We start from the raw sequence: 248,759 nt of genomic DNA, 5'->3' as shown, positions 1-248,759 counted from the left end.
ATTTCTGTTTTGTTATAGTCACTCATTTGTTTTATTTTTTAGATTCCACATATAAAGTATTTCTGTTGTCTGTCTGACTTGTTTCACTAAGCGTGATACCCACTGGGTCCATCCATATTGCTGCAAATGGCAAAATTTCATTATTTTTTTAATGAATAGTATTCCATTGTGTATATACACATGTATGTATATACACATCTTCTTTACCATTTTTCCAGCAGGGGGACACTTAGATTTCTTACTTATCTTGGGTGTTGTAAATAATGCTGATATGAACCCTGGAGTGTGTGAGTCTTTTCAAGACTCCTCTTTGTAAAATGTATGAACCCCAATGATAAACAGAAAAAGATCTTGTGAGGAGGGGAGAGGTGGGTTTGTTCATATTTCAAGTGGAAACCATTTACCTACAAAATAATGCTGGTCAGCAACCCTGGATGCTAGGAAACAGTGGAACAATATCTTCAATGTTCTGAGGAAATATGCTATTCAAAGGAGATTTTCTATCTACAGTGTGAATAAAAAAAACATTTTCAGCCAGGCAATTACTCAGAAACTTTACTTTTTCCTCTTGCCCAGGAAGTTACTTGTGGTTTTACTCCAGCAAAATGAGGATTAAAAACCAAGAAATGGGTTTTCAGTTGGAAGATTCAGTATACCAGAAAAAGTGAAACTAACCCCAAAGTGCGATAGTGAAAAGCCAAATTATAGTTGCATAGAAGGCTTAGAAAACCATCTGTCCAAATCTCTGCTCATAAATTAGATAGATTATTCTTATCTAGTTTTGGTATCAAAGTTATTTGCTTTAATAAAATTATTTTGACAAATTTTGCACTTTTTATATTTTCTGGAGAACTTTGTAATAAATAGAGATTCTTTGCAAATAGTTAAAACTCACCTGGGTATTTTTTGGGGGGAATGGAGTGGATGACTTTTGATTAACATTTCCATTTTGTAAAAGTATGTAGTTATGCATCAGTTCAAGTTTTCTAGTTTTTTTCTTGGACATATTTACTTACAGTTTTCAGAAGTAGTCTTTTATTTTTAGGATTTGAGAAAACTGATGTATAACTTACACACTGTCAAGTTTTGAGAAGTGTATGCAATCAATATATAGAACAATGGTATTACCCCCAAAATCCTTACATGCTGGTACATTGTAGTCAACCCATTCCCCTATTTCTAGATCCTAGCAATCACTGATCTGTTTTCTGTCTCTTAAGTTTTGCTTTTTCTAGAATGTCATGCAAACATAATTAGTTGCCTTTGGAGTCTGGCTTATTTCACTCAGTAGAAGAGTGAAACTTCTAAGCCTTTAAGACTCTTTAAGAAGCTTTTAAGAGTCAACCAAGAGAGTTCCAGAAAAACATCTATTTCTGCTTTATTGACTATGCCAAAGCCTTTGACTGTGTGGATCACAATAAACTGTGGAAAATTCTGAAAGATATGGGAATACCAGACCACCTGACCTGCCTCTTGAGAAACCTATATGCAGGTCAGGGAGCAACAGTTAGAACTGGACATGGAACAACAGAGTGGTTCCAAATAGGAAAAGGAGTACGTCAAGGCTGTATATTGTCACCCTGCTTATTTAACTTATATGCAGAGTACATCATGAGAAACACTGGGCTGGAAGAAGCACAAGCTGGAATCAAGCACAAGCTGGAATCAAGATTGCTGGGAGAAATATCACTAACCTCCGATATGCAGATGACACCACCCTTATGGCAGAAAGTGAAGAGTAACTAAAAAGCCTGTTAATGAAAGTGAAAGAGGAGAGTGAAAAAGTTGGCTTAAAGCTCAACATTCAGAAAACTAAGATCATGGCATCTGGTTCCAATCACTTCATGGCAAATAGATGGGAAACAGTGGAAACAGTGTCAGACTTTATTTTTCTGGGCTCCAAAATCACTGCAGATGGTGATTGCAGCCATGAAATTCAAAGATGCTTACTCCTTGGAAGGAAAGTTATGACCTTTCCTTCCAAGATAGCATATTCAATATTGAATAGATAGCATATTCAAAAGCTGAGACATTACTTTGCCAACAAAGATCCATCTAGTCAAGGCTATGGTTTTTCCAGTGGTGTTGTATGGATGTGAGAGTTGGACTGTGAAGAAGGCTGAGCGCCGAAGGATTGATGCTTCTGGACTGTGGTGTTGGAGAAGACTCTTGAGAGTCCCTTGGACTGCAAGGAGATCCAGCCAGTCCATCCTAAAGGAATTCAGTCCTGGGTGTTCATTGGAAGGACTGATGCTGAAGCTGAAACTCCAATACTTTGGCTACCTCATGCAAAGAGTTGACTCATTGGAAAAGACTCTGATGCTGGGAGGGATTGGGGGCAGGAGGAGAAGGGGACGACAGAGGATGAGATGGTTGGATGGCATCGCTGTCTTGAAGGACATGAGTTTGAGTGAATTCTGGGAGTTGGTGATGGACAGGGAGGCCTGGCGTGCTATGATTTGTGGGGTCTCAAAGAGTCGGACACGACTGAGCAACTGAACTGATCCACTTACCACTTATCCATAGTACTTATACACTTATCACCAGGGAAGTCTGGAGTCTCTTTTGTAAGAACACTTATCCCATTCATGAAGTCCTCACCCTCATGATCTAATCACTTCCCAAATGCCCATCCTTCTATCATCTCACCTTGTTAGCCTTCAGCAAACAAATTTTGGGTGAACACATTCAGACCATAGCATACTAGATACAAATACCTTGTTGGATATATTTTCACGCCATGCAAATATTTTCTCCCAGTCAGTGGCTTGTATTTTCATTTCCTTAACAATGTTTATTAACAGCATAAAATTTAATTTTGTTGAAGTCCAATTTATCAGTTTTTTTCTTTCATGGGTTATTGTTTTTGTCATAGCCAAGAACTCTTTGACTAAGACAAGGCCATAAAAATTTTCCCCTGTTTTCTCTACACGTCTTACAGTTTTGGGTTTTATACTTTGGTCTATGATCTATCAAATAAAAACCTCTTTTAAAGAATAGTTACAGTTTCATAGAAAAATAAGAAAAATAGTAAAAAGAGTCCTCATATACTTCATATCCAATTTCCTCTATCATTAACATGTTACAGTAGTGTGGTATCTTTTTCACAATTAGTGAATGCAATGTTATTGCATTAGCTAAAGTTCATATTTTGTTCAGATTTCCTAAGTGTTTGTTTACCTAATGTTTTTCTGTTCCAGGATCCCAACCAGAATAGCATATTACATTTAATCTTTAAGTCTCTTTAGGCTTCTCTTTTAAGTCTTATTTAAAAACTTGTCCTTCTTGTACCTGTCCCTTCCACATGAGAAGTCTGACTGTGAATAGGAGATGAATGAAATGAAGGTGAAGTTATAGTTACCGGAATGACACACACCAACTTTGTGGTAGTGGAGGGAGACCAACAGCCAGGAACCTTGGAAAGGAACATGTTAGACCCTGAAGAGACTGAGGGAAAGGAGGACATTAATGATCTTTGCCATTCAGAACCATTGGTGGAGTATGCCTTGTGAAGGAAAATGCTATGATGTAATTCTCCCAAACTGTTCCATGCATACTAAACTTGACTATCATCTTTTAAAAGTCTTACATCTTTTATCAGATGGTTCTGATCACAATTTAATCACCATTCTGCAAGAATAGTGGTAGGAATACAGAGTTCAGTTCAGTCGTGTCTGACTCTTTGCGACCCCATGGATTGCAGCATGCCAGGCTTCCCTATCTATCACCAACTCCCAGAGCTTGCTCAGACTCACGTCCATTGAGTTGATGATGCCATACAACCATCACATCCTTTGTCATCCCCTTCTCCTCCTGCCTTCAATTTTTCCAAGCATCGGAGTCTTTTCCAGTGAGTCAGTTCTCATCAGGTGGCCAAAGTATTGGAGCTTCAGTTTCAGCATCAGTCCTTCCAATGAATATTCAGGACTGATTTCCTTTAGGATGGACTAGTTTGATCTCCTTGCAGCCCAAGGGACTCTCAAGAGTCTTCTCCAACACCACAGTTCAGAAGCATCAATTCTTAGGCTCTCAGCTTTCTTTATAGTCAAACTCTTTCATCCATATGTGACTACTGGAAAAACCATAGGAATACACAGAAGAACTGTACAAAGAAGTCTTATTGACCCAGATAACCATGATGGTGTGGTCACTAACCAAGAGCCAGACATCCTGGAGTGTGAAGTCAGGTGGGCCTTAGTAAGTACTACCATGAACAAAGCTAGTGGAGGTGATGGAACTCCAGCTGAGTTATTTCGAGCCCTAAACAATGATGTTATTAAAGTGCTGCACTCAATATGCCAGCAAATTTGGAAAACTCAGCAGTGACTACAGGACTGGACAAGATAAGTTTTCATTCAAATCCTAAAGAAGGGCAATGCCAAGGAAAGTTCAAACTACTGCACAAATGTGCTCATTTCACATGCTAGCAAAGTAATTCTTAAAATCCTTCAAGCTAGGCTTCAGCAGTCTGTGAACTGAGAACTTCCAGATGTATAAGCTGGATTTATAAAAGGCAGAGGAACCAGAGATGAAATTGCCAACAGTTGTTGGATCATAGAGAAAGCAAGAGAATTCCAGAAAAAACATCTGCTTCACTGACTACACTAAAGCCTTTGAGTGTGTGGATCACAACAAACTGTGGAAAATTCTTAAAGAGATGGGACTGCCAAACCACCTTACCTGCCTCCTGCAAAACCTGTATGCAGGTCAAGAAGCAACAGTTAGAACCAGACATGGAACAACAGACTGGTTCCAAATTGGGAAAAGAGTATGTGAAGGCTGTATATTGTAACTCTGCCTATTTAACTTATATGCAGAGTACATCATATGAAATGCCAGGTGGATTTTTTTCCAGGAAGCACAAACTGGAATCAAGATTTCTGGGAGAAATATCAATAACCTTAGATATGTAGCTAACACCAGCCTTATGGCACAAAGTAAAGAGGAACTAAAGAGCCTCTTGATGAGGGTGAAAGAGGAGAGTGAAAAGCTGGCTTAAAACTCAGCATTCAAAAAACCAAGATCATGGCATCCAGTCCCATCACTTCATGGCAAATAGATGGGGAAACAATGGAAACAGTGACATACTTTATTTTCTTGGGTTCCAGAATGACTGCAGATGGTGACTGCAACTATGAGATTAAAAGACGCTTGCTCCTTGGAAGAAAGCTATGACAAACTTGCACAGAATAGTAAAAAGCAGAGACATCACTTTGCCAACAAAGGCCCATATAGTTAAAGTTATGGTTTTTTTGGTAGTCATCCCCACTCCAGCACTCTTGCCTGGAAAATCTCATGGACAGAGGAGCCTGGTGGGCTGCAGTCCATGGGGTCATTAAGAGTCGGACAAGACTCAGCGACTTCACTTTCACGCATTGGAGAAGGAAATGGCAACCCACTCCAGTGTTCTTGCCTGGAGAATCCCAGGGATGGGGGAGCCTTGTGGGCTGCCATCTATGGGTCGCACAGAGTCGGACACGACTGAAGCGACTTAGCAGCAGCAGCAGCATGGATGTGAGACCTGGACCATGAAGAAGGCTAGAGCACTGAAGAACTGATGCTTTTGAATTGTGGTGCTAGAGAAGACTCTTGAGAGTCCCTAGGGCAGCAAGGAGATTAAAGCAGTCAATATTCAGGTAATCAACCCTGAATATTTATTGGAAGGGCTGATGCTGAAGGTGAAGTTCCAATTCTTTGGCCACCTGATGCAAAGAGCTCATTGGAAAAGACCTTGATGCTGGGAAAGATTGACAGCATGAGAAGAAGATAACAGAGGATGAGATGGTTTGGTGGCATCATTTACTCAATGGACATGAGTTTGAGCAAACTCCAGGAGATAGTGAAGGACAGGGAAGCCAGGCATGCTGCAGTCCATGGGGTCACAAAGAGCTGGATATGACTGAACAACTGAACAACAGTAACTCTTTAACATTAATGATAAGCATACTGGAAATACCAGTGGAGGGCTCCACTTCCCATGTAGTACACTTGTCAACACCCACGTCTTACTCATCCCTTCTTTTGTAGCCATTGTTCTATCTTTCAATGGGGGCAGCTAAATGCCTCTGTTGTTGGTATAGACAAGTGAAAGGGTTGCATTCATATTCCTCAAATAGTCTCTCAAAAGGCAAAGGCTAGATTCAATTATTTATACCAAACTGAGGATCTTAATGTTTATAAACTGGCCAGAAGGATATGTTTGAGGCACTGTGAACCTGTGTGATGTCTGACTGAGATGGGTCCCACTGGGAGGCATGAACAATTGAAAAACTTTCCAGGGGTACCAGTTGTACCCACATAATTGGGTATGAATCGAGCCATCAACTTGTTTCTCTTCAAAAAACATTGCCTTGCTCCTTTGAGATGGTCATAAGAGAGCAGGCATTTAGGAAGGCAGTTAAATCAGAATCTCACGACCAAGGTGGTTTAGAGTGGTAGAACTTCCCTAGATTTTCTTTTTGCAGGCCAGCATGGAGTCAATGTAATTACTATTACATTGTGCTATTCATGAATCAGTGCCTCAGTACAAGTGAAATGGTGAATACAGAAATGTGAGAAAGCCACTTGATTTTCTAAGGTTAACTAAATTGGTTTATAGGATTTGTTTAGCTAGTTGGGTCTGAGACCCGGGAGGCATGGTTAAGGTCAAATACTGTAGTTTAGCCTCATCATGTTGCTTAAAGTTCTAATGATAATAGTCTTAAAAATTGTATGAAGCGAATTAAATAAATTTGAACCAAATAAATTTGGTCCAAATCTCAGATTAACCAGAGTAGCTGATGAGGTAGTATACTCAAGGGGGAATATGCTAGAAGTCAAGATGGGAGATATTATTGGGAGACAATTTTTCATGGGTCTTTTGCGTTTCTGTATGATTTTCAAGAAAATGTATTAACTGCCTTTTTGTTTTGCAAGGATTTTGCAAGGATGATTATAGAGCAAATGGCTTTTGACAAGAGACAACATCTCCCTCTGGACCAGTGGAAAGGTTTACTTAATGTTCAGTGTAATAAAATGTTTACTTCCAGAGCACATGTTGGCAGGTTTACTGACTGCCTATTATGAAGATTTGAGTTCCAGAAGCTCAGGGTTCCTCTCCTGTAACACAACCCTCTGAATAAACAGGTAGGATTGGGGAACTGACACAAATTATGATCTCTGCCTACTGTTACTGCTGTGAATAACAAAATCTAGTGTCTTTTTTTTTTTTTTTTTTGACTGCATAGGGTCTTCGTTGCTATGTGTGGGCTTTCTCTAGTTGTGAGTGGGGATTGCTCTTGGTTGCAGTGTGAGGGCTTCTCATTGTGGTGGCTTCTCTTGTTGTGGAGTAGAGGCTCTAGGCACACAGGCTTCAGTCGTTGCAACATGTAGGCTCAGTAGTAGTGGTTTGCAGGCTCTAGAGTGCAGGATCAATAGTTGTGGTACACAGGCTTAGTTGCTCTGCGGCATGTGGAATCTTCCCGGCCCAGGGATCGAACCTGTGTCTCCTGCATTGGCAGATATATTCTTATCCACTGTACTACCAGGGAAGTCTCAAGTCTTGTGTCCTCGACCTAGGATTCCAGTGTCTTCTGCCAGTATTCATGGAACTGTGGTAAGCTAACTCGACAATTTACAGGTAGGGTAAAATCTCAGACCCTTCGTAGTTCAGTTCTTGACAACAGGTCACTTACTCTAATCATCAAAGGTTGCAATCTTTCTTCTTTGGGGTTTCAGTTTGTGTACACACACACACAGAGTGATAGACACACACACAGAGACAGACAGAGACACAGAGGGAGAGAGAAGAAGAGGAGAATGAGAAGGAGAAGAAGGAGGAGAAAGAGAGGGGAGAAAGAAAGAAAAGAGGAGAGGAGAGAGGGGAGGGGAGGGAGAGTGAGGTTGAGAAAGACAGAGAGAGGGAGAGAGATGCTTTTCTGTATCTAGTTGTAGGCAGCAGCCAGAAAGGCATAGTTGTCACTGGTTGGAAATGATGATGAGCAAGGCCCTGTGGGTCTCCTGAGAACAAAGATTTTGTGTGTCCCCCATTTCTTTGACAGGAAACAGCCTTCATTCAGCCTCTGTGACCTTCCCTGAGTTCCAGTGGGCAGATTCAAGCAGTTGTTAATTGGGGAAGGGAGGGAGCTTGTGAGACCAGGGAGAAAGAGTCAAGGGTAGCCTTGGGGCAGGGTCCTGTTTCCCCATAAGTGGATATACACAACGATATCTTTGCCTCCTCCAGGTGGGAAAAGTTAACAGTTAATGACAGTATGCTGCTCACAAGCGTGTAGAACCTCAGACCAGTTGGAGCTGAAGGTTGATGATGCTGACTCCTGCTTACCTTACTTAATCCATCAGAAGACTGTCCATGTATGGATCAATTACTATAAAACTTATTATCTTCTTCAAGTTGGGACATTTGAGGGCATTAGCTTGCTGTGGCCCCCTTTACCTGGCAAGGCAATAAAACTATCCTTTTCTACTTCACCCAAAAGTCTGTCTCCAAGATTCAATTTGGCACTGGTGTACAGAGAAGCTGAGCTTTCAGCATCAGAAATTAATCTCATAGCAGCTTTATTTCTTAGCCTTATCAATATTAGCAAAAGTCAGGAAGATTTGTTCCAATGTTATCTGACTGATGAAGTAGTCTACTAGATTGAATAGTGTTTTAGCTTCCTCCATAATATGAAACACCTTTAATAGAAAAAAAAAAAAAAAAAAAAGAAAATCGTGGTGTTACCATTGCTGTATCCTCAGACGAACCTTTTCCCCACCCAATCACTTCCCAATTCCTGCCAGGTTTATGCTTAGGAACAAAAAGATATGGAAGGGGGAAGTTAGAAGAAGGAAAACATGAAAAATAGAGAAGAGGAGACAGTTCTTTATTTCTATTCTCTTAATGCTGCTGCTGCTGCTAAGTCGCTTCCGTCGTGTCCGACTCAGTGCGACCCCATGACGGCAGCCCATCAGGCTGCCCCGTCCCTGGGATTCTCCAGGCAAGAACACTGGAGTGGGTTGCCATTTCCTTCTCCAATGCATGCAAGTGAAAAGTGAAAGTGAAGTCGCTCAGTCGTGTCCGACTCTTAGCGACCCCATGGACTGCAGCCTACCATGCTCCTCCATCCATGGGATTTTCCAGGCAAGAGTACTTGAGTGGGGTGCCATTGCCTTCTCCAATTCTCTTGATAGGTATGGAATATTAGAGGTAGGGTCAGAAGTATCAATCAAACTATAGGGGCCTGTGGAAAGTAACTTAAAAGTTCTCCTCCTCTGCAAATATCCTGTTCCCATTCCACATGCTTGAATCTCTGTGCTTCCCATTAGTCTCCATTAACACATAATGTTAGAAATGTATGATTTTAACAATCACCTTTCCCCAACAAATTCCCTTGCTGGGAATGTAGTAGCCAATAATTCCATGATGATCCTGATTTATGATGTTACCTAAGAAAGGAAAGATTTGACAGGTGAGTAATAGAGAGGGCCCTGTTTACAAAATTCCCCAATAATTCCCTTTCCAGTTATCTCACCAATAGAGAAATAATATATGCAGTTAAAACAAAGATGACATAATTCCATTTTTACTACATATGACTGTTAAGTATTTCAATAGATTTGCTTCCACATGAAATATGGTCTTATTGCTCACAGTTTGTAAAAATTGCAGAGGGTAGGATAATCACTTTTAGACATGGAAAAAATAACTCACATGCTCTTTGCCAAAGCAGAATTACATGAACTCTAATGTTCTATAGGACTCAGTTTCTAAACGTTGTCCTGAAACTATGTTCATAAAAATTGGGTATGGTTTCTTTTTCCTGTCATGTATATCTGTGTGTGTGTTTGGTATTTGTGTGTGGTGTGTGTGTGTGTGTGTAGTGTAGGATCTGTATAGTACTCTTATGAGTAGGCAATCTTCATCCTAAAGGCAAGAGGAAATTCATGTCTATATAAAACAAATGTGAAGGCATTCACTGCAAAAATGAAATTGAGGAAGTAATACTATAGCTACTCCTAAAATAGGATGTATTTGTATTTATTGTTACACAGTTGAAGACTACTGCAAATGGAATAAGTTGGGATTAAGATATTTTAAATAAATAATCTCTATGTCAATTATAATAAGGGATTTTCTATTTTAATAAATCTCTGCATAACCTCCATGAATAAGGAAAAATTTTTAAAATTTAAAAACCGTAAACTATACCAAGCATGGGCAGAGGAGACTGGTGGGCCACAGTCCACGGGGTCGCAAAGAGTTGGACACAACTGAGCGACTTTGTTGTCACTCTCTGTGAGCCCATGGACTGCAGCATGCCAGACTTCCCTGTCCTTCACCATTTCCTGGAGCTTGCTCAAACTCATGTCCATTGAGTCAGTGATGCCACCCAAACATCTCATCCTCTGTTGTCCACTTTTCCTCCTGCCTTCAATCTTTCCCAGCATCAGGGGCTTCTCTAATGAGTCAGCTCTTCACATCAGGAGGCCAAAATATTGAAGCCAGAATAACCCACCTAAGCCTCTTCTCAATTTCTAACCCATATAAATGTGATAAGTGTTTATTGTTGTTTTAGGTCACTAAAATCTTAGATCACTAAGTTAAGTTTCGGTAATTTGCAGCTGCTGCTATTGCTGTTTAGTCGCTAAGTTGAGAGGTAACTAACACAGCTTCTGCTTTGGGGCTATTACATTCAACTTTATTTTGAACATTCTCTACCTACCTCCTGGTACTTATATGAAATCATTTTCCTGAGGGACAGAGGTTTGAGTATCATTAACATTAGTGGACATTGACAAAGTTTTTCAAGTATCTTATGTTCCCCCCAGCCATGTATGAGACTCTCCTTTTTTCTTCTCTGTACCAACTCTTGGTATGGTCAATTAAAAAATTTTAGCCATTTTGATGTGTGTGCCAATTTAAATTTGCATTTACCAGATGCCTAATGATTCTGAACACCTTTTTATATGTTTCCTGCTTGTTTTGGTTGTTTTTTCAATATTGAAAACTTCCCTCTCTGAAACTTATAAATTTCTGTTTTCCCTAGCTGTTAGGAATAACAAAATTAACTCTTTCTCTGGCTATGTGCAGCATAACTGCTGATTGCACATGTTATTGCTCTCAGAGATTTTGGCCTGTTTGTATTCTGGGTTCTTGGGGAAATACTCTGCCACCTAGTTTTTGTTAAAAATGTTTTCATGAATTTTTGCTTGTATCATTCTATTTCTTCCATTTTGTTAAGAAATTTGGGAAAATTCAAAACTGATCATTTGGTTTTAATTTCAGTTATTATAATTTTTGTATCTGAGCATTTTGTTTGCCTTTTTTTCAAATCTGCTTTGTTTATTTCTAAAGAAAATTCTGAAGTGTCACACATACAGCAAACAAATAAAACCATAATTGAAAAGACACATGTAACCTAATGTTCATAGCAGCACTATTTATAATAGCTAGGACATGGAAACATCCTAGATGTCCATCAACAGATAAATGGATAAAGAAGATGTGGTGTGTGTATATATATATATATATATATACACACACACAATGGAATATTACTCAGCTATAAAGGGAATGAATTTGAATCAGTTCTAGAGAGGTGGATGAACCTAGAGCCTGTTATATAGAGTGAAGTAAGTCACAAACAGAAAAATAAACGCTGTATATTAATGCATACATGTGGAATCTAGAAAAATGGTATCGATGAACCTATTTGCAGAGAAAGAATGGAGATGGAGATACAGAGAACAGACTGTGGACACCATGGTGGGAAGGAAAGAGTGGGATGAATGGAGAAAGTAGTATTGACATATATATAGTACCATGCCTAAAAGAGATATCTGGTGAGAAGTTGCTATATAACACAGGGAGCCCAGCCTGGCCCTCTGTTATGACCTAAAAGTGTGAGATGAGGGGTGGAGGGAGGCTCAAGAGGGAGGTGATACACATATATAGTAAGGACTGATTTGCACTGTTGTACAGCAGAAGCCAACGCAACATTGTAAAGCAATTTTCCTCTGATTAAAAAAGTAAATCATAATTATACTGCTCAATGAATTTTCACAAAGTTCATTGCATCTTTTGTGTGTGGCTTTACTTCTCTTTCCGTATTGTGTTTGGGTTGTATGCTATGTAGTTGCAGTTTGTGCATTCTCATTGTTGAATACTATTCCAATGTATACGTACAGTATTCCACTTCAGTAGAATATGATTCCACTGAATCATATTCCATCATATTATGAATATGCCATAATTTATTTATCGATTCCATTGATGGATGGAAGTTTTAGCCATTATGTGTAGTGCATTAATAAACAGTCTTGTACATATTTTTTAGTGAACATATGAACTCATTCTTACTATGTACCTTAGAAGTAGAAAAAGAGAGAGTATCCTTCACAGTTCATTTTATGAGACAGTATAACCTTAATGCTAAAATTAGACACCACGAATTACAAGAAAAGAAAATTCTAGACCAGCATATCTTCTAAGCATAGCAGAAAATACACTTAGCAAATACTAGTAAATTGAATCTAACATTACATAAAAAAGGGAATACATTACAACCAAGTGAGAGTTATTCCAGGAATACAATGTTGGCCTACATTAAAAACTCAACCAATGTAATTCACCACACTAATAGAAAAAAGGGCAAAGATTATTAAGTCATTTTGATGGATGTATAAACAAAATTCTCTTTTTGACTGTTGACAATTTGATGGTAATGTATCTTGGTGTGGATCTCTCTGAGTTAATCCTATTTGAAACAATGATTTTAGATTTGTAGATTCAAAGCTTACATCAAATATGAGTTTTCAGCCATTGTATCTTCAAATGTTATTTTTCCCCTTTTCCTTCTCTCACTTTTCCTCTGGGACTCCCAAACTGCATATGTTGATTTTGATATTGTTCAACAGGTCTGTTAGGCTCTGTTCAATTTTCTTAAACCCTTTTTCTTTCTGTTCCTCAGACTTGACAATTTCAACTGTGCTATCTTCAAGCTTGCTGATTTTTCTCTATGTTCAAATATGTCTTTGAATCCATGTAGTGTATTTTTCTTTTCAGTAATTGTACTTTTCATCTTAGAATTTCTTTTGACTTCTTTTAATACTTTCTATCTTTTTTATTGAGTTTCCAATTTCATTCATACACTGTTTTCTTAAATTTGTCAATGTCTTCCTTTAGCTCTTTGAGCGTTTTCAAGACACTTGAGTCCTTGTTTAGTAAGCCTTCCATCTGTTCTTCAGAGATGGTTTGATTATTTTTTCTTTTAAGTGAGCCAAACTTTCCTATTACTTTGTTTTGTGATTTTTCTGTGTGAAAGTGAACACTTCAATCTTAATATGATAACTCTGGGAATCAGATTCTCCCTTTTCTCCAGTGTTTGCTGTTTAAAAAAGCTTAACTTTGTTGGAGGGTGTCTCTGTGCTGGAGATAAGCTTGAGGTTTAAGTGTGAGATCTCCTTAGATGTATTCTTTTTGTGCCTACATCTTTCTCTGGCATAGGCAGTGACGTTCTAAATTTTTTTTGCATATATTGTGAGTTTTGAATATCATAATCCCTACATGTCTCACTTCTGAAAGGCAGGAAAGGGAAAAATGAAAAAAAGTACTTTCTTTTTAAATTCCCTACACGCTCTTTCAGCTGATGGTGGTTGCATTAATGGTGACCTGTTTTGTGTCTTTAGGTCCTTGATTCAAAGGATTAATCTGTAATCAGAATACAGAGCCTTGATATTTGGAGGGCAAGGTCCTTATTGCCTACTATTATTCTTCAAGCTACTATAGGAACACTTTCATGGGGCCGGAAATTAGAAGATGGGTAGACCTACTGCACTGTAATAAAGTGATTGAAATTAATCACAATTAATTTCTAGGGTCATACTTTCCCCAGAACCTGCAAATTTTCAAATAGACATTAGAGTTCCAGAATAATTACATCAGACAATTTCTGCCAGACTAATTATTGTCTAGGTGAAGAGATATATTCCTGGAGCTTTCTACTCTGTTATCTTCCCTGATGTCACTTTTTGCTAATTTTTGATTTTCTCTTTTATTTCATGCAAAGTTATTTTATTGGTTTCAAGATTCTTCCCTTTGGCTTCTAGCATTTTTTACCCTGATGTTTCTGTGTGTAGTTCTCTGGTTATTTATCTCTTTATATTTATATTTATTGAACATCTCAGATCTAGACATTAATGTTTTTCATTAAATTTGAGAAGTCTTCAGGGGCTAGTTTTTGGAATATATCTTTTGCCCTTTCCTTTTCTTTTGGTGCTCCCATTTTGCATATATAGATGTACTTAATGGTTCCCTACAGGTTTTTGAGGCTCTGTTAATTTTCTTCTTACTTTTTTCTTTTGTTCTTTGGATCACATTATCTCTATTGATCTATCTTCAATTTTGCTAATTCTGCTAGTTCAAATCTATTGTTGATCTCTACTGGCAAAATTTTCATTTTAGTTATTGTATGTTTCCATAACTGAATATGCTTTTGGTTCATTAAAAATAATTTTTAACTCTTTGGTGGTATCTTTTATTTGTTGAGATTTTTCAGTATATCTTCCTTTACTTCCTGAAGCATTAACTTTGCCTATTGAATATATTTACTATATGTTTGTAGTCTTTCCTAAGACTGAAATCCGGTTGCATTCAGATTCCATTGCTAGCTTCCTGCCATCTCCTTTTCCTGGTATGGGTCACATTTTGTTTTTTGCATGTCTCATAAGTTTTTGTTGAAAACTGGACATTTTTAAAAACTTTTTATTTTTTGGGGGCGTATAGCCAAATAACAGTGTTGTGATAGTTTCCGGTGAACAATGAAGGGACTCAGCTGTATATATATATGTATCCATTCCCCCACCCCCGCTCCATCCCCAAACTACCCTTCCATCCAGGCTGCCACATAACATTGAGCAGAGTTTCATGTGCTATACAATAGTTCCTGGAAAACTGGGCATATGATTAGTATGTTGTGAAGTGAAGTGAAAGTCACTCAGTCATGTCCGACTCTTTGCGACCCAATGGACTATACAGTCCATGGCATTCTCCAGGCCAGAATACTGGAGTGGGTAGCCTTTCCGTTTTCCAGGGGATCTTCCCAAACCAGGGATCGAACCCAGGTCTCCCACATTACTGGTGGATTTTTTACCAGTTGAGCCACAAGGGAAGCCCAAGAATACTGGAGTGGGTAGCCTATCCCTTCTCCAGCGGAACTTTCCAACCGAGGAATCGAACCGGGGTCTCCTGCACTGCAGGCGGATTCTTTACCAACTGAGCTATCAACTGGTAATTTAAAACTTGTGGCTTGATTTTTCATTTAGTTTTCGACTGGCTGCAGTATTTTAGCGAAGTCTATTTGCCCTCCCCTCTGTGGTATAAAACCTCTGATGTTGCTCCCTAGAGGGCACTGCTTCAGGCGTGTGCACGGTCACCCGAGGATGACAATTTCTTTAGCAGGGCTCTCCTTGTCACTTGCCCTGAGTATAGCCCAGTGCTAAATTCTTCTGGTAAAAATTGCTAGCTCTCTTGTTTTCATCAGTATCCTAGGGCATAGATTGTCCCACAGATAGTTTCAATTTCATTTAAGTTCTTTTCAGGGATAGTTTTTGAATCAAATGTTTGCAGTTTGCTCTGATCCCAGGAGCACTATTCTTAGTGGTAAATTACCTGGTTTTCTCTGGTAAACTAGCTGATCTGATTTAGTTTACACTTATTAATAAGGCTTCTATTCTCCTCTTAATTGCTTTCCACTAAAACTGTCATTGCTTTTGAGAGCACCTTTGAGCTTAAATTTCCCCACATTCTCTTTCAAATAAAGTCAGTCTTGGGAAAGAGCTTCAGAGCTCTTTGTTTTATGGTTTGCTTTCTCATGGGAAAAATCTCTGAGCCATGGCTCTGGAACTGAGAAGTAGGATAGTAGTCCACTTCTGAGTGACATCCCTGCTTGAGGAGCTGGGAAGAAGGTGGTATCAGCAGGTTGTTCTCATGCTGCAGAAGCTCTGATCTGAAAATGAGTCAGGTCATGGGTAATTTGAAGCCCCATATTCTCAGCACAGCATGGATGAGATAGAGTCTCTGTCCCATAAAGGAGGGCTAAATAGAAAAGGGAGTCCCTGATCTCTTGGCTTGTAATTGCCTGAAAATTAGCCTCTGCCACAGGTAGATGGGGGCAGAATGAGAAATGTTGACATCTTGCTCCTCCCAGGAAGATACCATAGTGGTCAACTTGAAGCTGATAGAAGAAGAAGCCCTCTGTTCTTGGTTGCACCTACTTGCAGTGGAGTTTTCATTGAATTGGGCTGGGAAGAGTTGTGAAGAAGCAAATTGTATTTCACACATCAGAGGATCTTGCTGTTTTCAGTTCAGTTCAGTTCAGTCGCTCAGTCGTGTCTGACTCTTTGAGACCCCACGAATTGCAGCACGCCAGGCCTCCCTGTCCATCACCAACTCCTGGAGTGCACTCAGACTCACGGCCATCAAGTCAGTGATGCCATCCAGCCATCTCATCCTCTGTCGTCCCCTTCTCCTCCTGCCCCCAATCCCTCCCAGCATCAGAGTCTTTTCCAATGAGTCAACTCTTCACATGAGGTGGCCAAAGTACTGGAGTTTCAGCTTTAGCATCATTCCTTCCAAAGAAATCCCAGGGCTGATCTCCTTCAGAATGGACTGGTTGGATCTCCTTGCAGTCCAAGGGACTCTCAAGAGTCTTCTCCAACACCACAGTTCAAAAACATCAATTCTTTGGCACTCAGCCTTCTTTACAGTCCAACTCTCACATCCATACATGACCACTGGGAAAACCATAGCCTTGACTAGACGGACCTTTGTTGGCAAAGTAATGTCTCTGCTTTTTAATGTGCTGTCTAGGTTGGTCATAACTTTCCTTCCAAGGAGTAAGCGTCTTTTAATTTCATGGCTGCAGTCACCATCTGTAGTGATTTTGGAGCCCCAAAAAATAAAGTCTGACACTGTTTCCACTGTTTCCCCATCTATTTCCCATGAAGTGACGGGACCGGATGCCATGATCTTCATTTTCTGAATGTTGAGCTTTAAGCCAACTTTTTCACTCTCCTCTTTCACCTTCATCAAGAGGCTTTTGAGTTCCTCTTCACTTTCTGCCATAAGGGTGGTGTCATCTGCATATCTGAGGTTATTGATATTTCTCCTGGCAATCTTGATTCCAGCTTGTGCTTCTTCCAGCCCAGCGTTTCTCATGATGTACTCTGCATATAAGTTAAATAAGCACAGTGACAGTATACAGCCTTGACGTACTCCTCTTCCTATTTGGAACCAGTCTGTTGTTCCATGTCCAGTTTTAAATGTTGCTTCCTGACCTGCATACAGATTTCTCAAGAGGCAGGTCAGGTGGTCTGGTATTCCCATCTCTTTCAAAGTTTTCCACAGTTGATTGTGATCCACACAGTCAAAGGCTTTGACATAGTCAATAAAGCAGAAATAGATGTTTTTCTGGAACTCTCTTGCTTTTTCCAGGATCCAGTGGATGTTGGCAATTTGATCTCTGATTTCTCTGTCTTTTCTAAAACCAGCTTGAACATCAGGAAGTTCACGGTTCACGTATTGCTGAAGCCTGGCTTGGAGAATTTTGAGCATTACTTTACTAGCATGTGAGATGAGTGCAGTTGTGCAGTAGTTTGAGCATTCTTTGGCGTTGATGTTTTAATAGATTTTCCTGAATACATGTTTCTTCAGTTACTGTATGTCCTTAGGATTATTTCCAGAGACTTATTATGGTTGTTTCGAAAATAAATTTCACCTGTTATGCTGAGAAACAGGTCAGCAGAGACTTTATATTGCCATTCTGGAAGTGGAACTTCCAGGTTTATTTTATACTGCATACCATTACCTTAAATATCTGATGTTCTTTGAAGTCTAAAATTAATGTTTGTTGTCTGCTTAACTCTTTCATTACGACCTTCCTTTCTGTGATTTTAGGCTTTTGAGTGTGATTTTGCAAAGAGTGATTTTAACCTTTGAGAATATTAAGGTTCTAAATTGCGATACTTTTATTATAATAGGGTTTATATTAATTTCTATAAATGCTCATAGATACTACTAGTCTGAGGCTGAAAAGATTTGTTCATTAAAAATGTTCATAGATTTTTAAAAAGCAGTTTTAGGTTTATAGTAAGACTGAATGGAAGGAACAGAGATTTTCTGTTTATTCCTGGCTCCACACATGCATAACCTCCCCCATTAGCAACATTCTGATACATTGTTACAGTTGATGAACCTACAATGACATATCATTGTCACTCAGAGTCCATAGCTTAAATTAGAGTTTACTCTTGGTGTTCTACCTTCTATCAATTTAGATAAATTAATAATGCTATTTATCTACCATTATAATATCAAACAGTAGTTTCACTACTCTAAAAATCCCCTCTGCTCTGCTTATGCATCCTTCCGTACTCTCTAAGCCCTGACAACCCTTGATGTTTTTACCATCTCCATTGTTATTCCTTTTAAAGAATGTCACATAAGTTGGAATCATACTGTATGCAGATTTTTCAGATTTGTTTCTTTCACTTAGTAATATACATTTAAGTTTCCTCCATGTCTTTTTACAACTTCATAGCTTATTCATTTTTAGCACTGGGTAACATTCCATTGGGCTTCCCTGGTGGCTCCATGGTAAAGAATTCACCTGCCAATGCAGGAGACGCAGGTTTGAACCCTGGGTCAGGAAGATCCCTTGGAGAAAGAAATGGCAACCCTCTTCAGTATTCTTGCCTGGGAAATCCCATGGACAGAGGAGCCTGGTGGATTACAGTTCATGGGGTTGCAAAAGAGTTGGACATAACTTAATGACTAAGCAACAACATTACATTGCCTAGACAAACTAGTTTATCCAGTGACCTACTGAAAGACACTTGGTTGCTTCCAAGTTTTGGCAAGCATGAATAACACAGCTGTAAACATCTATGTGCAGGTTTTGTGTCGACATAAACTTTCAATTCCACTGGGTAAATTTTAAGAAGCATGATTGTTAGATAGTATGGTAGGAGTATGTTTACTTTTTATTTTATTTTATTTTTAAACTTTACAATATTGTATTAGTTTTGCCAAATATCAAAATGAATCCACCACAGGTATATTATTATTATTACTTTTGTAATAAGCTATCAAACTGTCTTCCAAAGTGGCTGTACCATTTTGCATTTATACCAGCAGTGAATGAGGGTTCTGGTTGCCCAAGTCCTTACCAGCATTTCATGTTGTCATTGTTCTGTGTTTCAATCATTTTAATAGGTGTGTAGTAGTATCTCATTGACGGAGGAGCCTGGTAGGCTGCCGTCCATGGGGTCGCTAAGAGTCGGACAGGACTGAGCAACTTCACTTTCACTTTTCACATTCAGGCATTGGAGGAGGAAATGGCAACCCACTCCAGTATTCTTGCCTGGAGAATCCCAGGGATGGGGGAGCCTGGTGGGCCGCCGTCTATGGGGTCGCACAGAGTCGGACACGACTGAAGCAACTTAGCAGCAGCATCTCATTGTAGGTTTAGTTTGCATTTCCCTGATGACATAATGTGGAGCATCTTTCATGTGCTTATTTTCCATCTGTATATCATTTTTGTCTGTTAATGTCTTTGGTCCATATTAAAATCAGGTTGCTTGTTTTCTCATTGTTGAGTTTTAAGAGTTCTTTGCATGTTTTTTTTGGAAAACAGTCCTTTATCAAATATATCTTTTGAAAATATTTTCTCACAGTCTGTTGCTTGTCTTTTCATTCACTTGATAGAGTTTTTCACAGAGTTGTCATTCAGTTGCTCAGTCATGTCCGACTCTTTGTGAGCCCGTGGACTGCAGCATGCCAGGCTTCCCTCTCCTTCACTATCTCCTGGAGTTTGCTCAAACTGATGTCCGTTGAGTAAATGATGCCATCCAACCATCTCATCCTCTGTCATCTCCTCCTCCTCCTGCCTTCAATCTTTCCCAGCATCAGGGTCTTTTCCAGTGAGTTGGCTCTTCGCATCAGGTGGCCAAAGTATTGGAGCTTCAGCTTCAGCAGCAGTCCTTCCAATGAATATTCAGGGTTGGATACCTGAATATTGACTGGTTTAATCTCTTTGCTGCCCAAGGGACTCTCAAGAGTCTTCTCTAGCACCACAATTCAAAAGCATCAGTTCTTCAGTGCTCTAGCCTTCTTTGTGGTCCACTTTCACATCCATACATGACTACAGAAAACACCATAGCTTTGACTATATGCATGTTCGTTGGCAAAGTGATGTCTTTGCTTTTTAATATGCTGTCTAAGTTTGTCATAGCTTTTCTTCCAAGGAGCAAGCGTCTTTTAATTTCATGGTTGCAGTCACCATCTGCAGTGATTTTGGAGCCCCCCAAAATAAAGTCTGTCACTGTTTTCATTGTTTCCCCATCTATTTGCCATGAAGTGATGGGACTGGATGCCATGATCTTGTTTTTGTTTTTAAATTTATTTTTTTATTGAAGGATAATTGCTTTACAGAATTTTGTTGTTTTCTGTCAAACCTCGACATGAATCAACTATAGGTATACATATATCCACTCCCTTTTGAACCTCCCTCCCATCTTGCTTCCCATCCCACCCCTCTAGATTGATACAGAGCCCCTGTTTGAGTTTCCTCAGCCATAAAGCAAATTCCCATTGACTATCTATTTTACATATCATAATATAAATTTCCATGTTACTCTTTCCATACATCTCACCATCTCCTCCCCTCTCCCCATGTCCATAAGTCTGTTGTCTATGTCTGTTTCTCCATTGCTGCCCTGTAAATAAATTCTTCAGTCCCATTTTTCTGTATTACATATATATGCATTAGAATACAATATTTATCTTTCTCTTTCTGACTCACTTCCATCTGTATAATAGGTTCAAGGTTGATCCACTTCATCAGAACTGACTCAAATGCATTCCCTTTTATGGCTGAGTAATACTCTTTTGTGTATATGTACCATAACTTCTTTATCCATTCATCTGTTGATGGACATCTAGATTGCTTCCACGTTCTAGCTATTGTAGATAGTGCTGCAATAGCACTACAGGGATGTGTGTCTTTTCCAATTTCCTCAGGGTATATGCCTAAGAGTGGGATTGCTGGGTCATATGGTGGTTTTATTCCTAGTTTTTAAAGGAACCTCCATACTGTCTTCCATAGTGGCTATATGAATTTTATTCCTACCAACAGTGCAAGAGCATTCCCTTTTCTCCACACCCTCTCCAGCATTTATTGTTTGTAGACTTTTTGATGATGGTCATTCTGACTGGTGTGAGATGGTATCTCATTGTAGTTTTGACTTGCATTTCTCTAATAATGAATGATGTTGAGCATCTTTTCATGTGTTTGTTAGCCATCTGTATGTCTTATTCAGAGAAATGTCCATTTAAGTCTTTTCCCCACTTTTTGATTGGGTTATTTATTTTTCTGGTATTGAGTTGTATGAGCTGCTTGTATATTTTGGAAATTAATCCTTTGTTAGTTGTTTCATTTGCTATCATTTCCTCTCATTCTGAGGGTTGTCTTTTCACCTTGCTTATAGTTTCCTTTGCTGTGCAAAAACTTTTAAGTTTAATCAAGTTCCACTAGTTTACTTTTGTTTTTATTTCCATTACTCTAGGAGGTGGGTCATAGAAGATCTTGCTTTGATTTATGTCATCGAGTGTTCTGCCTATATTTTCTTCTAAGAGTTTTATAGTTTCTAGTCTTACACTTAGGTCTTTAATCCATTTTGAGTTTATCTTTGTGTATGGTGTTAGGAAGTGTTCCAATTTCGTTCTTTTACACGTAGCTGTCCAGTTTTCCCAGCACGATTTGTTGAAGAGGCTGTCTTTACTCCATTGTATGTTTTTTCCTCCTTTGTCAAAAATAAGGTACCCATGGGTGCATGGGTTTATTTCTGGGGTTTCTATCTTGTTCCATTGGTCTATATTTCTGTTTTTGTGTCAGTACCATACTGTCTTGATGAGTGTAGCTTTGTAGTATAATCTGAAGTCAGGAAGGTTGATTCCTCTAAGCTCCATTCTTTCTCAGGACTGCTTTGGCTTTTCAGGGTCTTTTGTGTTTCCATATGAATTGTGAAATTTTCTTGTTCTACTTCTGTGAAAAATGCCATTGGTAATTTGATAGGGATCGCATTGAATCTGTAGACTGCATTTGATAGTATAGTCATTTTCACAATATTGATTCTTCCTACCCAGGAACATGGAATATCTCTCCATCTGTTTATGTCATCTTTGATTTCTTTCATTAGTGTCTTATAATTTTCTGTGTATAGTTCTTTTGTCTCCTTAAGTAAGTTTATTCCTATTTAATTCTTTTTGTTGCAATGATGAATGGGATTGATTTCTTAATTTCTCTTTCTGATTTTTCATTGTTAGTATATAGAAATGCAAGTGATTTCTGTGTATTGATTTTGTATCCTGCAACTTTGCTAAATTCACTGATTAGCTGTAGTAATTTTCTGATACTATCTTTAGGATTTTCTATGTACAGTATCATGTCATTTGCAAACAGTGAGAGCTCTAGTTCTTTTCTGATCTGGATTCCTTTTATTTCTTTTTCTTTTCTGATAGCTGTAGCTAGGACTTCCAGAACTATGTTGAATAATATTGGTGAAAGTGAACACCCTTCTCTTGTTCCTGATCTTAGGGGTAATGCTTTCAGTTTTTTATCTTTGAGAATAAGGTTTTCTGTAGGCTTATCATATATGGCCTTTACTATATTGAGGTAGGTTCCTTCTGTGCCCATTTTTTGAAGAGTTTTAATCATAAATGGGTGCTGAATTTTGTCAAAGGCTTTTTCTGCATCTATTGAGATTATCATATGGTTTTTATATTTCAGTTTGTTAATATAGTGTGTCACATTGATTTGAATATATTGAAGAATACTTGCATTCTTAAAATAAACCCAACTTGATCATAGTATATGAGCTTTTTGATGTGTTGGTGAATTCTGTTTGCTAAAATTCTGTTGAGGATTTTTGCATCTATGTTCGTCAGTGATATTGGCCTGTAGTTTTCTCTTTTTGTGTTGTTTTTGTCTGGTTTTGGTATAAGGGTGATGGTGGCCTTGTAGAATGAGTTTGGAAGTGTTCCTTCCTCTGCAATTTTTTAGAAGGATAGGCATTGGCTCGTCTCTAATGTTTGAGAGAATTCTCCTGTGAAGCCATCTGGTCCTGGGCTTTTGTTTTTTGGGAGATTTTTGATCGCAGCTTCAGTTTCAGTGCTTGTAATGGGTTGTTCTTGCCTGGAAAATCCCATGGACGGAGGAGCCTGATAGGCTCCAGTCCATGGGATCGCTAAGAGTTGGGCACGACTGAGTGACTTCACTTTCACTTCTCACTTTCATGCATTGGAGAAGGAAATGGCAACCCACTCCAGTATTCTTGCCTGGAGAATCCCAGGGACAGAGGAGCCTAGTGGGCTGCCATCTATGGGGTCGCCCAGAGTCAGACACGACTGAAGCGACTTAGCAGCAGCAGCAGCAGCAATGGGTTGTTCATAATTTCTATTTCTTCCTGGCTCAGTCTTGGAAAATTGAACTTTTCTAAGAATCTGTCCATTTTTTCCAGGTTATCCATTTTATTGCCATATAGTTGTTCATAATAATCTCTTATAATCCTTTGTATTTCTGCCTTGTCTGTTGTAACCTCTCCTCTTTCATTTCTAATTTTGTTGGTTTGATTCTCTCTTTTTTTTTCTTGATAAGTCTGGCCTAAGGCTTGTCAATTTTGTTTATCTTCTCAAAGAACCAGCTTTTAGTTTTATTAATCTTTACTATTGCTTCTTTCATTTCTTTTTCATTTATTTCTTCTAGTATGTTATGATTTCTTTCCTTCTACTATTTTTTTTTGTTCTTCTTTTTCCAGTTGTAAAGTTTCCAGGTGTAAAGTTATGTTGTCTAGTCAATGTTTTTCTTGCTTCTTGAGGTAGGATTGTATTGCTATAAACTTCCCTCTTAGAACTGCTTTTGCTGCATCCCATGGGTTTTGAGTTGTTGTATTTTCATTGTCGTTTGTTTCTAGAAATTTTTTGATTTCCCTTTTGATTTCTTCAGTAACCTGTTGGTTATTTAGAAACGTGTTGTTTAATCTCCATGTCTTTGTGTTTCTTACAGTTTTTTTTTCCTTGTAATTGATATCTAGTCTCATAGCGTTGTGGTCAGAGAAGATGCTTGATACAATTTCAGTTTTCTTAAATTTACTGAGGTTTGATTTGTGACCCAAGATGTGGTCTATCCTGGAGAATGTTCAATGTGCACGTGAGAAGAAGGTGCATTCTTCTGCATTTGAATGGAATGTCCTGAAGATATCAATGAGATCCATCTCATCTAATATGTCATTTAAGACTCGTGTTTTCTTACTAATTTTCTGATTTGATGATCTATCCATTGGTGTGAATAGGGTATTAAAGTCTCCTACTATTATTGTGTTACTGTCAATTTCTTCTTTTATGTCCGTTAAGGATGGCATCACTGACTTGATGGATGTGAGTCTCAGTGAACTCCGGGAGTTGGTGATGGACAGGGAGGCCTGGTGTGCTGCAATTCATGGGGTTGCAGTCGGACACGACTGAGTGACTGATCTGATCTGATTGTTTGTCTTATATATTGAGGTGCTACTATGTTGGGTGCATATTTATTTACCTTTGTTATGTCTTCGTATTGTATTGATCCCTTAATCATTATGTAGTGCCCTTCCCTATCTCTTGTAATCTTTATTTTAAGGTCTATTTTGTCTGATGAGGATTGCTATTCCAGTTTTCTTTTGCTTTCCATTTGCATTGAATATATTTTTCCATCCTCTAACTTTTAGTCTATATGTGTCTTTAGGTCTGAAGTGGGTTTCTTGTAAACAACATATATATGGGTCTTGTTTTTGTATCTATTCAGCCTGTCTGTGTCTTTTGGTTGGAGCATTTAGTCCATTTACATTTAAAGTAATTATTGATATATATGTTCCTATTGCCATTTTCTCAGTTCTTTGAGGTTGATTTTGTAGATCTTTTTTCTTCTCTTGTATTTCTTGACTATATAAGTCCCTTTAACATTTGTTGTAAAGCTGGTTTGGTGGTACTGAATTCTGTTAACTTTTGCTTATCTGAAAAGCTTTTTATTTTTCCATCAATTTTGAATGAGATCCTTGTTGCATACAGTAATCTTGGTTGTAGATTTTTCCCTTTCAGTGCTTTAAATTTATCCTACCATTCCCTTCTGGCCTGTAGAGTTTCTGCTGAAAGATCAGCTGTTAAGCATATGGTGTTTCCCTTGTGAGTTACTTGTTGCTTCTCCCTTGATGCTTTTAATATTTTTTCTTTGTGTTTAGTCTTTGTTAGTTTGATTAGTGCATGTCTTGGCATGTTTATCCTTGTGTTTACTCTGTATGGCACTCTTTGTGCCTCTTGGACTTGATTGACTATTTCCTTTTCCATGTTGGGGAATTTTTCAACTATAATCTCTTTAAGAGGGAGAGGGTGGGAAGATTTGGGAGAATGGCATTGAAACATGTAAAATATCATGTATGAAATGAGTCGCCAGTCCAGGTTTGATGCACGATACTGGATGCTTGGGGCTAGTGCACTGGGATGACCCAGAGGGATGGTATGGGGAGGGAGGAGGGTGGAGGGTTCAGGATGGGGAACACATGTATACCTGTGGTGGATTCATTTTGATATTTGGCAAAACTAATACAATTATGTAAAGTTTAAAAATAAAATAAAATTAAAAAAAAATAAAAAAAATAAAAAATTTCTCATATCCTTTCTTTTTCTCTTCTTCTGGAACCCCTATAATTCAAATGTTGGTGCATTTGATATTGTCCCAGAGGTCTCTGAGACTGTCTTCAGTTCTTTTCATTCTTTTTACTTTATTCTGCTCTTCAGAAGTTATTTCCAACATTTTATCTTCCAGCTCATTGATTCGTTCTTCTGCTTCTGATATTCTGCTATTGATTCCTTCTAGAGTATTTTTAATTTCAGTAGTTGTGTTTTTTAATCTCTGTATGTTTATTCTTTAATTCTTCTAGGTCTTTGTTAATTGATTCTTGCATTTTCTCCATTTTGTTTTCAAGGTTTTTGATCATCTTTACTATCATTATTCTGTATTCTTTTTCAGGCAGTTTGCCTATTTCCTCTTTATTTATTTGGACATCTGTATTTCTAGTTTGTTCCTTCATTTGTGTAGCATTTCTCTCCCTTTTCATTTTTTAAAAACTTATTGTGTTTGAGGTCTCCTTCCCCCAGGCTTCAAGGTTGAATTCTTTCTTTCTTTTGCTTTCTGCCTTCCTAAGTTTGGTCCAGTGTTTGTGTAAGCTTCGTATAGGGTGAGATTTGTGCTGAGTTTTTGTTTTTTTGTTTGTTTTTCCTCTGATGGACAAGGCTGAGTGAGGTGGTAATCCTGTCTGCTGATGATTTGGTTTGTATTTTTGTTGTTTGTTGTTTAGATGAGGCATCCTGCACAGGGTGCTACTGGTGGTTGGGTGATGCTGGGTCTTGTATTCAAGTGGTTTCCTTTGTGTGAGTTCTAACTATTTGATACTCCCTAGGGTTAGTTTTCTGGTAGTCTAGGGTCTTGGAGTCAGGGCTCCTACTCCAAAGGCTCAGGATTTGATCTCTGGTCAGGAACGAAGATGTGGTTTGTTATGGCATTAAATGAGATTAAAACAAATATCCAAAAACGAGAAACCAAAGATGAACCCCCGACAAATGGCAGTTACAAAAACAGGCAAATAATAATAAAAATAATGGAATATGCACATATACATATACACCCATGAACGAAGTGAAAACAGTCCAACAAAAATAAAGTACAGTAGATTGACCCAGCAAAGTAAATCAAAAATTATATTTACCAGTTAAGAACAGAACTAACTAAAGCACAAACTGGAAACCAAAACTAAAGCAATGTGCCCAGTGGGAAATAAAGCAATGAAAACAAAACTAGCAAACATGTTGAGAGGAAAGGAAAGAAAGAAAAGAAAGAAAGAATAGGCATGCAAAGTTAAATAGAGTAGATGAAGAAGATTTATATACATCAAAGATTAAGTGCAAGGGGAAAAGAACAGTAGGAAAGCCAAACAAAGGAATAAATGTAGAAAAAATATAATAAGCTCTTCTAAAAAAATAAAAATAAAAATTCTAAAAAAGAGAAAAGAAAAATAAAATGGAAGAAGAAAAAAGAAAAAAAAAAAAAAAGGAAAACTCCACAGAGCTGCAAAAGCTCAACGTAGAGGCAGAGGTTTATAGCAACAATAAAAAGTGTGACTGAATATACACGTATACATATACACCCATAAGCAAAATCAAAACAGCCCATCAAAAATAAAGTACAATAGATTGACCTGGTGAACAAAGGAAAACAAAAATTATATCTACCAGAACAAAACTAACTAAAGCACAAACTGGAAAAAAAAAAAAAAGAAAAAAAAGAAAAAAAAGAAAAAACTAAAGCAAGGGACCAATTGGGAAATAAAGCAATGGAAATAAAACTAACAAAATGTTGAGAGGAAAGTAAAGAAAGGAAAAAAAAATAGATATGCAAAGTTAAATAGAGGTAGATAAAGAAGATTTATACACATTAAAGATTAACTGCAAGGGGAGATGAATAGTAGGAAAAGCAGCCAAAGGAATAAATGTAGAAAAAATAACAATAGGTTAAAAATTAAAATTAAAAAAATAGAAAAAGGAAAACTCCACAGAACTGCAAAAGCCCAACATAGAGGCAGAGGTTTATAACAGCAATAAAAAGTGTGACTGAGGGGTAAAAAAAAAAGCTCAAAAGCTTAATTAGATTTCATAGTGCCAATAAAATTGACAACTACAAAGGGTTGGGTTGGGGGAGGGAAAAAAAAGCAAAAAAAAAAAAAAGCCAAAAGACTACAGAGCAAGTCAAAACATAAGAATAATAAATGTTTTTCTTGAGTCACTGCTGTCAAAGTCCTTTCCCTTGCTGGGAGTCACAGTCCACCTCACCTCCCTAGGAGGCCCTCCAACACTGTGCTGATCTCTGGACCTCTGGTGGGGGCATCTCAGACTTTAATCTGATCCTTCTCTTATGTTTTCTTGCTTCCAATGTCCACAGCTATCAGAACTAGTGTGTTTTCTTTTGTGGGAGCTCTCAATGACCTTTTATACATTCCATAGACACAGAGTCTGCCTAGTTGATTGTGTGGATTTAATCTGCAGCTTGTACAGCTGGTGGGGAGGTTTTGGGTCCTCTTCATTAGCCACACTGCCCCTGGGTTTCACTTGTGGTTTTATTTCCACCTCTGCATGTGGGTCGTCCACTGGGGTTTGCTCCTGAGGCTGCCCTGGAGGACTTGGGTTTGCCCCTGTGAGGGCCAGGTGTGGAGGTAGTGCAGCTGCTTGGGTTGCAGGGGTTCTGGCAGCACCCAGTACTCAGGGGACTTAGCAGCTAGGGAAGCAGGAAATGTGGCACTCTAGAAGGGTATGGCAAACAGTATTGGCCAATACGCTCCAGTATTCTTGTCTGGAGAACCCCGCTCCCTGACAGAGAAGCCTGGCAGGCCACAGTCTACAGGGTTGCAAAGAGTTGGACACTACTGAAGTGACCCTGTGCTCACAGACACAAGACTTTTTTTGCCTGTGGCAGCTCTGTCCCAGTGAGAGTTGAGCTTGAAGGTGGTGCACCTTCTTGGCTTGTGGGGATCCTGGTGGTGCCAAGTGTGCAGGGACGCGGATGCCTCTGTGGCAGGAATTAAGGCACTATCAGAGTCTTTTTTCTAGCCTCTGGTAGCTGGTGATCAGAAAGCCTCTTTGGCCAGTCTTTGTCCACAGTTCCACCCATTCAGGCACTTAGAGGGCTCCCTTGCCTGGGGTCCTTCTCTGTTGTTCAGTGCATCAGGCACATAGAGGGGCCCTCTTGACTGGGGTCCTACTCTGTAGATGGCATGTCAGGCACTTAACAGGGCACCTTGGGTGGAGCCCTACTCTGTAGTTTGGCGCATTAGTCACTTAAAGGAGCACCCTGGGTGGGGTCCTGATCTGTAGTTCAGTGTATCAGGCATTTGATGGGCCAGCCTCTCTACTGTTCAGCTGCAGATGCTGGCATGTGGGGAGAGAGAGGATATGGTGATGGCTCCACCCACTACACGTGACTCAGCAGTATCGCCTTGCTTCCATGGCTGCCTGGCTTTCCTCCACAGCCATTTCCCACCACAATCTCCTCCCTCACCTCTCCTCGATACGTCTCTCAGGGTCAACAGCAGTCCTTGCCCTGGGATTGCTCCACACTCCCCAAACTAGCTCCCAGCTGCTGCACCTTCCAGGGGACCCTTGTCCCTGTCCTGGGTATTTACGGCTGTGGCAAGGACTGTCTGATTCTCATTGCATTTAGGCTGCCACAGATAAGCTGTTTCACTCTCATCCTTAAATGTTTCTCCTCTGACTCAGACAATTGCCCTGATGTGGGGATCAGATCCCTGCTTCAGTTCCACCACCCGCCAAGGGCAGGTCCAGTCCTATTAACACTCCTGTTTCTCCCCCTAGTTTCCTCATCCTATTGAGTTTTGTGTGGCTGTATATATTCTTTCGGAGAAGGCCATGGTACCCCACTCCAGTACTCTTGCCTGGAAAATCCCATGGACGGAGGAGCCTGGTAGGCTGCAGTCCATGGGGTTGCGAAGAGTCGGACACGACTGAGTGACTTCACTTTCACTTTTCACTTTCATGCATTGGAGAAGGAAATGGCAACCTGCTCCAGTGTTCTTGCCTGGAGAATCCCAGGGAAGGGGGAGCCTGGTGGGCTGCTGTCTATGGGGTAGCACAGAGTTGGACATGACTGAAGCGACTTAGCAGCAGCAGCACATATTCTTTTCCTCTGGTTAGGTACTCCTGTCTGCTCTCGCTGGTGTTCTGCATCCACTTTTGTGTCTGAAGGTGTATTTCTTATGTATTCATAGAGACAGATGTACTCCACGTCCACCTACTCCTCTGCCATCTTGTTCTCGATCTTGGTTTTTGGAATGCTGAGTTTTAAGCCAACTTTTTCACTCTCCTCTTTCACCCTCATCAAGAAGCTCTTTAGTTCCTCTTCATTCTGTGCCATAAGGGTGGTGCTAGCTTTGTATCTAAGGTTATTGATATTTCTCCCTGCATTGTTGATTCCAGCTTGTGCTTCATTCACCTGGCATTTCGTATGATGTACTCTGCATAGAAGTTAAATAAGCAGGGTGACAATATACAGCCTTGATGTACTCCTTTCTCAATTTTGAACCAGTCCATTGTTCCATCTCTGGTTTTAACTGTTGCTTCTTGACCTGCATACAGGTTTTGCAGGAGGCAGGTAAGGTGGTCTGGTATTCCCATCTCTTTAAGAATTTTCCACAGTTTGTGGTGATCTACACAGTCAAAGGTTTTAGCATAGTTAATGAAGCAGAAGAAGATGTTTTTCTGGAATTTTCTAGCTTTTTCTATGATCCAATGGATGTTGGCAATTTCATCTCTGGTTCTTCTGCCTTTTCTAAATCTAGCTTGAACATCTGGAAGTTCTCATTTCACATACTGTTGAAGCCTAGCTTGAAGGATTTTGAGCATTACTTTGCTAGCATGTGAAATGAGTCAAATTGTATGGTAGTTTGAACATTCTTTGGCACTGCCTTTCTTTGGGATTGAAATGAAAACGGACATTTTCCAGTTCTGTGGCCACTGCTCAGTTTTCCAAATTTGCTGGCATATTGAGTGCAGCACTTTCACAGCATCCTCTTTTAGAATTTGAAATAGCTCAACTGGAATTCCATCATCTCCACTAGATTTGTTCATAGTGATGCTTCCTAAGGCCACTTGACTTCACACTCCAGGATGTCTGGCTCTAGGTGAGTGATGACACCATCATGGTTATCTGGGTCATTAATATCTTTTTTGTATAGTTCTGTGTATTCCTGCCACCTCTTCTTAATATGTTCTGCCTCTGTTAGGTCCATACCATTTCTGTCCTTTATTGTGCCTATCTTTGCATGAAATGTTCCCTTGGCACTTCTAATTTTCTTCAAGAGAAGAATAGAGTCTTCTCTATTCTATATACAACGTACAGCAGTGTTAATTATCTTTATCATATTGTACATTACAACTCTAGTATTGTATTTGTTTATCTTACAACTGGAAATGTGTGCCTTTTGACTATTTTGATTTAATTCCCTCCCCTCACCCTACTACCCCTGGTAACCATAAATCTGATCTCATTTTCTATGAGTTTGCTTTTGAAGTGTAACTGACCTACAACACCATGTTAGTTCCTGTCACACAACATGTTGTTGTTTATTCGTGAAGTTGTGTCTTATTTTTTGTGACCCCATGGACTGTGGCCACCAGGTTCCTCTGTCCATGGGATATCTCAGGCAAGAATAATGAAGTGCATTTCCATTTCCTTCTCCAGGGGATCTTCCTGGCCCAGGGAGTGAACCTGAGTTTCCTGCATTGTAGGCAGATTCTTTACCACTCAGCCACCATGAAGTTTCACTATTCCTATGCATTCAAAATGATCACCATGATAAGTCTAGTTTCATCTTACAAAGATACTACATAATTATTGACTATATTCCATACATTATACATTTTATTTTATGCTCCTTACTCATTTATTTGTAACTGAAAGTTGGTGCTTTTTAATCTCCCTCACACATTATTCTCCTTCTCCCACCCTTCTCTTCTCTGGAAACTGCCTGTTTGTTCTCTATATCGATGACTCTTTTGTTATGCTTATTCATTGATTTTGTGTTTTAGTTTCCATGTATAAGTAAAATCATACAGTATTTGTCTTTGATATTTCGCTTTGCATATTTTCATTCATGTTGTCACAAATGGCAAAATTCCATTCTTTCTTGTGGATGAGTAATATTCCGGTTCATATCTTCTTTTAAAAAAATTTATTGACTCTTGGCTGTGCTGGGTCTTTGTTGCTTTGTTTGCTCTAGTTGCAGCAAGTAGGTGCTACTCTTCACTGTAGTGCACAGCCTTCTCACTGTGCTGGCTTCTCTTATTATGCAGCACGGGCCCTAGGTGGGTGGGCTTCAGTAGTTGCGCCACGTGAGTCTAGCAGTTGTGGCACATGGGCTTAGTTGCCCCATGACATGTGGACTCTCTCTATACCACATGGCTTGTGGAATCTCTCTGATCCACAGGGATCAAACCCGTGTCCCCTGCAATAGTAGGCAGATTTTTAACCACGAGACCACCAGGTATGTCCTTCCATATCTTCTTTGCCCATTCATCTATCAGTGGGCACTTGGGTTTGTTCTATATCTTGTTTATTGTAAGCCATGCTGCAATGAACATGTGGGTGCATATATCTTTTCAAATTAGTGTTTTTGTTTTCTTAGGATAAATACCCAGTAGTGGAATTGCTGGATTATATGATAATTCTATTTTTAAGTTTTTGAGGAATCTCAGTACTGTTTTCCATAGTGGCTGTACAAATTTATATCTCTATAAACAGAGCATAAGGGTGCCCTTTTCTTCACATCCTCACCAACACTTGTTATTTGTTGTCTTTTGGATAATAGTCATTCTGACAGGTGTGAAGTGATAGCTCATTGCCATTTTGATTTATATTTTCTTTATGGTTAGTGACGAACTTCTTTTCATATCCCTGTTGGCCATCTGTATGTCTTCTTTGAAAAAAAAGTCTACTGTGGTCCTTTGCCATGTTTTAATGAAGTTGTTTTGGGGTTTTTTGATATTGTGTTGTATGAGTTCTTTGTATATGTTGGATAATAACACCTTGTTGACAAATATCTTTTCCCATTCAGTAGGCAGACTTTTTGTTTTTTGATCATTTTCTTTGCTGAGCAAATGCTTTTTAGTTTGATATAGTCCTATTTGGTTGTTTTTTTTGCTTTTGTTTTACTTAACTGAGGAGATTAAGATTCCCTGCTCCCCTCTCCAAATATTGCTAAGACTGATGTCAAAAGTGTACTGTCTATGTTTTCTTCTGTAAGTTTTATTGTTTCTAGTCTTATATTTGTCTTTAATCCATATTGATTATATGTTTTTGTATATGGTGTGAGAATGTAGTCTAGCTTGATTCTTTTACACTTAGCTGTCTAGTTTTCCCAACACTGTTTGTTGAAGATGCTGTCTTTCCCCCATGGTCTATTCTTGCTCCTTTGTCATAAATTAATTGCCCACATAAGTTTGGTTTCATTTCTGGGCTTTCTATTCTGTCCTATTGATTTATATGTTTTTGTGTCAGTTCTATACTGTTTTGACTACTGTAGCTTTGTAGTATAGCTTGAAATCTTAGAACATAATATCTCCAGTTGCATAGAATAAGTTTTTAATTTCAGACCTTACATTTGAAGGAACAGTCACCATCTTCATTCTTTTCTAACTGCCTTCAGGAGGGAAATGCCTCCCATCAACCCAGTTAGGAAGATTGAGATTTTCTCAGATCTTTTGAGTATGCTTTTTTCAAACTTCTTGTTCCCTCTTTGAGGTGAATTCTTAAAACTCACTGCCTCCTGTCAGTCCTGCTGTGCCAGGCTGGGTAATGACAGTGTGCCATCTGCTTTCTATAGAGTGAGAGTTTGATGCTCAGGTTTGCGTGCTTTCACCCATCCTGCAGATTTGGGCCACCTTTCTGTCAGACAGACAGCTAGCCTACCAGCTGTCTTCAGAGGCTCACTCTTAACACTCTTGGGTTGTACACAAAGAGTCAGCCTAGAATGTGGGTTGCGTGTAGGTGAGGTGGAGCATTGGTACTTCTATGCTATTGGGGAGGGGCCTGAAGATGAGGTGTCCCCAGAAACTCATGGGCTGGCTCTCTGATAAGATCTACAAATGGTCTGTAAGATCTGAATCACCTTGATACCATCTGAGACCCTTGGCTGCTATTCTTTCAGTTTGTTCCTGTACCCAGTCATGCAGTATATTCAGTGCTCTGAATGGGGCAAGAAATAAATGTTTTTTTTTTTTTTTTTTTTTTTTTTTTTGGCAATATTCCACACAACTTGGGAAGCCAGATGTTCACTTAAATGCTCTTAGTTTCCCTCATGGAAGAAATTGTAGACCAAGAAGTTTCCTTTTGGCACTGAGCTGTGCCATCTTGTGATTGAAGTGACACGGGTAAAATAGAACTGTTCCTCTTACCCTCATCAATGTCCGGTTAATCTTGGATTTTTTTACTCATTGGTATACTGGAACTTCTCTGCTGGACTCTCTGACTTCTACAGAGGCACTCTTTCATATAGGTAACTGTCAAAATTGGTATCCTTTGTTGGGAAGACAGTAGAAAATGCTGTTTTGTCATTTTAATGACATTATTATTATTTTAAGTAAACTTTTGATTGTTTAGGTTGCTTAAAAATAAGAAAAATAAAAGTTTTAACTTTTATCTTCACTTGTTCCTTCTTTGGTGCCTTTCTTTACTTACACAGATTTAAGTTTATACCTGCATCATTTTCCTTCTCTTTAAAGAATTTCTTCTAACATATCTCACAAAGCAGGTCTACTGGCAAGAAATTTCCTAAATTTTTTTGCCTGACAGTCTTTATTTCTCCTTCACATTGAAGAGTAATTCCTTTGGGTACAGAATTCTAAGTTGGTGGTTTTATTCTCTCAAGACTTAAAATATTTCACTCTATTCTTTTCTTGCTTGCATGAGGAGAAGTTGGGTGTGGTTTTTTATTTCTCTATAGCTTAAGATATCTTTCACCTCTGGCTTCTTTCAATATTTTTTCTCTGATTTTATGAAGTTGAAAAATGATATCCCTAAGCATAGTTAATTATTTATTTTTTGCATTTATCCTATTGGTATTCTCTGAGCTTTCTGGATTTGTGGTTGGTGTTAACATTAATTTGGAGGAGATTCTCTGTCATTGTTTCAAATACTTTTTTCTGCCTCTTTTTCTTTTATCTGGAATGCCCGACATTATGTATATGTTACACTTTTTGAAACTGTTCTACAGTCTTTGGATATTTTACCTCCCACCCCAGTCTTTGTTTTCTGTGTTTTTTATTTTTGTGTGTTCTATTGATATGTCTTCTCAGTTCAGTTCAGTTCACTTCAGTCGCTCAGTCATGTATGATTCTTTGTAACCCCATGGACTGCAGCCTGCTAGGCTTCCCTGTCCATCACCGACTCCTGGAGCTTACTCAAACTCATGTCCATTGAGTCGGTGATGCCATCCAACCATCTCATCCTCTGTCATCCCCTTCTCCTCCTGCCTTCAATCTTTCCCAGCATCAGGGTCTTTTCAGTTGAGTCAAACTTCCAAAGATTTGGAGTTTCAGCTTCAGCATCCTTCCAATGAATATTCAGGACTGATTTCCTTTAGGATGGACTGGTTGGATCTCCTTGCTGTCCAAGTGACTCTCAAGAGTCTTCTCCAACACCACAGTTCAAAAGCATCAATTCTTCGGCACTCAGCTTTCTTTATAGTCCAACTCTCACATCCATACATGACCACTGGAAAAACCGTAGCTTTGACAAGATGGACCTTTGTTGGCAAAGTAATGTCTCTGCTTTTTAATATGCTGTCTAGGTTGGTCATAACTTTTCTTCCAAGAAGCAAGCATCTTTTAATTTCATGGCTGCAGTCAGCATCTGTAGTGATTTTGGAGACCCCCAAAATAGTCTGTCACTGTTTCCATTGTTTCCCCATCTATTTGCCATGAAGTGATGGGACCAGATGCCATGATCTTAGTTTTCTGAATGTTGAGTTTTAAGCCAAATTTTTCACTCTCCTCTTTCACTTTCATTAAGAGGCTCTTTAGTTCTTCACTTTCTGCCATAAGTGTGGTGTCATCTGCATATCTGAGGTTATTGATATTTCTCCTGGTAGTCTTGATTCCAGCTTATGCTTCATTCAGTACAGCATTTCTCATGATGTACTCTGCATATAAGTTAAATAAGCAGGGTGACAAGATATAGTCTTGACGTTCTTCTTTCACAATTTGGAACCAGTCTGTTGCTCGAAGTCCAGTTCTAACTGTTGCTTCTTGACCTGTGTACAGATTTCTCAGGAGGCAAGTCAAGTGGTCTGGTATTCCCATTTCTTTAAGAATTTTCCACAGTTTGTGGTGATCCACACAGTCAAAGGCTTTGGCATAATCAATAAAGCAGAAATAGATGTTTTTCTGGAACTCTCTTACTTTTTCAATGATCCAATGGATGTTGGCAATTTGATCTCTGGTTCCTCTGCCTTTTCTAAATCCAGCTTGAACATCTGGAATTTCTCAGTTCACATACTGTTGAAGCCTGGCTTGGAGAATTTTGAGCATTACTTTGTTAGCATGTGAGATGAGTGCAATTGTGCAGTAGTTTGAGCATTCTTTGGCATTGCCTTTCTTTTGGATTGGAATGAAAACTGACCTTTTCCAGCTCTGTGGCCACTGCTGAGTTTTCCAAATTTGCCAGCATATTGAGTGCAGCATTTTCACAGCATCATCTTTCAGGATTTGAAATAGCTCAACTGGAATTCCATCACCTCCACTAGATTTGTCCATAGTCATGCTTTCTAAGGCCTACTTGACTTTGCACTCCAGGATGTCTGGCTCTAGCTGAGTGATCACACCACTGTAATTATCTGGGTCATGAAGATCTCTTTTTGTATAGTTCTTCTGTGTATTCTTGCCACCTCTTCTTAATATCTTCTGCTTCTGTTAGGTCCATACGATTTCTGTCCTTTATTGTGCCCATCTTTGCATGAAATGTTCCCTTGGTATCTCTAATTTTCTTGAAGTGATCTCTAGTCTTTCCCAATCTATTGTTTTCCTTTATTTTTTTGCACTGATCATTGAGGAAGGCTTTATCTTTCCTTGCTATTCTTTGGAACTCTGCATTCCAATGGGTATATCTTTCCTTTTCTTCTTTGCCTTTCACTTATCTTCTCTTCTCAGCTATTTGTAAGGCCTCCTCAGGCAGCCATTTTGCCTTTTTGCATTCTTTTTGGGGGATGGTCTTGATCACTGCCTCCTGAGCAATGTCATGAACCTCCATCCATAGTTCTTCAGGCACTCTGTGTATCAGATCTAATCCCTTGAATCTATTTGTCACTTCCACTGTATAATCATAAGGGATTTGATTTAAGTCATACCTGAATGGTCTAGTGGTTTTTCCCTACATTCTTCAATTTAAGTCTGAATTTGGCAATAAGGAGTTCATGATCTGAGCCACAGTCAGCTCCCAGTCTTGTTTTTGCTGACTGTATAGAGCCTCTCCTTCTTTGGCTGCAAAGAATATAATCAATCTGATTTTGGTATTGACCATCTGGTAGTGTTCACGTGTAGAGTCTTCTCTTACGTTATTGGAAGAGGGTTTTTGCTATGACCAATGCGTTCTCTTGGCCAAACTCCATTAGCCTTTGCCCTGCTTCATTCTGTACTCCAAGGCCAAATTTGCATGTTACTGCAGGTATTTCTTGACTTCCTACTTTTGCATTCCAGTCCCTTATAATGAAAAGGACATCTTTTTTTTGTGTGTTAATTCTAGAAGGTCTTGTAGGTCTTCACAGAACCGTTCAACTTCAGCTTATTCAGCATTATTGACTAGGGTATAGACTTCGATTACTGTGAGATTGAATGGTTTACCTTGGGAACAAACAGAGATCATTCTGTCATTTTTGAGATTGCATCCAAGTACTGCATTTGGGAGTCTTTTGTTGACTATGATGGCTACTCCATTTCTTCTAAGGAATTCTTGCCCACAGTAGTAGATATAGTGGTCATCTGAGTTAAAGTCACCCATTCAAGTCCATTTCAGTTCGCCGATCCCTAAAATATCAGTGTTCACTCTTGCCATCTTCTGTTTGACCACTTCCAGTTTACCTTGATTCATGGACCTAACTTTGCAGGTTCCTATGCAGTATTGCTTGTTACAGCATTATTGTTCCATCACCAGTCACATCCACAACTGGGTATTGCTTTTGCTTTGGCTTCATGTCTTCATTCTTTCTGGGGTTATTTCTCCACTGATCTCCTGGAGCATATTGGGCACCTACCAACCGGGGTAACTCATCTTTCAGTGTCCTAACTTTTTGCCTTTTCATACTGTTCATGGAGTTCTCAAGGCAAGAATATAAGGCAAGAAGTGGTTTGCCCTTTCCTTCTACAGTGGACCATGTTTTGTCTTCTAGCTCAGTGGTTCTTTCCTCAGCTTTGTCTAGTCTACTGAAATCCATCAAAGGTATTCTTCATTTTTGTTAGATTTTTGATCTCTAGCATTTCTTCTCAGAGAAGGCAATGGCACCCCACTCCAGTACTCTTGCCTGGAAAATCCCATGGGTGGCAGAGCCTGGTAGGCTGCAGTCCATGGGGTCGCTAAGAGTCGGACACGACTGAGTGACTTCACTTTCACTTTTCCCTTTCATGCATTGGAGAAGGAAATGGCAACCCACTCCAGTGTTCTTGCCTGGAGAATCCCAGGGACGGGGGAGCCTGGTGGGCTGCCGTCTATGGGGTTGCACAGAGTCGGACATGACTGAAGCGACCCAGCAGCAGCAGCAGCAGCATTTCTTCTTGGTCCTTCTAGGATTTTCACTTGTCTGCCTACATTGCTCATTTGTTCCTGAATGCTGTCTACTTTGTCCATTATAGCCGTTGGAATATCAATTATAGTTGTTTTCAGTTTCAGGACTGACAATTCAAACATCCTTGTCATATCTGGTTCTAACTTTGCTCTATGTCTTCAAATTGTGTTTTCTGATTTTTTGGTGTGCTTTGTAAATTTTTTTTTTTTTTGATAGCCAGACTTCCTGGGAAGGAGGATGGCTATAAATAGGCGTTTTGTAATGTGGTGATGAAGGCTTCCCTGATGGCTTCGTGGTAAAAAAATCTGCATGCCAAAGCAGCAGACATGGGTTCTATCCCTGGGTCAGGAAGATCCCCTGGAGAAGGAAACGGCAATCCACTCCAGTATTCTTGCTTGGGGAATCCCATAGACAGAGAAGTATGACAAGCTACAGTCCATGGGTTTGCAAAGAGTTGGACACAACTTAGTGATTAAACAACAACAACAACAAATCTGGTGACGAGTTGTTGGGGAGAGGAAGTGTGCTATAGGCTGTGTATATCTGAATTTAGTGAGCCCGTGCCTCTGCACTGGGAACTTTACAAGTGTTTTTCAGTTCTTTCTCCTCTCTTTTGTGGAGCACGATGGCTAAGAGTTGGCTGGAACCTCTCTGAGGTCATTTAGGCTCTGATAATACCCTAGAACCTTGTCAAGGTCCTGGAGGTAAATATCACAATCTGTAGGAAACCTCCATAACTGGCCCCTCTGGAGTGGTTACCCTTTAGGGATGTCCACACAGTACTCTCAGCAATTCAATTGCAATTCAGATTTTCCCGCCTTGGCACTGGTTGCCTTTGGAGTTTCTGTTAGACATTCTCTGATCTGGTAATCCGTGATTCCCTGTATTTGCCTATCTGTCCAATATTGACTGCAGTGGTTTGGCCTTACTTCTTTTTCAGATCCTAGAAGATCTGTTGATTTTTCAGTTTGTTCAGCTTTTTACTTGTTATTAGGACAGAATGTCAGTTTTTAACCTTCTTACATTCTGGGCTGGCAACTAAAGCATTTGTTCATTTTTGAAGGTCCTTGCTTAGTGGGAATCTTAGATTAAGCTTCTCACGCTGCAGTGGGTCCAAAGTTATATCAGTACTGGTATTGGAATTTGTTTCAGGGAAAACCAATGTTTGCATTTTATTATTGTCTCTATCAGGTTTTAGCTTGATATTTTTTTTCTGTTCTGTTTTGGTTCTTTGAATTTTTTTTCCTCCCCCCCCCCTTTTTTTTGAGTCTAAGCAAATAATTAAAAGCATATTTACTTTGTTTTCCAATATGTATTTTTATTTTAATAGTGGTACATTTCTGAGAGAATAATCTGTCATGCTGTAGAAAGAGGAACTATTTTCTCTGTGGCCTTTTAAAAAAATAGATGATGACTTAAATTCTTTGCCACTAAAGGGAAGCACTTAATTGAAATAATCTTCTAATTCCTAGAGATAATTTTAGGCTGAAATGTATATTTAAGTTGCCTTTCACATGTTATAGTTCTTTCTTTTTTCTTTTCTGGATAATCTTTATGCATAGGTCCCATACATAAAGGGACCATCCTTTCTATTTTGTTATCTTTAAATGAGAAAGTTTTATTTGAAATAGCTAATTTGCTCAAGGATAGCATGGGGAAAGATTGCCAATTCAGTAACTTTCCATATGTAGTTTCATATCCAAGCTATTGTGTTCATCACCTCCTTTAAGACAAGTTTGGCCTCAGTTTTTTGTGTCCTCTCGCATCTTCAAGTTAAATAGAATATTGGAATGGCTCATAGTGTATATGTTTCTGTGTGGTTAATTACCTGCAACACTGCATACAAAGAGTGCTCCACAAATCTTTCCATATGAATGAATGGCTTAATCAATATCCAGCTGGCCTGATGGACATATTTATTAGAATATTCTAATATAATTAATACTAAATTAATGATCTTTCCTACATTATGGTTCTTCCTGTCTAATTGATAATTCCCCGCCCCCCCACCCCACCTGCCTCTTTCTCTCTCTCTCTCTCTCTCTCTCTCTCTCTCTATATATATATATATATATGCTGCTAAGTCGTTTCAATCGTGTCCGACTCGGTGTGACCCCATAGACGGCAGCCCACCAGGCTCCCCCGTCCCTGGGATTCTCCAGGCAAGAACACTGGAGTGGGTTGCCATTTCCTTCTCCGATGCATGAAAGTAAAAAGTGAAAGTGAAGTTGCTCAGTCGTGTCTGACTCTTAGTGACCCCATGGACTGCAGCCTACCATGCTCCTCCATCCATGGGATTTTCCAGGCAAGAGTACTGGAGTGGGATGCCATTGCCTTCTCTTCTCTCTCTCTCTCTCTCTCTCTCTCTATATATATATATATATATGTTCATTTCCTATAATTTCTTTCTCTCCATGCTTACTGTCACTTCCTTAGTGCAGGCCAATACCATTTATTGCTTTATCATTGTTATAGACTCCATGCTTTTAAACATGCATCCTAACCATCTGGCTACCACACTGTTGATAGAGTGATCATTCAAGTTAAAAGACTACAAATAAAGTAGTGAGAGTACAAATAAATAGAAGCTGGCTGTAAATTTGTTTATCATGGGCACAGAGAGGCACTTGCTGAAATTAGCATACAAAAGCTGAATAAATTTTTATGTCAAACATCCAGTTCATTTCCTTGAAAGAAGAAAAGGGGATTTGCATTTCATAAACATTGCCTGACTCAGTGATCAGGGAATGGCAGAGGAAAGATGCTCAAAAAGAAGGGAAACCTTAAAAATTATCAAAGATTAAAAAATAGAGCCTTAACTTCAATAATTTAACTCTAAATGAATAAACTTGAATGGATGTATCTTACTGGTTAATTCCTACAAGAGACTGGTGAGAACCTCTGCTATTTTGAGAAAGCGTCTTAGCATAATCAGGGGTAAATTTGTAGAAAAATTATTTCTAAAGGAGCCTAATATAAAAGCTCAATAAACATTAATTACTCATGGAAAAAAGTTATTGAGTACATGCAGCAGAACAACATATGTGACTTAAAACAATTTTCACAAGTAAGCCCTATTTACATTACCTGGGAAATTTGTCTCAATGAATTCCTTGAACTCCTCTAGTTTATCTTCATTATCACCAATGTTAATCTTTGCTGTCAGAGTATATATATTACCAAACTTGTTCTTGAGGTGACGTGGGCTGCCTAGGCACTTGAACTTCCCCTTTACCATGATGGCCAGCCTGGTACAAAGTGCCTCACATTCTTCCATGCTAGAGGCACAAAAGATATATGGATGAAGAGATTCCCTCTCAGAAGCAAAACTCTATATTTCAAAACAGAGCTATGATTATAACGTAACACTTATAGTAAGAAGGCTTTATATTGCAAGTGATCATGACTAAGACAATATTTGGAAAGAGGAGATTTAAAAATTCAAAGCAGTTGATTTCTAAATTCACAAGAGAAACACTTCCCTGACTTCCTACCTTTTACCAAGTCTTATCAGTTAGATAAAATTAAATACTATCACAGATAAAATTTGCTATCAGTTAAATACAAATTTTTATTATTTAAATAATATTTTACCAGTTGAATTCCAGTCATAACCTAACATTTTTGGTAGGCAGTTATTGCTTTTAATGCAGTAATAAATGTGTATGTTTTGTGCAATTATTATATAAGGAACTACATTTCAGAACTTAACTGAGTATTCTAGATTTTACCCAGGAATCAGCATTTGCTCACAGTCCCTCTTATGTACTTCACGTACTTAGACAAGTTCACTGACATATCCCTGACTCAAACTAATTCTCTCTTATACACTTCTAACGCTCACCCATGTCTCCTAATGGGTCATACCTGTGGGAAGATATGACGATAGCTTTGCCACTATTACATATCCCTGTAACTGTGTCCCACATATGGCGCCTGGCTACTGGGTCCATGCCAGTAGATGGTTCATCCAGGAAAACAACTGAGGACTTTCCCATTAGGGCAATAGCAGTATTCAATTTACTTTTGTTTCCTCCACTTTATTGTCAAAGAAGGAGAGAGAAAGTGGAGGAGAAAGAAGAAATAAGGTTATCATTAATTCAACAGAATTAGCTCATATATCCACAATGCTGTGTATACACCAACTCATTTTCATTGAAATGACTTTTGGGGGGGGTATGCTTTTTAGCATCATTATTGGTAAAATATTTTTGTTTTAAGAAGATAAATAACCATAGGGATACAGGAATGAATGTGTTCTTTTTGAAATGCAAAGGCTACAGATCATGTCTGCAAAAGGTTAACTTCATACAAATGTGATCTGCCTTATTTCTGATATCTGAACCCTGATGGCTATTTGTTTCCATGTGACAGAGTTGTCAGGTTGAGTGTACAGGCATTCATTCCAAACAGCAGAAATACAGATGGGCAGTAGGCAGCTTAATAAATAAGCAACATAATGTCTCACCTGTATGTACAGACCAGCTTGTCAGCATGGGTTTCCATGTGCATTGAATACAAAAAGGTTTCCACATACATGCCAATGTCTGGCTCAGGAACACCCCGCAGCCTGGCGTACATGATCAGCACTTCCCGACCTGTCATGTGGCCCAGCATGGGGTCAGATTGAGGACAATAGCCAATTCTTGACCTAATCTGAATCAAGAGGGTAATTCATAAGCAGTAAACCTAAGTCGACTATTCCATTGAACATACAGTAACACGGATGAGAGAGAAAACCTGAAGTTTCTAGCCCATGCTAGCAAGAACATGTGATACCCATAGAGTTCTGAATAAGAATTATTTCTTTTTCAGTCTAAAGAAACTTTACACCTGGAACCCACTGTAGTAAAATGGAATACTAATATCCCTCACTGGAATTTTCAGTACATATCTATTGTGCACTGCAATGCACCCAAGATAACTCTTGGTTAGATGAAATTGCATATTCAGATATCACTAGGAAAGAGCCATTTTATTAAATCTATTAAAATAATGTATAGAATTTCACTTCCAGTAGTAGCCAGTAACTTCTATTAAGCCAACTATCCCACAGATGAAAATTATCATATACATTATATATATCTTCTATGGGCTTCCCTGGTGGCTCAGATGGTAAAGAATCTGCCTGCAATGTGGGAGATCCAGGTTCAATCCCTGGGTTAGGAAGATCCTATGGAGAAGGAAATGGCTACCCACTCCAGTGTTCTTGCCTGTAGAATTCCATGGACAAAGAAGCCTGGTGGGCTACTTACTATCCATGGGGTCACAAAGAGTCAGACATGACTGAGCGACTAACACATATCCTTATATATTGAGTTGGCAAAAATGTTCATTCAGGTTTTTCCATACCATCTTACAGGAAAACCCAAACAAACTTTTTGACCAACTCAATATATATAAATACAAGAATAAATAAGTTTAGCTATATTGAAATAAAAAGCTTCTGTACAACAAAGGAAACCATCAATAAAATGAAAGGGCAACCTACCAAATGGAAGAAAATATTTGCTAATTATATACCTGATAAGGGGTTAATATCCAACATATAAAAGAATTCATACAACTCAACATCAAAAAGACAAACAATCTGATTTAAAAAATGGGCATAGGACCTGAATAGACATTTTTCTGAAGGAGATGTACAGAAGGCCAACAGGTACCTGAAAAGGTTCTCAACATCATTAATCATTTAGGGAAATGCAAATTAAAACCACAATGAGCTTTCACCTCACACCTATTAAAATGGCTATTATCCAAAAGATAAGAGATAACAAATGCTGGTGAGGATGTGGAGAAAAGGGAACTCTTGTGCATGTTGGTGAAATGTAAATTGGTGTAGCCACTATTGAAAACAGCATGGAGATTAAAAAATAGAAGTATCATATTATTCAGCATTTCCACTTCTGGTTAGGAAAAAAATGAAGGAAGGAAATGAAAATCCTCCCTAACTCAAAAAGATATCTGCACCCCTACGTTCAATGCAGCATTATTTACACTAGCCAAGACATAGAAACAACCTGTCTGTTGATAGATGAATGGATAAAGAGGGTGTGGTATAGCTATACAATGGAATATTACTTTAGCCATAAAAGAATCTTATTTTACTTTACTTCATTGAAGAATAAATCTTTGAACCTTTCTCAGAAATTATGATTGTTTCAGCTTTTTCTATTCTATTTCTTCTGAGGTCAGTTTTAATAATTTGTATGTAACTAGAAAATTAGTTTTATTGAAGATTTAAATTTTATTTGCATGGATTTGAATCAAGTACTTTGTGTTTCTTATAATTTATTTTCAATGTATTTGTGTTCCCTCTCTTTTTAATAAGTTCATCCATTTCTTTATTTTTAGGAAGTTCTAGTTGTTTTGATTTCTTGGTTAGTTGGCTCTATATTTTTATATATTAATTTATATACTTGTCTGCATTTATACTTTTATATGCTTTCCTCCCATTAATTTTTTTCTGAGATAGGTGTTTATAAGCTGTTTATTTTTATTCTTTTTTAAAATTGAAATGCAATATATAAGATTATTTTTTATTCATTTTTTTCAATTTTTATTTTTTATTCAATTGTAATCAGAGAATATATATTTTTATACTTGGAAATACTGTTTTTCAAATGTATGGCATAAAAATATTCATACTCATAAACTAATTATTTTTGAGAGATATAGAATTTGATATGTATCAATCATGTTTACCATATTGACTATTGACTAAGTTGCTTATGTATTTTTTGTTTGTATTTATTTTTTACTGACATGGTCTGTCTTAAACTAAAAGAAGAGAATTAAACAGTTCATATATTGGGTTGGCCAGAAAGTTTCTTCTTTTTTTTAAGTAAAAATAAAAGACATATTTTTCATTTTTACCAAGAACTTTATTGAACAATGTAGTCACCAATTTGTTCCACTACCTCTTCAAACAACTTCATAATTCCACCTTCCCAAAACTTTTATTTTTCTGAGCAAAGAATGTTTCCAGGTGCCTTTTATAGTCTCCCAGGGAATTGAAATTTTTTCCATTAAGAGAATTTTGTAAAAACTGAGATAAATGAAAATATGAAGGTGCAAAGTCTGGTGAATACCATGGGTGAATCAGAACTTCCCAGCCAAGCTGTAACCACTAGTTTTTGCCTGGTTATCAAAGAAACATGTGGTCTTGCATTATCCTGATGGAAGGTTATGCATTTTCTGTCGCCTAATTCTGGATGCCTTTCATGGAGTTCTGCCTTCAGCTGGTCTAATTGAGAAAACTATTTTTTTGGAATTAATCACTTGGTTTTCCAAAAGGAGCTCATAATAGAGGACTCCGTTCCAATCCCACCATATACACATCACCTTCTTTACCAAGACCAGCCTTTGGTGAGGTTGGTGGTGGTTTATTTCACTTGCTTCAGATCTCTTCTATTCCACATTATTGTACAGTATCCACTTTTCATCATCTGTCACAATTTGTTTTAAAAGCAAAACGTCTTCATTACATTTTGCTACAGAATCACATGCAGAAGTATGGTCAAGAAGTTTTTTTTTTTTTTATTTTTGCTTAACTTACATGTAACCCAAACATCAAAGCAATTAATATAACCAAGCTGGTGGAAATGATTTTGAACACTTAATTTGGTTATTTTGAGTATGTTGGCTGTATCCCTCATGGTACAACATTGCTGCTGCTACTGCTGCTAAGTCGAGTCAGTCGTGTCGGACTCTGTGCGACCCTATAGACGGCAGCTCACCAGGCTCGCCCGTCCCTGGGATTCATTCTCCAGGCAAGACACTGGAGTAGGTTGCCATTTCCTTCTCCAATGCATGCAAGTGAAAAGTGAAAGTGAAGTCGCTCAGTCGTGTCCGACTCTTAGCGACCCCATGGACTGCAGCCTATCAGGCTCCTCCGTCCATGGGATTTCCCAGGCAAGAGTACTGGAGTGGGGTGCCATTGTCTTGATTTGATCTCTATCAACTTCAACTGTCCTACCCGACTATGGACCATTGTCCATCAGAAATCTTCAGTATGAAACTTTGCAAACCACTTCTGACACTTAAAAAAAAAAATTCTAGAAGGCTTTTATTATCTCTGTTCAGGGAGATAGTTAGGACTTAATATTTTCTGTAAAGGGGAAGATTCCCATTAAAATTAAGTTGTTTTGTCACAAGAGGTAAAGATATCAGATTAGGTTTGGGGCAAAATTTTCTAATTTTGCTAATTTACCAGGAGATATAATTTTTTTTTCATTTAAGATTTTTACCACAATCATATTTCCATGTTGCAACATAGCTTTTGTAATTTTCACAATTTTTCCTGGTTGTTTTTTCTCTCTCCAATCTTTATTTTTCTTTAATATACATATTTAATTGAAGTATAGTTGACTTACAGTGCTTCAAGTACACAGCAAGGTGATTCAGCCAGACATATAACATTTATTATTTTCCAGATTTTCTCCATTATAGGCTACTATAAGATGTTGACTATGTTTCCCTGTGCTATACAGTAAATGTTTGTTGCTTGTTGCTTATCTGTTTTTTAAACTAGAAATCTAGCATTCTATTTATACTAAGTCAAACAAGTGAAGTCAAATGTCCAAATTTTTTAGTCAAAAATTCGTAAGTTTTCTAAAATATATGTATATTATACATACTGTTTATATACATGTAAACAAAAGCTTTTATACTACACTTGGTAAAGGTTTGAGAAAGAACATTAAAAAAAAAAGAGAAGAGATAAAGAAATTGGAAAACAAACTAAATGAAACAGAATATGAAATAGAAAAAGTGAAACAAACTAGATAAAAGTAAAAGATCATCATATAGTCCAGTTGTTTTTAAACATGGCTACTAATTAGAAACATATCTGAAGATTTGGAGAAAAATTTTTTTATTTTTCAAAAAATTCCAAGATAATTTTGATATGCATTTGGATTTCAAGATTATAGGTTGATTATAGCTTTTTCTATTAAATTGTAGTTTTTGGTTTATATAAAATTTTATTTTTCTTTATTGACCAATCAAGATACAATGGTGAGTAATAGTTGCATAATCACAATAGTAAAAAATGTTTATCAGTTTTCACAATCAACAGCCAGATGAAAAATAAAAGACAATTACAATTGCAAACCACAATGGGAACATGATTAACCTAACAATATAAAATAATTACATACAATGTGGGGGGGGGGTGTCAAGCAGTGATGTGGTAAGTGGAAATGCATACATGCACATGTTTTCATGCACACAGCCCATCTATGTCTTTTGGTTGGTGCATCTAATCCATTTACATTTAAGGTAATTATCCATACGTATGACCCTATTACTGTTTTCTTAATTGTTTTGGATTTATTTTTTGTAGATCTTGTCCAGCTTTTGTTTCCTGCCTAGAGAAGTTCCTTTAGCATTGGTTGTAAAGCTGGTTTCAGTTCAGTTCAGTTCAGTCCCTCAGTCATGTCCGACTCTTTGCGACTCCATGGACAGCAGCATGCCAGGCTTTCCTGTCCATCACCAACTCCCAGAGCTTGCTCAAACTTTTGTCCATCGAGTTAGTGATGCTATCCAACCATCTCATCGTCTGTCGTTCCCTTCTCCCTCTGCCTTCAATCTTTCCCAGTGTGGTGCCGAATTCTCTTAACTTTTGTTTGTCTGGAAAGCTGTTGATCTCTCCATCAAATCTGAATAAGAGTCTTGTTGGGTAGAGTATTCTTGGTTGTTTGGTTCTTCCCATTCATCAGTTTAAATATATCATGCCATTTCCTTCTGGCTTGTAGAGTCTCTGTCTAGAAATTAGCTTGTAATCTGATGGGAGTTCCCTTGTATGTTATTTGTCGTTGCTTTCAATATTTTATCTTTGTCCCTAATTTTTGTCAGTTTGATTACCATGTGTCTCGGTATGGTCCTCCTTGGATTTATCTTTCCTGGGACTCTCTGTGCTTCCCAGACTTAGTTGACTATTTCCTTTCCCATGTTAGGGAAGTTTTCAGCTATTATTATCTCTTAAAATATTTTCTCAGGTCCTTTCTCTCTCTCTTTTCCTTCTGGGACTTCTATAATGCCAATGTTGGTGCATTTAATGTTGTTCCAGAAGTCTCTTAGACTGTCTTCACTTCTCTTCACTTAAAAAAAAAAAATTTCTGTTCTGCAGAATTGATTTCCACCATTCTGTCCTCCAGGTCATTTGTCCATTCTTCTGCCTTAGTTATTGAGTTATTGATTCCTTTGAGTGTATTATTCATCTCTGTTTGCTCTTTAGTCCATGTAGGTCTTTGGAAACATTTCTTGCATCTTCTCCATTGTTTTCCTGCGATCTGGATCATCTTCAATACCGTTATTCTGAATTTTTTCTCGAAGATTGCCTATCTTCTCTTCATTTATTTATTTTTCTTGGATTTTATCTTGTCCCTTCATCTGGGCTATAACTTTCTGCTTTTTCATCCAGATTAACTTTCTGTAATTTGGTTTTTGTTCTACCCTCTCTGGGATGATGGCTCTTCTGCTTCTTCTGTCTGCCCTCTGATGGAGGAGGCTAAGAGAGTTGTGTAAGCTTCCTGATGGGAGGGACTGGCAGTGGTAAAAACTGGTCTTGCTCTGGTGAGCAGAGCCTTGGCAAGTGAAGCTTTAATTTAATTATCTGCTGATGGGTGGGGTTGTTTTCCCTCCCTGGTAGTTTTTTGGCCTGAGGTGACCCAGCCCTTGGGTCTAGGGCTGTATGGTCAGGTTAATGGTGACCTCCAAGAGGGTTTATGCCAAGGCGACCTTTCTAGACTGCTGCCGCCAGTGTGCCTGTCCCTGTGGTGAGCCCCTGCTGACCCATGCCTCCACCGAGACCCTTCAACACTACCAGGTGGTTTTGTTTTAGTGGAGTCACTTGTGGGGTCACTGCTCCTTTCCTCTGGGTCTTGGTGCATGCAAGATTATATCTGTGCTCTTCATTTAAGACTGGAGTCTTATTTCCCCCAGTCCAATGGAAGTCCTATAATCAAATCCCACTGACCTTCATAGTCAGATTCCATGGGATTCCCAGTCCCTTTGTCAAAGCCCCAGGCTGGGAAGCCTGATGTAGGGTTCAGAGACTTCACAACAGTGGGAGAACTTCTTCTGTATTAATGTTCTCTGGTTTGTGGGTCACCCACCAAGTGGGTATGGGATTTGACTTTTATCATGATTGTGCCTCTCCTACCAACCTGCTGTGGCCTCTTCTTTGTCTTTGGATGTCGGGTATATTTTTTGGTGGGCTCCAGCATTCTCCTGGAGCTTCCCAGGTAGTGCTAGTGGTAAAGAATCCACCTGCCAATGCAGGAGACATGAGGGACTTGGGTGATTCTGGTTTGATCCCTGGGTCAGGAAGATCACCTGGAGAAGGGAATGGGACCCCACTCCAGTAGTTTTGCCTGTAAAATCCCATGGACAGAGGTGTCTGGCAGGCTACAGTCCATGGGATCACAAAGAGTAGACACGACTGAGCAATGCACTATGCTGGAGCCAGAACAGGTGAAATAACTCAATGTGTAACTCAATGAAACTATGAGCCATACTGTGCAAGGCCACTCAAGATGGAAAGGTTATGGTGGAGAGTTCTGACAAAATGTGGGCGACTGGAGAAGGGATTTGCAAATCCCTTCAGCATTCTTGCCTTGAGAACCCCATGAACAGTGTGAAAAGCCAAAAAGATAGGACACTGAAAGATGAGCCCGCAGATCAGTAGGTGTCCAATATGTTACTGGGGAAGAACTGAGAAATATCTCCAAAGAGAATAAAAAGGCTTTGAACCAAAGAGGAAATGATACCCAGTTTTAGATACATCTGGTGGTAAAGGTAAATACAATGCTGTAAAGAACTGTATTGCATAGAAGCCTGGAATATTAGGTCCATGAATGAAAGTAAATTGGATGTGGTCAAGCCAGAGATGGCAAGTGTGAACATTGACATTTTAGAAATCAGTGAACTAAAATGGATGGGAATGGGTGAATTTAATTCAGATGACCATTATATCTACTACTGTAGGCAAGAATCGCTTAGAAGAAATGGAGTAGCCCTCATAGTCAACAAAAGAGTCCAAAACACAGTGTTTGGGTGCCATCTCAAAAAAGGACAGAATGATCTTGGTTAATTTCCAAGGCAAACCATTCAACATCACAGTAATCCAAGTCTATGCCCCACCACTAATATCAAAGAAGTTGAACTTGAACAGTTCTATGAAGATCTACAAGACCTTCTAGAACTAACAGCAAAAAGATGTCCTTTTCATCATAGGGGACTGGAATGCAAAAATAGGAAGTCAAGAGACACCTGGAGTAACAGGCAAGTTTGGCCTTGGAGTACAAAATGAAGCAGACCAAAGGCTAAAGAGTTTTGCCAAGAGAACACCCTCATCATAGAAAATACCCACTTACAACTACATAAGAGATGACTCTACACATGGACATCAGATGGCCAATACAAAAATCAGATTGATTATATTCTTTGCCACGGACGATGCAGAAGTTTTCCATGGTCAGCCATAACAAGACCGGAAGCTGACCATGGTCTAAGATAATGAGCTCTTTATTGCAAAATTCAGGCTTACATTGAAGAAAGTAGGGAAAACCACTAGGTCATTTAGGTATGACATAAATCAAATCTCTTATGATTACACTGTGGAAGTGACAAAAACATTCAAGGGATTAGATCTGATAAACAGAGTGCCTAAAGAACTATGGACGGAGGTTTATAATATTGTTTAGGAGGTGTTAACCAAAACCATCTCTAAGAAAAAGAAATGCAAGAAGGCACAATGGTTGGCTGAGGATGCCTTAGAAAAATCTGTGAAAAGAAGAGAAGCAAAAGGCAAAGGAGAAAAGGAAAGATATGTGCATCTGAATGCAGAGTGTGAAAGAATAGCAAGGAGAGACAAGAAAGCCTTCTTAAGCGAACAGTGCAAAGAAATAGAGGAAAACAATAGAATGGGAAAGACTAGTGATCTCTTCAAGAAAATTAGAGATACTAAGGGAACATTTCATGCAAAGATGGGCTCGATAAAGGACAGAAACAGTAAGGAACTAACAGAAGCAGAAGAGATTAAGTAGAGGTGGTAAGAATACACAGAAGGACTACACAAAAAAGGTCTTAATGCCCAGATAACCATGATGATGCTGTCATTTACCTAGAACCAGACATTCACAGAGTGGGGGGAGGAGAGTGAAATGAACTGGGAAATTAGGATTGAAATATATACACTATCATGTGTTAAATAAATAACTATCGGGAACCTGCTCTGTAGCACAGGGAGCTCAGCTCAGTGTTCTGTGATGACCTAGATGGGTGGGATGGGTTGGAGAGAGGTCTAAGAGGGATGGAATACATGTACGCATATAGCTGATTCACTTTGTTGTACAGCAGAAACTAACACTACATTGTAAAGTGACTATATCCCAATTAAAAAATATGTATCCAGATTTTCTTCCTAACTCACTAATCTTCCTCAACTTTTTCTCCAATTATTCTCTCTCTCACTCCATGTCGTAGAAATGTTGTTGATCCTCAGGATTCAGCCCATATCTTTCTCCTCATTATTATACATACTCCAAATAGACTGTCTCACTCTCACAGTTTAAATTTCACTTGTACTTTGGTGAATTCTGAGAGATTTATATCTCCGTATCAATTCACTATCATAGATTCCAACTGTCTATTGGATATTTTCCCATTTAAATGTGTCATAAACATCTAACATTCAACATATTCTTCTCCAAATATACTCATCTGTCTTTACTATCTGGAAAAATGGAACTTTCACTCATTCATTGGCTCAAGATATTTCTTTTCTTATAACCCACATTCAAATGGAGCCCAAACCTTGACAAATTTTACTTTCTCAGTATCTTTCATGCGACTGCTGCTAAGTCGCCTCAGTTGTGTCCGACTCTGTGTGACCCCAGAGACGGCAGCCCACCAGGCTCCCCCATCCCTGGGATTCTCCAGGCAAGAACACTGGAGTGGGTTGCCATTTCCTCCTCCAATGCATGAAAGTGAAGAGTGAAAGTGAAGTCGCTCAGTCGTGTCCGACTCCTAGCGCCCCCATGGACTGCAGCCTACCAGGCTCCTCCACCCATGGGATTTTCTAGGCAAGAGTACTTGAGTGGGGTGCCATTGCCTTCTCCAGTATCTTTCATAATCCCTTTTAAAAATCATTGTTTTATATCAAACTCCAATTATGTAAGAGCAGGTTATGTGAAATAACCATTCTTCCTGTTTTTCATTTGATCCATTTACAGGTAATCAGATTTTTTTCAGCCAGAAAGAGTATTTGCCTTTTCCCAAACTCAAGATGTTATCATGACTATTACTGTCCCTGCAGTCTGTTACATTTGAGAAAAGAATGTATATATATACATTTTTATATATATATATATATATCTCAATGCTATATATATATCTCTCTCTCAATGCTTTTTTCCATGCCCTCCACCCATTTCTCTGGTTACCTTAGGGCTCGAACTCAGTGATTAGGTCTAGAAATACCTTTCTGATATTTTCAGTGATGTTAATGCCATCAATTAACACAACTCCAGAGGTTGTGATCTCCTCTCCAGTCAACATTTTGAATGTAGTGGTTTTTCCGGCTCCATTTAATCCAAGTAATCCAAAGCACTCATACTTTGGGACTAAAAGGGAGATATTTCTCACAGCCTTTACAACTGGACACTTGTAGTAAATCTGAGAAAATTAAAAGAGAACCACAATGTACTGAAGGAGTGATAATGGGTCAACCATAACCATAACTTCAGACCCTGTGGACTGTTACGTATGGACAGTTTCAGAAGAGCCTTTCCCCTTTCAGTCCTCTATTTTACCAGAACATACATAGATTCCATAGAACTCCAATGAATTAGTAATACTACCAACAAATTTGCATCAGAGAAGGTGGGCTAAATCTTAGTGCAAGGTTGGACATTGAATGACTTTACCTTTGTAAGCTCGTTGAAAAGCAAAGGGGCAGCCATCAACCTAGGTAACAGTTTCTGGACTCTCTTTCTTTCATTTATTACATCTTTATCCCCATATTCCTTGATTAGGTGGATGGAATCTGTAGCCTATATTTTCAAGACAAAGATCACAGATTTGAATAAACGTTAGACATTTTGGCTTAAACTGGGTGGCTTTTTGAAAGCTGACCTGAGGGAGTAATTTCAAAGATGTCACAAAATATTTGAGTAATTTCTATTAATGAGCTTCTCTACCAATTTCCTGAGGAGGGCATGGCAACCCATTCCAGTCTTATTGCCTGGAGAATCGCCATGGACAAAGGACCTGGCAAGCTACAGTCCACAGGGTCACAAAAAGTTGTACACGACTGAGTGACTAAACACAGCACCGACTTCCTGAACTCTTATGCACAAATGTATTCCTGACTTGCTTATTTTTTTCTTTTTTCTTGGGCATGTGGCATGCAGGATCTTAGTTCTCCAACTAGGGACTGAACCTGTGTTCCCTTCAGTGAAAGCCTGGAGTCTTAACCACTAGACTGCCAGGGAATTCCCATAACTTGCTTATTTTTTAAATTGTAGTCATGAACAAATTTTCTTACAAGTATGAGTAAGCAGTATGTCCTTGCCAGTGACCTGGACATTTTGTGGAGAACAAAAGCGACAATGATGCTTGCTTATTACCTAGTGTGATTTGTTACATCCAAAATATATTCATGAGAGCATTAGGTTTAAGAGAGAAGAATGAGCTCCTTTTTTTGATTAGGGCCCCTTATTGGTGAAGTTTGAGCTGAGTTTAACGAAAATATATTGAGAGAATAAAGAGAAAATATATTGGAGAATAAACAAAAATATATTGAGAGAATGAAGGTAGGGTGGGGATGGAAGAAAGGTTGCCATTAACAGTGGGAGCTTAATGAAAGTTGTGTGAAAATGAAACAACATGGTGTGTTTTGTGAATACTAATTTGTTACTGCTTAAGCAAAATTTTGTTGTTTTGAACTGCTCATGTTTAATTCAAGTACTCATTTAATGGTAATGGTTGAGGAATGGAGCAGGAGGATATATTCAGTTCACATGCTAATTCAGTAAACATGCTAATCAAAAGAGTGAGAAGAGAGCTGCTTTAATTGCTTTTTTCTTTTCCAATCTCAAAATTGATAGAATGCAAGTGGTAAGAGTGAATATTCTTGCCCAATTTTCAATCTTAGAGGGAGTTCTTCACTTTATGTTTATTGTAGGCTTTACATATAAACGCAACTCTGTGCGACCCATAGACAGCAGCCCACCAGGCTCCTCCATCCCTGGGATTCTCCAGGCAAGAACATTGGAGTGGGTTGCCATTTCCTTCTCCAATGCATGAAAGTGAAAAGTGAAAGTGAAGTTGCTCAGTCGTGTCCAACTCTTAGCGACCCCATGGACTGCAGCCTACTAGGCTCCTCTGTCCATGGGATTTTCTAGGCAAGGGTACTGAAGTGGGTTGCCATTGCCTTCTCCATTTCTTCTTGAGATGATCAATATTGTAACACTGATTTATTTTCAAATATTAAACTAATTCATGGAATAAACCCTCCTTGTTCATTTCTTCCATATATTCCTATATTCTTTTTTTTAAAAGATATATTTATTTATTTTTGGTTCTATTCTAGTGTAGATCAGTGAGGGTTCAATTACTGGATGAATGAACAACTAAAATAAAAAATCCTAAGGCAAAACTCTGAGATTGTGTGAACTATGAAACCTTTGTAAAGCAATAGTTAATAATCTGACTGGTAGAGACCCATCTCAGCCTAAGAATGTTAAAGTTTGAAACTAAGAAAGGGAAGGAAAAAAAAATCTCAACACAATATTTATATGTTTAATCCTAGGCAATAGGAAAAAATCCTGACTGGTAGAGACCATGAAATTCTATAATTCTATACAGCTTTAAAGAAGTCAGTTCTATAATTACAACCAAATACACCTCAAAACCTGTACAGGCACAAGGCAGCTCTATCATAGTCGGTTCATTATTATGGATTATTTTCTTATAGGCAGAGGATTCAAAATTCAGAACTGAAAATTCAAACTAAGATGAAAGACCTGTGATTCAAATTAGTCCCAGTTAGATCTTGGTATAATTGAATGATATCTTCTTTATTAAGTAATAAAGGTAGGAATATGTTAATTTATACATTCTGATCTAATGCTGAGCTTTCTTTGAGTTGCATCTAGAGTCTGCATTAGTTACTCACCTTCTTGTTGTTCATAAATATCTTATAGACATTAAATACAATTTTATGAAAGATAAAGTTTTTCAGTTTCCAGAATGTACTTTCCAGACAAAAAAGTAAAAGCAGAAAAATTAAGCCCAAGGCAGCTGATGAAATCAAAAAGTTTGCAATCCCATGTTCTCCAAAGCTGTAGACATTGTTCTTCTTAACTAAGGGTGATAAAAGAGATAGCCTTACTTTAAAAACTTATACAAAGTCTAGGATGACACCAAATATTAAGAAATATAGGATAAAATGAATGTTAAGTTAGAATTAGAGAAGTATAGCTATGAAAAATAAGCAATTGTCTTAACATTTTATTTGTCTCTCTTATTTAATCTTCACTGATATTTATGATTATTATAACAGTTCCCCTGCAAACGCTTTTTTTCTTTTTTTTTAAACTGGTTTTGATAGGCAACAACATTACTACATACTCAGTGAGTTTCAAAAGCTGAGTCGTTGTAAACAGAATTATCATGGATCTAGATGGTGATGATGATTGCACATTATGAATGTACTCAGTACCACTGAAATGTATACTTTAAAATGTAAACTTTATGTTATGTGTATTTTCTTACAACAAAAATAGTATTTGTGCATACTGGCACAGAAAATGCAATTCTTATTAAAAAAAGAGTGATTGTATTATCTTCACATCTCAAAGATGCCTCCTATTTACATATCTAGAATTTAGATGTTTGTGTTAGCTAATTTTCTGTGTAGTAAAATCAGGAAATATCAATTATTACCTATTTACATCTAAACTTTGTTCTTTTCTTCCTCACAAGTGTTGCCATCAATACTCTTTTCCCACTTATAGAAGAAAATGTCTTATCACTCTGAAGGACTTTAAGGACAGTAGGCATGACCTACAACAATAGCTAAACATACCGTAAATACCTTTATTTTGTTTTATTTAATTGCCAAGAATTCTGTTGTTTTTGATTTTTGTGGGTTGTACTTATTTGTTTAGTAACTTTTGTAAACTGTTTTTGTAACGACTGTATTTTGTTATTTTTAGTTTCTGTTCTGCTAACTTAGCTATTAGCTGCGATTTGATGGAAATATCCTTAAATGTTTGGAGCAAAAAACACACACACACAAACCAAACTTTTCCTATCCTTTTTAGATTAGCTGTGAGTTGGGGCTCTCTTAAAATGGTTAACCAGTCCATGTACAATTTTTATTTAGTCCACACATCTTGCTTATGCAGGGCCTAAAGATCAGAGAGTTTATTCATAAAGTCTTATCAGGTTTCAGCCTGGAATCTGCATGTGGCACTCTGAATTATCCATTGCAAATGGGAGTTTTTGTAATTGATTAATCCCCTCACACTCAAGTCACTTTCCCCAGCCTCTTAACTTCTTAGGCTTTTCTTTCTTGCCACTTGCTTTCCGTTTCTTGTCACTTGCCTTAGGTGGCTGTGGTTAGCATATCCCTTTAAATGTTTTTGACAACACTGCCCAGGAGGTTGCTCCAGCCCTCAGAAAGTTCCAAGAAGAGCTAAACAGTGCACCTCCTGAACTGATCCACTGGGTCATTGCCAGATGGATCTAAAAACATAACCATAATTCTTTGAGAACAGGAATTGTTCTTTGCCCCTTCTGGTGTAAGAAAACACACCAGGAATGCAGATTACTATCATCACAGTTACTGCTGCCTGGCTGGAAAATGGGAAGGTAAGCAGGTAAGTTAAAACTCTACATTGCTTTCTTGGCAAAATTGAGCAGCTTCTTTCTTCATTTTCTACTTCCCTGCTTTTTGTAAGTTTTTGATTAAATTTCAGAGTTCCAGAGAATTGATTCTGACAGTTTTTGCCACCTTAATCCTTGTTTCAAGGGAGGGACAGATCCTTGGAGATACCTACTCTGTCACTTTCAGTTTCAAGTTATTTTTATATACTGATTTTTGGTTTTAATTCAGCAATCTAGCTGAAGTTTCTAAATATTCTAGTATTTTATCTGTAGAGTTTTAAATAGTTCATGCCATATATATAAAGAATTTCAAATATTACTTTATCTCAGTGTTCATACTTGAAAATTATTTAAAAATGTAACATAAAATGAGCTCTCAGGAACCTCCCACTTAACAAAGTAACCAAAACATTATTAATAGCTTCCTTCTAACTATGTTCTCCTTGATTTTACCCCTACTATCTATATTCCAGATATAACTGTCTTTTATTTCTTTGGAAATTTTCCAGAGACATGCATTTCTATAAATATTATGTTGTTGGTAATAGTCTGTTTCTGAGGTTTATAAAAATAGCATCATGTTGTTTGTAGTCATCACAGCAAGGTTTACAAAATATTCATTGTGTTTCTAAGATTTATTCATATTGTTGTTTGCAGCTGAAGTTCATACATTTCCACTCCTCTATGATACTCCATTATGTAGGGAGAAAAGCCTTAATTTATCATTACACTCTGCTGTTAATAGACATAAGCTATTTCCATTTCTTTTTGAAATTACAGATATTGCTGAAGAAAACATTTATTAAGGTTTTCCATCTTGGAGTAAAAATATTGGTAATTGGCATGTCAAGCTTGGTTAGTGCTAACTCATTTTTCAAAGTAGTAAATTATTTTCACTCACAATATGTGCATATTTATTTCCATTTCTCTACATTGTAATGCTTCTCGACCTCAGATTTTAAAATTTTTGTTTAGTGATAGTTCATTGTGGTCCAAGTTCGTAGTTCTTTGATCACTAATGAGGTTTATGATAACTCCATATAGGCCATTTTTGGACCATATTTTATTCTTTTTTTATTTCTGTGAAATTCTTCTTCATGTCTTTATTCTCCCATTTTATTCTAGATAGCATAATTTGTCTTAATTTATCATTCTTATTCCAGATAGTAATGCTTTGTTCATTATATATGTGTTATATATGTGTGTGTTAACAAATATATTTGCTTCTGAGGCTTTTATTTCTTTAGAATGCCTTTAAATTAACAGTTTTAAATTTTAATGTAGTCAAATTTATAAATCCTTTCTTTATAATTCAGGGATTTTTGTACTTATTTTCTTATTTTGTACTTGATGTCATAAAACTATTTTAACATATTTTCTTATAAAATTCTTGAACTTTACCCTCTCTATTTCTACTTAGTTTTTTTTTGTGTGTGTCTGTACAGGCTTCAACAGTTCATGAACTGTGAACTTCCAGATGTTCAAGTTGGATTTAGAAAAGGCAGAGGAACCAGAGATCAAGTTGCCAACATCCATTGGATCATCGAAAAAGCAAGTGAGTTCCAGAAAAATATCTACTTCTGCTTTATTGACTACACCAAAGCCCTTGACTGTGTGGATCACAAGAAACTCTGGAAAATTCTTAAAGAGATTGGAATACCAGACCACCTTACCTGCCTCCTGAGAAACCAGTATGCAGGTCAAGAAGCAACAGTTAGAACTGGACATGGAACAACAGATTGGTTCCAAATTGGGAAAGGAGTATGTCAAGGCTGTATATTGTCACCCTACTTGTTTAACTTATATTCAGAGTACATCATGAGAAATGCTGGGCTGGATGAAACACAAGCTGGAATCAAGATTGCTGGGAGAAATATCAATAATTTCAGATACGCAGATGACACCATCCCTGTGGCAGAAAGTGAAGAACTAAAGAGCCTCTTGTTGAAAGTGAAAGAGGAGAGTGAAAAAGTTGGCTTAAGACTCAACATTCAAAAATCTAAGATCATGGCATTTGGTCCCATCATTTCATGGCACATAGATGGGGAAACAGTGGAAACAGTGTCAGACTTTATTTTGTTGGGCTCAAAATCACTGCAGATGGTGACTGCAGCCATGAAATTAAAAGACGATTGCTCCTTGGAAGAAAAGCTGTGATAAACCTAGAGAGCATATTAAAAAGCAGACACATTACTTTGCCAACAAAGTTCCGTCTAGTCAAAGCTATGGTTTTTCCAGTGGTCATGTATGGATGTAAGAGTTGGACTATAAAGAAAGCTGAGCGCCGAAGAATTGATGCTTTTGAACTGTGGTGTTGGAGAAAACCCTTGGACTGCAAGGAGATCCAACCAGTCAATCCTGAAGGAAATCAGTCCTGAATATTCATCAGAAGGACTGATGCCGAAGCTGAAACTCCAATACTTTGGCCACCTGATGCAATGAACCGACTCATTGGAAAAGACCCTGAGGCTGGGAAAGATTGAAGGCAGGAGGATAATGGAGGATGAGTTGGTTGGATGGTATCACCAACTTGATGGATATGAGTTTGAGTAAGCAAAGCCTGGTGTGCTGCAAACCATGGGGTCACAAAGAGTTGGACATGACTGAGCTACTGCATTGAACTGAACTGAACTGTACAGAATATGGATCCACCTGTTTTTCCCTTTTCTGGAAATACACTTACTGCTGCTGCTGCTGCTAAGTCACTTCAGTCGTGTCCGACTCTGTGCGACCCCACAGACGGCAGCCCACCAGGCTCCCCCGTCCCTGGGATTCCCCCCGGCAAGAACACTGGAGTGGGTTGCCATTTCCTTCTCCAATGCATGAAAGTGAAAACTGAAAGTGAAGTCGCTCAGTCGTATCCGACTCTTAGTGACCCCATGGACTGCAGCCTACCAGGCTCCTCTGTCCATGGGATTTTCCAGGCAAGAGTACTGGAGTGGGGTGCCATTGCCTTCTCCGATACACTTACTAGCATTTATTAAATGGTGTATTTTTGCCCAATAATATATGATGCCATCTCCTTTATACATCAAAATTCCATATATGCCTTGGCATATTTGAGGGTTCCTTTTTAATCTAATTGTCCATTTACTTCTATCTCTATATGTCTTATAAGTCATTATGTTACAAATATTTACATTTCAAATCTTAAGGAATTAAACCAATACCTGAGAAGGCACCTATCAAGAAAATATCAAGTCTTGTTTTAAAAGTAAATTTTACTAAATATTGAGTAAAGAGATGTTTTACATAAGCTAGTCTGCTGAATAAAAAAACTAGAAAATACTCCACAGTTCACTATCTGTTACTAGTATAAACTCTATATACAGTGCAAACATGCACAGTATGAAAAAACAATATAGGAGGTCAATCTTTCTCATAAACATGGATTAAAAAACTCATGGGACTATTCATCTACTTCAGTGATGAATAACCTTGCATTTTTAAAACTTATGAAAAAAAATAAAAGCTTATGGAAAACTCAATTTGAAATGATTAAAAACTGTCAAGTATTATAAGCTGGTACTTAAGATGCTTGTAAATATTATTTATGTTTTTCATTTTGTAAAATAAAGATTAAAAAACTCATATGAAATATTAACAAATGGAATAGATAGATACACAGACAATTGTGTTTATTTAAGGAATGCAAAGTGTTTAATATTTTAAAAATATCTTAATATAGTTGCATGGCTTCCCTCAAAGCTTAGTCGGTTAAGAATCTGCCTGTGATGCAGAAGACCCAGGTTTGATTCCTAGGTTGGGAAGATCCCCTGGAGAAGGAAATGGCAACCCACTCCAGTATTCTTGCCTGGAGAATCCCATGGACAGAGGAGCCTGGCGGGCTACAGTTCATGGGGTCGCAAGAGTTGGACATGACTTAGCCACTAAATCACCACCACCACCACCACCACCACATTGATACACTAATGGCCAAAGCCACATGGTGATCTCATATAGTCAAAAAACATATTTAAAATAAAATGCCTCATACATAGCACTCTAACCTAAAAAAGGAACATAACAAATATTCAAGCATCATGTTCAACAGTGAAATTACTGAGGTGTAGAGCCAAGAAGTTGCAGAGCCAGGATTCAACTCAGGCCACATGACTCCAGGCCATCCTCTTACTATACTGCTTTTATATAAACATAATAGTAAATTAGTGAGAGATCAACACCACCAATTACAACGAGGGCTTCCTTGGTGGCTCAGTGGTAAAGAATCTGATTGCTAAAGCAAGAAACACAGGTTCAGTCCCTGGATCAGGAAGATCCCCTGCAGAAGGAAATGGCAACTCACTCCATTATTCTTACCTGGGTAACACCATGGACAGAGGAGTGTGGAGGGCTACAGTCCATGGGATCATAAAAGAGTCAGACAGGACTTAGTGACTAACGAACAACAATAATGAGATCACCATGTTTATGGTCATAGAGAAAACCTTAATAAATAGCTCCAGTATAGTTAAATGCCAAATACTGTGACTATATGCAATAAGACTAAGTAAAGCAAAAGCAAATTATAAACAGAATATCTGAAATTAACAAAGTAGAAAACTTAAACCTTAAACCAAAATATTAAATTACATATAAATAACTTAATTATATATATATATATATATATATCTTGATATATATCTATATCAACCCACTACAGTATTCTTACCTGGAGAATCCTATGGACATAGGACCCCAAGCTACAGTCCATGGGGTCGCAAAGAGTTGGACAGAACTGAAGTGACTTAGGACTCGTATGCTCCAAACAAGCCTCCATTCTATTCTTTAAATATATAAGATCCTTCCCTGATTTGAGGCTTTTCTCTTGGTCTTCCATCTATGTGAAATATTATTCCTCTCATTCTTCACTGGTTAGATCAATCTCATTCTTTTAGTCATCTAATCACACTCTGCAGTAATGACCTCCATTAAGTAGTCTATCTGAAGTGATGTAAGTTACTAATTACCTCATTTATTTCTCTTACTGTCTTACTTCAAACTGTAACTATTGTGTCTATTTACTTACTTTCAAAATTTTTTCCCACTTGCCACAACTCACATTATAAACTCCATGAAACCAGGGACCTTGTCTATCTTCTTCCATAGACAAGTGTAGGAAGTACAGCAGTCATAGAGTAAGAGTTCAAGAAAGAGACTACAAAAGGGACCAGGAAAAGTGATAATAAGTGAAATTATAGATGTTTTCCTGCCACTAAATGAAGACAAGAGCCTTTGGGTTGAAACTGCTGTCAAATGATAAACAGAATATAGAGGAGAAAAATCTAAGTCTAGACAGCTCATGGAAAAATTTCACAACACTAAGGATAACAATTTTTGGAAGACAGAAGTTTTTAGAGTAATAAAGAAGCTATCTGCAAAGAAATCAAAATCAGATTAACATGACTCCTCTTAACCAGTATAGTTTAACATCAGAAAATAAACTTAATACACCATATTAAAAGAATAAATGACAAAATCCCCACATGATCTCAAAGGCACAGAAAAAGAATTTAATCTCATTCATTACCAAAATTGTCAATGAACTTGGAATAGAATGGAACTTCCTCAAACCAATAAAGAGGAACTATAAAAACATTCATAGCTAAAAATCATATTTAAGGGAGAATAACTGAATACCTTCCTCTTAAGGCTGGGAACAAGCAAAGGTGTTTACTGCCATGGCTACTATTCAGTACAGTACTGGAAATTCTAGTCAGTGAAATGAAATAAAAATGTTTAAGAAAAAAAGACTGTTCTATACATCAGTGTCTCTTTTGCTGTCTCGTATACAGGGTTATGCAAAAAAGCAAAATGGCTGTCTGGGGAGGCCTTACAAATAGCTGTGAAAAGAAGAGAAGAGAAAAGCAAAGGAGAAAAGGAAAGATATAAGCATCTGAATGCAGAGTTCCAAAGAATAGCAAGAAGAGATAAGAACACCTTCTTCAGCGATCAATGCAAAGAAATAGAGGAAAACAACAGAATGGGAAAGACTAGAGATCTCTTCAAGAAAATTAGAGATACCAAAGGAACACTTCATGCAAAGATGGGCTCGATAAAGGACAGAAATGGTATGGACCTAACAGAAGCAGAAGATATTAAGAAGAGGTGGCAAGAATACACAGAAGAACTGTACAAAAAAGATCTTTATGACCCAGATAATCACGATGGTGTGATCACTGACCTAGAGCCAGACATCCTGGAATGTGAAGTCAAGTGGGCCTTAGGAAGCATCACTATGAACAGAGCTAGTGGAGGTGATGGAATTCCAGTTGAGCTATTTCAAATCCTGAAAAATGATGCTGTGAAAGTGCTGCACTCAATATGCCAGCAAATTTGGAAAACTCAGCAGTGGCCACAGGACTGGAAAAGGTCAGTTTTCATTCCAATCCCAAAGAAAGGCAATGCCAAAGAATGCTCAAACTACTGCACAATTGCACTCATCTCACACGCTAGTAAAGTAATGCTCAAAATTCTCCAAGCCAGGCTTCAGTAATATGTGAACCGTGAACTTCCTGATGTTCAAGCTGGTTTTAGAAAAGGCAGAGGAACCAGAGATCAAATTGCCAACATCCGCTGGATCATAGAAAAAGCAAGAGAGTTCCAGAAAAACATCTCTTTCTGCTTTATTGACTATGCCAAAGCCTTTGACTGTGTGAATCACAATAAACTGTGGAAAATTCTGAAAGAGATGGGAATACCAGACCACCTGATCTGCCTTTTGAGAAATCTATATGCAGGTCAGGAAGCAACAGTTAGAACTGGACATGGAACAACAGTCTGGTTCCAAATAGGAAAAGGAGTAACGTTAAGGCTGTATATTGTCACCCTGCTTATTTAACTTCTATGCAGAATACATCATGAGAAACACTGGGCTCGAAGAAACACAAGCTGGAATCAAGATTTCTGGGAGAAATATCAATAACCTCAGATATGCAGATGGCACCACCCTTATGGCAGAAAGTGAAGAGGAACTCAAAAGCCTCTTGATGAAAGTGAAAGTGGAGAGTGAAAAAGTTGGCTTAAAGCTCAATATTCAGAAAACGAAGATCATGGCATCTGGTCCCATCACTTCATGGGAAATAGATGGGGAAACAGTGGAAACAGTGTCAGACTTTATTTTTCTGGGCTCCAAAATCACTGCAGATGGTGACTGCAGCCATGAAATTAAAAAACGCTTGCTCCTTGGAAGGAAAGTTAAGACCAACCTAGATAGCATATTCAAAAGCAGAGACATTACTTTGCCAACAAAGGTTCGTCTAGTCAAGGCTATGGTTTTTCGTGTGGTGATGTATGGATGTGAGAGTTGGACTGTGAAGAAGGCTGAGTGCTGAAGAATTGATGCTTTTGAACTGTGGTGTTGGAGAAGACTCTTGAGAGTCCCTTGGACTGCAAGGAGATCCAACCAGTCCATTCTGAAGGAGGTCAGCTCTGGGATTTCTTTGGAAGGAACGATGCTAAAGCTGAAACTCCAGTATTTTGGCCACCTCATGAGAAGAGTTGACTCATTGGAAAAGACTCTGATGCTGGGAGGGATTGGGGGCAGGAGGAGAAGGGGATGACAGAGGATGAGATGGCTGGATGGCATCACTGACTCAATGGATGTGAGTCTGGGTGAACTCCAGGAGTAGGTGATGGACAGGGAGGCCTGGTGTGCTGCAATTCATGGGGTCTCAAAGAGTCGGACATGACTGAGTGACTGAATTGAACTGATACAGGGTTATTGTTACCATCTTTCTAAATTCTATATATATGTGTTAGTATACTGTATTGGTGTTTTTCTTTCTGGCTTACTTCACTCTGTATAATAGGCTCCAGTTTCATCCACCTCATTAGAACTGATTCAAATGTATTCTTTTTAATGGCTGAGTAATACTCCATTGTGTATATGTACCACAGCTTTCTTATCCATTCATCTGCTGATGGACATCCAGGTTGCTTCCATGTCCTGGCTATTATAAACAGTGCTGCGATGAACATTGGGGTACATGTGTCTTTTTCAATTCTGGTTTCCTCAGTGTGTATGCCCAGCAGTGGGATTGCTGGGTCATAAGGCAGTTCTATTTCCAGCTTTTTAAGGAATCTCCACACTGTTCTCCATAGTGGCTGTACTAGTTTGCATTCCCACCAACAGTGTAAGAGGGTTCCCTTTTCTCCACACCCTCTCCAGCATTTATTGCTTGTAGACTTTTGGATCGCAGCCATTCTGACTGGTGTGAAATGGTACCTCATAGTGGTTTTGATCTGCATTTCTCTGATAATGAGTGATGTTGAGCATCTTTTCATGTGTTTGTTAGCCATCTGTATGTCTTCTTTGGAGAAATGTCTATTTAGTTCTTTGGCCCATTTTTTGATTGGGTCATTTATTTTTCTGGAATTGAGCTGTAGGAGTTGTTTGTATATAGAACACTCTGTGGGAGAGGGAGAGGGTGGGATGATTTGAGAGAATGGCATTGAAACGTGTATAATATCATATATGAAACAAGTCGCCAGTCCAGGTTCGATGCACGATACTGGATGCTTGAGGCTGGTGCACTGGGACGACCCAGAGGGATGGTATGGGGAGGGAGGAGGGATGAGGGTTCAGGATGGGGAACATGCGTATACCTGTGGCTGATTCATGTTGATATATGGCAAAACCAATACAATATTTTAAAGGTAAAAAATAAAATTAAATTAAAAAATATGTTTAAGAAAAAAGAAATCTTGATTTTGAAAAGAAGAGTATTCACAAACAACATAATATTGAAATAGAAAAATCTTAAGAAATCCACATAAAAACTATTGGAATGAATAAATGAGTTAAGTTCATAGGATAGAAGATCAAAAAATCATATAAGTTCATAGTATATAATATACAAAAAGTCACTGGATTTCTATACCTTAGCAATGAACATAAGAAAATTAACATAGCTCATTTTCAATAGTAGCAAAAACATCTTAGAAATAAATTTAGCAGAGAAATGCAAGATCTGTAAACTGAAAGCTATACAACATTGCTGAGGGAAATGAAAGATCTAAATAAACAGACAGTCATTCCTTTTCATGGATTGTACGGCTCAATATTTTTAAGATGACTCATTTTCCCAGATTGATTAGTAGTATCAATGCAATATCTATTCAAATTCCAGGAGTCTTTTTTCCCCCAGTAAATGACATGCCAATACCAAAAATTTGTAGAGAAACCCATAGGATCCACAAGAGCCAAAACAGTGTTAAAAAGGTCAAGGATGGGGACTTCCCTGGTGGTCTAGTGGTTGAGTCCACCTTCCAAAACAAGGGACATGGGTTTGATCATGGTTGGGGAACTAAGATCCCACCTGCCACGGAGCAACTAAGCCTATGTGCCTCAACTACAGAGAAGCCTGTGCTCCACAACAAAGACCCTGCACACTGCAACAGAAGATCCCACATGCCACAACTAAGACTCAATGCAGAAAAAATAAATGGTTAAATTTAAAAAAGACCAAGGATGGAGGATTATATTTCTCAATTTAAAACTTACTAAAATGCAAAAGTAACCAGAATAGTGTGGTACTGGTATAGGATAGAAATACCAATCAAGGGAACAGAATTTATACTCCAGAAATAACTCAGGTGAATTCATTTTTAATAAAAGTGTTAATTTGATGGGGAAATGATATCCTTTTCGACAAACTGTCCTGGGAAAAATCACATTGTAACCTGAATATAGACATAGTCATGTAGAAGGCATGGAGAAAATCTTCTTGACCCTGGCTTAGGCAGACTTTTAAAATATGATATAAAAAAACACCATCAATAGAAGAAAATGTTGATAAACTGGATTCCATCAACATTTAAAACTTTCAAGCTTCAAAAGACACCATTAACAACTTATGTTGAAACAAATATCCATCAACTAATGAACAGATAAATAAATGTGGTATATCAATGCAATGGAATACTATTCAGCAACAATAAAGAATATTGAGATATGCTATAACCTGGCTAAACCTCAAAAACAGTATCATAAGTGAAAGAACAAAGACACAAAATAATACTAATGATATAAATTAATATAGTTTAGGTTTATTAGTGGATGTTGGGTTGGACATGGAAATGAGGCTTGACTGTAAATAGGCATGAGGGATCTTTTTCAGATGATGGAAATATTCTAATATTAGACTGTGGTAATGATTGCACAACTTGATGAACTTTTTAAAAGCAATGAATATGAAATTAACAAAATCTGATGACTGGTAAGTAAATAATAGCTCAATAGAGCTGTTTTTAAAAAGCAGAGAGACAAATTTACAGTGCAAATATGATACAAACTAAAATGTGACATAATTTTTGTTATTCAGAAATTGTAAGAAAATATAATCAATTTGTCTTTGTTGTTGTTGTTCAGTAGTTAAGTCAAGTCTGACTCTTTGTGACTCCCTGGACTAGAGCATGCCAGGCTTCTGTCTTTCACTATCTCCTGGAGTTTGCTCAAACTCATGTTCATTGAGTCAAAGATGTCATCCAACCATCTTATCCTCTATTGTCCCTTTCTCCTCCTGCTCTCAATCTTTCCCGGCATCAGGGTCTTTTCTAATGAGTTGGCCCCTCGCATTAGATGACAAAGCGTTGGAGTGTTGAGCTTCAGCATCAGTCCTTCTGATGAATATTCAGGGTTGATTTCCTTTAGGAGTGACTGGTTTGATCTCCTTGCAGTCCAAGAGACTGTCAAGAGTATTCTTTAGTGCCACAAGTCGAAAACATCAGTTCTTTGGCCCTCAGCCTTCTTTATGGTCCAACTCTCACATCTATATATGATTACTGGAAAAACCATAGTTTTGACCCTACAGACCTTTGTTGGCAAAGTGATGTCTCTACTTTTTAATACACTGTCTAGGTTTGCCATAGCTTTCCTTCCAAGGAGCAAGCATCTTTTAATTTCATGACTGCAGTCACTGTCCACAGTGATTTTAATAATTATATTTAACCTTGCACTGATTTAGTCAAATACCATTACATTTCCCTTTTTTTTGTTCTTTTTTTTTTTAATTTTATTTTATTTTTAAACTTTACATAACTGTATTAGTTTTGCCAAATATCAAAATGAATCCGCCACAGGTATACATTTCCCTTTTTGTGGCTGCATATAAGTTATTTGGTTCCAGAACAAACTGCACACACACACAGTAAACAAACTTAAAAACAGGAAATATGCTAATTACTTCTCAATTTTTAGAGTAAATGGTAAATGGACTCATTATTTGTCAGTTCTTATAATCAATCTGAAATATGAAATCAGCCCAAAATATGGAAAATTTAATATAATTTTTTCATTTTTTTAAAATAAAATTTTTATAATTTTTATTATAAAAATATAATTATTTTTTCCTGATTTTGATCTGGCTGTGCATTTACCTTTATCTTGATACTTAAAACCTAGAGTCCCAAGGAACTATTTAATCTTCAGTTTAAGTAAAGCACTCAGTTTCCTCATTATAAAATTGGGATAAGAGTAGTTAACTTGTAGGGTACTGAGAAGATTCAAGATAATATATGTAAAGCTACTTTCACATCATGGGTGAGTAGTAACTCATTCTAAGTTACATCTGGCGATGGCTTCATGAAATTTATTGTGGGTTTTATTTGGAGGCTTCATTTCCCACCCCGCCGCCCCCACACACAGTGAAAATAACTTTGGTACAGAAAAGAACTCAAATCAGCAAGTCTTACTGTCTCTGTTGAAAGAAGAACAGGTTTCTCTTTAATCTTCCACAATCCAGGCTTGAATGTGGAAATCTAGAAAGATTTTTAAGGACTTGGGGGAACTGCATATACTCACATGAATCACTGCAGTCCACATAGATGTTTTGAAATTGCTTGGCACAAAGTTTTTTTACCTCATAGTCATCAAAGAATTTGCTGATACTCATTGCAAAGTTGTAACTAGGAAGCACCATCAATACATTATTCATTAAGGTTTTTGTGAAATCAGGAATGTCATTATCTATGATTCAAAAGATGATAGATTAGCTTTCAGTTAGAAAGCAGTGACCCTCCCATAACAACAAACTTTCCTAAGATGATCAGAGGATTACCAGTCTAGCAGATCATCTTTGAGAAAACACTAGTTTCTAAGTCATGAAGCTTCTTCATCTTCATAGTTTGTAGTATGGATTTGTCAGTTACAGATTTTAAAAGTAGACTTTTGCTAACAGTATTTCCCTAGGTTCTGTCTTCCACCGTCTTTATGGGTGGGTCTGCTATTAAAATCCCTACCTTGGCTTGGCCTTAAACTTTCTCTTTGTTCCCTGTGCAGCCTGAAAAATGGAAAATAATGGGATTGTGAATATTACTTTGTTGTTGGCCTCTGTGTCCTGAAATTTCTTGAGAGATCAATGATGCATTAAAAAGTTTGAATAATTTTTTGTCCAATATACATTGTTATTTTAAGTAGAAGGGCAATTTGCCTTCCAGAATCCTCCATCCTTTTGGACATGGCAGTCCCCACTGAATTTCTCATTGCCAAGTTCAATAGCCTCTTTGTCACATTTCTTTTATTTTTCACTTTGAACCAATACTCTACCCTTCTCCACTGTACTTTCTGCCCTGGGAGGATTATCTGTGTAGAATAAATCAAAGGACTTCTTTGCTCTCTGGCTCTTAGTTGGCCTAAGCAAGGCCCATAGCAAGCCCTGACTGGACAGAGGAAAGTTTCACTAGTATGTTCACTTTGTGAAAATTATCAAGCTGTACATTTATGGTCTCTGCACTTTTCTGAATACAAGTTATATTTCAATAAAAAGTGAATATGAGAAATACATTCTTGAAGAGCTCTGTGCTTACAGTCCTCTGTAGGGTGAATATAACGATACAGTATGTTGCAATAGAATGTGGTTCCCTGACACCTTTGGGAATAATGGAATGCTACAAAGTAGAAGTCAGGTGGCAGAACTTAACTATTAGAAGCAAGGTAGGAACCATTACCACAATAAGTAACAGGGACAGTCCATAAAATCATACTCCAGGAGAAGAGTCTTCATTATTAGAAACTGGAATTTGTAAAACCCATATTAGCAGGGAGGGCTGAGTTGATTAATATAGTTCAAAATTCATGTTTATAGAGAAATTCAACAAAGGGATATTCTAGAAGCAAACAAAACAAATCTTATTGGTGATAGTCACCATGAGCAACAGCATGTCTTTACATTTCATAATCCAAAAAGGGAGAACCTACTTCTGATACTCTTTTGAAATCAGAGAAACTGGTTTAATGATGACTACATTTGTTGCCTATTTAATTGTTTCCTTCTGAAAAACACTCATTAGGAGGTTCAAGATTATGTGCTTCATTAAATTAGGAGGAGTTATACCATAGCTCCTTCCACTCTCCAGTCTCACCACCTTGCTCCAAAGTGCTCTTAAGATGTTAAAACTGAAGGATCAAGTCTCAAGAGCATGGTGTGTGCGCGGTGATCTTTCAAAGGACATAAAATTTGGCACAGGTGTGGTGTAATCTTTTAATCTTCTTTTATTTTTGTCATGAGGCTAGAATGTTACTGAATCCATCGCCTTCAGAGGGCTTAGTGTCTGTCTCGTCCTTTTGCCCACTTTCTCTTTCCCTTCCCCTCTCTCTCAACCTCTGTTTCTCACATATATGTTCAATAAGTATTTGCTGACTCCAAAGAGCACAAGTTTTCAGATTCCTGGAAAGTAAGTGTTTAGCAATTAATATTTTTATCCTCCAGCTCTTTCATCATCATTTATTTAACGCATTTCCTGGAGAAAGGAAAAATTGTGTGAAGTCCTTACCATAGAATTTCATTATGATGTGAATGACGATACTGAAAACAGTTGAAAAGTAGTTGAAGAGGGTGAGCTTGATGTAGGCAGTAGTACTACTAGAAAACAGGAGGCTTCCAAGATACATGAGAGGAACAACAGACCAACCATACAGCATGAAGATCATCATTGTGTCCAGAAAATGGAAATCTGCAACAAAGGCATCCAGTCCGCAGTATATGAACACTCCCTGAGACAGAGTGCAGAGGTAAAGAGCAAGGTGAGGGACACTGTATAACAAGCTGCCAAGCCAGAAAACTTAGAAGACAGCAAGCACTGCCTTCATTAGTGCATAGATTCATTACTTAAATAATTTCACCCATTAAAAATAAGCCTGAGGTGAGCAATCTCTTTTTCAATAGAGGACTTTCATGAACAGAATGACTATATTTCCTTTTTTTTTTCCCCTTTGGAAGAGCACCACTTTGTAGCACTCTCATGATTAAAATTAAATGAACTGTGTCTACAGTAAGTCCAACTCTGAATTTTCCCAGGAAAAAAAAGTGATCTAGTGCATGGATGATTTCTCTAAAGATTTTCTCGGGATGAAAACATGTGCATATATGCACTCTCACCCTACCACATCACTCTGCTTGACGCCTCCCCCTCCCAAATTGTGTGTAACTATTTTATATTGTTAAGTTAATCATGTTCCCATTATGGCTTGCAATTGTAATTATCTTTTATTTTTTGTCTGGCTATTGATTGTGGAAACTGATAAACCTCTTTTACTATTGTGATTATGTAACTATTACTCACTTAATACCATTGTATGAATGGTCAACAGAAAAATAATAGAACTCTGTATCACCAAAACTAGGATCTACTAGAAAAACCTGTAATTACTTTTTTAAATCCAGATGCAAATTAGAATTATCTTTAAATTTTTTGAAAAATACAAATACTCAGGTATTGCTTTTTTTCTCCAGAACTCCAGAAATGTATCTAATGAGCAGTCATATTTAAAACCAACTGGACTATATGATGATCTTTTACTTTTATCTAGTTTGTTTTACTTTCTCTATTTCATATTCAGTGCTCCCATTTCATTTGGTTTATGTACTCCAGTTTCTCCATCTCTCTCTTTTTTTTTTGATGTTCTTTCTCAGCCTTTATCAAGTGTAGTAGAAAAGCTGTTGTATACATATATAAAAACATGTATAACATATTACATTACAATCATAATATATAAATATATTAAAAAAGATTTTCTCTGCGGCTGCTGTAGTATTATGCAATCTTCTTGCATCACACCTCACATTTAGACTGTCTCCTTTACGTCTATCTCGGGAACTCAAGGACATCCTCTTTCAATCAGTTCTCATTCCATTTGAGAATCAGACAGGGAAGCATAAATTTAGAGTGGGCAGATTAGGAAGATGGGAACCTCTAGAGTTATTAAAGAAGATAATTTTCTAATAACCTATATGGTAATCGTTGATAACTATAATTTCTCTAAAGATAGCAAGTTTGGCCCTTTTAAGCAATTACAAAATTATTTAGCAGGGCCACTAGTAAACAGAAAGAATTGACTAGGAATAGCCACATTACAACACTGTGATGCTCTTGGAAGTCGTTTATACTTAATAATGTTTAAAGAAAATATATGAAGAGGATCAGCAATCTTGGGTGAAAACTAGCTTTAACTATAGTTGGTTTTCTCCTAATCCAAGTAAGAGAAGTAAAAAGAGTATATTCAGCAGGAAACCACAGGTAACCTACAAGCAGCTTCATTCCAAGGCTTATAATGCTTGCTGCTGCTGCTGCTAAGTTTCTTCAGTCGTGTCCGACTCTGTGTGACCCCATAGACCGCAGCCCACCAGGCTCCCCGTTCCTGGGATTCTCCAGGCAAGAACACTGGAGTGGGTTGCCATTTCCTTCTCCAATGCATAAAAGTGAAAAGTGAAAGTGAAGTTCTCAGTCGTGTCCGACTCTTAGCGACCCCATGGACTGTAGCCTACCAGGCTCCTCCGTCCATGGGATTTTCAAGGCAAGAGTACTGGAGTGGGGGTACATCTTAAATTAGAACTATTTCAAAGAAAATTTAAATTTCTACTTGGAAATATGAAGACACACCCTACTTTTAGATAGAATCTGACCCAACATAGTAAGAAAGCAAATTCTCCCCAAATTACGTAAAAATAGCAACAGGATTTTAAAAAATTAGATAAGCTGATTTTACAGATTACATGTAAACAAACAAAACATATCAAGATAGACGGGAAATTCTGCAGAAGAAGATTAATGAGGGAAGTGAGGAAGGTCAATCCATAAAAATAATTAAATATATTATAAAACTACCATAATTAAAGCAGATTTGTAGTGGCGTATTATAGACACACCAATGGAATATCGTAAAGAATGCAAAGTGAGAGTGAAAGTGAAAGTCGCTCAGTCGTGTGTCTGACTCTTTGCAACCTGATGGATTATACAGTCCATGGAATTCTCCAGGCCAGAATACTGGACAGGGTAGCCTTTCCCTTTTCCAGGGGGTCTTCCCAACCTAGGGATTGAACCCAGAACTCCTGCATTGCAGGTGGATTCTTTACCAGCTGAGCCACAAGGGAAGCCCTAAGATACTTAATATTGTTTAATTATAGGATCTTGCCTCCTTTTGTTGGGTCCAAGGACAAATCCAGCTGGTGGCATTTTACAGAACCAGAGCAGAGTGAGGGAGCATCTCATTTAAAACAACAAAGGGATAGCCAAGTTAGATAAATAAGCAAAGCTGAGAACCCATGGAGAACTTCATCTGAGAACCATGAAAGGGAATTTCGGGACGGGGAGAGCAAGACAGAAAGAGAAGAGGAGAGAGAAAGACACACACACACACACACACACACACACACACACACACATAGAGAACAAGCACTACCAGGCAAAAGGATACAGAAGATATAAAGTGAAGTATGATGCTAAGACAGAGAGAACTGCAAATATGAGAGTAGAAATAAGTTTAAAGTACATTATTCAGGATGACTTTGAATATATAAATTACAATACATTGAACTAAGGCTATCCAGGGTTCTTTAATTGTACTAGCTGGGTGAAATTGGGTAAGTAAATTAGATCTGTGAATCTTAATTTCCTTGACTGTAAATATGGTGAATTAAAATCACTTCAGACTTGAATGTTTCTGAATGACATAAGACACACACACACACACACAAACATATGGCAAATAACTTCTCATGAGCCATAAATGGCAATATTGCTATAAGTATAAATAACGGATGGTCTTATTTATAGATCTATTAACCAGGAAATGACAGCTGGGTGTGCCAGTCAAGTTTAAAGAATCAGAGAAAGAATGGATCCTTGGCTGGAGATGAAAAGATGCAGGGGTTTTTTCTTATTGATTTCAATACTGCATTTCATAGAGGGGAGATAGTAAAGAGATTGTGCTTAGATCAACTCCCCTATTCTTGTGGCAAAAGATGAGAATTGTGGCCCTCAAAAAGGATGGTGGTCTTCCCTAGTTACGCTAGTTGGCTAGTTAGCTGTGAGAAGAAACTGGCACTGAGAACACCGGCCAGAGTCTTATGCTGTGACAAGAAAGTGCTGCTCTGCTCTTTCAACATTGGGGCATCACTGTACATGCTATTTGCTCACCATTACCATCTATGCCTCAACTGTTTCAGCCTCTGGTCCCTGCTGAGGAGCTGTTATACCTGGTGTGATGCAGCTCTCCTTCATACCCAAGCCTAGGGCTCTAAACTGATCAAAAGTTTCTTCTTTTTCCTCAAAAAACTAATTTTACCTTTCCATGGCATGTATAGTTTGAATTAGGACTCGGTAGCTCATCTTTTATAGTAGAATTAGCCACCTATTTTATATGTCCATTGCTGAACAGTGAACTATTTGAGGGCTGAAACATTGTCTTACTGATATTTAAGCCCACCATACCTCTTGTAGCCACTCGCTATGGTGGCTCAGATAGTAAACCTTCTGCCTGCAATGCAAGAGGCCGAGGTTCAATCCTTGGGTAGGGAAGATCTCCTGGAGGAGAAAATGGCAATCTGCTCCGGTATCTTGTCTGCAGAATTCCATGGACAGAGGAGCCTGGTGAGCTACAGTCCACGGGGTCGGAAAGAGTCAGACACAACTGAGTGACTAACACTTTCACTTTCTTTTATAACTTTTGTACATAAAAAAACCTTACCTCCTTTACTCATGTGTCTATCCCTTTAGTACCTACACAACTTCACATCTACCTCACCTTCAGATATGCATACAAAGTAAAAGACATTGCCAAGTTCACTAATGAGAAAATCATTACATTAAAGGACACTGTAACATCCTTACATGCTTGCTCTTTAGTCTCAATATCTAAAATTGGGTGTCTGAGTCAAAGTTAGTTCTGCTTTGCAGATCTAGCCATTTTGGATTTGCGGCATGAATGGGAGACTGTGAAGAGTAACAGAAACCCTCGCTTAAGTCATGATTCTAAATTGTGTGCTACAGTCTAGAGAGTTCAGCATTGGGAATTAGTGGCAGTGACTTATCTGTATGATTAGTGAGGGACAAGTTACAAGTAATAGCTCTTTTCCCTTTAGTTTTGGGCCTTGGGCATTATGCTGAGCAATTACATGGGAAGCCAATTCAAGAGAGACTTTTCAAAGAAAACTATTTTTTTCCAATTGAAAGAACATGAGGTAGTACATTTCCATAATGAGGTTTTCACAATATATTATCTGGCATAATAGGCCAAAGTAGTTTCAAATTTCTTTAAGTTTTATTTCAGGATACAATTAATTGAATAGAAATTTCCTGTGGGAGACATAAAAAAAAATGAGCCTTTGTACAAATTCAGCTAACACTCACCAGTAGGAAGCAGCAGGCAATGGAGAAGTAGATGAGATCCCAGAGCAAAGCAGAGAGCCAATAAGCCAGTAAATAGACTCCACTCACAAACTGGATGTGCTTTGCATTAGTAGCTCTCTCAGTCACTGTCTGAAGGCAAAAACTACTAATCACAACAGCCAGGCCAAAAGCCAAACATAATACTACTTGTGATCCGTTTGTAGGCCTACAGAAAATGAAATAAAAAATGGAATAAATAATGAAAGTATAAAATGCAAATTTCAGTAGTTATTTTCAAATGTACATTGCCACTTAACAAGGGTATATATCAAGGCTCAATTCCAGTAAAAGGAAAGTCAATCATACATACACTATGTTAGAACCATAACGAGGGAGAGGTTGAGGCTTGTTGGAGACTTTAATGGAAGCATTGGGGCCAGAAAGTGACATGAAAAGAACATTGTCAAACACCGCTAGGGATGTTGCAGCTGAATGGTACGCCTCATTATTGAAAAAAATAGTAAATACTGTATTGTTTTTCTCAACCTCAATGGAAAATGCAGTCAGGGAGAAGTCACGATACTCTTTACTTTCCTTTATGTGTTTTATCACATTACCTAGAATAAAGAAATAAATTGATTAGTCAGTATGTAATAAGTCTCCTACTACTTATGTCAAAGTGGAAAGACCAAAACTTTTCCCCATTGTCTCTTCCCTTTCCAATTCCCACAATGACTACTTCAAATCTCCTCAGGAATTCTGCACCATCGGTAATCCCTACTATAAGTTTACAACTTGAAAAAACAGTAAACTACTAAGAATTTCTTGCTCTATTTTGTCTAAAACAAACATAGTTGTTGTTTTTTTTTTTCCCAAAATTATTTTGGTTCTTCTAGGTCATTTACATTTCCTCATACATTTGAGGATTGACTTGTCCATTTCAGCAAAAATGTCTGCTGAAATTTGGATAGGAACTGCGTTGACTGTATAGATCCATTTGGGGAAATTTTCTATCTTAATGATATTCAGTATTCCAATCCATGATATGGAATATCTCTTCATGTATCTAGAACTTTAATTTTCCTCAGTATTTATAACTTTCAGTGTACAAGTCTTGCACCTCTTCTTACATTTATTTGTATGTACATTATTCTTTTTGATGCTGTTGTGAGTTTTGGTAATCCGTGTCCTCACCCCACCCCTTTAATCTTTCATCTAAGTTAGATTTTAAAAATTCCAGTCTGAAAAACCTTCTGATTGGATTGTTTAATGCATTTATATTTAATATAATTACTGATATTCTAGTATTTATAACTGACATTTTGCTTTGTGTTTTCTATATGTTTTATCTCCTTTTTGTTCTTCTATTATGCAAGTATGCATTTTGTGTTAAATATATATTTTATAGTGTACCAGTTGTTGGTATCAATAATATATGGACCATTGTCAACAAAGTGATGTCACTGCTTTTTAATATGCTGTCTAGGTTTATCATAGCTTTCCTTCCAAGGAGCAAATGTCTTTTAATTTCAAGGCTGCAGTCACCATCCACAGTCACTTTGGAGCCCAAGAAAATAAAATATGTCACTTCTTCCACTTTTTGTGTTTTCTGTTTTACTATTTCACTTTTCCTATTTGCTGTGAAGTGATGAGAGAGATGCCATGATCATATTTTTTTGAATGTTGAATTCAAACCAGTTTTTTCACTCTTCTCTTTTACTCTCCTCAAGAGGTTCTTTAGCTCCTCTCAATTTCTACCATAGAGTGGTATCATCTACATATCTGAGGTTGTTGATTTTTCTCCTAGCAATCCTGATTCCAGCTTGTGATTCAGTCAGCTTGGCATTTCACATGGTGTTTTCTGTATAGAAGTAAATAAGCAGGGTGACAGTATACAGCCCTAACATACTCCTTTCCCAGTGTGAACCAGTCAGTTGTTCTATGTGTGGTTCTAACTGTTACTTCTTGACCTGCATACAGGTTTCTTAGGAGACAGGTAAGGTGGTCTGGCACTCCAGTCTCTTTAAGAATTTTCCAAAGTTTGTTGTGATCCACAGTCAAAGGCTTTAGCATAGTCAATGAACCAGAAGTTGATGTTTTTCTAGAATTCTCTTGCTTTCTCTCTGATCGAACGAATGTTGGCAATTTGATCTCTGGTTCCTCTGCCATTTCTAAACCCAGCTTGTTCACCTGGAAGTTCTTGGTTCATGTACTGCTGAAGCCCAGCTTAAAGGATTTTGAGCATTACCTTGGTCTCATGTGAGATGAGTGCAATTTTGTGGTAGTTTGAGCATTCTTTGACATTGTTCTTCTTTGGGATTGGAATGAAAGCTGATGGTTTCCAGTCCTGTGGCCACTGCTGATTTTTCTAAATTTGCTGACATATTGAGTGTAGCATTTCAACAGCATCATCTTTTAGGATTTGAAATAGCTCAGCTGGAATTCCATCACCTCCACTAACTTTGTTTGTAGTAATTCTTCCTAAGGCCCACTTGACTTTACACTCCAAGATATCTGGCTCTAGGGGAGTGACCACACCATCGTGGTTATCTGGGTCATTAAGATATTTTTTGTATAGTTCTTTTTTTTATATCAAAAATTTATTTGTATAGTTCTTTTGTGTATTCTTGCCACCTCTTTTTAATCTCTTCTGCTTCTGTTGGATTCTTACCATTTCTGTCCTTTATCATGCCCATCTTTGCAAGAAATATTCCCTTGATATCTCCAATTTTCTTGAAGAGATCTATAGTCTTTCCCATTCTGTTGTTTTCCTTCATTTCTTTGCATTGTTCATTTAAGAAAAACTTTTTATCTCTCCTTCCTATTCTCTGGAACTCTTCATTCAGTTGGGTTATTTTTCCCATTCTCCCTTGCCTTTCACTTCTCTTCTTTCCTTTCCTTGGCTATTTGTAAAGCCTCCTCAATCAACCATTTTGACTTCTTGCATTTCTTTTCCTTTGGGATGGTTTTGATCACTGCCTCATGTACAATGTTATGAACCTTCATCCATAGTTCTTCAGGCACTCTGTCTACCAGATCTAATCCCTTAAATCGAATTCACTTCCACTGTGCAATCACAATGAATTTGATTTAGGTCATGCCTGAATGACTTAGTGGTTTTTCCTACCTTCTTCAATTTAAGTCTGGATTTTGTAGTAAGAAGCTCATGGTCTGAGCCACAGTCAGCTCTAGGTCTTATTGCTGACTGTACAGAGCACCTCCTACTTCCACTGCAATATGTTGTTTAGTGGTATTTGGTTTTGAGCCTTCTGAAAAGAAATATAAAATTTTAAGTAGTCTTTTTATTATTTTTTTCCAATTCAACACTCTATTTCTAATATTCATTCATGCTGTTTTGGGTAAATTTTATGTTTTTTTATTACTATATGATATGTCATCATGTGAATATATCAAAATTAAAAAATTTTCTTTTTAATGACCTTTTTTTAGTTAATATTATTTTCCTCCTTTGCTTTCAAGATTTCCTTTTGACTTTTACCAGTTAAATTATATTGTGTTAGGTGTGATTATTTTTCAGTTTACCATACTTAGAATTCATTAAACATCTTGGAGGTGAAGATTAATGTTTTCCATTAATATTTGGGAAAGACTTCCATATTTGGGAAGTCTTCAGTCATTATTTCCTCAAATACTTTTCTGCCCTTTTATCAGTCTCTTTGCCTCCTGGTTCTCCCATTATGCCTGTGTTGGCATGCTTGATGTTGTTCCATGTCTCAGAAGCTGTTCCTTCCCATCTTTCTGTTTCACAGATTGGATAACCTTTATTAACTATCTTCAATTTAGCAATTCATTTTTCTGCCAATTCAAATCTATCATTGGGTCCCTCTGGTGAAATTTTCATTTCAGTTATGTTTTCCAACTACAGAATTTCCATTTGAAATTTTTATTTATATTTCTTCATTAAAATTCTCTTTATGGAGAGATGAAGTTGCCATACATTCCTTTATTTTTTAAACATATTTCCTTTAGTTTGTGGAAAATATTTGTAATAGCTGATTTATAGTCTTGATGCTTTCAAAATGTGGTCCTGGAGAAGACTCTTGGGAATCCCTTGGACAGCAAGATCAAACCAGTCAGTCCTAAAGGAAATCAAGTCTGAATATTCATTGGAAGGACTAATGCTGAAGCTCAAGCACCAACACTTCAGCCACCTGATGTGACAGCCGACTCTTTGGAACAGACCCTGATACTGGGAAGGATTGAGGGCAGGAGAAGAAGGGGATGACAGAGGATGAGATGGTTGGATGGCATCATCAACTCAATGGACATGAGTTTGAGCAAACTCTCGGAGATAGTGAATGTCAGGGAAGCCTGGTGTGCTGCAGTCCATGGGGTCTCAAAGAGTTAGACATGACTGACTGCACAACAAATAGTCTCTGTATACTAAGTTCAACATTTGCCTTTCCTCAAGTACATTATCCACTGGCTCTCTTTCCCCCGGCATATGGGTACACTCTTCTGTTTCTATTCTAGTTTTCTGGGACTGTCAAAATAAAGTACCATAGCCTGGGTGACTTAGAAATGTGTTTTTTTACAGTTCTAGAGGCTAGAAGTCCAAGACCAAGGTGCTGGCAGGGTGAGTTTCTTCTGCGATCTCTCCCCTGGGGTCATAAATGGCTTTCTTGTCCTTGTGCTTTCACATGGTCTTTCCTCTATGTATGTATACCCGTGTCCTTATTGGTTCTCAGCCTTTGGCTAAGATTGAGTTTAATTTCAGCCTCTTAAAAGGAGACCAGTCACTGGATAAAGGTCTGCTCTAATAATTTCAGTTTAAATTAATTACTTCTTTTTTTTTCCTTTAATATATACACATATATTATTTTTCATATTATTTCCATTATAGGTTATTACAAGATATTGACTACAGCTGCTTGTGCTATACAGTAAACATTGATTGCTGGTTGTGTATCTATTTTTTTTAAATTAGAAATCTACCTTTCTATTCATAGTAAGGCAAACAAGTGGAACCAAAATGTTAAATTTTTTAGCTAGGAAGAAATTCATGTTTTATAAAATACATATATTATATTATACATAATATATATATATATTGGAGAAGGCAATGGCACCCCACTCTGGTACTCCTGCCTGGAAACTCCCATGGGTGTGTGTGTGTGTGTGTGTGTGTGTATATATACAAGTATGCAAAAGCTTTCTACTATGCTTGATAAAGGCATAAGAAAGGACATCAAAAAAAGAGACAAGAGATCAAGAAATTGGAAAACATAAATGAAATGAAACGGGAGCACTGAATATGAAATAGAAAAAGTGGAACAAGCTAGATGAAAGTAAAAGATAATCATATAGTCCAGATTTTGTTATACTTGGCTGCTCATTAGAAACACATCAGGATCTTTGGAGACAAAAGCAATATCTGGACATTTGTGTTTTTCAAAAAAATTCCAAGGTAATTCTGCTATGCATCTGGATTTTAAAAAGTGATTACAGATTTTTCTATTAAAGTTTTTTTTGGTGATATACAATTCTATTATTTTCTATTGACCAATCATGATACAATTTTATTAAGTGAATAATATTAATAGTGACATAATCACAATAATAAAAGATGTTTATCAGCTTTCACAGTCAATAGCCAGACTAAAAAATAAAAGATAATTATATTGCAAGCCATAATGGGAACATGATTGACCTAAAGATATAGAATAATTATATACAATTTGGGGGGTTAAGTAGAGTGATGTGGTATGTGCTAAGCTGCTTCATTGTGTCCAACTCTTAGCAACCCCATGGACTGCAGCCCACCAGGCTCCCCTGTCCATGGGATTCTTCAGACAAGAACACTGGAGTGGGTTGCCATTTCCTACTCCAGGGGATCTTCCTGACCCAGGGATCAAATCCATATCTCTTATGCCTCCTGCAGTGGCAGGCGGGTTCTTTACAACTAGCACGACATTGGAAGCCCTAATTATCGATAAGTATCATCCTATTACACTTTTCTTAATTGTTTTGAGTTTATTTTGTGTAAGTTTTTTCCTACTCGTGTGTTTTCTGCCTTGAGAAGTTCCCTTTAGCATTTGCTGTAAAACAGGTTTGGTGATGCTGAATTCTCTTAACTTTTGTTTGTCTGAAAAGCTTTTGATTTCTCCATCAAATCTCAACAAGTTTTGCTGGGTAGAAAATTGTTGATTGTAGCTTCTTCCCTTTCATCACTTTATATATCATGTCATTCACTTCTGGCTTGTAGAGATTCTGTTGAGAAATCAGCTATGGGAGTTCCATTGTATGCTATTTATCGTTTTCCCCTTATTGCTTTTAATATATTATCTTTGTATTTATATTTTGTCAGTTTGACTACTATGTGTCAGTGTTTCCCTCCATGGTTTTATCTTGCCTGGGACTCTCTGCACTTCCTGGACTTGGTTAACTATTTCCTTTCCCATGTTAGGAAAGTGTTCCGCTACTATGCCTTCAAATATTTTCTCAAGTCCTTTCTCTCTCTCTTCTCCTTCTAGGACCCCTATAATGTGATTGTTGGTGCATTTAATGTTGTCCCAGTCATCTCATATGCTGTCTTCATTTCTCTTCATCCCCCTCCCACCCCCGCACCCCAAATATTCTGTTCCGTGGCAGTGTTTTTGACCATTCTGTCCTCCAGGTCACTTCATTCTTCTGCCTCAGTTATTCTGCTATTGATTCCTTCTAGTGTATTGTTCATCTCTATTTGTTTGTTCTTTAGTTCTTGAAGGTCTTTGGTAAACATTTCTTGCATCTTCTCCATTCTGTTTCTGAGGTCCTGGATCATCTTCACTATCACAATTCTGAATTCTTTTCCTGTAAGATTGCTTATCTCCACTTCATTTAATTGTTGTTCTGGGGTTTTATCTTATCCCTTCATTTGGGATATAACTCTCTGCTTTTTCATCCTGATTAACCTTCTGTAATGTGGTTTTTGTTCTAACACTGTGAAATTGTGGTTCTTCTGGCTTCTTCTGTCTGCCCTTTGGTGGATGAGGCTAAGAGGCTTGTGTAAGCTTCTTGATGGGAGAGACTGGTGGTAGGAAAAACTGGGTGTTGCTCTGGTGGGTGTTGCTCAATAAAGCTTTAACACAATTACCTGCTGATGGGTGTGGTTGTATTCCTTTTCTGTTTGATGTTTGACCTGGGGTGACCCAGCCCTGGGGGTCTATGGGCTCTATGGTAGGGTTAATGGTGATCTCCAGGAGTTCTTATACCAAGCAGGACCTTAAAGGACTGCTGTTGCCAATGTCTCTGTCCTTGTGGTGAGAACTTGCTGACCCATGCCTCCACAGGAGAACCTCCAACACTAGCAGGTAGGTCTGGGTCAGTCTCTTGTGGGGTCACTGCTCCTTTTCCCTGGGTCTTGGTTACAGCAAGATTGTTTTTTCCCTCCAAGAGTGAAGTCTCTATTTCTTCCAGTCCTGTGGAAGTCCTATAACCAAATTCTTCTGGCCTTCAAGGTCAAATTCCCTGTTGATTCCCAGTTCCTTTGTCAGATTCCCAGGTTGTGAAGGCTGATGTGGGGCTCAGAACCTTTGCAACAGTGGGAAAACTTCTTTGGGATTATTGTTCTCCAGTTTGTGGGTCACCCACCTGGCAGGTATGGGATTTGATTTTATTGTGATTGTGCTCCTCCTACTATCTCGTGGCTTCTTGTCTTTGGACATGGGTGACTTTTTCTGGTGGTTCCCATGCCCTCCTGTCAATGATTGTTCAACGACTAGTTGTGATTCTGGTCCTCTTAAAGGAGGAGATGAGTTCACATCCTTCTACTCTGCAATCTTGAACCAGAAGCCCACCTTTTTCTCAATCTCCCTATTTTTAGAGGAGCCCCTTACTTCCTCCCACATCTATGCCTGGCATCCCTGAGCCCGGAGTTCCTCTGATTCTATGGTTCTAACCTCATCTGCACATTGGAACCACTCTTGAAGACTTTTAAATTAATTACTTTTTTAAAGATCTAATATCCAAACGCAGTCACATTTTGAGATATTGGAGGTAGGGCTTAGCATATGAATTTTGAAGGGACACAATTCAGCCCATTACTCTTTCTCTTCTCATTCTGTTGTTGTTGAAAACTGGGCATATAGGATAGTGTATCAACTCTGGTATCTGAACTTCCCTGTGTGTTGTTACTGTTAATTTTGTTGTTGCTGCTACTCATTTGCTTAATGACTTCTGTGGACAGTTCTGTAGATTCTGTATTCTCTACAGTATGAAGCCACTTATTTCTCTGATGAACTTAAAAAAAATTCTGGCCTTTAAGCCTGTCTTCTAGGGGTCAGTCTTAAATCAATATAATTTAGCAACTAGCTAAAAGATTCTTTTAAATATCTAGAGCCAGTAAATCTACCACCCTTGGCCAAGGAGATCTTTGAACAAAGGCACACCTTCAAATTTCAGGCAGCTTACAAGTCAGCCTCAACTTTCATTGCTTGCGAGTGTAGGGCCTCAACATCAACTAGAAGTAAGTGACTGGATTCTTCTCATTTCCTAGGTTATTTCTGGCCATACATACTACCATTCTGAGCTTTCTAGGTCTGCAGGAATATCAGGACTTTAAAGTCCACTATGGTCATCTAGCTCTCCAGGTATTCCTTTAAAATTGCTTTCTGGGTAAGCTCTTATTTGACCCAACTGAAAGCACAGCCTTAGCTACCTGTGGTGCTATTACCGGCGGATTTCTATTGCTTTAAATAATTCCCTGGGGTTAGGGATTTTCCTAAAGAGTTGAGCCCTAATTTAAATTCAGTAGGAATAATGCCTTGGGAATAGAGTTTTTGAGCTTCTATTTCAGTCAAAGTATTGGCAATCCTCATAAATAGGACTTTTAACAGGGCTCTGAAGAGATCAGTTCTTTCCATCAACTGTGAGGTTCTGGCTTTCATGGATACCACACCACTGAGGGGACGGAGAACCATAGGAACTGCTGTTATTCAATCACTAAGTTGTGTCCGACCCTTTGCAACCCCATGAACTGCAGCATGCCAGGATTTCCTGTCCTTAATTATCTTCCAGAGTTTGCTCAAACTCATGTCCATTGAGTGAATGATGCCATCCAAGCATCTTATCATCTGTTGCCCTCATCTCCTCTTTCCCTCAGTCTTTCCCAGCCTCAGGGTCTTTTCTAGTGAGTCGGCTCTTCACATCAGGTGGCCAAAGTATTGGAGCTTCAGCTTCAACATCAGTCCTTCCAATGAATATTCAGGGTTGATTTCTTTTAGGACTGACTGGTTTGATCTCCTTGCTGCTGTCCAGTGGACTCTCAAGAGGCTTATCCAGCACCATAGTTCGAAAGCATCAATTCTTCAGTGCTCAGTCTTCTTTGTGGTCTAATTCTTACATCAGTACGTAACTGCTAGAAAATCCATAGCTAGGAATAGTTAAAGTGTCACAGATTTTACTATTTTTTTTAAAAATAGAGATTCAGTAGTTTTTAAAATAGACACTTTTTAGCTTGTTCTATGCTTTTGCTTAATTTCCAATATTGTAAGTTGGTTGATTTTTAAGAATTATTTTCCAAGTATTTCTGTTGCTTTTGTGGAAGAATGGACTCATTCAATCATACAAAGTATTCAAAATTCTCCATCCACTAGGTTTTGGCCTAATTTCTGGGCTTCCCAGGTGGTCTTGTGGTTAAAAAAAAAAAAAAAAATTTCCTGTCACTGTAGGAGATGCAAGAGATGCAGGTTTGTGTTAGGGTTCACAAGGGGCTGACTCATAGCATATTGTTTAAAAATGACCCATTATGGTTACCTGACAAACAAGGGATGAAGTCACAGTGGCCACATTGCCCTGTGGCATCCTGGTTTTTCCTTAAAGTGATATCCTTTGAAAGGTGATACAATTAGCTGAAAGACCACTTCAGCCAAAATGCTTCCATTAATGATCAACTTTTGTGCCCAGCTGCTGTAAAGTGTACATTTTTGATTTTTGGTTTAGCTGCCTCTAAGACACCACCCTCATGGCAGAAAGTGAAGAGGAACTAAAAAGCCTCTTGATGAAAGCGAAAGAGGAGAGTGAAAAAGTTGGCTTAAAGCTCAACATTCAGAAAACGAAGATCATGGCATCTGGTCCCATCACTTAATGGAAAATAGATGGGGAAACAGTGGAAACAGTGTCGGACTTTATTTTTCGGGGCTCCAAAATCACTGCAGATGATGATTGCAGCCATGAAATTAAAAGACGCTTACTCCTTGGAAGGAAAGTTATGACCAACCTAGATAGCATACATCAATCAGATGATATAGATCTATACAAGCTGAATATATCAAAATATATGTGTATGGTTAATGAAGTAATCTTTTCTTCCACTAGAGACCTAAAATATCTCTTGTCCATATTTTATTGGCACACTGCATTAGTAACTTCCAGTTTTACAGAATGTCGTGCTGATACAGCTTAAAAGATAAGATTAAATATAACTTGGCTTTATCTTTATAAAGAATTCTGTGACTAACTCTGGTATAAATTGAGCATGAATGTATTACTGCAAAGCATGAAAATAAAACACATTAGAAACTAGAAAAAAAATTAAATAAAAAGCAGAGACATAACTTTGCCAACAAAGGTCCATCTAGTCAAGGCTATGGTTTTTCCAGTGGTCATGTATGGATGTGAGAGTTGGACTGTGAAGAAAGCTGAGTGCCAAAGAATTGATGCTTTTGAACTGTGGTGTTGGAGAAGACTCTTGAGAGTCCCTTGGACTGCAAGGAGATCCAACCAGTCCATCCTAAAGATCAGTCCTGGGTGTTCATTGGAAGGACTGATGTTGAAGCTGAAACTCCAATACTTTGGCCACCTGATGCAAAGAGCTGACTTATTTGAAAAGACCCTGATGCTGGGAGGGATTGGGGGCAGGAGGAGAAGGGGACGACAGAGGATGAGATGGCTGGATGGCATCAATGACTCGATGGAAAAGAGTTTGAGTAAACTCTGGGAGTTGGTGATGGAGGGAGGCCTGGCGTGCTACGATTCATGGGGTCACAAAGAGTCGGACACGATTGAGCGACTGAACTGAACTGAACTGAACTGAAGATACTGGTAGTTAGTAGGAAAAGAAAGAAATGGGTAGCTAGATAGCATAGTTAACTTCCTTCTTTGCTAGTGATACATGTAGGTGTTCATATAGCAGCGGTCTCTTTTTTCCTACAGGTCTTACCTTGTACTTCCTGAAGTTCTTGATTCTTAAGCTTTAAAAAAATCTCAAGGTTATTTATGATATTTAGAGCCAAAACAGAATTCCCAGAAATTGAGTAAGGCACAATTGTTCGACCATATAGACTTAAGTCCATTTCTCTGGCAGGCATAATATAATACAAGTTTAGAGTTGTTAAAAGGTAAGTAGTGACAAACAAAATTATTGATATATGTAGCAATGTCAACTTCCAACTGCGCCAATTGAATAGTGCTCTCTTCAAAAACATGGAATGAAATTGCTGGCGGTAAAGTGGAAACTAAAAAGAGGAGAAGAATATAGCATCAGAATTACTCGTGATCCAAGGAAGATATTCAAATTGAAATTCAATGCTTAAAATTTTTATAGCAAAAGATAAACACATATTATACAAATATATTCTTGAATTTAACCAAAGAAAACAAAATGGTATGGAAAAGTTTTTAACATCTGGTTTCTTACCTAACTACACTGAAAATCTTGTCAAGGTGATTTTATTCATTAATATATTTGTATTATTTCTGATTGGAAAAAATTGTATTTATTTATTTAATTTAACATCAAACCATAATCTTTCCATCTCTCTTTTTTAAGGGAACTATCCCCATAAAACTTGCATACAACTACTGTCTTTTACTTTATTTAGTATACTAACAATGGTTCATAGTGAGAAAATGCCCCTAATCTGATCAACCAATATCTTCTAAAAGTAAATCTTGGATCTTGTTAGAACCAAATAAAGGGAAAATTTATTAGAAAATTAGGAGAATCTCTCAGTGATTCTGAGAAATAACAATGGTGAAAGTGACATAGCTGTGGTCTTTATTTAAAGCCCATTTCTCTTGCATCAGGAAATTAATGGAGTTGTAGTACAGACTATTCCTTATCTCCTTGACTCTCCTATGGTCATACTCCAAACATCTTTTAAGTTCAGGTGGTATATACACCCAAGCCAAATATACTAGTTTTACATTCTTAATGAATATACTCACCCCAGTATTAAATTTAATGTTAGCAATTTCATTTAATCTGGGAATAACTGGTCCTTCATGATTTCTGAATACTCTCCTACTCTGATCCCTGTTTTGTCCTCTTTGGGTCGTCAAAAGAGAAGACTGGATAGATTGAATCTCCATCTCAGAATCTGCCAGCTTATTGACTCTAAATACACACATATACACACAAAAAGCACAAAATATTTTACTTTGACTATACCTTCAATCTATTTTATTTGTCAAATAGCAAACAAATTTCCAAATTTGGAGGACTCTTTGATCTTTCTTACTGATTGTTAAGTATATTGTATAAAAGCAGTATGATAATGTGAAAGTGGAAGTATTAGTCACTCAGTCCTGTCCAGTTCTAAGTGACCCCATGGACAGTAGCCCTCTAGTCTCCTCTGTCCATGGGGTTTTCCAGGCAAGAATGCTGGAGTGGGTTTCCATTCCCTTCTTCAGGGGATCTTCCTGACCCAGGGATTGAACCCTTGTCTCCCACATTGCAGGCAGATTCTTTACCATTTGAGCCACCAGGGAAGCCCAAGTATGATAATATTGGCTCTCAATAAACCAGTCAGAGGACTGATGCCAATTCATGGCAAAGTTTCTACCATTCTGTGGTAAGATGAGAAAAACAATTATAACATATTGTGTTTCATTAAGCTGAATTTATTCAAGTAAAAGCACTTATCTTAAGTCAAAGATAATAACTCCTTTGGATGTTAAGGTGTTCTTTATGTTATGAAATGATAGGGACTTTGGATAGTAGGTTTTTTTAAAAAAAATCCTTACATTTTCCATTTAGTGCCTATGTCCAAAGCTGTGTCTTTTGGTATGGATGCTTAAGAAGAATGAAAAAATATACACAAGTAATTATAACCTAAGGAAAAAAATTCTCTGTCATTTTTCTAAAATTTTTATTCTTCATATTTTATTTATTGGTAATAATTTCCATTAGGAAAACACTACAAAATACAAAAAAAAGAAAGGAAAATAGTTCCAATACCTAGAGATAACCCTGATGAAAAATTTTCCCACACACATAGACATACTTTCTTACAAGCATATGAATTGTTTTTAGTCTATTTACATGTAGTGTAATTAGTGATATATTTGAGTTTATATCTAACATCTGCCATTTACTTTCTATTTATCTTCATTTATTTTCCAATTTAAGTGTGATTGACAAGTGAAAATTATAAATATTAAGGGTATAGAATATGATTTTCAAAAAATTTTTACTTGAGTATATTAGCTTTGTAGCTCAGCTTGTAAAGAATCCGCCTGCAATGAGGGAGACCTGGGTTCGACCCCTGGGTTGGGAAGATTCCCCTAAAGAAGGGAAAGGCTACCCATTCCAGTATTCTGGCCTAGAGAATTCCATGGACTGTGTAGTTTATGGGGTTGCAAAATTCAGACATGACTGAGCGACTTTCACTTTCATAGTAGCTTTACAATGTTGTGCTAGTTTCTACTGTATAGCAAAATGAATAGATTATACACATACATAAGTAGCAAAAGGCAAAATAGGCAAATTGTACTTCATGAAAATTAAAAACTTTCATGCATCAAAAGACAATATCCACAGAGTAAAAACACAACCTATAGTTTTAGTTCTTATATTTAGGTCTCTGATCCAGTTTGAATGTGTTAAGTAAGTTCTACAGTTTTTCACAAGTGTAGTATGGTGACTATAATTAATAATAATGTATTGTAAATTTGAAATGATGTAGAATAGTAGATATCAAGTGTTCTCATCACCAAAAAAGAAAATGGTAACTGTGTGAAGTGATGGATATGTTAATTAGCTTTATTGTGGTTACTATTTCACAATGTATACACATATCAAAACATCATGTTCTATACTGTATAGCACAGGGAACTCTACTTAATGCACCGTGGTGACCTAGATGGAAGGAGGTCCAAAAGAGAGGGAGATATAGGTATTTGGACCCTTACTTAACACCATTCAAAATGGGTCAAAGACCAAAAACTATAAAACCCTTAGAAGAAAACATAGGACAAAAGATTCACAACAATGTATTTGTTAATGATTCCTTGTTTATGATACCAAAGGGATAAGTAACAAAAGGCAAAATAAGCAAATTGTACTTCACAAAAATGAAAAACTTTCATGCATCAAAGACAATCTCCACAGAGTGAAAATGCAATCTATAGAATAGGAGAAAGTATCTGCCAGTCAAAAGTCTAGTAAAGAATTAATGTCAAGAATATATTAGGGTGGTGAAAAAGTAATTGTAGTTTTGCATTGTTGAAATTTGCTGTTTGATATTAGAATACATTCTAAATAAATGTGATTATATTGCACATCATTTTAATGCACGTTTCTCACTATATGCTGTTTTGCTAATGACTTATTCCTTACTGTTTATTTTATATTTATTTGGGACTATGGAAATGATGTTAGACAAAAAGTAAATTCAAGAGCTTTTTTATTTGAGTTGAAAATGGGTCATAAAAGCAGCAGAGACAACTCACAACATCAACAGTGCATTTGACCCACTAAGTGCTAATGAATGTACAGTGCAGTTGTGGTTCAAGGAGTCTCGCAAAGGAGATGAGAGCCTTGAAGATGAGAAGCATAGTGGCCAGCCATCAGAAGTTGACAACAACAAATTGAGAGCCATCATTGAAGCTGAGCCTCTTACACTTACATAAAAAGTTGCCCAAGAACTCAACATTGACCATTCTACAGTCATTCGGCATTTGAAGCAAATTGGAAAGGGAAAAAGCTTAATAAGTGGAATGCCTCATGTGCTGACCAAAAAAAAAAAAAAAAATTCTTGAAGTGTTGTCTTCTCTTAATCTATGCAATAGCAATGAACATTTCTTGATCAGATTGTGATGTGCAACAAAAAGTGGATTGTGTAAGACAGTCAGTGATGACCAACTCAGGGGTTGGACCAAGAAGAAGCTCTAAAGCACTTCCCAAAGAAAACTTGCACCAAAAAAAGGTCATGTTCACTGTTTGGTGGCCTGCTGCCCATCTGATCCACTACAGCTTTCTGAATTTTGATGAAACCATTACATCTGAGAAGTATGCTCAGCAAATTGATGCGATGCACTGAAACTGCAATGCGTACCACCGGCATTGGTCAACAGAAGGGATCTTAATTCTTCTCCATGGCAATGCCCAACAGCACATTGCACGACCAACACTTCAAAAGTTGAATGAATTGGGCTACAAAGTTTTGCCTCATCTGCCATATTCACCTGACCTCTTGCCAACTGACTACCACTTTTTCAAGCATCTTAACAACTTTTTGCAGAGAAAACACTTCCAAAACAAGCAGGATGAGGAAAATGCTTTCCAAGAGGTCACTGAATCCCAAAGTGTGGATTTTTATGCTACAGGAATAAACAAACTTATTTCTCATTGGCAAAAGTGTGTTGACTGTAATGGTTCCTATTTTGATTTATAAAGATGTGTTTGAGCCTAGTTATAACAATTTAAAATTCATGGTCTGAAACCAAATTACATTTACACCAGACTAATATATATAAATTCTAAAACTCAACAACAAAAAAGAATCTGACTCAAAAATGGGCAAAGATAAAAAAGAATAAAATACCTAGGAATATATCTACTTAAGGAGATAAAACAAAGACCTGTGACTCCAAAACTATAAGATGCTGATGAAAGAAATCGAAGGAGATATAAGCATATGAAAAGATATACCATGTTTGTGGATTGGAAGAATCAATATTGTCAAAAACTATATTATCCAAGGCAATCTACAAATTCAGTACAATCCCCATCAAATTACTATGGCATTTTTCACAGAACTAGAACAACAACAACAAAAAATCTCAATATTTGTATCAAGACACAGAGGTCCCCATATAGCCAAGCTCACAGTTCAGTACTCAGTCGTGTCTGACTCTTTGTGACCCCATGGAGTGGAGCAGGCCAGGCCTCCCTGTCCATAATGAACTCCTGGAGTTTACTCAAACTCATGTCCATTGAGTCAGTGCTGCCATCCAACCATATCATCCTCTGTCGTCCCCTTCTTCTCCTGCCTTCAATCTTTCCCAGCATCAGGGTCTTTTCAAATGAGTCAGTTCTTCCTAGCAGGTGGGCCAAGTATTGGAGTTTCAGCTTCAGCATCAGTCCTTCCAATGAATATTCAGGACTGATTTCCTTATGGATGGACTGGTTGGATCTCCGTGCAGTCCAAGGGACTCTCAAGAGTCTTCTCCAACACCACAGTTCAAAAGCATCAATTCTTCGGTGCTCAGGTTTCTTTACAGTCCAGCTCTCACATCCATACATGACTACTGGAAAAACCATAGCTTTGACTAGAGAGACCTTTGTCAGAAAAGTAATGTGTCTGCTTTTTAATATGCTGTCTAGGTTGGTCAACACTTTTCTTCCAAGGAGTAAGCATCTTTTAATTTCATGGCTGCAATCACCATCTGCAGTGATTTTGGAGCCCAACAAAATAAAGTCTGACACTGTTTTCACTGTTTCCCCATCTATTTCCCATGAAGTGATGGGACCAGATGCCATGATCTTAGTTTTCTGAATGCTGAGTTTTAAGCCACTTTGGTGTAGTCAGTAAAGCAGAAGTAGATATTTTTCTGGAACTCTCATATAGCCAAAGCAATCTTAAAAAAGAAAAAAAGCTGGAGGAATCAGGCTCCTTGACTTCAGACTATACCACAAAGCTACAGTCATCTAAACAGTATGACACTGGCACAAAAATAGAAAATAGATCAATGGAATAGGATAGAAAATCCAGAAATAAGCCCATGCACTGATGGCCAATTAATCTATTACAAAGGAAGCAAGATTGCACAATGTTGGAAAGACAGTCTCTTCAATGTTGCTGGAAAAACTGGACAGCCACATGTAAAAAATGAAAATAGATCATTATTTAACTCCAGACACAAAAATAAAATGGATTAAAAACCTAAATATGAGACCAGACAGTATAAAACTCCTAGAGGAAAACATAGGTGAACATTCACTGACATAAACCACAGGAACAGTTTTTTAAATACAGCTCCTATAATAATGGAAATAAACACAAAATAAATAAATTGGACCCATTTAAATTCAAAAGTTTTTGCACAGTGAAGGAAACAATAAACAAAATGAAAAGATAACCCACAGATTGGGAGAAAATATTTGCAAATGATGTGACTGACAAAGGATTAGTCTCCAAAATTTGCAAACAGCTCATGAACAGTGTAAAAACAAACAACCCACTCAAAAAATGGGCAGAAGAATTAAATAGGCTTTTCTTCAAAAAAGACATACAGATGGCCCGTAGGTACAAAAAAAGATGGTCAACACTGCTAATTATTAGAGAAATGCCAATCAAGACTACAATGAGATATCACCTCACATCAGTCAGAATGACTATCATCAAAAAATCCACAAACAATAAATGCTGGAGGGGGTGTGGAGAGAAAGAAACCTTTCTACACTGTTTGTGGGAATGTAAATTGGTAGAGTCACTATGGAGAACAGCATGAGGTTCCTTAAAAAAAAAAAAAAAAAACTACCATATGACCCTACAATCCCATTCCTGGGCATATATCCAGAGAATAACATGATTTGAAAAGATACATTCACCCCAATGTTCACTGAAGCACTCTTTACAACAGCCAAGACATGAAAGTAAACTAAATGTCCATTGAATGAGAAATGGCTAAAGAGGATATGGTACATATATGAGAGGGTAACAGGCAGGAAGGCCAGGGGTTTCCAAAAGGAGGAAATAGGCTGCAAGTGTCAGACATTTTTTATCTCTCTCTTAAGCGGCAGGAGGAAACAAACTAGTGAGCGAGATATATATATATATATATATTTTTTTTTTTCCCCCCTTCTCTATACAATTTTTTTTTTTAAAAGAGGTTTCTCTTAAAATACTGTGTTGCCATAATGACACCTGGTTCCACCTGAAGTTAACTATTCTCAAACCTTGAGTTAACCAATGCATTCCTCTTATGGAAATATTTGTCCTTGGAAGCAACCTAGATGTCCATCAGCAGATGAATGGGTAAGAAAGCTGTGGTACATATACACAATGGAGTATTACTCAGCCATTAAAAAGAATACATTTGAATCAGTTCTAATGAGGTGGATGAAACTGGAGCCTATTATACAGAGTGAAGTAAGCCAGAAAGAAAAACACCAATACAGTATACCGTATTGGTATATATATGTATTCGCATATATATGTAATTTAGAAAGATGGTAACGATAACCCTGTTATTTTTGCAAGACAGCAAAAAAGACATAGATGTATAGAACAGTCTTTTGGATTCTGCGGGAGAGGGAGTGGGGGAATGATTTGGGAGAATGGCATTAAAACATGTATAATATCATATAAGAAACAAATCGCCAGTCCAGGTTCGATGCAGGATACAGGAAGCTTGGGGCTGGTGCACTGGTGTGACCCAGAGGGATGGTATGGGGAGGGAGGTGGGAGGGGGGTTCAGGATTGGGAACACGTGTACACCCGTGGAGGATTCATGTTGATGTTTGGCAAAACCAATACAATATTGTAAAGTAAAAAAATAAAACCAAAGGTACTATTTAAAAAAAAAAAAAAAAGAAAAGTTTGTCTTAAGCTATGTTAATGTACTATGCATTATCCCAGACTCTGTCTTCAAGTGGGTTCTGCCTAATGGCTCAGAACTGACTTGACAAACTATTATGTTATACTCAGACATTGTGCCCTTAATCTATGTAAATGAAACTATTTGTAGGATGATCTGCCCTTCTACAAGATTCAAGTCAATCATTTTACCGCCTGGGATGACTCATCTGGTGCCAGGATTTTCCCAAAATACATCTTATACATGAGGGGCCTGGTGCCATTCCGAGTTTTAAGACATTCCTTTCTTTCATGAACAGACTGCTAGCGGAGAAAACAATGGCACCCCACTCCAGTACTTTTGTCTGGAAAATCCCATGGACGGAGGAGCCTGGTGGGCTGCAGTCCATGGGGTCGCGACGAGTTGGACATGACTGAGCGACTTCACTTTCACTTTTCATTTTCATGCATTGGAGAAGGAAATGGCAGCCCACTCCAGTGCTCTTGCCTGGAGAATCCCAGGGACGGGGAAGCCTGGTGGGCTGCCGTCTATGGGGTCGCACAGAGTCAGACACGACTGAAGCGACTTAGCAGCAGCAGCAGCAGCAGCAGCAGCAGAGACTATATAGTGAAAAGGAACTAAAAAGCCTCTTGATGAAAGTGAAAGAGGAGAGTGAAAAAGTTGGCTTAAAGCTCAACATTCAGAAAACTAAGATCATGGCATCCGGCCCCATCACTTCATGGCAAACAGATGGGGAAACAGTGGAAACAGTGTCAGACTTTATTTTGTTGGGCTCCAAAATCACTGCAGATGGTGATTGCAGCCATGAAATTAAAAGATGCTTACTCCTTGGAAGGAAAGTTATGACCAATCTAGATAGCATATTGAAAAGCAGAGACATTACTTTGCCAACAAAGGTCCATCTAGTCAAAGCTATGGTTTTTCCAGTGGTCATGTATGGATGTGAGAGTTGGACTGTGAAGAAAGCTTAGCACCAAAGAATTGATGCTTTTGAACTGTGGTGTTGGAGAAGACTCTTGCGAGTCCTTGGACTGCAAGGAGATCCAACCAGTCCATTCTAAAGGAGATCAGTTCTGGGTGTTCATTGGAAGGACTGATGCTAAAGCTGAAACTCCAATACTTTGGCCACGTCATGAGAAGAGTTGACTTATTGGAAAAGACCCTGATGCTGGGAGGGACTGGGGGCAGGAGGAGAAGGGGACGAGAGGCTGAGGTGGCTGGATGGCATCACCGACTGGATAAACACGAGTTTGAGTAAACTCCGGGAGTTGGTGATGGACAGGGAGGCCTGGCGTGCTGCGATTCATGGCGTCACAAAGAGTCAGACACGAACTCTTTGAGCGACTGAACTGAACTGAACTGAACGGAGTGACTATATAACATCCAGCTAAAAACTAGCAGGGGGGTACTCTTTCTGCCCCCTTCTGATGCCTATGGCAGAAGCTTTCTCTATCTCCTTTATACTTTATTAAAACTTTATTACACAAAAGCTCTGAGCGATCAAGCCTCATCTCTGGCCCAGGATTGAATTCTTCTCCGGAGGCCAAGAATTCTGGCATCTTTTTGTGGGTCAGCAACAACCTTTCACCTATACAACGGAATACTACTCAGCCATTAAGAAGAGTGAAATAATGCATTTGAAGCAACATGGATGGACCTAGAAAGTGTCATACTGAGTGAAGTAAGTCAGATAGAGAAGGAGAAATATTGTATGACACACCTTATATGTGGAATCTAAAATGAAATGATACAAATAAATGTACTTACAAAGCAGAAAGAGTCTCATAAATTAGAAAACAAACTTATGGTTGCTGGGGGGAAGGGACAATTAAGGACTTTGAGATGGTCATGTACACACTGCTATATTTAAAAATGGATAACCAACAAGGAACTATTTTATAACATATGGAACTCTGCTCAATGTTATTGGTAGCCTAGATAGAAGGGGGCCTTGGGGTAGAGTGGATACATGTATATGTGTGACTAAATCCCTTCATTGTTCACCTGAAACTATCACAACATTGTTATTTGGGTCAGTAAGTGCCCAAATGCTACTGGAGATCATTGGAGAAATAACTCCAGAAAGAATGAAGGGATGTGGCCAAAGCAAAAACAATACCAGCTGTGGATGCGACTGGTGATAGAAGCAAGGTCTGATGCTGTAAAGAGCAATATTGCATAGGAACCTGGAATGTTAGGTCCACGAATCGAGGCAAATTGGAAGTGGTCAAACAGGAGATGGCAAAAGTGAATGTCGATATTCTAGGAATCAGTGAACTAAAATGGACTGGAATGGGCGAATTTAACTCAGATGACCATTATATCTACTACTGTGGGCAGGAATCCCTTAGAAGAAATGGAGTAGCCATCATGGTCAACAAGAGTTCGAAATGCAGTACTTGGATGCAATCTCAAAAACGACAGAATGATTTCTGTTCGTTTCCAAGGCAAACCAATTTCACGGTAATCCAAGCCTATGCCCCAACCAGTAATGCTGAAGAAGCTGAAGTTGAATGGTTCTATGAAGACCTACAAGACCTTTTAGAACTAACACCCAAAAAAGATGTCTTTTTCATTATAGGGGACTGGGATGCAAAAGTAAGAAGTCAAGAAACACCTGGAGTAACAGGCAAATTTGGCCTTGGAGTATGGAATGAAGCAGAGCAAAGGCTAATAGAGTTCTGCCAAGAGAACACACTGGTCATAGCAAACACCCTCTTCCAACAACACAAGAAAAGACTCTACACATGGACATCACCAGATGGTCAACACCGAAATCAGATTGATTATATTCTTTGCAGTCAAAGATGGAGAAGCTCTATATAGTCAGCAAAAACAAGACTGAGAGCTGACTGTGGCTCAGATCATGAACTCCTTATTGCCAAATTCAGACTTAAATTGAAGAAAAGTAGGGAAAACCACTAGACCATTCAGGTATGACCTAAATCAAATCCCTTATGATTATACAGTGGAAGTGAGAAATAGATTTAAAGGACTATAGATGACAGACAGAGTGCCTGATGAACTATGCATGGAGGTTTGTGACATTGTACAGGAGACAGGGATCAAGACCATTCTCAAGAAAAAAAAATGCAAAAAAGCAAAATAGCTGTCTGGGGAGGCTTTACAAATAGCTGTGAAAGAAGAGAAGCGAAAAGCAAAGGAGAAAAGGAAGGATATAAACATCTGAATGCAGAGTTCTAAAGAATAGCAAGGAAGCGATCACTGCAAAGAAATAGAGGAAAACAACAGAATGGGAAAGACTAGAGATCTCTTCAAGAAAATTAGAGATACCAAGGGAACATTTCATGCAAAGATGGGCTCGACAAAGCACAGAAATTGTATGGACCTAACAAACAGAAGATATTAAGAAGAGATGGCAAGAATACACAGAACTGTACAAAAAAGACCTTCACGACCCAGATAATCACGATGGTGTGATCACTCACCTAGAGCCAGACATCCTGGAGTGCAAAGTCAAGTGGGCCTTAGGAAAAATTACTACAAACAAAGCTAATGGTGATGAAATGCCAATTGAGCTATTTCAAATCCTAAAACATGATGCTGTGAAAGTGCTGGCACTCAATATGCCAGCAAATTTGCAAAACTCAGCAGTGGCCACAGAGCTGGAAAAGGTCAGTTTTCATTCCAAGCTCAAAGAAAGGCAATGCCAAAGATTTCTCAAACTACTGCACAATTGTGCTCATCTCACACACTAGCAAAGTAATACTAAGAATTCTCCAAGCCAGGCTTCAACAGTACTTGAACCTTGAACTTCTAAATGCTCAAGCTGGATTTAGAAAAGGCAGAGGAACCAGAGATCAAATTGCCAACATACATTGGATGTATGTTCTTCAGTGGAAGAAGCAAGAGAGTTCCAGAAAAACATCTACTTCTGAAGCTGAAACTCCAATACTTTGGCCACCTGATGGGAAGAACTGACTCATTTGAAAAGACCCCGATGCTGGGAAAGATTGAAGGGAGGATTAAAAGGGGACAACAGAGGATAAGATGGTTGGAGAGCATCATCGACTCAATGGACATGAGTTTGAGTAAGCTCCAGGAGTTCATGATGGACAGGGAAGCCTGGTGTACTGCAGTCCATGGGGTCACAAAGAGTCAGACACGAATGAGCGACAGAAGTGAGCTGAACTGAACTCCTTATATAACATAATATCATCCAAGTTATTAACACAATTTCCCCCTATTTTTTTGAATATTGTCACCTTATTTATTTAACTTATAAGCAGAGTACATCATGAAAAATACTGGGCTGGATGAAGCACAAGCTGGAATCAAGATTGCCAGGAGAAATATCAGTAACCTCAGATATGCAGAAAACACCACCCTAATGGCAGAAAGTGAAGAGGAACTGAAGAGCCTGGTGATGAAAGTGAAAGAAGAGAGTAAAAAAGCTGGCTTAAAACTCAACACCCAAAAAACAAAGATCATGGCACCTGGTCCCATCACTTCATGGCAAATAGATGGGGAAACAGTGGAAACAGTGACAGACTTTGTTTTGTTGGGCTCCAAAATCACTGCAGATATTGACTGCAGCCATGAAATTAAAAGATGCTTGCTCCTTGGAAGAAAAGTTATGACCAACCTAAACAGCATATTAAAAAGCAGAGACATTACTTTGCCAATAAAGGTCTGTCTAGTCAAGGATATAGTTTTTCCAGTAGTCATGTATGGATGTGAGAGTTGGACCATAAAGAAAGCTGAGAGGTGAAGAATTGATGCTTTTGAACTGTGGTGTTGGAGAAGACTCTTGAGAGTTCTTGGACTTCATGGAGATCAATCCAGTTAATCCTAAAGGAAATCAGTCCTGATTATTCATTGGAAGGACTGATGCTGACACTCCAATACTTTGGCCACCTGATGCGAAGAACTGACTCATTGGAAAAAACCCTGACGCTGGGAAAGATTGAAGGCAGGAGGAGAAGGGGACAACAGAGGATGAGATGGTTGGATTGCATGCCTGACTGGATGCCATCTTAGGCATGTCCTTAGGACATGAGTTTGACCAAACTCTGGGAGTTGGTGATGGACAGGGAAGCCTGGCATGCTGCATTCCATGGGGTTGCAAAGAGTCACACACAACTGAGTGACTGAACTGAACTGAACTGATTTATTTAAATTTTATTGTATCAAAAGAAATAACTTTTCTCCTCACTGTGGAAAAAATTGAATTACTGTATGATCCAGCATTTCCACTTCTGGGCATATTCCAAAAGGAATTGGAAGCAGGGTCTCAAAGATGATTTTATATGACATTCAAAGCAGCATTTATTCATAATACCTCAAATTTGGAAGCAACATAAGCATCCACTGACCAATGAATGGATGAGCAAAGTGTGGTATATAATACAATGGGATTCTATTCAATTTCCAAAAGGAAGGAAATTCTTCAATATGCTACATCATGTATAAACCTTGAGGACATTAAGCCAAGTGAAATAAACCAGTGAGAAAATAAAAAATACTGCATGGTTCCACTTAGAGTAGTAAAAATCATGAAGGCAGACAGTATAATGGTTGTTTCCAGGGTAGGGGTAGGAAAGAATGGAGAGTTATTGTTTCATAGGTACAGATATTCAGTTTTATAAGATGAAAAGGGTTATGGTGATGAATACTGGTGATGGTTGCCCAATAATGTGAAATACCACTGAACTGTATATGTAAAAGTATTCAAAATGTGAAATGCATGTATATTTTAGTACAATAAAAAAATGAAAATAAAAAGGTTGGAAAGGAGACTCTGTAACAGACTATGATGTTAACCCATAGAAGAGACAACCTAGGTGTCATGGTCCAAGGTTTTAATTTGGAATTCCCAGAAGGTAGTAGAGCATCTATTGTGGAGATAATGGTTTTAAATGACATTAATTAATTCATTTATTCATTCAAGAGCAGTATCAAATTCTGTGGCAGGTATTGTTTGGGGCCCCAAGAATAGTTAGTGAACAAAACAGACATGGTCTCTGCCCTTATGATGCTTGATCTAATTGGGCTTACAAAATAACTTTCTTATTATCATTTTGCTCCCTATGCAGCTTGCCTAGAGACACACAAGATGACATTAAATGGCAAAGAGGCCATAATCATTATAAATCAGTCTTATTATGGTTCATTATAAATTAATGAAACAGCCTTTAATTTATATATATTAGTCTTCTGTGAACTTATTTACCTTAAGTCAGCTCTGAGACACTGACAATTTTAAATCCCTGAATCTGAGAGAATGAAATGTAGATGTAATTATGTCATTACCCTATCAAAAAAAGTGAGTTTTGTAAAACCTTTGATTGGCAACCACTGACTTTGCTGGGTAACAGCCTGAATTCTCTGAGCATTTTTATTTTGCACTTCTGCACCGTGCAAGAAACAAACTGCGTACAGATTAAATAAATTATAGAAACGTAGGGGAGGAAATTTTGCCACCCCAAAATGTCTCTTTCCATGTGGGCAAGCTGAAAACAATCGAGCCTAAAAAACTCAGGAAGTCTTTCTTTTTACTTCCATCTAAGCTACCTGAAATATTTTGAACAAGGGCCTTTTCTAGGAATAGAGCTATTATGAGAGGTACCTGCAAAGAATATAGGTTAGCTGTGTGGAGGAAACTCAGGCAGAGACTATAGAGTAGAGTCTGTTCTGTGTCCCATAGTTTCTGCCTGGTCCAGCAAATATATTTTTACAAAACATTGGCTTTTTTCAGCTCCATTTGAATTGTCCTCGTTCCTTTAGAATTCCAAAACCTCTACTCCCAACATCTTTTGTCTTGAGCTGAAGATGGTATTTAAGGTGAGGGTTTCAGCCATTTTAGTTAGTTACTTAGTGCTCTTGGGTCTCTTCCATGTATATATATTATTAAACTTTTTTTTGATTTTCTCCTGCTCTATCGCATATCAAGTTAATTCTTAGACCAGTCAGAAGCACTTAGAAAGGTAGAGGAAAATTTCTTCCCCTCCCCAACAGAAACATGCTTAGGTCAAAATTTTAAAGTCATTTCTAGTTAATTTTAAAGTAATTTAAAGTTAAAACTAGAACTTTTCCTATGATGACATAGTCATATTAATCCTTTATTTTTCTTGGTGGGGGTGGTTTATTTGTGATGTCGTGTCTGACTATTGTGACCCCATGGACTGTAGCCCACCAGGTTCCTCTGTCCATGGTATTTTCCAGGCAAGAATGCTGGAGTGGATTGCTATTTCCTTCTCCAGGGGATCATCCCCGCTCAGAATCAACCCAGGTCTCCTGCATTATGGGTGGACTTCTGCATTACCGGCAGACCACTGTATTGTGTGCCAGATGCTTTACTGACTGAGCTGTAGTGGAAGACTCTTTTCTTCTTGACTAACTCCTAAATCTTTTACCACAAACAGCAGGGCCCAAGCTCAACATCTTCATATAGGCTCATCTGAAAATACAGAAATGCAATAGCATTATATATATATATAAAGCCATAACTACAATGACTTTATTCCAATGCCAACTGGGTGGGGTTTGCTCTCAAACTGATGCAAGATTTTAGAGGTGGAAGTTTGTTAAGTTTTTTTAAGGTCATTGTCACTCACTTAAGGAAGACTTCTTCCATGGTCGTGATTGAAGCACCGAAGTTGGCAATGCCCAGCTCTCCTTTTTTCATTTCCAGATCATTAAACAGAGCTTCGAACCTGGAAAGAGAGAAGGAAGAGGAAAGGAAAATACTAGTACAAGTCTAGAAAATACTAGCACAGTTCTTATTAAATGGAATCAGGAAAAAAAAATGAGCATTTACTTTTTTCCCAATTAATATATAACTTTATGTCCAATTATATTTTTCCCTGTTTTTTTTTTTTAATTTTTTAATGTGGTAAAATGTATAAAACATTAAATTTACCATTTCACCATTTTGTGTTAAATTCATTTAAGTTTAAATCCAAGCAGCATTAAATACACTCACAGTGTTGCACAATCAGCACCACCATGCATTTCCAGAACTATGTTATAATCCTAAAATACACCCCTTCCTCCATTTTCTCAACTTCACTTTATTGTCTGTCTCTATTAATTTGCCTATTTTATGTGCCTCACATAAGTTAGAATCATACACTATTTGTCTTTCTGTGTTTGGCTTATTTCACTTAGCATAATTTTTTTCTAGGTTCATCCATGTTGCAGCATGTATCAGAATTTAATTTCTTTTTAAGGCTGAATACTCGTTGTATGAAGATACAACATGCTGCTTATCCATTCATTCATAAGTGGGCATTTGGGTTGTTTCTACTTTTGGATTTTGTGAATAATGCTGTGAACATTGGTGTACAACTGTCTGCTTGAGTTCCTGCTTTCAAATATTTTGGGTATATGCTAGAAATGGAATTGCTGTGATCACATGGTAAGTCTATGTTTAACTTTTTGAGGAACTGGTATACTGTTTTCCATAGCAGACATACCATTTTATATACCTAATAGCAACACACAAGTTTCCAATTTTCCACATCACTACCAATATTTTTTTTTTTTATTTGCCTTTCCCTAATGGGTAGTTATGTCAAGCATCTTTTCATGTGCTTATTGGAAGATTGTACATTTCCCTTGGAAAAATGTTTATTCAAATCCTTTGCCCATTTTAAAATTAAGATATTAGAGCTTTTTGTTTTTAGATGTGTTTTCAATATTGTTTTATTCCATAATAATTTTTGGTTGGCCATGGGAAAGATATTTAGTAGCTCTTTATTCTGTAATGCTTATCATGAAACAAATGGAAATAACAAAGAGATATTTACTTTACCAAATTTCTCCCCACTAAAATTTGATCTTTGACATAAATTCTTTTGTCCTTTTAAAAATATTATCAACTTATTTTCTATAATTATTAAGGACTATAGCTAGTTGATAAAAGTTAATTTATTCACATGTGGTTCCTGCATCAAATGGGAAAAGAGTTCAAATTACAGGTGGTGTAGGTCACTAAATGACAATAAATGTAGTTACTGAAGTACGAACTGGGTATCAAGAAAGAAAGATTTAATCAAATAGGTAGGTGAATTGTATGGAAGCTTTGCAACTTGTGGAGTAGTTATATCAAGGATCCTAAAGAACAATATTACCAAGGAAGAATGAACACTGTTTTAGGTTCAAAGACTTCTCTGGTGGCTCAGATGGTAAAGCGTCTGCCTACAATGCGGGAGACCTGGGTTCAATCCCTGGGTTGGGAAGATCTCCTGGAGAAGGAAATGGCAACCCACTCCAGTATTCTTGCCTGAAAAATCCTATGGATGGAGGAATCTTGTAGGCTACAGTCCATGGGGTTGCAAAGAGTCAGACACGACTTCACTTTCACTTTCTTTAGGTTCAAAAGATCTCCAGAAACCCATCCACGTCTTAAACACTCTCGTTCCCAGTGAAGGACTATCAAGAATATAAAGGATCAGCCTTGGAGGTGGTGGACTAAACACTCTCCATCTGCTAAATTTCCTCTGTATTTTAGTTAAATTCTATTTCCATCTAACTTTATCCAGCTTGGATATTATAATATCCAAGCTGGATAATATCGGTTCTATTCTTGCCTCTCAGTTCAGTCTGACCCTGCTTCCTATGACGATTTGTCATGTGACTCCTTGTCATTTTTATTCTTTTCCTACTATAGTGACCTATTCTGTCAATTACACAGGTTATTGAGATTTAATTCTGGTAGTTTTTTCTCTTTCAGTGGTTGGTCTACAATTATCTTGTTAAAAAAAAAAGCTTTATTGTGAACAAACATAGTCTTTCCTAACTTCATGAGACGTATTTTATGCTATGTTAGATAAACCCACTGTCCATGGCCCAGAAACCCACATCATATATGTTGATACTAATCTGTGTGACTAGTTGTTCATTTCTCAGTAGTTAGCCAAATTAATTATAGAGGAGAGACACACAGATGGGAATCCCAGGTAGAATTATCATCAGTGTGTCTCTACAATTAATTTGGCTAACTACTGAGATCAAATTCCTAGTTTTTTCTGTGTTATTGTCACCCTTGCTCCAAGAGTTGCTGTTTAAGTAGCTTTTTTTCATCACCTTAATATTTCCCTAGACTTTATTCACCACACATAAAATTTATATACCATAAGGACCATACCATTAGTTATCCCTTATTAACCACGAAGTTATAAATACTAGGTTATAAATCTTCCTCGCACTCTGCCCCCCACAAAAGAAAAATGGAAAGGCAAATATTAATGTCTTGAATGAACTTGAACTTACAAGGCAATCTTTTGTACAGTGAGAGAAATCTTCAGCTGTGAACTCAACTGTAGTTGGCAAGTGACAGCTATAAACTGGATACTTGGTTTGTTAGTAAAATACTACTGAGGAAGCTTTTGTTGTTGTGTAGACGCTAAGTCGTGTCTTACTCTTTGCAACTCCATGAACTCTAGCCTGATTCACTAAACTTACTTAACCCTAAAAATTAAAATGATTTCTGATCACCCAAACCATTCATCTAGGACTCTCTGAAACTATACCTGTGTGCATGCTCTTTGGGTAGGATAAATGATAATTCAGCTCCAAGATAGCTCTCCAAAATGGCATCTGGAATATGAGACTCAATAATTGCACAGATCTTTCCAAGATCACAATGTGGTTCCCTCTCCATGACTATGTGATATCCAGCACCTGAGAGAAACCATTTAGAAGACCAAATGAAGTAGTTTTATACTTTTCATCTCCTTTTAAGAGCAAATTTTGCTCTCCATGATTCAGTTACCTAGGTCCACAAGGAAGAAGACATGGTATGTCACAGACATTCTGTTAGGACTCTGAGGAGCCTCACACCTAAAACTTCTAAATGTTATTCTAAGAACTAAGACATTGAACAAACAGCAACTTCCTCTATAATTTCAATCACTTTCTCAGTGAATAATAATAATCTAGTGTATACAACCAGATATAGCAGATATATGAAGAAAGGCCCCTGTTATGTGGCTACTTAGTTTTAAAACTGTTATCTTGATAAATATTCTTTTATTATCACTGACTGTCCATTATGTATTAAGCACTAATCTTGAACCTGGGGATAGAGCAGTGAACAAAACAGGTAAAAATTCCTGCCTTCCTAAGAGCTACTTTCCAGTCAAAGGAGACATAATAATTAAGAGTGCTAAGTTGAAATATATATGGTATTATAAAAAATAAAGCAGAGAGGAAGATATGTGACATTGAAGGAATGTTATTAAATTGTAGACAGAGATCCATGGAAAGCCTGAGAAGACCTTAAAAAATCAGAGAACTATTATTCTTAATTAGTGCTTTGCCTTTATAGAAAAACTATTTTTTGGAATTTGAGGAAAATACCATCACTTTTGTATGTGTGCATTTCATGATACAAATGAACTTACTTACAAAACAGAGACACACAGACTTAGAGAATGAACCTATGATTGTTAAGGGGAAGGGACAGTTAGGGAGTTTGGGATGGACATGTACACACTGCTATATTTAAAATGGATAACCAATAAGGACCTACTGTTTAACACATGGAACTCTGTTCAATGGGAAAGGCGTCTGGGGAGAATGGATACATGTATGGCTGAGTCCCTTCTCTGTTCACCTGAAACCATCACAACATTGTTAATCAAGTATACCCCAATACAAAATAAAAAGTTTAAAAAGTAAAACAGATAAAAGGTTGCATTTAGAATAAAAAAATAAATATATGCATTTCAAATGGTCATTGTATTTGCATTTATATTTCTTATTAAGATTTTAAAAAAGAATAACACTTTTCAGCATAGATCTCTTAGCTGAAATCTGACCTATTTATCTAGCTTATAGTAGGAAAGACACTATTTATGATTTCATTGTACAAATGAGGCAACCTCAGAGAATGAAGGGACTTATCCATTATTTACTAGCTTTAGAAGCCAAAACTATTACAAAAATAATATGTAAATAATATTATTTTTCACTTCTCAGGAATCATGACACAACAAATTTCTCAATTGTCTTGTCCTCTTAGGACCTGATTCAACAGAAAATGTCTTCTTTTGAAGAGATGTAAGGTAATTAGTGAGAGCTGAATGCTGATTTTTGATGGAATTTCCTATTCTATCAAAGAACTGAACACAAATTCTAGGCTTTTGAGTTAAATGTAGGTTCAGTTTAAGTTTATTTAAGGCTTAGCAACTATAAGAAGGGGCTTCCCTGGTAGCTCAGTTGGTAAAGAATCTGCCTGCAATGCAGGATTCCCTGGTTCAATTCCTGGGTCAGGAAGATCTACTGGAGAAGGGATTGGCTACCCACTCCAGTATTCTTGGGCTTCCCTTGTGACTCAGCTGGTAAAGAATCCGCCTACAATGTGAGAGACCTGCGGGAGACCTGGGTTTGATCCCTGGATTGGGAAGATCTTCTGGAGAAGGGAAAGGTTACCCACTCCAGTATTCTAGCTTGGAGAATTCCATGGACAGTATAGTCCACGGGGTCACAAAGAGTTGGACATGACTGAATGACTTTCACTTCACTTCACTAACTATAAGAAGGGACCTGAATGTCTCAAAGTATTATATCTTTAAAATATCTAGTTACATACTATGTATTATTTTACAATAACTAGGACAATTAGTGGGAGAAGGCAATGGCACCCCACTCCAGTACTCTTGCCTGGAAAATCCTATGGATGGAGGAGCCTGGTAGGCTGCAGTCCATGGGGGCGCTAAGAGTTGGACATGACTGAACGACTTCACTTTCCCTTTTCACTTTCATACATTGGAGAAGGAAATGGCAGCCCACTCCAGCGTTCTTGCCTGGAGAATCCCAGGGACGGGGGAGCCTGGTGGGCTGCCGTCTATGGTGTCGCGCAGAGTCGGACACGACTGAAGGGACTTGGCAGCAGCAGTAGGGGGACAATTACTGAATGCTATTAGAAAGCATTATAAATTATCAAAAGCATACTGTTTAAATCATGTGGATCTTAACTCAGGCATCCCCAATTCAAATGGCATAAATCTAGTATTAGGTATCTTCGCTTCCCCAACTTGTGATAAAGGTCCCTAGTGTTATTTGCTCAGTTGTGTCTGTTTCTTTGTGACCCCATTAACTGTATCCTGCCAGGCTCCTCTATCCATGGAATTCTCCAGGCCAGAATACTGGAGTGGATTGCCATTTCTTTCTCCAGGGGATCTTCCCGACCCAGGGACTGAACCTGGGTCTCCTGAATTGGCAGGTAGATTCTTTACCATCTGAGCCACCAGGGAAGCCCCTAGATATAGAAATCCTTATTGAACTCAAACCTATAAGGTGATTATAAACTTTGAACTAAATGGATATATAACTATGACTATCTGGGCCACAATTTTTTATTCTATAAAATGAAGTTTTTATTTTGAGTATTAAATATGCTGCATAAAGTGGATACCATAGTAACCAGTGTAGAGGAAATAGTTAAGGTTAGTTAAATGAATTAAAATAGTGAATAAATGAAGAAGGAATTCATCCTTAATTATTTTCATTTACATTTTTACCCTACAATTATACCCTACACCCTAGGACTGTAATTTTAGCCTTCATTATCAATTTTATATCCTAAAAAAGTTTTATCAAAGTCAAGGACTGTATTATTACACTGACTTGATTCTTTCACTCTACACTACATCCAGAGTTATCTCGTCACACTGGGGATTTGATATCGGTTTGGCAAATGAGAAATGAGGCTCATAAACAATTGATTGCTCTAACTTCTCTCCTCAACCACTCAATAAAATAAATACATCTGAGCACACAATTGCATTTCAAAGACAAAAAAACTGTTAGTACATGCAAAATGGGAGAAATAAGCATGGCCTTTAGAGGTTGATAAAAGCATTTCTTGAGTCTAAAGCTGTGTATTTGAGGGAAAAGTAAGAATGTATAAGGAATATGTATATTGTAAAGGGCCAGAAAAACTAATTAGAATAGTTGCCACCTAATTAATAAGACAGAGGAAATCATTGAAGTTTTTGGTGTTTAGACAAAATATCATTAAAATCTCATTATAGGAATATTTTTAAGGAATCAGTATCCTAAGAATAATCAAAGGGAGAGAGACCATATGTTTTTTTCAGGAAGATTGAAGAGCCACAGCACTGCAGGGTCCCCTTGACCATGATGGCAATTCGGTCACCCAGGATGTCAGCTTCATCCATGTAGTGAGTGGTCAGTAAGATTGTACGATTCTGTTTAAATTGCTGAAGGATGTCCCAGGTGGCTCTCCTTGAGACTGGGTCCATTCCAGATGATGGTTCATCAAGTACCACTACCTAAAAGCCAGAAGAACAATTTCATAACCATTGAAAATTGATGCCATAGTACACATCGGATAATTTACTATTTAAGGGGAACACTTTTACATGAAGATAAAGTCTGGACTAAAAATAGTAGTAAAAGCAACCCCAAACTAAACAATTGAGCCAATACTGCCAATTTCCTCTGATCATTATTGCCAATATTCCTTTAAGATTCATATCAACTCTCAGGTTTTTGTCAGCTTTCCAGACCGGTTGTCAGAAATCCATTTTTAGTGTCCCTTCTCCCTGCCCTCCCCCATTCTTTCTTCCTTAATACCTTGGAGCCCCCTAAAAGTGCTATAATGATGGAGAGTTTGCGCTTCATTCCTCCACTCAGTGACTTTGAAAATGTATCACGTTTTTCTAGCAGGTCAAAAGTAGACAGTATATGGTTAATTTCATTAGGAGACATCTTTTGATGTATATTTTTTACCTAGAAAGAGGAGCCAGAATTTACACTATGCATTTAGCCTTATCCTTAGAAATTTCTTAGATCTTAAGTTTTCTTATACATCTATACAGATAAATAAAGTTTCTTGTAACTATATCCTTAAAACATTTTATACTAGCTCTGTTCTGACGTTAGCTATATAGTGTCTTCCTCCCATTGCCTCCCTTTATGTCTAAAGTAGAGTTCCTAAATTAAAAATATTTTTTTTTTCGTAATTAATAGACACATCTGAAGCTCATGAACAGAGGGAAAAAAGAAACACATCTCTAGCTTCCAGATATGATGAAAGAAGCACACACACCCCTTATCTCCTACTGAACTCAATTATTAAACCTGTAAAACTACTAAAAGGTAAACAGCAGCAGTTGGAACAGGAAGGACACCATAATTTAAAGTGCCACAGAACTTTAAATGGTTGAGTTGACCATTTTCACTTATGTATCCCATGCTGTTGCTGCTGCTGCTAAGTTGCTCCAGTTGTGTCCGACTCTGTGTGACCCCATAGACAGCAGCCCACCAGGCTCCTCTGTCCCTGGGATTCTCCAGGCAAGAACACTGGAGTGGGTCACCATTTCCTTCTCCAATGTATGAAAGTGAAAAGGGAAAGTGAAGTCGCTCCGTCATGTCTGACTCTTCACAACCCCATGGACTGCAGCCTACCAGGCTCCTCTGTCCATGGGATTTTCCAGACAAGAGTACTGGAGTGGGGTGCCATTGCCTTCTCCTATGTATCCCATGCTGCTGCTGCTGCTAAGTCACTTCAGTCGTGTCCGACTCTGTGCGACCCCATAGACGGCAGCCCACCAGGCTCCGCCGTCCCTGGGATTCTCCAGGCAAGAACACTGGAGTGGGTTGCCATTTCCTTCTTCAATGTATCCCATAGTCTGAACTGAAAAGCAATCCAAAGCATTCAACTGAGCACTGCAGAGCAGACAGAATAAGATTAAGGAAAAACTTCCTAGTTTTGGCTTGAAGAGTGGAAAAGGGAAAATCCCTAAAGCTCTGAGAAAGTGTAGAAGGGGCAATCCCAGTTTTTCCTCTGAGGAGGGGAAACATCTCAATTCAATGGATTTATGCTTTTAAAAAGACATAACCAAACTCAATTGCTTTTTACCACTCTGTATTCCTGCCACTTGGTTGTGGCTCAGTCATGAATGTTGGTGATTTCTGGAAGGAGGACTAAAAATTGGAATTATAGGGAACCAGAATGCTTGGGAGATAATAACAGAGAGGAACAAGAAAGTGATACCATAAAGTTGTTTATGAACTCTTGTGTTTATCTCATTGTTTGCACATATGGATCTCATTAGTATGTGCATAGGTGAGGGCTAAGTTGCTTCAGTCGTGTTTGACTCTGTGACACTATGGATTGTAGCCTGCCATGTTCCCCTGCCCAAGGGATTTTCCAGGCAAGAATTCTGGTTGCCATGCCCTCCTCCAGAGAATCTTCCTGACCTAGGGATTCAATCTGCATCTCTTTATGTCTCCCGCATTGGCATGCAGGTTCTTTACCATATGATAACATATACACAGAGAGACTGGACTAGTACTGCAAAGACTTTACACCTGACACTGGACCCACAACCCACAGAGAACATATAAATAAGATGGAGAGTCTCATGAAGCATTGTTTAAATATCAAGGATGAAAATAAAAATTAACTGGCACACAAAGAATCACAAAAGTCTCAACTCATATAGGAAAATATAGTCAACAGACACTAGTGATTAGGTGGCACAGATGTTGGGATTAACATAGAAAGTATCATCAGAGAGAGCAGCTGGGAGCCGACCTTCCTGCCAGTCATGCTGTGATGGCTTCCTGGCTTTGCCGTCCTTGCTGAAGTCCCTGCTGCTGGACTCTGGCTCCAGATTTAACCTAAAGTAGGTTAAGATGGTGAAATAGAAGGATCCTAAGCTCACCTCCTCTCATGAGCACACCAAAATCTCAACAATGTGCAGAACAATCATTGCTGAAAACTGCCTTATGACCCAGTAACCCCAATGTTGGGCATACACACCGAGGAAACCAGAATTGAAAGAGACACGTGTACCCCAGTGTTCATCGCAGCACTGTTTATAATAGCCAGGACATGGAAGCAACCTAGATGTACAACAGCAGATGAATGGATAAGAAAGCTGTGGTACATATACACAATGGAGTATTACTCAGCCATTTAAAAGAATATATTTGAATCAGTTCTAATGAGGTGGATGAAACTGGAGCCTATTATACAGAGTGAAGTAAGCCAGAAAGAAAAACACCAATACAGTATACTAACACATATATATGGAATTTAGAATGATGGTAATGATAACCCTGTATGCAAGACAGCAAAAGAGACACAGATGTATAGAACAGTCTTTTGGACTCTGTGAGGGTGGGGGATGATTTGGGAGAATGGCATTGAAACATGTATAATATCATATATGAAACGAATCGCCAGTCCAGGTTCGATGCATGATACAGGATGCTTGGGGCTGGTGCACTGGGATGACCCAGAGGGAGGGTATGGGGAGGGAGGTCGGAGGGGAGTTCAGGATGGGGAACACGTGTACACCTGTGGTGGAATTATGTTGATGTATGGCAAAACCAATACAGTATTGTAAAGTAATTAGCCTCCAATTAAAATAAATAAATTTATATTAAAAAAAAGAAAAAGTTTGAAACCTACCAGAAAAGATCTTTTACAACTAAAGACATAAAGAAAGAAACACAGTGAAACAGGTATGAGGGGTGGTCTTGCAATATAATCAAACCCCGTATCCCTCAGTGAGCAACCCAAAGACTGGAGAAAATTGTATTACAGAGGTTCTTCCACAGAACTGAGAGTTCAGAACCCCATGTCAAGCCCCCCAGCCAGGGGATCTGGCATAGGGAAGAGGAGCCCGCAGAGCAGTTGACTGAAGGCTGGCAGGCTTTGACTGCAAGAGCTCCACAGGATAGGGGGAAAGAGACTTTACTCTTAAAGGGCATACAAAAAAACTCACATGCACCAGGAACAAGGACAAAAGCAGTAATTTCATAAGAGCTTGGGCCACACCTACCTTCTAGTCTTTGCAAGGTCTCCTGGGGAAGCAGGGGTTGGACATGGCTCACTCTGGGGACATAGACACTGGTTATGGACATATGCTGCTGCTAAGTCGCTTCAGTTGTGTCCGACTCTGTGCAACCCCATAGACGGAAGCCCACCAGGCTCCCCCATCCCTGGGATTCTCCAGGCAAGAGTACTGGAGTGGGTTGCAATTTCCTTCTCTAATGCATGAAAATGAAAAATGAAAGTGAATTCGCTCAGTTGTGTCCGACTCTTAGCGACCCCATGGACTGCAGCCTACCAGGCTCCTCCATCCATGGGATTTTCCAGGCAAGAGTACATATAGGGGAGAGTATTCTTCTGCATGAATTCTCTTGGAGGCTGACATCTTGCTTGGGTCATTAGTACCAAGACCTGGCCTCACCCAACAGTCAAGGCTCCAGTGCTAAAATGCCTCAGTCTCAACAACTAAGCCATTGGGGCTATATTCCCATTCATCAGCAGACAGGCTGCCTAAAGACTCTCTGAGCATACAGACAAATATAAACAAGCACTTGGACAGTTCTGCCCAGCAGAGGGCCAAGACTCAGCTCCACCCATCAGTGGGCAGGCAAGAGCCCCTCCCACCAGGTAGTCTGCACAAGCCTCTGGACCAGTCTCACCTACCAGGAGGCAGACACCAGAAGCAAGAAAATTATGGTCTTGAAGTCTACAAAATTAATCTGTGAATGCAGGCCAGGCACTACCCTTGGGACAGCTGGCCCCTGGCCCTTGAAAAGTGCAGTGCTGGGACAGAAGGCCAGCAAGGTTGAGAAACATAACTAATCTTCCACATACATAAACTACAAATAGCAATTTTGACAAAATTAGGTGAAAGAGAAATATGTTTCAGATTAGGAACAATACAAAAACTCAGAAGAAAAACTAAGTGACAGGGATATAGGCAATCTACTTGGGAAAGAGTTCAGAGTATTGATTGTAAAGATGATCCAAGAACTCAGGTGGAGAATGCATGCACAGAGTGAGAAATTAGTTTTTTTAAACAAAGAATTAGAAAATATAAAGAACAATGAAATAGAATTGAAGAATACAATAACTGAAATGAAAAGTACACTAGAAGGATCAATAGTAGACTGAGGAAGAATGGATAACTGAGCTGGAAGACAGAGTAGTGGAAATCACTATGGCTGAACAGAAAAAGAAAAAAAAGTGAAAAGAAATGAAGACAGCTTAAGAGATCTCTGGGACAACACCAAGAGTGATAATATTCATATTATAGGGGTCTCAGAAGGAGAAGAGAGAGAGAAAGGACCTGAGAAAATATCTGAAGAAGTAATAGCTGAAAAGTTGCCCAACTGGGCAAGAAAACAGTTACCCAACTTCAAAAAGACCAGAGAGTCCCATACAGGTTTAACCTGCAGAGGAACACACCAAGACACATAGTAAGCAAACTGCCAAGAGTGGAAAATAAAGAGAGAATATTAAAAGCAACAAGAGAAAAGAAACAAATAACATACAAGGGAACTCCCATAAGGCTATCAACTGATTTTTTAGCATAAACTTTGCAGGCTAGAAGGGAATGGCATGACATACTCAAAATGAAAAACCTACAATCCAGAATATTCTACTCAGGAAGACTCTCATTCAGATTTGATGGTGAAATCAAATGCTTTACAGACAAGGAAAAGCTAAAACAATTCAGCATCACTAAATCAGCTTTACAAGAAACATTAAAGGTTATTCTCTAGGCAGAAAAGAAGAGACCACTACTAGAAACAAGAAAATTATGAATGGAAAAGCTCACTGGTAAAGGCAAACATACACTAAAAGTAGGAAATCATCCATACACAAAGCTAACAGGGAGGCTAAAAGGCAAAAGTAGTAAAATCATTTATATCCACAATAAGCAGTTAAGGGATACATGAAACAGATGCAAAATATAATATCAAAAACAGTAATCATGAGGTGACAAGAGTACAAATGCAGGGTATCTAAAATGCATTTGAAATGAAGAGAGCAGACACCTACAACAAGTGTGTGTGTATGTATATATATACATATATATATATATATTCTGTGGGCCTCTTCCACCTACTTCTCACCCCTTTCTTGCTCACTCACTACCCCATATCACCCAGGCCTTCTTTTGACTCTGAATGCTCCTTGTGCATTCCCTCTCTAGCCCCAGGGCCCGTGCAGCCCTCGTCCAGCTGCTTCAGGTCTCATATTAAATGTCATCTTCTCAGAGAAACCTCTTCTAGCCATCCAAAGTTGGTACCTCTCTCTCACAGGCACACACAGACACACGCACATGCTGGCACTGTTTTCAATTAAGAATCTTTTTTAAATGAAACTTACGACCCTTTATAATGGCCTGTGTATTTGTTTGGAGAAGGAAATGGCAACCCACTCCAGTATTCTTGCCTGGGAAATCCCATGGACAGAGGAGCCTGGTGGGATACAGTCCATGGGGTCGCAAGGGTCGGACACAACTTAGTGACTAAACGATATATATATATATATGTATATATATACATATATATAATATATATATATTATATATACACACTAATATACACACACATACACGTATACATATATATGAAGTGAAGTGAAAGTGAAAGTGGCTCAGCCGTGTCTGACTTTTTGTGATCCCCATGGACTATACAGTCCATGGTATTCTTCAGGCCAGAATACGGGAGTAGGTAGCCTTTCCCTTCTCCAGGGGATTTTCCCAACCCAGGGATCGAACCCAGGTCTCCACACATTGCTGATGGATTCTTTACAAACTGAGCCACAAGGGAAGATGTGTGTATACATATACACGTCTATAGACACACTGCTATACAAAAATCTCATGGTAACAACAAAACAAAAATCTGTAATAGATATACACACAAAAGAGTAAAAGGAATCCAAACATACACTATAGGCAGTCATCAAATCACAAGAGAAGAGAACAAAAGAAGGGGAGAAAAGAACAAGAAAAACAAATTTGAAACAATTAACAAAATGGCAATAGGAACAGACATAGCAATAATTAGCTTAAATGTGAACAGACTAAATGCTCCAAACAAAGCACATAGGTGGCTTAACTGATACAAAACAGGACCCACATATATGCTGCATATAAGAAACTCACTTCAGATCTAGAGACACATATGGACTGAAAGTGAGGGGATGGACACATGTCAAAAATGGGATAGAGAAGGAGTGGTAGGCCTAGGCCCCTCCAGGTGTTCCTTGGGGGTCCACCTCAGTATGGTGATGGGTAGAGGGGATACTTGAATTCTAACCTTTATAAATAGGGGAGACTGTCGGGAGCCGCGTTAGGCATTACTGACAAAATGGAGACACGGTCCCCAGCCCCCTCTCCTCATTCCGCAGGCACGGATCCTGGGATGAAAGGAGTTAGGCCTTGTAATTCTGACTTGTCTTTTCCTCTCCTTGTCTGAGTTGACTGAAAAGGAATATTAAGGTGCTTATTGTTCTTGAGAGGAGCATGAGAAGGCACAAAGCCTTCTGCAGTTGTGCTCAGAAAATAATTCATAAAGTTAATCATTGACATTTGTTCAAGGACTTTTACAAAAGAATGTTCCAGGATGAGCACATAGGCTGTAGCTTGAGGCCATGGGAGGGACTGTATCTGAAGCCTATTTGTGAGGAGAATGTTTATGGCAAAGGAGTTTACTGAATTTAGTGCTTAGAAATAATTAAAATAGTTAGAAGTTAAAGATTTAAGGAATGTTGTAAAGTTAGCATATTTTACTATAGCTTATAGAAGTTAAGAATTTTTAGAGACACTATAGCTAGAAGCCTTTTTAAGAGATAGTGAGCTCAGGATGTTAGGGGCAAACAGGATTTAGGAAGATAAGTAGTAAACTGAGGAATGTAGCATGAGTTACAATGTAATCACAAGTTAACTATAGGACACATTAGAGTTCAGTTCAGTTCAGTCGTGCAGTCGTGTCCGACTCTTAGCAGCCCCATGAAGCGCAGCACACCAGGCCTCCCTGTCCATCACCAACTCCCGGAGTTCACTCAAACTCACGTCCATCGAGTCAGTCATGCCATCCAGCCATCTCATCCTCTGTTGTCCCCTTCTCCTCCTGCCCCCAATCCCTCCCAGCATCAGAGTCTTTTCCAGTGAGTCAACTCTTCGCATGAGGTGCCCAAAGTACTGGAGTTTCAGCTTTAGCATCATTCCTTCCAAAGAAATCCCAGGGCTGATCTCCTTCAGAATGGCCTTGATTCATGGACCTGACATTCCAGGTTCCTATGAAATACTGCTCTTTACAGCACCGGACCTTGCTTCTATCACCAGTCACATCCACAGCTGGGTATTGTTTTTCCTTTGGCTCCATCCCTTCATTCTTTTTTTTTTTTTTTTTTTTTTCATCCCTTCATTCTTTCTGGAGTTATTTCTCCACTGATCTCCAGTAGCATATTGGGCACCTACTGACCTGGGGAGTTCCTCTTTCAGTATCCTATCATTTTGCCTTTTCATACTGTTCATAGGGTTCTCAAGGTAAGAATACTGAAGTGGTTTGCCATTCCCTTCTCCAGTGGACACATTAGAGGAGGTAGATAATAGATGATAAGGCTGATTCCCAGAGAATCACTGAAGCAGGAACTCTTTGAAGAGCAACAGTGGTTTATGGAGATGATAAATCTGGGAGGGGGGAACTGAAAATGTCAAACCTCTGGCCTAATGTTTTTGTAAAAGTATAAAAGAGAATCTTAAACTTGGAATAAACAGGCAGTCCATAGAAAAATGAGAGGCTGTCTCATCGCCGACACCATTCACCTCTTCAGGTTGAATCCCTGGTTGCTGGAGTTGGACTCCGGCAAGTGGCTCCCAGAACAGGGGACACTGAAGAGTAAGTAACCTGGGAATGTAACGCGGGATGGTTAGGATTGTACTTGTGGGTGGCCGGCACCCCTCTGCAGTTTAGGCAGGGTGAGGAGGGTACAGAATCAGTAAGAATATTCTCTAGAAGAATGTGTTTCTCTGCATCTAAGAATAGACAAATGTTTATTGAAATATTACTTCATATGTTAGCCCATAGATGCGTTAAAGTAAGCACAGGAAGATTGTCTAAATTTCTACGTTTGTTTTATACTTTGCATGGGCCAGAAAAGGTTCCTGTAAATGCTTTTGCTCTGTGGAATATGATTAGAAATGTCCTGGACCCTCGTCACGAGGCTGTTAGATAGCCTATGGGGGAGACCATAGCGGTGGATGGTGGTGGGTCTCCACCTTCTGCGCAGATCATGTTTTCTGCCATTGACGAAGTAAAGGAGGGAGACTGTGCTCTACCTCCCAAGGAAGGAGAGGGCTTACAGGACGCTTCAGCCGGGTGACCTGGCGAGCCCCCTCTCCCTCTGCACAAACCTTATCCACCACTTTCTTATTTAAGGCGACCACCGCCACCTCCGCTTGTGCCTCCCAGGGCCCAGGAGTTCCCCACTTGGCCTCCAAAGCCTCCCAGAGCATTGCCTAAGGCTTAGAAAGATAAAGAGTTTTTTTTTTTTTTTTTTTTTTTTTTTTAAACAAAGGAGCTTTTAAAGCAGACGCATGCACAATATACTGGAGAAGGCAATGGCACCCCACTCCAGTACTCTTGCCTGGAAAATTCCATGGACGGAGGAGCCTGGTAGGCTGCAGTCCATGGGGTCGCTAAGAGTCGCACACGACTGAGCGACTTCTCTTTGACTTTTCACTTTCATGCATTGGAGGAGGAAATGGCAACCCACTCCAGTGTTCTTGCCTGGAGAATCCCATGGACAGAGGAGCCTGGCGGGCTGCCGTCTATGGGGTCGCACAGAGTCAGACACGACTAAAGCGACTTAGCTGCAGCAGCACAATATACAGAGCTGCTCCTTGGAGAAAACCCCCTCAGGGGGGCCTCACCCAGGCTAAAAAAAAAAGAAAAAGATTAATCGTAATGGAAATGATTATACAAATAAAAAATGTTTCTCTTGTGGCCAAATTGGGCAGTTGTGCCGGCAATGTCCTGCCAAGGAGGGACAACAGGCCGTGCCAATCAACCCCAGGTAGCGCAGGACTGGACCTCAGTTCCATCACTGCAACGATATTAACCCCTGACGTGCCGGTTACTCTGATTCCAATGGGAGTGGCTGGCCCCCTACCTGAGGGGATTGTAGGACTTGTGCTGGGGCGTAGCCCGCTTTCTTTTCAAGGAATTTCGGTGGTGCCTGGTGTAGTAGATTCTGATTATACTGGGGAAATTAAAGTTTTGATCTCGCTGCCTACTAAAACTGTGCGAATTAATAAAGGTCAAATAATAGCACAGCTTTTGCTTTTACCTTATTATCAGACAGGAAAAACCTTGACTTCTCAAGCTAGGGGCCCCAGAGGATTTGGATCTAGTGATCTAGCTTTTTGGGTGCAGCAGTGAGTCAGCTCTTTGCATCAGGTGGCCAAAGTATTGGAGCTTCAGCTTCAGTCCTTCCAATGAATATTCAGGATACGTTTCTTTTAGGATTGACTGGTTTGATCTCCTTGAAGTCCAAGGGACTCTCAAGAGTCTTCTCCAACACCGCTTTTTGAAAGTGATTTTGAAAGCATCAACTCTCATATTCATACATGACTACTGGAAAAACCATAGCTTTGACTATATGGACCTTTGTTGGCAAAGTGATGTCTTTGCTTTTTAATATGCTCTCTAGGTTTGTCAAAATTTTCTTCCAAGAAGTAATCTTATTTTTTTATTTTCATGGCTGCAGTCATCATCTGCAGTGATTTTGGAGCCCAAGTAAATAAATCTGTCAGTGTTTCCATTGTTACTCAATGTTAATCTCAAGTTACTGAATCTAATTTATGTTTATAGGGAATTTCAACCAAATAGCAGAAAATATTCTTCTCAAGTACACATGACAGTCCCCAAGATAGATCTTTTCTTGAGTCATAAAAATATAGCAATTTAAAAACATTTGAAACTACAAAAAGTACAATCTCTGACCAGAAGAGAATGAAACTAAAATAACAGGAAGAAAATACAACAACTTTTCATCACTTGATATTATGTATATATGCATATAAATGATCTATGCCATAGAAGTCTCAAGAAACACAGAAAATATTTTGAATTTACTGTAAGTGAAAATATAACAAATCATATCAAATTTTGTGGGATGTAGCTAAAGGAGAGCTTGAAGGAAAAAATCACAGGAATAAATGCTTACATTATTAAGCATGTAATAATTCTCAAATCAATTATTAATACCTATGCACTGATATAAAAAAAGGAGAGTAAAAACCCCAAATGAAGTTGAAGTGTGAATATAGTAAATATATAAACATTAATAAATGAAATAAAAAGCAAAATGTAAGAAAGAAGAATAAAATAAAAGCAGATTCTTTGAAAAGTTAAAAAGGAATAAAATTTTAATTAGAATTACAGACTAAAAGAGAATTACAACCTGTCAATATCAGGAAGAAGAGAGACATTAAAAGGGTAATAAGGGATTCTGCAAATGTTCGTAAGATTTCAATTTAGAAGAAATACAACAATTTCTCAAAAATCACAAAGTACCATAGCTTGCCTAATTTGAAATAGATAACCTCTGAATATTCCTGTAAATATTAAGTAGATTAAATTTGTTTTTCCCCAGTTTTATGGAGATACAATTGATAAGTTAAATCTGTAAGCATTTAAGGTGTATAATTTTACATGTATATTATGTAGAAATTATCACCACAATCAAGCTAATAATTAACACATCCATCACCTCACATAATTTCCATTTTCTTCCTTTCTTCTCCCTGTAGTGAGAAACAGTTAAGATCAAACCTCTTAGAAAATTTCAGTATACAACACAGTATTGTTAACTATAGTCTCATTGCTGTGCATTAGATCTCCAGAAATTATTCTTTGTCCTTAACTAATACTTTGTTCAATCAATTGACCAACATCTCTGCACTGCCCCTCCATCCTCAGCCCCTGGTAATTACCATTCTATTCTCTGCTCCTATGAGTTTGACTACTTTAGATCCCATGTATAAGTGAGATGATGCAGTATTTGTCATCTTGTATCTAGCTTATTTTACTTAGCATAATGTCCTTTAGGTTAATTCATGTTGTCACAAATTTCAGGACTTTCTTCTTTTTTTAAAAGGCTGTCTTCCCTCATAGCTCAGTCGATAAAGAATATGCCTGCAATGCAGGAGACCCGGGTTCAATTCCTGGGTCGAGAAGATCCTCTGGAGAAGGAAATGGCTACCCACTCCAGTATTCTTGCTTGGAGAATCCCATGAACAGACGAGCTTGGCGGGCTACAGTCCATGGGATCGCAAGAGTCGGACATGACTTAGCGACTAAATAACCATCACATGTAGATACATCACATTTTCTCTATCCATTAATCTGCTGATGGACATTTCGGTTGTTGCTATCTTGGTTATCATGAACAAGAGTGCAGGTATGTCTTCAACATCCTGATTTTGTATCCTTTGGATATAGACCCGAAAGTGTTAGGGTTGGATCACTGATTAGTTCTTAAACATAATTGAATCTATAGTTTGATAGAGGAGAACAGGCAAAACACCCTCTGACATAAATCACAGCAGGTTCCCCTATGACCCACCTCCCAGAATATTGGAAATAAAAGCAAAAATAAACAAATGGGACCTAATTAAAATTAAAAGCTTCTGCACAACAAAGGAAACTATAAGCAAGGTGAAAGGACAGCCTTCAGAATGGGAGAAAATAATAGCAAATGAAGCAACTGACAAACAACTAATCTCAAAAATATACAAGCAACTCCTGCAGCTCAATTCCAGAAAAATAAACGACCCAATCAAAAAATGGGCCAAAGGACTAAACAGACATTTCTGCAAAGAAGACATACAGTTGGCTAACAAACACGTGAAAAGATGCTCAACATCACTCATTATCAGAGAAATGCAAATCAAAACCACAATGAGATACCATTTCATGCCAGTCAGAATGGCTGCTATCCAAAAGTCTACAAGTAATAAATGCTGGAGAGGGTGTGGAGAAAAGGGAACCCTCTTACACTGTCAGTGGGAATGCAAACTAGTACAGCCACTATGGAGAACAGTGTGGAGATTCCTTAAAAAACTGGAAATAGAACTTCCATATGACCCAGCAATCCCAATTCTGGACATACACACCAAGAAAACCAGAATTGAAAGAAACACGTGTACCCCAATGTTCATCGCAGCACTGTTTATAATAGCCAAGACATGGAAGCAACCTAGATGTCCATCAGTAGACGAATGGATAAGAAAGCTGTGGTACATATACACAATGGAGTACTACTCAGCCATTAAAAAGAATACATTTGAATCAGTTCTAATGAGGTGGATGAAACTGGAGCCTATTATACAGAGTGAAGTAAGCCAGAAAGAAAAACACCAATACAGTATAATAATGCATATATATGGAATTTAGAAAGATGGTAACAATAACCCTGTATGCGAGACAGCAAAAGAGACACAGATGTATAGAACAGTGTTTTTGACTCTGTGGGAGAGGGCGAGGGTGGGATGATTTGGGAGAATGGCATTGAAACATGTATAATATCATATAAGAAATGAATCGCCAGTGCAGGTTCGATGCAGGATACAGGATGCTTGGGGCTGGTGCACTGGGATGACCCAGAAGGATGGTATGGGGAGGGGGGTTCAGGTTGGGGAACACTTGTACACCCATAGAGGATTCATGTCAATATATGGCAAAACCAATACAATATTGTAAAGTAATTAGCCTCCAATTAAAATAAATAAATTTATATTAAAAAAAACATCAAAAAGTAAATCTTCAGGTTCAGATGATTTTACTACTAAACTTTACCTAACATTTAAAGAATAAATAAATTAAAATTAATTATTTAATTAAATAAAAATAAAAAATTCTACATAATTTCTTCCATATAATAGAAGGGAAAGGAACACTTCTCAATTCATTTTACGAAGCCAGTACTACTCTGATACCAAAACAGACAAAGGAAAATAAAAAAAGAGGGTACTATAGGTGAACATCCCTCACAAACCTAGTTCTGAACAAAATATTATCAATCCAATTGAATTATATATTAAAAAAATCCACAACCAAGTGAACTTTATCCTATGAATGTAAGGCTGGCTCAATATTTGAAAATCAATCAATCCACCATGTGTAAAAATAGTCTAAAAGAAGAAAAACCACATACTCATTAATAGATGCAGGGAGAGACTCTGATCAAACAATAAAAACTCTCTGCAAAATCAAAATAGAAACAATTTCTTCAAGGTGATAAAGATTATATATATGTAAAAAAAATCTTAATGAAGAAAGACCAAATGCTTTCCCTATGAGATCAGGAACAAGTCAAGAATGTCCATTCTCAATGATCATATTCAGTATCATACTGTCCCTAACCAATGAAACATGTTAAGAAAAAGAAATAAAGGGCATAAATTGACACTCATAAAAGAAACCGTCCATATTCTCTGATGACCTGATTGTTTATGTATAAAACCAAGCAATCTACAAAACACTCCTAAACCTAACAAGTGAGCTTAGCAGGGTCAGAGGATAATAGGTCAACACACAAATATCAATCATTTTTCTATGTGCAATTAATAAACAACTAGAAATAAAAATTCCTTAAAGTTCCAAATCATGAAATGAAATACACACACACACATTTAAATAGGTACTGGATCTGTATGCTCAGTCACTATGTTGTGTTCTACTATTTGCAGACCCATGGACTGTAGCCCAGCAGGCTCCTCTGTCCATGAGATTTTCCAGGCGAGAATACTAGAGTGGGTTGCCATTTCCTTCTCCAATGGGATCTGTATAATGAAACCTAAAAATGGTGATAACATATATACACTATTATGCATAAAACAGATAGCTAGTGGGAAGCTGCTGTATTGCACATGCAGCTTAGCTTGGTGCTCTGTGATGACCTAGAGGGATGGGACAGGGAGGTGGAAGGGAGGTTCAGAGGGAAGGGATATGTATACATAGAGCTGATTCACTTCATTGTACAGCAGAAACTAAGGTAATATTGTAAAGCAATTATACTACACTAGGAAAAATCAATGGAGAAGGCAATGGCAACCCACTTCAGTACTCTTGCCTGGAAAATCCCATGGATGGAGGAGCCTGGTAGGCTGCAGTCCATGGGGTCACTAAGAGTCAGATACGACTCAGTGTCTTCACTTTCACTTTTCACTTTCATGCATTGGAGGAGGAAATGGCAACCCACTCCAGTGCTCTTGCCTGGAGAATCCCAGGGACAGGGTAGCCTGGTGGGCTGCCATCTATGGGGTTGCACAGAGTCGGACACGACTGAAGTGACTTAGCAGCAGCAGCAGCAGGAAAAATCAAAGATCTAATTTAATGAAAAGAGATACTGTGTTTAAGTATTTGAAATCTCAGCATAATAACAATGTTAATTCTCTCCAAAGTGATATGCAGATTTAATGTAATATTGATAAGAATCACAGCAAATTTTTGTAGATATATAAAATATAATACAAAAGATTTTCAGGAAAGGCCAAACAGTTTAATAGATAAAATGCTTTTGGAGAAGAATATAGTTGGATGAATAGCAATATCTATATTGAGACTTTTTGTAAAGAGATATACATATAAGTCAATGGGACAGAAAAGAGTTCAGATATAAACCAACAGAAGTATGACCACTTGACTTTTGACAAATGCACAAAAGGCAATTGAAAGATGAAAGAGTAGTATTTTCAAAAAATGCTGTTAGAACAATTAGTCATCTACATGCAAAAATTAATATAGATCTAAACTTTACATCTTTATACAAAGAGTAACTCAAAATGGATCATAGATATGTGTAATATGTAAAATTACAAAAGTTTAGAAGAAAATATAAAATAAAATCATGTTTTGGGGTCAGGCACAGAGTTCCAGAAAAGACAGGAAGGGCAGGAACATTAAGAAAAATATGATAAATTTGATTTTAATATTTAAAATCTTCTTCTCTGCCAAAGACATTGTCAAGAAAATGAAAAGACTAGTTACAGTTTGGGAAAGACATTTGCAAAGAATATCCATCAAAGACATTTATCCAGAATATATAAAGAATTCTCAACAATTCAATAATAAGGAAACAACTCATATTTTTAAAAGAGGGTACTGCTGCTACTGCTAAGTCACTTCAGTCGTGTCCAACTCTGTGTGACCCCATAGACGGCAGCCCACCAGGCTCCCCTGTCCCTGGGATTCTCCAGGCAAGAACACTGGAGTGGGTTGCCATTTCCTTCTCCAATGCGTGAAAGTGAAAAGTGAAAGTGAAGTCACTCAGTCATGTCCGACTCCTAGCGACCCCGCGGACTGCAGCCTACCAGGCTCTTCCATCCATGGATTTTCCAAGCAAGAGTACTGGAGTGGGGTGCCATTGTAGAGGGTCTGAACAAATATGTTATCAAAAAGACTGTAAAAATGCAACTAAGCACAGGAAAATGATCAGTATCATTAGCTATCCATGAAATGACAATTTAAACCACAATTAAACTACACATCTATTAGGATGGTTAATTTTTAAAAAGTATTAATATCAAATTCTGGCAATTATGTGGAGCAACTGAAATTCTCTTTGCTGGTTGGAGGGCAAAATGGTACAGCCAGTCTGGAGAGAAGTTTAGCAGTTTCTTATAAAGTTAAACACTTAAAATATGATGCAGTAATCCTAGTCTGAGAGAAATAAAGCCTATGTTTGTACATGAAACTCAGAACACATTTATTTATATTCATTATGCTTGGAGACAACCCAGTGTCCTTCAGTTGGTATACTGTGTTACCTTCAAACATGAAATATTACTAAGGAATTAAAAGAAACACACTGCTGATCACGCAACAGCATAGAAAAGATCCCAAAGGCACTATGCTCTGTGTAAGTAGATAATCTCTAAAGGTTATGTACTATTTGTTCCATTTATATAGTATTCTCAACATGACAAAACAACAGTGATAAAGAATAGACCAGTAGATTTTCCCAGTAGTTATCGGCAGGTGGGGGGCGGGGGGAGTGTGAGAGGGATGACTACAAAGGAACAGTGTAAGGGAGTGTTTTGGGGTGATGAAACTTCTTGTATCGTGGTTGTGCTGATGGTTAAATGAGTTAAAATTCACAGATCTGTATATTTAAAAAGGTAAATTTACTGTATAATTTTTAAAAATTTGACTCACCATAGAGTAGAAGAAAAGGTGTTCTGATAGTGTCAAGTCATTAAACAATAAGTCGCCCTGTGGGCAAAAGCCCAGATTTTCTCGAATTTCAGTTATATTCTTTGTGATGTCATATCCATCAATAAAAACCTCTCCTCTGGTAGGAGGGTAATGACCTACAAAGAAGCCAAAGACATGACAGAACTGAACTTTGGTGAAAGCATAAGATGTTGCAAGTTAGCATCTCAAATTCAGTCTATTTGTGAATTACTCAAAAGAATTAACACTGTCTCTTGTAAAAGAATAGTTACAGGAAAGTATCAATAGTTACACCTCAGTGGCAGGATTAGCTGTCTTAAATTTCTTTTTATTTTCATTTTTGCTTAAATATATTAATTTTCTACAATGGATTGGGTTATATTGGTAATAAAAACATTTAAATAATTTGCTATATTTCAATGTATTTGCATTGCAATCAGTCAATTACTATATATGTGAACCATATTAGGTACTGTGTAGATGCTAAGGAAAACATAAGATCTGGAATATGTAACTTTTGTAGTAAATTTAAATATTAATAACAATCAATTCAGGTCTTCTGGGAAATTATTTGATAATAGGTAAAAAATGAAACTATAAAACCATTTAAAACACTTGAATTGCTGATCCTATTCAAGAATATATTCTTTTTTATTGAGATATTGACATATAGTAATTTCAAGTGTACAACGTGATTTGACATTTGCATATAGTGTGAAATGATGAAGAAAAAAACTAGAGTTAACTAGAGTTAGCATCCAGCACCATACAGATACAATTTTTTTCTTATTGTTAGAACTTAAAGGTTTACCCTCCTAGCAACCTTCAGGTTTACAGTACAGTAACTGTAGTCATCATGTTACACATTACAATCCCATGACTTGTTCAGGTTATAACTGGAAGTTTGTACCTTTTGACGCCTTTCATCTGTTCAGCCTAGTCCCCGTCCCCTGTCTCTGAGAACTACCAATATGTTTTCTGTATTTATGAGTGGCTTAAGTTGTTTTATTTTTTTAAGATTCCACATAAAAGTGAGACTATGTAGCATTTGTCTTTATCTCTTTATTTTGCTTAGTATAATGCCCTTGAGGTCCATCCATGCTATCACAAATGGTCAGATTTTTTTCCTTTTTTATATCTGAATAATATTTCATTGTATAATATACTACTTCATTCATCTATTTGCACTTTGAACACCTTCCCAGGTGATGCTGGTGATGCGGCTGGTCAGAGGACCAGACAGTAAATTAGGGTAAAGGCTAACTTGCTTTATAAAAGAGGCTGCAAAGAATTTTAAAGGCTTCCCAGGTGGCACAAGTGGTAAAGAATCTGCCTGCTAATGCAGGAGACACGAGAGACATGGGTTTGATGCCTGGCTCAGGAAGATCCCCTGGAGTAGGAAATGGCACACCACTCCAGCATTCTTGCCTGGAAAATTCTATGGGCAGAGGAGCCTGGTGCGCTATAGTCCATGGGGTCACAAAGAGTCAGACATGACTAAGCAATTGAGACATGAGACATAAAAAAAGCTTAAATAGGACAGAAATTTTGCATTCATATGATAATTCCAAGATGAATTATCCAAGTTGGTAGGAAGATCAACTCCACATTTTCCTTATCTAATCATCCATCAAAGAATATGTAGGTTTTTCATCTATGTCTTGGCTATTGTAAATAATGCTACAACAAACGTTGATGTGGGGGTGTGCATTTTTCTGAGTTAGTGTTTTCATTTCCTTCAGACATATATGAAAATTGGAATGGCTGAGTGATATGGTTGTTCTATTTTTATTTTATGAGGATCCTCCATACTATTTTCCATAGTGGCTACAGCAATTTACATTTCCTGAAGGTTCCTTTTTCTCCACATCTCTAGCAATACTTGTTATTTCTTGTATTTTTAATAGTAGCCATTCTAATAGATGTAATGGAGAAGGCAATGGCACCCCACTTCAGTACTCTTGCCTGGAAAATCCCATGGACAGGGGAGCCTGATGGGTTGCCGTCTGTAGCGTCGCACAGAGTCGGACACGAATGAAGCGACTTAGCAGCAACAGCAGCAACAGATGTAAAGTTATGTCATTGTGGTTTTGGTTTGCATTTCCCTGATGACAAGTGATGTTGAGCATATTTTCATGTACGTGTTGGCCATGTGTATGTCTTTATGAAAAAATGTCTCTTTAGATCCTCTGTCCATTTTTAACTGCTTTTTTTTGCTAATGAGTTATAGGAATTCTTCATATATTTTGGATATTAACTTTGTCAGAAATACAATTTGCAAATATTTTCATTTGGTAGGTTCCTTTTCACTTTACTATGCGAAAGTTTTTTAGTTTGACATAGATACACTTATTTTTGATTTTGTTGCCTTTGCTTTTGGAGTCAAATAGAGAAATTATAGCCAAGATTAATGTCAAGAAACTTGCTGCCTCTTCTATCTTCTGGAGTTTTATGGTTTCAGGTCTTATGTTCATGTCTTAAATGATTTTGAGTTGATTTTAGTGTATGATGTAAAATAGTGGTTTTTTCATTCTTTTGCATGTGGCCGTCCAGTTTTTCCAACACGATTTATTGAAGAGATTGTGCTTTCTTCTTAGTTTATTGTTAGCTCCTTTGTCATAAATAACTAGTTGGACATATAAACGTGGGCTTATTTATGGGCTCCCTATTCTGTTCCATTGATTTATGTGTCCATTTCTATGACAATACCATCCTGATTTGATGACTACATTTTTGTAATATTGTTTGAAATCAGGAAGCTTGATGTCTCCAGCTTTGTTCTTTCTCAAGACTCTTTGGATATTTGCGATCTTTTGTGGTTCCATACAATTTTTAGGATTGTTTTGTTGCTGTTAAAAGTGTCACTGGAGTTTTGATAAAATTGCAGTTAACCTGTAGATTGCTTTCGTTAATATGGTCATTTTAATGGTATTAATTCTTCCAATCCATGAGCATGAAATATCTTTCATTTATTTGTGTCTTCTTCAATCTCTTTTAATCATGTCTCATACTTTTCATTGTACAGGTGTTCTAACTTCTTTGTTAAATGTATTCCAAAAGTATTTTATTCTTTTTGATGTAATTGTCTTTTTTCTACATTCCCCTTTCTGATAGTCTGTTATTAGTATATAGAAACAGAACAGATTTAAAAAAATTATTTATTTGACTGTGCCAGGTCTTCATTGCTGCATGCAAATTCTTAATTGCAGCATGTGGGCTCTAGTTCCTCAACAAGGGACCAAATCCAGGCTCCTTGCATTGGGAGTGTGGATTGTAGTCACTGGACCACCAGTAAAGTTCCAGAAAAGATTTTTATACATTGATTTTGTATCTTAAAACTTAACTAAATTTGTTTATCAGTACTAATAATTTTTTTAGATGTCTTTAGAGTTTTATATATATAACCATGTTGTCTGCAAATAGTGACAAATTTACGTTTTCTTTCATGATTTGGATGCTTTTAAATTTCTTTTTCTTGCCTAATTGCTGTAGGTAGCATTTCCAGTATTGTGCTGAATAAGAGTGGCAAAGTGGGTATCCTTGTCTTGTTCATAAACATTCAGCTTTTCACTGGTGATGATGATATGATGTGTAGGCTTGCAATATGTGGATTTTATTATGTTGAGGTCATTTCCCTCTTACCCACTTTGTTGAGTCTATATCATAAATGGATGCTCAATGATTTTTCTTCATCTATTTGGATGATTAAAAATATGTGCTCCAAAATGGAAAATTATATTCAAAGACATCTAAATAAGGCTATTTGACTGAAGACTCAAAAAAAGAAAAGAAAATGACTATGTTAATTACAGCATATTACCATATGGCTATTAAAAGGAACATTATATAACAATTAGAAATACCATGTCACTTTGGAAAAGACAAGAACATGGACTATAGCGTATTAGAGAATTTTAATGTGAAATTATGTTCTAAAAAGCAGAACACAAACTGTCATGTTACACAAGCAGTTCAGTTCAGTCGCTCAGTCGTGTCTGACTCTTTATGACCCCATGGACTGCAGCATGCCAGGCTTCCTTGTCCATCACCAACTCCCAGAGCTTGCTCAAATTCATGTCCATCAAGTCAGTGATGCCATCTAACCATCTCATCCTCTGTCGTCCCCTCTTCTCTCACCTTCAATCTTTCCCAGCATCAGGGTCTTTTCCAATGAGTCAGTTCTTCGCATCAGGTGGCCAAAGTATTGGAATTTCAGCTTCAGCATCAATCTTTCCATTGAATATTCAGGACTGATTTCCTTTAAGATTGACTGGTTTGATCTCTTTGCAGTCCAAGGGACTCTCAAGAGTCTTCTCAAACACCACAGTTCAAAGCATCAATTCTTCCACACTCAAGTCTTTTTCATGGTCCAACTCTCACATCTATACATGACTACTGGAAAAATCATAGTTTGACTATACAAACCTTTGTTGGCAAAGTAATATCTCTGCTTTTTAAAATGTTGTCTAGGTTTGTTGTAGTTTTTCTTCCAAGGAGCAAGCATCTTTAATTTCATGGTTGCAGTTACCATCTGCAGTGATTTTGGAGCCCAACAAAATAAAGTCTGTGACTGTTCCCATTGTTTCCCCATCTATTTGCCATGAAGTGATGGGACTGGATGCCATGATCTTGAAATGGGAGAGAGATCAAAGTCCACAATTATAGTAACAACCTTTTGCTTTCCCTTCTGTTACTTTGTGTTAACAGCTGCTGCTCATCAATCACTGCTTCCACTTCTGTGATCTTGCCTGCCCTTTACATCCATGGGAACTTGGACTACCTGGGGAGGAGAGGGATCTGAGCTATTTGAGAGGGAAATTTACCCTGTATAAAAGATACTCAGAACAAAGCCAGGGCACTCAGCTTCTGGAGGTGACTCCACTGAGCCTGCACCAGTGCTGAATAAACCTTGCTGCTCTGCATCTTTGAGTGCCGCTTGTCTCTTCCATCGCCACAGTTTCTATAACACTTTCTGGTGCATTGGCCGGGAAGCCGACAACTGAGTTGCCCCTTGCACTACCATTGTCGGGGAACTGGAGAAAGCTGGGGCTGCCGCCTGGTGACAGACGAATAGATGCTGCCCAGGCCATTTGCCAGATCCCGACTCACTTGAAATGCGCCAGCCTCGGCCCATGCCGCTTCCTGAACTGACTCAGGAGAGCAGAAGCGGGTTCCAGGACAGCACGTCAGACGAGTGAGTGTCCCGGGGAAATTTGACAGAGTCAGGACTCACCGTATGGTGGAAGGGGGGCCTGATCACCTCCCAGTGACAGGAGAGTCACTCAGAATAGGGTTTGTTCCCTTGCGTGGTCTGTCAATTCTGGTGTGTGTGGGAGAGTGACTGAGCTGAGAGCCAGCTCTCGACCATCTTCCAACTACGGAGCCTGAGTGGATCCTAACCTGCGTTTCCATGGTGATCTCATATGGCTCAGGGCAGTGCCAGCCTCTGGGGGATTTAATCCCTCCCTGTGAGGCTGGTCCCGGTCTGGTGTTTATACCGACCTGCCAGTGCTAAGAGGTGCCTAAATCTCCGTAAGGGGAGCAGCCAGGTGGGCGAAAGTGAGTGTCTCCCTTTGTTTTGTTGCCCAACACTGCCTCAGGGTGGGAACTTTCACATAATGGGCAACCTGACTTCTAAACCCACTGTCTTAGAATATATGGTGAAGAATTTAAAGAAAGGATTGTTGGGGCTTTCCTCGTAGCTCAGCTGGTAAAGAATCCACCTGCAATGCAGGAGACCCCTGTTCAATTCCTGGGTAGGGAAGATCCACTGGAGAAGGGATAGGCCACCCACTCCAGTATTCCTGGACTTCCCTTGTGGCTCAGCTGGTAAAGAATCCACCTGCAATGCAGGAGACCCCTGTTCAATTCCTGGGTAGGGAAGATCCACTGGAGAAGGGATAGGCCACCCACTCCAGTATTCCTGGACTTCCCTTGTGGCTCAGCTGGTAAAGAATCCACCTGCAATATGGAAGACCCAGCTTCGATCCCTGGGTTGAGAAGATCTCCTGGAGAAGGGAAAGGCTACTCACTCCAGTATTCTGGCCTGGAGAATTCCATAGACAGTATAGTCCATAGGGTCACAGAGAGTTGGACACGATGGAGTGACCTTCACTTTCATTTTTCTCTGGGGATATATTATTATAAATAATAATAAATTATTATTTATTATGGTGTAAAATTGAGTCCTGAAAAACTGCACACACTTTGTACCCTGGAGTGGCCCTCCTTTGGGGTTGTATGGCCCTCAGGAGGGACCTTAGATGTGCGCATAGTCTGAGCAGTGCATAGTCATAATGGGAGACCCTGGCCACCTGGACCAATTCCCATATATCAATCAATGTTCGGATATTGCCCAGTTAAGGCCCTTTTGGGTTCAATTCTATCCCACAGGTCAGAGACAGTGTAAGGTCCTAGTAGCTCAACCAAAGCAAAGGACCTTGCACCAAGAAGGAACCACCTATCCTCCAGGGTGAGGCTAAAGAAATGCCTCTAATGCCCCCACCTTAAATCCTCATGGCTCCCTTGCTGAAAGCAGCAGATCTGCATTTACCAGACAGTCCACTGCCTTCTGTTCCACCTCTTCCTCCTGATGCTCCTGAAGCTATTGTGTCCCCACGGCATGCCACCCCAAAGCCAATGGGTAGATGCCTCCAGTCTACCTCAGCAGTGCTACAAATGTCCTTATGAGAGACTTAAGGACTGCAGTGCTTTCCTGCCGATGGGCCCTACAAGAGGGAGGACCCATCTTTTAATACCAGCCTTTTTCCACGACTGATCTCCTTAAATGGAAACATCACACACCCTTGTACTCTGAAAAGCCCCAAGTGATGGTTGATCTCTTAGAATCCATCTTCCAGACGCACTGCCCAACCTGTGTAGACTGCCAGCAGTTTCTCCTCACCCTATTCAATACAGAGAGCACCAACGAGTCAGAAAGTGGCTCCAGGCCAATGCCCCAGGGGGTCAATTAGATAGGGACAACTGGGCTCAGGAGAACTTCCTGAAGGAAGAGCCTCACTGGTACCCCAACACTGAGAGGGTAAGAAACCAGCTAGAGAGGTATCGACAGGCCCTCCTACAGGGGCTAAAAGCTGGGGCTAAGAAGCCTACTAACATGGCTAAGATCACTGAGGTGCTGCAAAAGCCAGATAAAAGCCCAGTCACTTTCTACAAAAGGCTGTGTGAGGCCTTTTGGGTCTTCACCCCTTTGTTCCTGAAGCCCATGAAAATCAGTGGATGATAAATGCAGTCTTTGTGGGACAGGCTCAATTGGACATCAGAAGAAAATTACAGAGTTAGAAGGGTTTGCAGGTAAAAATGCCACAGAACTGCTAGAAATAGCCATCAAAGTCTTTGTCAATTGTGAACAAACAGCATGCTGAGAAGCAGAAAAGAAGATGAAGCTAGAAGCCACACTCTTGGCAGGTGCTCTGTCAAAGCCTGCACCCCCTGGCAGGACCACCCCATAAGGCAAGAGGTCCAGATCTGAAAAAGAGAGTTCCCCTCAGTCGAGATCAGTGTGCCTATTCCAAGGAAAAGGGACACTGGAAAAATAAGTGCCCCAGTTGCCCTGAAAAGAAAACCAAAGCTGCCGGCCCCCCAGGCCAATATCAACCTGAGCCACCCAGCACTAATCTGACTGGGCTAGCTGGAGCAGAATCCAAGTACGGAGGACTGGGCTCTCTTCAACTGGGCCCCCAAGAGCCCATGATCAGAATTAAAGTAGGGGGCCATCCAATGGACTTTATGGTGGATACAGGCACTGAGCATTCCATGGTCACCCAGTAGATAGGCCCCTTCCTGGGAAAAGAAACTACCATCATTGGGGCCACAGGTGTCCAGACCCACAGGCTGTTTTGCAGTCCTCGACAATGCCAACTGGGCAACCTGCCCAACTGCCCTGTTCCCTTGATGGGAAGAGACCTGCTTGCTAAGATGGGGGCCCAGATTTCCTTTTCTGTTGACAGGTCAACTCAGCTAAAGCTAGCAGGACTGCCCTCCTCCTTGATTATGACTCTTGCTGTAAGGAGAGAAGAAGAACGGCACCTGTATTCTTCCCCTCCAGGAGAAAGGACCATTCCTCCTGAATTAGAGACTGAGTACTCAGTAGTTTGGGCCAAGAAAAACCCTCTAGGTCTGGCAAAACACTATGCTCCCATCCTGATTTATCGGAAACCGGGAGCTCAGCCTATAAAACTGTGACAGTATCCAATGCCCTGGGAGGCCTGATTGGGAATCCAGGCTCATTGAGACAGACTACACCAACACGGACTTCAGATGAAATGCCAGTCACACTGGAACACCCCATTACTACCCGTGAAGAAGACAGGGACGCATGACTACCATCTGGTTCAGGACTTAAGAGCTGTAAACAAGGCAACAACTAGTCTGCACCTGGCAGTGTCTAATCCGTACACTCTGCTAGGACTGATCCCTTCCACAGCCGAATGGTTTACTTGCTTGGACTTAAAAGATGCCTTCTTCTGCCTCTGAGTTGCACCTGTCAGCCAACCACTATTTGCCTTTGAATGGGAAAAAACCACACACAGGAAACAAGGAACAGCTCACTTGGACGAGGCTTCCTCAGGGGCTCAAGAACTCCCCTACTGTCTTCAGTGGAGCTTTGGCTGCCGACTGTGTCCTGCTGCAATATGTTGATGGCCTTCTGTTGGCCAGCGCAACACAAGCTTGATGCTTAGAAGTAACAAAGGCCCCCCTCTCCTTGTTCATGGAAGCTGGGTACCAGGTATCAAATAAAAAGGCACAAATCTGTAAAAGACGAGTCAAATATCTAGGTTTCAACATCATGTGGGGCCGGCGAAGCTCAAAACTGAAAGGAAAGCAGTTTGTGCCATCCCTACCCCTACAACTCGCCAGAAGGTCCGTGAGTTCCTGGGAGCAGCAGGATTCTGTAGGATATGGATTCCTGGATTTTCAGGCCTGCCCAGGCGGCTATATCAGGCTCTGAAAGGGGAGGAAAAGGTTTCCCTTGAATGGGGACCAAGCCAAGAGGCGGCATATCAAACAGTTAAGGCAAAAATCTCCAAGGTCCCAGCCCTAAAGCTTCCTGATGTAACCAGAGAGTTCAATCTCTGCTCATGACAAGAACAAAATGGCCTTGGGAATCTTGACCCAAGAATTTGGACCTTGGCAAAGGCCGGTGGCCTACTTGTCTAAACAGATCAATTCGGTTGTGGCCGGGCCACCCTGCCTCCAAGCACTAGCAGCCACTACCTTGCTAGTGAGGGAGGTTGACAGATTAACGTTGGGGCAAAACCTAAATGTTAAGGTCCCACACTCGGTTGTAATCCTGATGGACATAGCTGAGGCCACCATCGGCTCATGCATGCACAGATGACTCAGTATCAAGGGTTACTACGTGAAAACTCACGGGTAAAACTGCAAGTTGTACGGACTCTAAACACAGCTACCTTCCTACCGGATGAAGAAGGGCCCTTGGACCACGACTGCTTGGAAATACTAGATGAAGCATTTTTTACTAGACCAGATCTGACTGACAAGCCACTCAACAACACAGACCTGGTCCTATATACTGATGGTAGCAGCTTCATGGAAAATGGGAAGAGGATGGCTGGGTATGCTGAGGTGTCTGATTCTGAAGTGGGAGAAGCAGAGGTGCTTCCTCAAGGATGGTCAGTGCAGAGAGTGGAGTTATGGGCATTAATCAGGGCACTGGAACTCAGCCGAGACCAGTGAGTCAACATCTATACTGACTTGTGGTATGCTTTTGTTACTCTACATGTCCATGGAGTCTTACACAAGGAAAGAGGACTCCTTACAGCAGAAGGAAAAGGCATTAAAAACCAAACCAAAAATCCTGAAACTTCTGGAAGTAGTATGGGAACCAAAAGAAGTGGCAGTTGTCCACTGCAAAGGCCACCAGAAGGGAGGTGACCCAGTGGCCAAAGGGAACTGCCACGCTGATGCAGCCACCAAGAAGGCTGCCTGGGGACAGCTGCCAGACAAACCGAAAGTCCTGCTAGCCCCGAAGATACGAGTTGCCCCTGGGTACTCTCCTAAGGAGGAAAAATGGATAAAAAAGGAAGGGGGAACCAAGGCCCAGACTTCGGTGGGTCACACAGGACCACCAAGTCTATGTTCTAGAACAGCTAGCCTATAAGCTGGTCCACCAGCAACATAAACTGACTCATATGGGCAAGACCACCCTAGAGACTTTGCAAGGCGGGTACTATCTCATTGCTTGCCTCTCCACACTCTGTTCTTCCGTCTCCCAGCAATGTTTAAGCTACTTACAAAATAATGCCTGCCAGGGGCCTAGTAGGCCAGCAGGGACACAACATTGTGGACTATCCCCCTTTGAGGATATGGAAGTAGATTTCACTGAAATCACCCCAAGTCGAGGATTTAGATACTTTTTAGTTTTTATCTGCACCTTTTCAGGCTGGGTGGAAAGCCTTTCCTACCCGAACTGAAAAAGCAAGAGAAGTATCCAAGGCACTCCTGAAAGACATTGTCCTCAGGTATGGAATGTCTCTGACCACAGGGTCGGACAATGGACTGGCATTTGTAGCTGAGACAGTACAACAGGTGGCAAAGGCTTCGAAAATCCAGTGGAAATTGCATACTGCCTACCATCCCCAGAGCTCAGGGAAAGTGGAAAGCATGAATCGAACTCTCAAACAAACCCTAGCAAAACTGCCAGGAGACCAGGTTACATGTTGACAGGTTGACCAGCTTACAGTAGACATGTTACCTATGGCCCTCTTAAAGGTCAAGTGTTCAGCCCGAGCAGGGATAGGGTTTTCACCATTTGAAATGCTGTATGGACGACCACTCTAGCTAGTCAACTTAAGGGGGTACACCAGAGAACTGGGGAACTTGGACTTATATAGGCAGCTACAAGGGTTAGGACACCAAATCTCTCAAATACATGAATGAACAATTGATAGAATACCCATATCCTTAGGCATAACAGTACATCCCCACCAACCAGAGGATCAAGAATGGGTAAAAAGAGCCTTTAAAACCCATGTGGAAAGGGCCCTATTCTGTAATCTTAACTACTCCCACTGCTCTCAAGGTGGCAGGAATAGACAACTTGGATCCATTACTCCAGAGTCAAAGCTGCAAGTCCGTCTGATAGTTGATAGAAGTGGGAAATGGCCCTCAGTCCAGAACAATCCCTGTGCCTGACCTTGCAAAAAAGGAAACAACCACCCCAAAGCCCTGCTCTGGTCACATCAGAAGCTGGTCAGTCAACGCAAGGCTGAAGCTTGAGGAACCAACAAGATGGACAAAAGGCCATATTGGTTATTAATTGGACTGGGACTCCCCCTATTCATCTTATTCAGAATTGGGCTTTATTCTGTTTTTCCCCAAGAGTGGACCTGTATCCTAAAACTTTCCCTCTGCTTTGCCTACTTCTTCATAGTTCTTGTTTTTTGGAATCTCCTTCTACTGCAATCAGCTTAAATATGAAAGCAGCATATTTTTGCCTTATAGTTCTGTTAAGTTGTAAAATCCCCTCCTCATCTGAGAGTCAGGATGATTGTTCTGAATGTATGGAATCTTTCTACCAATAAAGGAAATGGGTCGGAGGATTCACTTACTCTATATACCAACTGGCTGCATGTTATAGTTCAGCTTCCCTACGCACTCAGTACAGTTCAATTCAGTCGCTCAGTTGTGTCCAACTCTTTGTGACCCCATGAACTGCAGCATGCCAGGCCTCCCTGTCCATGGGAAGCGAAAATTACTGGAAGGGAAAAATTAGAGCTCTCAGAGTCAATGGCCTCTTTGGAGGATGGTTCTCTTGGCTAGGTTAGTTTTAAAAAATGATTGGGATGGTCGTAGTCATACTCGCTGGAAGTCTGCTTATTCCCTGTTTCATACCCCTCCTAATCAGTGTTGAAACAGGTTTCATAGAGACAGTTGTCGAATAGAGGATGGCCACCCAGTTGCTGCTTTTCAAGGGATACCAGCAAGTGCCAGAAGATGATGTTCTCTGATGGCTGCAGATGCACCCTAAACATCAAGAGATGGGGATGAGATGGGAGCTAGATAAAGCCCCCAATTAAAGTAACAACCTTTTGCTTTCCCTTCCATTATTTCATGTTAACAGCTTGCTTGTTATATCTGTGGGAACTTGGACTACCTGGGGAGGGGAGGGATCTGAGCTGTTTGAGTGGGAAGCTTATGGTGTATAAAAGATACCCAGAACAAAGCCTGGGTGCTCAGCCTTTGGAGGCGACTCCTCAGAGCTGGCACCAGGGCTGAAAAAAACCCTGCTGTTCTGCATCTTTGAGTGCCACTTGTCTCTTTCCTTCACCACGGTTTCTATAACAACCTTAGTTATTTGAATGTTGAGTTTTAAGCCAGTTTTTTCACTCTCCTCTTTCACCTTCATCAAGCGGCTCCTTAATTCCTCTTCTCTTTCTGCCATAAGGGTGGCGTCATCTGCATATCTGAGGTTATTGATATTTCTCCTGGCAGTCTTGATTCCAGCTTGTGCTTCATCCAGCCCAGCATTTCTCATGATGTACTCTACATATAAGTTAAATAAGCAGGGTGTCAGTATACAGCCACGACGTACTCCTTTCCCAATTTGGAACCAGTCAGTTCTGTGTCCGGTTCGAATTGTTGCTCCTTGACCTGGATACAGCTTTCTCAGGAGGCAGGTAAGGTGGTCTGGTAGTCCCATCTCTTTAAGAATTTTCCATAGTTTGTTGTGGAATGTCAATGGCTTTAGTGTACTCAGTGAAGCAGAAGCAGATGTTTTACTGGAATTCTCTTGCTTTTCATATGATCCAGCAGATGTTGGCAATTTGATCTCTGGTTCCTTTGCTTTTTCTAAGTCCAGCTTGGACATATGGAAGTTCACAGTTCATGTACTGTTGAAGCCTGGCTTGGAGAATTTTGAACATTGCTTTGCTAGCATGTGAGATGAGTGCAGTTGTGCAATAGTTTGAACATTTTGGGGGCTTTCCTAGTGGCTTAGATGGTAAAGTGTCTGCCTGCAATGTGGGAGACTTGGGTTTGATCCCTGGGTCATGGGGATCCCCTGGAGAAGGAAATGGTAACCCACTCCAATACCCTTGCCTGGAAAATCCCATGGATGGAGGAGGCCATTGGGTTGCAAAGAGTTGGAAACGACTGAGCGACTTCACTTCTTTCACTTTCTTTACTTTGAACATTCTTTGGCATTGCCTTTCTTTGGGACTGGAACGAAAACTGACCTTTTCCAGTCCTGTGGGCACTACTGAGTTTTCCAAATTTGCTGGCATATTGAGTGCAGCACTTTAACAGCATCATCATTTTAAAAAATAGTCAAAGTAAGTGAACAGACGTTTCTTCAAAGAAGATATGTAAATGGACAATAGGTATATGAAAAGATGCTCAGCATCACTAATCATTAGGGAATTGTAAATCAAAACCACAATATGATAGCATCTCACATCTGTTAGGATGGCCATTGTTGAAACAAAGTATAGCAAGTGTTAGGGAGGATGTGGAGTAATTTGAACCATTGTACAGTATTGGTGAAAATGTAAAATGGTGTAGCCACTGTGGAAAATAATATGAAAATTCCTCAAAGATTTAAAAATAGAACTACCATATTACCCAGCAGTCTCACTTCTATTTATCAAAAAGCACTAAGATTAAAATATTGAAGAGATTCTTAGATTAGATATTTCACTGCTATATTCATTGCAGTATTATGTATAATAGCCAAGATTCAGAACCTAAATATCCACCTACAGATAAGTGGATACAGAAAATGTGGTATATACACACAATAGAATATTATCCAGCTTTTAAAAAAGGATAGGTGGAATGATGTCAGCATCATAGTGACATAAGATATCTCTCATTTTTATCCTCCTACTCAACAGTAGGGCTTCCCAGGTGGTGCAGTGGTAGAGTCCGCTTGCCAGTGGAGGAGACACAAAAGACACAGGTTTGATCCCTGAGTTGGGAAGATCCCCTGGAGTAGGAAAGGGCAACTCACTCCTATATTGTTTCCTGGAAAATCCCATGGACAGAGGAGCCTGGTGGGCTACAGTCCATAGCATCACAAACGTCAGACACGACTGAGGACACACATACTCCACAATAACAAGATTGGCATTTATCCATGAACAAAAGTCCATCTGTGGACTCAAAGACTTAGAGAATGAACTTAACGGTTGCCTGTACACACTGCTATATTTAAAGTGGATAACCAACAAGGACCTACCCTATAGCACATGGAACTCTGCTCAATATGATATGGTAGCCTGGTTGGGAGGCGAGTCTGGGGTGAGTGAAAATGTGTATGTGTGGCTGAGTCCCTTCACAGTTCACCTGAAACTATCACCACACTGTTCATCAGTTATACCCCAGTACAAAATAAAACCTTTAAAATATGGGGAAAAACATGCCTCTGTGGGAGCTATGGCATCCAGCACCATGTGCCAAGGGATATGGGAGGAGTCTTGCCCACCTGGATATCAGGTAAAAGGCAGTCAGATTTGAGTCAGTATTGAGTCAGATCTCAATAGTGGTGGTGAAAACTCCTTCAACCCCTATTGGCTGGCATCTGGTAGCATCTAGAAAACCCTGACTTAGGCAGTAACCCACAAAAGAGAGAGCCTTTATGAAAGCTTAAGTTTCCAAAGGAGAAGTTCCAGTACTCCAGGTGAGCAGAAAACAAGTCTGGAGACATTAAGAGTGGGTACAAGGAACAGCTGTTTGCCAGCAACACCCTTTCCCCAAGGCGGCAGGGACAAGGGAGACCTTGTAAATTCTCCTATAGGAAAGAGGGGGAGATGTCAAAGGATACAAACTTCAAGTCAGAAGGTGAATAAATTGTGGGGATCTAATACACAGAATTGTAATATGGTTAACAATACTGTATTACATACTGGAAAGCTGCTATACAGTAGATCTTAAATGTTCCCAGCTCATAAAAGGTAATTATAGCATGTGATGGAGGTGTTAGCTGATGCTACAATGGTAATGATTTTACAATATAAAAGTATATCAAATCAACATGTTGTATACCTTAAACTTACACAATGTTATATGTCAGGTATATCCCAATAAACCCAGAAAAAAAGAATGTGTTCCTTTTAGCAAAATTGTATTTGTATGAGAAAACACAAGGGATTCACTAAATTAATGTCAATGTCTCAAAGAAAATCTAGAAATAAATCAAGTCTTTAGAATTGAAAAAATAAATTGGTCATAGATGTATGGGTTTATTTCTGGTCTCTCAATTTTATTTCATTGGTCTATTTGTTTATCCTTCGGCCAGCAACACATTGTTTTGACTTTTGTGATTAATGTAGCTTCAGAGTTTTATAATCTGGAATTTTGACATCAAGTTTATTCTTATTTTTAAAGATTTTTTTGGTGACCTTTGTAATTCCATATAAATTGTAGGATCAGTTTTTCCAATTCTGCAAAAAAGGCAGTTGGAATTTTTATAAAGACTTGTTGAATTGTTAGATTGCTTTTGGTAATATTGACAATTTTAAATGTTCTGATCCATGAACATATGAAATATTTCCATTAACTTAGGTCTTAACTTTTTTTCTTTCAGTAATATTTTGAGGTGCAGAGTAGTGTTGGAGAAGACTCTTGAGAGTCCCTTGGACTGCAAAGAGATCAAACCAGTCAATCCACAAAGAAATCAATCTTGTATATTTATTGGAAGGACTGATGCTGAAGTTGAAGCTTCAATAATTTGGCCACCTGATGCAAACTGACTCATTGGAAAAGACCCTGATGCTGGAAAATATTGAAGGCAGGAGGAGAAGGGGACAATAGAGGATGATATGGTTGGGTGGCATCACTGACTCAATGGACACGAATTTGAGCAAGCTCTGGGAGTTGATGGACAGGGAAGCCTGGCACGTGGCAGTCCACAGGGTTGCAAAGAGTCGGACATGACTGAGCGACTGAACTGAACTGAACTGATTATTTTGTCATTTGTGTGTACAAGTCTTTCATTTTCTTGGTTAAATTTATTACTATGTATTCTATCCTTTTGGATGCTATATTTTCCATTTCAAATTGTTCACTTATGGTATATAGAAATAGTTTTTTGTGTTAATCTTATAACCTGTAACTTTACAAAATTCATTTATTAGCTCTAGTAGACTTTTGTGGATTCTTTGGGCTTTCCATATACAGTATCATGCTATCTGTGAATAGGGATAATTTAGTTTAATTTTCCAATTTGGATAGCTTTTCTCTTTTTCTTGCCTAATTGCTTAGAAATTTCCATACAATGTTGAGTAGTAGTGGGGACAGAAGATATCCTTGCTTAGTTTGTAATATTAAGAGGAAAGCTGATTTCAGACTTTCACCATTGCGTATAACTTTAGTTGTGTTTTTTAATAGATATTATGTCGAGGAAATTCCTTCTACTCCATTTTCTGAATGTTTTGTTTTGTTTTTGACAAGAAATTTTGTTGATTTGATCAAATGTTTTTTCTTGCATACTTAAGATGGCCATGTAGGTTTTGTTGTATTATTAACATACAGTAGTGATCACACTGACTGACTTTCTTATGTTGAAACATTGCTGCATTCTTGGGAAAAATCCACTTGATCGTGATTTATATACTTTTAATGTGCTCTTGTATATTGTTGATGATTTTTAAAAAAACTATATTCAGAAGGAATATTTATCTGTACTTTCTTTTCCTGTGAGGTCTTTATCTGGCTTTGACTGGAGGGTAATTGGCCTCATAGGACAGAAATGGTGGCCAAATAGAATAGAAAGTGTTCCTCTTCTATTATTCTTGGAAGTTTGAGAAAGCTTGATATTAATTCTTTAAATGTTTGGTAGAATTCAACAGTGCCGTCATTGAATTGGACTTTTCTTTGCTGGGAGGTGTTGTAGGTGAAATTGTATCCCTACAAATTCATCTGTTAAAGTCTTAACCCCTAGTACCTCAGAATGCATATTTCAATATAAGGCCTTTAAAGAGGTAGTTAAGATAAAATGAAGTTATATCGGTGGGCTCTAATCCAATATGACTGGCATCCTTATAATAAGAATTAGGACACAGCTGTGAACAAAAGGAAGACCACGTGAAGACGCAGGAGAAGATGGCCTTCTATAAGCCAAGGAAAAAGCCTCAGGAAAAAAAAAAGAAAAAGAAATCAAACCTGTTAATACCTTAAACTTGGACTTCCAGTCTCTAGAACTGTGAGGAAAAATAAATTTCTGTTTTTTAATTCACCCCATCTATGGTATTTTTTTATGGTAGCCCTAGCAAATAAATACAGAAGGCTTTTTATTACTGACTCAAGTGCTTTACTTGTTATAGTTTTGTTCCATTTTCTATTCCTTCATGAATCTGTTTAGGTAATTCATATGTTTCTAGGAATTTGTCCATTTTATTTTGATTATTTAACCTGTTAGCATATGATTGTTCACAGTGTTCTCTCATAAGTCCTTTTCATTTCTTTAGGTTAGCAGTACACAGCACTTGGATCGCAGCCTTCTTGTGGTGAAGGGGCTTGTGTAGCTCAATGAAGCTATGAGTCATGCCATGCAGGGCTACCCATGACAGACAGGTCATAGTGAAGAGTTCTAACAAAATGTGGTCAACTGGAGGAGGAAATGGTAACCCACTCCAGTATTCTTGCCGGGAGAACCCCAAGAACAGTGTAAAATGGCAAAAGGATATGACACTGGAAGATGATCCCCTTATCCCCATCTCCCCAGGTTGGAAGGTGTCCAGTATGCTCCCAGGGAAGGGCAGAGGGCAATTACTAATAGCTCCAGAGAGAATGAAGTGGATATGCCAAAGCAGAAATGCTGCTAAGTTGTAGATGTGTCTGGTGGTGAAAGCAAAGTCTGATCCTGTGAAGAACAGTATTGCACAGGAAACTGGAATGTTAGGTCCATGAATCAAAGTAAATTGGACAAGGTCAAGCAGGAGATGGCAAGAGTAAACATCCACATCAGTGAACTAAAATGGACGGGAATGGGCAAATTTAATTCAGATGACTATTTTATCTACTACATTGTGCTCAACATTCAAAAAACTAAGATCATGGCATCTGGTCCCATCACTTCATGGGAAATAGATGGGGAAACAGTGGAAACAGTGTCAGACTTTATTTTTGGGGGCTTCAAAATCACTGCAGATGGTGATTGCAGCCATGAAATTAAAAGACGCTTACTCCTTGGAAGGAAAGTTATGACCAATCTAGATAGCATATTAAAAAGCAAAGATATTACTTTGCTAACAAAGATCCATCTAGTCAAGGCTATGGTTTTTCCAGTGGTCATGTATGGATGTGAGAGTTGGACTGTGGAGAAGGCTGAGTGCCAAAGAATTGATGCTTTTGAACTGTGGTGTTGGAGAAGACTCTTGAGAGTCCCTTGGACTGCAGGGAGATCCAACCAGTCTATCCTAAAGGAGACCAGTCCTCAGTGTTCATTGGAAGGACTGATGCTGAAACTGAAACTCCAATACCTCATGTGAAGAGTTGACATATTGGAAAAGACCCTAATGCTGGGAGGGATTGAAGGCAGGAGGAGAAGGGGACGACAGAGGATGAGATGGCTGGATGGAGTCACCGACTCGATGCACATGAGTTTGGGTGAACTCCGGGAGTTGGTGATGGACAGGGAGGCCTGGCATGCTGTGATTCATGGGGTCGCAAAGAGTCGGACATGACTGAGCGACTGAACTGAACTGAACAGTGTGCAAGAATCGCTTAGAAGAAATGGAGTAGCCCTCATAGTCAACAAAAGTGTTCAAAATACAATACCTGGGTGCAACCTTTAAAATGACAGAATGATCTCGGATTGTTCTAAGGCAAACCATTCAACATCACAGTACTCGAAGTCTATTCCCAAAACACTGATGCAGAAAAAGCTGATGTTGACCTGTTCTATGAAGACCTACAACATCTTCTAGAACAAAAAGATGTCCTTGTCATCATAGGGGATTGGAATGCAAAAGCAGAAGTCAAGAGATACCCGGTATAATAGACAAGTTTGGCTTTGTAGTACAAAATGAAGCAGAGCAAAGGCTAACAGTTTTGTCAAAAGAACACACTGGTCATAGCAAACACCCTCTTCCAGCAATCCAAGAGACAACTGTACACATGGACATCACCAGATGATCAATACCAAAACAGACTGATTACGTTCTCTGCAGTGGAAGTAAGAAATGCTCTATACCATCAGCAACAAGACCTGGAGCTGACTGTGGCTCAGATCATGAGTTCCTTATTGCAAAATTCAGGGCTTAAATTGAAGAAATCAAGAAGATAATTAGGCCTAAATTAAACCCCCACATACAGTGTAGATGATGAATAGATTCAAGGGATTAGACCTGGTAGACAGAGTGCCTAAAGAACTATGGATGGAGGTTAGTAACATTGTACAGGAGACAGTGACCAAAACCATCCCAAAGAAAAAGAAATGCAAGATGTGAAGCAGGTTGTCTGAAGAGGCTTTTCTTTTCTTTTTTTTTTGCGGGGGGGGGGGGCATTTATTTACTTATTTATTTGCATTTAGCACAATATCATGTTTTATTTATTTTTTAACATTATTTATTTTTTGCTGGTTTTAGTTTTTAATTAATTAATTAATTTTTAAATATAAATTTTAATTGGAGGCTAATTACTTTACAATATTGTAGTAGTTTTGCCATGCATTGCATGAATCAGCCATGGGTGTACATGTATTCCTCATCCTGACCCCCCCTCCCACCTCCATCCCCATCCCACCCTTCTGGGTCATCCCAGTGCACCAGCCCCAAGCACCCTGTCCCATGCATTGAACCTGGACTGGTGATCCGTTTCACACATGATAATATACATGTTTCAGTGCCATTCTCCCAAATCATCCCACCCTCGCCCTCTCCCGCAGAGTCCAAAAGACTAGCTAAGGAAAGAAGGAAGCAAAAGGCAAGGGAGAAAGGGAAAGATATACCCAACTGAAAGCAGAGTTCCAAAGAATAGCAAGGAAAGATAAGAAGGCCTTCTTAAGTGAACAGTGCAAAGAAATAGAATAAAATGATAGAATGGGAAAGACTAGAGTTATCTTCAAGAAAATTGGAAATATCAAAAGGACATTTCATGTAAGGATGGGCACAGTAAAGGACAGAAACAGTAAGGACCTAACAGAAACAGACAAGATTAAGAAGGGGTGGCAAAAATACACAGAAGTACTATGTAAAAAAGGTCCTAATGGATAACCATGAGGGTGTAGTCTCTCACTTAGAGCCGGGCATTCTGGAGTGTGAATTCAAGTGGGCCTTAGAAAGCACTACTGTGAACAAAGCTAGTAGAGGTGATGGAATTCCACCTGAGCTATTTAAAATCCTAAAAGATGCTGCACTCAATGTATCAGCAAGTCTGGGAAACTCAGAAGTGGCCTCAGGACTGAAAAAGGTCAGTTTTCATTCCAATCCCAAAGAAAGGCAATGCCAAAGATTGTTCAAATTACCATACAGTTGTGCTCCTCTCACATCCTAATAAGGTGATGCTCAACATCTGTCAAGCTAGGCTTCAGCAATATATGAATAAAAAACTTTCAGATGTACAAGCTGGGTTTAGAAAAGGCAGAGGAAGCAGAGGTCGAATTGCCAACATTTGTTGGATCCTAGAGAAAGCAAGGGAATTCCAGAAAAACATCTCCTTCTGCTTCATTGACTACGCTAAAGCCTTTGAGAGTGTGGATCATGACAAACTGTGGGAAATTCTTAAACAGATAGGAATACCAGACCACCTTACCTGTCTCCTGAGAAACCTGTATGCAGGTCAAGAAGCAACAGTTTGAATCAGACATGGAGCAACTGACTGGTTCAAAATTGGGAAAGGAGTACGACAAGGCTGTATATTGTCATCCTGCTTGTTTAACTTTTATATGCAGAGCACATCATGAGAAATGCTGGGCTGGATGAATCATAAGCTAGAATCAAGATTTCTGGGAGAAATATCAACATCAGATATGAAGATGATATCACACTAACGGCAGCAAGTGAAGAGGAACTAAAGAGCCTCTTGATGAGGGTGAAAGAGGAGAGTGAAAAAAGCGGGACTGAAACTCAACATTCAAAAACCAAGATGATGACATCCGGTTCCATCACTTCATGGCAAATAGAAGGGGGAAAAGTGGAAGCAACGACAGATTTTTTCCCTTGGGCTCCGAAATCACTGTGGATGGTGATTGCAGCCATCAGTATCTGTTTCTAACTGTATTAATTTTCTTAAGCAGCTTGGAGTTTTTGGTTTCAGTTTCTATTGAATTTCTTTTCCTGTCCTATCTTGCTCCCTGTCTGCAGAACTGCAAATTTTCTGTGGCTTTTAAGCACTTTAAAGTGCCTCAAGCTGGCCTGTTTTTTTCCTGTGGATTCCAAACTGCATCCATACCACACTGCCTCTCCCACAAGTACTCCATTAGGCAAGATAGAAACCAATCTCAAAGGCAGCCCCAGACGAGCAAGATCACTAAATGGAAATCCTAGCTTTCCCCTTTTGTCCCAAGGTAAAATTTAGGCATTGTGAAGATTCCTTCTGACTCTGCCGTACCATTTGGAGGGACAGATTAGGTGAGAAAATGACACAAACTTCATATGCTTTATGGTACTCACTAAGTAGTCGTTTGTGTGCTGTAGCTTCCAAACTGGTTTCTAGAATTCTCAGAAAGGTATTTCGTCCCTGTATGTTGTTGTGATCCTAGTTTCTCTGGGATGAACAGGGCCTGAAGCTTCCAAAATTGCTGTGTCACTCTCACCTATCATCCAATTTACCTTTCTCTTTATTTGGTATCGCTTTATTGCTATAAGGCTTCGCCTGCTTCCAGAGCTCTGTAAAATTGGTGTTGACATTCTGTATTTCTTCATCAGTTTAGTTTGTGAAGGGACTGAAGGTTGGAGATACTTCCTCTGCCATGTTTTCACTGGACGGTTGCTTTTGATCTGCATCTTGTGTATGAATAGGATTTCAATAGGTGCCAGTTGACTCTCACCTATTGAAATGCTATTCATAATAAGAACTGAACTGTGATGCCTACATTAGGCATTCCCAGTGTAGATGGGAAAGTGTATGACAAGTGTTTTTAAGTAACATGTAAAGCATGGAACCTCACTTCTGTCAGAAGAAATAAAAGAGAAGAAATAAGTTTTGGTGAAGATGTAGAAAAGGAAAAACTTATGCACTCTTGGTGGAAATATAATTGGTACAACCACTATGAAACATTATGGTGGCTCCTCAAAAAATTAAAAACAGAACTATTATATAATCCAGTGATTCTACCTCTGCACATTTATCCAAAGACAATGAAAACACTAAATCCAAAGATATATATGCTTCCCCATGTTCACTGTAGCATTTTTTGGGCCACACCTTGCAGCTTGCAGGATCTTAATTCTCCAACCAGGGACTGAATCCATGCCCTTGGCAGAGAAAATGTGGAATCCTAATTACAATATCTAATATATGGAAGCTTCCCTGGTAGCTCTGATGGTAAGGAATCTGCCTGTCATGCGGGAGACCAGGGTTTGATCCCTGGGTCAGGAAGATCCCCTAGAGAAGGGAATGGCAACCCACTCCAGTATTCTTGCCTGGAGAATTCCATGGACAACAGGAGCCTGTTGGACTACAGTCTATGGAGTCACAAAGAGTTGGACAAGACTGAGTGACTAGCACACACAAGATATGGAAGCACATAGCCACTGAGAGATGAATAGATAAGATGTGATACATGTATCTATATTTATACCTATCTTTCCATTTGTAACAATATGATCCATTAGAGGGTACGAAGCTAAGTGTAAAGCATAAGGAATATAATCAGCAATACTGCAATAACTTTGTATGGTGATCTGTGGTTACTAGAATTATTGTGATGACCACTTCATAATGTATAAAAACACTGAATCACTATGTCATATGACTGAAACTAAAATAATATTTTGTAAAGAAAATGTTCTAACCATAAAAAAAGAAAAATAAAGTATGGTGTGTATTCCAGGACAAATTATGTAAAGCATATTAACTATATATATTATACATATATTAATATTATCATGAAGGTAATGATAACTTGAATCATGACCTTGTGTTAGCTAGGCAGTCATTCTTTTAAGAAAAGTTTTAACAGACATAGAGGGAGTCAGTTCAAATACGCAAAACAGCAGAGACTATGAGTAGTGTCTGCCCCTCTTGTTAATTCTGACATCACTTTTGTAACAAACAGAGGCTGTTTTTATCTTGAGTACTAGGCTCAGCCCTGCTCTAGCCTCTAGGACTTATACTCAACATAGAGTTCATTGTTCTAATGGTCCCTAGTATTCTTTATCCATTCTTTCTTTTTAGTGAATGCAATATTTCTAAAGTATAAACCTTCATAAAATATCCTTTCATGACCTTTCATTGCTCTCAGAATAAATTCTGAACTTTAATGGATGGCTTCCCCCAATTCTTTTATGATTTGACTTTTTGATTATTCATCCATCTTCGTCTTTTGCCATTATTTACATTCCTTTCCTAGTCTAGTCATATGTCTGTTCCCTGCTCTTCAGTTTTCTAGTCTTTGCTTATATAATATTCTTCTTTGCTTTTCTTCATAGCTCTTTATATCTCTTATTTGCCTCATATTGATGTCACTACCCCATTCATCATGCCCAAAACAGGTTAGGTGTCATTCTTTTGGATTCTACATCTTCCTTTTCATTTATGGTGTGTTGTATGTTTCACATTTTTGTCTGTATCTCTACCAGAGTATAAAACTGAATGTAACAACTTTGAAATCACCACTGTTATATCTATTCCTAGAAAAAGAGCTGGCACATTTTTAATTGATTAAATTAATGTATTATATCATGTGAGCATCTTGGTTCTAAATAATTGAAACTGTAATAATAACTACAACACTGAAATGACAACATACTTTAACACTAAAAGTTGTTGATTGATTTATAGTTTAGAAGGAACCTGACTGCTGCTTTGGATAGAGCCAAATACATACCTGTGAGAATAGACAAGGCTGTGGTTTTTCCTGCCCCATTTTGTCCTAGGAGAATAGTGATCTGCCCTTTATATAAATTCAAAGACATATTGTTTATTACTACTTTGTCACCTAATTCCTGTGGAATAAAGAAAAGAATAACTTGATATTTGTCACTTATCACTTATGAAAGATGCTTATATCCTATCCTTAGAAGAAACATCATATCATCAAACTCATATTGTATAAAGAAGATGATACTGTGAACAAGGAACAATACATGTAGGTGCATTGAGTTTGTATACTAGCCAAAATAAATATGAAGTCTTGGTGGTATGTATATCTATTTACACTTGGTAAGGAAAATGGAGACTTTTTTATACTTTATGTATAAAGAACATCATATTGTAATTATGGGTTTAATAAACTGTAGCAGGATCTAGGAAAGCTCACAGAAACTGCCACCAATGATTGGAAAAGTTGATGCCATGATTTCAGCCAGAAGTTTATTTATTGATAAAAACCTGATGGCTCAGCTGGTAAAGAATCTGTCTGCAATGTGGAAGACCTGGGTTTGATCCCTAAGTTGGGAAGATCCCCTGGAAAGGGGAAAGGCTACCCACTCCAGTATTCTGGCTTGGAGAATTCCATGGACTGTATAGTCCATGGGGTCACACAGAGTTGGACATGACTGAACGACTTTCACTTCACTTCAAAAGCATGTCCAGAAATTCTTATGATTCCAAACAGCAGCTCAAATATGGTCCATTATCTGCTTTTGTATGGCAAAAACAAACAAACAAACAAACTAGGAACAGTTTTTTATACTTTTAAAGACTTGGTAAAAAATATAAAACAGAATATGTGACAGACACTCTATGTGGATCATGGAGCCTAAAATATTTATTTGATCCTTTATAAAACATGCTTGACAAACTTTCAGAAGTGTCTTTTGAAAATTCCTACTATAGTTGACTTTTGAACAACATGGGGGTTAATTAACATATAATTTATAGTTGGTCTTCCGTATCTGTGCTTCCTGCACATCAACTGATTCAACCAACCATAGACTGCATAGTACTACGGTATTTACTCCTGAAAAATATCCACATAGAAGAGATTGATGTATGGCAAAAGCCAACACAATATTGTAGAGCAATTATCCTCCAATTCAAGAAAATTAGAGATACCAAGGGAACATTTCATGCACAGATGGGCACAATAAAGGACAGAAATGGTATGGACCTAACAGAAGCAGAAGATATTAAGAGGTGGCAAGAATATACAGAACTATACAAAAAACATCTTAATGACCCATATAACCATGATGGTGTGATCACTCACCTAGAGCCAGACATCTTGGAGTGAAAAGTTAAGTGGGCCTTAGGAAGCATCACTATGAACAAAGATAGTGGAGGTGATGGAATTCCAGTTGAGCTATTTCAAATCCTAAAAGATGATGCTGTGAAAGTGCTGCCTTCAATATGCCAGCAAATTTGGAAAACTCAGAAGTGGCCACAGGACTGGAAAAGGTTGGTTTTCCTTCCAATCCCAAACAAGGGAAATGTCAAAGAAAGTTCAAACTACCACACAATTGCACTCATTTCACATGATAGCAAGATAATGTTCAAAATCCTTCAAGCTAGGCTTCAAAAGTATATGAACTGAGAACTTCCTGATGCACAAGCTGGGTTTAGAAAAGGCAGAGGAACCAGAGATCAAATTGTCAACATCCACTGGATTATAGAAGAAACAAGAGAATTCCAGAAAAACATCTACTTCTGCTTCATTGACTACACTAAAGCCTTTGACTGTGTCGATCACAACAAACTTTGGAAAATTCTTCAAGAGATGGGACTACCAGATCACCTTACCTGTCTCCTGAGAAACCTGTATCAAGGTCAAGAAGCAACAGTTACAACTGGACGTGGAACAATGGACTGATCACAATTGGGAAAGGAGTACATCAAAGCTGTATATTGTCACTTTGCTTATTTAACTTATATGCAGGATACATCATGTGAAATGCTGGACTGGATGAAACACAAGCTGGAGTCAAGACCACTGGAGAAATATCAATAACCTCAGATATGCAGATAATACCACACTAATGGCAGAAAATGAAGAGGAACTAGAGCCTCTTGGTGAAGGTGAAAGATGAGAGTGAAAAATCTGCTAAAGACTCAACATTCAAAAAACTAAGATCATGGCATCCAGTCCCATCATTTCATGGCAAATAGAAGTGGAAACAGTGAAAGACTTTATTTTCTTGGGCTTCAAAATCCCTGCGGACAGTGACTGCAGCCACAAAACTAAAAGATGCTTGCTTCTTGAAAGAAAAGCTATGAGAAATCTAGACAGCATAATAAACAGCAGAGACATCACTTTGCCACAAAGTCTTGTATAGTCAAAGCTATGGTTTTTCCAGTAGTCATATATGGATGTGAGAGTTGAATCACAAAGAAGGCTGAGCACTGAAGAATTGATGCTTTTGAACTGTGGTGCTGGAGAAAGTTCTTGAGAGTCCCTTGGACAGCAAGGAGATCAAATCAGTCAATTCTAAAGGAAGTCAACTCTGAATATTCATTGGAAGGATTGTTGTTTTAGGATTTCAAATCCTAAAAGATGATGCTGTGAGAGTGCTGCACTCCATATGTCAGCAGATTTGCAAAACTCAGCAGTGGTCACAGGACTGGAAAAGATCAGTTTTCATTTCAATCCCAAAGAAAGGCAATGTCAAAGAATGTTCAAATGATCACACAGTTGCATTCATCTCACATGCTAGCATTACCAAAAGGCAGAGGAACTAGAGATCAAATTTCCAACATCCACTGGATCATTGAAAAACCTAGAGAATACCAGAAAAACATCTACTCCTGCTTTATTGATTATGCCAAAGCCTTTGACTGTGTAGATCAAAATAAAATGTGGAAAATTCTTCAACAGATGGGAATACCAGACCACCTTACCTTCCTCCTGAGAAACCTGTGTGTAGGTCAAGAAGCAACAGTTAGAACCGGACATGGAACAATCAACTGGTTCCAAATTGGGAAAGGAGTACGTCAAGACTGTATATTGACACCCTGCTGATTTAACTTATATGAAGAGTACATCATGTGAAATGTCAGGATGGATGAAGCACAAACTGGAATCAAGATTACAAGGAGAAATATCAATACCTCAGATATGTAGATGACAGCTCTTTTATGGCATAAAGTGAAGAGAAACTAAAAAGCCTCTTTATTAAAGTGAAAGAGGTGAGTGAAAAATCTGGCTTAAAACTCAACATTTAAAAAACGAAGATCATGGCATCCGGTCCCATCACTTCATGGCAAATAGATGGGGAAACAATGGAAACAGTGACAAACTTTATTTTTGGGGGCTCCAAAGTCACTGCAGATGGTGACCGAAGACATGAAATTAAACGAAGCTTGCTCCTTGGAAGAAAAGCTGTGACCAATCTAGACAGCGTATTAAAAAGAAGAGACATAGGATGAGATGGTTGGATAGCATCACTGACTTGATGGACATGAGTTTTAGCAAGCTCCGGGAGTTTGTGATGGACAGGGAAGCCTGGTGTGCTGCAGTCCATGGGGTTGCAAAGAGTTGGACAAGACTGAGTGACTGAACTGAACTGAACTGACATGTACATTTATACATGTGTGCTAAGTCACTTCGGTCGTGTCTGACTCTTTGTGACCCCATGGACTGCAGCAGGTAGGCTTCTCTGTCCATAGGGTTTTCCAGGCAAGAATACTGGAGTGAGTTGCCACGCCCTCCTCAAGGGGATCGTCCCAAGCCAAGGATCAAATGTGCATCTCATGTCTCCTGCATTGGCAGGTGGGTTCTTTACCTCTAATGTCACCTGGGAAGCTCCCATAGTATACATGTATATTAATCAGGTGACATTTAAGTAGGATAATTAGCTTTTTGGATGTTAATCAAACCTCAAAAATGTGGTTTTAGAAACACATGGATATTGCCTAGTTGATGTTCTATTCAAATACAATAAATTATACAAATGTTCAGAAAATATTTTGATTTGAAAATTAAAACCAATAACCTGAAAGTCTTAGTGTTATAGTAAAACAGAATTCAATAATAATAATAAAAGATAAGTGGTGTGGTTACATAAACAATTAGAGTAGATTTAAGAGAGAAAAAATATTGCCAAAGATAAGAATGTCATTTTATAATCATAATGAGATCAGCCTTTCAAGAGGACATAATATTACTAAATGTTTATATACCCAATAACCAAATTCAAAATACATGAGGCAACAATCAATAGAACTACAAACAGAAATAGAAAAATGCAGTTATTTTCAAAGACTTTGATACTTTGCTCTCAATAATTGTTAGAATATGTAGAATCAGTAAGGATATAGAATACTTGAAGAGCTAACAACTAACTTGTCTTAATTGACATTTTTGTATTAATTCACTTAACAGGAGCAGATTACACATTATTTTCAAGTACTTATAAAATTTATTTAGACAAATGATTGACTGAAACAAGTAAGAATCAACACATTTATAAGAATTGAAGTCATACAAAGTGTCTTTCTTTGACCATAATCAGAGTTAAGTTAGAAATAAATTACAAAAAAGATCTCAGGAAAATTCCTCAAGTAATTAGATACAAAATAATACATGTACAAAATCTCTTCTGGAAAATTGAAAAGGAGGAAATACTTCCCAACTCACTATATGAAGCTATCATTATCCTGGTATCAAAATGAGAGAAATACCTTACAACAAATGAAAAGAGAACAATATCTATCATAAAAATCCCCATTAAAAACACTCTAAACAAAATTTAAGAAAATTGAATCCATTAAAAAAGACAATAAAAAGATTCATTTCTGGGAAGTAAGCATGAAGAGCTCCATAGACCCACTCCACAGTGGAACAAGAAATTCTGGTAAAAATTAAAAAAACATGTTTCATGTTGAGGTTTGATAGAGAACTACAAAATTCTGTAAGCAATTATCCTTCAGCTAAAAAATAATAATAAAAAAAGGAGTTCAGAACTGAAAAAAAGAAAAAAAAAATGAAAAAAGCAAAACAAAAAACAACCACTTAAAGCTTCCAGAAACTGATCTCAGAAAATACTGCAAATGGAGAAACATTTAAGAAAATCTAGTATAACTTGGTAAGAACAGCAAAGGTCTATGTTATTTAACATTTAATCGCTCCATTAATAGCTTGTTATCTAGTTTCCTTCTTTTCTTTCAGTGCCCACTTATTCCCCAATATTCTCCATTCTGTGGAAAATATCTTGGATTTGTCCATTTCTTTTAATAGGTATTGCTATGACCTTTGTTCAATTATCATTACTTCTGAAGCAAGGTACCATTGTTCTTTGTTTCCTACACTTCTCCTCCTTAACTCCTCAATTTCCAACATTCCATTTCCCACAATGTAGTCAAAAATGATCTATCTATCTATCTATCTATCTATCTATATATACACACACACACACACATTCCTCTAGCCAAATAATGGCTTCCCAATGAAGCCATTTACTAACATTCTTTTGCCTCCAAATATTGTTTTTTTTTTTTTTTTCTGTTCCTCAAACACATTGACAGGGTAACAGGTAGGAAGACTAGGGGTCCCCAAGAGGCAGGAGGAAATAAACTGCAAGTGGCAGACATTTTTTCCTAATCCTATGCTGTCAGGACAACTCCTGGTTCCACTTGAGCTTAACTTTTCTCAAACCTTGAGCTAACCAATGTGTTTTTCTTATGGAAATGTTTTTCTTAAGCTATCTTGATGAAACTATGTATTTCCCTTGGAATCTGCCTTTCTTCAAATCCATTTCTGTAAGACTAACCTTTTTCTCAAACCTTGAACTGCTAATGGCTCTACAAACCAGTATGTCTTACACATGGAAATGTTCTCTTAAGCTCTGTTAATGAAACTATGTATTTGCTTGGAAATCTGCCTTTCTTCAAGATTCATGTCGATTGTTTTATGGCTGGGATGACTCACCTTGTGCCAATGCTATTTCAAAATGCATGCTGTGGGAGAGGGGCCAGGTACAGCTCTCTCAGTTTTGAGGTGTTTCTTTTATCTAATTAGCAGCTTGCTAACAGATATATAACTCCTTGCTAAAAACTAGCAAGGGGGCACTCTTTCTGTCCCCTTCTGATGTCTATGTTGGAAGGTTTTACTATCCTTTTTATACTTTAATAAACCTTTGCTACACAAAAGCTCCTAGTGATTGAGCCTCGTCTCTGGCCGCAGATCAAAATCCTCTCTCTGGAAGTCACGAATCCCGGCATAGCTAACAGCTCGTAGCAGCAATCTTTCAACATGAAAGTCTTTCTCACCTCAGGGTTTTCAAATTTGTGAATTTCTAACATGAGTGTTTTTCCTTTAGCTTTTCAAATAATTGATTCTTCTCATTCTCTAGTTCAAAGGTTATCCCTTCAGAGAGGTTTTGCTTTAACTACCTTTGATGTTATCCTCTCCAGCCACACACCCAAATGTTCTTAGTGCATTATAAAGTTTATTTTCTTCAGAGAATTTTATTACAAAATTCAAATATCACTTGCTGCTAAATCCATTAGAGGAGATTAAAAATAAGCACAATGGGTAGAGCAAATAAGATCACACACAGAATATATATTAATATGTTCCATGAATGCTTCAGATGAGAACTATATTAACTATGATTCTTTATTAAGTATCTCATTTGATTTCTTGGAATAGCTAGTTACAAACAATCCTAATAGTAGTATGTAGTATTCAGTCTTTGTAAGAAAAAGAGACTTTTGAAACAATACCTTGTACAAATGTTTGATCTTGATACCTGCCACCAAACCAGTAGGTTCAGCCTCAAAATACTTGTTTTGAGTTATCACAGAGGCATTCATTTCTTCTTTTTTAATTTTAATTCTTGGTTTGCTGAACCAGTACGAGTGCTACAAAGAAAGCCAAAGTGAAATTACCAAAGTAAGCATTAAGAAATGAAGCATTCTATCTGAACAGTCTCATAACAAGTAAATCAATTGAATCATTGTCAAAAAATAAGTGAAGTGAAGAAAAGTCCAGGATCAGGAGACTTCGCTGGTGAATTCTACCAAACATTTAAATAAGAGTTAACAGCAGTCCTTCTCCAACTCTTCCAAAAAGTATACAAGGAGGGAACATTCCATAATTCATTCTTATAAGGTCAGTGTTATCCTGACAGCAAATCCAGATAAAGAGATTACAAAGAAAGTAACCATAATCCAATATCTCTTATGACTATAGATGCAAAAATCACCTACTAGCAAACTGAATCTAATAAGCATATCAAAAGAATTCTACATCATGATAAGTGTGATTTATCCCAGGAATGCAGGGGTGTTTCAACAAAAGAAAGTCAATCAATGTAATATATCACATTAATAGAACAAATGGAAGAAACACACGTGGTCATCTCAACTGATGGAAATAAAGCCTTTGACAAAGTGTTTCAAGATAAAGAAGAAAACTATATCAAAATGATAAATGATAACAAAATGATATCATTAATCTATATTTCTGTCTTTGTGCCAGTACCATATTGTCTTGATGACTGTGGCTTTGTAGTAGAGCCTGAAGTCAGGCAGGTTGATTCCTCCAGTTCCTTTCTTCTTTCTCAAGATTGTTTTGGCTATTCGAGGTTTTTTGTATTTCCATACAAATTGTGAAATTATTTGTTCTAGCCCTGTGAAAAATACTGTCGGTAGCTTGATAGGGATTGCATTGAATCTATAGGTTGAATCTATAGATAGCTTTGTGTAGTATACTCATTTTCACTATATTGATTCTTCTGATCCATGAAGATGGCAATTTCTCCATCTATTTGTGTCCTCTTTGATTTCTTTCACCAGTGTTTTATAGTTTTCTATATATAGGTCTTTTGTGTCTTTAGGTTGATATATTCCTAAGTATTTTATTCTTTCCGTTGCAATGGTGAATGGAATTGTTTCCTTAATTTCTCTTTCTGTTTTCTCATTGTTAGTGTATAAGAATGCAAGGGATTTCTATGTGTTGATTTTATATCCTGTAACTTTACAATATTCATTGATTAGCTCTCGTAATTTTCTGGTGGAGTCTTTAGGGTTTTCTATGTAGAGGATCACATCATCAGCAAGCAGTGAGAGTTTTACTTCTTATGGAACAAAATAGAAAGCCCAGAGATAAACCCACGCACCTATGGGCACCGTATCTTCGACAAAGGAGGCAAGAATATACAATGGAGAAAAGGCAATCTCTTTAACAAGTGGTGCTGGAAAAACTGGTCAACCACTTGTAAAAGAATGAAACTAGAACACTTTCTAACACCATACACAAAAATAAACTCAAAATGGATTAAAGATCTAAACATTTAAGACCAGAAACTATAAAACTCCTAGAGGAAATCATAGGCAAAACACTCTCTGACATAAATCACAGCAGGATCCTCTATGACCCACCTCCCAGATATTGGAAATAAAAGCAAAAATAAACAAATAGGACCTAATTAAACTTAAAAGCTTTTGCACAACAAAGGAAACTATAAGCAAGGTGAAAAGACATTCTTCAGAATGGGAGAAAGTAATATCAAATGAAGCAACTGACAAACAATCAATCTCAAAAATATACAAGCAACTCCTGCAGCTCAATTTCAGAAAAATAAATGACCCAATCAAAAAATGGGCCAAAGGACTAAATAGACATTTCTCCAAAGAAGACATACAGATGGCTAACAAACACATGAAAAGATGCTCAACATCACTCATTATCAGAGAAATGCAGATCAAAACCACAATGAGGTACCATTTCACGCTAGTCAGAATGGCTGCTATCCAAAAGTCTACAAGTAATAAATGCTGGAGAGGGTGTGGAGAAAAGGGAACCCTCTTACACTGTTGGTGGGAATGTAAACTAGTACAGCCGCTATGGAGAACAGTGTGGAGATTCCCTAAAAAACTGGAAATAGAACTGCCATATGACCCAGCAACCCCACTGCTGGGCATGCACACCAAGGAAACCAGAATTGAAAGAGATACATGTACCCCAATGTTCATCGCAGCACTGTTTATAATAGCCAGGACATGGAAGCAACCTAGATGGCCATCAGCAGACGAATAGATAAGAAAGCTATGGTACATATACACAATGGAATATTACTCAGCCATCAAAAAGAATACATTTGAATCAGTTCTAATGAGGTGGATGAAACTGAAGTCTATTATACAGAGTGAAGTAAGCCAGAAAAACACCAATACAGTATAATAATGCATATATATGAAATTTAGAACAATGGTAACAATAACCCTGTATGTGAGATAGCAAAAGAGACACAGAGGTATAGAATAGTCTTTTGGACTCTGTGAGAGAGGGTGAGGGTGGGATGATTTGGGAGAATGGCATTGAAACATGTACATTATCATATGTGAAATGAATCGCCAGTCCAGGTTCGATGCATGATACAGGGTCCTCGGGGCTGGTGCACTGGGATGACCCAGAGGGATGGGATGGTGAGGGAGGTGGGAGGAGGGGTTCAGGATGGGGAACACATGTACACCCGTGGCGGATTCATGTCAATGTATGGCAAAACCACTACAATATTGTAAAGTAATTAGCCTCCAATTAAAATAAATACATTTATATTAAAAATAAATAAAATAAAAAATTTTAAATATATCATAATGATATGAAGTTTTATTTAAAAAATCCATAGATAACATCATATTCAATGGTGAAATTTCCCCTAATATCAGGAACAAGATAAGGAGGCCTACTTTCACTTTTGCTACTCACCACTGTACTGGGAGATTCAGTCAGAACAATGAGGCGAAAAAGAAATAAAAGGCACTCAAATTGGAAAGGAAGATGACATGATCCTACTTCTTAAAAAAACCCCAAAGAATACACACCCAAACTAGTAGAGATAAACAAATTCAGCAAAGGTGCAAGGTATAAGAACAATATGCAAAAATCAGCTGTAGTTTTATATACATGCAACAAGCAATACAAAAAGAAAACTAACAATTCCAGTTACAATAGAATCCAAAAGAGTAAAATACTTGGGAATAAAGTTAACAAAAAGTGAAAGACTTGTACACAAAAAACTGTAAAACTTTGCTGAAAGAATTTAAATAAGACATACAAATAATATTTTTAATATGGCAATATTAGTTAAAACAATCAACAAATTCAATGTAATTCTTATAAAAATTTAGATGAACATTCTTGGAGAAATACAAAAATTGAGCATTAAGTTCATATGGACTTGCAAGAGGCCCCTAACAGCCAAAACAATGTTGGTAAAGAAGAACTATGTTGGAGTATTCACACTTCCAAATTTCAAAATTTACTATAAATATACAATAATCAAATCAGTATGGTACTGTTATAAGGATACATATATAGGCCGAAGGAATAAAATTAAAGGTCCAGAAATAAACTAGTACATCTGTGATCAATCTTTTCCATCAAGTGTGCTAAGGCCATTTAATAGGGAAAGAATAGTCTTTTCAAATAGTGTTGTGAAGAGAACAGGATATCCACATGCAAAAGACTGAAGTTGGATCCCTACCTCACACTACACAGAAATTAAATAAAAATTGACCAATGATCTAAATATAAGTGATAAAAATCACCAAACTCTTAGAAGAAAAAATAGACACTTTATATTTGTCATTGTCAAGACTTTATATTTGACAATGGTTACTAAGATATGACACCAAATTCACAGTAACAAAATAAAAATTGGTAAATTGGATTAATCAACATGTAAAGCTTTTATGCATGAAAAGGCACTGTCAAGATAGTGAAAAGACAACACACAGAATGGAAGAAAATATTTGCAAACCATGTATCTGATAAGAGTCTAGTGTCCAGAATATATAAAAAGACAAACAATCCAATTTTAAAATTGGCACAGAACTTGCATAGACATTTTTCTAAATAATATGTACAAATGGTCAATAAGTACATTAAAAGACCTCAGAATGATTAGTCATTAGGGAAATGCAAGTCAAAACAAGATATACCTTATATCCTCAAGGGTAAAATAAAAGAAAGAAAAAAAGAAACAGTTCAGTGGTTTCATTAAACATAGAATTACCAAAAACCACCAAACTGAAAACATTAAACACAAAATTACCATGCTTAGGTACAGTCCCAAATTCCACTCATAGATATAGTTCCAAAAGACCTGAAACAGGTATTCTAACAAACACTTATACATAAATATTCATAGCATCACTACTCAATAGTCATAGGATGTCCTGAACATCCAACTAAGAATGACTAGATAAAGGAAATGCTTAGCCTCTGTGTATATACAATAGAATATTATTCAGCAATCAAAAAGATTGAAGTACTGATACATACTATAACATGGATAAACCTCAAAAACATGCTAAGCAAAAGAAGTCAGACACAAATGATCACATATTGACTGACTATTTCTATGAAACATCCAGAATTGGTAAATCCATTGAAAAAGAAAGCTGATTAGTAATTACTAGGGACTTGGGATAGGGGAAAATGGGATATGACTTCTTAATGAGTATAGAATTTTTATTTTTGGGTGATGAAAAGATTTTGGAACTAGATTTGTGAATGTATGGGGTTTCCTGGGTGGCTCAGTGATAAAGAATCCAGCTGCCAATGCAGGAGACACAGAAGACATGGGTTTTACCTCCAGGAAGATCCCCTGGAGGAGGAACTGGAAAGCCACTCCAGTATTCTTGCCTGTAGAATCTCATGGACAGAGGGGTACCGTCCAGGATTCTGTCCCTGGCCGGCTATACTCCTCTGGGTTGTAAAGAGTTGGACACGACTGAGCAACTGAGCATGCCACATATGCATGTGCATGTATATTGTAAATGTATAAAATGTCATCACCTGTTCACTTTTAATTTTAAGTTATATGAATTTCACCTAAATTAAAACACTAAATGTGAAAAAAATGGGGCACTAAAAAATTAAAAACACTTTAGCTTGGTTTACTTTCTGAGATACAGGAAATCTGCTACATACTTTCAGGGGTTATTTTGTTGTTGTTTGGTCACTAAGTTGAGTCTGACTCTTTGCGACACCATGGACTGTAGCATGCCAGGCTCCTCTGTCCTTCACTATCTCCTGGAGTTTGCTGAAATTCATGTCCATAGAGTCAGTGATGTTATCTAACCATCTCATCCTTGGCCACCTCCTTCTCCTTTTGCCTTCAATCTTTCCCAGCATCAGGGTTTTTTCCAATAAGTTGGCTCTTTGTACCAGGTGGCAAAGTATTGCAGCTTAAGCTTCAGCAAGAGTCCCTCCAATGAATATTCAGTATTGATTTCCTTTAAGATTGACTGGTTTGATCTCCTTGCAGTCCAAGGGACTCTCAAGAGTCTTCTCCAGCACCACAGTTTGAAAGCATTGATTCTCCAATGCTCAGCTTTCTCTATGGTCCAATCCTCACATGTGTACATGACTACTGGAAAAATGATATCTTTGACTATATGGATCTTTGACTATACAGACCTCAGCAAAATGATGTCTCTGCTTTTAATATGCTAACTATGCTTTCCCTCCAAAGAGAAAGCATCTTTTAATTTCATGGCTGCAGTCACCAGTGATTTTGGAGCCCAAGAAAATAAAAATCTGTCACTGCTTCCATTTTCCCCCTTCTATTTGCCATGAAGTGATGGGACCAGACGCTATGATCTTAGTTTTTTGAATGTTGAGTGTTAAGCCACTTTTTAACTCTACTCTTTCACCCTCATCAAGAGGCTCTTTAGTTCTCTTCACCTTCTGCTATTAGAGCAGTATCATCTTCATATCTGAGTTTGTTGATATTTTCCCTGTAATCTTTATTCCATCTTGTGATTCATCCAGTCTTCCATTTTGCATGATGCATTGTGCATATTAGTTAAATAAGCAGGGCAACAATATACGGCCTTGTCATACTCCTTTCCCAATTTTGAACCAGTCAGTTGTTCCATGTCTGGTTCTAAATGCTGCTTCTTGATCTGCATACAGATTTTTCAGGAGACAGGTAAGGTGGTATTGCACTCCTATCTCTTTAAGAATTTCCCACAGTTTTTTTGTGATTCACACACTCAAAGGCTTTAGCATAGTCAATGAAGCAGAAGTAGATATTTTTCTGGAACTCCCTTGCTTTCTTCAGTGATGCAGTGTATGTTGGCAATTTGATCTCTGGTTCCTCAGCCTTTTCTAAACTCAGCTTATATATCTGGAAGTTCTCAGTTCACGTACCTCTGACAATGCTAAAGAAAGTTCAAACTACCATACAATTGTTCTCATTTCACATACTAGCAACATTAAGCTCAAAATCCTTCAAGTTAGGCTTCAGAGGTACGTGAACTGGGAAATAGAGACAGACATCACACTCCTGGGCTCCAAAACCACTGCTGATGGTGACTGCAGCCATGAAATTAAAAGATATTCCTTGGAAGAAAAGCTATGACAAACTGAGACAGCATATTAAAAAGAAGAGACATTACTTAGCTGACAAAGGTCCATCTAGTCAAAGCTATGGTTTTTCCAGTAATCATGTATGGATGTGAGAGTTGGACTATAAAGAAAGCGCCGAAGAATTGATGGTTTTGAACTGTGGTGTTGGAGAAGACTCTTGAGAGTCCCTTGGACTGCAAGGAGATCCAACCAGTCAATCCTAAAGGAAATCAGTCCTGAATATTCATTGGAAGGACTGATGTTGAAGCTGAAACTCCAATATTTTGGCCACCTGATGCAAAGAACTGACTCATTAGAAGAGACCTTGAGCTGGGAAAGACTGAAGGCAGGAGGAGAAGGGGATGACAGAGGATGAGATGGATGGTATCACTGACTCAGTGGACATGAGTTTGACCAAGTTCTGGGAGTTGGTGATGGACAGGGAAGCCTGCAGTCCATGGGGTCACACAGTTGGACTGAGCAACTGAACTGAACTGAACCCTCCACTCATCAGGATCTAAGAAACTGTCACATATGAACTTAACAGGGAACATAGTTTACAGACACTTTTACATTTTTTACATTTTTACAATTTTACACTTTTACATTTTTACACTTTTACATTTCTTTATACTCCAAATTAATCCATTATGTACTACTTGACTGAAGAAGGGCTACGTTACTCACAGTGTTTTAATGTACAGGGTTTCAGTATCTTATTCATACTGTTCATCTGCATATGTGGAAGGTCTTTAAATTATATCAAGAAATGGCTAGTATTTCAGTATGGATGGTATGCAAATGATTCTGTACATGCCCTTGCTCATAAGGACTATGGTTTTCACAACAATAGAAGCATTAGAACTCACCATAAGAAAAAAGTACCATGGTTGAGGCATACCATATTGCCCTGGAAAGACAGCTTCTATATACCAGGTCACAAGGCCATACAAGAAAGCATCAATTACAAGCATTCCCATCATATGGCCAAAGGTGAGGTTATCCTCAAGGGTGGCTGGTGTCCAAATCTTATTCCAGTTAACACCAGTTTCTGAAATAAAAGGAGATATATACCATAGATGACAGCTCTGTGATTGAAACAGCAAAACACAAAACAAAACAAAGAAACAGTTGATAATCTAAATTTACTAAGGTGAATTATCTATATGTTGATACCCTTAGTAATTAGTTCATCCAAGAAAATGATGGAATATGTAATAACATTGATTTCTTTCCTCCTCCCTTGAAAATCTACAAAAATAATAGGAATGATTGAGATAAAGTCAATGACTGAAAAACAAAAATGAAGAGTAACAAAAAGCCAAGGAAAAAAAAAAAGACCTATTAGAAACTATCCCTCTACTTTTCCTCTAATGTTAAGTTCCCGCTGAAATAACCATTAGTATATACACATTTGGAAAAACATTTAATATAACTAGAGAAGGATGATTACCAAGTAGAAGAGAAAAAGAAGTTGGCTGACAGTACTGATGGAAAGGGAAAAACATGTCACCAAAAGATGACAAGTAGCACAACTGAAAAAGCATCAGGGCTTGTGGTGAACTCCTAATGCAAATAAGAAAGATATTAAACACAGTGGCCCATGAAACCCATCCTGCCTTCAACTTTAGCCCTTCTCCTATAGCTCAGCACTATGAGAAGAATGTTCATAAACATTGTGTCTTTGAGAAAGCTATATAAGCAGAGGTACTAGCCTGAGAAAAAAGGATTTGGTCAATTAAAGGTGATTATCAAAATGAAAGCCATCTCAGAGGCAATGAACAGTACATTAGAAAATGTAGAAAAAAAAAAAAGAATGCACAATACAAACTTCAGGAAGTCTATCATAACTTGAGAAATTCTGCTACTGAAAATAAAATAGGAATTCCTGAAGAACAAAAGTAATACAAAAAAATAAAAAGCAAATAATTAATAAAATAACTTCACAAAAGTAACTCAGAAAACTAAAACTGTTTTAGTTTTAATTCTGTTGCAGATTAAGCCAATGAAAATTCATTAATCAAACCTAGTAAATTTTCTAATGCTTCATGTATAAAGTAAGAATGATGTAAGTATCCACAAAGAAATCTTATATATATTCCTATGATTCGCTATTCATTTGGATTAGACTATTGTTCACAGATGAGAAAACTATCTTCAATCCTCATTAATCAATAAATGCAATGAAATTCCCACTAAAGATTAACAAGATTTTTCATAGAATTTGGCAAAGTTATCCTCAAGTTCAAGAGGTAAGCAAAGTGAAAAGAATGACTGAAGAGCAACAAGGTATGAAGACAAGACCAACAGATATTAAGACTTATTATAAAGCTATAATGAGTAAAACCACCATGGTATTGACACAAAAAGAGACTAAAAAAGAATGGAAACTATTAATATCACTAGAACCAGATCCATGCATGTATTGAAATGTGATGTGAAGTAGGTGAAATGAAAAAGCAATAGAGGACAATAGACATTCCAATAAATTATTGTAAAAGCTTGATTTTCATGTGAAAAATAAATAAAATTAGATATAGCAACTCTATGCTTATTGAAAATCCAGATGTAAAAATTAAAAAATATAAAATTTAGAAGAAAATATAGGATTATCTTTATGACTCTGGGTATTGAAGGATTTCTTGAAGATGACACAAGTGTACAAATTAAAGGAAAAGACTGACAAGCCTGATTACATTATAGTATTTTTTTGGAAAAAAGATACCATGAACACAAGTTAAATGAATCACAGTCTAAGGATAGTTATTTACATTGTGGATAACTGTAACCATGAAATTAAAAGATGCTTGCTCCTTGGAAGAAAAGCTATGACAAACCTAGGCAGTGTATTAAAAAGCAGAGACATCACTTTGCGGACAAAGGTCTGTATAGTCAAAGCCATGGTTTTTCCAGCAGTCATGTATGGATGTGAGAGTTGAACCACAAAGATAGCTGAGCACTGAAGAATTGATGCTTTTGAACTGTGGTGCTGGAAAAGACTCTGGAGAGTCCCATGGACAGCAAGGAGATCAAACCAGTCAATCCTAAAGGAAATCAACCTTGAATATTCATTGGAAGGACTGATGCTGAAGCTGCAATACTTTGGCCACCTGCTATAAAGAATGGACTCATTGGAAAAGACCCTGATGCTGGGAAAGATTGAGGTCAGGAGGGGAAGGGGGTGACAGAGGATGAGATGGTTGGATGGCATAGCCAACTGAATGGACATGAGTTTGAGCAAACTCTGGGAGATGATGAAGGACAAAGAAACCTGGTGTAGTCCATGGGACTGCAAAGAGTCAGACACGACTGAGCGACTGAACAACAACTTACAACATTTAGACAATTCAAATACTTTTATGTAGCAAGAAAGCCTTCCATTTCTTCCTTAAAATTGATAGATTTAGATGCTATTTTTTACTTAGCATAAAAGATAAAGTAATTCCATGGTGTAAAGGATATAAAATTTTGAAATACTCCCCAATTTACAGTCCATTTCTCCTTATCTTCTAATGTTCTGGCATTTTGTGTCCTGGGGAGCAGCAATGCAAATGTCCATTTGAAAAGGATGTCCCTTCTAAAAATGAAGACAAGTAGGAAAGGCAGCCCCTCACTTCACATAAGAAAAGAAGGAAAATAAGGTACAGAGGACAGGTACATGGGTCCTTGGTTTTCCTATTTCAGGGAAACCCTGGTGAAATATTCAGGTGGAATCATGTAGAATATCCAACATTGCATGATTGGTGGCATTGTTATTGGCAGAGTAAGGCAGCTAGATAAATAAACCCGAAGTGATGTTACTGACCCCTCATACCTTAAAGCCACATTCAGAGCTTGTATAACTTTCCAAGTGTTTATAAAGGCCAAAGAGTCTCAGAGAGAGCCAGAGGAAGGCAGAGAATTGAATGAGGACTTTTAAGGCTAGATCTACTAGCCAGAACCATGTTTCTAACAGATGCGGGCCAAACATAGAGTCACACTTCAGTTTGTAAGAGTCCATAAAGCAGCTCAGGCTAGGTACTCTACTGTAGATATACAAGATCCAGAAGATACCACATGTATTTGAGGCCACCATGTCCCTCCATCATAAGAGATCTCATAAATTTCCAAACTCACCCATACTATTTTGAAGGATATGAGAAGGAAAGAGACGTCTGAAAAACTGACTCATTCAGAAGATCAGATCAGATCAGATCAGTCTCTCAGTCGTGTCCGACTCTTTGCGACCCCATGAATCGCAGCACGCCAGGCCTCCCTGTCCATCACCAACTCCCGGAGTTCACTGAGACTCACGTCCATTGAGTCAGTGATGCCATCCAGCCATCTCCTCCACTGTCGTCCCCTTCTCCTCCTGCCCTCAATCCCTCCCAGCATCAGAGTCTTTTCCAATGAGTCAACTCTTCGCATGATGTGGCCAAAGTACTGGAGTTTCAGCTTTAGCATCACTCCTTCCAAAGAAATCCCAGGGCTGATCTCCTGTAGAATGGACTGGTTGGGTCTCCTTGCAGTCCAAGGGACTCTCAAGAGTCTTCTCCAACACCACAGTTCAAAAGCAGCAATTCTTCGGCGCTCAGCCTTCTTCATAGTCCAACTCTCACATCCATACATGACCACAGGAAAAACCATAGCCTTGACTAGATGGAACTTTGTTGGCAAAGTAATGTCTCTGCTTTTGAATATGCTAATTAGGTTGGTCATAACTTTCCTTCCAAGGAGTAAGCGTCTTTTAATTTCATGGCTGCAGTCACCATCTGCAGTGATTTTGGAGCCCAGAAAAATAAAGTCTGACACTGTTTCCACTGTTTCCCCATCTATTTCCCATGAAGTGGTGGGACCGGATGCCATGATCTTCGTTTTCTGAATGTTGAGCTTTAAGCCAACTTTTTCACTCTCCACTTTCACTTTCATCAAGAGGCTTTTTAGTTTCTCCCCACTTTCTGCCATAAGGGTGGTGTCATCTGCATATTTGAGGTTATTGATATTTCTCCTGGTAATCTTGATTCCAGCTTGTGTTTCTTCCAGTCCAGCATTTCTCATGATGTACTCTGCATATAAGTTAAATAAACAGGGTGACAATATACAGCCTTGACGAACTCCTTTTCCTATTTGGAACCAGTCTCTTGTTCCATGTCCAGTTCTAACTGTTGCTTCCTGACCTGCATACAAATTTCTCATGAGGCAGGTCAGGTGGTCTGCTATTCCCATCTCTTTCAGAATTTTCCACAGTTTATTGTGATCCACACAGTCAAAGGCTTTGGCATAGTCAATAAAGCAGAAATAGATGTTTTTCTGGAACTCTCTTGCTTTTTCCATGATCCAGTGGATGTTGGCAATTTGATCTCTGGTTCCTCTGCCTTTTCTAAAACCAGCTTGAACATCAGGAAGTTCACAGTTCACGTATTGCTGAAGCCTGGCTTGGAGAATTTTAAGCATTACTTTACTAGCGTGTGAGATGAGTGCAATTGTGTGGTAGTTTGAGCATTCTTTGGCATTGCCTTTCTTTGGGATTGGAATGAAAACTGACCTTTTCCAGTCCTGTGGCCACTGCTGAGTTTTCCAAATTTGCTGGCATATTGAGTGCAGCACTTTCACAGCATCATCTTTCAGGATTTGGAATAGCTCAACTGGAATTCCATCACCTCCACTAGCTTTGTTCGTAGTGATGCTTTCTAAGGCCCACTTGACTTCACATTCCAGGATGTCTGGCTCTAGGTGAGTGATCACACCATCATGCTTATCTGGGTCATGAAGATCTTTTTTGTACAGTTCTTCTGTGTATTCTTGCCATCTCTTCTTAATATCTTCTGCTTCTGTTAGGTCCATACCATTTCTGTCCTTTATCGAGCTCATCTTTGCATGAAATGTATCTTTTGGTATCTCTGATTTTCTTGAAGAGATCCCTAGTCTTTCCCATTCTGTTGTTTCCCTCTATTTCTTTGCATTGATCGCTGAAGAAGACTTTCTTATCTCTTCTTGCTCATTCAGAAGAACCTGAGTAAATCACTAAATTAGACATATTTATTTTCTTCAGCACAGTAGTGCTGAGTTTGGAGGAAAATTAGTTACAGGAAATAAAGACCTTATATTTGCTTTTTACATCAGAGTAGTATAATGTATTGGAGAAGGCAATGGCACCCCACTCCAGTACTCTTGCCTGGAAAATCCCATGGGCGGAGGAACCTGGAAGGCTGCAGTCCATGGGGTCGCTACGAGTTGGACACGACTGAGCGACTTCACTTTCACTTTTCACTTTCATGTATTGGAGAAGGAAATGGCAACCCACTCCAGTGTTCTTGCCTGGAGAATCCCAGGGGTGGCGGAGCCTGGTGGGCTGCCATCTATGGGGTCGCACAGAGTCGGATACGACTGAAGCGACTTAGCAGCAGCAGCAGCAGCAGTATAATGTATTATTGGAACAGATGTAGAAAAACTCATGTGTTACTTGTTGGACAATAAATTGATCTACTCTTTTTGAAGATTATCATAAACTTTGGCCACCTCATGCGAAGAGTTGATTCATTGGAAAAGACTCTGATGCTGGGAGGGATTGGGGGCAGGAGGAGAAGGGGATGACAGAGGATGAGATGGCTGGATGGCATCACTGACTCGATGGACATGAGTCTCAGTGAACTCCGGGAGTTGGTGATGGACAGGGAGGCCTGGCGTGCTGAGATTCATGGGTTGGCAAAGAGTGGGACACGATTGAGCGACTGATCTGATCTGATCTGATTCACACCATATGAGAAAATATATGAATACTATTAAGGGCAGTAGCAAAAAGTTGGAAAGTTCTTAAGCATACATTGATAAAAAATGGTTAATTAATTATAATACCTTTTTGTAATGGAATACTAAACAGCTTTGTAAAAGAAAAGAGTCTATCTCTATGTGGAAAGAGGTTTAACATATATTATTAGATAAATAAGCTAAGTTGTAGAATAGAAGGTTAGTTCACACAATTGCCTTCATAATAAAAAAACAAATCCGGAAATAAATAATTTTTATAGTATGTTCTTACCTCTTTAGTCATAGTCCCACCCACACTGTCTCTTTCTACATTTCTAGGAATCAAATAGAAAAGGCAAAATTTGCAAGGCAAACACTTACGTTTTGTTTCAAACTTGACAAGGAGTTTAATCCCCAGTGCCAAAGCAATATTTGGGCTGAGACAGGCAGCTACCTTCACGGTGAGGTTTATCCGTCCATAGTGTTGAGCAATGGAATTAAATGGAAAGAAACTGACAAAATATATAAAGCTTCCAGCAGAAGCAGCCAAACGGGCTGCAAATAAGAGGGAAATTATAAGGTCAGTTTAAAGCAATATACAAAACAATGAATGATAAATAAACTATAAATAAGTTCATAAGAATACACTAAAGGATAAGAATGTAAACTCTATGAGGGAAGAGAATTTATCTTTTTCACCCTCATATCATCGATGTCTGGAACACAATATATGTTCAGTAAATATTTATTATGAATGAATTAATGTATAGGATGACAATGTATAGGATATTTACCACATATGATAAAAATGTGCAGTCATTTAAACAAAGAATCACCCTTACATTTGTTCCTTTCTCATTTCTAAAACTTACTTATTCATTATTACTTGGTTTGGAGAATTATAAATGCACATCATTAGCATTAATATAAATTTAATATCTTAGTGTTTCTAGAGTTTCAAATTATGGTTAGAATAATAAGCCATGGATGAAGTTTTTAACACATGCTTTCAATCTAAATCATGATAGTCAAAAGAGAATAGTTAAATAAATAGTTAATTATTGAGAGTTGGATATGATTAGGTCCATAAATACAGGCTCCTGTAAGCTAGAAAAAGAATTTTTGTCAAGATTATCATTGAGACAGGAGATCAAGAAGGTGGAGTAAGAGGATGTGGTGCTCACCTCCCTTCATGAACACATAAAAAAATACATACACATGTAGAATAATTCTCACTGAAAACTAATTGCAAACAGGTAGAAAGATTAATGTAAAATCAAAATTCTAAGAAAGATACTCATAGAATATGATAGGATGGGAAGAAAAACAATCAGGTTGTGGAACCTGTGCCCTTGGGAGGGGAATCAGAGATTGCATGGGTAGACATTTGCCATGGGGACTGAGCAGGTTGAGCCACAGACTGGGTGTCCCAGCTCGCGGGTCCTATATGGAGGAGACAAGCCTGTTGGCTGGTTGGAGAACCATGGAGGCAGAAAAGAAGGTTGGAGATGCCTAGACTCCACTTGTGAGGAATGTTCAGGTGCTTGCTTGCCCCAGGCAAGGCTGAGAAAGATCTTTTCTAGCAGCTGCAGGGTTTCCTGAGACCACCTCCCTACACTCCCCAGCCCAAGCCAAGCAAAAACACTAGCACTGCTCACTCCACACTGCAGCGTGGCACTGGAGCTAGGGTGGTCAGGATTAAAGGCTCAAACTTGGGATGCAGAGATGACCCAGTCCCAGGGATGAGCCCAGGTGGGTGGTGGCCATTTTTGTCACCTTCTCAAGTGATGTCCTAGAAGCAACCCAGACTTCTGACGTCAGCAAGGATGCTGGGCTTCCCACAATTGCCTGTGTGCCCTTGTCCAAGCTGAAAAAACTCTTTGGCCACACTCACAGCACACATAGTGTGGCACTAGATCTAGGGCAGTCACGAACGGGGAAGAGATGTGATTATCAGCTGCATCTGAGCAGAGTGGCAGGTGCCCACACAGGCAAAACACTGGACTCCTTTTAGGTGCATGTGCCCCCTTGCTTCCGCACACCCCTCCTTTGAGGCAAAAGTCCTGTTAAGTACCCTATAAAGTGAAAAGGTTACAATTATATTGTCACCCTTCTTATTTATCTTATCTGATCAACAACATGAGATATGCAGATGACACCACCCTTATGGCAGAAAGAGCCTCTTGGTGAAGGTGGAAGGGGAGAGTAAAAAAGGACTGATGCTGAAGCTGAAGCTCCAATACTTCAGCAACCTGATCTGAAGAGCTGACTCATTGGAAAAGACTCTGATGCTGGGAAAGGCTGAAGGCATGAGGAGAAGGGAACAACAGAGGACAAGATTCTTGGAACAGCATCACCAACTCAATGGACATGAGTTTGAGCAAACTACAGGAGATGTTTAAGGACAGGGGAAACCTGGCATGCTGCAGTCTATGGGGTTGCAAAAAATTCAGACATGACTGAGTGACTGAACAACAAAGCACCTATTTATGGTAAAAATTCTCTAAAAGCAGCATAAAGGGAACCTAACTAAACACTGTAATGACCATTTATGACAAACCTCTGGCAAACATCCTATACAATGGTGAGAAGCTAAGAATATTTTTTTTCCAAGATCATGAACATGACAAGGATATCCACTCTCACCAATTTTATTCAACATAATTTTGCTATAGCAATCAGAGAAGAAAAAGAAATAAAGGGAATAAAAATTGGAAAAGAAGAAGTAAAACTTTCACTGTTTTCAGATGATATGATACTATAAATAGAAGATCCTAAAGATGCTACCAGAAAACCACTAGGGCTCATCAGTGAATTTGGTAAAGTTGCAGGTAACAAAATTAACAGAGAAATCTATTGCATTTCTACACACTAACAACAGAAGATCATAAAGAGAAATTCAAGAAGCAATTTCATTTACCACTGTATCATAAAGAGTAACATACCTAGGAATAAGCCTACCTAAGGAAACAAAACACCTGTACTCTGAAAACTACAAGATGCTGATGAAAGCAACCAAAGTAGATGCAAACAAATGAAAAACATGCCATGGTAATGGATTGGAAGAATCAACATAGTCAAACAAGGAAATCTAAAGACTGAATGCAATCTCTATCAAATTACCAATGGCATTTTTCACAGAATTGGAACAAAAAATCCAAAACTTTGTATGGAGAAACAAAAGCCTCCATGTAGTGAAAGCAATCTCGAGAGAGAAAACAGAGCTGGAAGAATCAGGATCCCTGACTTCATATTATATTACAAAGCTATAGTCATCAAAACAGTATGATACTGCCACAAAAACAGAAATATAGACCAATGGAAAAGGAATCAGCTACAAAAATATTAGTCACTCAGTCATGTCTGACTCTTTGCAACTCCATGGATTAATCGTAGCCCACTAGGCTCCTTTGTCCATGGAGTTCTCCAGGCAAGAATACTGAAGTTTGCCATTTCCTTCTCCAGGAGCATCTTCCCAACCCAGCGATCGAACCCGAGTCTCTTGCGTCTCCTGCATTGCAGGCAGATTATTTACCATCTGAGTCACCAGGGAAGCCTGTTAATCAGCTATACCTCAACACCAAAAAAAGTTTAAAATAAATAAAAATCCAGGGTATTTGAGGTATAACTAGGTTGCTTCCATGTCTTGATTATTTTAAATAACGCTGTAATGGGGTACAGATATCTCTTTGAGAAGTAATTTCAATTCCTTTGGATGTATATCTAGAAGCGGGATTGCTGTATCTTCTGGTAACTCTATTTGTAATTTTTTGAGGAACCTCAAAACTGTTCTACAGAGTGGCTGAAACAATGTATATTTCACCAACTGTTCAGCAATATGTGAACCGTGAACTTCCTGATGTTCAAGCTGGTTTTAGAAAAGGCAGAGGAACCAGAGATCAAATTGCCAACATCCGCTGGATCATATAAAGCAAGAGAGTTCCAGAAAAACATCTATTTCTGCTTTATTGACTATGCCAAAGCCTTTGACTGTGTGGATCACAATAAACTGTGGGAAATTCTGAAAGTGATGGGAATAGCAGACCACCTGACCTGCCTCTTGAGAAATTTGTATGCAGGTCAGGAAGCAACAGTTAGAACTGGACATGGAACAAGAGACTGGTTCCAAATAGGAAAAGGAGTTCGTCAAGGCTGTATATTGTCACCCTGTTTATTTAACTTATATGCAGAGTACATCATGAGAAACGCTGGACTGGAAGAAACACAAACTGGAATCAAGATTGCTGGGAGAAATATCAATAACCTCAGATATGCAGATGACACCACCCTTATGGCAGAAAGTGGGGAGGAACTAAAAAGCCTCTTGATGAAAGTGAAAGTAGAGAGTGAAAAAGTTGGTTTAAAGCTCAACATTCAGAAAACGAAGATCATGGCATCCGGTCCCACCACTTCATGGGAAATAGATGGGGAAACAGTGGAAACAGTGTCAGACTTTATTTTTCTGGGCTCCAAAATCACTACAGATGGTGATTGCAGCCATGAAATTAAAAGACACTTACTCCTTGGAAGGAAAGTTATGACCAACCTAGATAGCATATTCAAAAGCAGAGACATTACTTTGCCAACAAAGGTCCGTCTAGTCAAGGCTATGGTTTTTCCTGTGGTCATGTATGGATGTGAGAGTTGGACTGTGAAGAAGGCTGAGCGCCGAAGAATTGCTGCTTTTGAACTGTGGTGTTGGAGAAGACTCTTGAGAGTCCCTTGGACTGCAAGGAGATCCAACCAGTCCATTCTGAAGGAGATCAGCCCTGGGATTTCTTTGGAAGGAGTGATGCTAAAGCTGAAACTCCAGTACTTTGGCCACCTCATTCGAAGAGTTGACTCATTGGAAAAGACTCTGATGCTGGGAGGGATTGAGGGCAAGAGGAGAAGGGGATGACAGAGGATGAGATGGCTGGATGGCATCACTGACTCGATGGACGTGAGTCTGAGTGAACTCTGGGAGTTGGTGATGGACAGGGAGGCCTGGCGTGCTGCAATTCATGGGGTCGCAAAGAGTCGGACACGACTGAGTGACTGATCTGATCTGATCTGATATAAAGGTTCTTTATTCTCCACATCCTCACCAACACATGTTATATTTTGTAATCTTGGTAATAGCCAACCTAACAGTTGTGATAATTGAATCTGAATTTCAGATTACCACATTATGAAATTTAAATTTAAATGACAAGGAATACAGAGAAACAAGTGAGGATAACAGGAAGATAACAGGAGGATAACAACAGCAGTTATCCCTGAGAAAGACCAGATGGTGGACTTTCTAGATCAACAGATTTAGACAAATGTTCTAAGATACTCACACAGCTAAAGAAAGATGGGGATAAACTCAAGAAAATGATGTATGAACAAAACAAAATATCAATAAAGAGGTGAAAAACATAGGAAGGAATAAAGAAATTCTGAAGCTGAATAATACAATAAAAGCAATGAATATTCAATAGAGTGTTTCAAAATTGAATTTTCACAGGCAGGAGACTCAGTGAACTTTAAGATGATACAATTGAAAAGTTCAGTTATGAGTAATATAAAGTAATAAGATTGAAGAAAAGCAAACAGTGTAGCGATCTGTGGGATAACATTAAGTGGACCAACATAAGCACTGCCAGAGTACAAGAAAGAGAAGACAGAATAAAGGAGAAATTATATGAAGCAACAGTGGATGAAATTTTCCCAAACTTGATGAAAACACAAATAGAATGATTCAAGAAGCTTATCAAGAAGCTTCAGTTCAGTTCTGTTCAGTCGCTCAGTCGTGTCTGACTCTTTGCGACCCCATGAATCGCAGCACGCCAAGCCTCCCTGTCCATCACCAAGTCCCGGAGTTCACCCAGACTCACGTCCATCAAGTCAGTGATGCCATCCAGCCATCTCATCCTCTGTCATCCCCTTCTCCTCCTGCCCCCAATCCCTCCCAGCATCAGAGTCTTTTCCAATGAGTCAACTCTTCACATGAGGTGGCCAAAGTACTGGAGTTTCAGCTTTAGCATCACTCCTTCCAAAGAAATCCCAGGGCTGATCTCCTTTAGAATGGACTGGTTGGATCTCCTTGCAGTCCAAGGGACTCTCAAGAGTCTTCTCCAACACCACAGTTTAAAAGAATCAATTCTTCAGCAGTCAGCTTTCTTCACAGTCCAACCCTCATATCCATACATGACCACAGGAAAAACCATAGCCTTGACTAGACGGACCTTTGTTGGCAAAGTAATGTCTCTACTTCTTAATATGCTACCTAGGTTGGTCATAACTTTCCTTCCAAGGAATAAGCATCTTTTAATTTCATGGCTGCAATCACCGTCTGCAGTGATTTTGGAGCCCCCCCCAAATAAAGTCAGCCACTGTTTCCACTGTTTCCCCATTTATTTCCCATGAAGTGATGGGACCAGCAAACTCTAAATAGCAAGACATTCTGAATACTGACACTGAGCACATTATAATCAAATTGTTAAAATCTAAAGACAAAGAGTTTGGAAAGGAGCAAAAGAGGATCATATGCAAAGATCATCATATGATTATTGGAAGAATTTCTAAACAGAAAGTTTGAATGTCAGGAGGCTGTGGGTGAATATATTCAGATTTCTCAAGGAAAAAAATCAGTAAAAACCAAGAATTCTTAATGCTTCAAACTGTTCTTTTAAGATGAAGGAGAAATGAGTAACAAATAAAGAAAAATTACCTGTCCTGGGGTCTTTCAGGTTGAAAGAAATATAGTTGAGACTATATGAACAACCAAAGATCTCCAGTAAAAGTAAATTCATGTACAATTATTAAAGCTAGTATTACTGTATCAACTATACCTCAACTTAAAAAGATGAATGCAGGAGAATCTGAATCAGAGAAGATTATGTGATGATCAAAGTTGAATTGGAATGATGCAATTGCCAAAAGAGTTCATAAGCCAAGGAATGTTGACTGTTTTCAAAAATGGGAAAAAGGCAAGAAAATGTACTCTTTACTATAGGCTCCCAAGGAATACAGTAGTGCTTCTTTTAGCCAAGTGCACACAGGACAGTCTTCAGGATAGAGCATATGTTAGGCCACAAATCTAATCACAAAACTTTTGAGTTAAGATAAACATCATATAAACAATCTTCTTCAACTACAACAGGACTAGAATACTGAAAATAAAATTGAAAAGTTTACAATTTTGTGGAAGTTAAACAGTACACTCCTAAACAACCAATGGACAAAAAAGAAATAGCAAGAGAAATTAAAAGGTATATAGAGATGAATGAAAATGAAAACATAACATTAAATGAATTAAAAGCAGTACTAAGGGGCAAAATTATAGCTATAACTGCTTACTTTGAAAAAGAGGTAGGATCTCCAATCAATAAATTAACTTCATAACTTAAGAAACTTGACAAAAACAAACAAACAAAATTGGAAACTACCAATAAAAAACAGAAAGCTAGAATAAAGAAGGAAATGTTAATAATAAAGATTATGGCAGAAATAAATAAAATAGGGAATTGAAAAATAGTAGGGAAAATAAACACATGTGGAACTTAGAAAAATGGGACTGATGAAGTTACTTGCAAAGCAGAAGTGACTTACAGAGTTAGAATATGAAGCTATGGCTACCAAGGGAGAAGGTTAGGGTGAGGCATAAATCAGGAACTTGGGATGAACGAACACAAACTATATACACAAGATAGATAACCAACAAGGATGTATTGTATAGCACAGGGAACTCTATTCAATATTCTGTGATAACCTGAGAAAAGAATCTTACAGAGAGTGGGTATACATATATTAATATGCATAACAATTACTTTGCTGTACACCTGAAACACAGTATTGCAAATAAGCTATACACTAATAAAATTAAAATATTAAAAAAAAAGACAAAGAAAAAGCACGAAGACTTTCAATCCTAAGCACAGGGTATCTTTCCCTTTATTTGTATTTGCTTTAATTTCTGGTCAATGTTTCAAGTGAACAAGTCTTTCACCTCCTTGGTTTATTTTATTCTTTTTGATGCTATTGTAAGAGGGAAGATTTCCTTAATTTCTTTTTTGAGTAGTTCATTGTTAATATATAAAAATATAATTGATTTTCATATCAGTTACTTTAGTGAATTTATTTTTAAAAATTTATTTAAATTGGAGGATAGTTGTTTACAATCCTGTGATGGTTATTGCCTTACATTAATATGAATCAGCCATAGGCATACATTTGTCCCCTCCATTCTGTACCCACCTCCCTCCTTAATCCATCCCTCCAGGTTGTCACAGAGCACTAGCTTTGGTCACCCTCTGTCATACATCAAACTCCCAGTGTCTACTTTACATATGGTACTGAATATGTTTTAATGCTATTCTCTCAAATCATCCCACCTACTCCTTCTCCCACTGAATCCAAAAGTCTGTTCTTTATGCCTGTGTCTCCTTTGCTGCCCTGCACATAGGGTCCTTAGTACATCTTTCTGGATTCCACATGTATGTGTTAACATATGGTATTTGTCTTTCTTTTTCTGACTTACTTGCCTCTGTATAACAGGCTCTAGGTTCATCCACCTCATTAGAACTGCCTCAACTGTGTTCCTTTTTATAGCTGAGTAATATTCCATTGTGTATATATACCACAACTTCTTTATCCATTCATCTGCTGATGGACATCTAGGTTGCTTCCATGTCCTAGCTGTTGTAAATAGTGCTGCAATGAACACTGAGGTTTTGTTGTTGTTCACTCACTTGTGTCCAACTCTTTGTGACCCCACAGGCTTCCCTGTCCTTCACTATCTCCCAGAGTTTGCTCAAACTCATTTCCATTGAGTCGATGATGCCATCCAACAATCTCATCCTCTATTGCTTACTTCTTCTCCTGCCCTCAATCTTTCCCAGCATCAGGGTCTTTTCCAATGAGTCGGCTCTTTAGAACAAGTGACCAAAGTATTGGAGCTTCAGCTTCAGCATCAATTCTAATGAATATCCAGGGTTAACTTTCTTTAGGATTGACTTGTTTGATCTTCATGCTGTCCAAGGGACTCTCAAGAGTTTTCTCCAGCAACACAGTTTGAAAGCATCAATCCTTTGGTGCTCAGCCAGCATTATGGTCCAACTCTCACATCTGTGCCTGACTATTGGAAAACCCATAGCTTTGGCTATTTGGAACTTTGTTGGCAAAGTGATGTCTCTGCTTTTTAATATGCTGTCTAGGTTTTTCATAGCTTTTCTTCCAAGGAGCAAGCATCTTTTAATTTCATGACTGCAGTCACTGTCCACAGTGACTTTTGGAGGGATACATGTGTCTTCCAAATTCTAGCTTCCTCAGGGTATATGCCTAGTAGTGGGACTTCTGAGGTATATGGTAGTTTTATTCCTAGATTTTAAAGGCATCTCCATACTGTTCTCCATAGTGGTTATATCAATTTGCATTCCCACCAACACTTTAATAGGGTTCCCTTTTCTCTACATCCTCTCAGCATTTATTGTTGACTTTTTGATGACAGCCATTCTGATTGGTGTGAGATGATACTTCATTGTGATTTTGGTTTGTATTTCTCTTATACTGAGTGATATTGAGCATATTTTCATGTATTTATTGGCCATCTGTCTGTCTTCTTTGGAGAAATGTCTGTGTAGGCTCTCTGCTTGACAATGAATTTATTAGTAGCAACGGTGTGTGTGTGGAGTCTTTAGGATTTTCCACATATAAGATTATATAATCAGCAAACATAGATATTTTTACTTTTTATCTGGATATCTTTTATTTCTTTTTCTTGTCCATTTGTTTGACTAGAAATTCCAAATACTATGTGTAAAATTAGGTTATCTGTTTGACCTTTCTTATCTTTTAAAATGAATGTTTATTGTTATAAACTTTCTCTCAGTCCTGTTTTTCCTGCATCCTAAAAGTTTTGGTATGATTCTATTTGTTTTCATTTTCCTGAAGATATTTTCTTGTTTCAACTCCTTCTTTGACCAAAAGCTGGCTGTGCTTTTTAAAATTCACACATTTTAAGTTTTTCCATCTTTTTTTTTTTTTAGTTTTATTCCATTGTGATTGAAAAGTAATTGGAATTTCAATCTTCTTAAGTTTTTAATGACTTGTTTTCTGACCTAATGTGTTAGGCTCTGTACTATACTCCATGTACACTTCAGAAGGCTATATTCTGTTATTGGGTGAAATGTACTGTTTATGTCTGTTATGTTCATTTGGTCAATGGTGCTCAAATCTTGTTTCCTTACTGATTTTTCTCTCTAGATGATCTATCCATTTTTGAAAGTGGGGATATTTAAGTTTCCTCCTCCAAATGTATTGCTATTTCTCCCTTCAGGTATTTCAATATATGCTTTATATACTTAGGTATTCTGATGGTTGGTGCATATATAATAGTTATATCTTCTTGATGCATTGAACTTTTTGTCATCATGTAATGTCCTTTGTTCCTTGTGAATTTTTGACTTAAAAATCTATTTTTATGTTCTAAGTGTAGCTACCATCTCTACTTTTTTGTCAATATTTTTTATGGAATGTATATTTGCATCCCTTCATTGTGAACCTAAGTGTGCCTTTGATTCTAAAGTAAGTCTTGGTAGACAATAAATCATTGTATCTTTTTTTTTTTCATGTGTGTCCATTCTTTGGTTTCTGATTGGCATGTTTAATCCATTTATGGTTTAGTTATTATGGACAGACAAGGACTACTATTTCCATCTTGCTACTTGTTTCTGTCTGATCTGTCATTCTTTGTGTCTTTTACTCTCTTTTTATCTTCCTTTGTGATTTGTTGATCTTTTTTAGTGAGATGCTTTGTCTCTCTTTTTTGTACATACATATTTTAGATTTTACTTAGCATTATCTTATAACTATCTCATTTACACCAATAACAATTTCAAGTGCGTAAGTCTATACTTTCAATTCTCCCCTCTCAAAGTTTGTTAATTCCATCTTTTATAGTTATATATCAAGAATTTTAAAATTTTTATTCTTAATACTTTAACTTTTACAGTACAATTAAAAAGGATTTCTTTACTATCATTACAATATTACAATACTGTATCTGTCTAGACATTTGCCTTTATCAGTGAGTCTGTGCTTTCACAGGCTTCGCACTGTTCTTTATCATCCTTCTGTTTCAACTTAAAGATCCTGTAGAATTTCTTATAATGCAGATATAGTGGTGATAAATTCCCTCCAATTTTGTCTATTGCTTCAGTTTTAAAGTACAGTTTTGCTTAGGACAGCATCCTTAGTTGGCAGTTTTCTTTTAGCACTTCAAATATATCATCTCATTCCTTCCTGGCTTTCATGGTTTCTGTTTACAAGGAGTTCCTTAGACATGATCATTCATTTTTCTCTTCCTGCTTTCAAAATTGTATGTTTTTCTTTTAGTTCTGACCATTTGATTATAACTGAGACATTGAGACAATGTAGATTTCTTTTGGTTCATCATGTCTGGTGTTTATTTTGAGGATTCATGAGTCTGGATGTTCACTTACCTCTCTAGATCAGAGAAATTGTTACCGCATTTCATTCAATAAATTTTCTATTTCCTTCTTTTGTCCTTCTGAGGTTCTCATTATATATATATATATTCATTTTTATGTGCCCTTTAATCTCTTAGACTTTCACTTTTTTTCTTTTTGAACTTCTAACTTGATAATTTCAAATGTCCTATATTGAAATTTGCTGATAATTTCTTCTGCTTGATAAACCCGGTTTTTGAATCATCTTAGCAAACATTTCAGTTCAATTATTAAACTCTTTGACTAAAAATTTCTATTTGGCTCTTCTTAAAAATCCATTCCTGTTGGCATTCTCAGTTTATGTATAATTTTCCTGAATTAATTTATATTTTCATCCTTTTGTAACTTACTGAGTTTAAAATAACTATTTTGAGTTTCACCCCAGGCAGTTAGGACACTTTTTCATGGTAGGTTACTAAATATTTATTTGTGTGTGTGTCTCTCATGTGAGCTTGTGTGTTACTTTGTCATGTTTTCATGGTTCTTCCTGTTCTTTGTTGCTTTCCATTAGTGTATGCACATTTAAAAAACTGCTACTTCTCTGTCTTTAAGGACCTGCTCTGACTGTGAAAGACTACCATTCAATCCAGTTGGATTCTGGGCATTTGTTGTTAGCTGCCCCATGTCCAGTGTATATATATATTTCCCTTAAGTAGCTCATATTCTTTCACTGCCTCTACTGTCTATGACAGTTTAGTCAGTGCTCCACATGAAGCAAGACAGAAACCAGAGCCTTGCACTGTGCCCTGGAAGGCTAGGGATGTTGGAGCCACAATTCACTAGATTCTCTTCCTCCTGGAGAAAAACCCTCAGTTCTACACCTTCCCTAAGTCTTGCAGATCTGTTCTGGTTGTAGGATGCTGCCTGCCCCAATTCCTTTGTTCTTAGCTGCCCTGTTCACCAGGACTGTGTCAACTTCTGCAGTGCTCCTTGTATGGGTAGAAACAAGCCCCTCAGGGACTGTACTGAAAGGCAGAGGAATTGTAGCTATTCTCAACTCCTCTTGCCCTTCTTGGGGAGGAGCCTGTGCCTTCAGTTCTGTACGTTCAGTTCTGTGCGTTCTCTAACTCTCAGAGAGTCATGTGGATCACAGGAAACTGCTAATCTTTTTTCTTTATTTCTAACTGCTTCAGGCTTCTGTTCTGTTCCAGTTCTTTCAGCACTCCATGTGTTGCAAGAGAGAAACTAGTTCTTCAGGTAACAGGAAATGGCCAGGAATGTAACATGTTTGTCCCACTTTCTCTTACCCTAGCCCTCCTTCAGGGACAAGTCATGGGCTGAGGTTATCTCTCATGTCACTGAGCTGAAATAGCTTGGAAGAGGGGCTAATGCAGTAAAACAAAATTGCTCTCATCTACTTACCTGTGGCTAGTCAGTGAATACCAGGTGTAGGAGTAGGAGTCAATTAAAGCAAGAAACCAAACAGTGAAGCCTTTAATCACTTACTGCAATAGTATATGCAAAAACCTAAAACTGGAGAAAGCACAAACTTTCTCATTCCATTTTCTCCATGAATTGAAACAGTGGTTCAGAATCACATGCATCATCACAGATGTGGTAGGGGAGGGGGCTTATTCAACTAACTGTTGAGGGAGCCCTGAACAAAAGGCTTCTTAAGTTTTATGGACTTATGAAAGGCTACTGGAAGACTAGGAGTAGAAAAGTTCTGAGTGCTAAGTCAGAGTGAATAAAAGTGTCTTCAAGATTTCACACATCAAAGAAGTCTCTGTAGAGGTATCTGCAGAGACCTCAGCCAAAGGCCCTCAATAGAGACCTAGTAATAAAGGCCAGGAATGCAGATATGCAGAAGAGCATGGTGTCAGCAGGACTACACACATTCTTAAGACTCTAGGGAAGATGGCACTCCTTATCTCTTCCAGCTCCTGGTGGCTGCCAGCATTCCTTCACAGAACTCCAAATTCTGCATTTTACCATTCTAAGTTACATAACTCCTACTTCTACTTAGGCTTCTCTACACTCAGTTCAGTTCAGTTGCTCACTCGTATATTACTCTTTGTGACCCCATGGACTGCAGCATGCTAGGCTTCTCTGTCCATCACCAACTCCTAGAGCTTGCTCAGACTCATGTCCATTGAGACGGTGATGCCATCCAACCATCTTCTCCTCTATCCTGCCCTGCTCCTCCCACCTTCAATCTTTCCCAGCATCAGGATCTTTTCAAATGAGTCAGTTCTTGCATCAGGTGGCCAAAGTATTAGAGTTTCAGCTTCAGCATCAGTCCTTCCAATGAATATTCAGGAATGATTTCCTTTAGGATTGACTGGTTTGATTTCTTTGCAGTCCAAGTGACTCTCAAGATTCTTCTCCAACACTACAGTTCAAAAGCATCAATTCTTCGGCCCTCAGCTTTCTTTATACTCCAACTCTCACAACCATATGTAACTACTGGAAAAACCATAGCCTTGACTAGATGGACCTTTGTCAAGAAAGTAATGTCTCTGCTTTTTAATATGCTCTCTAGGTTGGTCATAGCTTTACTTCCAAAGAGCAAGCCTCTTTTAATTTCATGGCTGCAGTCACTATCTGCAGTGATTTTGGAGCCCCGCAAAATAAAGTCTGTCACTGTTTCCATTGTTTCCCCATCTATTTGCCATGAAGTGATGGGACTGGATGCCATTATCTTCACTTTTTGAATGTTGAGTTTTAAGCCCGCTTTTTCACTCTCCTTTTCCACCTTCATCAAAAGGCTCCTTAGTTCTTCACTTTCTGCCATAAGGGTGGTGTCATCTGCATATGTGAGGTTATTGATATTTCTCCTGAAAATCTTGATTCCAGCTTGTGCTTCATCCAGCCTGGCATTTCATATGATATACCCTGCACATAAGTTAAATAAGCAGGGCTATTCACTTTAAAACTCTTTTAACTGTCTTTAACTATTTTCTTTACTTAAATTGAACACCAGATTGGATGGATAATGTTATAATTTTGCTTCATCTATCAAATTTGATCTAATAAACACTGGAGAAGTAGAACAGTATATTATACTTATGCCTATTTTTACCCATTTCCATGTTCTTTGTGGAGTTCAGAGATTTCTGTTACCTCCTTTCTGCTCAGGAAACTTCCTTTAGCCATTCTTTAATGGTAATTTTGTAAACAATAAATCTTTGTCTTCCTCCTTCTAAGGATTTATTTCCTATTTATTCCTGGAGGATAGTTTTCCTGGATAGAGTTCACGGTTGGCATTTCTTTTCTTCAGCACTTGGAAAAACTTGCTGCTTCCTTCTAGTTTAGATGAGAAATGTGGTTATTCAAATTGACATTCTTCTATAAATAATGTATTATTTTTTCTGTCTGCTTGTTAGGTTTTTTTTTTTTCATGGTCCTTAGTTTTCAGAAGTTTAATTATGATGTGTCTTGGCATGAATTTCTTCAAGTTTATCCAATTTGGCATTACCCAGGTCCTTGAGACAGTATATGTCTGTCTTTCACCAGACTTGATAAAATTTCAGCCATTATTTCTTTGAATACTTTTTTATTTTGAAAACTTTTTCAGTCCCACATTTTTCCTACTCTTCTTTTGAAACTCCATTTATACAAATAAGTGTTAGATATGTGGTTATTGTCCTACATGTCCTTGAGATTCTATATATTTTTCAGTGTATTTTCTCTTTATTCAGAATGTGATTCTACTGAATCTGTCTTCAATTTAACTTATTCTATCTTATCTTTATTCTACTTAAGCTTTAAACTTGCTATTATATTTTTCTATGATATCCATTTGTTTTTTAAATAATTTCTATTTCTTTGCTGAGATTTCTATTTTCCCATTTGTTTTCGTAATTTCTTGCTGAAGCCATTTTTGTGATGGCTGCTTATATTGCTTGCCTACAATTATAATACCTGCTTCACCTTAGTGCTGTGTCTTTTGCCATGAATGTCATTTCTCATTAATACTGTGATTTTCCTGGTTCTTTGTATGAGTGATTTTCTATCATGTCCTAAGCATTTTAGGTAAAATGAGACTATGAATCCTAATCTTTTTTAAAAAACCGGCAGCACACAAAGGTCAGATGGATGTGGCTGTTTCTCTTCCCTGCTGACACTTTCCTGGGCACGGCACTGATACACACTGCCTCACTGCAGACAGATGAGGTGGAAGTTCAGACCTCTCTCTGGCCTTGCTAACACCTTTATGAAAGTGGGGCACTGACTCATATCACCTTTTAACCTCTGACGGAGGAAGCTTAGCTCTCTACTGGGCTTCACTGATGCTACATGATGGGAGATGTGGAAGGAGTGCTGACTAGTTTTGCACACTTGTTCAGTTTCTTATTGCTGTTGGGTAGATGTGGAAGATTAGCTGATGGCAAGGATGCTTATTATAACTGATTTGTACTACCTGTTAAGTATTATTGATACTGTATGTGGATGGAGACTCAATTCACTACTGGACACTAACAACAGTAAACTGGCAAGGGAATTATTAATTGAATAGTGCCTGACTCTGGCAAGATGGGATTGAGATGGAGGATCAACTTCTTTCTTGACTCTGACTCAGCCATGAATATAGAGGTGCAGTGGTTTTTCACTTAGTGTTGGGCTGGAATAGGGCAAGTATTGCCAAAATCTTTTCTATTGTTAGGGCACCAACTTCCTAGTCTTTTGGTGTGGGAAAACAGGCTTTGTTTGGAACTTTTTGTATGTTGTTAGTTATAGACTAGACACTTCTGAAGTGCTTTTTCAAAGATATATGAGTAGCAGTAAGAAATCCCAAGGAAGTAAAGGTCAAGTCAATTCCTCAAGTTTCAAGGTTTCTAAGCAGCCTTTCTTCTTCTTTATAACTTTCAGGGACTTTTTATTCTTGTTCATTGTGATAGCTAAGATTTTTACTTTTGAGGAGAATTTGAGCTGAATTAAAAATAAGTTTGATCTCCTTGCAGTCCAAGGGACTCTCAAGAGTCTTATCCAACACCACAGTCCAGAAGCATCAACTCTTCGGTGTTCAGCTTTCTTTACAGTCCAACGCTCACATTCATACATGACTACTGGAAAAACCATAGCCTTGATGAGATGGACATTTGTTGTCAAAGTAATGTCTCTGCTTTTTAATATGCTGTCTAGGTTTGTCATAGCTTTTCTTCCAAAGAGCAAGTATCTTTCAATTTCATGATGGCAGTCACCATCTGCAGTGATTTTGGAGCCCCCCAAAATAAAATCTGTCACTGTTTCCATTGTTTCTCCATCTGTTTACCATGAAGTGATGGGACCAGATGCCATAATCTTAGTTTTCTGAATGTTCAGTTTTAAGTCAGTTTTTTCACTCTCCTCTTTCACTTTCAACAAGAGGCTCTTTAGTACTTCTTCACTGTCTGCCATAAAGGTGGTGTCATCTGCGTATCTGAGGTTATTGATATTTCTCCTGGCAATCTTGATTTTAGTTTGTGCTTCATCCAGCCTGGCATTTTGCATGATGCATTCTGCATATAAGTTAACTAAGTAGGGTGGCAATATATAGCCTTGATGTACTCCTTTCCCCATCTGGAACCAGTCTGTTGTTCCATGTCCAGTTCTAACTGTTGCTTCTTGACCTGCATGCAGATTTCTCAAGAGGCAGGTAAGGTGGTCTGTTAGTCCCATCTCTTTAAGAATTTACCAGAGTTTGGTGTGATCTACACAGTCAAAGGCTTTGGGGCTGTCAATAAAGCACAGTCAAACCAGTCAATCCTAAAGGAAATCAGTTCTGAATATTCATTGGAAAGACTGAAGCTGAAACTCCAATACTTTGGCCACCTGATGCGAAGAACTGACTCATTTGAAAAGACCCTGATGCTGGGAAAGACTGAAGGTAAGAGGAGAAGGGGACGACAGAGGATGGCATCATCGACTCAATGGACATGAGTTTGAGTCAACTCTGGGAGTTGGTGATGGACAGGGAAGCCTGGTGTGCTGCAGTCCATGGGGTCACAAAGAGTTGGACATGACTGAGCAACTGAACTGAACTGAAAAATAAGTTTAAAAATATTAACTAATATTTTAATTGTTCTAGATAGAAGAGTCATTCTAATTATTTAGTCTATTATACCACCAGAAGTAAAAGTCCTTTTTCTTAAGTTTTTATAAATACTTATAATATTTATAATTTATATATTATATATATAATATAATAATTTATAAATGACTCTTATCTGACAATCTTATTTTGATTTTCAACACATCACTTTCTGTTTTAGCTCAACATACTACTTTTCTTTATCCACAATTTTGTTAATTGTTTTATTTAGGTCCTCAAGACCACCTCTGGATTAAGTCACTTTCTAGGACAATTCAAGGATATAGCATATAGTCATACTCAAGAGTTATGGTGAATAAATAATGATGCTATAATAACAATGTACAGATACAAAGCCCAATCATTGAAGGGAAAAGGAGCATGGGGCAAAGTGCAGATGAAAACAGGCACAGGTTTACAAGAGTTCTCTCTCAGTGAAATCACACAGGTTATACTTGATTCCTCTAGCAAGGAATTGTGACAACATATATAAAATACTGTTGGCCAGATATTCATTAGAGATTGAGGGACTAAGGTTTTTGGGGGGAGCTTGTCACACAGGTGTACGTAACATATATCAAGACTTAAGACTCCCAGAAAGAAAGCCTGTGATTAGTATAAAAACTGCTTGCACAAGCACTTTAGGAACCATGAGCCACTCTTACTATTTAGAGAATGGGGAGAATCTTCTAAAAATTTAAGTTCTTAGATGCCAAGCAAAGGCCAACCTTTGTAGGAAGGCTTTCTAAGGAAATGAGTTTCAGGCCTGCTATGTTAATTCCTTTCAGCACAATTCCAAATACTAATTGTGAATTGTGAAAACCAATCAGTTGATATTTGTGATAATATTCAGGTCAGGAAGGCAATGGCACCCCACTCCAGTACTCTTGCCTGGAAAATCCCATGGACGGAGGGGCCTGGTAGGCTGCAGTCCATGGGCTCGCTAAGAGTCAGACCTGACTGAGCAACTTCACTTTCACTTTTCACTTTCATGCATTGGAGAAGGAAATGGCAACCCACTGCAGTGTTCTTGCCTGGAGAATCCCAGGGACGGGGGAGCCTGGTGGGCTGCCGTCTATGGGGTCGCACAGAGTCGGACATGCCTGAAGCGACTTAGCAGCAGCAGCAGCAGCAGGTCAGGAAGCAACAGTTAGAACTGGACATGGAATAACAGACTGGTTCCTAACAGGAAAAAGAGTACGTCAGGGTTGTATATTGTCACCCTGCTTATTTAACTTATCTGCAGAGTACATCATGAGAAATGCTGGGCTGGATGAAGCACAAGCTGGAATCAAGATTGCTGGGAGAAATATTAATAACCTCAGATATGCAGATGATACCACCCTTATGGCAGAAAGTGAAGAACTGAAGAGGCTCTTGATGAAAGTGAAAGAGGAGAGTGAAAAAGTTGGCTTAAAGCTCAACATTCAGAAAACTAAAACCATGGCATCTGGTCCCATCACTTCACGGCAAATAGATGGGGAACCACGGGCAGACTTTATTTTTTTGAGCTCCAAAATCACTGCAGATGGTGACCTCAGCCATGAACTTAAAAGAGGCTTATTCCTTGGAAGGAAAGTTATGACCAACCCAGACAGCATATTCAAAAGCAGAGACATTACTTTGCCAACAAAGGTCTGTCTAGTCAAGGCTATGATTTTTCCAGTAGTCACATATGGATGTCAGAGTTGAAGTATAAAGAAAGCTGAGTGCCGAAAAATTGATGCTTTTGAACTGTGGCCACCTGATGCAAAGAGCTGATTCATTTGAAAAGACCTTGATGCTGGGAAAGATTGAAAGCATGAGAAAACAGGGGATGATAGAGGTTGAGATGGTTGGATGGCATCACCAACTCAATGGACATGAGTTTGGGTAAACTCCGGGAGTTGGTGATGGACAGGGAGGCCTGGCATGCTGCAGTCCACAGGCCTGCAAAGAGTTGGACATGACTGAGCAACTGAACTGAGCTGAGGTGATTAAAGGTTATACTTTGATACTTAAAAGTCTTACTGCAAAAATATATTTATATACTAAAATTATTTAATAGGGACTATATTTGTTCAATACAGAAAATACAGGAGGAATAATGCTTATAGGTGTGGTATAAAAAAGAAATATTCCTTAATTTGGGGAGAAGTTATTAAAAATTGTCAATAGAAAATTATTTCTATAAGATCTGTAGTAGGCCAATCTGGGGTTATCTGATGATATATATCTTTCTCATGTGGGCTTTCACAAACAGTCAATTTTTCTTTGTCTATGTATGTGATACAGTGTCTTACCACATGGTAAGTACACAAAGGACATGCTGAATAAATGAAAGAATGAATACCTCCTTCCCTTGATTTGCTTTTGGAAGTGATTTGAAATCAACTTCTGCAGGAAGCACTGTTTAATTCATCCTAAGTTCCATCTGGTAACAATCTTATTTTATATACTGTTTTTATACATGCATTGGGCAGGATTAAATTTCAGTGTACCCTCTGCTGCTGCTGCTAAGTCGCTTCAGTCGTGTCTGACTCTGTGCGACCCCATAGACGGCAGCCCACCAGGCTCCCCCGTCCCTGGGATTCTCCAGGCAAGAGTACTGGAGTGGGGTGCCGTGCACCCTCTACCTCTTGTCGAATCATTTCATGTGCAATTCATCTTCTATGTTAGAATGTATGCCAAGACTGTGTGTGAGATAGCTACATGGAGCTCCCAAATATGGCCTTATTTTGGTCAATTAAAATGGTAATTCTATTACAGGAGAAGTCTTAGACTCACCTTTATTGAAGAATGTGCTAACCATAAAGCCAAAGAATATTGAAGCAATGGCATAACACATAAGAAAGACAAAAATTAAACTATAGTCACTGTAGTAGAAGACTGGATCATTGAAAATCTACAATAAAACAATTATGACATCATGTAAAATATGCAATAAGTAGTACCATATAAGCACAAGGGAAAAGGGAGAAAACTATGGCCCTAAAGAAACAGATCACACTGCCCAGTGACTGAAACTCAACGAGATGCCAAGTTAACTAATTAACTTATTTCTTACAGAAGGATTAATGTTTTTCTCAGAGATTTGGAAGTCTCTGAATTTCCATAAAAGCCATTTTTCATTCTTTTGAAAACCTGAGACTGATCAGTCCATACTATGATTGCTTTGTCCTTCTCAAAGGAGAGTTGCAGCCGGTTGCAACCCACTGGAACTAAAATGTTAGATGTAACAGCCATATACGGCATGTAGCTATTAAACACTTGAAACATTAAGGACTTGAAATGTAGCTAGTGTGACTGAGGAGCTGACTTTTTATTGTCATTGAATTTTAGTTATTTTTAACTTAAACTCAAAAGATAAAGCAGCGTCAAATACAGATGAAGTATTTCTAATGAAAATACAGTGTACAAATTGAGATGTGCTCTAAATATGAAACATACCCTGGAGTTATAAGTTTTAGTACAGAAAAGAATGTAAAATATCTCAATTTTAAAATGGGTTGCATACTGAAATAATATTTTGTGTATATTGGCTAAATAATATACATTATTAAAATAATTTCACCTTTTCCTTTTTAAAATTTCTATAGCTACTAAAATCCTAATAGTACATGTATGACTCATTTCTATTGGGCAGCATGAAACTAACACTTGCCTTGGCAAAGAGTAACACACATATCATAGAGACAATAAAGATATAAAAAAAGAAGAATGTGAAGAAATACGCAGCCCAGATCATCCAACTTTTAAGTCCAATTGTAAGCTGGTACTCCTGTAAGAAATTCAAAACAAATCAAATATTAAATATATCAGCAAGTCATAACATTTTCACATACATTTAAAAACTAAATTCTCATAAAAACATATTTAAATGGATAATATCTTCATTTTATGAGTGAAAAAAATCAAGGCTCAGAAAGTCATGTGTGTTGATTACACATGCAGTTAGTAAGGGCAGTACTGACATTCAAATATTTTTCTCTTGAGTTCAGAAATCTTTTGTCAACATTACACCTAGTATTAAACCAAAGTGGAGAGCATTTAAAATTAAACTTTGAAATATCGAGATTAAGATCTCTTTTCCATTATATCCACATCCTGAAATGTGTTATGGTTTATTTCTTTTTTAAAAAAATTCAATTGTAGATTAGAAGTCAGCAGTACTTCTTATATTTGTTCTTTGTAGGCAATGAGTCTTTTCCTTCCCTCTAGTTTGTCTCTGAGCTTTTTGGAACTGTGGTTTGATGTCTACCATTAATTTTGTAAAAGTCTCTGCCATTATTTCTTTAACTCTATTTTCACATCTTCTTTTTGAATTCCAATTATATACATGCTATATCATTGACAGTGTCCTATAGCTTTTCAGTGTTTTCTTCTGGATCTTTACATAGTGTTTTCTTTTTGCACTTAAGTTTGTGTAATTTCAACTTTCTTGTATTCAGTTTTTGATTTTTTCCTCATGAAGGTCAAGTCTACTTATGAGTCTGTCAAAGGCATTCTTCATTTTTGTCAGTATGCTTTTTTTAATTTCTAGCAATTCCATTTGACTTCTTATAGCTTGCTGTTTCTGATCAGTTCAGTTCAGTTCAGTTGCTCAGTCATGTCCTACTCTTTGTGACCCCATGGACTGCAGCATACCAGGCCTCCCTGTCCATCACCAACTTCCAGAGTTGACTCAAACTCATGTCCATTGAGTTGGTGATGCCATCCTCTGTCGTCCCCTTCTCCCACCTTCAATCTTTCCCATCATTAGGGTCTTTTCAAATGAGTGAGTTCTTCGCATCAGGTGGCCAAAGTACTGGACTTTCAGGTTCAACATCAGTCCTTCCAATGAACATTCAGGACTGATTTCCTTTAGGATGGACTAGTTGGATCTCCTTGCAGTCCAAGGGACTCTCAAGAGTCTTCTCCAACACCACAGTTCAAAAGCATCAGTTTTTCAGTGCTCAGCTGTTTCTGATAGCATTACCTATCTGATCCTGCATGTTATCTGTCATGCTGAAAAGAGAAAGCTTGACACTACTATTTTTAAAGAAGGCTGTTTGCAAGATTGGCCTTTGGTTGGTATATAGAAATTTGGCTGATAAACCACTCCCTTCACTGATATAAAACATTTTCTAAATGATAAGTGTGGCTGACCATGCCTAAACCATTTGGACAAATAATATGGTGTATGCTGGATACCTGCTGTCTAGGAGTTTGGAATTTTGGTATGTGGTAGGCCAAAGGTGTTTATAAAATATAACCAGCATGCCAATCAAAACCTTGGATGCTATGTCTCTAATGGATTTCTCTGGACAAGAACATCACAAATATGTTGCTGGATTTTCATCACTGGTGCAAGAGTATGCCCTGTGTGACCTCTTGTGAAATTACTTGCGGAAGCCTGCAGGTTAATTCCTCTAGGATTTGCCTGTGTTATCACCTACACTTACTCTACCATTAAAATAAACCTTAGCTGTTAGCATATCTACATGCTGAGTCCCATGAATCCTTCAAGTGAATTTCAGAAAATAGGGATGGTCTTAAGGATCCTGGACACCTCTACCTTTTCCTTTAGTGCCTTAAATTATTAATCACAGTAATTTAAACTGTGAAGCATGGGTCAGCGGTGGACTGCGGCAGGGCCGGAGGCACTGAATGCCCCAGTGGTGCACAGGACCTTTTGAAGGAGGTCTTTCAATTATCTTCATTACCTTCACCATAGTTTGGCCTCAGGCCAAACAACAGGGAGGGAACACAGTCCCAGCCATCAACAGGAAATTGGACTAAAGATTTACTGAGTATTGTCCCACCCATCAGAACAAGACCCAGTTTCCCACTCAGTCAGTCTCTCCCATCAGGAAGTTTCCATAAGCCTCTTACATTTATCCACCAAAGGGCAGAGAAAATGAAAACCACAATCACAGAAAACTAATCAAACTGATCACATGGACCACAGTCTTGTCTAACTCAATGAAACTATGAGCCATGCCATGTAGGGCCACCCAAGATGGAAAGGTCATGGTGGAGAGTTTTGACAAAAAGTGGTCTACTAGAGAAGGAAATGGCAAGCCATTTCAGTATTCTTGACTTGAGAACCCCATGGACACTTTGAAAAGGCAAAAAGATAGGACACTGAAAGATGAACTCCCCAGGTTGGTAGGTGCTCGATATGCTACTGGAGAAGAGTGGAAAATTCTGAAAGAGATGGGAATACCAGACCACCTGACCTGCTTCTTGAGAAATCTATATGCAGGTCAGGAAGCAACAGTTAGAACTGGACATGGAACAACAGACTGGTTCCAAATAGGAAAAGGAGTACATCAAGGTTGTATATTGTCACCCTGCTTATTTAACTTATCTGCAGAGGACATCATGAGAAACGCTGGGCTGGATGAAACACAAGCTGGAATCAAGATTGCTGGGAGAAAAATAAATAATCTCATATATGCAGATGACACCACCCTTATGGCAGAAAGTGAAGAGGGACTAAAGAGCCTCTTGATGAAAGTGAAAGAGGAGAGTGAAAAAGTTGGCTTAGAACTCAATATTCAAAAAACTAAGATCATGGCATTCATTCCCATCACTTCATGGCAAACAGATGGGGAAACAGTGGAAACAGTGGCTGACTTTATTTTTTTGTGCTCCAAAATTGCTTCCGATGGTGATTGCAGCCATGAAATTAAAAGATCTTACTCTTTGGAAGGAAAGTTATGACCAACCTAGACAGCATATTAAAAAGCAGAGACATTACATTGCCAACAAGGTCTGTCTAGTCAAAGCTATGGTTTTTCCAGTAGTCATGTATGGATGTGAGAGCTGGAGTATAAAGAAAGCTGAGCACCAAAGAATTGATGCTTTTAAACTGTGGTGTTGGAGAAGACTCTTGAGAGTCCCTTGGACTGCAAGGAAATCCAACCAGTCCATCCTAAAGAAAATCAGTCCTGAATATTCGTTGGAAGGACTGATGCTGAAGCTGAAACTTCAATACTTTTGGCCACCTGATGCAAAAAACTGCCTCACCGGATAGCTCCCTGATGCTGTGAAAGATTGACGGTAGGAGGAGAATGGCAAAAGGGATGAGATGGTTGGATGACATCACTGACTTGATGAGTTTGAGTAAACTCCGGGAGTTGGTGATAGACAGGGGAGTCTGGCGTGCTGCAGTCCATGGGGTCACAGGAGTCTAACACGACTGAGTGACTGAACTGAATTTAAAACTTGTCTGGTGTTTTCTAACAACTTCGATTTATCTGAGTCTGGTTTGATTACAGATTTGTCTCTTTGAAACATTTTTTTCTTAATTTTTGGTGTGGCTTACAATCCTTTATTGAAAATCAGACATGTTAGCTAGGAGAGCATATATGAAGGTAAATAGGCCTATAGTGTGAGGCTTCATATTAGATTAGCTAGGACTTGAGTTGTTTGAAATTGTTACTCTAATTTCAAATTCTAACATCAAATTCCTCTAGTGAACTTTTACCGTGTCCCTTCTTGCCATCAGGTTTTACTTTTACCTTTCTGCTGCTTCACACACTTTGCTTCTGAAAATCAGCTAGCTTGGTATTCACTCTTCCTACTCTGTAGTTGTTGTTACTGGGATATAATCTGCTTCTATGGGATGCAACAACCATCCACAATGCTGAACACGCAGAAATAATCCAACCCTCTGTGTAACAGAACTCTACATGCTTAAAAATCCTTTAAAGAAACTTTGTAAGAAAGTAATTTGGATTACCTTCAATCTTTTTTCCTTTTCCCATACAATAGATCGAATGATGGAAAGTACAGATGGAGAGAACATGAGTATGAACATCAGAGGAAGGAAACTACCAGTGAGCAAAAGTAATCCGTCATCAGGATAAGCTGGATATGGAAATCTCTGTACAAAGATGCTGATATCGTCAAACAACTGTCTAGCACTGCTCTCATGATACAGAATGATGGCCTTATCTAAGGCATGCTGTATAGCCAGGAATCCTTCTCTGATGTACCCTATATGATAAAATAAACATCATCAAGTAAAACATGCTAAGGAACATCTAATCAGACACATGCAAAAAGCAAGGTAATTCAAGTCAGTCATAGCTTATCACGTATAGAACCTAAACTTAGTGTTGTATCAGGGCCAACTGAACATAATAGCTCTGAGAACCTATTATAGTTCTCACACAGAAACAAGCGTTACTTCTTCAGATGAATCTAATTCACATCTTCTAAAAATTAAATATATTTAATAAAAGTGGTAGACTTGGTAAATGTAATTCATATTTACAAAAAATGCAACTTTAATTAAACGCTGGTGAGATGAAGACTTTGAAACGTAAAATAAGATGTGAAAGTCAGAGTGACAGATATATATATAGTGAGTAATACAGTTTGGACCCCAAGGAAAATTGTTTCACTGAAACCAAGTTATCCATAAAGCTAAAAGGCAGTTTAGGAAGTAACTTGCTTTTCTTTTACTTATTTTTTCTACTTGGAATGTGCTTTTAACTTATAAATCTAGAGCCTTATGCATTGGTAAAATAGGTGAGACTAACAAAAAATAATTACACTTGGGATAGACTCAAACTGCTTTTTTAAAAACTGAAGTATAGTTGATTTACAATAATGTGATAGTGTCAAGTGTACAGCATAGTAACTCAGGTACATTTTTTCAGATTATATTCGACTAGAGCTTAGTATAAGAAATTGAATATAATTCCATATACAGTAAACTCTTGTTGTTTATCTATTCTATGTATTTTGTAGTTGTTCAGTCGCTCAGTCACGTCTGACTCTTTGTGACACCATAGATTGCAGCATGCCAGGCTTTCCTGTCCTTAACCATCTCCCAGAGCTTTCTCAAACTCATGCCCAATGATTTGGTGATGCCATCCAACCATCTTGTCCTCTGTTGTCCCCTTCTCCACCTGCCTTCAATCTTTCCCAGCATCAGGGTCTTTTCAAATGAGTCAGCTCTTTGCATCAGGTGGCCAAAGTACTGGAGCTTCAGCTTCCACATAACTTCCAATGAACATTCAGGGTTGATTTCATTTAGGATAGACTGGTTGGATCTCCTTCCAGTCCAAGGGATTCTCAAAAGTCTTCTCCAGCACCATAGCTCAAAAGCATCAATTCTTTGGTGCTCAGTTACCTTTATGGTCCAACTCTCAGATCCATACATGACTACTGGAAAAGCCATAGCTTTGACTAGATGGACTTTAGTCAGCAAAGTGATGTCTCTGTTTTTTAATAAGCTGTCTAGGTTGGTCATAGCTTTTCTTTCAAGGAGTGTCTTTTAATTTCATGGCTGCAGTCACCATTTTCAGTGATTTCGGAGCCCAAGAAAATAAAGTCTGTCACTGTTTCCATTGTTTCCCCATCTATATACAATGAAGTGATGGAACCGGATGCCATGATCTTAGTTTTTAAAATGTTGAGTTTTTAGCCAGCTTTTTCACTCTGCACTTTCACATTCATCAAGAAGTTCTTTAGTTCCTCTTCACTTTCTGCCATAAGGCTGGCATCACCTGCATATCTAAAGTTACTGGTATTTCTCCCAGCAATCTTGATTCTAGCTTGTGCTTCATCCAGCCTGGAATTTTGCATGATGTACTCTGCACATAAGTTAAATAAGCAGGGTGACAGTATACAGCTTTGATGTACTCCTTTTCCAATTTGGAACCAGTCTGTAGTTTCATGTCCGATTCTAAATGCTGCTTCTTGACTTGCATACAGGTTTCACAGGAGGCAGATAAGGTGGTCTGGTATAACAATCTCTTCAAGAATTTTCCACAATTTATTGTGATGCACACAGTCAAAAGCTTTAGCATAGTCAATAAGTAGATGTTTTTCTGGAATTCTCTTGCTTTTTCTATGATCCAAAAGATGTTGGCAATTTGATCTCTAGCTTGGAGAATTTTGAGCATTACTTTGCCAGCATTTGAAATGAGTGCAATTGTGTGGTAGTTTGAGCATTCTTTGGCATTGCCTTTCTTTGGGATTGGAATGAAAACTGATCTTTTCCAGTCCTGTGGCCACTGCCGAGTTTTCCAAATTTGCTGACATATTAAGTGCAGCACTGTAACAGCATTGTCTTTTAGGAGTCAAAATAGCTCAGCTGGAATTCCATCACCTCCACTAACTTCCTAAGGCCCACTTGACTTCACACTCCAAGATGGGCTCTAGGTGAGTGATCACACCATTGTGGCTATCTAGGTCATTAAGATCTTTTTTGAATAGTTCTTCTGTGTGTTCTTGCCACCTTTTCTTAATATCTTCTGCTTCTGTTAGGCCCCTACAATTTCTGTCCTTTATTGTGTCCATCTTTGCATGAAATGTTCTCTTAGTGTCTCTAATTTTCTTGAAGAGATCTCTAGTCTTTCTCATTCTATTGTTTTCCTCTATTTGTCTGCATTGATTACTGAGGAAGGCTTTTTTTTTTTTTAATCTTTCCTTGCTTTCTTTGGAACTCTGCATTCAAATGGGTGTATCTTTCCTTTTCTCCTTTGCCTTTAGCATCTCTTGTTTTCTCAGCTATTTGTAAGGCCTCCTCAGACAACCATTTTGCCTTTTTGTACTTCTTTTTCTTGGGGATGGTCTTGATCACTGCCTCCTGTACTATATCACGAAACTCTGTCCTTAATTCTTCAGGCACTCTATCAGATCTAATCCCTTGAAACTATTTGTCACTTCCACTGTCATAATATAAGGGATTTGATTTAGGCCACAGCTGGATGGTCTACTGGTTTTTCCTACTTTCTTCAATTTTGCAAAAGTCTGAATTTTGCAATAAGGAGTTCATGATCTGGGTCACAGTCAGCTCCCAGTCTTGTTTTTGCTGACCGTATAGAGCTTCTTCATCTTTGCTGCAAGAAATATAATCAATCTGAGTTTGGTATTGACCATCTGGTGATGTCCATGTGTAGAGTCATCTCTTGTGTTGTTGCAGGAGGGTGTTTGCTATGACTAGTGCATTTTCTTGGTTTTCCCTGCTTCATTTTGTACTCCAAGGCTAAACTTGCCTGTTACTCCAGGTAACTCTTGCCTTCCATACTTTTGCATTCCAATCCCCTAAGATGAAATATACATCCTTTTTTGGTGTTAGTTTTAGAAGGTCTTGTAGGTCTTCTTACAACCATTCAACTTCAACTTCTTTAGTATTACTGGTTGGGGCATATACTTGGATTACTGCGATATTGAATGGTTTGCCTTGGAAACGAACAGAGATCATTCTGTTGTTTTTGAGACTGCACCCAAGCACTGCATTTTGGACTCTTTTGTTGACTATAAGGGCTACTTCATTTCTTCTTCTAAGGGATTCTTGCTCACAGTAGTAGATATAATGGCCATCTGAATTAAATTCGACCCTTTTGTTCCATTTTAGTTCACTGATTCCTAAAATATTGATGTTCACTCCTGCCATCTCCTGTTTGACCACTCCAATTTACCTTGATTCATGGACTTAATATTCTATCGCAGGTTCCTATGCGATATTATTTACAGCATCAAACTTTACTTTCACCACCAGACACACCCAAGTGGGCGCTGTTTCTGCTTTGGCTCAGCCTCTTCATTTCTTCTGGAGCTATTTCTCTGCTCTTGTCCAGGAGCATATTAGGCACCTACCGACCTGGGGAGTTCATCTTTCAGTGTCCCATCTTTTTGCCTTTTCATATTGTTCATGGGGTTCTCAAGGCAAGCATGCTGAAGTGGTTTGCCATTCCCTTCTCCAGTGGACCATGTTTTGTCAGAATTCTCCACCATATCTGTCCATTTTGGGGGACTCTACATGGCATGGCTCATAATTTCATCGAGTTAGACAAGGCTGTGATCCATGTGATCATTTGTTTAGTTTCCTGGGACTGTGGTTTTCATTTTGTGTGCCCTCTGATGTATTAGGATAAGAGGCTTGTGGAACCTTCCCTGATAGGAGGGACTGGCTGTGGGAAAAATTTGGTCTTGCTCTGGTGGGCAAGGCCATGCTGAGGAAATCTTTAATCCCAGTTTCTGCTGGTAGGTGGGTCTGTGTTCCCTCCCTTTAGTTTGGCCAGAGGCCAAACTGTGGTAGGGGTAATGGTGACCTCCTTCAAAAGGACTTACGGAGCATACGGGGCTTCTCAGGAGTGTTGCACTCAGTGCCCCTGACCCCGCAGCAGGCCACTGTCGACTCACGCCTCCGCCGGAGACTCAAGGACACTCACAGGCAAGTCTGGCTCAGTCTCTTGTGGGGCCACTGCTCCTTTCCCCTGGGTCTTGGTGGGCACAAGGTTTTGTTTGTGCCCTCCAAGTCTTTTCCCCCAGTCCTGTGGAAGTTCTGCAGTCAAATACCACTGGCTTTCAAAGTCAAATTCCCCGGGGGTTTTCAGTCTCTTTCCTGGATTTCCCAGGTTAGGAAATCTCTTGTGGGCCCTAGAACTTTTGCAACAGTGCAAGAACTTGTTTGGTATAATCGTTCTCCAGTTCATGGGTCATCTGCTCAGTGGCTCTACAGTAGAGCTAATGGTGACGTCCTCCAAGAGGACTTATGGCCTCACACTGTGCCACCCAGGTCTGATGCAGCCAGAGCCTCTGTCCCCGTGGTAGGTCACTGCTGACTCATGCCTCTGCAGGAGACACTCAGACACCCAAAGGTAAGTCTGGCTCAGTCCCTTGTTGAGCTCACTGTTCCTTTCCCTGGGTCCTGGTGTGCACAATTTTTTTTTTTTTTTTTGCATCCCCTCAGCATCTGGCGGGTCTGAAATTTGATTTTAAACATGATTGCACCCCTCCTACTGTCTTCTTGGAGTTTCTCCTTTGCCCTTGGATGTGGGCTATCTTTTTCTGCTAGGATTCAACATTCTCCTGTTGATGGTTGTTTAGCAACTAGTTGTGATTTTGGTTGGAGAAGGAAATGGCAACCCACTCCAGTACTCTTGCCTAGAAAATTCCATGGATGGAGGAGCCTGGTGGGCTACAGTCCATGGAGTCGCAAAGAGTCGGACATGACTGAGTGACTTCACTTGTGATTTTGGTATTCTTGTAGGAGAAGATAAGCACACATCCTTCTACTACAGTATCTTAGAAGGTAATCAATCTAAGGCAAGCATAAGACTTTAATCAGGGAGCCAGCTGACCAAGAAGATGGAAGGCTAATGTCTCAAAATAACCATATTATCTGGGTCTGGATGCCAGGTTCTTTTATAGGTTAGAGATCGGGGGTGGGGTGGGGGGGTGGGGTGGGGGTGGTGGAGGGGGGAGGTGAGGAAGCAAAGTAAAAAGGCCATTAATCTTGCAAACATCTCCTAGAATGGCAAGCCTCAGGCAGGGGATGTGTTAATTTCTTCCTGCCATCTACAGGTGGACAGAGTTCTGAACAAAGGCACTTTAGTTTAACAGTCAGGCAGGTGGGTAGGATTCTCCAAGGCAGAGCATTCTGTATGATTATAATAACAAAAGCAATGAAAAGCAAGTCAAAGAAACCCTTTCTGACATTGAGTCAGAATTGGCTTCTTTTCCACAATATATTCACATCCCACTCAAAGCATCTCCCTTTCTTCTGAATTCATACTGAGATTTCTCCCCAGAAACATCCTCAAGTCCAAGACACTTGGTTTAGCACTTCCACAGTCACTCCCTCAAGTATGGAACCTTTTGGAAACGGAGCTATGGTTCTCATTGCTGAAGCAGCACCCCAGGCTATGGGGCGCAAGCCTGGCCTGCCCTGCCTGTTCTGTGATGCCCTTGATATAAGAAGCTGCTTGCATATGCCTTCTGCTATTGGCATCCCAGTCCAGTACTTTTGCCTGGAAAAGCCCATGGACGGAGGAGCCTGGTGGGCTGCAGTCCATGGGGTCCCTAGAGTCGGACACGACTAAGTGACTTCACTTTCACTTTTCACTTTCATGCATTGGAGAAAGAAATGGCAACGCACTCCAGTGTTCTTGCCTGGAGAATCCCAGGGACGGGGAAGCCTGGTGGGCTGCCATCTTTGGGGTCGCACAGAGTCAGATACAACTGAAGCGACTTAGCAGCAGCAGCAGCTGTAGTTGCATACTGCATTTTATGTATAGTAGTTACTAATTTTTTAAGGTTGGAAATCAGATAATTAATTTTATACTTTTCAGTTTTTCTCGTATCAACATATAAACATTATAGGGTTATTTCTAAGCATTGCTTTGCTTTAGCTGTATCCTCCTAATTTTTCTCCCAAACCTTAACATGTTATTTTTGGGAGAAAAACACCCTCTGCACTTCCCAGATTCAGGTGACTATTTCCTTTCCCATGATAGGGAATTTTTTTTTACTACAATCTCTTCAAGTATTTTATCAGTCTCTTTCTTTTCTTCTTCTGGGATCACTATAATTTGACTGCAGATGGGTTTAATGTTGTCCCAAAGGTCTCTTAAGACTGTCTGCATTTCTTTTCATTCTTTTTTCTTTATTCTGTTCTGCAGCAGTGATTTCCACCATTCTGTCTTCCAGCTCACTTATCCATTCTACTGCCTCAGCTATTCTGTTCTTTATTCCTTCCACTGTCTTTTTCATTTCAGTTATTAGATTGTTCATCATCACTGTTCATCCATTCTTTAGTTCTTCTAGATCTTTGTTATTTCTTGTACTTTCTTGTACTTTCTCTATCTGTACCTTTATTTTCCCAAGATCTTGCATCATCTTTACTATCATTGCTCTGATATTTTTCAGGTAGATTGCCTATCTCCTCTTTATTTAGCTGGTCTTGTAGGGTTTTACGTTTCTCTTTTCTGTAACATATTCCTGTTATCTCATTTTGTCTATGTTTGTGGTCCCCACTCTGAAGGCTGCAGGACTGTACTTCCTCTTGCTTCTGGTGACTGCCCCTTGGTGGGAAGGTTCAATCTAGGGGCTTGTGCAGCCTTTCTGGTGGGAGGGAGATGAGTCTTGTCCTTCTGGTAGGCAGGGCTGTGTCAATGGGCATGTTTTGGGGTGTCTGTGAGGTTAGTTCAACTTTAGGCCCCTGTCTACTAATGGGTGGGGCTGTGTTCCTGTTTTTCTGGTTGTTTGGCCTAAGTCATTCCAGCACTGGAGCTTGCAGGCTGTTGGGTGGGGTTCGATATTGATGCCAAGATGGGGAACTCTGGCAAAGCTCATGCTGATTAATATTTTGGGACTGGAAATTCTCTGGTGGTCCAGTAGGTAGGACTTGGTGCTCCCACAGTAAGAGCTCAGGTTCCACCCCTGGCTGGGAAACCAAAACCCACAAGTTATGTGGCATGGGCAAGAAAAGAAAAGAAACAAATGATAAATGAACAGACAGACAAAACCAAGACAAACCATAAAAACAAAACCAAAAAAAAAAAAAAAAAAAAGACAGAAAACAACCAAAGAAAAAAATTCCAAACCAAAACAAAGAATAAAAACAAGACAAAGCCCCTGAAAAGAAAAGATAATAATACACAAAAACAAAAAACAGAAAAACAAAAAAAGTAAAACAAAAAAGAAAAATACAAAATATGTTTAAAACAAAAAAAAAATAACATTACAATTCCCTGTGGCCTCTGCTATCAGTGTCATTGTCATCCTTGTGAACCACAGTCAACCGCCACCTCCTCAAGAGGCCCTCCAAGACCTCCAGATAGGTCATGAGACCTCCTGTGGGCACTGTGGTGGGGAGCTCAGATTCTGACGTGGCCCAACTTCTGCATGTTTGTGTCCACAAAGTCCACAGCTGCTAAAGTCAAACCTATCTCAGTCACTGTCCATTTAGATGTTCCACAGGTGCTGGGTTTACTAAGTCCATCACAGGGATTTAACCCACACCTTGTGCAGCTGCAAGAAGCAATTTCAGTTCTTCCTTATTCACACAACCTCTGAGACTCAGCTTAAGTTTAGCCACAAAATTTGCATGTGGGCCACCCTCAGGCATCTGCTCCCTGTTCAGATGAAATGGGGGTGAGGGCAGCAACTGACTGGGGCATGTTTGATTGCTTAGGTGGGAGGGAGAAAGAGGTGGCAACAACTGGGGCATGTGAGCTCACTTTGGCGAGAGCCACCTCTCAGCTCCTGTGGAGGAAGGGGCTGGTGTGTGGGTACAGAGGCCTTGATGGTGGCCCCACCCTTTGTGTACCACTCAGGGTGCCTCACTTCGAGGGGAGACAATGTTTCCTTCAGGAGCAATCAGGCTGCAGAGCTCCTCAATTCTGTCCCTTGAGGTTGTCTCCATGCAGCTGACAGAAGTCTTCTCCTTAGTTGCACTCTCCAAACCCCATGCTTTAGCATCCAGTCCCTGCCAGCACTGGTAGACACCATCTAAGATTGAAGCATGGACCATCCTGTAAATCTTGCTCTGTCCTGCTTGCCACAGACCAGCTGCTGCACTCCTCTCTTATAGCCCTCAAAGCTCTCCTATTTCATCTGATCTTGAGGAACAGTGAGGGGGCTTCCCTGGATATGACAACTTCTCTCCTTCAGCTTCCACCCAGGGGTGTGAGTCCCATCTGCTTCTTTTTTTCTTCCTTCAGGAAAACTCCCTGGGGTTGGGAATTCCCTGGCGGTCCAGCAGCGAGGACTCAGCACTCCCACTGTGGGGAGTCTGGGTTCAACCCCCAGCCAAGGATCCAAGATCCTGGCAAGCCATGTGGCCTGTCCAAAAACAGAATAAAGAAAACAGACAAACAAAAATCAAAACAAATAGAAAAAATAAAACAAAACAAATAAAAAAAACAAGAAAACAACAAACCAAACAAAAACCAAAACAAAAAATAAAACAAAACAAATAACAACAAAACAGGAAAAAAAAAAAAAACCAGCATAAAACCAAAAAGATATTCCCCGAAGAGAATAAAAATAGAATAAATGAAAATTAAAACAAACAAACAAACAAACAAAAAAAACAGGAACAACAACAACAAAAATCCCTGGGGCCTCTGTTATCAGTGTCCTTGTCCCCACGGTGAACTACAGCCAACTCCCACCTCCCCAGGAGATCCTCCAAGACCTCTAGTTAGGTCACTGGACCCACTATGGGTAGTGTGGAGTCAGCTCAAACTTTGACATGGCCCATCCCATTCCCTACCCTGTGTACGTGGCCACAAGTCCACAGCTGCTAAAGGTAGACCTGGCTCAGTTGCAGGAGCAATTTTCCATTAAAATGTTCTCTAGGCACTAAGTTTATCAAGCCCCCTGTGTGGGATTAATCTATGGTTTTTGCAGCTTGAAGGAAAGATTTCAGTTCTTCCTCAGTCACACAGCCTCTAGGGCTCTGCTTTGGTTTTGGCTGCACCTCTGTATTTGGTTCACCCACAGTGTCTGCTTCTTGCCCAGCCAAGAAGGGGCTAAAAGCAGCAACTGGGGGAGTACTGACCTGTTTCCCACCATTTTGCTACACATATTTTTTTCTGCCCTCTTCTCTCTTATTTCTGAAGGACTTTAATTATACAGAATGTATACTTTAATTATACAGATGTAAAATATTTAGGATTTTCCCATATCTCAGTGAACCACCACTTTAAATTTTTTTGTTTGTTTGTTTGTTTTACAGAACACTTATATTTTATTGTTTCTAGTTCACTTTTTCTTCTGTCATCTTCATTTAGATATTAAATTTGTCTTGTATTTTCCAATTTTAGAATTGGTGTTTTATTCCTTTTTTATTGTTTATATTTCTCTGCTGAAATTTATTTTTCCTATCACTGTATGTTTATTTTCTTTTATTTCAGTGACAATAGTTATACAGTCACTTAAAAGTCATGTCTTCTTAATTTCATAATCTGGGTTTTCTTGAAGTCTATCTCAGTTGGTATTAAGTAATAGTAAACATTTTAAGAGTAATATGATATTGTAGTGATAAGATAATGTAATTGATATATAAGAATACACAGACTAAAAGGGAATAAAGAGAGAATTTCAGGACAGATTACTTTAAGTAGTTTTGGGGAAAATGCTTTACTCCACATGGAGAAAAATAATGTTTAACACTTAGCCAAAACCACATACAAATGTGAACTCCTCATGGATTAATCCATGGATGGAGGAGCCTGGTAGGCTGCAGTCCATGGGGTCGCTAAGAGTTGGACATGACTGAGCGACTTCACTTTCACTTTTCACTTTCATGCATTGGAGAAGGAAATGGCAACCCACTCCAGTGTTCTTGCCTGGAGAATCCCAGGGACAGGGGAGCCTGGTGGGCTGCCATCTATGGGGTCGCACAGAGTCGGACACCACTGAAGCGACTTAGCAGCAGTAGCAGCAGCATGGATTAACATTCAAATTGTAGAAGGAAAAATAAAAAATATTAGGAAAATATTTTTGAACTTAGGAGCAAGGATGGGCTCCTCAAATGACCTCAGAAGAAGAGCCACGTGACAAAACTGATGAATTATATATCAAATTAAATATTTCTTTCAATAAAGGACAATAGAATCACAAATTGGAAAAATACATTTATAACATTTGGTACCAGCAATAAATATATCTAGAATATACAAAGAACTTCTTAATAGTTATAAGTTTTAAAATAAATATTTAAATAAATTTTGTGTTATTTGAAACTCTGTCATGTGGAAGGATTGTTGTTTTTAAATTTTCTTTTTGAATTGAGATATATTTGATTTAGGTGTACAAAATAGTGATTTGGTATTTTTATAGGTTATATTCCATTAAAAGTTATTACAAAATAGCCACTATGGAAAGCAGTATGGAGGTTCCCCAGAAAACTAAAAAGTAGTACTCCTGAGCATATACCTGGACAAAACTGTAATTCAAAATGATACACGAATCCTAGATTCATAGCAGCAGTGTTCACAATAGCCAAAATGTGGAAACAGCCAAAATGTTCATCAACAGATGAAGGTATATACAAGATATCATACATGTACACAGTAGAATACTACACAGCCATAAATAATGCCATTTGGAGCACCACAGATGCAACTAGAGATTATCATACTAAGTGAAGTAAGTCAGAAAAAGGAAGATAAATTCCATATATCACTTCTGTGTGGAATAAAAAATACGGCACAAATGAACCTATCTACAAAACAGAAGCAGATTCACAAACATAGAAACCAGATTCGTGGTTGCCAAGGGGGTGGAGGAGAGGGAGAACGATGGACTGGGAATTTGGGGTTATTAGGTGCAAATTATTACATTAAGAAAGGATAAACAATAAGGTCCAACTGTATAGCACAAGAAAAGAAAAAAGTGAAGTCACTGTCGTGTCCGACTCTTTGCAATCTCATGGACTGCAGCCTTCCAGGCTCCTCCATCCATGGGATTTTCCAGGCAATAGTACTGGAGTAGGTTGCCATTTCCTTTTCCAGGGGATCTTCCCGACCCAGGGATTGAATCTGAGCCACCAGGGGACCCATAGCTCAAGGAACTATATCCAATTTCCTGGGATAAGTCATAATGGAAAATAATATTTAAAAAGTAATGTATATATATGTGAAATATGTTGAGTTCACTTTGCTATATACCAGAAATTAGCACAACATTATAAATCAAATACACCTCAATTAAAAAAAGATATCAAAAATGATAGCTATAAAAAAGTGATGGCTATAATTCCTTATGTTGTACAATTAATATATCCTTGTCACTTATATATTTTGTACATTGTAGCTTGTATCTCTTAATCCCATATCCTATCTTAATTTTCTCTCCCCTCCGGTAACTAACTACTAGTTTTATTTTCTATATCAGTTGGTCTTTTTAGTTTGTCATGTATGTAAATTTTATTTTTTAGATTCCACACATAAGTGATATCACCAAGTATTTGTCTTTTTCTGCCTGATATTTCACTAAGCATAATATTTTTTAGGTTTATTCACATTGCAGCAAATGGCAGAATTCTGTTCTTTTTTATGACTGAGTAATATTTCATTATATATCTATTTTATATTATCCCATTATATATGTACATGGGCTTCCCTAGAAGCTCAACTGGTAAAGAATCCACCAGAAATGCAGGAGAACCCAGTTCAATATCTGGGTCAGGAAGATCCCCTGGAGAAGGGATAGGCTACCCACTCCAATATTCTTGGGCTTTCCTGATGGCTCAGATGGTAAAGAATCCACCTGTATTGCAAGAGACCTGGGTTTGATCCCTGGGATGGAAAGATCTCCTGGAGGAGGGCATGGCAACCCAATCCAGTATTCTCCCCTGGAGAATCCCCAAGGATAGAGGAGCCTGGCAGGATACAGTCTATAGGGTTGCAAAGAGTCAGACACAACTGAGCGGCTAAGCACAGCAAAACATATATGTATATATTGTATCTGGAATGCAAAAGTAGGAAGTCAAGAAACACGTGGAGTAACAGGCAAATTTGGCCTTGGAATATGGAATGAAGCAGGGCAAAGACTAATAGAGTTTTGCCAAGAAAATGCACTGGTCATAACAAACACCCTCTTCCAACAACACAAGAGAAGACTCTATACATGGACATCACCAGATGGTCAACACCGAAATCAGATGGATTATATTCTTTGCAGCCAAAGACGGAGAAGCTCTATACAGTCAGCAAAAACAAGACCAGGAGCTGACTGTGGCTCAGACCATGAAGTCCTTATTGCCAAATTCAGACTTAAATTGAAGAAAGTAGGGAAAACCACTAGACCATTCAGGTATGACCTAAATCAAATCTCTTATTATACAGTGGAAGTGAGAAATAGATTTAAGGGCCTAGATCTGATAGATAGAGTGCCTGATGAACTATGGAATGAGGTTCATGACATTGTACAGGAGACAGGGATCAAGACCATTCCCATAGAAAAGAAAAGCAAAATGGCTGTCTGGGGAGGCCTTACAAATAGCTGTGAAAAGAAGAGAAGTGAAAAGCAAAGGAGAAAAGGAAAGATAAAAACATCTGAATGCAGAGTTCCAAAGAATAGCAAGGAGAGATAACAAAGCCTTCTTCAGTGATCAATGCAAAGAAATAGAGGAAAACAACAGAATGGGAAAGACTAGGGATCTCTTCAAGAAAATCAGAGATACCAAAGGAACATTTCATGCAAAGATGAGCTCGATAAAGGACAGAAATGGTATGGACCTAACAGAAGCAGAAGATATTAAGAAGAGATGGCAAGAATACACAGAAGAACTGTACAAAAAAGAGCTTCACGACCCAGATAATCACATGGTGTGATCACTGACCTAGAGCCAGACATTCTGGAATGTGAAGTCAAGTGGGCCTTAGAAAGCATCACTATGAACAAAGCTAGTGGAGGTGATGGAATTCCAGTTGAGCTATTCCAAATCCTGAAAGATGATGCTGTGAAAGTGCTGCACTCAATATGCCAGCAAATTTGGAAAACTCAGCAGTGGCCACAGGACTGGAAAAGGTCAGTTTTCATTCCAATCCCAAAGAAAGGCAATGCCAAAGAATGCTCAAACTACCACACAATTGCACTCATCTCACACGCTAGTAAAGTCATGCTCACAATTCTCCAAGCCAGGCTTCAGCAATACGGGAACCGTGAACTTCCTGATGTTCAAGCTGGTTTTAGAAAAGGCAGAGGAACCAGAGATCAAATTGCCAACATCCGCTGGATCATGGAAAAAGCAAGAGAGTTCCAGAAAAGCATCTATTTCTGCTTTATTGACTATGCCAAAGCCTTTGACTGTGTGGATCACAATAAACTGTGGAAAATTCTGAAAGAGATGGGAATACCAGACCACCTGATCTGCCTCTTGAGAAATTTGTATGCAGGTCAAGAAGCAACAGTTAGAACTGGACATGGAACAAGAGACTGGTTCCAAATAGGAAAAGGAGTTCATCAAGGCTGTATATTGTCACCCTGTTTATTTAACTTGTATGCAGAGTACATCATGAGAAACGCTGGACTCGAAGAAACACAAGCTGGAATCAAGATTGCTGGGAGAAATATCAATAACCTCAGATATGCAGATGACACCACCCTTATGGCAGAAAGTGAAGAGGAACTAAAAAGCCTCTTGATGAAAGTGAAAGTGAAAGTGGAGAGTGAAAAAGTTGGCTTAAAGCTCAACATTCAGAAAACAAAGATCATGGCATCCGGTCCCACCACTTCATGGGAAATAGATGGGGAAACAGTGGAAACAGTGTCAGACTTTATTATTCTGGGCTCCAAAATCACTGCAGATGGTGACTGCAGCCATGAAATTAAAAGACGCTTACTCCTTGGAAGGAAAGTTATGACCAACCTAGATAGCATATTCAAAAGCAGAGACATTACTTTGCCAACAAAGTTCCGTCTAGTCAAGGCTCTGGTTTTTCCTGTGGTCATGTATGGATGTGAGAGTTGGACTGTGAAGAAGGCTGAGCGCTGAAGAATTGATGCTTTTGAACTGTGGTGTTGGAGAAGACTCTTGAGAGTCCCTTGGACTGCAAGGAGATCCAACCCAGTCCATTCTGAAGGAGATCAGCCCTGGGATTTCTTTGGAAGGAATGATGCTAAAGCTGAAACTCCAGTACTTTGGCCACCTCATGCGAAGAGTTGACTCATTGGAAAAGACTCATCAGAGTCCCAGCATCAGCTGGGAGGGATTGGGGGCAGGAGGAGAAGGGGATGACAGAGGATGAGATGGCTGGATGGCATCACTGACTCGATGGACGTGGTCTGGGTGAGCTCCGGGAGTTGGTGATGGACAGGGAGGCCTGGCGTGCTGCGATTCATGGGGTCGCATAGAATTGGACACGACTGAGGGACTGATCTGATCTGATCTTTTCTAGTCAGGGTTTTCATTTTCTTTGAGATGTATATTGAGGAATGGAACTACTGGATCATATAGTAGTTCTAATTGTAGTTTTTTAAGTATCCATACTGTTTTCTATTCCCACTCACAGTGTACAAGACATCCTCTTCTCTATATTCTGGTCAACATTCGTTATTTGTAGACTTTTGATGACAGCCATTCTGATATAAATGAAGTGTTAACTCATCTGATTTACATTTTTCTAATAATTAGTGATACTGAGCACCTTGCCATGTGTCTGTTGGCCATCCATACGTCTTCTTTGGAAAAAATGTGTATTCAGGTCTTCTGCCCATTTTTTGATTGGGTTGTTAGTTTTTTTGATATTGAGTTGTATAAGCTGTCAGTGTATTTTGGATATTAACCCCTTGTCTGCCATACCATTTGCAAATATTTTTTCTCATTCCATATGAGAAATGGAATTTTGTTGATGTTTGTTGTGCAAAAGCTTTTAAGCTTAATTCTTAATTTTTACTTTTGTCTTAGGAGACAGATAGAAAAGACTCTGCTACAATTTCCATCAAAGAATGTCCTGCCTATGTTCTCTTCTAGGAGTTCCACAGTATCAAGTTTTATATTTAGTCCTTAGTCTTTTTCAAGTTTATTTTAGTACATGGCATTATGAGGCAATGTTCTAATCTCATTGCTTTACATGTAACCGCTCATTTTTTTTTCAGTGTAACTTACTGAAAAGACTGTTTTTTCTTCATTGTATATTCTTACCTATATAAACTGACTATAGGTCTGTGGATTTATTTCTGGGATCTCTACTCTGTTCCACTGGCCTATGTATCTGTTTTTGTGCTGCATCATTCTGTTTTGATTACTGGATATTTGTAGTGTAGTCTGAAGTCAGGGAATATGAGAGCTTCAGCTTTGTTCTTTTTTATCAAGCTTGCTTCTGCAATTTGGAGTCTTCTGGTTCCATATAAATTTTAGGATTGTTTGCTCTAGTTCTGTGAAAAATGCCATGGGTATTTTGGATGAGATTGTATTAAATCTGTAGATGGCTTTCAGTATGGCCATCTTAGCAATATTAACTTGCTAATTCAGCAGCATGGACCATCTTTCCCTTTCTTTGAGTCATCTTTAATTTCCTTCATCAATGTTCTATAGTTTTTTTTTTAATAGAAACCCTTTTTTATGAAGGAATTACTGTTTTTAGGCTTCAAGAGATTCTTTTGTGGTTATAAAATTGAAATATCAAGCATTGAGGTTTCTCATTCCTTCTTTGATATATTTAGTACCTATCCAAGGAAGGTGCCCCCGAGGAGGGCATGGCAACCCACTCCAGTATTCTTGCCTGCAGAATCCTATGGACAGAGGAGCCTGATAGTTTGCAGTCCATATAGTCTCAAAGAGTCAGATATAACTGAAGTGAATTAGCATGAAGCAGTAGCTGTCTTAATATTCTACTCACCTACTTGTCAATCCTTCTTAATCTCTGTATCCTTGTCTTCTTTTATTTACTCTTCCTTAATTTAAATGTTACCAAACATGCTTCATCCACCCTTCTTCTCATAACATTTTCCCACTAATAGTATGGTATTAAGGAAACCCAAGGGCATGCTGCCTGGTGTCAAGTAATATAACACTCAAAATCAAGAAGTGAAATAAAACAAAATTCAGATGTCCAATGCAAAATAAGGGCCATTCTCTGAAACACTGCAATCAATTATATAAATTGTGAAATATAGGTCAGTCTTCTTTATTCATCAATAGAAACAAAAGTTTGAGTTCAGATCTAAACAAATACCAAAGATGAACATGAGTGTCATTACTCGGAGAGTGTCATTACTTGAAGAGATACATCCACTACCATATCATTTCTCCTATTCATACTAAATATTGCTATGATTTTGTCTCTCATAACTTCCAGGAAGAGATTTCATATTCCTTCACTTTACACATTAGGTACTTAATGATCTATTTGCCTCTTAGCTTCACCTTGAATAGCCTCCTGTATAAGCTCTATTCTAGCTATAAAAAAGAAAACAAACAAAATGCCATGTAGTCCCCTGAATGTGGCATCCTATCTTGATGTGTTCATGATCTTACTTGCACTATGTGGAATAGTACTCATTTATCTCCATCTAGCTAATTCATACAGTTACTTGTAGACTCAGCTTAAATTCTTTCTTAACAGACTACATAAATATTATTTTTAATGACTGTCTAATATGTTCATCTATTCTCTTACTGGTTATGATGTTTCCAATTTTTGTTGCATATGCTAAAATGTGCATAGGTTTTTTCCTTCTGCTGAATATCTGCTAAATATTAAAAGCTCAAGGGCTTCCCTGGTAGCTCAGCTGGTAAAGAATCCGCCTGCAATGCAGAAGACCCTGGTTCGATTCCTGGGTCAGGAATATCTGCTGGAGAAGGCACTGGCTACCCACTCCAGTATTCTTGGGCTTCCCTGGTAGTTCAGCTGGTATAGAATCTGCCTGCAGTGTGGAAGACCTGGGTTTGATTCCTGTGTTGGGAAGATCCCCTGGAGAAGGGAACAGCCACCACTTCAGAATTCTGGCCTGGAGAATTCCACGGCTGTATAGTCCATGGGGTCACAAAGAGTCGGACATGATTGAGCAACTTTCACTTTCACTTTGCATAAAAATCTCAAGTATAGTTGGTAAACTCATATTACACATTAAGGGCTTTTCAAGAAAATATGCAATATGAAAATTTGAATTAAAAATTGTCATCACAATTTTTAAAGTTTTAGATCAAATCAATAGAATTATACATAGACATGAATATTCAAACAATACCAACAAATTGAAATATATGTATTTGGAAAGCAGAACACTAAACCACAACTAAATAAAGATAAGCGTATTGGTATAAGAATTGAAAGAGTTTCCCTGGTGGCTCAGTGATAAAGAATCCACCTGCCAAAGGAGACATGGGTTCAATTCCTGGGTTGGGAAGTTCCTCTGGAGAAGGAAATGGCATCCTACTCCAGTATTCTTGCCTGGAAAATCCCCTGGACAGAGGAGCCTTGCAGGCTACTGTCCATAGGGTCACAAAAGATTCTGACATGAATTAGCGATTAAATAACAACAAAGCATTATATATATATATATGTATATATATATAATATATTCTCTCTCTCTCTCTGTATATATGTTAGTTTACCAAATGTATAAGATTTAGTAGTTTTTATATAATATGCATTTAATTTAAAAATTACAAGTTAAGAATAAAGTGATTTATTTCATATATCTGTATAAATACATATATGTATACACATACACACACATATATATACACAATATAAATAACATATATATTATTATGCAAGTGTAATAAAAATTAAGTATGCATATGCATAAGGATCTGCTCACCAGGACCTCCTCCATCCTGATGACCTGGATTCCTGGGTCCTACAGAGGGCTGATTAGGGAAAAGTAAGGTTGTTTTCCAGCCCGTCTCATCTGGCCATATGATAGTCTTCTGTATAGCAGCAAAACGCAGATGGTATTTTACCTAGAAGTAGCAGCAGAAAACAAACTATGTTTAAAACCAAACTAAACTGAAAAGCAAATATTAGAAAATAAAGCAAAGTTAAATCCACATAGGAAACCATGTGATTTGAAATTGAGACTCATCTGATATGAAAGTGATTCTGAATGCCTGCAAGTGACAGTGACTCCAAGCACAACAAATATAATCCAATCATATTTATATTTTAAGTCCTCTCCCAATGCAGACAGTTCACAAAAAGAAGATATACACATGGCCCACAAACATATAAAAACCTTCTCAATGTCATAGAATGGAATAAGTACAAATTAAAACTACATTGATATCTTTCTTACCTGTCATACTGGAAAAGTCAAAACATATTGTGTTAACATACTGTGTTGGCAAGACAGTCAACAGGCACTTTAATACACTGCTTGTAGTATGCAAAATGGCACAATAATAATGCAGAATCTGACAATGTTCCACAAAACTATATATGCACGCATTGTTTAATTCAGCCATCATACTTTCAATAACAGACTTGGAATATAAACCTCAAACAGTATGGGAAAAAAACCCACATGCACACGGTTGTTTGTTGTAACATTATTTGTCATGGAAATACAGCATATTGGAATCAACCTAACTGCTCATACATAAAAGACTGCATAAATTACACAGTACAGTGTTCTGTATCTGCTCGAGGTATAGTCAGAAAATAGAAACTAGATAACCTAATGGATAGGTTATACTATCCATACTAGATAACCTAATGGATAGGAGAGCTTTAAGGTATCAGATAGAGACAGCAGGAAGCAGTCATTGGCCCTAGGACTAAGGAAACAAAAACAAGGGTTTGCAATTAGTAAAATTTGTAAACTTAAATGAAAGGTCATGTGAGGATGAAAAATCAAGCCTCTGAGCAGGGGCATAAGTCAGCTAGTACTAGGTTACAGAGCTTGAAAGAGGGGACTTTGGATGGGGACCTTGACTTCTGAAAAGGAGCTCCAGATGCCTAGTGCTGGATATCTTTGAGAGGGCATGATAAAGCTGATGTTGAAAAGTGTTGAGCAATCTTCAAACTGCATTTATCTGCCACTATGAGAAAGAAAATGCTACTGACAAAAAAGAAGAGATATTGTTGGGGTGTCATTCACAGCAACTACAAGCAGCCAGAAAGCCAACAGAAAGTTAAAGTTACTTCTTTTTCTCCAACTCTTGCTTCTAGTCTGCCTCTAGTGCCTTTTATTAGCTGAGTCTGATAGCTGGCTGAAAAAGTGGAAATGTAGCTGTAGCATCAAAAAACAAAGTAGAAGAATGGATTTATGGTTCAAAAAGAAAAAAATTACTGACAAGTATGCTACCTTTTTCATAAAAAAGGCAAAATTAGGTGTGCATATATAATTTATATTATACATCATGTAAGCTTAAATATATATATCTATATAAACTTGTATATATGTAATATCTATATACTTTATCTATCAATATACTTAAGTTTTGGATGCACTGCAAAGAAAGTTAGACTTCAGCACAGTTTCACCAAAAGTTCACCATTTACTAGATTTTAATATTTGCCTATAGTTTTTATTTGAGGTAAAATTTACACACAATAAAATGTACAAATCTTAACTGTACATGGAAAAGACTCTGATGCTGGGAGGGATTGGGGGCAGGAGGAGAGGGGATGACAGAGGATGAGATGGCTGGATGGCATCACCGACTCAATGGACGTGAGTCTGAGTGAACTCCGGGAGTTGGTGATGGACAGGGAGGCCTGGCGTGCTGCGATTCATGGGGTGGCAAAGAGTCGGACACGACTGAGTGACATCTGATCTGATCTGATGTAAGTTTTAAAAATGCATAGCTATTCTAACTCATCTACTATCAAGATAAACATTACCCTCATTCCAGAAAGTTTTTGTAATGCCCTTTCCCCATTGATCCTGACCACAGTCAGAGATGTAATTTTTCTAATTTCACCACAGATTAATTCTGACCAATATAAAATTTCATATAAATAGAATTAAATATAGAATTGTACTCTTTCATAGAAGGCTTCTTTTACTCCGTATGTTTTGAAATTCATTAATGTAATTGCTATTTTCAGTAGTTAATTCTTTTTTATCACTGAGCAGTATTCCATAGGGGGCTTCCCTGATGCTCAGTGGTAAAGAATACACCTGCCAATTCCGGGGCTGCAGGAGATTTGGGTTCCATCACAGGGTTGAATTCACTCCAGTATTCTGCCTGGAGAATCCCATGGGTAGAGGAGCCTGGCAAGCTACAGTCCACCGGATCACAAGGAGTCAGACATGACTGAGCATGCAGGAATAGAGTAATATTCCATAATATGACTGTAATAGAGCTCATTAATTTTATTATAAATGGGTGCTGAATTTTCTCAAAATTTTTTCTGCATTAGTTGAGATTAAAAAGCTGAAAAATTGGCTTAAAACTCAACATTCAAAAAACTAAGATCATGGCATCTGGTCCCATCATTCATGACAAATAGGGGGAAAAAAATGGAAATGGTGACAGACTTTATTTTCTTGGGCTCCAAAATCACTGCAGATGGTAACTGCAGCCATGAAATTAAAAGACATTTGCTCCTTGGACTTACAGCTGTGACAAACCTATCAGTTCAGTTCAGTTCAGTTCAGTCGCTCAGTCATGTCCGACTCTTTGCAACCCCATGAATCACAGCACGCCTGTCCTCACCAACTCCCGGAGTGCACTCAGACCCAAGTCCATCGAGTCAGTGATGCCATCCAGCCATCTCATCCACTGTCGTCCCCTTCTCCTCCTGCCCCCAATCCCTCCCAGCATCAGAGTCTTTTCCAATGAGTCAACTCTTCGCATGAGGTGGCCAAAGTACTGGAGCTTCAGCTTTAGCATCATTCCTTCCAAAGAAATCCCAGGGCTGATCTCCTTCAGAATGGACTGGTTGGATCTCCTTGCAGTCCAAGGGACTCTCAAGAGTCTTCTCCAACACCACAGTTCAAAAGCATCAATTCTTCAGTGCTCAGCCTTCTTCACAGTCCAACTCTCACATCCATACATGACCACAGGGAAAACCATAGCCTTGACTAGATGGACCTTTGCTGGCAAAGTAATCTCTCTGCTTTTGAATATGCTATCTAGGTTGGTCATAACTTTTCTCCCAAGGAGTAAGCCTCTTTTAATTTCATGGCTGCAGTCACCATCTGCAGTGATTTTGGAGCCCCCCAAAATAAAGTCTGACACTGTTTCCACTGTTTCCCCATCTATTTCCCATGAAGTGATGGGACCAGATGCCATGATCTTCATTTTCTGAATGTTGAGCTTTAAGCCAACTTTTTCACTCTCCACTTTCACTTTCATCAAGAGGCTTTTTAGTTCCTCTTCACTTTCTGCCATAAGGGTGGTGTCATCTGCATATCTGAGGTGATTGATATTTCTCCCGGCAATCTTGATTCCAGCTTGTGTTTCTTCCAGTCCAGTGTTTCTCATGATGTACTCTGCATTTAAGTTAAATAAGCAGGGTGACAATATACAGCCTTGACGTAGTCCTTTTCCTATTTGGAACCAGTTAACCTATACTCCATATTAAAAAGCAGAGACATCACTTTGCCAACAAAGTTCTGCAGAGTCAAAGCTATGGTATTTCCTGTAGTCAGGTATGGATGTGAGAGCTGGAACATAAAGAAAGCTGAGTGCCAAAGAATTGATGCTTTTGAACTGTGGTATTGGAGAAGACTCTCAAAAGTCCATTGAACAGCAAGGAGATCAAACCAGCCAATCCTAAAGGAAATCAACCCTGAATATTCACTGGAAGGACTGATGCTGAAGCTGAAGCGCCAATACTTTGGTCATGTGATGTGAAGAGCTGATTCATTGGAAAAGATCCTGTTCCTGGGAAAGACTGAGGGCAGGAGGAGAAGGGGGTGACAGGGAATGAGATGGTTGGATGGCATCATTGACTCAGTGGACATGAGTTAGAACAAACTCTGGGAGACAGTGAAGGACAGGGAAGTCTGGCATGCTGCAGTCTATGGAGGTGCAAAAAGCTGAACAGGACAGAGTAACTGAATACCACCAACACCACCATGGAAAACAGTATGGAGATTCCTTAAAAAATTAAAATAGGGCTACCATATGATCCAGCAGTTCTATTCCTGAGTATTTTTCAAAGAGCAAAATACTAATTTTAAAAATATACATGTGCCCAGTTTTCACAGCCGTATTATTTACAATAGCCAACGTGGAAGCAACATTAATGTCTATCCACAGTTAAATAGATAAAGAAGATATCATACATGGGAATATTACTAAGCCACAAAAGAATGAAAATTTGACATTTGCAACATCATAGATGGACATGTTGCTTAGAGAAAAGACAGAGAAAGACAAATACTGCTTGCTATCACTCAACTGTGGGATCTAAAAACAAAGCAAATGACTATAAGAAAGCAGACACAGACTCACAGATACAGAGAACAAACTAGTAATTAACAGTGGGAGAGAGGGAAAGAGGGAGGGGCATATAGGGGTAAGAATTAAGGAATACAAACTATTAGTTTTAAAATAATGAGCTACAAGGACATATTTTACAGCACAGGGAATATAAACAAATTTTATAACTTTAAATGGTGTATAATCTATAAAAATTTTGAAACTCCATGTTGTATACCTAAAACTACTATTGTAAATAAAAATATCTCAATACAAAAGGGCACTGGAATTTTGATAAGGATTGTGATGAATCTAGGTAGCTATCGGTAGTATGATTTAACAAATTAGGTCTTCCTACCCACGAACTTAGGGCTTCCCAGATGTTGCTAGTGATAAAGAATCTGCCAGACAATGCAGGAGACGTAAGAGATGCAGGTTTGATCCCTGGGTTGGGAAGATCCCCTGGAGGAGGGCACAGCAACCCACTCCAGTACTCTTGCCTGGAGAACTCCATGGACAGAGGAGCCTAGGAGCCTAGTGGGCTACGGTGCATAGCGTCGCAAAGAATCGGACATGACTGAAGCAATTTAGCATGCATGTGCACACCCATGAACTAGGGCTGTCTTTCCATTTATTTTGGTCTTAATTTCTTTCAGCAATGTTTTGTAGTTTTCAGTGTATATTCTTTGCACTTCCTTGGATAAATTTATTCCTCAGTGTTATATCCTCTCCTCTGTCTACTCTATTGTTAAGCCCATCCCTGTTCAGTTCAGTTCAATTCAGTCTCTCAGTCGTGTCCGACTCTTAGCGACCCCATGGACTGCAGCACATCGGGCTTCCCTGTCCATCACCAATTCCCAAAGTTTACTCAAGCTCATGTCCATTGAGTTGGTGATGCCATCCAACCATCTCATCCTCTGTTATCCCCTTCTCCTCCTGCCTTCTCATCCTCCTGATACTGGGAATCTTTCCAATGAGTCAGCTCTTCACATCAGATGGCCAAAGTATTGGAGTTTTTAGCTTCAACATCAGTCCTTCCAATGAATATTCAGAACTGATTTCCTTTAGGATGGACTGGTTGGATCTGCTTGCAGTCCAAGGGACTCTCAAGAGTCTTCTCCAACACCACAGTTCAAAAGCATCAATTCTTCAGTGCTCAGCTTTCTTTATAGTCCAACTCTCACATCCATACATGACTACTGGAAAAACAATAGCCTTGACTAGATGGACCCTTGTTGGCAAAGTAATATCTCTGCTTTTTAATATGCTGTCTAGGTTGGTCATAACTTTTCTTCCAAGGAGTAAACATCTTTTAATTTCATGGCTACAATCACCATCTGCAGTGATTTTGGAGCCCCCCAAAATAAAGTCTGCCACTGTTTCCCCATCTATTTGCCATGAAGTGATGGGACTGGATGCCATGATCTTCGTTTTCTGAATGTTGAGCTTTAAGCCAACTTTTTCCCACTAGGTTGTTATTTGTTACTGAATTTAATGTTTATAACTTCTTGTTTATAATTTTTATTTCTCTGCTTATATTTCCTATAGTTTCATTAGTTTCAAAACAGTTTTTAATTGCTGTTGAAACATGTTTTATGATGGTTGCTTTAAAATCTTTCTCAGATAATTCTAACCTCTAATTCATCTCAGTTCTCATATCAGTAAATTGGTTCTTGGTTTGACAGATGATTTTATATTTTATTTTGTTAATTTTGTCTATTATTTTAGGAGACTCTGGATCCTATTTAAATACTTTATTATATTAGGCAGTAAGCCTATTTTATGCAGCAATGGCTTAATTTCAATGACAATTTAATTTCCAGAGCTCTTTAAGTATTAACTTTGGCCTCACAGTTAATGTGGTTTCATTGGGGCTCACACTGGTTCCTGTTATTTCTGCCTAAAGGAACACAAGTTTTCCTTCTAGGGGCAGAGGAGGCACAAGGCATAAAGACCTTCCCAGGCTAGATCTCTTCTGTGACTGAGTTCCTCATGCCAATTCTGCCTGTTTTGCTTTGGGGGCTCCCTATATAAGACAGGATATTCAGCCCACAAGAAGGAAGAGGCTTTCCTGGTTGGGCACATGTGGCAGGGACCTGCTTGTATGGGACAGACAATTCTTTCTGAATGTGGGACTTTTTGCAGTGGAGTTTCCCTACCACTGTTCCTTGACTGCCTCATGTATCTGAACAGGAAAAGAGAGTCTGTGGCCCATAGACATTGCCACTTTTTTGTAGCTGGGACCCTCTTGATGGTTCCACTGTCCCACCCACTCCAGAGTCTTGCATCGAGGGATGTCTTAGGCTAGAGGTGATGAAGAGGCTTCTAGACTGGGATACTTGTGGCTGAGTACCTCTTGCTCATGTGTTTCAGTATATATTAGCAGGGGAAGGGCTTGGTAAGGAAGGAGAGTGTTTTTCCTGGCCACTAATTGTTATTAGGGCTCCCTATCCATTCCTCATGCTAGATATGTCAGAACTGTCTAATGTTAGAAATGCTTCCATTTGATGTGGAATGGCATGAGCCTACTTGCTGCCTTCTATTGCTAGGTTGGAGGTCAGATAATGCTGGGTCTTGGCTGTCATCCGTTGGCTGTGATACATTAAGATGTGTGCCCTTGTGCTGCTCCTCTAGGCATGAGGTCTTAAAACAACTTGCAGCGTTCTTATCACTTTTCAGAGTTTTGCTTTGCCTTTGCATTACATCCAGCTGTGCTTAGTGAGGAATGACAGAGAGAACTGAGTCCCCACCATCTTGTCCAGACCAGAAGTCAACAGTGTCTTTTGATGTTAAGTTTCTAAAAGTTTGATAAAAGTTAATCTATTAATTTTTTCTTTAATGGTTATCTCTTTCTGTGATCTGAAAAACTTCTGCTACTCCCAACTAAAGATGATACTTGTCTTTGCTTTACTCTAAAAGCACTGGGTTTAGCTTTGACATTTAAATCTAAAATTCATGAGCTAATTTTTTGTGTGTAGTAGGAGGTCAGTTCAAGGTTCATTTTTTCCATATATACATCCAATCATTACAGCACTATTTATTGAAACATCTTTTTTTCCCCATAAGATTTCTTTGGTGCCTTTGTATTTCTATTTTTAAAAATGAATGAATGAATGAATTAGGCTGCACCAGGCCTAGTTATGGCATGCGGTATCTTCGATCTTTGTTGTGGTATGTGTTATCCTTCAGTTGTGGCCTGCAGGATCTTTTAGTGAAATGAGGAATCTTTAGCTGTGGCATGTGGAATCTTTAGCTGCTGCATGCAGGATCTTCAGTTGCAGCATGTGATCTCTTAGCTGTGGCATGTACGACCTAGTTCCATGACCAAGGATTGAACCCAGGCCCTTGCACTGGGATCATAGAGTCCTAGCCACTAAACCACAATGAAGTCCCAAATGACTATGGGCTTTCTGTTCTGTGTCATAGATATATTTGTTGATCATATGCCAGTATTACACTTCAATGATTACTGTAGTTTTATATGTTTTATATATGTCTTCCGACTTTGTTGTTTACAAAATGGTTCTATATATTTTAAGTCCTGTGAATTTGCATTTACATTTAGACCAGATAAACAGGAAGTGACAAGCATTCTAAATGCCCTAGTAAGATATTTGCTTACCACAGGTTGGGAGATAAAGCCTATAAAGATTTAGGACCTTGCTAACTGGTGAGCTTTTTATGGGTCCAATGGTCTCTGAGGTATGCCAGGATATATCCTCAGAGTAGTTTGCTGTACACTGTACTCCTAACCACTCAAAAGAAACACTGCAAAAAGAGGTGGGCCTTTTTTTTTTGATGAGCCTGTTTTTCAAAATTTTGGTGATGGCATATACCACATTTGAGAGAACTGGTCAGATCTATTTATGATGTAAAAATTTTCAGTGGAGTCCAGAAAAAGAAATGGGTCTGAAATAGGGGTAAAGGCACACAATATGCCTCCAGCAGGGGACCTGTTTTATAGTTAAGGAGATACAATAATGGGCACCCGAACCACTGGATTTATAGTTCTTACCATATGCCATTATGACTCAGAAGCAGCAGACCTGAGAGAAGAAACTGAAAATGCCTATTAAATTTCAGATAAGGATAACACTCTGTTAATCTGGGACACTGTTCTATAGGATGTGGCCTAGGTAACAATAATTGGTATATGGCTCTATGTTCTTGGTAAAACATAAGGGTAGGGGACCCAAGGCTTGGAAGTAGAACTGGCCCTTCTAATCACTCCCAGAGGCCTACTTGTGGAATTTATACATCCCATCCTTACAAGCTCAAGATCTGCTGCATTAAAGGCCTTGTTTTCTGAGGTAGCAGACTTTTAAGAGGAGATACAGTAAAGCTTCCACCAAATAGCTGTATGATTATCACCTAGTATTACTGAGCTACTCACACTGGTACACTGGCAAATAAATTACGATCTGAGAGGAACCAATTAATCATGATTAAGGTTGCTGTTGTTCCCTGGTGGCTCAGAGAGTAAAGCGTCTGCCTGCAATGCAGGAGACCTGGGTTCGACCCCTGAGTCAGGAAGATCCCCTGGAGAAGGAAATGGCAACCCACTCCAGTACTCTTGCCTGGAATATCCAATGGACAGAGAAGCCTGGTAGACTACAGTCCGTGGGATTGCAAAGAGTCGGTCATGACTGACCGACTTCACTTTCACTTTACATAATGAAAACAGTGAGGTACATGGGGGCACCTCTTGGTGCTTACTTTTCCATAGAAAACAGTTAAGACCATTTGCAGCAACTATGACCTGATAGCTAAAGGCTCAAGAAGGATATGGTTCATCTAAACAGGTAAGCTAAATCCTCTGAAGTGTTTGTCAAGAGTGACTAAAATCTAGAATGTGAATGTGTAAATATTTCCTTATATAAAAACCCTTTTGTTGAAATGCATTCAGTAGTGTCTGTTCCCATATGAATTCTGACTAACAGAAATATGTGCAGGTTGTGATGAAGACAGAAAAGAAAGGGATAGGTGTGGAAGCTGAATGCGAGTTTGAATGGGAATTCACAGTAGCATTTGCACAGCAGAGAAAATGTGACCAAAGACCCAGAAACAAAAAGCAATACAGTGTTTCCAGGTAATTTCTGGAAGTTAAGTACTGTTGGAACATAAAAAGTTTGGTAAGGAATATCAGAGATAGCCAAGTACTAGGATATTGATAGCCATATATTTGTGCAAAGGACTCTGGACACTGGAAGTCACCAAAGTCTTTTAATCAGGACAGTGACATGATTGATCATATCTGAGATTTAGTTTGATCCTTGTGGATCCTTGTAAATGAACAAAAGATCTGTCAAGAAAGTCACATAAGGGACTTCCCTGGTGGTCCAGTGGTAAAGAATCCACCTTCCAATTCAGGGGATGTGGGTTTGATTCCTGGTCAGGGAACTAAGATCCTATATGCTGCAGGGCAACTAAGCCCACAGGCTACATACCACAACTAGAGAAGCCTTCACAATGCAAGGAAGAGCCCTCATGCCATAATGAAGACTCAGCATAGTCAAAATAGTAATAATAAATAAAATTAAAAAAGAGAAAGTCACCTAAGATGTGGGACAGCTGGTAGATATTAGATGGTCTATGCTATACATAAAATCATCAATAGAGATCAAAAGGTTTTAGAAAAATCATCAAAATAGACCAAGCAGAATGCAATACATTATTAGATCCTCAGAACTTACTCATCTTAAATATTCTAACCACACACAAAACTGGTAATTCTGTGAGGTGAGGAATATATCAGCTAATCTTGCTGTGGTAATCATTTTGCCATATACACATTTCAAATACACAAATCATATGCAATATACACAATGCATATCCTAAATTTAACAGTGTTATATGTGAAAAGAAAGTGAAAGTGAAGTTGCTCAGTCTTGACCGACTCTTTGCGATCCCATGGACTGTAGCCTACCAGGCTCCTCCGTCCATGGGATTTTCCAGGCAAGAGTACTGGAGTGGGTTGTCATTTCCTTCTCCAGGGGATCTTTCCAACCAAGGGATCGAACCCAGGTCTCCTGCACTGCAGGCAGATGCTTTACTGTCTGAGCCACCAGGGAAGCCTTATTATTCAGCAATAAGACTGAAACTTAAAATAGAACTGAAGACACTTTGAGCCAATGTATATTGTTGAGCCTAAACCTATATCAGTACATGGATAATTTTGACTTAGTAAATAGAAGTTGGCACAAAAGAAAAGTCATGGAAGGATGGGACACACAGAAAGAATATATATTGTCCTACTAGTGGTTTTATTAATCTTGCCTTCTGCTGACAAGCATCTGTTTTCTAAATATAGAATTTGGCTCCATGTGGAGATGTTATAGATTGCCCTCTATTTTCATCACCACCAGGAGACAATGTTTATAAGATCTGCCAAGGAGGCACCAAGTTCAAAGCACTATCTTTTTCTTTCCTTCTCTTGGGTTATGCTATCATCTAATCTGGATCAATGTGGGTAAGCCTTAGCGTTTTCTCTAGAGATTTATGAAAGGACTTAAATTCTATGTCTCATTCAAAGAAAAGGCTCTATCCATGCTTGTGTTTCACTACCTTTTGCAAAACTAGAAGCACTGTATGAGTAGTCCAAGTGTCCCATGAATCAGAAGTCCTGTGCATGAAAGATACAATTCTTCCCTTATTAGCATATTTCAAAAGCTACAAACACAGACATCCTTAAAGCTACTCAAATCTGGATTCATATTCTTGCTTTATTTTATACAAGTAGTTTGATCTTGGGAAAATTAGTTTCTTCACTGATAAAATAGGGTAGATAATACAAAATTCATTAAAATCATAGAAACTAAAAATCCAATTCCAAGAAAACTATTTATTTAGAAAACTTTAAATACAACTTTCTCACCTGAAGTGGCAATGGATCATGCCTATTTTTGAAGTCACAGTCAAAAACAATGGCAGCCAGCACTTTATGAGCTTGATAGTCATACTTAACGTACTTCTCAAACTCAATTTCTGAAGAAAAGCCTTGAACTACAGAGAAGTAAAATTGTTCACTTAAATAAAAACATATGATAATCCCTTCTGAGAGAAAATATATTAGTTTACATGGACAAAAACCTTCTATCCAAATATGCAAATTTGAAAACACTGTTTCTTAAATGCTGGTATCACAACAACTTAATGGATATTTGGGGTTCAAAATATTTTGATAAAAACTTTTATAAAATTTTATTGCAATTTTAAATAATCATTATAAAGCACATATAAAGATAAGTCATTAGTGGTGAGAGAAATGCAAATTGAAATCACAATGAAATCACTTTATATCCACTGAGATGACTATAATCAAAAAGACAAGATAACAAGTGCTGGAGAGGATGTGGAACCTTCATTCACTGCTAATCAGCATGTAAAATGGTATAATGACTTTAGATAACAGTCTGGCATTTCCTTGAAAAGTTAAAAATAGAGTAAACATATGACACATTTATTCCCCTCTTGGTATATAACCAACAGAAATGAAAACATATGTCTACATAAAACCTATAGATGAATGTTTGTAGCAGTATTATTTATAGTAGCCAAAAGGTAGAAACAACTCAAATGTCCTTCAACTGATGAAAGATATATTGTACCAATTAAATGCAGTATATCCATACAATGGAATATTATCTGACAATGAAAAGGAATAAAGAACTGATGCATGCAACAACATGGGTTAACCCTGAAAACATTTTAAGTATAAGAAGAGAGTCATGAAAGACCACATATTGCATTTTATAAAGTTGATATAAAAGGTTTATATGTAAACAATTTATGTTAAAGGTTCATATGTAAACCATTTATTTATATAAAAGATTTATAATAGGCAGATCTGTAGAGGTAAAAGAGATTACTGTTTTTCTTATCTTGATAGGGATGGATAATTGTGGGGCTATGACTAAAGATTTTGGAATTTATTTTTGGTGATAAAAATGCTTTAAAATTAATTGTGGCAGTGGCTGCACACCTCTGTGAATATATTGAAGCCACTGAATTACACACTTCAAATGGGTGAAAGTATGGAATGTGCATTATATCTGAAAAAGGTTACTTAATTAAAAGAAACAAATCAGGAGGTGATCACTTTGTGCTTTAAAAAACATAACTCATTTGATTGGCTCAACACCTGTACAGTTATAATACAGGAAGGAGTCATTCAAGATAGAAATTTTCTAATCTGAACAAGAGAGGAAAAAAAAGATTAGACAAAATTTGAACAGAGCCTTAACAACCTGTGGGACAATACAAAATGTATCATCATAGTCTTAGAGGAGAAGAAAGACGGCCATGTTAAAAAACAATTCTAAAAATAATTATTGTAAAGTCCCCCAACTTTGTGCAACTTATAGATTCAAAATGCTCAGTGAACCCCAAAGAAAAACGCCAAAAGAAATCCACTGCTGCTGCTGCTGCTGCTGTCGCTTCAGTCGTGTCTGACTCTCTGCGACCCCATAGATGGCAGCCCACTAGGCTCCCCCATCCCTGGGATCCTCCAGGCAAGAACACTGGAGTGGGTTGCCATTTCCTTCTCCAATGCATAAAAGTGAAAAGTGAAAGTGAAGTCTCTCAGTCGTGTCCGACTCTTAGTGACCCCATGGACCACAGCCTACCAGGCTCCTCCATCCATGAGATTTTTCAGGCAAGAGTACTGGAGTGGGGTGCCATTGCCTTTTCCAAAGAAATCCACAGACACGTCATAATCAAACTTTTGAAAAATAAAGACAGAAAATATCTTGAAAGCAGCCAGAGAGAAATGTTAAAATTGGGCAGTGTGATTCATCCAACTTTATTCTTATTCTTTTCCCTATACTGTTTCAGCTCCATCAAAAACGTTAATGATAAGCTTTACAGAAAACTTTAATTTCTAACCTTTTATACTGATGTTTAGATTCCTTTTCACATTCTCAGTGATTTCTTTTACCACATCAATATTAGAAGGCACATAAATCAATTCCCATCTTTCATCATTTTGGAGGAATGAAGGCAGAGTACTGATGGGTTGAGAAGTAAAAGTGTAAGGTCCAGCAACAGTTATATGAATAACAGCACGTAAGAGCAAAAGCATCATTGGAAACACCAATGCAGTTAGGACTTCCAATATTAAATTAAAGAACTGCCTCCTCTAGAAGAGGAACAAAAAGATTGTGTTAATTAACTTAAGAGTACACATTCAAAGCAAATAGATAGTTCTATGATATTAAGTTTCTGCCAATTTCACCCTGAAACAGCTAAAGTTCCATATCACCCCTCCAACTCCCCTAACCAGTTTTCTTATAGGTCAGACTATACTATTGATTAATGAAGTTTCATACATTTGGAAGAGCTACTTTCAGCTCTGGAATTGATTTTTCAAGTGTGTGCATGTATATAAACCCACCCCCACCTACACCCAAAATACAAACTGCACCACATGGGCATTTATGAACATTTTCCAAGGATACCTTTACGTACCTTTAAGGTAAAATTTTTCCAGAGGAGCACTGCAAACTGGTTGAGTGTCAATAAATTCATTCTTCTACAAAAAGTGTATGTTCGATTCCAGCAATGGACAAAAAGTTTTTTTTAATGTTAAGTTACCTAATAATGTGAACATCAAGCGAATAACAGTATTACTTCTTTCTCCTAGTTTTCTCCTTAATCAGTCTCAAAGTTTGATAGCAAAAATGATTTTGTGTTTGAAATAAAGAAAATTAAATTGCTTTTATTTTTCTGTTCAATAATTTCCTTAATATCTAATAATGTTCTAATGTGGTCAGAAAACAAAGAAGTAGCTAAACAAATGTGGTTCCATTTTTCAAGATGGCATAAGCAAAGAGGATCTGATATTCTTATGCTACTTTCCAAGACCAGATGGCTTCACAAGTAAATTCTACTAACACCAATCTTTCTCAAACTTTTCAAAAAATAGAAGGGTAGGGGAACATGTCCAAATTCATTTTAGGAGGCCAGAATTATGCTGATATCAAAGCCACACAAGGACACTATGAGAATACTACATGCAGATATTCCTGATAAATAAAGATGCAAAACTCCTCAAAACACTTGAGCAAACCAAATCCAATAGCATAATTAAAGCCCCACTGATCATGATCAAGGGGATTTATCCTTGGAAGGTAAGGATGGTTCAGTATATGCAAATCAATAAATGTAATACACTAATTACTAAAATAAAAGATAAAAATCATATAATAATCTCAACACAGAAAGAGTAACAAAATTCAACACTCTCCAATAATAGAAACACTCAACAAATTATGTACACAAACAAGGTACTTTAACATAATAAAGGCATATATGAAATGTCCACAACTGACATCATACTTAACACTGAAAAACTGAAAGTGTTTTCTCTTAAAATCTAGAGCAAGACAAGGATACCCATTATTGCCACTTCTATTCAACACAGTAATGGATGTTTTAGCTAGGACAATTATGAAACATATCCAAATCATAAGGGAAGAAGTGAAACAGTCTGTATTCATTGATAGCATGATCTTATACAGAGAAAACCCAAAGGATTCCACACAAAAAACCCTTTGGATCAATCAAACTAATAAAAGTAATTATAGGAATCCAGGAATGCTGCAGAACACAAAAATAAACATACAAAATCAGATATGTTCCTACAGACTAATAACAAGCCATCCAAAAAGGAAGTTAAGGAAACAAATCTCACTACACTAGCATCAAAGAATAATATACTTAGGAAGCTGAAAACAGGATGCCAGAGTCGAAGGACATGAGTTTGCTTCCTCTCATGAAAACACCTAAATCATACTTAACTGCTGAACAATGATCAACAAAAATGACTAGAACCTACCAAAAAAGATACTCTACATCCAAAAACAAAGAAGCCACAACAAGACAACATGAAGCATGCATTCACAATAAAATCCCATACCACCCAGATGGGCAACCCACAAACTGGAAAATATATTACAGAGACTGTCTCACAAGATTGAGACAGAACCCCATATGAGGCTCCCTAGACTGAGGGTCTGGTTTCAGAAGTCCCCAGAACATCTGACTTTGAAGAACAGTGGGGCATGATTGGGGGAACTCCACAGGACTGTGAGAAGCAGAAACTCCACTCTTGGAGAGCACACACAGGGTCTTAGGTATGTATGCCAGGACCCAAGGAAAAAGTAGTAACTTCATAGGAACCTGCTGCAGACCAACATGCTGCTCTTACAGGGTCTCCTGGGGAGGCAGAGGACAGCTGTGGCTCCCTGAGGAAACGAGGACACTGGTGGCAGAGGCTCCAGGCCATACTCACTGGTGTGAGCTCTCCTGTAGGCCACCACATGGACACCAAGATACAGCCTCTGGGATGTCTCAGGCCAACAACAATAGGGTGGGAACACAGCCCCACTCATCAGGAGACAGGCTGCCTAAAGTCTTCCCAAGGCGAGAGTCACCTCTAAACAAACCCCTAATACAGCCCTGTCCACTGGAGGGACAAGACCCAGCTCTGTCCGCCAGTGGGCAGGAACCAGTCCCTCCCACCAGGAAGCCTGCACAAGATTCTCAGACCAATCTCACACAACAGAGGGGAGACAACAGAAGAGTAACTGCAATCCTGCACTTGGTGGAATGAAGACTGCAAACACAGAAAGTTAGACAAAATGATGTAGCAGAAGAATATGTTGTAGATGGAGGAAGAAGATATTAATAAAACTCCAAAAGAACAACTAAGTGAAGAGAAGATAGGCTAGAATCTACCCAAAAAATAACTCATAGTAATGATAGTAAAGATGACCCAAAATCTCAGAAAAAGAATTGAGGAGCAGACCAAAAAGATACAAGAAATCTTAACAAAGAGCTAAAAGAAACAAAGAACAACAACAACAACAACAAAAAGAGTTGGAGAATACAAAGCTAAAATGAAACACACTAAAAGGAGTCAATAGTAGGAAACGAGACAGAACAGATAAGTTGGCTTGAAGACAGAATGGTGGCAATCATTGCCACAGAACAGAATAAAACAAAAGAATTAAAGAACTGAGGACCGTTTAAGAAACTTCTGTGGCAACATTAACACAACATTAGTCCCAATGTTAAACATTTGGGACGCTTGCATTATAAGGGTCCCAAAAGTTGAAGAGAGAGAGAAAGGGCCTAAGCAAAAATTTAAAGATATAAGCACTGGAATCTTCCATAGCATGGGAAAGGAAACATCACCCAAGTCCATAAAGTGCAGAGAGTCCCAAACAGGATAAACCCAAGGAGGAAAATGCCAAGACATATACTAATCAAACTGACAAAAATTAAATACAATGAAAAAATATTAAAAGCAACAAGCGGAAAGCAACAAATAACACACAAGGGAAATCCCATAAGGTTATCAGCTGATTTTTCAGCAGAATTCTGCACACCACAAGGTTGTTGCTGTTCAGTTGCTAAGTTGCGTCCAGTTCTTTGCAACCCCATGGACTGCAGCATGCCAGGTTTTCCGGTCCTTCACTGTCTCCCAGGGGTTCCTCACACTCATGTCCACTGAGTTGGAGATACCATTCATTCATCTCATCTTCTGTCGCCTCCTTCATCTCCTGCCCTCAATCTTTCCCAGGATCAGGGGCTTTTCCAATGAGTCAGCTCTTCACATCAGGTGGCCAAGGTATTGGAGCTTCAGCTTCAGCATCAGTCCTTCCAGTGAAAATTCAGGTTTGATTTCCTTTAGGGGCCAGAGACGAGGCCTGATCACTCAAAGCTTTTGTGTGGCAGAAGTTTTATTACAGTGAAAAAGGGACAGAGAAAGCTTCTGACACAGACATCAGAAGGGGTATGGAGAGTGCCCACCATGCTAGTCTTATCTAGGCCTTATATACTTTTTCCATTGGTTACTAGTAATAAGAAAGGTCTTGCAAGACCCACTCCCACAGCATCCATCTTAAGGTAACAGGATTATTTAAGGTTATTTGTTCTCTGCTCAACATTATTTCCTCATTTTTTAAAAAAATGGGCATAGTTCTACTTACCTTACAGAGATGCTATATGGCCTATGAAAAACATTCAAGAAATGGTAATCCTCTTCCACTCTATGTAAGAGATGTTCTGAGGGAATTAAAACTTAGGGCCCTTTAAGAAGGAGGTGAGCATTCTTCCTGATGCTTTTCTTAAGCCTTGTGCAACAATGTATCTTGCCCAAGAACTGGTCTTTCAGTTCAGTTCAGTTCAGCGGCTCAGACCTGTCCGACTCTTTGTGACCCCATGAATCGCAGCACGCCAGGCCCCCCTGTCCATCACCACCTCCCGGAGTTCACTCAGACTCACGTCCATCGAGTCAGTGATGCCATCCAGCCATCTCATTCTCTGTCGTCCCCTTCTCCTCCTGCCCCCAATCCCTCCCAGCATCAGAGTCTTTTCCAATGAGTCAACTCTTTGCATGAGGTGGCCAAAGTACTGGAGTTTCAGCTTTAGCATCATTCCTTCCAAAGAACACCCAGGACTGATCTTCTTTAGAATGGACTGGTTGGATCTCTTTGCAGTCCAAGGGACTCTCAAGTGTCCAAAATCACAGTTCAAAAGCATCAGTTCTTCAGTGCTCAGCTTTCTTCACAATCCAATTCTCACATCCATACATGACTACTGGTAAAACCATAGTCTTGACTAGATGGACCTTTGTTGGCAAAGTAATCTCTCTGCTTTTGAATATATTATCTAGGTTGGTCATAACTTTCCTTCCAAGGAGTAAGCGTCTTTTAATTTCATGGCTTCAATCACCATCTGCAGTGATTTTCAGTTCAGTTCAGTTCAGTCGCTCAGTCATGTCCGACTCTTTGCGACCCCGTGAATTGCAGCACGCCAGGCCTCCCTGTCCATTATCAACTCCCGGAGTTCACTCAGACTCATGTCCATCGAGTCAGTGATGCCATCCAGCCATCTCATCCTCTGTCGTCCTCTTCTCCTCCTGCTCCCAATCCCTCCCAGCATCAGAGTCTTTTCCAATGAGTCAACTCTTGCATGAGGTGGCCAAAGTACTGGAGTTTCAGCTTTAGCATCATTCCCTCTAAAGAAATCCCAGGGCTGATCTCCTTCAGAATGGACTGGTTGGATCTCCTTGCAGTCCAAGGGACTCTCAAGAGTCTTCTCCAACACCACAGTTCAAAAGCATCAATTCTTTGGCGCTCAGCCTTCTTCACAGTCCAACGTGTTTCCTTATTAATTTTCTCTTTGAATGATTTGTCCATTGGTTAAGGGGTAGGAGACTTTAATACCCCTTAACTAAAGGACAAATCATTCAGATAGAAAATTAATAAGGAAACACAATCTTTAAATCATACATTGGACCAGTTTGACCTAACTGATATCTACAGGGCTGCAGCTGCTGCTAAGTTGCTTCAGTCGTGTCTGACTCTGTGCGACCCCATAGATGGCAGCCCACCAGGCTCCCCCGTCCCTGGGATTCTCCATGCAAGAACACTGGAGCGGTTGCCATTTCCTTCTCCAATGCATGAAAGTGAAAAGTGAAAGTGAATTCGCTCAGTTGTGTCCTACTCTTCACAACCCCATGGACTGTAGCCTACCAGGCTCCTCCATCCATGGGATTTTCCAGGCAAGAGTACTGGAGTGGGTTGCCATTGCCTTCTCCATATCTACAGGGCATTTCATCCAAAAACAATAGATTTCACTTTCTCCATAAGTGCACATGGAACATTCTCCAGGACAGATCACATCTTGGGTCACAAATCAAGCAAATGAGATTATTTCAAGCATCTTTTCTAACCACAGCATTGTAAGATTAGATGTCTACTACAGGGGAAAAAACTGTACAAAACACAAACACATGGAGGCCAAACAGTATGCTTCTCATTAACCCAAAGGTCACTAAAGAAACTAAAGAAGAAAACAAGAAATACCTAAAAGCAAATGACAATGAAAACACAATACAAAACCTCTGAAATGCAACAGAAGTAGTACTAAGAGGGTAGTTTATGGTAATACCTGCCTATCTCAGAAACAAAGAGACATCAAATAAACAACCTAACCCTACACCTAAAGCAACTAAAAGAGAACAAAACCCCCACAAAGTTAGTAGGAGGAAATCCTAAAGATCAAAGCAGTTAATAAGTGAAAAAGACATGAAAGAGACAAGAGCAAAAACCATAAAACTAAAGCTGGTTCTTTGATAAGATAAACAAAATTGACAAACCATTAGCCAGAACATCCAGAAAACAAGGGAGATGAAGCAAATCAATAAAATTAAAAATGAGAAAGGAAAATTTACCACAGAAAATGCAGAAATACAGAGGATCATAAAAGACTACTATGAGCAACTATATGCCAATAAAATGGACAACCTCCAAGAAATGGACAAATTCTAAGACAAGTACAGCCTTCCAAAATAGAACCAGTAAGAAATAAAAGCCATTAACACCAATCACAAGCAGGAAATTTGAAACTGTGATTAAAAAAATAATAATCTTCCAACAAACAAAAGCCCATGGCCAGATGGCTTCACATGCAAATTCTACCTGTGTCAGATTCATTTTGATATTTGGCAAAACTAATACAATTTTGTAAAGTTTAAAAATAAAAATAAATTAAAAAAAAAAAGTGTACTGAAGAGGTAACACCTATCCTGGTCAAACTTTCAGAAAATTTCAGAGGAAGGAAAACTCCCAAACTCATTCTAGGTGGCCACCATCATCCTGATACCAAAACCAGACAACGTACTATCAAAATAGAAAATTACAGGCCAATATCATTAATGAATATAGATGAAAAAATCCTTGACAAAATTCTAGCAAACAGAATCCAACACGTTAATAGGACCATACATCATTATCAAGTAGGCTTTAACCCAAGGATGCAAGGATTGTTGAATATATGCAAATTAGTCAATGTGATATACTATATTAACAAATTGAAAGATAAAAACCATATGATCATCTCAATAGATGCAGAGAAAGCTTTTGAAAAAATTCAACACCTATTTATAAAAACTCTCCAGAAAGCAGGCATAGAAGGAACATACCCCAACATAATAAAAGCCATATATGACAAACCCACAGCAAACATTATTCTCAGTGGTGAAAAACTGAAGGCGTTTCCCCTAATATTAGGAATGAGATAGGGGTGCCCACTCTTGCCACAATTATTTAATATATTTTTGGATGTCCTAGCCATAGCAGTAAGAGAAGAAAAAGAAATTTAAAGAATCCAAACTAGAAAATAAGTAAAACTTTCACTGTTTACAGATGACATACTATACATAGAAAACCCTAAAGATGCCACCAGAAAATTACTATGACTAATCAATGAATAAATATTGTAAAGCTTCAGGATATAAAATTAATACACAGAAATCACTTGTATTTCTATACATTAACAACAAAAAAAATCAGAAAGTGAAATTAAGAAAACAATCCCATTCACCACTGCAAATAAATAAATAAATAAATAAAATATCTAGAAATGAATCTACCTAAAGAGACAAAAGATCTGTATGCAGAAAACTATAAGACACTAGAAATAAATCAAAGACAACACAAACAGATTGAGAGATATACCATGTTCTTGGATTGAAAGAATATTGTGAAAATGACCATACTACCCAAAACAATCTACACATTCAGTGCAATCCCTTTCAAACTAACAATGGTATTTTTCACAGAACCAGAACAAAAATACACAATTTGTATGTTCACACAAAAAACACTGACTACCCAAAGCAACCTTGAGAAAGAAAAATGAAGCTGGAAGAATCAACCTTTCTGATTTCAGACTATACTCCAAAGTTAAAGTCATCAAGACAGTATGGTTCTGGCACAAAAAACAGAAATATAGACCAATGGAACAAGATAGGAAGCCAGAGACAAGCCCACACACCTATGGATACCTTATCTTTGACAAAGGAGGCAAGAATACACAATGGAGAAAAGACAGCCTCTTCAATAAGTCATGCTGGGAAAACTGGACACTTCTGAATGAAAAGAACACTTTTCATTCAAAGCAAAAGAACAAAGAATGAAACTCGAACACTTTCTAGCACCAAATGCAAAAATAAACTCAAAATGGAATAAAGACTTAAATGTAAGACCAGAGGGCTTCCCTGGTGGCTCAGACGGTAAAAGCATCTGTTTGCAATGCAGGAGACCCAGGTTCGATCCCTGGGTTGGGAAGATTCCCTGGAGAAGGAAATGGCAGCCCACTCCAGTATTCTTGCCTGGAAAATCCCATGGATGATGGAGCCTGGTGGGCTACTGTCCATGGGGTCCCAAAGAGTCGGACATGACTGAGGACTCTTCTCTCCTTCTCCTAAGACCAGAAACTATGAAGCTCTTAGAGGAAAACAAGTCAGTACACTCTTGACATAAATCCAGCAAGATCCTCTATGACCCACCTTCTAGAGTAATGGAAATAAAAACAAAAATAAAAAAATGGGATCTAATTAAACTTAAAAGCTTTTGCATAGAAAAGGAAAGAATAAACAAGATTAAAAGATAACCCTTAGAATGGGGGAAAATAATTACAACAAAATAACTGACAAAGGACTAATCTCCAAAATATATAGGCAGCTTCAGTTCAGTTCAGTTCAGTTGCTCAGTCGTGTCCGACTCTGTGACCCCATGAACCACAGCATGCCAGGCTTCCCTGTCCATCACCAACTCCCGGAGTTTATCCAAATTCATGTCCATTGAGTCAGTGATGCCATCCAACCATCTCATCCTCTGTTGTCCCCTTCTCTTCCTGCCCTCAATCTTTCCCAGTATTAGGGTCTCTTCGCATCAGATGGCCAAAGTATTGGAATTTCAGCTTCAACATCAGTCCTTCCAGTGAACACCTAGGACTGATCTCCATTAGGATGGACTGGTTGGATCTGCTTGCAGTCCAAGGGACTCTCAAGAGTCTTCTCCAACACCACAGTTCAAAAGCATCAATTCTTCAGCGCTCAGCTTTCTTTATAGTCCAACTCTCACGTTCATACATGACTACTGGAAAAACCATAGCCCTGACTAGATGGACCTTTGTTGGCAAAGTAATGTGTCTGCTTTTTAATATGCTGTCTAGGTTGGTCATAACTTTCCTTTCAAGGAGTAAGTATCTATTAATTTCACCACAGAGCTCAATATCAGAAAAACAAACAGCCCGATCAAAAAATGGCAGAAGACCTAAATCCTAAATAGATATTTCTCCAGTGAAGACATACAGATGGCCAATAAACACATGAAAAGATGCTCAGTTTCACTTATTATTGTGCATGTGTGTGCAGTCGCTCAGTCATGTCCAACTCTTTGCGACCCCATGAACTGTAGCCTGCCAGGTTACTCTGTCCAGGCAGATTATCCAGGCAAGAATACTGGAGTGGGTTGCCATGCCCTCCTCCAGGGGATCTTCCTAACCTGGGAATTGAACCCAGGTCTCCCACATTGCAGGCGGATTCTTTACCATCTGAGCCACCAGGGAAGCAGAGAAATGCAAATCAAAATACAGTAAGGCATCACTTCACACCAGTCAGAATGACCATCATCAAAAAAAATCTACAAACAATAAATGCTGGAGAAGATATGGAGACAAGGCAACCCTCTCGCACTGTTGGTGGGAATTTAATTGATACAGCCACTATGAAGAACAGTATGGAAATTCCTTAAAAAACAAAAAGCTACCATATGACCCAGCAATCCCACTACTGGGCATATACCCTGAGAAAGTAAACTGAAAAATTTACAAATGTGTGATAATTAAACAATACACTTCTGAACATTCAATGAATCAAAGAAGAGAGGGAATTCAAAATATATTTTGAAACAAACAAAAAAGGAAACACAACATATCAAAACTTATGGGATGCAGCCAAAGCAGTTCTAACAGGGAAGGTTATAATATCAATGTAAAAACTGAAAGAAAAGATCTCAAACAGACAACCTAACTTTAAACCTCAAGAAATTAGAAAAAGAGCAAACTAAGCCCAAAGTTAGAAAAAGGAAGGAAATAACAAAGGTCAAAAGCAGAAATAAATGAAATAGGGTCCATGAATACCACAGAAAAGGTTAACAAAAATAAGAACTTTGAAAAAAAAAGATAAACTGACAAAGCTTTATTACACTAATAAAAGGAAAGAAGACTGAAAACTAAATAAAAAACGAAATAGGTGACTTTACAATTGACACCACAGTAACACAAAGGATAAGGGAATACCATGAACCTAGAAGAAATTGGTAAGTTTCTAGAAACATGCAACCTACTAAAATGGAACTACAAAGAAATAGAAAATTTGTATAAATCAATAATGAATAAGGAGATTCAGTTCAGTTCAGTCGCTCAGTTGTGTCCTACTCTTTGTGACCCCATGAATCGCAGCACGCCAGGCCTCCCTGTCCATCACCAACTCCCGGAGTTCACTCAGACTCACGTCCATCGAGTCAGTGATGCCATTCAGCCATCTCATCCTCTGTTGTCCCCTTCTCCTCCTGCCCCCAATCCCTCCCAGCATCAGAGTCTTTTCCAATGAGTCAAGTCTTCGCATGAGGTGGCCAAAGTACTGGAGTTTCAGCTTTAGCATCATTCCTTCCAAAGAAATCCCAGGGCTGATCTCCTTTGGAATGGACTGGTTGGATCTCCTTGCAGTCCAAGGGACTCTCAAGAGTCTTCTCCAACACCACAGTTCAAAAGCATCAATTCTTCGGCGCTCAGCCTTCTTCACAGTCCAACTCTCACATCCATACATGACCACAGGGAAAACCTAGATGGACCTTTGTTGGCAAAGTAATGTCTCTACTTTTCAATATGCTATCTAGGTTGGTCATAACTTTCCTTCCAAGGAGTAAGCGTCTTTTAATTTCATGGCTGCAGTCACCATCTGCAGTGATTTTGGAGCCTCCCAAAATAAAGTCTGACACTGTTTCCACTGTTTCCCCATCTATTTCCCATGAACAAGGAGATTAGATTAGTATTAAAAAAAAATTTCCCAAACAACAAAAATTTTCAAGATCATGTGGTTTCACTGGTGAATTCTACCAAGCTCCTTCAGCCACCACACATTTAAAGAAGAATTAACACCAATCATTTTCAAAGTCTTCCCAAAAAATGAAGAGGAGGGAACATGCTTAAACTCCTTTTACAAGGACATCAAAGACTGATAGATACACTACAAGAAAAGAAACCAGAGGTTAACATCTCTGATAATTATAGATGCAAATAGTTTCAACTAAATACTAGCAAAACAAACTCAATAGCATATTAAAAGGATTACAGACTAAGATCAACTGAGATTTATCCCTGGATGCAAGAATGGTTTAATATGTGGATATCAATAAAAGTGACACACTATTAATAGGCTGAAAGACAAAATTCTCAATGGATGCAGAAAAGGCATTGCAAAATTTTTCTCTCACGATAAAAACTCAACAAATTGGGTACAGTAGGAATGTAACTCAACATAATAAAGGCTATATATGATCAACTTACATAGTACTGAATGTATTAGAATCAGAGGCAGAGAAAAATATATGTGAAATCATACAAAGTTGAACTAATAGTAACAGCAATACATCACGGTAGAAGGGTCAACACAGAACGAGGAGGCAATATGACACTGGACCAGCATATAATATATATATATATATATATATATATATAATATATACATATATTTAATATACTGCTAAGTCACGTCAGTCGTATCCGACTCTGTGTGAGCCCATAGATGGCGGTCCACTAGGCTCCCCTCCCTGGGATTCTCCAGGCAAGCATACTGGAGTGGGTTGCCATTTCCTTCTCCAGTGCATGAAAGTGAAAAGTGAAAGTGAGGTTGCTCAGTCGTGTCCGACTCTTCGCGACCCCATGGACTGCAGCCCACCAGGCTCCTCTGTCCATGGGATTTCCCAGGCAAGAGTACTGGAGTGGGTTTGCCATTGCCTTCTCCATATTTAATATAATACAATACATATTGTATAATTCTTAATTATATATATAATTCTTATATAATATATAAAAAGTAATACACATGGGCTATTTAGGAGTTGTTTTTCTGGTTTAGTTTTGTTTTGGAGGGGAGCAGAGAGAGTTGTGGACGGCTTTTGTTTTTCCTTTTTTTTTTGAGGGGGGACATGGGGGTAAGGGGGAGAATGCACTTTCAGGGTGGAAGTTCTGAGCGCTGGCAATGGGGTCGGCCCCTCGGGGAGTCTTGGGAGCATTCCCCTGAGCAGGGGAACTTGGGAAGAAAGACCAAGGTCTGGGAGGTTCTGACACTCACCGTTCAAACCTCTCAACCGCCACCACCTCCACCTTTACCTCAGAAGTTGCTCCGCCCAACGCCCTCCTCTCAAGCAACCGGCCCTCTTCCCCCGCCCCCGCAGGTTTGAGGCACCTGCCGCGCGTGCATGCGCCGCTTTCAGCAAAGCGGCACCGCCTCCGCCCCTTCCCCGCGCAAGCGCACACCCATCCCGGTCTCAAGCTAGCCTCAACCAGCCCAGCGCCCACCCCTGCTCTTCCTGTGTCCTCAGCACCAGTCAACCCTCTCCTTCCTCCCTTTTCAGCCTACTTCACCCCATCAACCACGCTGTCCTCAAGGCCCTACCTTGGCGCCCTGTCGCTTGCTCTCCAGGTTCCTCGCCAATGGACGCTACTGGACGACCCCACAATCCTCCACAACTCGCGGGCCCCCCTCTTTTATATGTCAAGGTCATCTCAGGATGTTTAAGGAGAGAGTCTGTGGAGGTTAAACAGACAACTTCCAGAGGTGAGGTGCAGGTACAGGGCCCTGCAACCCCCCAGAGGCTGGCCACACAAAAGCTTCCCCCCACCCCTATCGTCTCGCGGGCGTAAGGCACGCAGCCCTTTTCTCCAGCCTGATCAGCCTACCCCTACCCCAACCCTACCACCCGTCAGCAGGTGGCGCTCTGCCCTATCCCACCAGGTTTCCCGTTCACCCACCAGCAAACCTTTCTCCTGCTCCCCAGTTTCGTTGATGCTTGCTCCCCTTGGCAGACCCCACCCGATTGCCCAGTTCCAGTGTAACTTAGTGAATCACAGGTTTTGAATTCTGACTGTCTGAGGGCAAATCCTCTCTCCACTGCTTTGTGAAAGTGTTAGTCGTTCAGTCGTGTCCGACTCTTTGCGAATCCATGGATTGTAGCCCGCCAGGCTCCTCTGTCCATGGATTTCTCCAGGCAAAAATAATGGAGTCGGTTGCCATTCCCTTCTCCAGGGCATCTTCCCGTGCCACGGATCGAACCTAGGTCTCCTGCATTGTAAGCAGAGTCTTTACCATCGGAGCCACCAGGAAAGCCAAGTATCAATTTGTTGCCTCTCAAGGGGCCAAATAGACTTTTGTTCTTGAACTGACTGACAGATTAATCTTTGTCAGGAGAGGGCGCTGGGGGAACACTGCAGGACAAGGAGCTTCTATTCGTTAAGACTGCTTTAGATTCTTCTTGCTCTTACCTTGCTGCTGCCAGCAGTAGATGTGGAGCACATTTTTGTGACACTGGCCGCCCCTGCTCTCCTCGGCTCTCTGCTCCCCGCCGCCCCGCTCCTCCCGCCCCACCATTAAGTGTGAATTTCCAGTGGCTTCCCTGGTGGCTCAGAGGTTAAAGCATCTGCCTCCAATGCGGGAGACCCGGGTTCAGTCCGTGTGTCGGGAAGATTCCCTGGAGAAGGAAATGGCAACCCACTCCAGTATTTTTGCCTGGAGAATCTCATGGACAGAAGAGCCTGGTAGGCTACAGTCCACGGGGTCGCAAAGAGTCGGACACGACTGCGCGACTTCACTTTCCAGTGATTCACGGAGGTGACCACTTCTTAGCACTACCCTGTCGACAACCCTAGAGAAGAGTTTCCTGCTTGCCAGATCCAACCATTGTTGGTTAGCATAGGCAGCCTGTGAGTGAGTGACGTCGCTCAGTCGTGTCCGACTCTTTGCAACCCCATGGACTGTAGCCTACCACGCTCCTCCGTTCATGGGATTTTCCAGGCAAGAGTACTGGAGTGGGTTGCCATTTCCTTCTCCAGAGGATCTTCCCGACCTAGGGATTGAACCCAGGTCTTCTGCATTGTAGGCAGACGCTTTACTGTCTGAGCTACGAGGGAAGGCAGCCTGCACAGAGGAATAATTCCTGCTTGCTCAGCAGGTATGGGACAGGTCTGGTCCAGGGACAGTGAATTTCCCCACGATGAAATGAACCACAATTAAACCTTCTGCAAGAAGATCTGAATCCCAGACTTAGGGAGGATCCATCTTCCAAGTTTGTTTTGGCCTTGAGAATTTTCCCCCAGCATTCTCTTTACTTCTGTATAGATAATCCTCGTTGTTAAGGTGTTTTCTGGAAAATGAAGAGAGAGGTAGAGAGGGACAGTGAAAAAGACAACAGACTAAAGGAATGTTAAAAAGGGTCATTAGCGAAGCCAGATGGGAGATTGGATACAAGAGCGAGCTTAATAAAATGAGTTGTCTCCCCTTTTTGAAGATGATCAACCTGGGAGACAAAATTTGCAATTACTGAAATCATTTGTCAAATATCTGTGGCAGGTATGGTAATGGAACCCAGAGGAAGTTATATTACAGCTAAAAACAAAACAATAGAATAGAAAATAGCTTCTGGATATCACTTTATTACTCACAATATCCAATTGAGGATGTAAAAACCTGGAACCATCCCAAAATAGCAGCTTCATGGACTATTTACATTTTTGCCATTCAACAAGGCTCATCCTACTTGTCTGCTTACCTCCATGATTCTGGAGGTGTTTAGATTTCTCATGCTGCTTAAGAAAGAACTCCATCTGCCCAAGCAAGAATGAAAAGAGCTCCCTGTTTCTTGTTCCACTTCATTTCTCCTTCATTCCTTCTTAGTCAGAGGTGAGGCAAGGATAGAAAAGAAAATACACTATTTATAAAGACTGTTTCTATCCTTGAATTTCAAATGTGCTTGGTAAAAAGATTTTCTTATGAATGTAGAATCTGGGCTTAAGTTTTAGAAATAATAACCCAATTTGCCCCTTAAACGTTGGTGGTTGTGGTGGTTTAGTCACTAAGTCGTGTCCGACTTTACCACCCAATGGACTGTAGCCTGCTTGGCTCCTCTGTCCATGGAATTTCCCAGGCAAGGATACTGAAGTGGGCTGCCATTTTGTTCTCCAGAGGATCTTCCTGACCCAGTGATTGAACCTGCATCTCCTGCACTGCAGGAGAGGATTTTCTACTACTGAGCTGCAGGGAAGCCCTTAAACTTTGGGTATTTATTTTAATGAGATTATTTTTGGTAAACAATTGGGGGGTGTGTGTGTGTGTGTGTTTATGTATGTTTATGTACATATCTCTGTGTGTGTACTTGTGGGAAAGATGATTTGCTCTAGTCTTTATCCTCCTTTTATCAATACCTCAGCTTTTTAAATATTTTGTTAGTAAGAACATAAACCTCTAGCACTTCAAGCTGTCCTAGCTTCATCATTTCTGGATGTTTCTGTTCAAACAATCAGAATACTCAGGAATAGGTTCTTGACCCTGCACTGATAAATGCTACTCTTTCATATTTCCAGGAGAGAAAACAAAAATTTCACCAAATTTCTTTAGATTTGCACATGCTGGATACACAGGCTGCCCACGTAAATCTACAAAGAAGGGACATGTGTTTTCTTTTGGGGGCTCTTTATTACATAAACATATTTACACTAAGATACACACATAGGAATGCCCCTCCATGTATCCAGATACAGTAGAGAGTAGTCTAAAGAAGACATAATGACCTCTGGTTGGAACTGAATCTTATGATACCTTTTAAAAATAAGTGTATTCTGTAGGTTAGCAAAGGTTGGGAGGACTTGTTCCAGTGTTATCTGACTGATGGAATAGTCTTCTAAACTGAATTTATCTTTAGCTTCCTCCAAAATTCCCAACACTTTTAACAACAACAACAACAAAAAGTGCAGTTACCACTGCAGTCCTCCCTTCCAGCCTCCAGCCCACATGAGCCTCTCCACTTCTTTCAACCACTGCCAAGTTAATGGTGGAAGACAAAAGGTACAGAAGAGGGAGATGAAAAAATGCACAAACAGATAATTGAGAAACTAAAAGAAGGCAGTTTTCTGTCCTTATTCTCCTGATGGACCTAGACTAACAGGACTAACAGGATTTAGGGAACATTTCAAATTTCAAATATCTAGGGGTATTTGAAAGTAAACTCTCTGCTTCTCCTACAATGCCAGAATTCCATTGTACATGCCTGATTATCCAAATACTTCTCCCATCATTAGTGCTTTCTTAATATGTAACATTAAAAAGGCATGATTTCAGCAATCACCTTTCCCCACATATTGTCCTTGCTGGGAATGTAGTAGGTAAGGATCCCTTGATTCTGCTCCTTTGGACTGCAAGGAAGTCCAACCAGTCCAGCCTAAAGGAGATCAGTCCTGGGTGTTTATTGGAAGGGCTGATGCTAAAGCTGAAACTCCAATACTTTGGCCACCTCATGTGAAGAGTTGACTCATTGGAAAAGACCCTGATGCTGGAAGGGATTGGGGGCAGGAGGAGAAGGGGACAACAGAGGATGAGATGGCTGGGTGGCATCACCGAGTTGATGGACATGAGTTTGAGTGAACTCCAGGAGTTGGTGATGGACAGGGAGGCCTGGCGTGCTGCGATTCATGGGGTTGCAAAGAGTCGGACACAACTGAGTGACTGAACTGAACTGAATATTCCATTATGTATATGTACCACAACTGGACACCTTCCACCACAACTTCCTTATCCATTTGTCTGCCAATGAACATCTAGGTTGCTTCCATGTCCTAGCTATTGTGAACAGTGCTGCGATGAACACTGGGGTGTACGTGTCTCTTTCAATTCTGGTTTCCTCAGTGTGCATGTGCAGCAGTGGCATTGCTGGGTTGTATGGCAGATCTATTTTCAACTTTTTAAGGACTTCCACACTGTTCTCCATAGTGTCTGTACTAGTTTGCATTCCCACCAACAGTGTAAGAGGGTTCCCTTTTGTCTGCACCCTCTCCAGCATTTATTGTTTGTAGACTTGGATAGCAGCCATTCTGACTGGTGTGAGATGGTACCTCACTGTGGTTTTGATTTGCATTTCTCTGATAATGAGTGATGTTGAGCATCTTTTATGTGTTTGTTAGCCATCTGTATGTCTTCTTTGGGTGAATGTCTGTTTTTTTCTTTGGCCCGTTTTTGATTGGGTCATTTATTTTTCTGGTATTGAGCTGCCTGAACTGTTTGTATATTTTTGAGATTAATTCTTTGTCAGTTGCTTTGTTTGATATTATTTTCTCCCATTCTGAAGGCTGTCTTTTCATCTTGCTTACAGTTTCCTTCATTGTGCAAAAGCTTTTAAGTTTAATTAGGTCCCATTTATTTTTGCTTTTATTTCCATTACTCAGGGAGGTGGGTCATAGAGGATCTTGCTGTGATTTATGTCAGAGAGTGTTTTGCCTATGTTTTCCTCTAGGAGTTTTGTAGTTTCTGGTCTTACTTTAAGCTTTAATCCATTTTGAGTTTACTTTTGTGTATGGTGTTAGAAAGTGTTCTAGTTTCATTCTTTCTCAGGTGGTTGACGAGATTTCCCAACACCACTTGTTAAAGAGATTCTCTTTTCTCCATTGTGTATTTTTGCCTCCTTTGTCAAAGTTAAGGTGTCCATAGGTGCGTGGATTTATCTCTGGGCTTTCTATTTTGTTCCACTGATCTATAATTCTGTCTTAGTGCCAGTACCATACTGTCTTGATAACTGTAGCTTTGTAATATAGTCTGAGGTCAGGCAGGTTGATTCTTCCAGTTCCATTCTTCTTTCTCAAGATGGCCATGGCTATTCGAGATTTTTTTTTTTTGTATTTCCATACAAATTGTGAAATTATTTGTTCTAGTTCTGTGAAAAATGCCATTAGTAGCTTGATAGGGGTTGCATTGAATCTATAGATTGCTTTGGGCAGTATACTCATTTTTCACTATATTGATTCTTCTGATCCATGAACATGGTATATTTCTCCATCTATTTGTGTCACCTTTGATTTCTTTCATCAGTGTTTTATAGTTTTCTATCTATAGGTCTTTGTTTCTTTAGGTAGATTTATTCCTAAGTATTTTATTCTTTTCATCACATTGGTGAATGGGATTGTTTCTTTAATTTCTCTTTCTGTTTTCTCATTGTTAGTGTATAGGAATGCAAGGGATTTCTGTGTGTTGATTTTATATCCTGCAACTTTACTATATTCATTGATTAGCTCTAGTAATTTTCTGGTGGTATCTTTAAGGTTTTCTATGTAGAGGATCATGTCATCTGCAAACAGTGAGAGTTTTACTTCTTTTCCAATCTGGATTCCTTTTATTTCTTTTTGTTCTCTGATTGCTGTGGCTAAAACTTTCAAAACTATGTTGAATAGTAGTGGTGAGAGTGGACACCCTTGTCTTGTTCCTGACTTTATTGGAAATGCTTTCAATTTTTCACCATTGAGGATAATGTTTGCTGTGGGTTTTTCATCTATGGCTTTTATTATGTTGAGGTATGTTCCTTCTGTGCCTGCTTTCTGGAGAGTTTTATCATAAATGGGTGTTCAATTTTGTCAAAGGCTTTCTCTGCATCTATTGAGATGATCATTTGGTTTTTATCCTTTAATTTGTTAATGAGGTGTATCACATTGATTGATTTGTGAATATTGAAGAATCCTTGCATTCCTGGGATAAAACCCACTTGGTTATGATGTATGATCTTTTTAATATGTTGTTGGATTCTGTTTGCTAGAATTTTGTTGAGGACTTTTGCATCTATATTTATCAGTGATATTGGCCTGTAGTTTTCTTTTTTCATGGCATCTTTGTCTGGTTTTGGTATGAGGGATGGTGGCCTCATAGAATGAGTTTGGGAGTTTACCCCCCTCTGAAATTTTCTGGAAGAGTTTGAGTAGAATAGGTGTTAGCTCTTCTCTAAATTTTTGGTAGAATTCACCTGTGAAGCCATGTGGTCCTTGGATTTTGTTGGAAGATTTTTGATTACAGTTTCTATTTCTATGCTTGTGATGGGTCTGTTAAGATTTTCTATTTCTTCCTGGCTCAGTTTTGGAAGATTATACTTTTCTAAGAATTCATGCATTTCTTCCAAGTTGTCCATTTTATTGGCATATAATTGCTGATAGTAGTCTTTTATGACCCTTTGTATTTCTGTGTTGTCTGTTGTGATTTCTCCATTTTCATTTCTAATTTTGTTGATTTGATTCTTCTCCCTTTTTTAATTGATGAGTCTGCCTAACGGTTTGTCTACTTTATTTATTTTCTCAAAGAACCAGCTTTAAGTTTTGTTGATTTTTGCTATAGTCTCCTTTGCTTCTTTTTCATTTATTTCTGTCCTAATTTTTATGATTTCTTTCCTTCTCCTAACTCTGGAGTTCTTCATTTCTTCTTTTTCTAGTTGCTTTAGGTATAAAGTTAGGTTATTTATCTGTTTTTTTCTCTTCTTTTTTGAGGTAAGTTTGTAATGCTATGAACCTTCCTCTTAGCACTGCTTTTACTGAATCCCATAGGTTTTGGGTTGTCATGTTTTCATTTTCATTTGTTTCTATGCATATTTTGATTTCCTTTTTGATTTCTTCCATGATTTTTTGGTTATTCAGAAGCATGTCATTTAGCCTCCATATGTTTGCATTTTTAATAATTTTTTTCCCCTCTAGTTGACATCTAATCTTACTGCATTATGATCAGAAAAGATGCTTGAAATGATTTTAATTTTTTTGAATTTCCTAAAGCTAGATTTATGGCCCAGGATGTGATCTATCCTGGAGAATGTTCAGTGTGCACTTGGGAAAAAGGTGAAATTCATTGTTTTGGGGTGAAATGTCCTATAGATATCAATCAGGTCCAACTGGTTCATTGTATCATTTAAAGTTTGTGTTTCCTTGCTAATTTTCTGTTTAGTTGATCTATCCATAGGTGTAAGTGAGGTATTAAAGTCTCCCACTACTATTGTGTTACTATTAATTTCCCCTTTCATACTTGTTAGCATTTGCCTTATGTATTGAGGTGCTCCTATGTTGGGTGCATATATATTTATAATTGTTATATCTTCTTCTTGGATTGATCCTTTGATCATTATGTAGTGTCCTTCTTTGTCTCTTTTCATGGCCTTTATTTCAAAGTCTATTTTCTCTGATATCATTATTGCTACTCCTTCTTCCTTTTGGTCTCCATTTGCATGAAATATCTCTTTCCAGCCCTTCATTTTCAGTCTGTATGCATCCCTTGGTTTGAGGTGGGTGTCTTGTAGACAGCATATATAGGGGTCTTGTTTTTGTAGCCATTCAGCCAGTCTTTGTCTTTTGGTTGGGGCATTCAACCCATTTACCTTTAAGGTAATTATTGATAAGTATGATCCCATTGCCATTTACTTGTTGTTTTGGGTTTGAGTTTATCAACCTTTTCTGTGTTTCCTATCTAGAGAAGATCCTTTAGCATTTGTTGAAGAGCTGATTTGGTGGTGCTGAATTCTCTCAGCTTTTGCTTGTCTGTAAAGCTTTTGATTTCTCCTTCATATTTGAACATGATCCTTGCTGGGTATAGTAATCTTGGTTGTAGATTTTCCTCTTTCTTCACTTTAAATATGTCCTGCTATTTCCTTCTGGCCTGAAGAGTTTCTATTGAAAGATCAGCTATTATCCTTATGGGGATCCTCTTGTGTGTTATTTGTTGCTTTTCCCTTGCTGCTTTTAACATTTGTTCTTTGTGTTTGATCTTCATTAGTTTGATTAATATGTGTCCTGCTTCTGTTAGGTCCATACCATTTCTGTCCTTTATATAAAATATTTATATATTTTATATAAATTTGCTTTAAAAATAAGGTCCAAAGCAGGCCCTGTGTTTTGTGCACTTCCCAGGTCTAAGCCGCTCAGGTTCAGGTTCTCAGGCACTCCACAAGGGCACAGACTCGGTTGGGCATGTGTTTTGTGCCCTTCCCAGGTCTGAACAGCTCAGGCGACCAGGTGCTTGGTGAGCACACTGTCCCAGGTGGGCCGTGCATCTTATTCACCTCCCCGGTCCCAGGTGCTGAGTTTCCTGGGTGCACCACAAGAGCACCATCTCAGGTGTGTCGTGTGTCTCCTCTGGGGAGCTGCTCTCAGGCTGTGACCTTCCTGGCAGATGTCAACTGTCCAGGATCCCTGGAAGATGTGGTTAGCAACAGGGAGCCTGCTCACAGTTTGGTGAAGGATGCCAGTCTTGGGTCTAAATTGGAGCAGTGCCTTGCCTTCCAGCTCTGGCTATTGCTCGCCTGCCTCTCTGACTCTGGTGGGGGGAGTGGCCTGTATGCAGTGACCAGCACTGCTTTGGTGTTCGCTCAATCCTTTGTTCTATGAGGGGGGCCAGGCTGACGTTACAGCCTTTCACGGGAAAGTTCTCTCTCTCTCTCTCTCTCTTTTTTCTCCTCTCTGGTAACCCCACAGTTTGGGTGCTATCTCACGTTAGCTCCCTCAGATTGACCTCAGGGCATTCAGGCCCTGTCTTTACCCTAAGGACCGATGATGCCACCCTGTGCCTCCCTGTCCAGCCTCCGCTTGCAGGTGGTGGATGTGAGCATCTGGGCTACTTCTCCATGGGCAGTTGTGGTTAGGTGCCTATTCTGTGGGTTTTCTTTTTCCTCCCAGTTATGTTGCCCTCTGAGATTTCAAAACTCCCCACAGACCCATCTGTGAGAGAGTTTCCCACTGTTTGTAAACTTCTCCTCCTACACAACTCCCTCCCCAGGACAGGTTTCCATCCTTAACTCCTTTGTCTCTCTTTTATATTTTGTCCTACCTCCTTTCCAAGAGAATGGGCTGTCTTTCTGAGTGCCTGGTGTCTTCTGCCAGCATTCAGAAGTTATTTTGTGGAAGTTGCTCAGTATCCAAATGATCTTTTGATGAAAGTGCTCTCCC

The 248,759-nt window shown here is 38.7% G+C and overlaps 2 protein-coding genes across 2 annotated transcripts; both read right to left on the bottom strand.

Annotated features, from left to right (window-relative positions):
* Nucleotides 1-8,553: 8,553 nt before the first annotated feature.
* LOC129637639 (phospholipid-transporting ATPase ABCA3-like) lies at nt 8,554-190,154 on the bottom strand. The gene is made up of 24 exons (XM_055561866.1): nt 190,115-190,154; nt 170,222-170,395; nt 163,984-164,165; nt 156,475-156,612; nt 149,673-149,819; nt 125,710-125,838; nt 109,300-109,455; nt 108,785-108,995; nt 105,228-105,378; nt 102,309-102,407; nt 88,135-88,303; nt 87,128-87,422; nt 76,337-76,583; nt 75,988-76,192; nt 71,134-71,353; nt 69,164-69,328; nt 55,646-55,833; nt 53,394-53,519; nt 52,948-53,142; nt 42,929-43,116; nt 42,328-42,498; nt 41,548-41,738; nt 9,350-9,423; nt 8,554-8,673 (listed from the first exon to the last, which is right to left on the bottom strand). The coding sequence occupies exons 1-24, from the start codon at nt 190,137-190,139 to the stop codon at nt 8,554-8,556; spliced, it is 3,966 nt and encodes a 1,321-aa protein (XP_055417841.1). The 5' UTR covers nt 190,140-190,154.
* Nucleotides 190,155-190,160: 6 nt separating this feature from the next.
* Nucleotides 190,161-240,402, bottom strand: LOC129637638 (phospholipid-transporting ATPase ABCA3-like). The gene is made up of 6 exons (XM_055561865.1): nt 240,297-240,402; nt 239,431-239,562; nt 224,770-224,897; nt 213,341-213,482; nt 195,057-195,313; nt 190,161-191,108 (listed from the first exon to the last, which is right to left on the bottom strand). Exons 1-6 carry the CDS (start codon nt 240,400-240,402, stop codon nt 190,938-190,940), a joined length of 936 nt encoding a protein of 311 aa, XP_055417840.1. The 3' UTR covers nt 190,161-190,937.
* Nucleotides 240,403-248,759: the final 8,357 nt, after the last annotated feature.

Source organism: Bubalus kerabau, chromosome 23, assembly GCF_029407905.1.
Source record: "Bubalus kerabau isolate K-KA32 ecotype Philippines breed swamp buffalo chromosome 23, PCC_UOA_SB_1v2, whole genome shotgun sequence".
In the NCBI taxonomy this organism is placed as follows: Eukaryota; Metazoa; Chordata; class Mammalia; order Artiodactyla; family Bovidae; genus Bubalus; species Bubalus kerabau.
The sequence above is the reverse complement of the archived record's forward strand: the minus strand, read 5'-3'. Positions and strand labels throughout refer to the sequence as shown.

Excerpts from the sequence above, each read along its gene's own strand:
- LOC129637639 (XM_055561866.1), bottom strand. The coding sequence starts at position 190,139 with ATGGTTAGCACATTCTTCAATAAAG. Across the intron at positions 55,834-69,163 it reads TGTGGACTGCAGTGATTCAT|TTAAGAAGAACAATGTCTAC; the intron begins GTGAGTATATGC and ends TATCACCCTTAG. Across the intron at positions 9,424-41,547 it reads CATTGAGACAAATTTCCCAG|GTAACATCATAAATCAGGAT; the intron begins GTAATGTAAATA and ends TTCCTTTCTTAG.
- LOC129637638 (XM_055561865.1), bottom strand. The coding sequence starts at position 240,402 with ATGGTGGGGCGGGAGGAGCGGGGCGGCGGGGAGCAGAGAGCCGAGGAG. Across the intron at positions 239,563-240,296 it reads CTACTGCTGGCAGCAGCAAG|ACTCTCTCCTTAAACATCCT; the intron begins GTAAGAGCAAGA and ends TAACCTCCACAG. Across the intron at positions 191,109-195,056 it reads AAAAGGAAAAAAGATTGAAG|GAGTACCAGCTTACAATTGG; the intron begins GTAATCCAAATT and ends AATTTCTTACAG.